The sequence below is a fragment of the Corvus moneduloides genome, chromosome 1, assembly GCF_009650955.1.
Source record: "Corvus moneduloides isolate bCorMon1 chromosome 1, bCorMon1.pri, whole genome shotgun sequence".
Lineage (NCBI taxonomy): Eukaryota > Metazoa > Chordata > Aves > Passeriformes > Corvidae > Corvus > Corvus moneduloides.
Genome location: NC_045476.1, coordinates 3,016,198 through 3,304,555, shown reverse-complemented (window position 1 = coordinate 3,304,555; position 288,358 = coordinate 3,016,198). Strand labels below are relative to the sequence as shown.

The 288,358-nt window shown below is 41.6% G+C and overlaps 2 protein-coding genes across 12 annotated transcripts; one reads left to right on the top strand and one right to left on the bottom strand.

Annotated features, from left to right (window-relative positions):
• Nucleotides 1-56,538: 56,538 nt before the first annotated feature.
• Nucleotides 56,539-194,538, top strand: ADCYAP1R1 (ADCYAP receptor type I). Of its 9 annotated transcripts, XM_032093475.1 has the most exons (19): nt 56,539-56,622; nt 56,907-57,174; nt 88,294-88,454; nt 113,460-113,565; nt 142,199-142,306; nt 154,765-154,800; nt 155,390-155,431; nt 157,111-157,214; nt 157,726-157,823; nt 158,299-158,431; nt 160,582-160,735; nt 164,910-164,970; nt 169,466-169,535; nt 172,367-172,458; nt 183,018-183,071; nt 185,850-185,933; nt 191,147-191,276; nt 191,509-191,550; nt 194,273-194,538. In XM_032093475.1, the coding sequence occupies exons 3-19, from the start codon at nt 88,404-88,406 to the stop codon at nt 194,480-194,482; spliced, it is 1,575 nt and encodes a 524-aa protein (XP_031949366.1). In that variant the 5' UTR covers nt 56,539-56,622; nt 56,907-57,174; nt 88,294-88,403; the 3' UTR covers nt 194,483-194,538. The 9 variants fall into 9 exon arrangements, with proteins under 9 accessions (XP_031949366.1, XP_031949523.1, XP_031949607.1 ...); XM_032093632.1 differs by lacking the exon at nt 56,539-56,622 and having other exon boundaries at nt 56,824-57,174; nt 185,853-185,933; XM_032093716.1 differs by lacking the exon at nt 56,539-56,622 and having other exon boundaries at nt 56,824-57,174; nt 194,286-194,538.
• Nucleotides 194,539-204,817: 10,279 nt separating this feature from the next.
• LOC116436834 (vasoactive intestinal polypeptide receptor-like) lies at nt 204,818-232,156 on the bottom strand. Of its 3 annotated transcripts, XM_032094284.1 has the most exons (14): nt 232,078-232,138; nt 223,618-223,649; nt 222,932-223,031; nt 219,586-219,693; nt 218,741-218,850; nt 216,368-216,465; nt 214,770-214,902; nt 214,198-214,351; nt 212,454-212,514; nt 211,567-211,636; nt 210,964-211,055; nt 209,844-209,973; nt 208,947-208,988; nt 204,818-206,720 (listed from the first exon to the last, which is right to left on the bottom strand). In XM_032094284.1, exons 2-14 carry the CDS (start codon nt 223,639-223,641, stop codon nt 206,532-206,534), a joined length of 1,311 nt encoding a protein of 436 aa, XP_031950175.1. In that variant the 5' UTR covers nt 223,642-223,649; nt 232,078-232,138; the 3' UTR covers nt 204,818-206,531. The 3 variants fall into 3 exon arrangements, with proteins under 3 accessions (XP_031950175.1, XP_031950255.1, XP_031950307.1); XM_032094364.1 differs by lacking the exons at nt 208,947-208,988; nt 223,618-223,649 and having other exon boundaries at nt 232,078-232,156; XM_032094416.1 differs by lacking the exons at nt 223,618-223,649; nt 232,078-232,138 and having other exon boundaries at nt 219,586-219,923; nt 222,932-223,017.
• Nucleotides 232,157-288,358: the final 56,202 nt, after the last annotated feature.

Genomic DNA, 288,358 nt, shown 5'->3' with positions numbered 1-288,358 from the left:
TAAGCTTCGCAAAAGGAACCTGAAACCTTCCACTTAGTTTAAAATGAATCTCACTACCTGGGATCTTCCCCAGCCGTCTCCCTGCTGGTTTCATAGTCCCACCGGAGAGCTGAGGAGCTCAGTGCCTCCAGGAGCAGCTTTGTTCCTTGCCAGAGCCTATTTCTCACCTACTTCTATCTCTGTGTGTGGAGGAGGCACCATCAGCCACTCCAGTGTTCAATAAACGCCGGCGGGATCGGGAGAGGTGGGGGATTCTTTGGAGCCGCTATTGACGTTTCCTAGGCAATGCTGACAAAACCACGCTGCCTCTAATTGGCTCCACTACAAATATTTACAGCTGTGAAAAGAAGTTTGCTGATCCCACAACGGTAGCCATGGTTGCCTATCTTTTTAGCTGCTGTTGTGCTGGTGAGAAACATGAATAGGTTGCAAGAATCCCTCCTCACTGGCTTTGTAGCAGGAACATTTGCTGACCCAAATGTAGAAACCAATTAAGCTCTAAAGCTTCTGTGTGTTTTTCTGGTGAGCTTTGCCATTTGTTCTGTTCATTAGCAAGAAACCCAAACCTAAAAAACGACCAACAAACCCATGGTGAAGGGCTACAACAAATCCAGGGCTTGTTACCATTTATATTGGTTGTGTTACCACTTGTATTGGTTGTGTGTATATAAATAAAATATTATGTTTAAACATCATATTAATGCATTACTCTGTGAATTTGAATTCCCATGCTGGCAGTGTCTGTTTGCAGCCCTGTGTATTCAATCAGCCCCTTGAAGTAGAAATGTTGATGCAATATGTTCTAATATTTGTTCTGAAATTACCTTTCAGATTGAATGTGTACTTACTTCTCCTGATGGGAGGAGGGGAAGAAGATGGAGCAGGCTCTTCCTGGTGGTGTTCAGTGACAGGACAAAAGGTAATGGGCACAAACAGAAATACTGGAAATGGCTTTTAAATAGAAGAAAAGATTCCTTACTTTGTGGGTGGTCTAAGACTGTAACAGGTTTCCCAGAGTGGTTCTGGAGTCCCCATCCTTGGAGACATTCAAAACCTTCCTGGACACTGTCCTGGCACAGCTGCTGTAGCTAATGCTTCTTGAGCAGAGGGGTTGGAGTAGGTGATATCAGGAAACCCTGCCAAGCTCAAATATTTTCTCAATATAGAGCAAAATCTGCATTTTCTATTTCAGTCTTGTTGTCTGTTTTGTTTAATGTGTGTCTCTTTTTAACTAAATTATGGCTCTGAAGTCCCACAGGATGAACCTGCAGGCACAGGACATGCATTGACTCCTTCCTCTAATTGAGAAGGGCCATGCTCAGGCTTTAAACTGAAAGAGAGCCGGTTTAGATTAGATATTGGGGAGAAATTCTTCCCTGTGAGGGCAGTGAGGCCCTGGCACAGGATGCCCAGAGAAGCTGTGGCTGCCCCTGGATCCCTGGAAGTGTCCAAGGCCAGGTTGGAAGGGGCTTGGAGCAGCCTGGGATAGTGGAAGGTGTCCCTGCCCATGGCAGGGTGTTGGGACTGGATGGTCTTTAGGAGCTTTTCCAACCCAAGCCATTCTATGACTCCATAATTCTATGAAACTATTTGTTCTGCTTTCAGGACTCTGAAATAATGCCCCATTTTTCAACAGAGGAGCGTCCCCATATGTTGCTATTCCTTCCATGCTTCAGATTTCAGAAAAATAACATTTTTTGGGAGAGAAAATCCAGAATTGCTTGGCAGACTTAAGAGCCTTGTTTGCTAATCAAGGACCACTAGACTGAACATTTGCATGAGCTTGTCACAGGCACCGTGAAAGGCAAGACTTCACACTGACATTTTGTGCTGAATGTATTTCTTTTCACTCAGGTAAAATGTGGGCTGCTGCATTATGCTAGTGTTTGTTCTCCCTTTCCCAGCCAGTTCTTGAAAGTGGCTCATGAATGCACAGTGAATTACTTACATCTGTTTACTTCCAGCAGAGCTCGAGAAGCTTCTCATGAGGTTTGTTCCTCCCTGCCTAACGTTGTTCTTGGATGGGCTCTGCTTGTCAGGTTTTTGTGTCAGTGCTGGGTCTCGAGCTGAGACTGATGCTGCTGAAGCCTCCACACGTGGCAGGATGTGGCCATTTGTGAGAGCTCTCTGTAAATATTCATTGTGTTCTCAGACAGCAAATTGAAGATTAGAGCTGTGTGTTGGTTTTTATGTCAACAATCTGTCAGGAAGGAGTTCAGGAGTGTTTTAGGATGCATCTACTTGGGGAAATTGTGAATTAGGGTTTAACTGGTGATGGATTATCCAAAATCTGCATGTGTGAGCAACCTTGATTTTGGTGGTGACTCAGAGCATGGACAAATGAGGTCATAATGATGGGTATCTCATTGACTAATTAATAAGATTGCACTCCATTTCCCCCTAAACTTCTATTGATCTATTAACATGTCTAATGGCATTGAAGACTCAGGAATTTCAATTTTGCCTTGACTATGAGGGGTTGCATTTAGTTGGAAGAGTTGATTCTTTGCCTCTTGGACTGTCTACTCTGAGCACCAAGCAGAGGACTTCAGGAACACATAAAAAACATCAGCTCCTTATTCAATTTCTTTTTATTTTTCTTGTGATCTTTTTTTCCTAACTCTGTGCTATCTTTCAGATTCTTTGTTCCTCTGCCTTGAATTCAATCCATTCCAAATCAAGACTTAAATGATATTTTTGACTAGAGGATCTCCAAATGACCCTTGCTGCTGGAAGTACTTACCCTTCCTGTATTGTAAATGGAAAGAGAAACCAATTTGATGGGAGGGAGAACATGTCTTGATACAATCTTTGCTGGTCTTAAATTGATTGTTGTACTTCCTGGTGTGGGAGAACGAGAAATCATCTTTTTCAGGTGTATTTGCATGTTCTTTGTGAGGAACATCTCATCTGTCCACTAAAGGTGATCCCCTTTCTGTCCCATTATGTTTGCTCTGCTTACTTGCTATTCACTAATCCCCGATTTTGTTTAAATATCTGCCACACATTCAACAGGGGTGGTTTTTTTTGTTACAAAAGAAATACAGAGAATTAGCTCAAAGCAGACTTTTAAAAGGTTAGAACAATGGGAGTGAACCCAGCTTCAGAGGCACACAAAAATCCGTGATAGCAATGGAAGACCCATAAGTTTGGATTCAGGCAATGTGTAGAGAAAGGATCTCGATTGTGGAAGGAATGGGAGAAGGAAAACAGTGTAGTGATACAGATTTTCACATGTTGCAACTCAATATATCTGTTGTGGTTGAGTTGTGATTTTGTCTTGAATTTAGATATTAGAAACGTCTCAAATCTCACTGAGGCAAGACCACATGGAGTGGTGGTAGAATTTAATAGTCCATAGAGGAATTTAATAACATCTGAAGGCGATTCTGAATGATTCTGAGTTGGATGAAAATCACCTCGTCTCACAACACCAGAACTTTTCTGTCTTCATTTATAAAGCAGATAATAAATACACTTCAGTGCACACTTGGGTTTTAGCAGCTTTTCAAGCAAGGTGATTTCGATACTGTGAAATCGCCTCTTATTTTTCCTTTTTTTCTTTTTTCTTCTGTAAGAAAACTCTGTGAGTGGGCAATTGAAACTAAAACCCGTTGTGGGTCTTCAGAAAGCAGAGAGAAAAGCTTTTGAGAAGCCAATGTCAAGTGGAGGCATTCCACAGCAGCACAGAGAGGCCTTTGCAACAGAGCCTTGCTTCCTGCAGTGAGGCAATCCTGGGAACCAGGGAAAAGGAACACGTTTTACAAACCACAGGAGAGAAATCAATACAATAAGAGGCTGTGAAAACCAACAGCAAATTTTTTTCTGACTCAGTTGCCTGAGCAAGGCCAACAACAACATTATTTGAAAGGCAGGATGGTGTATGAACAGTGCATGAAGAGATGGGATTTTCCAGCTCATGGAACCAAACTGCTGCCTGCAGCTGAATTTCTACAAACACATATGAAAAAAAAAAAAAAAAAAAATCAGGCTGGTAGGAGAACACAGAACAGGTTCTGGGCTTTTAGAAGATGGTGTGTTTTGGATGAAATCCTTAAAACAGTAACCATGGAGTGTGAACAGCGTCATTATGATAGAAACGATGTAAAACAAGTCTTGATCTTATCTTGGATACGTCCCCTTCTGTGCCCAGTGCTGGTGTTACAAGTTGTGTTGCAGAGCTGTGCACAGATGTGCTGTAATTATTTCATTTGTGAATCTTTTAGCCTCCTCGTTCAGACTAATCATCTCTCCAGCTATTTATAGGTTGCAGCTGCCAACTGGAAAACCAGCAAAGATGGGAACGGGAGAGAAAAAACATCTTTTCCTAAAGTGCCTGTGGGCTGCAGCTGAATACTTTAACTGATCTTGAGGCAGAGGTAGCTGTTCTCTTGAAGCACAGTTTTCTTGCCAAAAAAGAGCTTGTGGTAACACCACAATAATGCCTGCTCCAAAATACAATTTTGAAGTTGTCCTTCCTTTAGGAAGGATAGAAGAAATATATAATTATATATTACCCTTCCCTTTTTGTGTGAATCTTCATTTAAGGAGAAGGTGTGATCTGAAAAGAATCACAAAGAGGAGCAGTAATTAAAGAATTTCCCTCCATCAGAACAGTTGATGGGAAAATGCAAACACAAAGATGTTTTTTTGATTCTGTTTCATGACTACTCACTGTGTTTGGCAGTCATTGGTAGTCATGCAGAAGTGCTACATCAAAATGCCTTTATGCCACGTCCTTCCAAAGAAATATGGAAGAGAATGCTTTTGGGGTTTTTTTTGTTGTGGGAAATGATTTTCAGGGCCAGGGTCCGAAAATTACTGTTTTTTCCTCAAAGCATACAAAAATCATAGAATGGCTTGGGTTGGAAGGGACTTTTAAGATCACCTAGTTACAAACCCAGCCCCAGGCACGGGCACCTTCCACTGTCCCAGGTTGCTCCAAGCCGTGTCCAACCTGGCCTTGGACACTTCCAGGGATCCAGGGGCAGTCACAGCTTCTCTGGGCACCCTGTGCCAGGGCCTCCCCACCTCCCTCACAGGGAACAATTCCTTCCCAATATCCCATCTAACCTTGCCCTCCTTCAGTTTGAAGCCATTCCCCCTTTTCCTGTCCCTCCATCCCTTGTCCCAAGTCCCTCTCTAGCTCTCCTTGAGCCCCTTTAGGCCCTGGAAGGTGCTCTGAGGTCTCCCCAGAGCCTTCTTTTCTCCAGACTGAGCAAATCCAGCTAACAAGCCAGAATGCTGGTTTTGAAAGTTACCTCTTTGTGAAGGGCAGTGGTGCTGCAGTCCCAGTCCCTGTCAGGAGTTCAGACATTCCTTGCAAGTCTCAGAAGCTCTGCCCTAAGCACTAAACCAAGACATTCTTATTTTGAACCTTTTCTTCCTCAACTGGCAGGGACAATCTTCATAATTTCTTTTGTTTGTGTTCATACTTGAGCAGCTGGTACAGGAACCAGACTCAGTCCCTCTTTGTTTGACTTTCCATGCCTTTCACTGTTGTGTGACAAAGAAAAATATCACCAAATCTGCACATATGTGCAGATCAGACCAAAAGTTCTGTAAGATCTTCTAGAAACTTCTTTCCCTTACTGGCACGAGTGTTTGGCACTAGGAGTTAAATCTGTATTTGTTTGCCAGATAAGGTGGATAAGAATGAGCCTGATTCTGGAACTGGGATTTCTATAAACAACTCTTGGAAAGGCAGTCCAAGAGAGGAAATATACCTGCAAGAAATCAACCAGTGGTTTTTTGGGTTTTGTTTGTTTGTTGGGTTTTGTTTGGGTTTTTGGTTTGGTTTGGGTTTTTTTTTTTCGGTGATGCCCTGATTAAAGCAGAATTAAGTTTTCCCCGTTCTCTGCATCTCCCAAAGAACTTGTCATGGCAGTAGGCAGGGCTTAGTTATTCCCAGTCCTCGTGGGCAGATCTCTGGTGGCATTACCACCATTTCTATTTGTACCTCGAGACACTACCACCAGGCTGATGAGTCAAACCAACAGAGATGTGAACCAAATTCATCCAAAATCCAAACCAAGTTCATCTGTGCGAGCCAAAATCTTGAACCTGGCCTTATAACCCGGCCCTTTTCCCTGCTGTTGTTTTAATTTCTGCCTCTACAAGGTGCCTGTGGATGTTGGGCTGAACCAATCAATGGCTTTCTAGGCACTGACTAATGACCTCCTGCCTGGCTGCGGGGGCAGAAAGTCAATTATTTTGTTAACTGAGAATTCAATGCTGTGTCACCACACCTACTATGTTCTTCTTTCTCTTAGGAGCTGTCTAGAAGTTGTCACAACTCCTGAGCTCAGTGTCTGACTATGGGACGCGTAGGGTGGAATCCATTTATCCCAAATTTAGGAACTTGAAAGTGAAATGCCAATTTTTAAGTTCACTTTAGAGACAGATGTTTTTTTGAGGAAGATGCAGTTTCTCTTATTGTAAAATAGGTGATTTTGGAGAAATCAGCCAAATGAGCTCTAGCAGTAACTATTCCAGTGACTATAAATGAAATCTGTAGGGACAATTTAATAAAAAATAATAAACCAGCTACGCTGTTATTTTTCATTGCTGGCCACGTCTGAATCCTTCAGGAAAGATGTGGAAAAACATTACTTGTGGATTAATACCTCTTTTGCTTAAACCTACTTGTTAAGCAATGGAGAGACAGATGCCTTTTGTTCACACCCTTTTCCAACAAAAGGGATGGTGATCATAATTTTATCTTCTGATCATAACTTCATCTACTTTTGATCATAATTTTAGCTATTCCTTCTGCAGACCATGACTCTGTCTCACCATTTATACAGGGAATACCACAGTAGGGGGAAGTAGTGGATCTGACCAATTTCTTTCTTCTGTATGAACATGGAATAAGACCCTCAAGCCCTAACGATGCTCCCAACATTTCTCTTCCTGTAGTGATTCTCAGTACTTTGTTGCTTCATTGCTTATTCATGGCAAGGAGCACGTGTTCAATACACAAGATAAAAAATACGACAGCATATTTATAAATGTAATAATTAAATGCAATTTTGAAATAAACCAACAGAAATAAATGTAAAAATCGTAAAATTTAACAGTTGCAAACTATTTATTTTTAAAGGTACTCTGGATCAATTGCTTTCACGGGCATGTTGCTGTGCCAACATATTAGACTGCTGAAGATGCTGATTTGCCTGCTTTAAATATTATTCCTGAGCTCCTATTAATAGCTGTACTCATCAGAGAGATGAGGTGAGGACTAACACAGGCAAGTGTGGGTTGGTTGTACAATCAGGCTGGGGAATGAGCAGGGCACACACTCCCTGTGTTTCTCAGTCAGGAAAGGCTTGTCTGTGACACAAATGGGATGGTGAAGATGCTCTCCAAATAAATGAAGTCTGTGACTGGAAGGATTGTCCACCTGATGTCCGACTAAACACATCCCAGCCCTTAAAACTGGTAACTATGCCCATAGGATGTGCAAATCCAGGGAAATGTATGACATCAAACTTAGGGATACATCTACCCTTAGCAGGTTTTTGAGCCTATAGAAGGTTGATTTTATTTTTCAGTGTAGTGAGAACACATCCTCTCCTCACATCTCCACCATCCATGATATTCTGAGCCATGAGCTTTCTACCACTGTCTGCCAAAAGCCGTCTCCACGTGCCTGTACCAGTGCTCGTTGCTGAAGATCCAATTTGTTCATTGCTTGATGGGACCACTCAAGAGTGGGATTCACCTGAGTGAAGGTAGATGTCCCTATCTCAGGTATCTGCAGCAGGTTAATTCACAGGACTGATCAGCATCACCAGTGATTTCCAGGGTGTGACTTTTCTCAGTTTTGTGTAAATGTAGAGAAATGATCAGCAAAATCCGTCTCTGAATGTTTCACTCTGGACCCACAAGCTCAGTTAAGGAGGTACTGGCTCAGGGGACAGTTGAGCTGCTCGATGTGCTCTCAAAAAAGAGCTACAAACACGTGTGTTTGTCACAGAGGAGTTGGGATAAATGGACATGGACTTGTATTCCTCAGACAACAAGCCAAAGACTGATTCTGATCCAGGTGAAGAGAGGTAAAGTAGATTAAGGATTAATTACATTTGGGGACAAAGGTTAACATATGAAAAACTGGAAAAATTACAATTTAGCTCCTTATTTGAATAATCAATGCACCCAACATGTGGTTGATGTCGTTTGCTGCTATGCTAGCTCTTTAACTGATTCTTATGAGTTAACAGCCTTCTGTTGGCTTTCCAAAATTTGATTCTCACTAACATAATTGTCCAGGGCTTCTGTGGCATCTTCTTGCTCATCTCTTGTCCCTTCAGTTTGTTCTCTGCAGCATCCCTGCCTCCAGAGACACTCCCCTTGCAGCCAGGGAGGAAAGTCTCAAGGATGTCCTCCGTCACAAATTGAAGCGGGGTCTTAAGGCATGAAAGAGGAGAAGTTTCTGGCTCATAACACACCTCCCACCCCAACTGGTGACAGCCCAAACTGCTCTGCCTCAGGGCCCTCTCCCACTCCTTGCAGCTGGGCCAGGGATCTTTCCAGAGGAGACACAATGTGTGAACCTCAGCCTGGACTACTTTCCTGTTTATATTTGTAGTTGAACTCTTTCTCACTCTAATTCTCCCCTCTATCAGAGAGAAGTTATGATGCTAAGAAGCTTCTCTGAGTCTGTGAGACCTTACATAAATTTATTAAGTTGGGATACAGGATTTAAGGGATAGTCAAAACTTCTTCCAGGCTGGCACAGTGCACAGAACCTAAACTTATGTATAACTATCTCACCCTTGATTCTGACTCATAAAACTGACTAAAACCAAGCCCAGGATGGTGTTAACTTCTCTTGGGCAATTGAAACAAATAATCTTTCCATGCAGTCACAGCAGAGTATAGGGCAGTGATGCCAGTGCTAGACCAAAATATTTATAAATATTCCTAAATATTTTTAAATCACTGTTGATTTCTCATTTTTGCTGTGACCACAGATGTTTTTGTTAACCAGCTAAGATTAGACTGATGATGATCTACTGGCAGAAGAGGTTTGGAGTGAGCAGTGCTGCTCCTGGAGCAGTTCTGATGTATTCATTCCTATTCTTATAGAGATCTTGGGAAATTTTATTCCTTTTGATCTCCTAAAGGAGATCTTAAGCAAGTCCTTCACACACGGCTGTTCTTCTTCATGAATTTCTGCAGATGGTGGCAAAGAGAGAAGGATTATCATTAATATCTGCCTTCATTTGACAGGTGAGGCAGGTTCAAATATGAAACCAATGGGGTTATGCTGAAGTTTCAGACAGAATTATTATCGCTGCAAATCATCACTTTTCCTCAACCCTTCAAGTTGGAGCATTTTAAATTATTCTGCACATCCCCCCAGTAGCCACACAGGACTGAAGGAGAAAACCAGAAATGGTTTCTGTATGTCACATTCCCCCACAAACAGTGAGCAGGAAGGCTCCTCTCAGAAGACCACCTTGCCCCCCAGCAGTGATCAGCTGGTTCTGGAGTGTCCTGGAGGAAACTGGAGTGTGGAGGAGAGAAGGATTTGGGGTGATTTTTACTGTCTAGAGCTTCCTGATTGGAAGCTACAGAACCAGGCTCCTCCTGGAAATAAATGGCAAAAGGAGAAGAGGCAATGGACAGACAGGATTTCTTGGTGCCATTTCTGGTAGGTTTTCCTCTGAATTTACAGCCTATTTTTTTTTAAGTCCTTTACTGGAGCATACCATAAATACACTTGCTTTCTTCCTTTTTCCACCTCTCTGATTTAAAGTAATTCAAAAGTCTTGTCAAAAGGTTCTGTGTCTGACATCTGCTTTCCAAAATGTCTGAAATCACCAATCTTACTGTGATTAATGCATCAAACCATTTCTGGGAATTGCCTCAATACCACTAGAAGTGCTCTTCTAGCCACAGGCTCACACACTGTAAGTTAAGAAGCTTCTCTCTACTTGTACATCTTCTCTGGGACTGTGTTTATCTAATTCCAATTAAGAGGGCTTAGTGGATTTGCCTTTCTCATCGATGCACACATTGTCAGCTAAACAAAAATTCCTCTGGGAAAACCTCTTTTGATAGACGGGAAAGATAAGTTTGCCTTGTAAAGAAATTAGCATTGTAAACACACTTATAAATATTTGATATGTGATTCTGCTGAAGAGGGATTGTAATCTGAACCAGCATTATGTCAGGATTTTCAGTCTGGTTGCAGGCTCTGTGGAATGTGGGCTTGAAAAAGACCACCCAAGTTATGGCTGAGAAGAGCTGCACTTGATTTGGGAATGACTCCTCCAAACCAGTGTTTGAAGAAAAGCATTATGTCCAGCTGGAAAAATACCAAAATTACTCCAGAAGTCACCCATTTGCTGCAGTGTGTTCAGGGAGGCCAGTAAGGAGATCTCCACCAGGCAGGGAGAACCAGATCTCTGAGATCTCCCTTTCAGAGAAGCTCCAAGGACATCTTTCTTGATCTCTTTCTTTGTGGCTTCATCCCTGCCTGAACCTCTGGGTTTGTTTTTTTTTTTTTGTTTCCAGACTTTCTCATTGTATGTGTGAAGGCTGGTCCTACTGTGGGCAACACAACACAAGATTGATTGACATCTGGTGACATATCTGACATATCTTCAGGGCGTGATTAGCACTTCAAGTGTTTCTTCCCCAGTCTATTCCAATTTTTCATCCCCTGGATAAATTTCCCTATGATGCCTCACAAACTGCAGCTGCAGTAGGAGGTGGTCTTTGTGTTTTTATTTTTAAAATGAGGCAGAAAAATTAGATAAATGCATCATACCAAGGCTAAGTTACTATGCTGGAAATGAAATTGAATCCTTTGTTCACTTTGGGCATCACAAGGAGTGGTTGTGGACCTGGAAACAAAACTAGAAGCCTTTATTTTGGGGAGTGAAACAAAAGTTGAAGGGAAGAATCTGATGAGATAATAACTGTGATATGGGCCATAACCCAGATATCAGTCTCAATGGCTCAGTGCTTGGATTATTTAACACAGCCTGGAGATTTAGCCTTTATTTACCAGGGAGCCCTAAGTCACCCTGTTTGTACCTGTTTGGACCTACAACCCCTTTGCTCTCTGAATATTCTCCCTGCACCAGTTCAGCACCACGAATGCATTGTTGGTGTTGAGCAGGGGGATGCAATCTGTCCCCACACAAGAAACAAACAGAACAGGCTCCCAGCAGCACAAGGCAAAACAAACACACAAACCTGGGCACACTGACCCCAGCTTATTCACTCCCTGCTGCTCTGAAGAGCTCTTCCTTCTCAACTCGTCCAAGGGACAGGCAGAATAAAAATACTGCTCCAGGAATATGGAAGTCAAGTTGTTCCCTTCTTCTGCTTCCTCCCTTGCACATTGCTTGGAAGAGAAAAAGAGCTGGAACAGGGCCAGGTGTCACTGCAGAGAGGAGTCCTTAGCTGGCAGGGAGCCTGCAGAATGTTTCCTACAACCTGGGATGTTTTTTCTGACAGGATTCATCTTCCCTAACCTTCACCATCCAATAATTAGGCATCTAATCCAAGCCCTTCATTATGTCTCTCTGGAGCTGATGCAGAGAGGTTGGATGAATCGCCCTCTAGGGTTACTTGTCTCTGTGTGTTGACAACAGAGTCAGCCTAAAAGACTGGCTCAGAGCAGACAGCAAACTTCTTGGCAGCTAAAATAAAATGGGATGAGCCTGAGCATCAGCTGCACTCCGGTGACTGGCAGACTGACTCAGAGTAAGTCACAGCTCACTACAACAGTGTAAGTGCTCAGCAGGCATATTCCTGCATATTCCTGGCTCTGGGATCACTGTATACATCCTCAACTCTGCAAAGTCTGGATTTAACATATTTTCTCTACCTACACTGGCACAGGTTGCCCAGAGAGGCTGTGGCTGCCCCATCTCTGGGAGTGTCCAAAGCCAGGTTGGATGGGGATTGAAGCAATGTGGAAGGTGTCCCTACCTGTGGCAGGAGTGTTGGAACTGGATGGTCTTTAAGATGTGCTTTAAGAGCCCTTCTAACCCAAACCTACCTATTCTTCCATGATATGCAATTTTGGTGGCAGCTGATCAGATCCATGAGCAAATCAGGGAATGAAGATGCATGGACTATGACCACATGAACATGGAATATAAATACACAGTGAGGTGGATTGAAAATGGGCTGAAATACTGAGGTCAAAGGGATGTCGGCAGCAGCAGGAAGTTCGGCAGGAGGCAAGTCAGGAATGCAGTACCATAGGTGTTGATTTTGGGACAGATACCATGTAATATTTTTATTAATGCTATAAATGATTGGGACATCTGCAGGTTTGGAGACAGCAAAAATCCAGGGGGAGTGGTTGTTTTGGCATTCAGAGAACCCTGTGGGTCTGGAGAAAATGGGCAGAGAGGATTCTCATGAAGGTCACTGAAGGAAAATGCTGATCCTTCACCTGGTGACGAATAAACCGATGCACCAGTGGGCTGGAAAGCAGCTTTGCAGAGAAGCCCTGAGGGGTCCCAGAGGACACCAAGCTGGCCATGAAACAGCAGAGTGTCCTCAGAGCAAAGGAAATTAAAGGCACCTTGGGCTGCATTAAGAATGGCATCAGCAGCAGGTGGAGGGACAGGATCCTTCCCCTCTGCTCGTCCCCACTGGGATGTACCTGGGGTCTGTGCCCTGTGCTGGGCTAGAGGTGCAAGAGAGGTGTGGACAGACTCAAGTGAGTCCACTGCAGCTCCCCAACGGTGTTTAAAACCTCAGTTCCAGACAGCTGGGCCAGGTCAGCACGAGGAAGACAAAGGGAAGATCTTACCTTGTGGGGGGAAGAAAGAAGACATAGCCAGGGTACTCTCCATAATACCGAGAGAAAGAACAACCTGCAAGAAGAGGAAATCCCATCTGAACTTTTTCCCAAAGCATATTTAATGTCAGAGGGTTCAGTCACAGGGACAGTTTGTCTCTGTGTAGCCTCCACCTCTGGAGATATTCAACACTTAACTGGAAAAAATCCCGGACAAGATTTCACTGAGGAGATGGCTCAGTCAGGACATTCTCCAGAAGTCCCTGACAACTTCCACCATCATGTCATTCTGTCTATTAAATCTCCTTGCTGCATAAATCAGAATCCCAGAATGGTTTGGGTTGGGAGGGACCTTAAAGATCATCCAGTTCCAACCCTTGCCATGGACAGGGACACCTTCAACTCCAAGCCCCATCCGAGCTGGCCTTGAGAACTTCCATGAAAGAAGAATCAGCTGTATCTGACATAATTCACACTTTGTAAAAAGTCACTTATTTCGATGCTGGTTTTACAGGGTGTGGATAAAAATATGCTCACATCCACTGCCTCCCTTGAGTTCCTGCCTGATCTTTTCTAATTCTTCAAAGCTGGTACAGCACTGGGGCATGAAATCCTGATGCAGATGACAATAAAACTAATGAATCACATCTAGAACATGATGCAAATGACATCACAGACTTTTTGGCAGAGTTAAAACCAGAACTCGTTCTGACAGGTCTTTGTATGTATTTGAAATGTTTTTCCTTCCAGATCCGAAGTTCGTGATCCAGAAATTCCTGTCTGAATTAATTAATTCATGCTACTAGGATAATTTGTTTTTTTTAATTAATCCTCTCCCGAATTGTTTATCTCAGCTTGTCATATATTTGCAGACAACACTTTTAAGTGTTGGAATGGGGTGATCTCTAAGTTGCCCTTCATCCAAAACCATTCTGTGATTCTGTTCTTCTCTTTCTGTTGGGTGTAGAATGCACCCCAAGACATTAGAGGTGTAATATCTACAGTTCACCTCATTCAGTGATTCATTTAAGCCCTTTAAACTCTGGCCTGAGGGAGTTTTCCCCAAAACATTTTATTTCAAGAGTCAGAAATGCTTCCTTTTCTCATTTGGGGTTTAAGCATTCACTTAAATCCCTTAAAGCACCTGTAGAAATGGATATATGGAGCAGGTTAATGGTGGATCATGTTTTGCTAAGGATAGCTGTGGCTCTCATGTTTGAATTCCTATTTTTAAATTGTAAGAACAGTTATAATTACATATTAAAAAAACTATTATATATGCTGCATATATAATTTTAAGATAATTATATAGCAACTAGATTAGGCTCTTATTTGCTTATCATGCCTAAAGACGTAACTTAACAATTATTTAATATTCACCTAATGTGGAACTGCCTTATTAATTTGGTGCTGAGCAGCAAAGACCTTTCTTTAAAAGAAAACATTCACAACTTTATGAAAGAATAGAATTGTCAGACATCTGTGAAGCAGCCAGTTTTTATTACAAATTAGCTTGGCTTACTTAAGAAAATGCATGTGATGTGTATTTTTTGGTACTGAGGCTGTCTAAAGGGATCTCAGAACCAATCCTTTCCCATTTTTATGGGGTGTGTGGTGTGGAAGCTTCCAGCCATAGCACAGAAACACCTGACACTGCCCAGAGACAAGGAGTGACCAACTCTTTGCCCTTTGAACCATCCCAAAACTCCTCTCTGAAGGGCTTTTCTACTCGTATGAAGAGCACAGAGAGTAAGCATCAGCTTTCCTAGTAACCACCTGAGCAGGAGAAACCATCTCAAAATGAATAAACACCCTTTTAGGTGAGGCAAACTCCAAATAGAGGAGGTGATGCAGGTGATCAGGGGACCACCATTTTTCCTCTGCTGATCCCCAGACCAATATCTGATCTTCCTTCACATTATCCTGCATGCTGTGTCTGGAAGATGCCTCCAAGTCTGCACAGCACTGGAGGGGGATGAAGCAAAGCAGGAAAACGGCATAAATTTCTAGGTATTTATCCCTGGAGGATTAGTGCCTACTACCAAAAGAAAAGCAAACTGAAACCCTGGAGTATTTTTGAGGCATTGAATGCTCAAGAGATGAGCAGAATTCCACATCCTCTTCTTTGGGGGCTTTATGCCAGGTAGTCTATAGGTGAACAAAAGCACACTGTGACCAACAGAGTGCTGATAGCTCATATTTCGTATAAGTACATGGGAAAATTCTAGTCTGAGTGTTTCAGAATTTCAGTGATGTCATTAAGCACCCAACGATGTCTGTAAAACAGGCAGCTGGATTCTTTTTTAAAGCCAGCCACCTGTATCAGAGAGTTCAAGTGCATATACTTAAAAAACCCCACCAAATTAATTATTAGCACAAATAGGATGCAGACTTTGCACCTTAATTGTGTTTTGGCTCTACCCAATCCCAGATGTGATAAACTGTCCTGACTTATTTTCAGGGTCTATTTGCTTTTTCTACAATTTAGAGAGTTGAATGAATCCTTTAACCAGATGACAGCTGTGAGGAAAGACCTATGAGCATCACGACCTTTCTTCCGATTAGACTGGAGTCTGCAGTCCTGATGTGTGTTTTACATACAAGTAATCTACTAAGCCATGATTCACTGACAGCGGCTAAAGGGCTTAATTAACCAATTAATTCAAGTTTTATCCTTTCAAAGAGGAATTTAAATCCTAGTGATCTATGACCATATCTCTAAACCTTAAATAAATAGCCATGAATCAGCACAAACCAGGGCTGGCCTGTTTCTTTCCTGCAGGCACAGGACTTGTTGACTCAGTTGTTTGTGCAGGCTAAGCCTCCCAAATCATGTTTTCTAGAAACAAAGAGGGTAACCCAAGCATTCAGAGCAGGAAGCACAAACTAATTTATAATAGGATTAACTTTGCTCCATCACCCTCCCTGTGGCATTGCTGGATTTTCTGTGTTAAGATCTCCACTTGCAGCTGCTCTGGGTGATTGCAATTCTGTCCATGTCGCCTCTCTCCTGCAAGGCAGGGGTTGGCTTTGTGTTTATTTGGGTTGTTTTATTTACTCCAGTGACCATACCCAGCCACCTCTCCAGCTGATGAACGTCTCTTAGCAATGCTGAGGGAAACGGGCAATATTCACACAGAGCTCTTTGGGAGGCACAAGTGTTGCTTTCCTTATTTGCCATGCATGGCACTGAATTGAGGGAGTTTCTCTGTGCAAAGGAAATCCAGCCCTGGGAGCTGCTGAGGGTGTTAAGCTTGGATCTGCCTGCGTGACCCTGCAGGCACAACATGTGGCGTAGGACTCAGCCGAAGATGAAAACAACTAAGTTTAACTAAACATTCAGGTATTCTACTGCTAGGTGTGTGTTTCTGCTCTCTCTGTGCTCAGTAGACACCTCAATCTGATTTAACTGTTTACATTTCTGTGTCTGTTTGTGATATCCTGCCTGAACTTCACTTGAATTTCAAGAGGGCATGGACCTTCCCTAGCTGTAGTTCCATATCTGCCACTTCTGAGTGGGTGTCTCAGCTATCCCAGTCTCAAAAGCTGTTGTCTGGCTGTATGAGTAAGTAAACTTACACCCTGAGCAGGGTAGTTCAGCTGCCCAAATGCCAGAGTCTTGCCACGAGTGAAATTAAAAATAATCTCTTTGGATAAAAAAGTTCTTTGGTAAAATGTCAAAGTGCTGGCAAACATGGTCTTACTTCAGACCTTTATTCATTTTGTCTGTTGGATCCTGAGAAATTATGACAAGGGAAGTAGGTTGCTATTTTTTTACTAACCAGAGGAGAGTTTTTGGTTCACCAAATGTAAATCCCTGTGAAATGTTCTAAATTATCTTATATTGCATGTGATACTTAATGGTGCCATACAGCAGTTGCCAGTCCCTTGTGTGTACCCTTAATACTGTTTTTCTGTAAAGGCCTTAGAAGAGGAGAGTGAATAACCTGTATCAGTAGAAAATATCCAAGTAAAGGCTTTGTCAGGATTTTTGAGCACCACATCTCATCCTAACTCGTGTCTCATCCTGACTCTGTGACTGCTATAAAATGAGTAAAGGGTTTCCATGGCCTTTTGTCACTGACACCGGTGTTTAAAGGATTATTTGAGGCACTGTAGGAATATTTGCTCTGCTCAGATGGAAGTTCTGTCTAACTCAGCATCATGCCTGACAAAGTTCAAAAGGAACAGGGAAAACATGACCTTGTCTTTGAGGTATTCTTCAGCCATTTAGGGAAGCTGGCGTGTGTTTTTATACAAGAAAAGTGATTATTTGAAAGTATTGTTTGAATTCTGCAACTCAGAGGCTAAATAACAGTCCTCTGTCTGTAGTCTGAAAATGCATTTTCAGAGAAGAAAACATAATTCCCCTTTGGTTATGTCTTGAAACTCCCAGGACACAAAAGAATCCAAGAAAATTCTAATGGCAAGTGTTTACTCTTTATTTTTTTCCCTGCAAAATAAGATAACAACTAAGCCTGTCAATAACTGGTTATCATAGAAACATAGTTATTTTCATTGTGATTTTATCAGCACTCTCACTGTGATTCCACAGACATTGTGTGTTTTCAGAATTTCTATTTAAAGTGTAGCTTGGATGAATCTTTAGTAACCTTTCAATATATTTTTTTCTCCCCTGTACTGCAGCTAGAAACTAAAATCAAAATTACTGCACTGAAGGACACGAACAGGCCATGGACTCATCTCCTGGAGATGCATTCCACCAACTCTCAGTCATAACTCTGGGGTAGGACTGATATAGCCCTGCACAACAGTTAAATATCTGAGTTAGTATGACAGAATCATCTTACAGTTAAATAATCATCAACAGAAGATAATTCGGGTCATGCTAACCTGAGTATCCAAGACATCAGCAGAATTTTAGTTATCTTACATATCTCCTTTTATTAATTAAAAGGGAGTCAGGAATGATCAGCTCCAAAATACGTATGTACCTTTTAGGAGCCCGCCTTGCAATAGCTACATTTTGCCTTTGGCAGCATCACAACATGGAATTAAAAGGGCACTGTGACCGTCTAATGTGGCAAATGAGGGACTCACCTGAGTGTTGGAGTGGAGATAATAAAAGGAAAAGTTTCTTGTCAGTCACTGTGCAGAGAGCATTAAGTAGAAAAGAGCCTTAAAGAGATTTTTTTCAAGGCAAGCAGAGGTGAAAATCAAATAAAATTGACTTGAAGCAGGGAAAAAAAAGGAGGGAGAGAATAAAAGTAGGGCTGGATCAGAGGAGACTGGTTTAGAAATGCTTGAAGAACTGCTCATACTGATGAGGAACATAGGAAAATGCCTGTTCCTGGAATAAATTAATTTATCCATTTTGCTACTTGAACGGAAGTAATTAGGCTTGGAATGAAGTGTGAAGTGCCCTGAATGAACATCCTTAATGTGTCTCCCACTGAAGTTTTGGGGATGGATCTCAGAGATCTTCACAGGCTCATGGAGGGAGCCTTTGCTCTGTGGAGAAGCACAAAAGGCTCATCATTGCTGTCCTACAGCCTGCTTAGGCCCAAGGAATGTGGGAGGGGAAAAAAAGAATCCTGATCATCAGAAAGCAGAACCATGGCTGAATTAGGAAAGATCTGTTAGGGTTATGTCCTCTATTTGGGCAACTTCAGGTGTTTTATCTCCCTGTGAGCCCACAGTTAACTCTGGCTGATGGCAGTGAATGTGAAAAATTACCTTTATCATTTTGATAAAAAGGCAGTTTGCAAAACTGTCTCTGTCTCAGTGAGAAGAGTTTCCTCCTTAATAGTCTCTCTGGAGGGAGACGCACATTCCACACCTTTGGAGACTCCAACTTTCATTTCAAATTCATGCTCTGCCTGAGCAGCATCTCCTGCAGTTCCATTTGTAGGGCTGAAAAGGAGCAGATGCTGTTAGGAGATGATGCCATGAGGGACAGCTTCCAAGACTTCTTTTTAGAGCTGGTTTTCTGCAGAACAAACACAGAGACATCACCATGCCAGCCACCAGCATCTAATCCCCTGACACCACAGTCACTGGCTCAAAATTTGGGGACACCGGGTGTTCCTCCTGCCAAACCATGGCCTCAGTGATAGACCAGGCCTCCTCTGCAGAACTGACCCCTGATGTGTTTGAAAAGCACGCACTGGAACATTTTTAAGTTTTCCAAACAGGGATGAAACCTGCAGCCACGGCCAGTGCACCACATGGAAACAGTTAATTTTTTGTACAGCAGAGATTGCCTTGTCAAACTTATTCTTTGCTGTGTTTCTAGGGCAACATCTCTGCTGCTGAGGCAAGACATGAAGCACACGGCTCCTCCCGTTCCACAGAATTTTCCATTTAAAAAGACATTCTGTTTTGGGCCCTGAGGGCAACCACAGAGTTACCTAAAATTAGTGATATGTTTTAAAAATGTTCTTTTTAATTGTTTCTTATTCCTTTTTTTTTTTTGTCCATAGAACTTAGGAAATTCTCATGTTTTAAAAATGTTCTTTTTAATTGTTTCTTATTCCTATTTTTTTTTGTCCATAGAACTTAGGAAATTCTCCAGATTCAACCTACCCACAATGTCAGAGCTGAAGATCAGACCAACCACGTCCTGGTGCTCATTGGTTTGAAAATGTGACAATGGATAGCAAAGCAAACTCAATGCTCTGTTGTCTGTGCTATCACAGTTCTCTGGGGTTATTTGCATAATGATCACATCTATTGGGGCACTTTTTGCACCATTGCTTCAGCTGTTCTCCTTCAGCTCTGTCTTGACTGGCATAGTCTTGTAGTCATTAGGAATAATCAAATTAATTTTAAATACCTTTTTATAGAGTCCCAGAATGGTTTGGGTTGGAAGGAACCTTAAAGATCATCTCATTCCAACCCCCTGCCATGTGCAGAGCCACCTTCCACTACCCCAGGGTGCTCCAAGCCCCATCCAACCTGGCCTTGGACACTTCCAGGGATAGGGCAGCCACAGCTTCTCTGGACAGCATATCCAACTACCTTCATCTGTGAATCTCAGGCAATTAGCAAGTATGAAATATTCTATTTTAAGTCAGTGCTGTCTAGGGCACTAATTAGCATAATGAATGGCTCAAGAGAATCTTTTCATCATTAAAGGTGAGAAGGGACACCAATTTCTTATAATTCTGAAGGAAGAAAGCACAACCAGCCCTCTACAAAATCAGACCTTTCAAGTCCAAGACCAATATGCTGAAGCTCATTTGCCCCAGAGGGAATTTTGTGACTTTTATTATTGAGAAAGCACTTAGATTCCTGATACAGGAGACTTATGGACAAATAACATTTTAATTTTTCTATTTCTCTTTTGGTTAATCAAATAGACGTTTGAAGTAATTCTTTAGAACAACAAGACACATGGAGTGCAATTAAAATCTTGATATTTGTTGTTCCTGGTGATTACTTTTAGCTGAGTGTTCAAAGCAATCCTGGCTCTAAACACAGCGAATGCAGTGGGTCAGGTAAATGATTCAGTAAATACTGAAGGTTTCATGCACCTATGGCAGCACAAGGAGCACGTGAGGCACCAAAGAATTTGTTTTATCCAGAGCATAAATAAGAGCTTATTTTTTCTTCTTAGTTCAGCTCCCCTAACAGCAGTGTGTAAGGAAAGGCAGAATTTTAATCCAAGATTTGCTCAGAAAAAGTTGTTCACCAACAGAGCTCAGGCTGAGGAAGCAGCCCAAGCAAGGAATGATTAATGGATTGGCAAAACTACAAACATCTGGACAGGTCTTACAGTAGGATCTGCTTGACAAGAGCAGACCAATATTTATGTTCCAAGCACCAAAGGAAGATTATCCTTTGCTATCTTATCAAGGGGTATTGATCTCTTTGCTTCACAGTTAATCACCACAACAGGGACAAAGCAAAATCTAAACCCAAAAAATGATCAGAAAAACTATAACTGACGCTGATATATCTTTTTTTTTTTTTTTTTGCAATCTTTTTGAGAGAACTTTTCTGACAAATTCCAAGTAATTTGAGTCCTAAAAATTACCCTTGGGCTGGGAGTTTCTGAGCTTTGATGCAAAATGTATGCAAAGAACTTTTTGTGGCAGATTCTTTATCTGGAAAATGGGTTTAATGATACTTTTTCTCTCCCTTTTCTTTCAGTTCTGGTAATTAAATGTTTACATGATGGTTCATATTAAACTGGGACAGGATCAGGCCTCTTGAGAGGCAAATAATAAGTCTTATGTCTTTACTAAGTGACCATGTCAGAGTGTTATCTTTCCTCCTGAATGATCTTCTAATTATTATTTTTTTAAAACGCACTTAATGGAAAAGGGGAACAAATGTTTCAGCCTTTGGACCTCATCTCAAGCTTGCACATTGCACAAAAGTGCGTTATGAAAACCCTTTTGTACCAACTGTAATTAGAGATAATTGCCAGCAGCCTAGCTGTTCATTTTCAGGAACGAGGCACGGGTTATCTCTGCTCAAAATGCCCATTTCATTGTTCCTGCTCGTGTATTTTCATAGCCGGGACCTCTGCAGTTTTACTTCAGCATGTGAAGGGATAATTTATAGCCTGGCTGAACACAGGCTTAAAAAATGTGCAGTGTGGAGAGCCCACTCCAGCTCTGCTGCTTGGGAGGTGAGAGTGGTGTTGCTGCATAAAATTGGATTTTAGTGCCTGACCAAACGAGTCCAGCTATAGATTCTGCTTTATGGGGTCTCAGGAAAGGAACTTTGCTCTTTGTGTAACTTGAATAAAGCTACTCAGTACTGGCAGTATTAATTTGGGCTGAATGGAAAAGTCAGGTTGTTCCTCCTGGACATCTTGTGGGGATGATTGTGATTGAGGATTTGGGGATGATGATGATTAGGAGAGAACTATTACATATTTATACAACCTCCAGCATAATATTAGCTATTTTTCCTGCCAGTTCTTCTGATATGCTATGAAAATAAAACCATTAACACATCCTGAAAGTGCAAATGTAAAATACATTTTTGCCTATTTTTCCATATCTACCTGTGTACAGAATCATTGAATCCTGGAGTCATTAAGGCTGGAAAAGACCTCCAGGATCACTGAGACCAAGCATTAACCTCACCCTGCCAGGCCCAACCACTAACCCATGTTTCTAAGTGCCACATCTAAAAATGTGGCCGTATACATTTACAAACACAGTACTACACCTCATATTTTTTGCTCTCACTGGCTCCTCAAAGCAGTTAAATTTCAGATCAATCTCTTATAGTTGTAAAAATGAAAAGTAGCAACCATAAAGAACTTGAATAGGCAAATCATGGAGTCATTATTCTGGTTTGATCTTTGTTTCTTTTACTTTGGAGCAGGAATTACTGTTTCCTGTGAGCTGTATTTTAAGGAAAAAGAAATTAAAATGTTATCTTGAGAAAAATCTATTACAAATGAGTACTCAGGAAACATAGAGCTCAAGGACTGGAATGAAAAATGGAGATACAACCTGTGACTTACAAGGTATTGGCAACAGAAAGGTGAAATTTCACATCCCTTTGTAAGTATCCTTTTATCTTTGCCCTTAGGAAAGATCAAAGGGAGTTCATGGTATTTCTATTCGTGCTCAGTGCTTTATAAGTTGTACAAATATTTTGCCTAATGCAGTGTTAGGGCCCTTTGGGAGCTGGGCTGAGTCCACTCCACACATTGCTCATGATAATTTTGTCCATGCTTTTTAATCTCCTTATGAAACAGCTCTTGGTCCTCAGGACAAATTCTTTACCATATTATTGTACAGAGCCGGAAGCCAAAAGAGCAGTAATTAACCAGAAAATGACTACATTATCTAGAATGTTTTTACATAAGATTTTTAAGAAATAAGAGCCTAAAAATTAAGCCCCAATATTCTTGTTTTGAGTACTGCAAGAGCTCTGGCCATTGTGACTTTCAAGACTCAGAGTACAACACTCCTGGAAGCTTATAAGACAGACAGGTCCTGATTCCTGTCTTTAATTAATTAAAGATCCTTAAATGAACTGCCATCTGCTGGGAATGTCCTTGAGATCCATGCTGGTTCAATGCTGACAGTGGATAGCTTCAGTTTTTTGCAAGGTGTTGCACAGCAAGGGGTGAAATGCAACCTGAAACGTATAGTCCTTGCAGTCAAAGGGAATCAGTAACATTTGTGCACAGAAGCTGAAGAATCACATTTATTTAACACAGTAAATACTGCTAGAGCAAAATTATCTGTGTCTGCCTCCCTCTCCCGTGACATGGGGAACCTTTCGCTGCTCCTCTGCTTTATTCTGCATCCCAGCCAGCCCAGATATTCATTTGTGCTTGGAGGGGATTATTTTTGCCCATTGGCTCCCTTTATCTCCATGTGAGAAATATCAGATCTTGAAATCCTATCCACCTTTGATACATAAAAAAGTTGCTTAATGAAAGCCTGTAAGACACTAATTATCCCGTTGGATTTCTAACTTGTGCTTGAAGTTCAGCTGCAAGAAGAGGTTGAAAACTGCAGCACAGAACAGAATTTGTGACTCTGGTTCAAAAGGAGGAATAATCTACTGAGCAAATGCTCAAAGTCTGGTTGTGCATTTGCTTGAGGCTGCACACAGGTTGTGGTGATCTGAGGAATCACGTGTGGAAAGCAGTGCCTTCATCATTTGATTTCCTCCTTCAGCCAAGGGAAATGTTTGCTGCATTCTTGTCACTGGAAAGAGAAGTTAAAAAAATATACAATTGTCTTCTTTGTTTTTAAATGAAGAAATCCTCTGTTTAACAGATAGGGGTTTTTATTATGTTAAGCAATGCAGTTAATTAAATTTATGGTAATTTTTACTTACATGACCATACTATTACCTTTCACACTAAAATACAAATTTGGGGAAGAAATGGAGTTCATGAAATTACTGAAAATGGCTTTTTAAATGACTTTCATTCCAAATGTCTTTGGAAACAACCTTGATAGCATTTTAAATGGGTTTTAAATATTCCATAACAATAATAGAAGACTTAGCCCTACATAGTAAAGATAGGGAAGATTATATAAATAGAGAAATAAGGAGAACCTTTGATTCTGATTTCTATGTCTATGCTGGAGGAGTGAACACTGTAAGCTTTAAGTAAGTGCTTCAGTTTAATGAAATAAGGAATATAATATACTGAGAAATTAAAAGTATCTTAATGTGGTTTTAACAACTTGAAGGAACAGAGTAATTAAACAAATAACCTTATTTATATAAAATGAAGAGCAACAGAAATAAGTCTAACCATAGAAATGTTCACCAGATTGTGCTGGTCGCCCAGGGGATTTAAAAAGAAAAGAATAAAGATCTTCATTAGCAGAAGGACTTGCAAAATCTGGTTTCTTTTCCATTCTGAAGATTCTCTGGTGTCAAATATTATGATTTAAATCCTGAATATCCAATTCTTATAATTGCAACACCAGCTGTTGCCCATCTCCTCTCAGTTCCTAACCATCCTTAGCAGACTTTAATACCCTTGAAGCATTTACCTCTTGTCTAATGATGATTGAACCCAGCCAAGGTACTTGATGAATAGTGGGGACTGGCAGACATGCAGCAGGGTTGCAGAAGCTTCCTTTCCTTAGGAAATCAATTAAAAAGTAATGAAGGCTTTGTTTGGGTCTTGCATTTTATGTGTTGGTGGTGCTGGGCAGGTGAAAATGGACTGAAAGCAAGGTTTGCTATGGCATCTAAGAGAAAAGAGGTGTCCAGCGTTAAATGGAAGAGTTGCAGGCCAGCAACCTCCTCTAGGGGAAGGTGTCCCCACCCATGGCAGGGGATTGGAACTGGATGGTGTTTGAGGTCCCTTGCAACCCAAACCAGGCTGTATTCTGATGCTATGGCTCTACTTATAAACAAATAAACACGAGGAAGTCCAGGGATTGGCTAGAGTGTGTGTGTGTGTACCTGCAATAATGTCTCACCTGAGCAAGAGCTGCTTCCTAAAGGCCGAGTGAGGGGATGGCTGAGAAGCCAGACAGGTTTTTTAAAGTCTCTGCCAACTCCTTTCAGCCACAGGAGCCCTGAAGAAACAGCTGCTGTTTTCAGACCCTGACATTTCAGAGCTCACACAGCCTCAGCGCTGGTCAACCCAAGAGCAGCTGCTCTGAGCAGCCTCCCCAGGGGCAGGAACACCCACAGAAGTTCTGTTTAATTGGCATTAAAAAAAAATTTTAAAAAAAGAGTGGAGAATCAAAACCTGTCAGTCTCATCTGCTGCTCCTTCCTCCCCCTCAGCTACTCAACACTTTTGCTAAGTTTTCTCTCAGTGTATCAACCATGTTGACCTTAGTAGGTTGGCTTAAGAGGGGGAGAAAAATTGAAAGGATTATCTGATGTCCAGGTGGCTCCCATCATTCATCACGGAAGCACGCATCCTGGGATGTCTGGGGAACAACCTTTCCATTAGAATTCCTATGCTGCTGTCTCAAGCTTTTCCCAGAGAAACATTTGTGTTCCCCTGTTTAGTCCATTTCTCGGGTGTGGATACTGCTTCCATTCCATCCCACTAAATAAAGAATCCCCAACATGCAGAGAGTTTGGTTCATGCCACAGCCAGAGATAAAGATTTCCTGCTGTTTGAGACTCCTTTTGCCACCTGCATGTAAACAACTGTAATGATCTTGAAGGGTTGATAGCTTAATCTCCTGGGAATAGTGAAGGTGAAAGGAAAATGTCAGGCTCTGACAGTAATTGCATAAGTATGATTAAGCTAAACTGCTGCCTACAAACTTTGATTGTGGTACAGCAAAGGAAAATGAAAATTATTTCCTGCTTCAGAGCAGCATGGAGGGGAAAATACATCCTAATTTTTAATATATCAAGTGACAGAGGAATGATACCTCAGCAGTTTATTTATACAAATCCATTTGGGGATTTAGAATCATAGCTCAAGGAGAGTATTTTCATTGTGCATTACCCAGAGCCATCAAGGCTATAATTTAATTTGGGAGAATGGAAAGAAGAGGAAAATGTGGATTAAAATGGTGCTGTGTGTGTAAATAAAGCGGTACATAGTGCTAAACTGCAGCAGTATTAGGAGTAAACCATGATTATTTTGGAAGCTGTGGAAAGACAGCAGAAACATGACCTGTTTTTCTTTTTCTTCTCTATTCTGGGACAAGATGGGAATACTTAGCTCAGCTCAGCAGTGTTTTCATCTGCCTTTGATTCAGCAGTGCTCTCACATACTTATCCTCTTCAGTCCAGATCCACAACTCAGATAATTTGACCCAGCACCACTGACTTTACTGGAATCACACCAATTCACTCTATCTGAGAATTTGGCCTGCCCTCATTTCTTCTTCTTCCTGTAGCAGTTTGTGGTCTCTTGTTGCCTTGGCTCTTTTTTTTTTAAATTAAGTATGTTCTTTCACAGCTTATTAAACCCTTTTTTTTAAAAACCCTTTTGTTTTGCAGCCCATCAAGGACACAAAGGTTAATGTGTCAGGTTTTGCTTCCTGATTTAAGTCTTTAGGCTTGACCGAGGCCACCAGGGAATGGCTTTTACAAATTGCTCATTGGTTCTGTGAAAAAACCTAATAACTTCAGAAGAATTCAGCTAATACACATCAAATAAATCCCCAATGGCTGATAAAAACCGCAACACACTCTCTGCTGGAAGATGATAATAGTTCATAGCTGTACCCAGCCTGCTCAGCTTTGTATGTGCTGGAATGCTCAGAATCAAACATTTCAGACAAAAGTGCAAGAAAATCTGAAGCTGGCAAATGTAGCACAGTTTCAACTGTTCAAAGAGGTCCTGCTCTTTTTCCTGGAACACTCTTATCTGTAAGTTTTCCTCAAAATTCTCAGCTCTTTCTTATCCTGCAAAGGGCAGCTGGGTTGATAAAGAGTTGGGAATGTGCAGAAGCATTTGCTAATCAATGTATAAATACACCCAAATGATTGGTTTTAATTGTGCTTTTACAAGAAAGACAAAATTTTCATAGCAGAAGCTGGTAAAATGTGAAAATAAAACCAAGAAAAATAAATCACAAAGCCCGATTCAAGAAGAAAATGTCAAAAAATCTTTTTTGAGGGAGAGAAGAACAAGAGAAGGAGACAGTCCTGTCCTGGGAGGGAATAGTCCTCCTTTCCCTTTCCTGAGGAGCTGAGGTTTGATCTGGAGTTTAGCACTCAAAAGCCCAAATGTCCTGGAACGAAATAATTTCTTCCTTGGGCCAACTTCTTCGGAGGAGCAACGTTCAAAATCAGGCAATTTTATGAGTGCATTATTCTGGTCATTTTTCCAGCAACCTTTGACAGGGCTTAGAGCAGCCTGGGATAGTGGAAGGTGTCCCTGCCCATGGCAGGGGGTGGAACGAGAGGATCTTTGAGGTCCCTTCCAACCCAAACCTTTCTGGAATTCCACAAAACACGAGGTATGAGGAGAGGTGGCACTGATACCCCGTTACAGAAAGTGTTGATTGGCTGTCCCTGCTCTCATTCCCACGGTGGGATTTTCTTCCCCTCTCCTTGGGTGCTTGTAGTGCAGATGTGGGTGGGAATTTCACCCCTCAGGGCTTCACTGACCATCAGTGGACAAAGCCAGGCAGCTTTTCAGCGTGGCTTATTGTCACCTACACTGGATGTCTAATTGAGGATGACGGGAATTGGATCTCACTGTCCATTGACTGAATTGATCAGACCTTCTCAAGGAGCCCCACGGGAGCAGCTCAGGCAGAAATGTCTATTTTTTGCAGGTGCTTATGAATAGTAAAAGTAAATCCTTTGTGATAGATCTTGTCTCTTTTCCTTTTAATCACGCAGATACCTTGAATCAGCTTTTTAGCCTAGAATCTTCTATTTGCTTCTTTTTTTCACCATTTTCTCTCTTTTTTTTTTTAATTAAAAAATCTGTACACAAGATCTCTGTTACTCTGGGAATTTCTCTCTGTTGCTCTGGGAATTTCTCTTTCTTTTCCATAACCCCATTTAGAATTGCCCTTTTTTTTTTCCCCCAGGATTCATCATTATTTCCACAGCAACTAATGGGAATTCTTAAACAAAGAGTTGTTATTCCAGCTGAAAAATAAGCAGCAGAAGCAGATACATGACTGCAGCAGCAGAGGTACAGTCTTCTCTGCTTTTCAGAATTTTTGAGCATCCTTTGTCCTGTTTTATTTAAAAGGTATGACTCCAATGTCAGCCTGAGCAAATAAATGTTTTCTTTCCTATCCTTGCTACTAAAAATCAATAATTCAGTAGACTCTGGGGAAAAAAACCCTCTTGAAACCTAAAATATTAAATTTAAATTTAAATATGGCGTTCTTGTTCAAATAAGCAAGAAAACTAAGGGTAATCCCCCATCAGTATGGAATGGTTTTAATCCAGTTTATTTTCTGATATGGCCTGGAAGGGTTAAGTTATGAAGCTGGTGCCAAACATTTATTAGTTATGAAAGGAAAAAAAAAATCATTCTAACATTTCACCAGAATGACAATGAAGGAGAAAAATACTGCTTGCCATGGGTGAAGGAACCAGAGTGTTCCCAGTTGTGGTGTTATTTATTCTAAGTCTTAGAAAGGAGAGTGAAATTCATTTCACTGAGCTCCACAAAAGCATCCAAACCACCTTCCTCAGCTCCTTCCATGGTCACTGAAAGAAAAAAAAGCATCTCCAGGGTGTGATTTTACCTAGACACTTATAGCTAATATAATTTTATCCTTTAAGGTGAAGGACTAAATTTAAATGCACCCCCAAATTAAATTATTTTCCTTAAAGCTGCAGTTCCTGTGTCAATATGAAGAGAGAAAAAACTTAACTATAATTGAAAAGGAAAATAAAAGTTTCCACCTTTCCTGATTGTCACAGAACAGCTTTAAAACATGTTGTGATGCCTCTGCAGAAATCAAGAAGCAAAATAAAAGGTTTTAATTGCTTTGGAAGTTTTATTATTTAATTATACCTGTGAGGGATTTCATACCAAGTAATCAGATCCCAAGGAAAAAGCGACAGGACAAGAGGAGACGGCTTCAAGTTGAGCCAGGGGAGGTTTAGGCTGGGAATTAAGAAATATTTCATCATGGAAAGGGTTGTCAAGTGTTGAAAGAGGTGCCCAGGGAGTCGCCATCCTTGAGGGAATTTAAATGATTTGGCACTTGGGGATGTGGCTCAGTGGTGACCCCCATGTCACTGCAGGAAACGCTTTTGACCCAGACACTCCTTCAACTGCAATTTATCAGACTTATCCCAGAAAGTTTGCTCCTGGGATTTCCTGTCCAGCTGGCAGCGTGGTGACCTGGCTGGGGACACAAGTCATGGATCAGGTAAAGGTTAGAGGGGGCACCCATTTTGCCAGGAAGAGCAATTAACTGTCCTTGTATGGTTGTGGTCGTGGCAGTGCCAAATTCAATTCAGCTGCTGAGATGTAGCATTGCTGGAGCTTTGCCCAGGGTGAAATTGCAGGCACAGGGATCTTGGATCATCTGCTTTGAGGCACAGCCAGAGGATGCCAGTGTCTGTGGTTAGAGAAGTTTCCATGCTCCGTGGCATAGTTGACTGTGCTGGCTGTCACTCCATGACTTGCCGTCCAAATCAGTCACATCAGGACAAAAGATGTCCTATTTTACTTTGAATTTCCAGGAATTAGGGCTGGACACACCTCCCATAGTCACTTCTCAGCTGTTAAGGGTGGTTCATCAGGCCAGATTTTGTGGGTGTCTGTGACCAGAGACCATGGGTGCTCCTCAGAGAATGGAACGTGCTCATTTCTCAGCTCCCACGCTTTCCATCCATGTTATTACCAAGACAACTTCATGAGCCTGACAGATCAAACACAAGACCCTTGGGAATCCCACACCTCTCCTGAGCTGCTGGAGGAACTCTGGCAGAGTGGAGGTGAGGTGTGGTTAATTACAAAACACTCAAAAGCTTCAACAGAGTGAGGTCAAGGAGAAAGAAATCAAGAATGATGAGAAACAGAAACAGGTTCCCTCAGCGCTGCATTGTCCAGTGTAAGACAGCATAAATCAGACTGTGTTCCTTCTCATCACAGGTGTTTTTTGTGGTTTGTGCATATTTTAAGACAGGAAAACTTGGAGAAGTAAGCATTTCCCAGGAGGAAAGGGGTAAACTAGAGCCATGGAGCTCCTGGAGCAGGTCCAGAGGAGGACTGTGAAGGTGATGAAGGGACTGGAGCATCTCTGTGACGAGCAAACGCTGAGAGAGCTGGGGCTGTTCAGCCTCAAGAAGAGATGACTGAGAGGGGCCCCATCCCTGTCTGTCCCTGTCTGCAGGGAGGGCTCAGAGCAGGCACCAGGCCCTGCTCTGTGGGGTCCAGCAATGGGACAGGAGAAATGGGCAGGAACTGATCCCAGAAGTGCCACCGGGACATGAGGCAGAACTTCTTCCCTGCGCAGTGATCATGGGGGATTTGCTTCATTCCCAGGGATTGTGGTAAGGCAAGGGCCACACAGCTTTCTGAACCCTCTTTGTCTTGTTTTTAATTTTATTTTATTTACACTGGGGACACCTTTTTAGCACTGCAAACTTTCACTGAAGATGGAAATTGGCAGGATTTTGTCAGCCAGCTCCCTGCTGGATGCATCCTATTTGGCTCCAGGACTTGTACACGTCCAATTTACCAGGAGCAGGGGTTTGCTAGACTCCCAAATCCCCAATGCAGTACTTTGTGTCCCTTCTCTCTGAGAAGAGAGACATTTTTTTTGTTCCTCTCTGAATCCATCAACCTAATTATTGTGAACAGCTACAGCTGAGGCAAACAGCATCTACAACATTTCAATTAATGCTCTATTGAAAACACTTAGGACTGCATGAATCCACTCCAACCCTCCCACCCAGCCACATTTTTCCCCTCCCAGTCTTCAAACAAGCCAGATGGAAAAAAAACTGTGTGCAGCAAACTTCCAGGTCACCACCGTGGGGCATGGAAAATGGATTGACACTGCACAAAGCACAACAGAAGCTAATTTTGCCTTGTCTCTTTAGTCCCTACTGAGCAGCTGAATCTGTGCCTGACAGAAAACAGCTCATGGTGGTGACAAGTGCCTTTGTCTCTCACTGTGGCCTGATAGTTAGCTCACCTTTCATGGTCCAAATATTTACCTGGAACCAGCATGGGTTGTGGATGCTGTTGTTGATGAAGATTAGACGATTTTGTGGAGTTTTCTACTCCTGTCTGGCATGGAGCCCCCAAAGGCTGTTGGAGACCCAAAAAAATTCATGAAGTACAGCTCAGCCTGGAAAGGGAGTTCCTCATCTTCCTGAAGGGAGGTTGGAATGATGTGGGGGTCGGTCTCTCCTCCAAAGTAACGAGAGACAGAACGAGAGCAATTGATCTCAAGTTGCACCAAGGTAGGTTTGGATTGGATTTTAGGAAATATTTTTTCACAGAAAGGGTGGTCAGACATTGGAACAGGCTGCCCAGGGAAGTGGTGGAGTCACCATCCCTGGAGGAATTTAAAAGATATGTGGATGTGGCACTTGGGGACAGGGTTTAATGGCGGATTTGGCAGTGCTGAGTTAATGGTTCAACTCAGTAAATTTATTGGTCCTTTCCAACCTAAATAATTCTTTGATTCTATAAAATCTCACCTTTTCTAGCTTGGGACACCAGGGAGAAAGCAACAATTCTGTCCTGAGATGAAGGGAAAGAGAAGTGTAAGGGCACAGCACATCTACTTCACACCAGGAAAAACCTCCCCGAGGTGAAGAATTCTCAGATGAAGTGGCCTCATCCTCTGTGCCAAAGCTACAGACTGAAAGGGCCAAAGCTAAAAAGGAATCTGCTCTGTCACCTTTAGCTGATGTTTTGCACAGCTGGAAGTCGGGGATGAGCTCAGTAAAAATAGACGCTGACATTACAGACATTTAGATCTGGGGTGGGCACCACCCTTTATGGTCAGATCTAGGACAGGATTCTCATTCCTAAACAAAATTTCTTGCCCTGTCAGCTTCACAGCTATGCTCCAGAAGGACATAAAATTCCTCCACATCGTGCCAAGTTTGCCAGGCCTCTGGGATGCCTGGTAGCCACAATAGGTGAGCATCCCTAATGCAAGCAGCCCCTTCCACAAAGGTCAGTGGATCTCTCTCCTGAAGTCTGGCAGGATAAATCTTACACACATGGACTCATTCACTCCCCTTCCTGGCTGTGTTTATAATTGGTCCCTACACAGTTGGAATAAAACTCCTGTTTTGTCAGAGGAGAAAAAAAAAATTGCTCTTTGTTTCAGACGTGACATTATTCCATCCTCAAAGGGTCCCCTAAATGGAAACAAGATGAAAAACTAGCAATGACAAATGTGATTAATGTGTTGGAAGAGCTGGTAGTTTTATTTTCTATTGGAAAACTTTTTCATCCAAATAATGGAATGAATTTTTAAATACATTTTTGGTGAAAAATTAGTCAGTGGCACAATTCTAACCAGCTTCCTTTTCCTTCCTAGAAACACTTTTTTCCCCACAAAATGGGGGAAGGGAGGAATTATTTGTTTCTCTGCCTTTCTAGGTCATAATTTCATATTTTTAAAGCACCCCCATCACACTGAGTTATTTCCTTGTCGTGGGAATGAGAAATAAAGTGCATTACAAGAAAAAACTTGCAAGCAACATCTTACAAAACTGATATTATTTACTTTAGTGAACACCTTAGGAAAACCTCACAGGAAGATTAAATCAAACCTCCCTAGCAATTTCAACAAGGTATGCCCTGATAAGCACAAAAAATCCATAAATAACAGTGAAATTCACTCCTCACTTAAGGACCTATAAATTTTACCAAACAACAGTCATTGTTGATGATAAAAAAATTGTCATTCATTATCCTTCAATTATTTTAAGAAGGGTCATGATACTATTTTATTTTTAAATTGTGATGATGATGATGCTGCCATGATGATTTTTTGCCTTTTCTTTTATACCCCTTTTAGATACCTTTTTATAGCTTTTGTGTTCTTAGTGTTTTTTAGCCTACATTCTTAGACTTGTTTCGTTAAGTTAGGAGAATAAACATCTTAGAAACCCCAGACCCCAAGGTCCCCTCCAGAACACATTCTGTAAACTGAGATAGAACCATCCAGGGGAAGGTTCCTTGGGGAGAGGGGCTCACTCGAGCCTCTCATTGGGGAATCTTTGATAGATCTGCTAATTAGTAACACCTATAATGTTATACCACATCTTTTGGGGGTGGGTGCATTGCGGGGTGCATTTCGGTGCATTCCATCTGGACGTGTACACCTAAGGATCCTTAAAATAAATACCAAGGTAAAATCCTTTTTTCCCTTCTAACCGTGTTTGACTCTTGATTTTAAGACCAGGAAAAGGCATCAATGGTGATGATGATCCCCAGTCCCATGGGGATCCAAAATACATCCTAAATAACATAATGCATCCTAAGTACATCCCAAATAACCCAGGGTGCTGAAAAACCATTGGAATCTTTAGAAACAAAGCTCTGGGAATTTAATGACAGGTATTAAAATTTTAGGGAAAATTGTTTGTTAATCTAATAAAGAGCCTGATCAGAAGGGATTAAGAATAAAGTCATTAAAAACTAAAACTATGGAAAAGTGAAAAATCAAAATTATGACACTCTAGAAACCTAAATTTTAAAAGCATGTGCCCAAGGTCTCTGTGTATTTGCCAAGCCTTCTGAAAATCTTATTTTTCTCCAGGACAGGACTTGAGTTTGAAAAGAAGACAGAAGTAAGAGGAAGTTCTTCAAGGGAAAAGCAGCAACAACCTGCCAGAAGATGAGACAGGAATCAAGATGATGACAGTAAAAACTTCGTGTGCATGTGAAAAAGTTGGCAATATAAATGTTATTTATAGAGCACAGGGGTGTCTGGAGTGCTGACCACAACTAAGCACTGTGCTGTCAAGTTATTGGCATTTTAAGGAACAAAGCAAGTATGAAACCACAAAAGCCATTTCCTTCCAATAACCTTCCAGCTCATTTGATTTGATATCTATTCTGCAGCCTTGTGTTCCCAAAAAAAATGTTTGGCCCAGCACGGACTGAATAAAACCACTCACTTCTGGATGAGGTTTACAACCTTCTCTGGTGGAAAGCTCACTTTTTTTTTTTAAGCGTAGAATCCTAAACACCAGAAGATATTTTCAGGTAAATTTTCCTTTCACAGGGAAATGGTGTTGACAAGCATAATCTGAATTTTTCATGACACAAAAATGTATGAAAAATTAAAAATGTTCCGTAAAGGTATGACCAATTTTTTTTTTTTTCTAGACCAGGGAAAACAGAGGAAGAAAGAGAGAGGAGAAATAATGTGAGCAGGAGCTCTTGTTATATGGTCATAACTATAAATCCAAACCCTAGGACAGTAAGGTCTTAAGATCTATCAATTTATTCTGCAAAGGGAGTCAAAAGTGTGGTCTTTGAAGAAAAAAAGTGAACTTGATCTCCAAAATTCACATGTGGAGACCATCACCCAGAAGTGACAAAGATTCACAAAGATTTACAGGGATCTTCCCCTGTGATCTTTTGCTTGGGCTCTCCTACGTGCAGTATCTCATTATCTTGCTATAAATGTTCTTTACACAGATACCTGCAAATATTTTGTTAGTCTGGGCAGCTGGGGATCATGACCCATGCTACTGATATTTCATATTGACTAATAACTTCTTTAGAAATCAAATTATCCACAAATAAGGTTTTCTCCGTGTTCTACTCTTTCCATCACATGGTCCTGAAACAGCGGCGTCATGGCAATTGAGGGGACCAGGCAGAGGCAGCCAAAATCTGAATTTCTTGTTTTCATAGCAGTTTTAGGAAAGACTCGGTTCTTGCCAGTGCAAAAACCTGTAAAACACTCCCGCAGGCAAGAGACAGATAACCTTGTTTATTCATGATGTTAGAGTCTGCTGGATATGGGACAGAACACTCACGTACCTCTAACAAGGTTAATGGGTTTGACAAAATGGCAACAAAGTCTTGCCAGACAGGGGGCTGCTTTCCTAATTAATAATTTATAGCAGGTTACAGGAGACTTAATAACACCAGCCAGTGACAGAAGGGAGAAGAAGGAGATTTTCAGCTGAGACGTTGAGATGTGTGTAAGTGGAACAGGCATGACCCAACGTGGGTGGTTTAATTAGTCAAAAAAACTTTGCGAATCTCTGCAGCCTCTGAGGATAAATAGGCAATGCTGAGTTGTGAGCAGTATCAAACTTCCTTCCTTTAAGGTGCAGAATATGAGCTTCTGCTCCAGATTCATTGAAGACATTGGTCCTAATCACAGCAACAATCCCTAAAATTTTGCCAGATTTTGTGGCAATCACTAAATCTGCCAAATAAATGGCATGTGAAGTTCATCTTTGGTATTGTCCTCTTAAAATGTGTGATCTCTGAACCATGTAGAGAATAAGAGCCTGCTGAAGTGAAGACATTCAGTTCTCTCTAAACCTACACTATAAAGTCTTTTATTTGCTTTTAGTTTCTCCTGAGCGTTGTTACACCCAATGTAACTCCTGTTACACTGTTACACATTGTTACATATATATATATATATGTATATATATATATATATAAAACCCCAAACATAAAAATAAAAACAAATCAAAAAATAAAACAAGTATTCACGAAAACTTCTTGTGAATGAGTAAAAAATATTTTCTATGAACAAGCAAAATGATCTGACCCATTTCTGTTACACACCATGTAAAGAAAGAGAGAAGAAGGATGAGAAAGAGCAAAAGGTGGGAAGTATTTGGCAAAGTTAGAGATAAAATAAAGAGGAAATGTAACACTTTGGTTTTTAGCCTTGACTACAGGAGAATGACAGAGAAAAGGAGGCTCAGGGGAGACCTTCTGGCTCTCCACAGCTCCCTGATAGGAGGCAGCAGCTGGGATGGGGTAGGGCTCTGCTCCCAGGGAAAAAGGAACAAGACAAGAGACAATGTCCCCAAGTTGCACCAGGGGAGGTTTAGTTTGAATATTAAGGAAAATTTCTTTCAGGAAAGAATTGTCAAGCTTTGGAAGAGGCTCCTCAGGGCAATGGTGGAGTGACAGTCCCTGGAGGGATTTGGAAAAGGTGTGGATGTGGCACTTGGGGACACAGCTCAGTGACGGGCTCGGCACTGTGTCTTGGGGTGACTTTATGATGTGTATCCTGTATCTCTGCTCTATGCCAGGAAATTAATTTTGTGGCTTTCTGTGCCTTTAAACTGAGCCTGAGAGGGGGGAGATAAAACCAAGGGAACTTTCAAAGCAGTTTACAGTTTGTTTTCACGGACACAGAGATAGAGAGGGCTCTCTGCATTCAGCTGTGGCAGGAGAGCAGGAGGGAAGGGAAGCACCCAGCTTGCTTTCTTTCCAGCCAGCTCTCGGCCAGTTTTTCAGCTCCTTTTCCTCTGGAGAGTTGAACTTTGTTTTCCTGGGACTCTGATCTTTCCCTTCTTCTCTGATGGATGGTTTCAACATCAGAATACATTGGGAGGACTTTCCACCGAGGCCTTGGCCCTGGAGGTGGGCCCAGCGCCCCATCCCAGCTCCAAGGAGGGGGAGAGAGAGACTACAGAAGGACTCTGAAATTTTCTCAGGTTTCTCTTCCACAGCGAGAGGTTTTATTATTATTTAGCATTATTATCCTTTTCCTGTGTGTTTGTTAAATAAATAGTTTTAATCTCTTTCACTTTCCTTCAAGGAAAATTCATTTTTTCCCGAACCTGGTGGGGGAAGGCTGGTTGTAACCTGCCTTCTCTCAGAGAATATTTTTCCTCCAAATTTGCCCAAACCATCACACACTGTTAAGTTCCTGTCCAGCCTCAACAGTCTTAAGGGTCTTCCCAAAACTAAATAATTCTGTAATTCTCTGACATTCAACCCATGCTAAGCCTGCGCTCACTGATTTGTTCTGGCTGAAGCACCTCCTTCAGAAAGATATTCTATTTTTGTTTGAAGGCATCAGAAAGGAAGAATATATGGCTTAACTTTGAGTTGTTTACTGAGTACTAAAAACATGCTTTATTTCTAATATGAACTAATCTGGCTTCAACTTCCAGCCACTCCTGCTCTGTCCTTTACAATTAGGTTAAAGAGCTTATGAGGAGGCCTTATTTCCATCCAAGATGTTATATTCATGTATTATCTGACCATTATCAACCTCCTCTAGGTCATGTTGTAGTAACCAAAACAGACTTTTTTTTTTTGTCTTTCAGACCGTGATTTATACAACTGAAAACCAATTTTTTCAATGGAAATATCTCTACTGGAGTTATTCCCTCTTGACTCTTGGCAGCCACTGAAGAGCCAGTGAAAAGAGTCAGTGGAAACCAGGACACAATTTCTCTCACCCTAAAATAAATATCTGAAATATGCCACATGACTCACACCTGAAAAGGGCCTATTTCTTCCCACTGACTGTAAAATGAGCTGGGTCTGACCTGCTCAGCAGCAAATGCCAGTTTTGCAGATAAATAGTGTCAAACATGTTCTGTATCTCTAGCAATGTTTAGTCTTTTTCAGCAGCAGTGCACAAGGACGTGCAGTTTTCCTGGATGAGTTCCACAGGAACAGTATAGAGAGCAAAAATAATGCATTATTCTCCTCCTCATACAGCCAATAACCACTCCCACTCTTTCTTTGTTTTTGCACAGACAGACAAAGAGGATCACATTGAATCTTCTCTCCCTCTGCAACCCTTTTTAAATAACTGCTTGTCAAAACACACAATTACACACACACTGTTCTTCCATTCCTAATTCTCCAGTGTGGAACTCTCCAAATTACAAGGAACCATTGCACTGGTCCTCTTGGATTCAAGTGCCTCATTTGCTGCTATTTGATTATTTGCTGGGAAAGAAACCACATTTAGAATTAACTTTTTTTCCCTCTTTCCATGAAAGCAGAGATTTAATAATGGTCAGCATCCTTGATAATGCTGGTCATTAGAATTATCTTGTTCTATCTGTCCCTGGGCCTGCATTTCATCTTCCATCAGGTCTTATCAGGATGCTGCAGCTGTCAATTAACCTCATTATCTGCAAGGGAAAAATAGACCCAGAACTGCTGGCTCATGTGATATCTGCAGTGGTGATCAGAAGAAGATTTGGCCACGTGAAAACAACTCTGTTTGCAAGTGAAGAGTCTGCATTTTGTATTGCAGTCCTGAGCTCCCTCCCTGATCAATCCCGTTGTGTGAGGCTGAGGATACCTCTGCACTGTTTGAAATCGTGTCCACATTTATCATCAGTGAGAGGAGCATTCCAACCCTCCCTCTTCAAGATCTTTATTTGTTGGCTTACGAACCGAAAATGCTTTCCACATCCTTAATCTCCTTTAATAGATTTTTAAGGCTGTCTGCTGCCAGTTCAGATAGACAGTTGCAGTATTTTAATATTTATTATATTTAGAAAAACCTCCCCGTTTTGCTTTAATGCGAATGACGTCTCTGATTCCTTCCAGACGTCACCCTTACTTCACTGGACCTCTGTACACACCAAGTAAATGCTGCTACTGCTCATGAGCGATGTGAAAAAGGAAAAAAAAACCCACCAGAACCACAAACCAAACCTGTCTGGGGCTTGGGGACCCCAGGCAGCCCTTTTGTGCCATCATTGCTTTGCCCTTCCTCACTCTGATCTGCACAGGCTCATGATGTGCAGCTCAGGGATGTGGCAAGGCAGAGATAACAAGTCCAGCTCAAAACCTGCCAGGAACCAGACAAGCAAAAACACTCTGTAACAAATCCCAGGCACTCAGGGGCAGCCCAGAGTCCATTTGCTGTGTGTCAGAACAGTTGGCTCTTCCAGAGTTAGGCTGGCAGGGATAATTCCCTGATTTTAGGGATGACATTTTTTACAACGAGGGTGGTGAGGTCCTGGCACAGGTTGTCCAGAGGAATTGCGGATGTCCCATCCCTGGAAGTGTCCAAGGCCAGATTGGAGCACTCTGGTCTAGTGGAGTTTGTCCTTGCCCATGGCAGGGGATTGGATGAGAGGACCCTTAAAGGTCCTTCCCAGCCCAAACTCTTCCAGGATTCCATCATTTTTTCTCCATCCATCATCTGTCTGAGATAAAACAGACTCTTGTGATACTGGACACATTTACAAGGCCCTTGGAGGACAAGAGGATGTTTTTCATATTCTCCTGATGCAGATGCAGGTGCACACATCCTTGGCTTGTGGTCTCACCACTACCCACCTCAGGATGGGTTTAGTGGTGGATGTGGAATTATTGCCCAGCAAGGTACAGCTGGGTGTCATGAATTATGGTGCAACATATGCTGGGAAGAGGTGAAGATTCTCAGGCCTTGACTGGAAGACTTTGGCCAAAAAACACTCCTTGAAAAACACATTTGCCAGAGTGAGAGGAGGTTTAGAGTCATAGAAACATTGGGGTTCTGGAGCTTTCTCCCCACCATCACCTTTAAATAGCTAATGTTCAGATTATGTTGCTCCTTCCTCCCAGTCTGAATGTGATTGATTTGAAAATGCAGCTTAATTGTCTTGTGGACACACCAGCCCCAGCCATTACACTGAACAGAGGCTGTGTGAGCCCAGAGGATTTGTTAGCATTGAGCCAGCATGAAGGGAATGCTGTTTCTGATGCCTTCAGGGTCACCTCTGGTCCAGGAGGAGATTATTGGAGCACAGGCTCAAATATTTGGAGGAACAAAGTCTCTCAGTAAAAACTTTCTGTTATCTAGAGGGGGAAAAATCCCAAAAAACAAAAAAAACAGGCAATCTTCCTCTCTCCTTTCCTGTCCTTCCTCTTAATTTTTCCCTTGGGAAAAAATGATACCAACTGTTTAGGATTAAGGAAGAGCAGCACCGTGAGGAGAAAATAAGAGCAAAGCAACATCGTGCAAGATCCAGTAGAAACCTCCAAGGGTGGAAGTCCCAAGAGCATCACCAGAACCAAAGATGCTTTTTTATAGACGAGCTGTAGCAAATGTCTCTGTGTCAGGCAGGTCTATCCACAGTTCTCCAGCTGAAGGAGTGTTTTCCATGCACATGGACCTGAGAGACCCGTGAAGGGCTGGCACAGGGGCTGACACCATCATTTTCCAGTCTAGTCTTCATCCTTTCCAAATTTTCCACTTATTAAATTGCTGCTCCTTCCACTCTCTGTGCTGCCACGTGCAGCCATGAATCTACAGTTCCCAATTTCCACCAAAAAGTGACTTGAACTGAGTTAAATCCATCTCTGCTTCGTTGACACCCAAAGCCTCCCTGCCCTGAAGGTGGGGTGATTGTCATTGCACTCATCCTTTCCTGCCTGTGTAGCTTTCCAGTGGCCTGGAAAGCAATAATTTTGGATTACTCTAAAATTATTTCTCACCCATTTTCCCTGATCGTAGTCATTACACAGCTGAGATGCTTTTTAGCCTTAAATTTGTGACATAGTACTGGAGAGGGAAAAAATAGCCAGGGGTTCACAGATGATCAAATATTGAAAATCACTGCTGAAGAAACACACTGAAAGAAACAAGAAAATTGGCAAACTGCTTCCTTGGGTTTTCCAGGCTCATTCCTGGTGAAAATTGAGTATAGGAAGCATTACTTCTGGTTTCCAAGGATGGGCTACTTAGGAAATTCTAGGCCTCTAAATGTCTTTTCCAAGAGGAAATGGTCTCTAGCTGTTCCATGGGAGGTTCAGGTTGGGTATCAGGGAGAATTTCTTCCTTGAAAAGGTGGTCAGGCACTGGAATGGGCTGCCCAGGGAAGTGGTGGAGTCTCCATCCCTGGGAGTGTTCAAGAAACAACTGGACGTGGCACTCAGTGCTCTGGTTTGGTTGACAAGGCCATGTTTGGTCACAGGTTGGACTTGATCCTGGAGGTCTTTTCCAACCTTAAAAATTCTATTAATCTTTAAAATATCTTTCTATTCATCAGCCATCACAAATCTATAAAACACTACCCTCTCCTGCTGTTTTCACTCTCTACCACATCCACATTTATACTCATCTGTGCAGAAAAACTGCTTTTATATTTGGAATGAATCAAAGTACATAGGGAGGAGGGCATGGGGCTGTGTGAGCATCACCCTGACCCTCTATCCCTTCTTTAGCACTGAATTATCCGTGTGCTGAGATGCTGTTTGCAGGCGCTGTGCTTCTCTTCCTGGACACAGCTTTTCAGAGGTGCAGAACACAAACCCTGCTCTGGCTGCCCGAGGGCACTGCAGGGCTCTGTGCTGAACCACCTTCCAAGCACTGAGGATAATAATTATTATTTCACCAACACTTTGTTTGTTATTCAGGAATCCCCAGGCTGTTTTGCTTCCCCCCACAGAGCCAATTCTGACTCACATTGCAAATTTCTGCCTAGGATTCTAAGGAGATGATCTGAAGTGCTTCAAATGAGAATGATCGCTGGCAATTTTACTGGGAGAAAATTCCATGCAATCTAAATGATTGTGTTAAGCCAGCCTGCTTGCCTGTCATGATTTGGAAAGCTCTTTGAGAAAAAAAAAAGCTCTGAAAGAGATGTCCACAAAAATTGCAGCTCTAAAGCTTATAAAGTCTTTATTACCAGTGCCGACATTTCTGATTGGTTTTTTTCCTAGATTACCAATCCATGTTCATTCAGAGCATTTCATTATGGCCCTAAAGTGTAAAACAGCAGAATGGATAGAATGATGTGCTTTATTGCTCTTAAAAAAGAACCAGAAATGAATAAAAGGAACACTCAGAGTTAGAGGCGCTGCAGCTGGATTGTGTTTTCATGCTCGTTGCAGAAAACCAGCTCCGTGGTTCATTGAAATATTTATCAGCAGAACAGATGGTTCCAAATTATCCAGGATAATCACAAATATACAGAAAATCAACTGCAACTTTGGCCTCTCCCTGCTGGTGGCAAAGCCTTAATTAAATGTGGGTGACCCTGGCCTGAAGCGTCTTGGGAAAACATCAGTATCCAGGGGTTGTGCAGTTATAACTCACGTGTGTGTCAGCATCTGCTTCCATGAGATGGAGGAAAAACACTCTGGAGTTCAGAGCTGTGTTGTTGCTGGTGTTCTCCAGGGGAGACCAGTACCATGACTGCCATTTTTAAATGGGGAAACTGAGGAAGAGAAGTGGTGCAATCCGTGCCTTAATTGTGTCTCCCCTGATGGGGGAGGCTTTTTAGAGTCTGAGCCAGGAGTCAGAGACGAACGGGACTTTCAGCCTTCTCTTTCTTCTGTAGTTGTTTATTAAGTCTTATCTAGAAAGTACAAGCCACTGAAGTGACCCAGACATAGCATGAAGCAAAGAATGCAGGAAAAGCCAAATTATCAAGATTGCGCAGCCCTTTTAAAGGTAAATTAACCAATGAAAACTTAAAATGCAAGATATTTTCACTTTTCTACCAATGTCTAATAAATTATCTCATCACACAGGCAGGAACTGCGGAATTCTTTAGCCAATTATCCCAGACCACTTCTACTGCAGAATATGGAGAAGAAGAAGGAGAAGGAGAAGGAGAAGGAGAAGGAGAAGGAGAAGGAGAAGGAGAAGGAGAAGGAGAAGAAGGTCTGGAGAACAACAACAATCCTCCATTTTGATGTTTCTTGCTTTTATCTATTTACTATATTAATAAACCCAAAACGTCTAACTGTTTCACCCTGTGACAATCTTACATAGTATTCTATCACCTAATTCACACCAGTGTAGATTCTAATTCTTCCCAGAGGCCAGGCAATTTTCCCCATGGATGAAGGTCAAAGATGGTGTTGTCCAGGAGGTAGAACCCTTCAGAACAGGCAGAGAAATATTCTCTGTAGTCTGGGTTCCCACAAGAAGGAGAAATGAGCTCACACCATCACTGTCACAACTTCAACTCTGGTTTTCTATTCATCAGAAACAGCCATCACTTCAGAAAAAAGAATAACCTCTGCTTAATTCCCAATGTATTTGCAGGATGTATATTTATTCCTTAAAAAAAAACACAGAGAAGTTGTTTTGAAAGATGAAATGGTGCTACAGCAATTTTGCAATATGTAAATTCCTGCTGCCTGTAGATCTAGTGGTATTAAGTCTGCACGTACTTGGTGAAAAGCCAAGGACGTCATGGGAGACATCTGAGGGATGTACTTTATCTTCAGCTGTAAAAGCACTAAAAATCAGCATGAGCAATGTGTATTATTACAGGAATTATTGACCTTATTTGCACTGAGTGGATGTACATATGGAAGAGGAGGCTGTAGTGATAGTCCTTCCACATTTATAAATGTAAACATTTATACTGCAGACATCTTCACTTAGTGGAATAAACTCATACTTTACTTTCAGCGGAGACGAGCTATTTTAAGAATCTCTTCTCTAAGAGAAAATGGGTTGAATCCCAGACTTGTATCTTTTCCAATGTTTCTAAACCTTTCATTCACCACTTGCAAGGATGGAGTAAGTTTGCTCCTGAGGGTTGTGAGACACTCAGTTACCATGGAATCATAGAAACATGGAATGGTTTGAGTTGGAAGGGACCTGAAAAAACATCCAGTTCCAACCCCTTCCACTACCCCAGGTTGCTCCAAGCCCCGTCCAGCCTGGCCTTGGACACTGCCAGGGATCCAGGGACAGCCACAGCTTCTCTGGGCACCCTGTGCCAGGGCCTCCCCACCCTCACAGGGAGCAATTCCTTCCTAATGTCCCATCTAAATCTACCCTCTTTCAGTTTAAAATCACCCCCCCCCCCAACTATCCCTACCTGTGTGTAGAATCTGTGTAAAAAATCTGATTAAATGACAAAAACAGAATCTTTAAAGCAGCAGCACAGGTGGAAGGAAGCCAGAGGAATAAAAAAGAGAAATGCAAACAGCTACAATTGGATAAAGTGCAAAGATCAGAGCTGATTGAAGAAAGGATGCTGCAACCTTTGTACAAGGGCTTAGACTAAATTGAGTAAGAGAGGAATTAGGTTTTAAGGCAGGCATTAAGTGAATTTGTTATGCTGATGGGAAAAACTAAAAAGACAGAAAGCATTTGTGTCGGGCATAGGCAGATCTCACTCTTGCTAATCTTGCTAGTGCAGGAAAAAAACCCAACAACTCATAAACCACCAATTTTTTAGGATGAGAATGTGTTATATCCACCTTCTGTAGTGTCAGCATCTTAGAATCAGACAATGAATGCTTTGATTGAACAGAGAGCAGAAACAAAGCTGGTATTTAAAATAAGTAACGTGTGAAGAACTGTTCATTTCAAATGTAAAATATGTGCAGAGTTACACTGAATTTTGAGATAGTCTTGCTGTGACAAAAATACAAAAGAAGTTATATTAAGCCCATTGAATTAATTTGGTGTTTATTGTAAGGCTATGTAAAGCAAGTATAAATGATTAATAGAAATGGAAGTGAGACATTTCAAAGATAAAAGAAAGTGCTAAAGAATCATTTTTGGGGAGCTTTTCCCTGAAATGACATTGCACCATGTCTTTCTGCCATGTGAAACACGAGGCCTTTTGTTCTGCATGACTTTGATTTTTGTAATTAACTCACTCTATTTTGCTTTCTGTAACAGGTATTTCTCTGTGTAACCCTAATAATGATCCTTGTTACTGTTGAGGGAGAACTGCCAAAATCAGGTTATCCATCAGCTGCTTAAAGTAAACATAAGAAATTCAAAAAGCAAAGTGATAAATTTCAGAATAGAGTAGAAATCCAGACCCAAACAAGAAGAGAGGGTGGTGGTTTTATTTATTTGCCTGTTTCTTTGAATGTTATTAATTACCTCAGAAAATAAGATGAATGGATTTTCTTTTTCATATTTTGAAAATATAGGATATTATTGAGTATATTTTGAGAATATGGGAATGTCCTATATTCATCAGATCCTTTGCCTGTCTAATCCAGTCTTCTCTTTGCCCTGAAAAGGTAAATTAGATGAAAATGTAAGAATCTGATGTCTAGGGTAATATATTTTGTTATTTTTGCCTTGACCTTTAGCAATTGCAGACTGATTAAAGCCGTCAAGTTGTAACATACCCTACTAAATTTATTTCAACATTATTAATGTTTCCTCCAGATAATCTTGCCAATTTTTTTTAATTTTCCAATCCCTTTGGTTTAAACTGTACTCTTGCTCTCTGTCATTTTTTACGGAAATGTGTTCCATCACTGGAAATTGTCTTATGAAGTATTTCCCTTTATCAGGGTTAAGTTCTACACCTTCCCATTCATCTGGCACCAGAAGCCATTAAAATTTACTCATTTATTGAAGTCAGTGATTTATTTTTGGATAAAGCATCTCCTTTAAGTGGCAAACAGACTTGTCTTGGAGATATCCAGCGTGGGATTCATCTCACCCACCTTTGGATGTTGACAACACAGGTTCCTTAAAGTCAGTGGAGAGAAACAGCACTTTTAGGATACGATTTTTCTCATTTATCCACATGCCTCCCTCAGGTTGATGTGATACATGCACTGGTTTCTGGCAACTATGAACGAGATTTCTGTGACTAGACAGGGAAACAAGGATTAGTTCAGCTACAGGCACCTCCACTGAAGATATATCCAACCTCTGATTAGATGAATCCCTCAGATATTACAGACCTCCCTCTTTCTCTGGGACATTATTGCAGTAGTTACTTTTTCTACTTCTTTTTTTATTTCTGAAATGCATTTGCTTGGCTTTTGCTTCCTAACTTTGGCTTTTGCTTTTCTCTTCTATGTTTGACAGAGCCCAAGCAGAAAGCCTTCTCCTGTTGTGAATATTTTATCTAATTTATTGTTTTTGTATGTTCATGTTAGAGGAGATGAAGAGAGAAATTTTGGATGAACCTGCCTTTGGTTGTTTGCACAGAATTTTGTGGATGTCTCTGGATCCCTGGAAGTGTCCAAGGCCAGGCTGGATGCTGCTTGGAGCAAGCTGGGATAGTGGAAGGAGTCCCTGCCCACAGCAGGGGTAGCACTGGATGATCTTTAATGTCCTTTCCAACCCAAACCATTCTGTGATTCTGTGCTTTTCATGCTCAGAGAAGGGAACAGAGGCCACAGTCTCCTGTAGGAGATCAGATTTTATATCAGTGTACACTAAAATGCAAAGGGTTTTATGCAGCATGGGAACAGCAGAAGAGATTTCTGCTAGAGAAGGAAAAGGATTTTTAGCTTTGTCATATTCCATTTAAGAAAACTGGCTTTCAGCCAAGTGCAGGGGAAGAAAAATTACACAGAAAATAAAAAATACAGGAAAAAAGCAGGGGAAAACAGAACATATCTGAATGCAATTAGCAGTTGCACTCCAGTGACAAAGCATATTCCATATTTCAGAGTCTGGCTTACTAAATGATGATAAACTACCAGCAGCAGCAGACACAGCTACTCCCTTTGTGTAAGCACAAGTAGGAGATATTTTGTAATGGCTAAAGGTGCATTTTCAATCCCTGATTTATCTTGGAAGTTGCTATTTCACATATAAATTCTATATAAACGCAGCACCCAGAACCGAAGACGGTGTATTAAGAAAGAAAAAAATATATATAATAAAAGGAGTAAGAAATTGAGATAATGAAGTTCTGAGAGAAATACGAAACAAATAAAATTTTCTCCATAGATAAAAGATGACTCCACACAGAGAATGGCATCAGGTAAAACAGCAGAGGCACCAGTTCCTCAAGGAAAACTCCACGAGTTGTATTTGCAAATGTAGCCATGGGCTCCTTCCATTAAAACCCCTTCATGACGGCTTGGCTAACCCAGACTTGATGCTCAGGCCAATCACAGACCTTCTGCAGTCCTCACTGGAGGGTTATTTGCCTCCACTTGAAGGAAAAGAGAATTTTTTGGTCTTCTACAGCTGAATTTTTTTCCAGCTGTCCTCCTCCAGCAGTGGAGAATCTCCCTCCAAAGTGTTTCATGCAAGAAGAGAAGGCCAAGATGTCAAACTGAAGGTATTTTGAGAATCAAAGACCTTGAGCACCTTTGGATAACCCTCACCTCACCAGGAGTGCAGCAAGGAATGAACTCAAGACATCCTGTCAGAGCAATTAAAAGAAAAACACTTGGCTGCAGGGTTAGGGGAGCAATCTGTCTGTGCCTGCAGATAAAGGAAGGCAGAACTGTCCCAAGTGGCAAAAGCAGCTCATAAATCAAGAGAGCTCAGATGGGGAGTGCGACCTTTGAATTTAGCCACAAGTTGGTCGTTAGTAATTTCAGTAGGAACTGTCTAAGGAGGATGTATTGCATCTTCCAGATGCTGAAAACGGCGCTGGAAGATGAGGGAAGGTGTGTGAGTCAATTCAAGGTGGGAGCTGAAGAGATCAGCGACTTCTTCCTCAAATCTGCTTCATTATTGCCTTTATTATGCTTTAAGTAAGGAGATATTTTCTCAGCCAGGGCTTAGGCCACAAACCCTCAGATGAATGATCTGGAGCACAAAAATTCTCAGGTGGACCCCCCTTCAATCATCTTCAAGATCTGAAAGTGAGTATTTTATTAGGTGACTTTTAAAGGAAGACTTCATAGATTCTGATAGTTATCCACGCTATTTGGATAGAATAATGCACCTGAAAGGAGACTTCTGCTCATCAGTCACACTCAGATAAATATCCAGGAATGCCTGAATGCCTGGTGGAAGGTTTTCTCCATGCTTGTTGGCAAGCAGGAACCACAGATAACTTTCAGCCTTCGGAGAATACCTATTTCTTCAAATATTTCTAGTTTAAGCTCCTTATCTCACTACAATCAATATCCATATCCCACTACAATCAATATCCATATCTCACTACAATCAATAGCCACCATTCTAAGAATTGATAAGGAATACTCCTTCAGCCTGTATTTATTCATGGTTTCATTTCTTTCGAAACATTCACAAATTCTTATTAAACACAAAAGCTTTGTGCATATTGAGCTTCTTTACAGCTGTAGGTGGGAATTAAGACAGAGATATCAATTAATCTTTCTGAAGACCACCAGTTATTGATATTTGGATTATGAGAGAAGGCACAGATTTATGTTCCATGGTATTTTAATGCTGCTTTTCCCAATTCTTTCTACAGAGTGTCAAAAACTTTGGTTGAGAAACAAATCTTTGTAGTAACTCTTTCAGTGAAAAAAGGTGTTTGAAATTCTGTTTCAGGAAATAAAAAATACATTGTTAAATTTTGGGGTTTTTTTATTAAATATCCGTTTGGGAAATTGAAAATATCCCTGACCAAATCATTGACTTCTGGTGCTACTTAAGGACAAGCCTCTCCTTGTGCTATCTCACCACTCCTCCTGCAACCACCACCCCCCAACAAACAAAACAAGACAAGGAGAAGACAAAAATATTTCACTGGAAATTTCAATTTTCTCTGCCAAACCTCCTGCTGACCCTTAGGGGGACACAAGTGACAGCTCAGAGCTTATCCCTGAGAGCTTCTCAGCACTTTGTTGCTGCTTCCCATGGCCAGTGCTGCCAACACCCAGTCCCCTTTCTTCTCTGTGCTCCTACAGACTGCCCAGAAAAGTGGTGGAGTCACCATTCCTGGAATTGTTCAAAAATCATGTGGATTGGCAATTGAGGACATGGTTTAGTGGAGAACAAGGTGGTGCTGTTGGGTTGGTAATTGGGATTGGTGATTTTGAAGGTCTTTTCCAACCTTGACGATTCTGTGATTGTTAAAAGGCAGAAAACTTCATTTATCTGTGTTTGTTCTTGGATGTGAATGGATGGAAAATTGGACTTCCAGGAGCAAAGCAAGTGAAGAGAAATCCTGGGCTGGCTCTCACCTCAACTGTGGGAATAGCTGGTGTCTTCCATGTGAAACTTGAATATGCCTTTGGATATGACAACAGGAGGTTCAGAGGCTCACCATGACAAAATCCAGAGCCCCAGCCTGGGCTTAAAGTGCAGTTTGAACAGCAGACTCCTTCCACACTCCCGTGGAACTGGAAGTTCTCCTCGTCAGCTTTATTTTCGGTCAGACATAAAGCACCTTTTTGTGCTCTTTGAGACTTTACATGTCTTTTCCTCCTGATAAAGAGGTGCTGTCAGATAATTATAAACAATTCCTTCAGTGGGTGCCAAGTATGGGAACACAGTGCAAACATTGTTGGTCTCTGTTCCAATTCCAATTTTATCCAGCTTTCAGAAGGAGAGAAACTCCCAGATGTTTCTGATGTCCCCTGATGGTCACAGGAGGGCTCTATCCCCAGAAACAGAGGACACAGAACACAGAAATCCCTAGAAAATTAATCCATCTAAACTCCTTAAGTGTGGTAGGATGAATCTTGGCCATGGAGCAATAGAGGAGTTATAAGCAGAACTGCAAGAATGCTGCAGCTTTCGGTTCAGATCGAAATAGATATTTATATAATAAATTACATAACACGTATTTAAAGGTATATTTATAAAATGCATTTCTGTAAATCATATATGGCAGTCAGGTGAACTCCTTGGTGATGTGACAATGCGAAACTTGCAAGCATTTTTTAAAAAAGGTAGAAAGGAGGACCCTGGGAACTCCTGACCTGTCAGCTTCACCTCTGTGCCTGGGAAGATCACGGAACAGATCCTCCTGGAAGCTGTGCTGAGGCTCCTGGAGAACAGGGAAGTGATTCAGGACAGTCAGCACAGCTTTGCCAATGGCACATCCTGCCTGACCAGCCTGGCAGCCTTCTCTGATGGGGTGACTCCATCAGTGGACAAGGGGAGGGCTGCAGATGTCATTTATCTGCAATTCTGTAAAGCCTTTGACACATCTTCCCCCCAACATCCTTCCCTCTAAATTAGAAAGAGGTGGATTTGATGAGTGGGCTGCTCAGCAGATAAGGAATTGCTTGGATGGTCACATCCAGAGGGTTGTGGTCAGTTGCTCAATGTTCTAATGGACATCAGTGGTGTCCTCCAGGGGTCTGTATTGGGGTCAGCACTGATGAAAATCTTCATTAATGACACAGACGGTGGCATTGAGCACAGCCCCCGCTAATTTGCAGCTGGCACCAAGCTGAGGCTACAGTGACATTCCTGAAGGATGGGGCAATCCAGAGGGACCCAGGCAAGCTCCAGAAGTGACACATGTGGACCTCATGAGGCCCAACAAGGCCAAGTGCAAGGTCCTGCATGTGTTTGAGGCAGCCCCTGGTATCAATACAGGCTGGCAGGAGAATGGGTTGGGAGCAGACCTGTGGAGAAAGACTTGGGGATGCTGGTGGGTGACAAGGTGTGACAACAGAAAATGTAAGAATGTCTGCAGTGAGTTAGACCAGAAGTCAGCAAGTCCAGCAAGGTCTCACAGAGAATGTTAGAAAGGGGCAAGCATTAACACAGAAGTGCCCTAAATTCGCTCTCAGCATCTACTGAAAAGTGTTTCAGAAGTCTTCAGAGCCAGAAGTGGTCTCATGACATTTAATTGCCTTTATGGACTTTTCCTCCATGGAGTAGCTTTGAATCCTTGGAAGCTTCTAGCATCCCTCAGGTCATGTCACAATTTTTGTTTAAGACTTTTTTGTTGTTTTGAACCAGGCCATTCCGATTTTTTTTCTTTTTTGGCATCTTTCCAGCCTTGCATTAGGAAGGAGAGTGGACATTGTTTTCCTCATTTACCTTCTCAATGCCATTTTTATATTCACGCCATTTTCTGTCTCAGCAATCTCTGTACATTGATATAAGTTGAAGGCTCCTAATCTAGAGCAATTCCACAGGCGTAATTCCCATGATGACCTCCTGTTGTGTCTTGTTCATCACTACTTTGCCTGTTTTCACTCTCTCAGAGAAGCTCACACACATTCCCTTCTGCTGACTCCCTCCAGTGGGGATGTAACTTCCATTGGAGGATGATTCACACAATGTAATTTCTTTAAACAGCTGATCATGAATCACAAGAAGTTGTCAAAGGGCATCTTTAGCTTATTTACCTGAGAAGAGGAAAGAACAAATTCTCTCCTCGCGCCAAGCGAAGCTGGAGCTCCAGAAAGAGGAGGTAGGTCAGGTAGGGAAAAGAATTTTGAATTTATTGGTGACTGTACCCTTGACTTCAAGAGCAGTGGGATACTGGAGCCTTGCACCTGAGCTATTCACTCTGTTAGTAGATTTTGTGTATCTAAAACGTTCCCAGAGGAGCTGCAGGAGATGCATGACTGGATGCAGGAATCACAGGGTTTGTTTCAAATCAATTCCCTTTGAGGGTATTGTGTTCAATGGCTGTTGCAGTGGGGATCCTGCAACACGCATATATCAAACCAGGAGTCCCGTGGAAAGGAAATATATATGGACAGACAGATTCTTGCTAGATGTTTCAGAGATGTTTATTTCTCCAGCCGCATGGCCGGAGCTCTGCCCAGGAACTGTTCCAGTCACGGGACCAAGGGTCCTTCTGCCCGCGCAGGGAACACAAACCAACCCATGGGAACGAGGCTGAGCAGGGGCAGGGAAGCCCCGTGTCTGTGCCCTCAGGGCCCCTCTCCCAGGGCTACACGGCGGGGGAGGGACCCCAACACCTCACCCGTTTTATTTTAATAAAAGGAGAATGAAAACAACTGGATAAACATAACAAGAACAGTTTCAGAACAAAACAAGCCACCCTCCTGAGTCTTTAAATGTCCAAACAGATTCTCTGGAACATCTTAGGGCTGACAGAAGGGAGACAGAATTCTCTGAGCATGCTTTGTGGGGAAACTGAGGCAGGAGAGGGTTTAACTTCTTCCCTCCCCCTTTTCATCCCCCACTCGGCATTGGAAAGGGATTTTTGGGGAAACAATTGGCAAAAGCATGGTTTTGTGAGGGAAACCATGGGTGAAAAAACGGATTGGGAATACACTGGGGGTAATAGGACATAGGGTAAAAGGGAAAGGTGGGATTAGGAAAGGGAGACTGTAGGGGGGACTTACAATGGAGATACTGTCTAACATGACTACGATTTTTTGCATATATACTGCCTTTTACAGGAACACCATCAGGCCCAGTGACCTGCGATGCTTGTAACCCTTTTCTACCTAGTCCAATTTTGAATTCCACCACCTCTCCATCTCCCAAGCTTGGGATGCATTTTTCAGGGTTATTCTTCTTAATAGCAGTTCTGTGAACGAGTAGGTCTTGCTGGTTGTCACACCTTGTTATAAAACCATAATTTTGCTTAACATTATACCATTTTACTATCCCTAAGATCTTAGTTACTATGATCTTTTTCCGAGTGGCTGCTGTTTTCTGTCTCGCTGCGTCTTTGCTCTCTCCTTCGGTCGCTCCCGTGTTGGAATTGTCGGGGCTGCTGGTGCCTGCACGCTCTTCCCGGGGTCGCGTTCGGGGCTGCGCGGGCCGGGCCGGGCCGGGCCGCTCAGTTCTCCGAATGGCCTCCCATCCGCTCAGCTGGGATGGAATTTCCAGCACCTCGGCTGTCACTGGTGGCTGCTCTCACACCTTCCAGCCTCCTGAGGTGCACAGCTCTGGGGGCTAAGCTACTTTATATTTACTAAGAGGTAAAAGCAGTCACACAATGGGATACCTGCTGCTCTTCAGGTTCATGGTTTGAGTCACTGCCTTTTAACACCGTGGTGCAGAGCTTTGTCTACCCACCAGGACTGTCCCAGCAGGCCACAGCAGGTGAGGGATTCAGGATACTGCATCCCCCTGGCTCTGGACACAGTGCTACGAGCAGAAATGCCTTTGAACAGTACAGCTCACTTACATGGCTAAACAGGGAACAAATGACTGCACTGTCTGCATCATACTCCCACCAGATCTTGTCCTCAGGAACGAGGAATTGCCTCTTTCTGCCTGTTGGGAATCTCCTGGTTGGTGGGAAGTGACTGAGGAATATGGAGACCAGAGGGTCCCACCTGTCACGAGGTATTTTTCAACCTCACACTGCACAAGAGAACTTTCCTCTCCTCTGGGTCTCCTTTGCATGCCCAGCACAGCTTGACCATCACACCAGAGGATCTGCAGGCCAGTCAGGCCTGGCGGGAGGGATCTCAGTGTGGGTGGCAGGCTGTGGCTCTATCTGGAGGCAGTTCTTGTCCAGCAGAGCAGAACAAGACATGTGGGTGAGCCTCAATATTCCAGGCTTGTCAAACCTGATAGTGAAAGAGGGATTCATTTCATTAACCATTAGAGGTCTAGAGTGGAGAGAAACAGGCACATTTAGAAACAGGCACAGCTCCTTGGAGCTGCTTTCGGTATCTCCTTGGGCTGGGATGGATCATGCCTCATATTCCAGTGGCTGCACTGATAACACCTGAACTTAAAATGAAGGCAGAGGTGCTTGGCCAGCTCAGACCCAGTTGTCCAGTTAATTAAATCACACCTCAGGTGTCAAAATAAAAAAGCAAGGACTTCCTAATAAAATACCTTTAACCCAGTCTCAGCACATATTCCTGCAACCAGCTCACACATGTAGGAGGACGGACGGATGGATGGATGGATGGATGGGTGGAAGGATGGATCAGCAGGAACTCACACTTTGCCCTCAGGAAGCCTCCTCCTGCCCCCCTCAGTCCCTCATACCAGCCAAGAGAATGGTTATTGTGCTTGACACACAAATAATAAAGACCTATTTAATAGACTGCTCAGGAGGATGACAATAAAACACCATTTACCTGGAAGTGGCTTAATTGTTTTTCTACTCATAAAAATGGACTTCTTTGGGGAACAAAGTTCTTGGATAGACTCTCCTGACTACTTCAGTAGGAAACCTGATACTAAAATCAGCTGAGATCATCTAAGGTCATCCAACTGCTGCTGGATATGGGCCACTAGATGATTCTTTTGGCCCACTGCCCTTCTCCTGGGAAAGATAGGGAGCAGATGTTGGATCAGCACATAATAATTGAACACCTGGGAGTCTTCTTCCATGCTTTGCAAGCTGAGGCAGCGTCTCACTGCAGGGCTTTTGAGGCAGGACTGCCATAAATTCTGGGAGTTTTGAGAGAACACAGGGTTTTGGTTTTGTTTTCTCGTGGGTTTTTTTGGAGCAGGGGAAGAGGTCCTTTAAGTCCGCAGAGTGAACATAGATGCTTTTTTGTGGGAAGAACAAACATTGTGTTGTGGAGGGCTTTTTGTCCTACATCATCTAATGCCCTTCATTACTGAGTGCACCCTCAGGAATTTGGCCGATGACACTGATCTGGTGGTGTGGTGGACACGCTGGAGGGAAGGGATGGATCCAAGGGGGCCTGGACAGGCTGGAGAGGAGGGTCTGTGCAAACCTCTTGGAGTGCAACAGGGCCCAGTTCAAGGTGCTGCACCTGGGTTGGGGCGATCCCAAGCATAAAAACAGGTTGGGCAGGGAATGGATTGAAAGCAGCCCTGAGAAGACTTGGAGGTGTTGGTGGATGAGAGGCTGGACATGACCCAGCACTGAGCACTCCCAGCCGAGAAAGTCAATTGTGCCCTGGCTGCACCAAAAAAAGTTGAGCAGCAAGTTGAGGGAGGGGATTCTCTCCCTCCACTCTGCTCTGGCGAATCCCCACCTGGAGAGCTGGGTCCAGCTCTGGCATCTCCAACATAAGAAAGATGTGGACATGTGGAGAGAGTCCACGGGAGGCCACAAATTTGATCAAAGGGCTGGAGCCCCTCTGCTCTGGAAACAGGCTGGGAGAGCTGGGGGTGTTCACCTGGAGATGAGAAGGCTCCAGGGAGAGCTCAGAGCCCCCTTCAGTGCCTAAAGGGGCTCCAGGAGAGCTGGAGAGGGACTTTAGAATACCACATGACGTGATGGGACAAAGAGGAATGGCTTTAAACTGAAAGAGGGCAGGGTTAAATGGGATATTAGGAAGAAATTTTTCCCTGTGAGGGTGGGGAGGCCCTGGCACAGGGTGCCCAGAGAAGCTGTGGCTGCCCCTGGATCCCTGGCAGTGTCCAGGCCAGGCTGGACGGGGCTTGGAGCAACCTGGGATAGTGGAAGGTGTCCCTGCCCATGGCAGGGGGTTGGAATGTGATCTTTAAGGTCCCTTCCAACATAAATCATTCTATGATTCTATAATCTTTCATTTGTTTTCTTTCGTCTCTTATCCAGTAAAGTTACCAAAAGCTGTGAGATGTGACTAGAGAAGATGGCAGGCCTGGAGGAAAACATCCAAAAGAAAGCTTTGAAAGTTCTGGTTGATTCTTTAGTCTGCTCCATGGTGCTGGAACAAAACCAGAGCTGAGTGCATTCACAGCGTGTCTGTACAAGGTTTTCTCCAGAGGAGGCATCTGAGCAGCCACGGGGCTGTGACTGTGCCAAGGGACTGGAGCAGAGCTGGTGGGGCTGCTGCTTCTGATGGGGGGCTGTGCCCTCCAGGCTCCTGCACCTGGGCTCAGAGCCACAGGGACACACAGGAACTGGGCCAGGGCTTTCCACGCTGGGCAGGTCACGGATTTAGTTGATTTTATGACAAAATTGCCTTTTTTTCTCTCCTTTGTTTAAAGGAATTAGGGTGAAGGCAAGGAGGAGCTGAAATTAATTCATGTGCTATGGGAAATTGAAGATGGGAGATGCAGAAAATGAAGGGGAAAGGGTAAAAACCTGGAGAAAAGGAGGCTCAGGAGAGACCTTATCACTCTCTACAACTTCTTGACAGGAGGTTGTAGCCAGGTGGAGCTCAGTCTCTTCTCCCTGGACAAGAGGAAACGGCTTCAAGCTGTGCCAGGGGAGTTCAGGTTGGACATCAGGAAGAATTTCTTCACTGAAAGGGTTGTCAAGCACTGGAATGGGCTGCCCAGGGAAGTGGTGGACTCTCCTTCCCTGGAAGTGTCCAAGGAATGACTGGATACAGCATTCCGTGCTCTGTTTAGTTGACAAGAGGGTGTTTGGTTAAAGGTTGGAATCAATGACCTCGGGAGTCTTTCCCAACCTTAATGATTCTGTGAACCTATGGAAAGATAAGCAGAGGACAGGGCTTCCACAACAGGAGGAGCAGTAGTAGGTATGCAGGTGTCATGGAATTTCAGGGTAATTAGAAGAACCTCATTAGCAGGCAGCTGCTCTTCCAGCACATCTCCGAATCTGGGTAAGGATGTGGGCATTCAGCATCTCAGACTCTTGGCACGGATCTGGGGGGCCTGAGAGCAGCATGGTTAACAGCAGCAAAATCAGTGTGGGGCCAAGTGTCCCCATGGGATATCCTGGCACAGGATGGGAGCTCAGGCTCCTTTAGTGGTCATTTTCCAGGTCTGGAGAGCCTCCCCTCGAGCATTGTGCAGAAGGGAGCAGCGCCTGGATGCTTTTGACATGTGACACCCTGCTCTTCTGCAGGTACCGGGCAGGGAACCAGCAGCACATCCCTTCCCCTCTTCGCAGCCATCTCAGCCCTCCTTACAGCTCCCCTCCACTGGTTTTCCAGCAACAGGTGCCACTCCTGAGCTGCTGTTCCAGGGATCCCGTTGCTGGGTAGCTCTGTGGCACTGCAGGACAGCGCAGGTGCTGCTGTTCCTGGGCAGTCACTTCCCTCCCTGGGTGTGCATCTGCTGTGGGAGGGGAGAGAATCCTTTCCCCAAGCTCAGAGGGCTCAGCCTGGGCACAGGCCACCTGCCCATCTGCAAACACCATCTGAAAAATGCTGCTTCCAGCTGGAATTCCTGCTCTGCTCCCCCTCAGTTCCCCTCCCTGACAACTCCAGCTACTTTATCGCTTGTCTTTGCAATCAACTCCGCAGGTCCGGGAGAAACTGGCTCCCTTCATCCTCCGTCGCACAGCCCCCTCTCCCTCCCAGCAGCGATGCCAACCTCCCTCCCATCGCCGTGTGCTGCTGACCCTGTCACAGTAATGATACAGGAAATAAAAATTTCTGGGACAGCAGAAACGGGGTTAAGGTGACAGAGTGAAGGCAGAATTGGGGGACGTGGGAGAAGGGGAAAAAAAAAAAAAAAAAGGGGAAAGGGTGTTCGATTTAAGAAATTTGATTTGAATAAATCCCTCCTCCCGCTCCTCCTCATTGGTTTCTTTTTCTCCTCCATATTAATGAGAGCAGCCAAGGAGAAGCTATTGGTTCCGTATCGTTTTCCCTTTGCTCAGGCACTCGGGGGAGGAGGTGTTTGCATTTCTCCGCAGGACCAGCTCGCTTTGCAGAGCATTGTCTGGGTATGAGAATCACACACAGGCACAGAGGCAGGGGCGAGCGCACCGGAGCATCTCACCCCGGCACAGCATCTCAGCCAGCCTGAGCACCCCTCTCGTTCCCCGCCCCGCCCCGAGCACCGACAGCCCCCCTTAAAAAAGAAAAAAACAAAAAATAGAGAGGGAAAAAAAAAGTTTTAAAATATCCCGCCTCCCCTCTTGGCTTTTTTTTTTTTTTGTTGTTTGGGTTTTGGTGGTGTTTTTTTTTTTTGGGTTTTTTTTTTTTTTTTTTTTTCTTTTTGATTTAGCGATGGCAAATTCCTTCACGGCCAGGAGCTGGCCCATCCCCTGAGCAAAGGCAGCCTGGACATGACCGGCAGGCGAGGGAGGAGGAATTTGGATTCCCTTCGGAGGCGCCGACCCCTCCTCCGGCCGGGGGGAGCGCGGCCGCGGCCGCTCGGAGCCAGCGCGGGCAGCGGGGCCGGACCGGCTCCCCGCGGCCACTGTCCCCCCGCGGCCACTGTCCCCCCGCGGGGATGCGGCATCTCCAGCGCCGGGACGAGCCCTGCTGCAATGGTGAGTCCTTCCCCGGCCTCCCCCCGCTCCTCCCGGGGCAGCCCCATCCCCCGAGCCCGGGGATGCCACAGCGGCGCTGCCGCAGCCGGCGAGGGAAAGGAGCCGGCGGCTTGTCTGCGAGTGACATTGATTTACCGGCTCGTCCCTCGGCGTCCCCAGGTCCTGGGAATACTTCTTTAGGGGGGAATTGCATGCGGGCTTCCTGCCTTCGGCAGGCTCGGAGGATGCGTCCTCCAGATAGATTTGGTTCTTTGCAAACAAATCAATCTCCCTTCGCAGGCGGTGACAGGTTAAGGCGCTCGGTATGGGAATCGCGTCTGATTTTAACACAATATGGCTGGTAAATAAAACCTGATTGCTAACAGCCCCGCTGCCGCTGTCGGCATTTCCGAGCTCAAGGCTCCCGATGCAGCTCTGCATCTTCACCTGCCGCAGAAACTCTGATTCACCCTTCAAGCAGTGCAGCAGGACTCGCTTGTTTTTACTGTGGGGTAGTAAGGGAAAACTGCGGTTAGTGTGCCTTTGACCTCTGCTCGCGTGCGTCTAGGCACTTCTTATCAGTGTTTGAACAGCTGGTTCTAATAATACCATCCTCATGCAGAGCACATCTCCAGTCAGGGGGATGGCACACAGGACAGGCTCTTTTCCGCTGTGCTCTGAATTGAGGATGTCCAGCGTTCAGGTATGTGCTGGAATCTGAGGAGTTTACAGCCAGTGAGAGGAACAGAATGCAATCATGCAGCTTGCTGTGCAGAGCTGGAAAATGCACGGGAAAAAAAGGGAGATTGGATTAGTGACATACGGGTGTTTATGGCTACACGATCATCCCACTTACACAGCAGCAGATCTGGAAGAACTCCCTGGAAGTGGATTTCTTCTGCCTCTGATCTGCAGGTGAACAGAATCTGGCCTTTAGCTTGAGGGATGTATTGGAGTAGCACTGGAGGTAGCTATAATAAGAAGAAAATCTTAACTAAAGTGAATAAGGCAGCAAAGTGACGTGATTCTTTCCCAGGGAATTATCAATTACCATCTGTCTGGTGCATGTTAATTACAATGCAAGTGGTGGACTGGTACAGCAATATGTAACTGAAGCAGCTTGTTGGATTTTTTTTTTTAATCTGTTGGAGTCAAAAAAACGAATGGATTTGCACTTGCTGTTATTTGGGTGCACAGCCCCCTCTCTCCTCTGCTCAGCCTATGCAGCACTGGTCAGGTACAGCAGGGAAACGCTTCCGTGGCTAATCCAAGGGAATGTTGGATTACTGGAGGTTAATGATAGCACGGAGGCAAACTCCTGAAAGTGCTCCTGGCGTAGCTGCAGAGCAGGGAGGTGTTATACAAGCATCTCTGGCTAATGCCAAACACCCTGGAGCTGGCTTGGAAGAAGCTGTCCTATCGTATGGGTAAGGCAACGCTGCTCCGATTTGGTGAATGATTAAGGAATGCTGGTCAGGGCAAAAACGGGAGTTGGATTCAAGTTGATGTGTCTGCTTGTGTCTGGGTTGTGGTCTTCCACCTTTATTCCCACTTGTTTCCATGTGCTGAGGGCAAGGCTTGCTGCTTTGCTGTCATTCAGGACAGCTCCAGTTGATCTGGTTTTGTCCCGGCCATTTATCTCGGACATCGCAGGGCGGAAGATTTCCGCTGTTTTGTTCTCTCCATCCAAAGGCATGTGTGAAGGGCTGGGAGGATAACCATGGGCACTGCACAGCCTTCAAGGTCACGGGGGGCTTTTTCTTGTGATAAACACACTTATTTCTCTTTAAGCAGGCTTTGTGATCGCTCCTTGGCTTTAGCTTTCCATCATCCTTTGGGGTCCCTGCAGCAAACTGGAGGGCTCCTTTCTCCCTGTGGGTTTAAGATGTCTGCTGTTGGCACGGTGGTGCCACAGCCTCACGGAGCTGCCCAGACCTGCTGCTGTCGGTGTTTGTGAGGCTCACAAACACGGAGGCAGGAGCTCTGTTGTGGGATGCTACCAGGCAGAGAAAACCTGAGATTTCTGAGCTTGTGGGGTGCGCTGCTGAGCACGTTCAGACCTTTGTTCATCGTGTCTCTCCTCATTTGGCTGACTGAGGCGGCATCCTGGAGATATTTTTTCCCAGGGTTGAGTTCCATATGTGCCTGTGCCTTTGCTAAGTTGAGCCCTGTGTCCCTGAGATGATTCATTCCAATGTAGCAGATTTTGTTTGCCTTTCCTTCCTTCTGAGCACACGTAGTACAAACAGTCTAATTCCTAAATTAGCTCAGATTATCTTTTAATGAAACCAGAGTATCTGAGTTAAGAAGCACTGAGAAAAAGTGAACTCAGGGCAGGATCATGCTGCAACTCATATCTGGTGGTGAAACCTGCAGAAATACCAGGTCTTGCAGTTAGTCCTGATTTGACAGAGAAATTGCTTATTGGCCACCATTCCCAGGAGAGGAAAACTGATCTGAGGATATGGAAGTCAGTGGAGATACTGAATTTTATTTCACCCAATTCTTTGGCCCAGAGAGTGCAGCCACAATCTTTAAGTCAATGAAGTGAATTTTTTTGTTGGCTTGTGTTTCCTTGTTTCCATTTCCTCTGCTCCCTTCACATCCAGCCAATCCCATACCATCTGTGCTTCGGCACACACTGCAGTCAACAGGATTTTGGAGTGAATTTTCCACATCAGGACAGAAGTGGAACAGCTCTGCTGAAAGGGATGTATATGCAGCAGTGAGGAGCTCTCTCTTTTTTGCTATCCACAACTCAAAAGTCATCTTTGCTGACACTGTCTCATCAGAGTGAGCTGTGGCACCACTGAAACTGGCTGGTTCAGAGTATCCCCGAGGAGACTTTCCCTTGGTGCTGAACTTGTTCTGTTTTTAAGGAATGCTTTGCATACAGAAAGGTGTTTGGTAGTTTTCCACAACACTACAAGTACTAGAATTCCTGTGTCTGTCATGGCTGCTGAAACACTGTTTGGATTGTAATTGAGTGGGCACAAATATATGAGGAAAAAGGTAGATTTTTTTTTTCAGAAGCTTCATGGCTGTTTGTCTGCCCCTCACCCCATTGCTTTGCTGGTGTTTCATTCTCTGACCACCTTTTGCTCTCTCCGTTTGTTATCTGCCTTCTTAGGCTTGCACTTTTATCTGCACAAGGCAAACCAGGAATGAGTATAAAACTCCCTGGGTTGTTGAAGCCTTGTTTATGTAACTTGCTGCAGCTCAGTGATTGTGTCCCCCTGCAAGCTCATCTCCAGAGTAGTTGCATTAATAATTTCAGGGCTGAACTTCTTAGGACGAGCTAAACCATTCCATCTCCCAAAGAAAACGTGGAAGCAGCACCCTGCAGAGCATTTAAAGCCAATGTGGCTGTTGTGCTGAGGAATATTCCCTCAGAAAGGGTCCTGCAGAAATACGCAGCTGCAGGGACTCTTGTTTGCTGCTTTGGTTCCAGGCTACTGTTGAATACAAATTCTTCAGTTTATCTGCCCTGGAGACACTCTGGCAGTCTCATCCCTGCTCATTCAGGGGTCATGTTTTACTCTTTGATAGAAAGCTATGATCTGAAACTACTCTCATCTCTTTAATTGCCATATTTTTTAAAAAAAAATGTTTTAAAAGGTGGAAAAACCTCTGCTTAATGCCATTGTTAAAAAACCCCAAAAGAAAACAAGCACTGAAATACCCAACAAATAACTCAATAGTTCTAATTTTTGCTAACGTAATTGATAATTCACTCTAAAACTGAGAGAAAAGGGGATTAATATGTATGTGGTCAAATTCTTCTTAATGATAATTATGGCAATAGCAATAATAATAATTTGTTTTATAACACATTGGGAACATTGGCGTCTAAGTGCTCCTTGCTGAGCACACATTAAACATCACCAGGTCTGTTTGCAGGTTTGTCCATCCAGTTTGAGGCATTTCACAAGAAGTATGCCTCAGTCACACAGTGGCTTTTGCACCTCATTAGAGATGTTTGGGTCATGATTGCACGGGAGCTGCAAATGGAAGGATAATTATGGTCTGTTATTTATGATTTGTTGATTTGCTAAATGGAGCTGAGGGTTAGGGCAGGAAAAGATGTTTTAATCTGTGTGGTGGGTTAATGGCCTGGATTTTTTATTTCTATTCATTTGTTGCTCACAATGAGGCACGTGTTGCTACTTTCTGTCCCTGCAAGGGACAGTGCATTGTCCAACCTGATTCTGTGAGGATCCTTAAGAAAAAAATTTGTATTGAAGGGAAATGTGACTGAATCAAGTTGTTTGTTTCTGGGGAGCAGATGTATCATTGGGTCCATCTCTGAGGAGCAGAGGATGTATAAATTCACTCATTGTCAAGAGGAAACTTGTCCCCAAATGATCCCCTGGCTAAACTATTGTTCATTTCCTGTGGAGGGAAGGCTTTCTCACTCAGAAGTGTTTGGCTGCCTGGATGATGCTCATCTACTCTCAGAAAGCATCTGACAACTGAATTCTCACATCCAAGCCAATCACCCTAATTCATGGTGTTAGGAGTGAGGAGAGCAGTTCATCCCATCCTGGAGTGGGTCAGATGAATCACCCTGTGGAGGTTCTTGCAGCAGCTGACTCAGATACACATTCACAACCAGCCAGAGGGAGCCTTCCATGGTATCCCAGAGGCATCCCCAGGAAGTGAAATTCCTCTCTTGCTCCCATCTTTCTTTGGAGGGGAAGGCTGGTAATATTTTGCTAGCTCACAAGTAAGTTTTATGAAAAGCCCAAGGCTGCTGTGGTGGACCCCACATCTTCCTCATCCACATCTTCCCCTTATTCCATGAAGAGAATTCTCCATGCTGCCACTTGTGCCAGACAATATCCTACCTAATTATCCTTTTTTGGGTTTTGGTTCTTAATTATTCATTGATTTTTTTTAAACCTGATAGGCTTCCTTAGTGTATCAACACTTTCTTCTTCTATCCAGTTACTCAGAGGGATTTGCCAGCTGAAGCTCGGCTGTGGTTTTGTGGACACATCAGCACAGGGACACATCTAGGACAGCGACATGATTTTCTGTGGGCACACACAAGCTGGCTCTGCCCGTTCTCCGAGCCAGGCAGGAGCTGTGCAATGCTCCAAATTCATCTGCTCTGCCCTGGATGGGAATGGCTGCACTGGAAGTTGGACGGAGCTGGAGATGAATGCTGACCAGAACTCATTAGCTCAGGGTTGGCACCTTGTGAAATACATTTTGACCAGCTTGGAGCCCTTGTGCTCAGAAGTAGGTGACCTAAAAGCCAGCTTTTTGCCATATATCAACAGCTCAGTGCTTTTTCATTTTAATGCTTTCACCCTCTGTGCTAAGCTAACAAAGTCCACTGATAAATAGATTTAACTACCGCCTTCTTCCTTCACTATGGCCTTTAAAATTATTTACTGAAAACCAAATAATGCAAAGAAATAAAAACATGAATCTCTCAGAACACATTGATATATAGACTGGAGTTAAAGTTGTAGCAGTAAGAATTACATTTCTCCACAGCAGAAATAAATTATATATATTTGGAAAGTGAGTTTAAAATAGCTAAGATATCCTTAACTCCGAATTCCTTTTCCTGGAATGGAAAGACTTTATTAAATCACAATATTTCTGCTTCTGTTCTTAATGTCACATTTTTGAAGTGGATTTAGAGAAGGTGCTTTTTATTTCTAGCAAAAACATAAAATGGCACAGTCATGGTAATAAGTAAAAAGCATTTCCTTTTAAAACAAAATATTTGTAATAATGAAATTTGACATGCATCTGCATTCTTAAATTGATGCAATTAGTACCAAAAGCCAAATATGAGCTTGGGCTTAATTTGTATCTAAGATTTTGGACACACAACAGAACTTTCTCTCTTGGCCTAGAAACAAATTCTATAAAGAAGCCAGCACAAGTGCATTATTTAAAGACCCAAGTTAAAGTTAGTGAAGTTACTCATTTCCTGTGTTTTAGAGCTGGATCTTTGGATTCCTTCCAGGAGTTTTGTGCTCTAACTTAAGATGCAGAGGAGATGAGAGAGCATCTAAAATACCGCAGATGCTGGAGCTCTTCATGACTAAGGCTGCGAATGTGTCACAGCTGTCACTGGAGCCTTGCATGGCACAAGCCACACTCATTCATTTGGGTTTCATGGCTTTTGACAGCCTGGATGGGGTTTTTGTGCTGCTGAATGGGTTTGTGAGCCGAGATGATTACGTACAGTGGGCGAACAGCTGGAAGGAACTTCATTAGAGAATAGTTCTTGGTGGCTGCGGGGAGGGAGCAGAGCGGAAAGCCAATATTGGCCATGTGGAAGTTGTTTCTCTGCATCATTCAAGCCTCTGGACGCTGCTCTGTATTCTCCAGCTTTTTGTTCTCTGGCTTGTTGTTTGTTTGCTACACAGCTGGATGTAGCAATGATAGTCATGGAACAGAGCCTTCACAGGCTCCCAAAGTCTGAATTTCATTCAGAAGAGGAGAAGAAAAGCACATCACAGCCTTTTTGTCCCTCCAGCAAGTGTATTCCTGACAGATTTTCACCTCTGGTATTCAACTCTTTCCTCTGTACGGAACTTGCAGGTCCCTTTAGCTAAGGTAATTTTTATGATGCTGACCCGAAATGGGATCCAGCTCACAGATCAAGACACCTCAAGACGGGTGTGGGTTTTGAAGTGTCTGCCTGTATCTGAGTGCAGAAACTGCTATTACAATAAAAGCAGATTTAGGACATGATTCAGCCACTTCAGCATAGGTGTTAAGTGTCGTTTGAGATCCCCTGGGGTATCCAACCTCCATTAGGGATTTGTCAGCGTGGTGTTTATCTACAGCACATCATTTCCCCTCTGTGTGAGGGCAGGTTAAATACGCTGGCGTGTTGGTGCACCGAACACCAGCGTTTCAGCTCCTGATTCTGGCCTTTGGCCAGTGCCCAGTCAATGTGGATAAATACAGTTATCTACTATGGACTGAGCTCTGCAGCTCTTTAGCCTAAAAAGTCTTCAATAAACACCACATAGATGGTTTCATTTGCTGTCTGAGTCCTGTTCTGGCTCTCTGATCCCTCCTGATGGTGTAGAATGAGACTGATCAAATCTTGGTCTCAGTGCTCTTACCAGACACACAAAGAATTGGTTGATTTTCATATACTTTCATGCAGGGCTTAAAAATACCTTTTTGTGTTTCTGTCTTGGGATCACAGTTAAGCTACTGGGGCACAAAAAAGAAAAAAAATAAAGCAGCTACATTGCAGCTGTATCTGTTTAGCTCCAAATAATTCCTGGAATCATTTTTTCATGAGACAACCCCAAGACTGAATTTGACTTTTTCCAGATGCAGCTACCACTGACAGCTCCTGGCTTTTGTTGCCCAGATTGTGCTCTCCTTCTAGGGAGAGAAAGAACTGCTGAATTCTTTGAATGTTTGTGATTCACCATCTCCAGTCTGGAGTTTTTCCTTGCGACTCCTTTTCCCAGCTTCCATGAGATGTAGGTTCTGTGGAGTTTTGCATTTTTAAAGAGAAAAGACCTTTCTGTCCAGGTTCCAAAGTGCTGTTGGCTTTACTACCTGATTGTTTCAGTTTCTCCAAACTCTCCTGTTTGGAATGAACAATTTCTACTACACACTTTCTTTGGTGAAGGTTTGTGTGGCTTTTGTCTGTTATCGTTTTTCTGGCATGTTCTCTGTCTCCAGAAAACACAGAGGTGGGTCCAAGGTGATTAAAGCAAAACATGGCCTATTTAGAGCAAAACTCTGCACAGCTCCAGCTTTAATATTCTTCTGATACACCCAGCATCTTCCAGGTCTTCTTGGGAGGTTTATGTGCATCAGTTTGAAAAACCTCTGATGAAACTCTCCCTGAAAGAAAAATGTTCTTTTAACTTCCCAGGATCCATCTGGAAAAATAAGCCTTACATCTTCCTAGCACAAATAAAAATGGTTTCTCCAAACTAAAAGTCTCCCTTTTAACATGGTCTTGATTTAATTTTTTTTTCTCCTGATAGACCATTACGTCGACCTCTTGCTTTCTTTCCCACTGTCCCTACTGAATTAGAACAAGGACATAATTTAGTTACTCTGTTATTCCCAAAGAGCTTCTGAGGCAGACCTCAATAAATAGATTATGCATATTTTCATGTACACTGCATTATGCAGTACTATGGGTGTGACTCTTTGCCAAATCCATTCACAGCCAGAAGAAGTTTAGTGTGTGAAATGTCATGAAAAATATGGGTATGAAACCAACAACATGATAGCTCAACCAGATCACTTAGATAATTCGGAACTCACAGTTATTTTCTAAAAAGGTGAGAAGGAAGTTCACCTGAACATTAACATGCAGTTCATTTCTTCACTGACTGGAGGAACTCTAACCTGATATTCTGCTTAATGAACTGTCAGACTATTCCATAATGAATGTCATTCACCGAAATGTCGAAGTTTAAAAACGCTTTTGTTTAAACCAGGGCTTGTGTGAATTTTCTGGCAATCATATGTAATTTTATATAATTTCCTTTTTGCTTCTTTTATAACTACTTGCTCTAAAATACAACATTTTTCTGTGTGCAGATACACATAGGGCAGAACTAAATGGTGTTTCTTAAATGTTGTCTTTACAACAATGAAACCTGTGGAATCCAGATTTTGATTCTTTTGATCCCAAATTGGTCTCTAAAATTTACTGGATTGGACGTCCTTTTTAGCTCCATTAGCTATGGGGGAATACAGGGTAGTGAGTGCTGAGGAAGAGCCAGGTAAGCCAGATATGATGATCTGAAAAAAGGAAAGTTAACAGATCTCCCTATTCCATGTAGCCTGGCCAGACTGGCAGGGATGTGCAGGCATGTCTGAGTGCATGGCCAAGATAATCCATATCAGTCTCTTCAGCAGCATGTTCAAACTGGCATTTTATAAATCAGCTCTGAGAGCTTTAACCCAAAATATTACAGCTTCTGATTCATGGGCTGGTTTCAACATGCCAAATTTTTCTGTACTTGTGCCACGTCCTTGCCATTTCCAAAATGCATCCCTGTAATGTGCTACTGTTTCTGTGTGACTTAAATATCACCACCTTTAGTGCCTCTGTGTTTGCATTTAGCCTGCAACAGGCAGAAGATCAGACGAAAGCAAGGCCTGTATTCATCATTTTAGTGCATTTTTATCAGGAATGGCAAAGATAAAGAAGACAGGCTTGAGGATGGCTGAGCCTACTGTGTTCCTTCACATCTCTGCAGCTGCCCTCAGCATAGAATGAGAGAATCAGAGAATCATAGAATGGTGTGGGCTGGAAGGGACCTTAGAGCCCATCCAGTTCCACCCCGTGCCGTGGGCAGGGACACCTTCCACTACCCCAGGTTGCTCCAAGCCCTGTCCAACCTGGCCTTGGACACTTCCAGAGAAGGGGAATCCACAACTTCTCTGGGCAACCTGTTCCAGTGCCCCACCATCCTCTGAGTAAAGAAGGCAATAATTTCCATTAATTTCTTTACTTATTGAAGAAAGTAATAATTTCCATCTTTCCTCAAAATGCATCTCAAGACTTGGCTTTGCTGCTGGAGCAGCATAGGTCAGGATGTTGTCCCGACATTCTCCTGCCTTTATTTTCAGCAATTCTAAACATTGTGTTAACCTTTGTGGCAATTTTTTCTCCTCTAAGTTGAAGAAGGCTAAGAAAAATGAGTGATGTAAGGGAACATGAAGAAGGAAGAAAAATACTGATGTGCTCTAAATTGGGCAAGTAGTAGTGAGATCATCTGAAGCTGGACTTAGCCTTCAACAAAGTTCTCGTCTCTAAGAAAGAGATGTAAAGTCCTCCACTCTCACCAAAAGGAACCACAGTGATTTGCCAGTCCATTTAATGATCAAATGTGCAAAATAGTAAAACAATGCACACTCCTCCAAGTGCTTTCCACTGCCCTCTGTGCTATTATCATTCTCTACCCCTTTTTTGCTGTGTTCCCTCTTTGTCCAGTTGGGATTCAGGCTGTTCTTACCATTACTTCAGCCAGCATCACCATCAGCTCCATGGCTGGCAGCTCTGTATTTTCAAGCTTGGTTTTACAAAATGTTCTATACGATCCCACACTTCATTCTTTATTGCCTCTCTCAGCACACTGCTGCCTTCAGTGACCCATGAATTACAACACAAAGCAGGAGGAGCACAGCGTGACCTACACTTCTCTTCACCTGTTGTTTTGAGTTTTCCCCTCTGAGTTTCCCGTGAGCAGCTTTGGAAGAGCTCCTGCATGATGTTGTGCAATGAGCTCAGGGAAGGAACCCGTGTTTTTAATGTCAGCAATGTTGAAATATTTGTCAGATATATTTGTCCTGCTTGTTGCAACTTGGCTTTACAACAATACCATGGGATAAATACGACATGACCCCAAGTTCTTAACATGTCTCTTAGCAAATATTCTACCAACATTCTTTGAATTCTTTCAAAATAAATCATTTAGACAAATCATTCTAAGAAACTTCTGTGTTCATTTGGGGATTTATTCAACGTGTTGCTCCAGTAGCAATGAAATTCTGTTGCAAAATCACAACACCCGGCGCAAGACACCTGGAGAACTACACTTTGAGTAAATTTCTACAGTATATCCATGTCATGGAATCGTAGAATAGCCTGGCTTGGAAGGGACCTTGAAGATAATTTCATTCCAACCCAACCCATGAGCAGGGACACCTTCCACTATCCCAGGTTGCCCCAAGCCCCATCCATCCTGGCCTTGAAGACTTCCAGGGATGAAGCATCCTCACCTTCTCTGGGAAACCTGTTCCAGCACCTCACCAACTTCAGAGGGAAAAATTTCTTCCTTGATACCCCACATAAACCTTCTGTTGTCCTAGCACTACACATCCTTGTAAATAGACTCTCCATCACATCTACATAGATATAAACTTCAGCGATATATCTAAGGAGCATAAGAATATGAAGTTCAATTAATTTCTTTCTTCCTGAAGCAAAAATTTTAATAAATCAGACGTCTTGTTCCCCATAATAGCTTTCCCCCCCCCACTACTGTCCATTACAGGAGTCTGGGATGACTTGGTTATCTATAAACATCCACAAAGTACACGTCTGAAGCTACTGGAGGAAATCCACTTTGATTTGTAAAACCCTCTCTTAGCTCCCCTTATGGATTTACAAAACAAAGGCTTTCCTTGTCAAGGATGGGACATAGGGTTAATAGATTTAAAGCAAAAAAAAAAGATCAAAATATTTTCTTCATAGGTTTATAGAATTTAAAAGTGAATACTTACTCTTCTCCCAAAGGATTTCTTAAAAGTGTCACTGTCATTATCCTAAATTGGTAGTTAAGGAATTATCTGAGGAAAACTCAAGTCAGAGTTCTCGTGTGCTCAGACAGGCACAGACTCGTCGTCAAACATTTTTCAATTGCTTGGGTTTTGCATTTGTGCCTTTTTATCTGCACATTGCACAGTGACAGAAATTTCTGTTGTCTTTTGGAGATGAAATGAACCTCCCTAGATGAGGGGAAACTGTTTTCATTAAGATCTCTTCAGCAGAGGTGCGTTTGCTTGACAGCACTGGCATGAATACCAATGAGACTGGAAATGGTGAGGAAGGCAGATAATCGTTTCCAGGCCTCTGATGGGAGGGAAGCAGTAAGAATCTGCAGTAACCTGGGAGAATCTGATACCCAAACTCTCTAGGCAATATCTAAATAAGGTATTTGACAAATGAAGGCAAATGGGAGTTGCAAACATTGTGACCCAGAGAGTTTTCACAGGCAGTTGGGATGAGGCTGTTCTAGTTGGGGGTGAAGCAGTTTGGCAGAGTGATTAAGAGTGATGACAAAGCCATTATTTGACTTCAGGGCCAAGGAAGGTTCCAAACCTGATGTATTTCACGATGTAGTTACAATATTAAAGCCATTTTCTTGCCCTGCTATGAAACCACCACTGCTGGTTGTTGGCTACTCCTCGAGCTCCTTCTTGTTCACAAACAGGTGGCTGAGAAATCACTTCTGATCCAAAGGTGGGGATGAGTTCAACATAAAAGCAAAGGCTCCTTGCTGGCTGCACAGAGAGATTTTTACCCCGGTAGGGCATTGCTCTGTGGTTATTGACTTGTTGCCATTGACAGATGGATTCACTGTGGTCCAGCTGTTTACTTGGACAGAACAGCTTTGCTTTTAGACCTTTAAAGCATTTTTGGTCTACATAGAAACCTCAGAAAGGAGAGTTACAGAGAGCCAGATCACCCTTTTACACGAGGAGAAGGAAAATAGAAGACTAGAGACTGCAAGAAGATAAGGACACACTAGAAATAAACTCATCTAAATGACATGTTCTGGTTCTTGGATAAAAGTGCTTTAGTCCTCCAAGGAGCCTTGGGAAGTCAGATCTGACATGGACACCTGTCCGTGGTAACCAGAAAATATTTCCAAAGTTCAAGTGCTCTGAAATGATTTTACATTAGTGAAACCTTTGCATCTGTTCTATTTAACTGATTTTCTTTAAGTCTTGGCTTAGTCCCCAGCAATTAAAAAAATAATTCTGTTCTTTAGTTGCTGCCTGTTCTGTGCTGTCTCTTTTCAATTAATTTAGCCACGATATGCTCCTTAGTCTGCAGCAGAACTGCTGACAGGGGATATCTGCTCTGTGTGCTCCTATTTAAATGTATTTCAGCAGAATATGTTATCAAACTTTTTGGGACATAAGGGATTCTACAACTCTGGAAAACATTGGCTGTGCTGTTGCTGGGAAATTAAACACCACTACAGAACATCCTGAACTCCTGGAATTTGGTCACTAAGCCGTTATTAAATAATTATTAAATGAATGATAAATAATTTGCGTGGCATGTTGAATGGGTTTGCAGGTCAGCTAAGATCCTTCTTTACAATGCCTGGGCTCAAATCAGAGGTGATCCAATCTCATACATCATTCCCAACAAGCAGTGTGCAGATGGCCATTCTGCTTGAAGGGCTGAAGAGGTTAAACCATTTCTACAAACCCGTTTGCCTCAATCCAAACCCAGCACACAGTCACCGTGTGTGTGTGGGGTGTGTGTGAAGTGTGGCTGAAAAAACACCACAAATGAACAGACAGAAAAAATTCTGCCTTGTGCCTCCCACATTCCCCAGCTCCTGTGCTATTCTAGCTCTTCTGGAAGTGCTGTTGGATTGCAGAAGTATCTTAAGGCAAAATCCCTCAGTTTAGTCATGACTCTGTGCTTTGACATCGCATGTTCTGGCAAGTCTGGATTATGGTTTTTCTGGAGCATCAGAGTTCAAACCCCACATGAAGTGAGGCCTCAGCTGAGACAGGGTAGGAGAGATCTCCCTTGGTGGACAGACCTGATTTGCCAGAGGGTTGGAGGTTTTCTGGAAGAGAGAGGTAGCTGCACATCAAAGAGCCTGTATACTCCACTTGCAGATTCCTGGGAAGTTGTTTCCTTAGTGACAATAACAACAAGAGCAATTTTAGCGCATTTTCTTCATGTCTGTTTTTAGTGCTTTAGAGATATTCAGAAGTCAGAGTACAACTGGCACTTTTCTTCAGAAGAGTTGTTTCTTTACTGGGTTGTCTTTCTTTTCTCTTTTGTAGCTCACGTTGGCATATCAGAATTTTTGTTTATCACAGGGATCTGTCTTAAAACTTGTTGGCATTTTTGAATCCACAGACACCGTGGGAGCTGAAGGAACAGCTCTTGCAGGACTTTTAATGTGTCCAGTAAATGGAAGCAAGTTGGGAGGTTATCCCTGTGACATCAGTGCTGTGGGGCATGGAGGGCAGTCACTCCTTAAAGCCAATCCCACTGCCATGGAAGGGACTCACCAACCCCCAAAACAGGCTTGTAACAGGAAAGGTTAAGGAAGTGAAATGGAAAAAAAAAAAAAGCAACATAAAATCACGCTTAAGAGACAAATCTTGACAAAAGTCGTCGACCATCACATTTGTCACGATTCAGAGTAAATTTTGAAATGAAAATTTGGCACCTGATTTGGGGGGTTGTGGGGGGAAGAAATCACAGAGTCCCAGAATAGTTTGGGTTGAAAGGGACCTTAAAGTTCATCTCATTCCAACCCCCTGCCACGGGCAGGGACATCTTCCACTATCCCAGGGTGCTCCAAGCCCTGTCCAACCTGGCCTTGGACACTTCCAGAGATGGGATGTCCTTGCAAGGGAATGACCTGGAATTAGCTGAAAAATGGGACTGTTGTAGCAGTAAGATCAATTTTTTGGTCTTTTCTGAAGAAACCATGCCGGCTGAACACCCACTCTCCATCCTGGCAATTAAAGACCCTGAGCACACTCACAGGAATTTAGTTTTGATTTCCAAGAAAACAAGGCTGACTGAAACCATCCAGAAAAATACACAATTTGGAAGCTGGGAGGACCTTTAGAGGTCACAATGTGTTGTGAAGCTGAGGTAGAACATGGAAAAAAACCTGCAAACTCTATTATGTCTGAATTAGGAGGGCAGTCAGTACAGGCTTCATCTTTAACCAAAGAGACCAAAGAGTGACTGAAGTCAAAATATGATTCATGCCATGGAGGTGTCAGGCTCTTTTTATTAGCAGCAGAAAGAGATTAAAATATCTCTGCTTATAATTTAAATGCTAATAATTGACTGGGAAGAACTCTTTGTCCAGGAGCAGCACAGTCGATTCACTAACGCCACATGATACTTTCTTTGTTCAGGGCATCACTTAATTTGAAATAAAATTCAATGTTATGAGCAACTTTGCTTTCCCTTCCTCAGTCAGGGTATGGGGGCTTAAAACATTGTGTTGTGTGCGTTTTCAAATGTGATTTTAATTTCTTTTCAATTCTTAGACAGTAGTTCTTGATTAAAGTATGAATTGCTGAAAACTAAATCTGAATGAACCATATAGTATGGTCCAATATGGAAAAATCAATGAAAAAATAGAAATTAAAATATATATCCACTTAAAATATTCTTGAAATACCTTCCCCAGTTATAAAACAGAATTTCCAAACTGTCTCCCAACTCAGTTATCATCAACCTTTCTTCAGGGTGGGGAAAAAAAAAGCTAAAAATGTAAATGACAAACAGAAATAGCATTTATGATTAAATATAGATGGTCCATTTGCTATTTTAACACTTTAATTTGGATCATTAATTTAAATGGAGATCCCTAATAATGAAGCAGCAAGGTTAATTAAGTTCTAAGTCCTGCTTTGGACAACTTGTGCTGATGTCCACATTTCACACCAGTGCTTTGGAGCCAAATTTCAGTCGCTCTTGTGAACTGTTCCTTGCTGTTATGCAACTACTTTTTTTTCAGTATCTCACCACTATTAAGTGGTTCCAGCCTAGACTTGAATCTTTATCCCTTCGTCAAAAACCTGATCAGGTTTGACTCAGCTCTGCAATGCGTGGATGATAAAATCTAGATCACAAACTGTGCACTGCATGTGTATTTTACATTAAACCACTCGATAGTATCTGAGAAAATGAAAGTGATTTTTCTTAGCTCCAGCCTTCCGGGCTCTTTCATGGGTGAATCTATTAGAGCAGAATACCAAATTAGGAATTAAAAGATTTACTAGGTTAAAGCAGAGAAATCCCACATGGGATGCAAAATGATATGATGGTTATGTACTGGGGAGGGGGGGAAGTAAGGAGGGGTGAAAACAAGTAGCACAACAAGAGTTGAACAAATTAAACTGACAATGCACCATTTACTGAGCATGATGCGAACACATCGATTAAATGGCAAATTAAAGAGCAGGAGAATTTGGTGCATATTTTATTACTGGAAAATGTTTCCAGTCAGAAAATGAGAATATATGTGTTGCTAAGACCCAGCTTCACCTGCTCGGTCAAGAATGGCAAAACGAATTTGCTGTTTGAGAGTTCAAATCATAAACATCAAGAGTAAGAAATAGCACATACAAGAAAAAAGGAGAAAACCCCATAGGGTCATAGGAAGACCTTGGGTCCATGAGTTTTGAAGTGTGAAGTCCATGAAGTTGTTTTGGAGTCCTGCAGCTCTCTGAAGGCTCCAGAGCCTCCAGCCAAATCCACCACCTCATCATCACCTCTTGAATCTCCCCGCTGAGCTGCTGAGGAGAGTTCTCTGACCTGATTGTATCACGCTGACCTTGGTTGGCAAAGCTTTATTTTTTCATAGAATCACAAAATCATAGAATCACAGACCATTTTGGGTTGGAAGGGACCTTAAAGATCATCCAGTTCCCACCCCCTGCCATGGGCAGGGACACCTTCCACCGTCTCAGATTGCTCCAAGCCCCATCCAACCTGGCCTTGGACACTTCCAGGGATCCAGGGGCAGCCACAGCTTCTCTGGGCAACTTGTGCCAGGGTCCCACCACCCTCTGAGTAAATAATTTCTTCCTAATATCCGATCTAAATCAACCCAATATTTAACCCAATTCACCTGGAGTAAATTGGGTCAGGCAATGATCCTACAAAGAGTTCATTGTGGACAGGAGGCAGTGCAGCACTGCTTGGTGTTTCTAGGCTGACTGGGGGTAATGTCCTTTTCAGCATGTCCAGACCTGGGGACAGGGATATCCACAGCCTCCTTGAGGTGTTTGAAGCACCCCTATGGGATTTGTACCCAGTGGTGAACACCTCATTCCTACAGAGAGTCAGCAGAAGGAAAGAATTCACATCATCTCACAAATTTCAATCACCTCTCAGCTAATGCAAACAAACACTATTAACTTAAAAAGAGTTGAGAAGAAAAACACTGTGAAAGAGTAAAAAAAGAGAATTTTGTATTATTCCCTATGCTGGTGATCAGAGAAGGTACAGCTGGTACTCGGGGCTAAATTAATCCTGTGTGTATCTGTAATACTGAGGCTACCTAGATGTGAAGTACTCAATGTCCTCCTTTCTTACTCAAGGCACTCTGCAGAAGTTGCTACTTTTGTCTTCAGAGATGAAGATTGCCTTGAGGAGGCCTCTATGTGTGGGAGCAAACAGAGGCATTTGGTTTGCTTTGGAAAACACATTTAAAAGGCAGGAGAAAAAGAAAAACACATTAATTTCCATTTTAGAGAGATGCTAATTGACAGTGGACACAAAACTACTCTCAGGTCTGCACTCATATTCCTCTCAGGGGGCACCATTTCATGGTAAACAAAAAACTGACTCTCAGTCCAGAGCTAAAAGGAAGCTGCTCTCACCTAAAGCTGCTTCAGCCCTACTTGCTTTATTACTGGCCCTCATCTGGGGTCTTCTCCTCTCTCTTGTGAGTTACCTGCCAGAGGGCCAGCTGGGCTCTGGCCTTTAGTAGAAACACCTGGTTCAGCACAGCTGTAACTCTTCAAGGTCGAGGCTGCCTGCAGGCCATTCTTCTTCTCCTACAGCTAGTCATGGCTTTTTGGACTGGAGCTGGATGACTATCACTGAATAATTATAAGGTTTTATTCACCTGCTTGTTTATGACCTGTAAGTCCTAATGTCCTGGTTTGGGGTTGATTTATTAGTTTGTTTTCCTTTTTGGAAGGGTGTTTTTTATGTTATCCTACATTATTCTGTTTAAAAAACTGTCATTATTTTCATTGCTGACTTGAAGATAATAGAGAATATCACCACCTCTTTGTAGAACGTCAGCCAGAATTATTTCTGAAAAAAACTGCTATTATTGTCCATCAAGGAGGATTTAGTGATCAGTTATAGTCAAGCAGTGCTGGATGGAATTAAACAATCCAAAAGACTTCTAAATCCATGCCACAACTTTTGGTTTCATCTAAGTGGGAGACACACCCAAAATGTGCAAAATATTATTGGAAAAAATATTCTCTGCCTCACACAGTGGTTTCATTTCATGGCTGTTTCTGAATAAAACAATCTTCAATAAAATACCCAATTCTCTGGGCACATCTAATGGCAGCCAAGCTGTGCCCTGGAGAGTCCTCTGTGCACCATCCTATCCAGACTCCAGCACAAAATTTATTCTGCTTGTCCGAAACAGCCTCCCACTGTGCTGACTCCAGGTTATCACACATTTAGTTTGATTTGCTGAGAGGAGATCATTCTCTTCCTTCCCTTTCTGTGTCCCTACCCTGCTCTCCCCAGTGAGTTACATGTTTCAGCAAAACATACAAACTCATCCCATGCCTCATTTACTGCAGCTGGCAACAAGCTCCAGGGACAGAAGTGAACTCTGGGATATGAGGAAGGAAATACCATAAAATGTGGATTCACCTTTTCTACTGCATGTGGAGGATTTGATTGGGGTTTGTCTGTTTTGGGGTGGGTTTTTTGTGGGTTTTTTTTTTCATTTAGTTGCTTGGTTGGTTTTGGGGGGATTTTTTTGGGTGGTGCCTGCAATGAAGAGCTGGTCTTTGGTGCAGGACACGTTCCCAGGTAAGAACAACAAAAGACTTTTAGATGCCAGTTCACCAGACTGTTGTGAAGATAACTCAGAGTTATTCTGTATCACTAGTACCTAGTTCCTAAGACTGCTTCCGTGTTTCAACACAAGAGTGTTTCCAAGGTCAGCCAAAGCACAGACAAACCATTAAAATTTGCCCTAGGTTTTACCAACTGCCTCTCACGTACCATTGATGGTTTCTCCTTTATTTTCTCATCCTGGTCCACCTTTAATCTTCTCTTTAATCCTCTGTTTGGATGAGGAAGCCCAGGAAGGCCACTTGAAGGTAGCACTGTGCCATCTGCAGCCATGAGGGTCATCAGTAATGCAGCCTGCAGAAATGAGAGCTTTGGGACAGTGGGATTTCTTGTCTTAATAAATTGCATCCTTTGGAGGCTGCTGGAGTGATCTCCCAGTGCTGGAGATCAATGAAACTTTCTCTTTCTTAGGTTGCTTTTCTTTAGATTGGGTATTAGGAAGTGTTCCAATTGTTTCAGAAGTTTTTAGCAAATGCTGACCAGGATGGGCAGATTCTGTGTTTCCATGAGAAACCAGCCTGGGAAGCTGTGCCTGCCCACAGCGGTGCTCTTGTAGTTATTCCAGGAGCTTAGAAAAAACCCTCTCCCCAGAGCATCCAAGGAAATAGGGGAATAATGTAGAACTGTTAAATTATACACTGTGGTGAAATTGTGAAATCTTGAGCCAAAATCCTCTGTCCTAAAGAGTTTCTAAAGGGTCAAAGCTTCATCCCCAACGTGCGTGGAAAGGCACATGATGATGATGGTGTTTTTTCAGTGCCATTTCAGCTGAGCTTAAATTACATATTAAACTCAAGGTGGGTGTGAATGAAGACCTGAACAGAATTTACACTTGATATGATGTGAGGGAAGTAAAGGGAGGAGGTTGGAGCAGCAAGAAAAATGTTGCTAAACACTTCACATTATTTGACCTTACTTTGCTGCCCACTATGAGATGCTACTCATCAGCTGAGTGTAGCTTTGGCAACTTTTAATGTTTGGACTGAATCTTTTAATGCTGTGCCTCAAATCTTTCTCTTTCCCTGCCTTCCTCCTGATAGAAAATATAGAGAAATAGGACCTAATTAATCTGTTGCTTTGAAATACATAATTTAGGATAATCTAACATATGCTGGGAACTCTGTGGGATGTGCTGATTATGTCTCAAGGACTATACAAGGAATCTGGGGAAATTATCTCGGGTTTAGAGGTGCACATTTGAATGAGGTAACTCTCACCCAGGGCTCTGAAGGACCCCCCCTGCCATGGGGAGAGAAGCATTTTGTTGTGTCTTTGAGACATGAGTCAACCTATTTCAAGCTGTGCAGTGGGCACGCTGGAGAAGAGGGGATTTCAGCTTGATTGGATTTACGTGTTTATATCCTGGGTTTTACTGGGATGCATGATGATAAAATGACAAAGCTATCCAGTGGAAAGGAATAGCATTTTGATTGTTTTCTGGGCCACAAGGGATATTCCAGTTCCACATGACTCCTAAAGGAAAATGTGAATCATAGAAAGTTGGGTTGCATCTGATGCGATGACCATCCTGTCAATTTATAAACTTCATCATCAAACAGATTAATATCTATGATCAGGATTTCCAGCTTTCTCTTCAACAGACACATCCAAGAGAGGAAAATTACCCATTTTTTTAGTTTCCATTGTCTCCTGTTCACACAGGATCTGCACATAAGTTTGCTGCTGTAGTAGCTTGGAATTTGACAGGAGTAAAAACAATGCTATAATGGATGCAACTGATCTTTCCCAGTTGTGTTTTGATGGGTTTCTTTTGGGGTTTTTTTGACACCTTTAGAATTGATAAAATAAGAGAACACATCATTTATTGGCCAACGACTTCGGCATGTACTTGTATGTCTATGTGTGTGTGTGTTTATATTAAATTGTTTTGGTCCTGCATTTCTCTGACCTTCCCAGGTATTCTCTTAGGGCCATATTCTGCCACCTTATAGAGCACTGTAGGGCCAGCTCATCTTCTAGAACTCTCATGGAAATCCATGAGTGCAAAATGAAGATGAATATAGAGATAGTCTTAATCACTGGCTGAAAAGATGATTCCATGGGCATGAATCACTTCCGTTCATTTGTATTTGCCTTTTTTTTTTTTTTTTTTTTGGTTTTTCTAGAAGTGGCAGAGCTACTTTATTCATAATAGTAGTGAAGCAGTGGTTTATGAATTAAGCTGAATATTTACATTTTCTAGATTTTGTTAAGCTTTACTGCTGTAAGTCATGTATTCACACCCTTTTAAGGCTCTGGGCACCCTGAAATACGACTTCAGCTAAGACATCATCAGTGCTCTGAACCATAGCTTGGGAATTCAGTTTTGTAGTGTGGAATTATTTTGCAAGGCTACAAGTTTTTAGGAGTTCCAGATTTTTCATAAAGGAAACAATCCAGAGATAACTACGAGAAGGGGCTGACAGGGTTGGAATTGTCTGCAACATTCTCAACAATGTCATCTGGTGTATCCTTGCTTCGTGAGACAGAGGACAAAGGCCTTTGAAACCTGCTGAAAGAAAGGAAGAGAAAGAAAGAGAAAGAAAAAAAGAAAGAAAAAGAAAGAAAGATTTTCTCTAGATTCATTTCTCTAGACAATATTTTCTCCAGACTCATTTCTTTCTGTGTCAGACAAAGACTGCCTTTTGTGTGAGTAGGAGCTTTTAGAATCTTTTAGGTTGGAAAAGACCTCCAAGATCATCGAGTCCAACCATTAACTCATTAACATCACCAGCTTCATCACTACACCCTGTCCTGAAGTGCCACATCCATACACCCTTGAAACACCTCCAGGGATGCATTTTTCCTCATCAAAGTGTTCCTCATTGCAGAGACATGAGTTTACTCCATGCTTTAAGGTGAAAGGTGGGATCCAGCTCTGAGTCAGAGGGAACCTGTATCTATTAACACTGCAGTGATCCACGTGTCAGAGAAATTGGTTAACAAAGTACACACATGATATGGAGTCCTCTCAAAATTCTAAGTTTTGTTTTTGTTTTCCTCCTCTCTCTGGAAGGCACTTCCAGGGTTTTATCCTGCTGATGGTCCAAAGCTTTCTTGCAGTTCCCAGCTTAACTTCTTGTCCCAACACTGACTTTAATTTCAATCACTTTTCTTCCTCCTTTTTTTGATACTTCTGCTGTTCTCAGGGCTGTGCCTACTCCACACAGGCTTTCCTGAGCTAATCAAACTGATTTTCTTCTTTATTAGCCCTCTGTTTTCCAAGATGAGTGGCACATTTTCTGGGAGCAAGGCAAAGCCACGTGCTGCTGAGGGGAATTGCTCATCTTCTATTCACTGTGGAGGCAGCTGAGAGAAGCCAGCGTGGATAGAGATGGTTCCCTTTTAGACAGCCAGATTTATGTGCCTTGGATTCCATCCCTGGTTGCAAAACCATGTGCTGTGGAAGGTCCTAATAATGTCCAAATGTAATGAGTTTATTAAGCACGATATGGGACACAGCTGGGTGAGCTCAGGCTGTCAGAAATGCAGTAGGAAAGGAGGACAAAAGGAAATGTGGAGGGAAGAAAAATATGCGGTTTCCTGGTGCTCATGCAGTGTCTTAACCTTATCTTTCAGTGTAGTAGACAAGAATGAAACTGTTAAAAGGAAAAAAAAAAAAGGAATGGAAGATAGGACTGTAGTCCCAGGCCTGTTCTGGGATACATTTCCTTGACGATGTGCACTTGAGGAATCACGAAAGTAGAGGCATCTTTTCTCTACCCAGTGAGGAGTTGGGAAACACATTGTATCTGTGCCTTCTTTATCAAGATGGGCTGGAGTTTGGCCCATGAAAGCTTTCAATAATGTTGATTAGAAGCACAGAGGAGGAGCGTGGATGTTTATCTGGGCCATCACCACAGATTGTCAGCTCAGAGTGCTCAGTGAAGTACAAGCTGTTGCATTCAGAATGCCTCTGACTTTGCACTGGAAAATGACAAGGAATTGTACAAATGAGGCAGAGGAAGATCATTTGATCATCCTCTCTGAACAACTTGGCAATTTTTCCACACTCCCAACCATCCTTTTCTCAATACCAAGGTTGTATCAGACTGTTTTCTTCACGCCATCTCGCATTTATTCCTTTGGCATCAGGCTGATGCTCATTGTATTCACCACCTTCCAAAGCAACAGATTACTCCCTTTCATTCCCTATTTTATTACACAGATTACTCCCTTTCATTCCCTATTTTATTACGCAGATTACTCCCTTTCATTGCCTATTTTATTACTTCTGTTCTCATACGGGAAGGGTAGACTTGTTTCCTGGGGGTGATAAGAGTTTGTTGTGCTGTTGCTGGAGCTCCAAGATTGGGTCCATCACCAGCTACAGGAACACTCCTCTGCAGTCTGCCTGTGCTGAATAAATAGTGGAATGTTTTGTTAAAGATACCCTTGGTATTTCCTCACAGCTGAGAGCACCTTGCATGGAGCCTGGCTCAGGTCTGGGGATGTTTGATCTCAAGATAATCAGCTCAGCACATCAACAGGGCTAATTGAAGGTGTTACTCTGATAAATAGAATATTTTGAGTTAAGGAATTGGTTTGAAGGTACTGTCCAAGTACTGCACTTGGGAAGATCATCAGAGACAATGGGAATAAAAGGCTCTGGTCCCGAGCTGCATTTTCTGCTCTTACTCTTTCCTCTGCCTGTGAGAGATGTCTGCTCCACGTGTGCTGAGCAGGTTCAAAGCAGAGCCTGATGGACCGGTTGACAGGCAGGTTACAGTGCTTACAACCTCCTACGTGATCATGAAAAACAATATTTACACCTACAACCAGGGAAGGAAATGCAGACCACCAGTCAAGGAAAGCAAATTAATCAAGGGGCTCTTGCAAAGCTTTGAAATACCAGGTAGAGAACATTTTTTCCTGGTTGTGGAGTAATAATTTTGGAGGCCCTCGCCAAGCAGCACTTAAAGCCCTGCTGGAATGGGAGCAGCACATCGTTATCTTTATGATCCCAGTATTAATTTCATATTAGCAATGAAGTATCGCATATACCACAGATGCTTAAAAAGGATAATTGATCTGCTGTGAAAATGGAATCTTCTCACATACTTTTTTTTTGCTTTGCATAATGCTTCCTGAATGTGTGGTAGTTGGCAATTATTTCCCTGCTCTATGGTCTTTAGTTAAGGAATCTTGTCATTTCACCATTTCAATAACATATGGGCACAATAAATCTGATGGATAATGCAATAGGGAAAATAATGCCAATCAAGGCAAGAATTTTATCGGTGATGTTATATGGGAGACCTGCCAAGAAAAGCAATCCTGTGCCCAGGGAGGTAGGAATTGTGTTCCATAGCCTCTGCTATCATGAGTCTCTCATTGCTTTCGTTGCAAAGATAAGCTAGAAAATCTTGACGTCTGGGTGAATGATCCACCCATGTCCACCTGAATTTTCAGAGAGCCTGAAGCAGCAGCTCCATCAATGAGACATTCAAAGTCATTACAATGTCAAAATACTCAGTCAGAATTCAGATGTCATTAACCTTCAATGTTTCATCATATCTGTACTGGTGAAGCAGCATAATATGAAGGAGAAGAATCGTTATATTGTGAGAATTTCTTTTATTTATAAAATTCAGGCACTTTAAATGAAGTTTGTTTAAAAAAAAAAAAATCAAGTCTTGTTTAGTTTTATATACTATGTCCCAGAAAAGCATAAACTTTCAGACTCAGGAAGGGCTGGGCTTTATGACCACACCTATGAAGGATGGGTTATAGCAGATTTGGACTTTCAAAGAGATTTTGATATTTTGTAGATAATCAAGAAATTAATCAGATCTTCAGACAGTGTAAATTTGGATGAGTTTCTTGAACTGGCTGAGCAAGACTTACTAAAATCTGTTTTAGAATAGTTTTACATGGGGTTTTTTATATGTTAGGAAAATTCTATAAAACTAGAGGACTAGAAAAAACAAGAGCTGTCTGGTTATACAGAAGTGATAAGGAGTGTACTTTGTAAGGACAAATTATAATGCTCATATCTTCAGGGAAATTCAATTTAATGGAAACCATTCAAAGGAAAAGAATAAAATTTTTAAAAAACCAACACTCCACCAAAATTGTAATCAGGGACAGCTGAAGTAAAACATACATGGAAGTTATTAGGCTGTGTTAATAAAAGGAATAAAGATAGTATTGAAAGTAAGAAAAGGCTGCAACATAGAGAGAAGTCAGGGCTCTGCTTTGCTTACCACTAATCCTTCGGTGTCATAAACTTTGGGAATGGAATTTTCTTTGTTTGCCCTCATCAGGCTGAACGAACAGAATTAAAAAAAAGAAAAATAAACTCTTGCAAAGCAGTAATTCACTTTGTCCAAAATTAGGCATAGTGTCATAAAACCATAGAATGGTTTGGGTTGGAAGGGACCTTTTAAAAGGCCCTCAGTCCAACCCCCTGCCATGGCAGGGGCACTTTCCACTAGACCAGGTCCCTCCAATCTGCATCCTTAAGGATGCCTTAAGGCATCAAGCTTTAGGATGTAGAAATTGCTCCCTGAAGTTACCTACATCTCTGCTGACTGTACAGAGAGCCTGGGTAGGCTGGGCTGAACTATACAGATCTTTCTGATGTGGCAGTGCTGTTTTAATTCTTCACTGGTGACCTGGATGATGGGACAGAGTGCACCTGCAAGAAGGTTGAAGGTTACACAAATTTAAGAGGAGTGGTTGATAGACCGAGAGGTTGATTCTGCTGTTGCTCGGAGGGAACCAGACAGGCTGGAGAAATAAGCAGAAAGAAACCTCATCATGCTGCAGAAAGAGACATGCAAAGTCCTGCACTGGGAGAGGAATAATCCCATGCACAAGGACAGGCTGGGGCTCAGCTGCTGGGAGGAAGTTCTACAGAGAAGGACCTAAAGCTCCGGGTGGACACAAAGTGGATCCTGAGCCAGCAGAGTGCCCTTGCAGTGATGAAATCCAAAAGCAGCATCAGCTGCATGAGGAAAAGCCTTGGCAGCAGGTCAAGGGAGGTGATAATTCCTCTTTCTCAGCCCTGGAGTGCTGGGTCCAGTGCTGAGAGCATGAACGCAGTGGGTTCTGTGAGGAGCCACAAAGATTGTTAAGGAATTAGAGCAAGACACTCAGAGACCTATGGCTGTTCAGCCTGGAGGAGGTTTGGGGGGGTCTTATCAGTGTGTAGAAATACCCGATGAGAGGGTGCAAAGGAGATGGACCCAGGCTCTTCTCTGTGCTCACAAAAGGCAGCAAGCACAGACAGACATACAGGAAATTCAGCTGTAAGATAACTATTATTGTTAGAACGGTCAAATACTAAAACAGGTTGATCAGGGAAATTGTTGAGACTCAACTTTTGAGATATTCAGAAATTGAAATGGGTTTTGAATTACCTGCTGTATGTGACCTTGCTCAACATGATAAAGCCAAGCAGCAACAGCAAACAGCATGCAGAAAACAGCTTCTTCTTCTTCTGTATGCTCTATATTAGCAGGGGAGTTGGACTAGACACTCTCCAGAAGTCCTTCCAACCCCCAACTCTGTGAATCCGCTTCAGCAGTTATTCTTCTTGCAAAAGCACGTTGCTTTGATTTATTTCCCACACAAGTCCTCATGGAAGTAAATGAAATCGATAATCCTACTTCATGCAGAAATATTTGGACACCTAAGCTCTCATTTGCATATGGGAGTCTCAGCATCCGCAGTTTACCATTTCCTACTTTTGTAATCACACCTTTATCTTCACTTCTAGAAAGGGAGTTCTGGTAAAATTCACAGGTGTTTTCTGAGTTTTATGCAAGGAAAAAAAATCAAAAGCCTGTTCCTCCAGAAAGTAAAAGGATTATTACTGAGTATTGCTAACAGATTTATATTCATTAACACTGAAAAGCCTAAGCCAGGCAGCAGTTGAATGTATTTCTTTCAACTATTTCCATGCAAAATTGTTCTTAGTGCTGTATCAGCTCCCTTTTAAACTTTGTTTTCTAAAGCAACAATTTTCCTGCACAGTGAAAACACTGGATACCAGCAGTCTGTCTGAATGTATGTCATGAATGGGTATTTTTCAGCCTATGATTCCCACATCAGCTCACGTGTTAGAACAACGGACAGCCTGCATCCATCCTTGTGGACCATCCTGTGAAAAAATTCCACATTGTTTGTTGACAACTCTTTCAGGCAACGGTGTGGGATTTCTGAGGCCCTTGAGACATTCATGTGCAGCTGAAAAGGGTTTTGTCCTTTGTAGCAGTAAATCCTTTCTGAAAATCCACCTCTTGGACCTCCTGATGTAATGACCCTTTGAATCCTGTTTTGTCATTGACAGCAGACTTGGTGAGTGGGAACAAGGACTTGAGGGACTTTCCCAGTTAAGTACATAAAGGGAGAATAAAAGTCTCCTTGGTTTGTAAAAGAAAGCAGAGTCAGACCCTCAGCTGCTGTGATCTGTGAAGAAACTTTAATTTCAGCAAATTTAGGAAGTAGGTAAACAAAACCAACCCAAAATATTTAAACTTGAAGAAATAATAACTACTCTATTAAAGATAGTGGAAAGATCATGATGTTCTTTTTTTTTTTTTGCCTTAATAGGATTGCTCTTTGTGGAGTACTTTCCATGGAAAACTTTAGAGCCCTTGCTGTCTCATATTCAGTTACATCCTCTTTTAGCTTTCCTGTTGCCTTAAATATATCAGCATCAATTTATTGACATCCTAAACAATCAAATTCCTTCTCAATCCTTTGTGGTAGGTTAAACTTTGCTGGTTTGGGTTTCATATTGCTGATCCATATATTTCAGACTGGAGGTGGGATTATTCTGTCCAAATTTAGATATCCACAATGTAGATGTCAACAAATGAGCCGGCTGTTCAGAATTCCTTTACACTCTGGGAGACAAACTGAAAGTTTAAAGTAGATGGGTAAAATAGGTCAGACAAAACGCTTTCTTCATGTCTGCTTCTCCCTGTTGGTATAAAAAGAGACTTGATGATGAGCTCATGTGAGAGGATGTATCTCCCAGGTTTCTAAAATTAGGAGACGTGTCCTAGGTCACTGAGGGGTTGATTTCCCAACTCTGCTCATTGCTGGCAAGCAGGAACTTGAGGAAGGGGCACCATGCCCTGTAATATAAATGATGGAGCTGGAATACCACGTTTGGGAACTTACAGGAGGGAGATTATCAAATGCAATGGGTTTTGCACCTTTGTATTGAGAGCCTAAGGACAGAAAAATATCAGGTGTGTAATGAAAGGTGCTCCAGCCCTCAGGAGAGCTACTAAGCTGGTCAGAGGGCAGGAACACCTCTCCTATGAATTCAGGCTGGGAGCTGGGACTGTTCATCCTGGAGAAGAGAAGGCTCCAGGGAGACCTTAGGGGAACCCTGCAGTGCCTAAAGGGGGATTAAAAGAAGGCTGGAGGGGGACTCTTCATGTAGTGACAGTCTAAGGGAAAATGGCCTTAAATGGAAGGAGGGTAGGTTGAAATTAGATTTTAGGAAGAAATTCTTTACTTTGAGGTTGGTGAGACACTGGAACAGGTTGCCCAGAGAAGCTGTGGACTGACAATCCCTGGAGGTGTCCAAGGTCAGAAATCTGCTCTAGTGGAACGTGTCGCTATCCATGGCTTGGAATGATGATCTTTAAGGTCTCTTCCAACCCAAGCCATTCTAGGATTTTATGATAATTACCTGTTCATATATTTTGCACCCTGTAATTCTCCACCCATGTTTATTCTTCATAGGGAAACGTTCTTCATGTCTCTAAGTGTTGGAATAACTGTGCATGGAGTGGTTGACTTCCCTGAAATGTATTCAGTGTGCAAAAGCTCAATTTCTCCTGCATGTTGTCAGAAGCTTTCAGATTTCCACACTTGTGCAGTAGCTTGGTCATGGGGCAGGAGGAGGATGTGGTGGGAGCCCCTGACTGGACACTGAAGGGAGATGAATTAAGTAATGAATTCCCATTTGATCATCGCTGGTCTAAACCATTGTGGGCCAGCTTTGAAATGTGTTGGTTTCCTTTCAAACCACTGGCACGCGTCCCAGAGGACCACAACAAGGAGCCCAACAGGTCAGGTGGTTTCTTTTGGGTGAGATCTCAGTAAGAGCTCATAACTACCTTGGAAAGCCGCTAAAAATCCTCTTTCATTCATCCAAAAAAAAATTCCTCCATTTCATTCATCCAGTGGGTACATTCTGAGATGTTGTATAACAATTTTACCCATTATTTGATATGGTGACTTTTTATCCTTTTGAGCAGTGATTTATTCCCTTTTTTATGCCTCCCTGGGAGCAGTCCTATTGTACCTGGAAAGGACTCACTGTGTGCTTTTATTCATTCGTGACATCAGATTGTGCACTTGACACTTGTGGGCTTCTCATGGAGGAATTGTCCTCCCCAGCCTCCAGAGTCCCTTTTTTAGGTGGAGAAAGAAATGGGCACTTGCAGCAGAACAAGTTTTGCCAGAGCTTTCCCAACCTGCCCTTGAAGTAACTCAGATACTTTCATAAAGAATCTACTGTGGCACTGACAGTGTTTCCAGTGGACAAATGAATTCACCTTCAGAGGGGATGAATTATTTTCTTAAGTCATTATTTAACCAAAACAAAGTTGTTTGTTTTTATTTTCTTCTTCTTCCTGTATTTCAGCCATGCTTGAAATAACCCCCTGAAACCCATTCTATATTAGGAACAATCAGCTGAGTTTCAGATTCCCAGACACTTCAACAGCCCTTCTGTTTCACCAGAGATAATTGAAGATTATTTTGAGGAACTGTTTAACCATAACTGAAAGGTGCAACCCCTCTGTTATTGGCTATTCTGACTTCACTAATTTTAATTACAGTGGCAGATGCAGATAAAACAACAACATGAAGCATCAGTAATGAAATTACAGGATTTATCTACCAGTGATATCAGAAGAAAATATGACCATTCAAGTTTCCCTTCCAAATGCAATACTGATATATTATTTATTTTTCTCAGTACTGAGTGGTCATGCTTTATCAGCATTGCCTATATTTTTTCTAAAAGTTTATTTTTCTAGTATAATATGGGTGATAGTACTTATCTGGGAGATAGCTGGGCTTTAATTGGTAATAGAGATAACTACCCTTTAATTGATAATAAAGATAAGTAGCTTTTAGTAATAGGTGGACTCTGAATATATGTATAACTTACCTGCCAGGAACAGCTAAACAATATAAAAGGTTCTGCTGCAGGTCCAGGGCAGAAGTTCTGGGAGCTGTTATTCCCTAATAAACACTCCAGTCTCTGTGGATGACATGAAGGCCTCAGCCCAGTATTTGGTGCAGGTTTCCATGACTACTTTGAAGGGAAAAAAATTAAGTAGATTCTTTTATTTTCCCTGCAATATGTGGAAGAAAAGCCATGAAATGGTTTGCAGAGGTTCTTGTCTCTTTAGAAGCTCCTTTGAATCTCAAGACGAGAGAGAAAACACCCACCCTCCACTTTTCAAACCTAGGGAATACCAGGTTAAAGTGAAAAGAGGGTCTTGTAAAGGTTACCACTTTCCCCCAGGGTATTTGTATTTACCCATCTTTTAGTCAGGCATCTCCCACCCTTCCCCTGCATTTAATCATTTCCTGATGAATTACAGTGACAGAATGAAAGGATAGAATTCAACTTCCACACCCCTCTCTGGCTTTTCTGGACTGAGCTGCACACAGGAGTGCAAATGATCAGGAAATAATTTCAAATCCAGTGGCTGCTAATGCGTCTGTCTGGTTTTGTCGTGCTTCTGTTAATGGCATTCCAAGTCCTCACGACTGAATGTCACCAGGGATGTTTGCTGTCCTCCTCAGCTGAGATCTTATCAATTGCTCATTATTTGATAAACCATCAGAAGTACAGTTAAGTAATTAGATTCCATGCCAGAACAGAGCGTGAGTGACTGATCAAGTGAGGATGGAAGAAAACAGATCAGTTTAGAGTGAATTTCATGAATCATTGTTCTCCCAAAATTTAGAGAGGGATTAATTTTCCTGTTTTATTTTTTAATTGAAAGACTCTCCTTTCTAAATGCTGATGTCCTGGCAGCGTGTTGCAGTCAGTATAAAACTTGGGTGTCCTTTGGTTCTAAAAGTTCTTTCACAAAACACTCCTTTACAAATCAAAGTAGGATAATGAGAAATAAATCCAAATCTTAAAACACCTTCCCCCCAGTCCTCAATTCTTTCTGGGCAGAGACCAAGCGGTGTAGGTCACAAATATGAATGACATTGTTGTCCATGTAAGTCAATCCTGATTATGTCCTGGATGAATTCTTTAGCCTGAGACTCAGTTCATTCCTTTGCCCCTCTACTGCCAAGTTCTCAGAAAGGTTCTTAACAAGGTTATTAACAGGTTATTAACAAGTCTGGTAATGGATTTTGCTATCTGGACAAACTATCTTGGGAACCAGACAACCCCTAAAAAGCCCTGGACAGTTTTGCTTTTAAGACACTACTGAAAATCAGGAAGGGCAAACCACAAAATCAGAGATGAAGCAGACAGGTCCTTTTTCTTCACAGTAATCCACCCTTCCTTCTCCCCTGGGTGCAATTTAGGTCTTTGCAGCTACAGAACCTGTTCCAGTATTTCTTTGACACAAGTTACTGATCATACAGACAAGTCCTTGGCCTTTAAATTAGATACCCAAGACCATCTTTAAAATCTGCAAAAGCCTGTTTGATCTCTGCTAAGTGCAACTCGCAGTTCAAGTGTTGGATTCCCTGTTTTCTGTCCATTTCTTTTTCATTCTCTCCGCGGTTTCCATATTTATAATAATTTTCCTCTTTTTCTGCAGAGATCTGAGCCTTGATGTGAAGACCTCAACCAAAATATTTGCAGAGAGCCTGTGCTTCAGCCCTAATCACAGTGTTAACGAGCAAAACTTGTGCAAAATTAAGAGAGAAGATGGCCATCAACTGGAAGATCTGCTTCTTCAGCCTCGTATTGCTTCCTATGGTAAGGAAAAATAGGTTTATTTGCATTGCTCTGATATAAATATATGTTCTCAAGGCCAGCACTAGCCAAGAGGGAAGGATCTGCTGCTGACACTGATTCTGGGTTTTTCTGGGTGGTCTCATGGTTTGGGTTAAAGACTTTTCCAGCCTCCTTTGTTAATGAATTAGGACTGTGATCACTGCTCATCCTGAGAAGGGCATGTCCATCCCTTGAGGGAATTCCTTCACTGTTTCTATCCGAAATTCAAAATAAAATGAAGTAATAATTAAAAAAAGAAAAAAAAAAAAAAAGGGTCTCCTGTTTCAAATCCATTGGTTTAAGAATATTTTTTTCCAGACAGAGGGGTTAAAATTAGAGATTCACTTCATGCCCCCCTGTGAAACCTAAACCTTGAGATATTCCAGGCAGTGCTTTTGCAGGCCTCCATTTTCAGAGGAGCAATTTTAGGAAACAATACAACTGGGCCCCTAAAGATCCCAAAGGCACTTAAAGTAATTCATCATCTTTCTGAAGATATTCGACTCTTTATGAAGATGACAGGGATTAATTTTCCCCACAAGTCTTTACTTACTAAACAATGTGCTCTCCCATTAATAACTCAGTGTTAGCACATCTGGGGATTGTAGCTCTCCCTCTCCATTGTCCCTGCACACGGTGACTGGATCTCTCCTCACATAACAGCCATAAAACCACTGAACATAGATTTTTTTCTTTTTTCCTTTTGTAGCTGTGAGGAATTGTACACAAGCCCTGCAATAACCTCTTGTTGCATTTCAGCACAATTCTGTGTTAAACCATTGATCACAAATTTGCTTTTCAGCTCTTCTCCAGGAGCACTGCTCACAGGGAATCAAATAGCACCAGGATTTAAATCCTCCAGCTCATTCCCATTCAGAGCCTTCTACTACTTCCATGCAAATGCTTTACATTGCTTAATACATGGATATGTTCATGTTACTACGCTTTAATAGCCAGGTATCTGAAAGAATTTGTGACATTTAGTTGATTTTATTTTTAAATGACAGCTATTTAATGTGCTGGTGGTGTGACCAGAGCATTTTTCAGAAGTTTTTGCAGAGTTTTTTGCTCTTGTGTATCGATTTTGTGGCCTGTCTTCTCCAATGCGTAGCAGGCAGCACATGGAACTTGTCTTGACTTTGGCACACAAAAATACATTTTCTTTCCCTTTGGCTCTTGTTTAGAGTCCACTTCATTTCACTGCACATCTGAAATGTGGCATAATTCAGCTAAATTCTAAAGAGTTGGGTTGGCACTGGTACCATGCTTGTGTTCATCCAGATAATACAGTCCTTTACATACAAATATCTGGTCTTGGAATTTTTTTCTAGAGCATGGCTCCTGTGAGTATTCCTTAGATTTCCTGGTCAGATAGAAATGATTACTTAATAAAAACTGACTGTGTTTAATTTTTATAATGTATCTCTAAAATTACTACAGTAAACTTCCTCTAAACTAATGGGGAGGGAGAAAAATCCCCAGACTTAACCTGATTTAGGCTCTGATGTTCATGTGAGATTCCTGACTGTAAAAGGAGTTTAGCTGAAATTCAGATGCTGTTTTTTGTAGACACAGAAGTTCTGGTGACATGGATCCATCCTGCCCTGGGAGAAACTGGAAAGCTGAATTCCTGGCCATGCAAGCATATTTTTCAGATTGCAACCAAAATAATTAAATGAGTCAAAAGATAAAAGGCATTTTTGTTAAATGGCCAACAACCTTCAATATTTCAAGATTTTAGGTGCTCAGCTTGAGACCTTCAAAAGGTGTCTTGTTATTTAGAGGTGAACAGTTTTTAATTAAGGGAAATAAATGAACAAATCCCTTGAGTTCTCAGATGGGTGACCTTCCTGGCAGATGGAGAAGGACAGCAAATTCCCAATTGCTCACGTTTCAGGACATAACTGTGGTTGCTGAGCTGGATAATTAGTGATTAGCTCCAGCTTGTGGAAAGAACAGTTCTTAATGAAATACCAAATAACAAACCAGAGCTAATAAGAAGAAACCTGCTTTTTATTTGCTGCTTCTGCAAAGTTTGTGATCTTTTTTTATGAATATAAGATTTTACTGCAGTCTTTTGCAGGAACCCAGATATTAAAGTTAACCATTTAACACACGTGAATTTGTGTATTTGCACACACAGAGCCCACCACAGAGATTATACAACAATTTCTGTGTATTATTCATTTCTTATTAAATCCCTACAGTTCTTTTCACAGACCAAATTTCAGGAATGATATAATGTTATTCATGGTTCTTCTCTTGCTGCAATTCTTTTGCAGTGCTTGTGGTAACACATTTCTCTCCACTGGGGCACACCCTTTCCCTTCAAACCATCTCTAGTGTGCTGTGCTGGTGACCTCAAATTGGCACTTTCCTGTCATGCAGATTTTCCAATTTTCTAGCAAGGGAGTGGATGTGACTTTAAAAAAAAATAGAGTAATTGAAAGTCATCCTAGACTCCAGAAAGTTCCTGGAAAAAACTGGGTTGATAATGCTTTCCTCTAAGCACAGCTGGTGCTGTTCAGGGAATCTCCAGTCACTCCCAAGGAGAGCTCCTGGACTCAGGAGTCAGGATAGATCCCATTTTCCTCAGAGTGCCTGTATGAGCTCCTGGATCTTCACACCTGCTTGGATGTGTAGTTTTTGGCTCTACCAATAGTCAGACCCATTTTAGCCACAAAAGCCCCCAAACTGACGTCCACATCTATGAACAGACCAAGAAAAGGCAAAAAAGAGAACCAAGTATGAATGGGAAATTCCAGCTGGCTTCAAGTATAGGCTCTGACCAGATGACAAGAAGAGAATATGCTAAGAAATAACTAGAAATGAACATTTTTAAGCCAGTTCTAACTGTCAGAGTCAAGGGTGATTCAGTTTTTCATGTGTTCAACAGCTGCTCTGCATTGACCTAACCTATGAACCACTTGGGACTGAAGGCACCATGATGCTTGCAAGGCCTTTAGAGGAATTCTTGAGCTTTATTTTTTTCCCCCCATTTTAAGTGCTTTCCTAGATTTAAATGCCTGTGTTGCTCTTTTGGCTGGTTTTAACCCACTTCTTTCAGCTGGCTCACCTCCTCTCAGTCATTCCCATTCTTTGCTTTGGATAAAGCTCTGAACAATCTGGGATAGTGGAAGGAGTCCCTGCCCATAGCAGGGCTTGGAACTGGATGGTTCTTTGAGGTCCCTTCCAAACCCAACCATTCTAAAAAGTGAAAAGTGAATTCACTTTCACTGTCATTTTGATTGACTTCACATTCCATCCATCTGTGATAACGCTGGGTAATGTTTTGGGGTTTTTTAATTGGAAAATATTAACAAAAGTCATCATAAAATTATGGAGGAGAAAGGATCCTAAACCATTGTTCCTTTGTCTGGTTCCAAATGTACTTGAGAAACAATGAGTTTCATGACTCACAAAGTTGGCTTGGTGTATGAACTGAATTCTAAATGTAACTGCAATGCAGGTGTTCTAAGTGTCTGGAATAATTCGATCAGATGTATTTCTTCACCTAATACTTGGAATTTCTTGTGGGTACATATTTAATATTGCTAAGCTTAAATGTTTCCAGTGGGAGAATATTCTGCGCAATGTTTGAGTAGCTGGGAAGAATGTTGCTGTCTCCTTTAAAATAAAAATGTGGAAAAGGGAAGGTGTAAGTGAAGCCCCTTGTATAACAACCCTGAAGTGTGATCCCTGAGTGAGAGTCAGATGGGCAAATACAGATTTGGATGTACTGGCAGCACCTCACAGAGCAGAGATTGGATCTGATCTGGATCTGATAATGTTTAAGCAATTCGTGAAGAGGTGAGGATAGAAACTGAAGTGTTTGCTCAGCCCCTGTTTGTTTGCTGAGAGGGTAGTATCTCTCAATCTTCCCAGGGTGTGTAAAGGCTACAGAGCAGAGAACTCTCTGTATCCTCTATTATTCATCCCTGGCTGTCACTTCCAGTGCCAGGCTGCCTTCAAATAGAATCATCTACGTTCCAGCCTCTGTTATTTTTTAAAAGATGAGACACAGTGTATTCAGACACGATATTCTACTAGTTTCCCTCCCAGCCTGCAGTGTTTTTAAGTGCCGCCCAAATGTGAGGCTCCTCAGGCACGAACATAAACGGTTGGGTTGGTCCCTGCTCTTTAAACAAACTATTCTTTCCATTCCAGGGCTTAATGAGAGAGCTTTTAATGAGCTTACCTGCCTGGTGATTTGTAGCATCTCATAACCCTGTTAGAGAAGTCAAGCTCTCTGTAGGTTTCTCTAGCACAGTGCACAGTTGCACGGGACTTCCCTGTTATTTATGGAATGAAAATATAAATAAGTACAAACACAGCCAGGGAGCTGCTGGGAATGTTCTCCACAGGAGACAAAGACTCAGCTAACCAAGGCATTAATGCTGCTGTAGCTTTTCCCTTTTTAAAGGAGGAGCTGGTGCTGGGGGCAAGCAGCAGAAAATAGCAGCCTCTTAAAAGCCTTGTTTAAAATAGAAAAACAAAGTCCTGGGATGTGTAATACTGGGTAGAGCAGTTTCAAAGAGCAGGCTCAGAATTCTGGTATCACAAAAAATCATCTGAGAAGAGCAGTTTGGTAAAAGCACAGAGGCCTTGATACCAACCAACTTCAAGCACCTTTCTGAGGCACAAAAATTAGGATTTCAAGTTCCAGATGTTCATTATCCTGTCACTTAGGCGGGATAGGGACTTACAGAGAGTGCCGGAGTGAGAGTTCTCTCAGGGTGATGTCTCCACCTGAGATTTCTCTAAGTCTCTGGGGTTATTTTCTGAGAAAACTCAATGTGTTTACACTCCTGAAGGTGGTGGGAGCCCTGGATATTGCGTTGGTTGCTCTGTCTGGTGCACTGGCTCTTGTAACCTCACCTGGGCACTTCAGGTGCCAGTACGAGTTATTGCAGAAGCTAAAGAAAGGCATCTGATTAAAACATTTTTCATAGAATTATAGAATGATTTTGGACCTTAAAGGTCAGGTAATGTCAACCTCCCCTTCCCTGAGCAGGGACCCCTCCCACTAGACCAGGATTTTCAGGGCCCAGTTCAACCTGGTCTTGAAGCTTTTTAAGCTTATTAAGCTGATTTTCACAAAAGATAAATGACAGGGGAGAAAAAAAAGTCTAAAAATACACATATTCTACCAAAATGTGGTGGTTCACAACACTGTGAGAAAACACAGGTATCTACCACAACTTTTCTTTAGACAGACAAGAAATCCCAGTCTTAGAAATGCAAGGCAGCAGGTAACAAAGCAAAAAGTAGTTGCCATATATTACATTAATGTCTTCACTTTTTTGCCCTCTGGAAGTAGCAATAATTTCTGTGACAGGCAAATAAAATGATGACAACACTGATATAAGGACGTTCATGTGATTTTTTTTCCCTGCTGGTTTTGGGTTCATGAGCTTGCAGGAGAGTGGGATGAGCAGTCAAACAACAAACTGGGCGTTAGGAGGAGTTCTTAAAAAGGAGCCTGTAAATAAATAAAAAAAAAGTAAAATCAGAATCAGTGGTTTTTCTTGTTGCTCAGCTGTTATTATCCAGCTCCTGGAGGGATATTTTTCAAGTCTCTAGCAAGAATGTTGCTTGCCTGCAACTTGGGTTTGCTGAGTGTGCAGCCCAGGAGGATTTCCTGTGCAGGCAGCTTGAGGGGAGAGCTGTGATGCAGAACCAAAGCTGCATGGAGAGGAGGGGGAAATGGAAGCAAAAGAGCAGGAAGAAAGGACAAAACTATGAAAAAATCACATTTACAGCACTATTCCTCTGTTAGGGATTTGGTCTCTTGTATTCCCACCTGCCCCTCTCAGCAGGGCTTGCAATAAAGGGTTTTTTCCCAATGTGTGAAATGAGCTCTGCTGCTTCTCAGAGTGGATGTGTGTCCTGTGGCAGGACTGAGTCCTGCCTGGGGATCAGGGAGTGCTGCTCAAAGCTTTCCTGGGGGAGCAGATGGGGTCAAACTCTCCAGACCAAACTTCCAGAGGTGTCCTGAGCACAGCTGTGGGGTCGGGAAGTTGATGTAAGGCAAAGCCTGCCGGGCTTGAGGGGGTTTCCAGGGCTTCTTTTCCAAAGCCATGACAATGTGGCTGTTTAACCAAAATCTGTGAGGCCTGTTAGAAAGAACTGCCAGCCCTAAAGCCCAAGTGTTGCTGTCACTGCAAGGGCACAGAACCAGCTGCACAAACCCCTCTCCGTTTCCCTGGGCAAGGGGTGAATTGCTCACTCCAGAGTGACTTATGCTCCTGAAAAGGAAGTTGTGTTTCTCTCAGGTCTATTTTCCCCATGAAAATGACTTGGAAGTGCAGATTTTGCAGATATGGATCCTGTCTCTACTAAAATCTGATGATCTCTGTGATACATTTATTTCATGCCAGTTTTTCCTTAAAGGACAACATGAATGCATCAGTGCTGCTTCTGTACTTCCCTGTGCATGTTAGAGCTGAGTTCTGCACCTAAATAAGTCAGGAAATTTACTTAGAGCAGTAATTAGCCACCTAAATGCTGGATGTCTGGATTAGAATCAGAGAATCATTGAATGATTTAAGCTGGAAGGGACCTTAAAGCCCATCCAGTCCCACCCTCTGCCATGGCAGGGACACCTTCCACTATCCCAGGCTGCTCCAAGCCCCATCCAGCCTGGCCTTGGACACTTCCAGGGATCCAGGGGCAGCCCCAGCTTCTCTGGGCACCCTGGGCCAGGGCCTCAGATTAAGATATTTATCTATATTAATATATAATCATAATTCTTCTCTACTCAGTGTCAAGGGACAAACACCTTTAGATACTGGTATAACCCATCCTAAAATCCCCCTAATGCTCTCTTTACTGCAGGGCCCTCAAAAACTACCTTAGACTAGACTTTGGTTTCTTTAGTTTTTTGAAACCTCATTTTTATTGAGCATTTATAAATGTTATGTGCATCATGAATAGATGACAGAAACTCACCCTTGCCCAATTGATTGTCTTATATTTTCAGTATCTTGTGACTCATCTTGGTAGGGTGGTTTGTAAGGTTATCCCAAATGCTGTTTACCACTGCTGCTTCCTGGAACACGTTTTAAAAATTGAATACTAAATGTGTGTTCTTGTATGGGTGAGGGCAAATGCCATTGGATCTTTGTGTCTGGAGTAAAGAAAAATGGCAAATGCATCCATTAAATAATTCGGATTATAAAATTAAATACTTCATTATAAAAAACACCCCAAATCCAAAGAAGATCTATTTTAAACAGAACAGGGAAAATATTTTCCCCACAGAACAGTATTTTAAAATATTTTGTAGTGCTTTCATAGAATTATTATTTCCAGTAGAGTTCAAAGAATCCAGTCTCAATTTCAACCACTTTTTCTCCCTTTTTTTTCTGAATCCACTTTTTCTTCAGACAAGAAACAATATGGAAATGAACACTTTTTAAAACTCCTCAGCTCTTTTCAAAAGAAACAAATGCCAGTTGCTTGTGGATTTTTTTTTTTTTTTTTGGCTATCAATATGGTTTAGACTGTAAATCCAATCAACATGTTGAGGGAAAATAGTCTCAAGGAACATCTTTTGGCCAGATTTAATGTGTGCTGGGGAGTTTGATGCTTTCCCAACCTTTGTACGTGTTCAGTGCCTGACCTCACTGTTCCAGCCTCCTTTATATCTGGATTTCTATTGAGGATTTCAAAGTGATAAAGGATTTCACTGTTCCTGCCCTTCCCAATAACACATTTCTGCCGTGCTCTTTTCTTGCTCAGTGGGCTTCTTTTGGAGTGCAAACTTCTCTTAGAGAGTATTAATTCCCTAAGAGCTGTAGACAGAACAAAACACTTTATCTGCTGTGTCCTCTTTTCCAATGATTTTGGCCCCACAGGCTCTCTCCAGCTCAGAATCTGTGACCAAAATGTGTCATTCAGGGGTTATTTAGGCTAAATCCAGGCTTTGCTTTGGTTTGAAGACACCTGAAACAGTTTGTCAACAATTTCACCTACTGATATTTGCACATTTGGGAAGGGGCAGTCCAAGGATTTTAATTTGGTTTTAATTCTTCCCTGAGAGCCACATCTGAACATGTTTGCTATTTGCCATAAAACTATTTCAGACCTTCACTTTCTGCTTTCTTCTTTGCTGAGGGCTTTCAAGATAACAGATAATGCAAAATGTAGATTGGAATAGGATTAGAGATCTGCTAAAGCTCAAGGGTAGAATGTTGTTTTCGCTTCCTCAGAGATATTAAAATGTTCTTTTTCCTGCTGCCCTCTGGCTGAGCTGGTTTTAGTTATTAGATCTCTGTTAGCCAGTTATGATAATTTGCTCCATTATTTAAAAAAAATACAACAAATGGCAAATTTGCACTGCACTGCAATAGAAATTAAATTCTCGTGTAGTTTCAATCTAAGTCCATTTTAGTAGCTCTTCCAGCAACACAGATATGCAAAATCTAAACCTTTTGGGCATCATATGGTGTTTATTGTGTCTGAACTAATGCAGGTGAACAAACTGCATCTCATTTAAAATGACTATCGACTCTCACTGTGTATTTTCAGTTTAAAACGTTTGCCCCCCAAAATGATGAATTTACTGTTCATCCCATAAGTGGCTGTAGCTGTAGGCATTCCCAGGAACACTTCATTTGCAGAGCAGCTGTGGGAGAGCCAGGAATTTTGTACAGACAGGCAGCATCGGTGGGAATGGATTGAAAGATGCTGAAGGGCTTTTAAAACCCTAAGGAAAGCAGAGTAATATGATCACATATATGCATATATATTTATCTTCCCATTCCTCCATGTCATCCACGTACCCTTAAAACCTGAATGCTGTTGGTTGATTCAACTAAATTTGACAGAACCACATTCTCAGAAAAAACAATTTTCTAACAGTTTCGTGCAGATGTTTAGGCAGGGACTTTTTTCTTAATTTCAAACAGTAAGATAAATTTCACAATAAACTTAATGAACTTGTTAGACAGAAGAGTATCCAAACTGGAGCTCATCTTAGGACTGGGGTTAATGGCTTTAAACTGAAAGAGGAGAGATTTAGATGGGATATTGGGAGGAAATTGTTCCCTGTGAGGGTGGGCAGGCCCTGGCACAGGGTGCCCAGAGAAGCTGGGGCTGCCCCTGGATCCCTGGCAGTGCCCAAGGCCAGGCTGGACAGGGCTTGGAGCAGCCTGGGATAATGGAAGGTGTCGGGGTTGGAACTGGATGATGTTTAAGGTCCCTTTCAACCCAAACCATTCTGGGATTCTGTGATCTGGGAGACACTGCTCCATGTGACCAATGGCTCGTGACTTGTGCTGCTGTTCAAAGAACACAACAAATTTATTTTAATTTTTTTAATCTAACAGCTAATTCAGGTGTCTGGCACTTCAGGATGACTGGCAATTAGAGCAGTAACCCAAACCATGAGAGCTTGAGGGTCAATGTTCTTACTGACCCTTTTGGTGCTTGATTTGAGAATTCTGCAGCTTCTTGCTACTCAGTTCCCTGTGTCAGAGACCAGCAGCACTGCCCTGTCCCTGAAACGTGTGGAAAGAAGAATCCATTGGATGCCAAGGTGTGCTTAAGCCTTAGTGGAGGTGCCAAGGGTAGATGTGTGACATACAAGGAGTTTGATCTCTCAGCACTGTGGAGAAGCACATCCTGCCTGGAGATCTGTGCAGGGGTGAGGAGCTCTGGCTGACACTTGGCTTTCAGACATTCTGAGCTTTATATCTTCAGCTATCCTGAAATAAAAATAAAAGGAATGTTGTGTTGTATATTCCATCTCTTTTGCAGCTCAGACCATTAAAAAATTTCATCACTTGGATCTGAGTGAAACACGACCTCAGGTCATTAATTCATTGCACTGAAGTGATGATCAAACATCTCTATTTTTCTGCCTTTTCCCTCACACTTCTTTGTACCTGGGCTGGTATCTAAATTATTTTCACCCCCAAAATCCATATCCATGGATAGCACATGACAGAGCAGCTGGGGATACCCTGGGTGTTGTTGCAAAGCAGTGCCTTCATTTTGCATTGATTTACATTTCCCTTCTCCACAGCAGTTTATTTATTCGATTAATCCAACTATTTGCTGGTTCTATTTTAATATTCAAGGAATTTTTTTTTTCTGTGAATTAAAGCAGTAGATGGGGACAAAAAATAATAAAGTTTATTTTCCATTGGTTTTCACACTGTAACCTACTGGTTGCAACATTAATTGTGCAGCTATTGAATTTAGGGACTACAAAGATAGAGATTAAACTTCTTTTCCCTTTTGTATCCCTGGATTTTTCCCACAGCTCTGTTAACAAAATCCAAAATGCCACCTTGTGAATGACAATCAGTTATTTTAGGGGTGGCTCAACTTGTACTGAGGTCAGCTCCCACTGCACGGTGCTGCTGCAGAGGGCAGCTCTGGGATGTTGAGCAATGTGCAGTGGCAATTCTCCAGCTGTGCTCATGGATCTGGGAAAAAAACCAAACACCAAGCAGCTGCAGAAGCTGGCAGAAGCCGTTGTAAAATAAGTCTTAAAACTGGGGAAGAATTAAATCCTATTTAATGTATTGCAAGGAAGAAAAAAGGGGAGTTTGACAGGCATGTGTATGAATAACATTAATCTAGAGAAAACTCTGTTCTCAGTACTGCTTTTTGGCATTTTGGGACATTGTTTTTATTATTCAGAGCTTTGTGATTTTTTTCCACGTGTGAAAACGTGAAATATTTATCTCTTATCAAAGGTGTAATGTAGAAATTCTGAACTCAGTAATCTTGAGGATCAAATAAATGAGTTAACATATTGGAATCACCCAGAATAATCCGTGAGGGACAATATAAAAGAGGTTTCACCAGTTTTGCTTTCACATCTTTGTTTAGCTGAAGTATGACAGTAATTTGCTCTCCTGGCAGAGGAATCCCTGCTCTATTTCTCTCTTCAGCATGTATTATACAGAGAATTTTTACATGTGTTAATGTTTGCTTCTGAGAGCAGGGAAATCAAAGCAGCCAAAATAGCTGCTCCCATTTCTGATCCTGTCATTCTCCCTGGAACATTAAACTTTTTTCTTTCTGTTAACTTCAATCTGAATAAATTAGAACATTACCACAATTTAACATTACCATTTCAAGGGCTTTGGAACTATATTCCTTTTTTTTTTTTTTTTAAATGAGTGGAGAAAAAATGCTCTGCATGTCTTTATTCCATTGTACATGTCTGGCTCTAGATGGACAATAGTCAGAGAATCACAGAATCATGGAATGATTTGGGTTGTAAGGGACCTTAAAGCCCATCCAGTGCCACCCCCTGCCATGGGCAGGGATATCTTCCACTGTCCCAGGCTGCTCCAAGCCCTGTCCAACCTGGCCTTGGGCACTGCCAGGGATCCAGGGGCAGCCACAGCTGCTCTGGGCACCCTGTGCCAGGGCCTCCCCATCCTCCCAGGGAGCAATTTCTTCCCAATATCCCATCCATCCCTGCCCTCTTTCAGCTTAAAACCATTCCTGCATCCCTCCATCCCTTGTTCCAAGTCCCTCTCCAGCTCTCCTGGAGCCCCTTTAGGCACTGGAAAGGGCTCAAATATCTCCTTGAAGCCTTCTCCAGGTAAACACCCCCAGCTCTCTCAGCCTGTGCCTAGACTCCCTGGGAAGTAAAATTAAAGTACATGGTGGAACTGAGTTTTTGTTGTAACTGGAAATTCACCAGCACAAGAGAAATTAGCACCTGGACATGAGCAGGAAGGTGAAAATGAAACTGTTAAAGGTCAATAACTGAGAAATTCTGGGCACTTCAGGTCCTGGGCAGGCATTTATTGGGGATATCCAGCTGTAACTGAGCAGCAACCTCTTCTGAGGTTTTGGTGTACTAAGAAAAAGACACAGGTATGAACTCATGGCCGCCCTGCCAGCCAGGGAAGGTATTCTGAGGTTGGGTTGCAATTTTTGTGTGGCTTTCAGCAGCCACCACTGAGAAAGAGGCAAAATTTGGCTTGTGCTGCTGGGGTGGATAAAACATCAAGACACATCAAAGCATGTGGACATCAGGGATGGCTGAGGATTGCAGAACCACCGTCAGTGAGGTTATGATGTGGTTGGGTGTCAGGAAGAGTTTCTTCTACCTGAGGTTTGTCTGGCACTGGAACAGGTTTCCCAGGGAAGTGGTCATGGCACCAAGCCTGACAGAGCTCAATGAACACTTGGACAATTCTCTCTCACCTGGTGGGATTTTTGGGGCGTCCTGTGCAGGTCCTCAATGGTCCTTGCGAGCCCCTTGCAACTGAGCATGTTCTGTAATTCCATGTCACAGGTGAAGTAGTATCCAGCATTTTCAAGCTCAAATACATAAGATTGGGCTCTCTTAGTCAACAGTCAAGGACCCCATTAATATGACATGCACGAAAACCCCAGCAGAACTCTCACCTCTTTCTCCAGGGTGCCAAGTTATTGACACTTTTACTACACCTTTAGCACATTAAATTGGGGAAGAGATGCTTGAATGTATCAGCCAGCACTTCTTATCTGTAAAGTAGAGCTGTAACCATTTATACTTCGGCTCTAAAGCCTTTTTTTTTTCTTTTTCCCTTTCTTGAAAAAGAAAAATTCTCTCTTGTTTAAGTATGGAAAAGGATCTGAGTCTCAAAGCCTGGGCATTGCAGTCAGCTGCAAACAGCACAGCTGAGGCATCTGCTACCCTGGGAGAGAGCCCCTGTGCCAGCAGTTCTGCATCCACAATGTCCCTGTACCTGCCAACACTTCAGAAATGCCTTTTTATGAACTTTTTATTAAATGCAGATTAACTGCTGCACCTTGTTGGAGCTGAGGACAACAGGACTTGCACTGCCAGGTTAATAAAATCCACCCCGAATCTGTCTTTATTTAGTGATGTGTCCCTTTGAGGAAATTTCTGTGTAGCACAAAAGGCAGAACATGTTGGAGCAGAATCTGGGTCATGACAAGGCTCTGACAGTGAGACCTGTGGCTTATCTGTCAGGGTTTGAAATGCATCCAAGCCCTGCTGGTTTGTTTGGAATGAAGTCACCCTTTAAGGGGGAGATCTGTTGGTAACAGAAGACCATCTCAGTCCCTGCATGTAGTCCCTCCTTAAATCAAACCCTACCCCACAGTGAAATAAGAGTAAAATAGAGATTTGAGGGCGGGTATGCAATCTGGCACTGGGTTTTGTTGGTTTAAGTTTGTTTTCTAGTAATTCTGCAGTGATATTTCGTAAGACATTTCTCAACTTTTCGAAACCTCCTAGAGGTTAGGCTCAGGAAATGTTGCGTGATCACTGGTAGGATTTTCTAAGAAGGTCTCATGAGCAGTGCATGTATGATAAATTCATTTTTGCACACATTTTATGCTCCTATCCTGATGCCACATGAAGCAAAGCCTTTGGATAAGGACTCACACACGGATAGGAAATGCGCTTCTTGCAGGATTTAGTAGTAAGTTGCATTTTTACATCATGGTTCATAAGCACTTTAAGTTAGAGTTTACAATGGCAGAGTATTCTTGATACAGCAATAATAAATAATGATACTGATACATAAAATGTTAGGAAAGGGAAAAAAAAACAGGAAAAAATTTGGAAAGGAGAACGAGGAAGCTGGATGTGTAACACACCTGCAGCAAGACCTGCTCTCAACTATGTTGTTCCATTCTAGTCCAAATTTTTACCTTTCCAAAATCTCAACTTTTGGGGATCCCATTCCCTAGCTATGTGAAAAAAAAAAAAAAATTAAAATCGTGAGTGTTCAGGGTCAGCTTCAATCAGGGAATGTTTTCTAGGGTGTAGGAAGGCTCCAGATATTAGTAGGAAACATTTCTGGATATTTTGCCCTGAGTGTAATTTGGACCAGCGGTTTCATCTGTTTTTTTTTTTTTTCTGGTCATTTCCTGGTTCCATCTCCGCTCTCCTCCTGTATCTGCTCTTCCTAACTCCTCACAAAATGGATTGAGGTGGACGTGTCTGAATTTTTCAAAACGTGTAAAAAGAAAACCCCTCTAATTGTTATACCTTGTCTGAGATGTTCTGGAATTCAGTTCTTGTGATTGAAGAAAGGAGCTGGGTGTGATTGTGTTTCCCTGTCTCTCAAGCTCTTCTGAAGATGTCAGTAATTAATTACTGCTTATTTTGGGTTTTTTGTGGCTAATACACAGATCCCTGATGGCTGTGAGTCTGAGCCTCTCTTTTATGGCATCTCTGAAAGAATTTTGTGGTTTTATTGTTCCTTTGAAACATCAGGCATGGGGACTTGAGGTCCAAAGCTATTTTCCATCACCTGTTCATTGCATGTCCTTGAGAGGGGTACATTTGTGCTGCAACCAGATCAAAAGGCATAATCCTAGTCCAGAGCTGCATGTTCTCAGGCTCTGAAAATATAATATATATAAAATATAAATAATATGACTATAATATATAGGGTTATAGGGTTAAAGACAAAGGCCAAATCTCCAGCTGAAAGTCATTATTTGTTAATCTGCATTAATGGAGAAATTAAAACATTTAATGAGACAAACACTATAAAACAGGTAATGTGTCTTCCTACATTCAGTGGTGTCCAGGGCATCATTAAATGTCATTAAATTGTCATTTTTAAGCTTACAAATGCCCAAGACAGAGATGCTACGTGTGGTTAAACAACTATGAATTACAAACATACCAAATCCCTCCTGCTGCATCAGTGGGGGAACTGTGTTGGTGGAACTGATCACTCCTCTGGCAGGGATTTATCTACCCAGGGCTTGGTTATTCACTGTCAGGACATCACTGTGTACCACCAGAGATTTTATTTCCTGAGAACTGCATTGAAAAGTTTCTGTTCAAGAGTTGTTTCCAGATATTTGAATGCTGGTGATCAACCATGTACACAGCACTTCTGCTGGCCTGTACAGCCTGGGGTGCTGAAGGTGAACAAATAAGGCACAGATAAGAGTTTCCAAGAAGGAGGATGGGGATGGAGATGGGGTTCCCCAGTGCTGGATCTGCTGCCACTCGAGTCACCTTGGGATCCCATTTTTGTTGCCAGCAGGAAACAAACACTGACACTGCAAGTCTCTCTTTGTTTTCACCCTGATAACTTAAGCCATAAATACTGATCAAAACTGAGTGTCCAAAACATTAACTGGCTGTGAGAGAGGTGTTTCCTGCTGCTCCTCAGCAGCACAGCATTGAGACAGCCCGAAAAGCAGAGATAAGGTGCCCTTCGGTAGGCAGACAGTCATGAAAGTAGGAACTCTGCTTTGCTAGATCACCTAATAAAAGTGGCATTAGTATCATTCTCTGTGGTATAAACCCAGACTGAAGGATCACGGTGGATAATAACTTCAGAGGGGGAAAATTTGGATTTTTTTATTGTGTGGAAAATTCGGTTTCAATATCTTCTGCCATGCTTCAGTAATATGTTAATATATCTCACCTTTTTTTTTTTCCCCCTTTCTTATTTTTTCGTTTTTTTCTCTTTTTATTTGTATTGTTTTGGTTTTTTTGTTTAGTTTTGTTTTAGGGTTTTTTGTTTAGTTTTGTTTTAGGGTTTTTTGTTTGTTTGGGGTTTTTTTGTTTGTTTATTTTCTTTTTCAGTTTGGTTTGGTTTGGTTGCTTAAGTTTTGGGGTTTTTTTCCCCATGGAGGAGGTTGCATCACCTTTTAAAACTCCAAGTAAATTTTTCCTTACCCCTAAACTGGATTACTTGAAGGACACCTCATGGGGCCTCCAAAAGAGTTGGAGAGGGACTTTTGACAAGGGCATATAGTGATAGAACAAAGGGGAATGGTTTAAAACTGACAGAGGGCAGGTTTAGATAAGATATGAGGGAGAAATTCTTCCCTGTGATGGTGGGGAGGCCCTGGCACAGGTTGCCCAGAGAAGCTGTGGCTGCCCCATCTTTTCCTTTCTGATCCCTTTAGCTGGGCTCCACGCTGGTGCTCTGATACCCCATTCACTCTGCTCCCTTCTTTTCTTCAGGAAAATGTACTTTATTCCCCTCCTTGAGTTTTTACAGCAAAATAGTGATGAAACCTTCCAGAAACAAGAAGGAGAAAGAAAGGTTTGCTGAGAAAACAACTCTAAGTACAGCCTTTTGTGCAAAGATTTGATTTTTTTGGGAACTCAGTGGGGTTTTTTAGTAGTGAGGGAATTTTTTTTTCATCCTCCACTTTAGCACAATACCCAACCCAATGTCTCTGAGCACTGAAAGAAGGAGGAAAATTGAGAATAAGCTTGAGCACTCCCAATTACCACTGCTGTAACAAGCTGTTTGCCTCTGTTCTCCAGTGCTCTCCCCATTCCCGGAGCCCCTTTAGGGAATATTGGAGTAAGATCTGCATCACGAGGCACTCACTGGAGCTGCCTGCAGGGAAAAGAGAAAGGGAAGAGCGTGTGTGATAGTTGAGGGCAAATAGCTTTAATTTAATTAGCAGATTAATTAAAGCTTCCTCCCCTGGGCAGGGTATGTGCGTGTGTGCGTAGAAAATTTTTCTGCAGCCTGCTGTAGCTGCTCATCAATGTGTTCCTGTTCCAAGTGTGACTCAGATGGGGCTCCCACTGAACTTGCTGGGAGCCTCTACAAAACAAATTTCCTGTCGGGGACCTTTTCTCTTCAGGGTTTTGTTTAAATGTAATGAAGTATAAATGGGCAAATAGTAACAAGTAGCGACAAGAGCTGGCTTTGCAAATGAATGTGGCATCCAGCAGCACGACAGCTGCAGAGCTCCTGAAAGCTTCTCTGTTTCCCGATGTCCCTCCGGTGAGAGAGGCCTGATGTTAGCACAGATTCCCTCAGAGAACCTCCCCAACAGTTCTATGCAGTGTGATGAACCACACAAGAATTTTTGGGAGCCCTGACTCTGCACACTTTGCATGAGTCCTGAGGAAAGCAGAGAAGGCCAACAGTATCCTGGGCTGAATTAACAAGAACAAAGTCAGTAGATAAAAGGAAGTGTTTATTCCCTTCTACTCCGCACTTGATGGATCACTTATAAAATCACAGAATCATGGAATGGTTTGGGTTGGAAGGGACCTTAAAGATCATCCTGTTCCACCCTCTGCCATGGGCAGGGACACCTTCCACTATCCCAGGCTGCTCCAAGCCCTGGCCTTGGACACTTCCAGGGATCCAGGGGCAGCCACAGGTTCTCTGGGCAACCGGTGCCAGGGCCTCACCACCCTCACAAAAGATAATTTCTTCCTAATATCTAATCTAAATCTACTACTTCTGGAATATTACATCCAGTTTAGGCTCCTCAATATATAAAATACATCAGCCAACAACAGCAAGTTCAAAGGAGAGACACCGAGATGGCCTGTGTGGAGAGGATGAGGAAATTTGGCTTTTTTTACTGGTGGAAGGAGAGAAAATTTGGGGGCAACCTTGTAGCAGCCTCATGGTATCTATGAGGAGACCAAGAGGAGGAAAGAGCCGGGGCTCTCATCATGATGTGTGGCAGGAAAATGAACTGTGTGTGTCACCTGAAACAAGGGAGGGTCATACTGGAGAGAATCCTTTTCACCCTGAGGAGAGGTAAGCATTGGAGTAAGCTCCACCGAGGTTGTGCAGTCCTCATTCTCAGAGTTTTCCAAAACCTGGGTGGAAAAAACCGTGAGAAGCTTTACCAATCCTGCTTCTGACCCTGCTCCCAGTGGAAGGTTGAGCTGGAGTCTTTCGGAGGTCCCTTCCAACCTGAATTACCCTGTGCTTCCATGATGATTCTCCCTGGAGACACCTGTGATGGATAGTTGCCATCATTCAGAGAAAGCCACCAGAGACAGGGATGTCTGGGTGAAGGCAAAGAGTGGGAGGGACTGAAGCTTTAAACACAAAATCTGTAGACCAGGAAAAGCAGGTTAAAGCTTTAGGTTATCTTTTACATCCTATTGATTTTGGGTTGCTCTGGCAGCTGATACAGAGTTCCAGGGCTGCTATAAACAGGCGACATTCCTGTATTGCCAGCGCTGCCTCAAGAGTGAAAAAGGTGTACCTTTCCTGAAAATCCTCTGGAGAAAATAGGTGAGGAGAATGTGCCTCTGCGTTGCTGTTGCTGACAGAAAATACAGCTGTAAAAATGATGGTCCAGGACCTTCTTAAGGATCATCTGGACCCCCCTGTTCAGAGTTTATATGGGAATTTCAGGCTTCAGAGTAACCAGTCATTTTGCCAAGTCAGCAGATTGATCTAACAGAGAAAATCTGGGAGCTGGGAAAGCAGGATCATGGTCACCTACAGGTTTACCCCTCTGGATCAGCAGTTCCTCAGATTCTATGAACCACGTGTCCCAGATTGCTCAGAAATCAAAGTGTTTCTATTTCAGCTCCCTCATTTCAGGTGTTCAGCTGAATCTGAACATCTCATCCCAGATTTATGTCAATATAAATCCTCATTTCTCAGCTGGGCACGATGTGTTAAAAAACAGGGATCCCACTCTTCAACTTCCTCTCCAGTAATTTTTATTAATTGATCAATCTGAACTTCTGTGTTAAATCTGAAATGGTTACCTGAGGCTGGAGCAGTCTGACCACAGAGGAAAAAAATACTCATTATTTATCCTCCTTTGTCAATCACAAATTCCAGCAATTTACATATGCATGACTTGCCTGTAACCCCCCATCCAGGAAATCTCTTGCTGTGACAGAGACTTGGCCAAACCCTGGATCCTCACTGGGCTGTTCTCTTTGCCAACAGCTCTGCCGTGTCCTAGCCTGTGTCAGGAGCTGGGAAGTGTCCTTGGAAGTGATTGTCAGTGATATTTGCGAGCCCTGGACCCCTGATCTCCTGCAGTGAGGCCATGCAACCCAATTTTGCTCCACTATTAAAAGCTTTCAAAGTGGTGAGAATCTTCCCATAAAGTTTTGTAAGGGAGTAGACCCCGATTTCTTAAATTCCCTTTCCTTTGAACAATTTGAAAAATAAGTGGGGATTGCCATGCTGGCAGGAGATTATCAGCTTTTCTACCCTGTGTTGGCCTCTGATGAATGAAGGAAGAATCCAACCTGTCCTACTGGGAGTTGTACTTCAGAATTATATCTTTGGAGAAGAAATTCTCAGGAATTGCTGGAGAAAGCCATTTTTATGAAATAAAATCAGCAATCAGAAGGGCTGTTAAACTCTTATCTCAAGCACATTGTGTCTAGCAGGATTTTTAATCACTTTTCCAGTGAGTGGTTCATCCTTGCCAGTACAAGGCTTTGAGAAGCATCACCTGCTGTTAGAGATAGGGGTAAGTTGGTTTGATCCAAGATGATACTTCCCATGGAAGTCCTCAGCTCTCCTGGGAATGCTTCACAATGCTCAAAGAGGGGATTTACAACTGGGGAACCTTCAAGAAAGACGGAGAGAGACTGTTTATGAGAGCCTATGCTGACAGGACAAAGGGACATGGTTTTAAACTGGAAGAGAGTAGGTTCAGATTGGATATTGTGAAGAAATTCTTACCATGAGGGTGCTGAGGCCCTGGAACACATTACCCAGAGAAGCTGTGGCTGCCCCTGGATCCCTGGAAGTGTCCAAGGCCAGGTTGGACGGGGCTAGGAGCAGCTTGGGATAGTGGAAGGTGTCCCTGTCCATGGCAGGAAAATTGGAAAAAATTATCTCTAAGGTCCCTCCCAATCCAAGCCATCCCATAATTCTATGATACTACAAAAAGACAGTTCAGGCAAACTCAAAACCAGGTTTACTCCATGTTGTGTAACACATCTTTTGTCGAGCATTCACTTCAGAAGGCATCCACTGAGAGAAGGGAACTGTTGAATGTGCTACTGCTATTTTTTCATCTGCAGTGGGATGTGCATCTCTCCAGCAGCCATCAGTGTTAGAAGGTGCCCATATCTTAAATTCACAGCAGCCGCTCTGAAAGGGATCGATGCCTTTTCTTGGCAGCGGGTTCTGCTGGTGGTTTTTTTTTTTTTTTTCCCTGCACAATTTGCTTAAACCATGGCATCCAAACTCTGCTGCAGATTGCACCATTGTGGCTGGGTTTGAATGAGTTCCCAATGGCTTTACCCCCTCACTCAGTGAGAAGTTTGAAATCACAGCGGTTTGGGTGCCATTTACACGGGAAGACAAAAAACGCAGTCAAGTGACAAACCTCAGACCTTTCTGGGGACAGCAACTTGTTGGACTGCCAAGCCGCTGTTGTGGGGCCCAGCAATGATGCAAATCAGTTCTGGAAGAAAATCCAGACAATCAGAGCTCCTTCCCAAACCCCTCTATTTTTAACACAACATTTTGCAATCCTGGCCCTGGTTTGACCAGCTGAATCATTGCTTGGTGAGAACGGGGACTCAATCTAATGGTATTGTTTCCATGACAAAGTGAGCTGCTTTTGGCAATGCTCACAGAACATTTTATCATTCTTGAAGCTAACTTTCCAATACTGGAAGTCATAACAATTAGTAAAATGTGTGTAATTCAGCTTGAAGTGAGTGATCTCATGTACCTTGCAGATTAAACTCCTCTCTTGCATTATTTTAGAAACAACACTTAGGCAAAAGTTGAATCACACCCTAATTCATCTTTGTGTTGATGTAAACCCATATCCATGAAGGATTTAATGAAGATTTGCTGTCGTTGTTGTTGTTGATTCTTGCCTGTCCTTCTTTACCTCTCTCATTGTCACAGTGCCTGATATGATATATCCTGAATGGAGTGGAAATGTTCACATTCCTTAAAAAAAAAAAAAGTTAAAAGTCAGGACTTCAGAGATGCAGCACAAAAATGCAGAAGAGGGAAGAACAGCCAGTGGTACTGAATTACCATATTTGGTCTGGTCTTTATAGAAATGCCAAATGAATTCCCAGCTCACCATCATGTCATTACTAGGACTTCAAAGCAGATTTTCTGACCCTGGAGTTTCTCAGGAATACTGGTGACATCTCACTTCTGCAGATCCACTGAGTTGACTCGTGCAGGGAAATCAAGTTTTATAGTAGTTGTGATATTCTTATTGAGAATAAAATGGGCAAAATGGTATTTTTTGAATAACTGAATGTAGTCAAAGACAGTTCAGGTTTTGTGGCTGGACTGTTCTGCACTGTTGGTATATATATATAATTATATAGACCAAATTTATATTCTATAAATATATATAAAAATATAAATATATAGACCAAATTTATTGTAAATATGTAAGTTGCAATATAAAAATCTGATATTAATTTTACCATAATGCCAAAGGAAGAGCAAAGAGTTAAGTGCTGGAAATTACACACAGCACATAGCAGTTTATATTTGTGCTGGCCACCTTAATAAAAGCCAAGGAAGGAAAATGAAAGCTCTGAATTTCTTGTACATCTACAATGTCCTGCCAACTTCTTGTGTTCTCTCAGAACTAAACAGATATTGACCCTTTTGCTGTCTTTGTATCTAAATGAATATACACCTTTTCTAAACTGATGTGAGTCAAAATCTTTCACTTCATTGAGAGTAATAAATTTTTCAAAAACCTGTGAATTTCATGCACTGTCGACTTGGATTCTTGGTTTTTCTAGTGCGTGTCAAAACAGACTTTAACTGCACACATCATTGATCTCTTCTGGGAAACTGAAACCAGACTGTCTCTGCTGAACACAGGAAATTGCAAATGTCCTCGGGGCAAAAGAAATGGGATCAGGAGGCCGTGGAGTTCAAGCTTACACTGCCACTTGGGCCTGACTTGGCAGGTTAAAGGCTCTACCACTCCATGGTCAATGGAGAAACATCAAACCCGTGGATCCTTTCAGGAAAATGTGATAACATTAAAGCCTCTCTGCATTCAACAGACAAACCTTTTGTTATTAACAATCCAAGCCTTTTTGATTTTCCCAGATACGGAATTGCTTGTTAGGATGGATGACAGGCAGCTCATGTTCTCTGACACTGAGGTTGATGCTTCCTCCCTTCCTTTGCTTTCAGTTTCCATGTTCCCCAAAATTATTTTTGTAAAATCTGTTGATGAAGTGCTACAAAATGGCACAGAGTTGGTTATGGGAAGTCACACCAGAATAATCTGGCAGCACTGAAAGCTTGAGCAAAGCTGCATGGACAGGTGAAGCACGTGGCTCTGGTGCTCTCTCTGTCCCCACCTGAGCCTCCTAAGCCAGACTTACTGAGATACAGTTGACTAAATTTAATCAGTTTAGTCAGAGACATCTGACTAGATGTGCCAGTCTGCAAGGAGAACAGTAAAGTCTGAGCTTTTAACCTTTGGCTTGCTTTATAATCAATCAAGTCCTGGCTTTGATACAGATCTAGCAAAGAAGATACCAAAAAAAAAGTAAGGATAAATCACACTCTTTTGTTTTTTCACTGTGGATTGAATCTAAACCTGCTTGTCAAATGTCTCTGAGGACATGGCCATAGTGGGTTTCTTAGTATTCTAGAATAGAATCACGGAATGGTTTGGGTTGGAAGGGGCCTTAAAGATCATCAGTTCCACCCCCTGCCCTGGGCAGGGACACCTTCCACTATCCCAGATTGCTCCAATCCCCATCCAGCCTGGCCTTGGACACTTCCTTCCAGGGATCCAGGGGCAGCCTGGAATAACCTGTGCTAGTGTCTCCCTAACCTCCATCATTTGATGGACTCTGGATAAATATCTGCATCTGTGTGTAGCATTTAACATCCACAGTCTCAAGCTGAAGCGTTCTGTAAGTTCTGCAAGTTAACAATAAGTGTGTGAAGAAATATTTCCTTTTGTTCAGTCACATCCTGCTTGCATAGACAATGCATTATTATTATTAGCAGTAGTAGTAATAGTAATAATAGTAATAATAATAACAATATTATTACTAAATGACAGCTTTTCCAACTGGTACCTGATGAGCTGTACAGAAGCTGCCACATTTGTGTATTGAGACAACCCCTGACCACTCTTTTCACACCTGGACAACTGTGAAGAGTGAACCTGCACTAGCAGCAGAACTCTGGGTTTCTTTGCTATTTCCCTTTTATCTTTTAAAAATATATTCTAAGAATTTCAATGTCAGCCAATGCAATTTTCTCTATCTTTGGGGAGGCTTAAGGGATGATGTAGCAAAAGCCCTTATGTTCTTGGGAGATCCTAGAGATCTGTGACAGTTTATCTTTTCCAGGCACTTGGGAGCCCTTAAAACAGAACCATGTTTGTTTTGAAGACAAACAAATCTAATAATGTGGTTGTGCCTGGTGTGTCTCTTGGGGGAAAATAGCTGAAATTTATTACTGGGATCTCGGAGATGATGAAACTGTGCAGCATTATGAGTTCCTACAAATGGTGAGGAAAGCTTTCCAGGAGAGTTCAGCAAGCAACCCTCTCTGTCCCTGAAATAGGGGTGGTGGCTTTTTGCAAAGCTGGAAGTGTGCAGATGGTTCAGAGCATCATCACACAAACAAAAGCACAACACAAGCACCATCAAACTGGATTATTACAGACTCACTGAATGGTGTGGGTTAGAAAGGACCTTAAAGAGAAATCTCATTCCAGACTCCTCCCATGGGACACCTCCCACTGTCCCAGGCTGCTCCAAGCCCCTCCAGCCTGGCCTTGGACACTTCCAGGGATCCAGGGGCAGCCACAGCTTCTCTGGACACCCTGTGCCAGGGCCTGCCCACCCTCACAGGGAAGAATTTCTTCCTGAGTCTTGATCGAAATCTCCCCTCTTTTATTTTAAAACTGTTCCTCCTTGTCCTGTCACTATCTGCCTGTGTAAAAATTTTTCTCCCCCTTTTTTATAAGCCACTTTAGCTGCTGAAAGGATTTCATGTGCCTTGGGATTTGCTGTCAGGGTGTGTTGAGTGCATGATGGTATTTTGGTGCATCCCTGATCCCAACTGTTCACTCCACTCCCTGGGAAGTGAGGGAAGAAAAGCTGAAGTGTGCAGATGGGGCTCCAAAACAAGCTAGAGTAGCTTAAATTTGGGTATTTCTTTCCCCGTTTCCTTGTCCCTACTTAGCAGATAAGGGGAAACGGGTCACACTCCATTTCCTCTGTGGTTTTCCATTGTCAAGAGTGAAGGAAATGGGATGGGAAATAGGAAATAATGAAATTGCTCCAGTGAACCAGGAGGACCTTGCCCACCTTCAGCCAGGGCACTGATTTTCATGGTGTTTTTCACTGAGTGGGGTTTGAACCTCAGCTGTGCCCCTGTAAAGTGATCTCATGAAACCTGAGGTTTTATTCTCCTTGAATGATATTCCCTGGCCCCTGGCTGCTATAGGAATGAAATCCTGGATTGATTTCCAGAAATGGGTCACATTGTTATTTTGTTGCTGCTTTGGGATTGCCTGGATTGTGTTGCCTGCAGAGTTCCTCTCATAAACAAAATTTTTATTCCCTTCTTTTTTCCCCTTTACTTTTTTGTTGTAGTGGGGTGTATTAGAGAGTTAAAGATAGAAAAATAGAAAAAGAGAAGGAAAATATTTGGATCAAGCCAGCCTGGTTTAATTGGCATTGTATTCTTTTTGGCAAAAGAATTTGCTGTGAATTCTCTGGGAATAAATAAAGTTAACACTGAGGAATGAACAAGGTGAAAGAATAAGAGAAACAGCTTTTAATTTGGTTTGGATTCCAGAGAGATTTTAATGAATTGTGCAAAGACTCACAAGAAACTGGTGGAGGATCAAACCAAGCCTAAATTGATTCCTGATTCCTCTTTAAATTATTTCCCTATTTAAAAGATATCCTTTTTTAAGCTTTTTATGAAGAAGGAATTAAATAAAAAAAAGCAAACACGTTAGAAATCACATTTTGACAGGAGGAACAATATAAAATCCCCAAATAATTTATGAGAATTTAAATTACTTCATTTGGCCTTAGACCTGCTAGAAGAAGAAAAAAGAAGAGTAAAAGTGAAGGAAAGAAAATGAAGTTTGTTACAGTTTTTGTTCAACTTTGAATGATATTTTTCTTTCTTCTTCCTTCTTTTTTTTTCTTGTAATGGAACCTTAAATCTTCCCGATGCTTCCTGATAACCTCACCATTAATTTTTTAAATGTTTTTGGGTTTTTTTTGTAACTGTAACTATTTTAATTTTGTAACTGGGGTTTTTTTTCCCATTTCCCCCCATATTTCAGGTTTCAGCAACCCATTCCAACTGCATCATTAAAAAGGAGCAAGAGACTTGTCTGGAGAAGATCCGGAGGGCAACGGCCCTGAACCCTCTCAATGACTCTTCTCCAGGTGAGTTTCAGTTCATGCACATTGAGCTGACAATTCAAAGTGTTTTTCACCATTTCCTGTGGTGCCTGGAGGGGTTTTCAGCAGTGTCAAAGCAAACACTTCATGGCAAGAGGAGCATCACTGCTGCTGAATGAGCTCGGGGAAATGTTGAAAGGACAAAAATTCAATCAATGGGAGTGCACAAGAACCATTCCTGGTTATTATCAGAGGTCAGGAATCTGTTTCTTTACTTTAGGTAATGCAGTTACAAAATGTCTACAAAACCAAAAAAAAAAAAAAAAAGGAAGAAAGAAAATTAAAAAGAAAAGACACCTGGATAATTTTTTCCTGGGTGACAGCAGCTTTGGGGACAGGATGTGACACAAAGTGCTGCTCTGGAGCAGCTCATTTTCCCTCCTCGTCTCAGTAATAATTTGTGCATCTCTCCCATGATCCGAAGCCCTTTACAGGGATTAACACTGGGATCTCTGTAATCTTGATGAAGGATACTTGTGCTATTGCTGAGATAAGAAACTGAGGCAGCGAGTGAAGAAATTTATAGTTTAATATCCTGTCTTTATTTCCTCCTGACCGCAGCAGCAGCTGCCTGTGGCCAGCACCAAGGAGAGAAGGGCAAAGAATGGCAAAGGAACTAATTGGAAATCAGGGTCCATTTACTGAGTCCTGTCCAAACTGCTTCTGCTGTGACTGGAATTGATAAAACCGCAGAGAAAAGCCGATAAAACACATTGTCTGTGATGAAGGAGGGGAGATTTGCCTCCCCTTTTTCTTGCAGCACATTTTAGTGCAGAAGTAAAGGAGGGCAGAGCGTAGATATCTGTGTTACCAGTGTCCTCTAAAGCAAACCGTTCTGCATTTTAGCTGCTGGGAGTGTTTCCATCAGAGGGGAGTGTTTCCATCAGGGTCCTGCTGTTCATCTCATGCATAAATTCGTTTCTATTCTGCTGCCCAGCTCTGGGCAGACAAACTGTGTGCTGTGGTGGAAGTGAGAAAAGCTCAGTGTACTTCAGGCAGTTCATTTCACCCCCAGGGATGTGGTTTTGAGACCCTCTTTGTGCTTTACAGAAGAGCTTCCCAGTTTTTCCCTGGTCCAGAAGTGGCATAAGCAAGGAAAAAAGGGAAAAAAAGCCTGTTTCTCATCCCCTACCCCCAGAATGATGCCAGGAGCTGATCATGAGCCCTACTTCTTATGCAATGGCTATTGTTTGGATTCAGGAATTCATAGAACTCCCCAGGTGAATAGAGACCATTTCACCAGCCAGTTTGTTCTTTATCATCCAAATCCAGAATAACCCTGACAGCTGGGGACTATTCACTCTGAACTCCTCCCCCTGCCTGTTCCAAATTGAAAGGACACAACTCAGAGATAGAGGAAGCCCAGAGCCATTGGAAAGGCTTTTGAATCTCAATGTGATTAAATTTTATCACCCACTCAGGCAGGAAGGGACTGGATCCTTTCAGGCTCTCACTCTGAGCAGAACCCAGCTGCTCCCTGTTCTGCTCCCCCAGTCTTTGCAGGCTGAATCGCTGGGAAGATTTTCCCAGGCTCGCTGAGCATCTTTGAGTTGTTCTCCACATCCTGTGGCAACGACTTCCATACTTTATGTGGCTTTGAGTAAAGAAACCATATCCCCTCCGAGAGATTAATCTTCCAGTGAAGGATTCTGGTGTATTTTTTGTTTGAAAGCCTTTTCATTCCATAGATCCTGCTTGCTGTCCTTTTCCTCTAAGTTTTAAATATTTTAAATTTTTTTCTTAAATTTTTGTAGATATGTTTTAAATTTGTTTCATTTCACCTCTGGGACTACATTTCACTCTAAACTCTTTAAATCCTGACTTCAAAGCTCACTTTTCATTATATGGTGCTTACTTCAAGCCAGATCCTGCCACCCTCCCTCCCAACAAAGCTTTATCTCCTTAGTTAAAGGATGAGATATCAACAAAACTCTTATCACCTCCTTACTGGTTAAATTTTTGCGAGATGTTTCACCACAAAACTCCCTGAAGATGCAGTAACTTTTCAGAAGTTAAGCAGTCATAAGTGCAGGGTGTTGATTCCTCTTGCATTCCTCCTGCTGCACACAAACTGTTTCTTATTTGGGGAAAATGAATATTGCTGAACATACTTTTGTTTGTTCAGCACTAAGACTTACTAATGATGGCAGGTAGTGGAGAAATGTTACCAGTTTGTTTCTTTCAAAGAACGAGAAAGATGGGAAATAACTCCTTTGCTTGTCAGAAACAGCTGAAAGAGGGAAGAAATCCCTCCTGACTGGTGAATAAAATTCTGTTTTTTCGCAATTACGTCTTCCCCTCTTTGACTATTCCTGCATGGAAGTTCCCATAGAACAATTCAGTATACACATTTTTTGAGAATTTATTTCTCCTCACTGTGGCTGCAAGGTATGAAATGGGATTGTGAGCTTTTAGGAAGTCTGTAGGGGCTTGTGAACTGTTTCTGAGTGACTGTGATGTGAAAGAAAAATCCACCTTTTGTGGCAGGTGACACAAAGAGGGTCATGTACAGAACTTGGATCTGGGGCATGAACAGTCTCTGTGTTCTGTATTTCTACAGGACTTAGAACAGGAATATAAAATGTTAGAGTTCATGAGTCCTTCTCCAAGGTGTCCACATGGCACAAAAACAATAATGGCAATACTATTTAAAATTATAAATAACTAATTATATTTATTTATTATCTCTGTTTGGAGGCCTTGTTTTCTGCACTGATAATTCTCTGCATGGGAAGCCCTGTCCTTGGGTGGCAAAATAGGAAGAACAACTTATGGGTTCCTCCATTTTGCAGGAACTCAGCTCTGCTGCCTTGGCTTTACCCCCTTGCTGTGTTGATGAACACAAACATCGACCAAATGGGGTTTCTGATGTTTCCCCCTTTCTCTCCTACTCTGCCTCTCATGCCCAGATGTTCTGCTCATTATTTCTTTATTCTTCACAGCACTGTTTTCTCTCCTTCTGCTGCTGTGCCATGCCTTTAATGCTTCAGAGGCAATGACTGCCTTGAGATTTTCTGTTTGGTTTCTTTTTTCCATTAGTTTCATGATGGATTCTTCCTCTTAAATGCTTTAAATTCTTTAGGAAACTTTATATGAGAAGAAATAGGGGGCATGTGCTGACCCTATGTGTCCGTCCCCGTTCAGTCATCACTTACAGCCTGAATGAAAAAGAGAATTTGAAGGAAATGAAATCTCAACAGGACCCAGAATCTGACTCCTTTGCTCTGGAGAAGGAATTAAACTGATAAAGCAGAGTAATGAAAGCCAAAGGCAGACAAGAAAGGAAGGAGAGCAGTGATTACTTCATACTCAACTTCCCCAGGCAGTGGAGCCAGGCTATTTCTTACATCAACATTTCCAATCTCCTCTGTTTGAGTTTTCATCCCTCTCTTCCTGTGAAGCTGCCCCAGTTTGTGCTGGACCCTCTTCTAGCTCTCACCAACCCTCCAGGTGTTTTCTGCCAGATCAGAATTGATGAATCTCACTGCTGATCCACATGCACCCTTTTTTATTTCTGTTTCTCCTGTCCAGACTCTTCTGACCTGTTCCCAACCCTGGGGCTAGGAAAGACTGACACAGGAGTTACTCAGATATTAATGATAGTTTCCTGGCTTATGTGCATTTAGCAGAAGATTTATCTAATTAAATGTTGATACCTGCAAGTGCATCTGCACTACAAATGAGCAAGTCACCTTCCTCAGTTTGTAGCTCTGGATGTCTACCAAGTAGAGCCTGAGACAGACATTTATTCCCTCCTCAATGTAGATTAGACAATGTCTATTTTTTCCCTCTGGACACATATGGAATTAAGGGTGACCATCTCAGCTCTAAATAATCACATTTAAATGTCTACGTTTGATCAGACAAATCCCACCTTTAGCTTCTGGCTCTGATATATTGAGTAGGTCATGCTGGAGGTCTGGATCACCCCAAAAAAATCTGAATTGTGATGGAAAGAACCCTGCTGATGAAATGGAGAACACCTCCAGCTGTAGATTGGCATGAAAGAATTTTCCCAGCCTGTCCCTGTCTTGCTTTCCACTTTTGGAATGGGATATTCCAGACTTGTCCCTTGAACGTGGCTCTCTCTCAAATGGTGGGGGAGTTCCTTGAGTGATCTGCAGTTTGTGCCTAAAATTTAATGTTCAAAGTGCTTAAAATGCACTAGCCTGGAATGAGCCAAGGTGTGACAAAAGTGAACTCAGCAGCAGAATTTGAATAGAAAAAGAAGTGATGAGGCCTCATTGGTGATTATGTGGTTCGTGACTCACTGTCAAATCAATCTTTAACTTGAAGCCCTTGTTTTCCAGCCCCACTCCTCCTGTCCTTCCTCTGAAAGATGTTGAAAGGAAGCGACATTCCCAGGCATGTCAAGGAATTGAAAGGAAGTGATGATTCCTACAGGGAATCACATCTAATCCTTGTTAAAAGTTACCCTGTAAATCAACAGGAAAGAAGCTGATAAGGCGTAGGAGATGGTAATCAGAAGGTAGTGTGGTGATGCAAAGAGAGATTTTGAATTATGTTTCCATCACACAGAGATGATGGAGCAGGTTTTTTTTTTCAGTTTCACATTTTTTATTGAGTGTCTCATCAGCCTCTTGGTCTCACAGAGCTTTTGAATTATCTGCTGTTATTTCTCCTGGCACCACTGGGAAGACATTACTTCACTGTGTCTCCCTTATTGAAGCAGCTGTGCCCAAGAACAACAGGACCAGGATTGAATCCAAGCTAATGAATTCCTGGAGTTGGAAGGGTATAGATAAGAAAATCTCTCTACACCTGACAGTTTCCTCTGTGGCTCCTTTTTAAGCAGGATACAGACCTAGATAGCTTTGATCTGCTTGGATACATCTCCCTTTGGTCAAAGATGCTTTTCTTTGCACTGATGGATTTATCCATGTGACACTGCATAAAGTGTCTTCTGCTAAATTCGTATTAGAGATGGTAGGAACAAGAAAGAATTTTGAGGGAGAAGCCAGGGACATGTGATGACAGACACAGGGTCTGTGCTTATTTCTGGCATCCATTCTGTAGAATCTTTATCTGAACAAATCTCTTGTGCACCCCTGGGGACCCAAGCTGTGATCGAACTTTGCTTTTTCTCAGGCAAATGCAAGAAAAACTGCTTCACTGATCTCTGTTTTCCAAGCATTGATTCGTTCTTCAGCTCGTTGCTGAATTTCTCTGACTTTATCATCATGCTTTTTAGATGTTTTTGGGAAAGGGGGAATGGTTTTAAGTGAAAGGGGGTAGCTTTAGATTAGGTACTGGGAAGAAATTCTGCTCTGTGAGGGTGGGCAGGCCCTGGCACAGGGTGTCCAGAGAAGCTGTGGCTGCCCCTGGATCCCTGGAAGTGTCCAAGGCCAGGTTGGATGGAGCTTGGGGCATCCTGGGATAGTGGAAGGTGTCCCTGCACGTGGCAGGAGGTTGGAATTAGATGAACTTTAAGGTCCCTTCCAACCTAAACCATTCTAGGATTCTCTAAGTTTGTTCATCTGATAGAGTGAATAAATTCATGTCACCTCAAAATGGACTTATAAAATAGAGAGATCTTTATCAGTGATAGATATTGAAACTGAGTTTATAGTCAAGAGGTCAAAATCAGAACTCACTGACACTTACAAATACTTACAGAACTTCAATTTGCCCTATTTCTGCTTCCACCTCCTGCTGAGAAGGTTGTGTTACAAATGCCCATTTTTCTCCCTTGCTTATTAACACAACCATTGTGGAGGTCTGAAGTTGGGTTGAATGAATTCTGTTGGTAATAATGACCAAAATCTTCACACTCCAGGCATAAACCAAGCTTCCGGATCCATAAAGAATCTTTTCCTCCAATGCAGCAGCTGAAGCTAAAATGTTGATGCTGACCCACTGTGAATTCAGTCACATCAGTGAGGCTGATAGCCTGGAAGTGCATTGCCATTGGAAAAGTTCAGGATCAGCTTTGGCAGGGGAAAGAAAGGGTGTTGTGTCACAGCCAAACTGCCCTGGAATCATTTAAGGAAAGTTTTTTTGCTAGACACAGCTGCAGACAGGACAAACCTCCAGTGGGTGAACCAGCAGCACATTTCTTGGGAAAGCCTTTAGGATGTTTCTTTTTCATCCCTCTTTAATACACAGCCAAGCTATATTCACCTAAATGCTCTTCCTGGGGAGGCAAACAGTACAACAATAATTTTTCTGGTGAGGAATTCCTGGAAAGAGAGATTCAAATGCCATCCACATTGCACCCTAGACACAAAACTAATGGGAGATGAGCAGGGATATTCCTTTGGTGTTGTAACTCCCAGCTGAGATCATGGTGCTGGGAGCAGAAATAGAGCTTTTGTGATCCTACAGCTTTTGCTTCCAGGCCCAGCTGGATTGCCACTAGACTGGAAATCTCTGGACCATTTTTCATCAGGGATCACAGTGTGGTTGGAATCTTGTGTGTTTCAATTTCAAGAAAATCATTCCTTAATAAACTGTCCCCTTGTCTTCAGTGCCATGTGCTATCCATGGGACAGTGCTGAGCCATGTCAAAGGGGTGTGTAGGGCCATGTGGAGTGTGTAGGGCCATATGGAGTGTGTAGGGCCATATGGAGAGTGTAGGGCCATATGGAGTGTGTAGGGCCATGTGGAGTGTGTAGGGCCATGTGAAGTTTGTAGGGCTATGCGGAGTGTGTAGGGCCATATGGAGTGTGTAGGGCCATATGGAGTGTGTAGGGCCATATGGAGAGTGTAGGGCCATGTGGAGAGTGTAGGGCCATATGGAGAGTGTAGGGCTATGGAGTGTGTAGGGCCATATGGAGAGTGTAGGGCCATGGAGTGTGTAGGGCCATATGGAGTGTGTAGGGCCATGGAGTGTGTAGGGCTGTGGAGTGTGTAGGGCCATATGGAGTGTATAGGGCCATGTGGAGAGTGTAGGGCCATATGGAGTGTATAGGGCCATGTGGAGAGTGTAGGGCCATGGAGTGTGTAGGGCCATATGGAGTGTGTAGGGCCATATGGAGAGTGTAGGGCCATATGGAGAGTGTAGGGCCATGTGGAGTGTGTAGGGCCATGGAGTGTGTAGGGCCATGTGGAGTGTGTAGGGCCATATGGAGTGTGTAGGGCCATGTGAAGTTTGTAGGGCTATGGAGTGTGTAGGGCCATGTGGAGTGTGTAGGGCCATGTGGAGTGTATAGGGCCATGTGGAGTGTGTAGGGCCATGTGGAGTGTGTATGGCCATATGGAGAGTGTAGGGCCATATGGAGTGTGTAGGGCCATATGGAGAGTGTAGGGCCATGGAGTGTGTAGGGCCATGGAGTGTGTAGGGCCATGTAAAGTTTGTAGGGCTATGGAGTGTGTAGGGCCATATGGAGTGTGTAGGGCCATGGAGTGTGTAGGGCCATGGAGTGTGTAGGGCCATGTGGAGTGTGCAGGGCCATGTGGAGTGTGTAGGGCCATATGGAGTGTATAGGGCCATATGGAGTGTATAGGGCCATATGGAGTGTGTATGGCCATATGGAGAGTGTAGGGCCATGTGGAGTGTGTATGGCCATATGGAGAGTGTAGGGCCATGTGGAGTGTGTAGGGCCATATGGAGTGTGTAGGGCCATATGGAGTGTGTATGGCCATATGGAGTGTATAGGGCCATATGGAGTGTGTATGGCCATATGGAGTGTATAGGGCCATATGGAGTGTGTATGGCCATATGGAGTGTATAGGGCCATATGGAGTGTATAGGGCCATATGGAGTGTACAGGGCCATATGGAGTGTATAGGGCCATATGGAGTGTATAGGGCCATATGGAGTGTGTATGGCCATATGGAGTGTATAGGGCCATATGGAGTGTATAGGGCCATATGGAGTGTGTATGGCCATATGGAGTGTATAGGGCCATATGGAGTGTGTATGGCCATATGGAGTGTATAGGGCCATATGGAGTGTATAGGGCCATATGGAGTGTGTAGGGCCATATGGAGTGTGTAGGGCCATGTGGAGTGTGTAGGGCTATGTGGAGAGTGTAGGGCCACAGGTGCGTACTGCATCACCTGGGCACAGCTCTGCCATGGATTTCCCGCATAGGATAGATATGGATTCTTCAGTCTCTGCCATAAGAATCTTAACCTCAAGCCTTATAAGTTCTTATTCACCACTTCATCTCCAGGAACAGAATTTGTCTTTCTGGATTTTAGTGAGTAACACCTCAGTTCTCTGTCCTAAACGAAGTCTGAACCCTTTAGAGCCGTGGCTCCTTCCTAAGAGCTATTCCTTTCCAGCTCCTCTGGGTTCCTGACATTTGTGGATAAATTGTTCTCTGGAACAGCCTTTTTCTCTCTCCCCTCACTCAGGAGGGAGGCCAGAGGACGAGTTAAGCCCTGTGGACTCTCTAAGCTGGTTAAAGCTTAGGTGAGGTGATCATCAGCCTGGGGATGGTCAGGGAAGATGACTCAGAGAAAAAGGTGTAAAAATTGCTGTAATGGGGCAGAAATTTCTATTATGTCCTTGGGCAGCAGGAACACACTGTGATGGTTTAAACAAGGACTGCCACCTTTGCAAGCCCTGCTGATAAATCTGAGTTTAATCATCTTCTCAGCATTTGCTGGACTTCCATTCAGGAAAGAAGGGAAGGAAAAGTACTGGAATTTAATATCTACAGCTCTGAAAACACCATTAGCTGTGAAACACATGTATGAGCCACTATTGCCATCCCATAGTATATTCATGTGATAATTCCCACCTGGTTCTTTCAAAACCACTACTTTTGTCATCTCCAGAATTGCCAGGAAGTCCTTCTATAATGGGCAAGGAACATAAGTTAAAAGAAAATGAAATGTGAATTAGAATTTGCCCAGGCAGCTGGGTACAATAATGACTCGGGTAAGATGAGTTTCTGGGAACTAGATTGAATAAAAGTTTAGTCATTGAAAAATGAGGGTTAAGGTTACATTTTAAAATAATTGAGGCTGAAAAACAGCAACCATTAACAAATTTGGGAAATGAAAATATATGGCCATTTCATATTGTTCTGTTCAACAGAACATTGTTTCAGAAGTATTGGTACTTAAACTGAATTAGGGATAAAAGCAAAGAAATGATAAAATTCAAGATAAAAAGCTAAAACTGAAATTTCCTTTCTGCCTGTCCAACTCTCTGTTTTCTTGTCAGACAGAATGAAGGAAAAACTCTGACTTAATTGAAAAGAATGGGATTTTTGTGTGTGTTTAAAAATAAAATATCCATTATTTACACAGTTCCACCTGTGAGTTCCTTGTTTCTATGGTGACGTCCAGTTCATTAAATCCTCTCTTTTCTTTGGTCCAGACTTAAATATTATGAAGAAGACCACTCTAACCATCTAGTTCATCATGTACATGGTGATCTAGAGCAAAGGGGGCAGTTTCTTTCCAGTATATGCAGAGATTATTAAACTGTGAGGGTTTGCCCCACACATTGTTTACCTTCAGAGGATTTTTGTTTGTGTTTTGTTTATTTTTGCTTGGTTGGTTGGTTGATTTGGGGTTTTTAATGAACATTTTCAAATACACAGCATAGTAGATGCAACCTGGCCTAGTGTAAAGTGTCCCTACCCATGGTGGGGGTGAATGAGGTGATCTTTAAGGTCCCTTCCAACACAAACCATCCCATTATTCCATGATTTTAGATGCCTTTGCAATTGGTTTTACCTGTGGGGCAGAGGTACAATTCTAATTCACGTTGCCCCAAGCAGTTGTGAGCTGCACATGTAGTTGCAATCATGTTCTACCAGGCCACTGCAGTTAAAAAATGAATGATGAGAAGCAGCAAAACTTACCCAATTAATGAGTGATGGTTTCATCTGTCAGTATCAGCAGAGTCGTGAGCAGATGGAAGCTGTGACAACACTCACTCATCGAGTTTTTTAGCATCTGTACTACCATAGCTAAAAAAAAATTCCCAAAAAAGCTATTAAGGAGTCATCTGAATTATAAGTGAGTGATAATTGTTAAGTGGCGTGTGATGGTCAACTCCTCTGAAACCAGTGCTCCATCCCAGCAGGCAGCAGCTGCACTCTGCTGGAGTGCTGAAACAAAAAAAGTGTTTCCTTGCATGGAGCTTGTGTTTTCATAAAGGTCCTGCAAACGTGTTACGCTTCTGTAAAAATGAGTGAGTCAGGTGTCAGACAACTGGATCTTTCTTTAAAAGGGAATTCAGTGAAAATGCTCTTTTGTTCCTATTCCCATGGCGTGTTCTGTGGCTGGCTGCTGGATGTTTTGACAAAGCAAGGCTTTCTTGCTGCTTCAGACTGTTTGTGTCCCTGAGAAAACACAGCAGTGAGAGAGAGAGCTCGATCCTTGCTGGAGGCAATGGCACAGTTGACTGGTTTCTAGGATCTTTATGTCCAGTGATGAAACATGGAGAAGGCAGCACTGATGGACTTTGGATTTCTCCTCACTGGCAATGATTACATTTCAGAGAAACCCTGGATGAACCCTAGACTTTGCCTGTAAATTGCTTTCTAGTGTCCAATAAGCTCCTATAGCAAGAGAAATAGGAAATTACGTTGGAGATTTTTAGGACCAGATGCAGGTGCAGGTGTATTCCTTAGGGTATCAAGACATTCTGTCACGGGGCCTAGAGAAGAATCATGTCTACCCAGATTGGAAACTCAATGCCCTGAAGCATCTCAGGTTGCAGTAAAACCTTACCTTTGTTAAAACAAATTAAATCCTCAGAGTCAAAATACCTGACATTGCTTCCTAAAAGCCCCATGTCCGGTCTAAGTCAGTCACCCTGGCTCCCTGAATAACCAGTGATGGAAAACAGAAGACCAGTGCAGATCATTGCCCAGAGACACCTTCATTTTATCCCTGGAATTACTTTCAAAGCTTCAGTAAATACATTGACTTCATGGACTGGAGTGGAATGGGGAGACACTGAAGATGTAGTTGAAGATGTCTCTAACCATTGCAGCAGATTTGATCTAGATGATCTTTCAAGGCCTCTTCCAACCCAAACCATTCCACGATTCTAGGAATCTCAGTGAAAAGAGATAGGCATTTCCAGAGAACCAGTGATGTTTCCTAAGAAAATCCACCAAAAAATAAAAAAATTGAGGAAGTTTTGTTTGCTGGAGGATGTTAACCAAGCTATGAAAAAATGCACTGGTTGTAGACACGAAAAAACCCACATTCCTTAAGTGAATAATTCTGAGCATTTTTTTGTAACAGAGAAACCGCAGGATTACTGCACACCACATCCAGGAAATTTGGTTGTTTTAGTCAAATTACCCAAAGGCAAGGAGAGAACAGTACAGCAACAATTTATGATCCCTGCTTGAGCTTAAAAAAGCCTAAAAGGATGTAAAAGATACTGGCACGTGTTAATATAGACTAAATACAGATTTTGATCCTTTCCTTAATTCTTCAGCTTTGAGTTTCTGCAGCTGAATAATTAATTAAATATGGCCAGTGAATATAAGAGGATCTACCAACACAGACTGAAATTAGGACTCTGGATGGTGTTAAGGGCACGTTTATCCCCCTGGTGTGATGGGAAATCTGCAATATTTGCCCATTCCCGCTGTGCCCTGCAATAGCTCCGCATTTGTAATGATGTTCCCCATTGCTGGTGACAATGACAATCAGGATCCTCCTTCCTTCTGGCTTTGTGTTGGGCAGGAGCCCAAGAAGGAGCAGAGTCACTGCAGCAGAGGCTCAGTGTGTGACACTGGTTTGTCAACAGCTGGCAGGGCTGGGGCTTGGACTCGGTGATCCTTGTGGGTCCCTTCCAACTCAGGATTTTCTGTGATTCTGTGAGTTTTCCTCACAGAACTTGAGGTTTCTGTGCCTTAGGTGTTTTCAGCTTGGCTGTTGTCCCAAAGCTGCCTTCCCAGTCAAAGGAAAAAAGCTGGATTTTTGAGGGAATGATTCATGAGATGCGTTTCAAACATCTGCTTTCCAGTGAGAGACACTGTTCTCCAGGATTGCCTGTTCCTGTCTATTCCCACAAAAACTTTGAGGGCCATTCAAATGTAGATATTGGCAGGGGTCAGTTAAATCCCACTCTGGAAAGCAAATTTGCCAGGTGCTGCTTCCTTTGTTCACGGGAAGGTTGCCTGTACTCAAGACAACTGATGGGAGAACAATAAAGGTGATGGGAGCAAGAAAGGGCTGGAAGAAATTCTGATGGCTTTCTGTTGATGACTTTGATTGGAAGACTTTTCTGTACCCACTTAAGAATCACCTTTTCACCAGTACTTCGGTTTCTGGAGGAACATTCTGACATTTTATTTAAAATCACTCCTTTTGCTATTTGCCGGTATTGTAGGATCACTTGGAAAGTTCTAGTCGTGAACAAAATTGTATTAGACACTAGACTCAAGAAAGTCTTCTTAGCCTCTTCTTACCATGAAATGTTTTTTTTTCTTATGAGATTTCTGATATTCTCACAGAGGTGGCCAATGCTTAAAATTGCCCAACTGCACAAGTTCATTTCTTGTTGCAGCCTCTTCTGTGCTTCATCCACTGCTTCTTAATACACCTCACAAACTTAAGCCAAGATCTTCATTACAGGGAACTGCCTACTCAATAATACATGCAGCTGAATAAGTGTAATAATTTGGACTCCTGACAGGCTTTGCATATTGATTTTTCCTCAGCAAAATAAAACTGAAGCACAGTAAGTTAAATCATCTTCAGATGGACAAGCAAGTTATGGTGCTCCAACAAGTTTTTAACTGCTCTGTCTGCTAAGTGGTAGAAAAGTCTCTGTATTTACTTATCTCAGCATGGCAAAAACAAGATAATTCAGCCCTATTTACCCTCAAAAGCAGCAGCACAAAGTCACTTACATTGATATATTCCATGCCCACAGCAGGGGAATTGAAATTAAATGGTCTTTAAGGTCCTTTCCAACCCAAACCATTCCATGTAACACCTTAAATATCAGCTCCCTGAGCCCTTACTGAGCTTTATTTTTTTCCACAAAGTTCTTGGCCTTTTCCACCACTGGACTAACAAGGCAGGAGGAATTGCAGCTCCAGTCTTCATTGTATTTTTTTTAGTTTCTGTGCAAAGGGGGATGAGGGTGGGGAAGGGAGATCCTTGGCTTTACCCATGAGCTGCTATCCAGCACTGCTGGCTCAGACTGGACATGGTAGTTTGCTGCTGGAAAAAGGGAGGGAATGAAAAATGTGCAATTCCTTCCCCAAATTCCTCACAAGAAAAAGAGGGAACAGGAAAGTACAAAGGGAGAATTCTCTCATGTAACTTTTCTGGCCCTTTGTAACAGAAAAGAAAAAAGAACTCATGTTTTGGTTTGGGGATCATAAAGCTTAATATGTGGCAATAGTTCCTTGCAGAGAGGAGAATTTTGCATTCTGTGCTAGAAAACAAATTAACTTGGCCTGTGCTGTTTTGCTTCCCAGCTTGAGATTTCATTTTCTAATATGAGTTCCACCACAGAAACAAGTTACTCTTTGGTGCAGGAGTTCTTTAGCAATGTCACTCTTGAGTTTAAAGGTGAAATTAATCTCCCTTTAGCTGGCTGAAAGCAGAGTATTTGCTTAAAGTGGACGTGTAGGCTCTTCTATGAAAAAAGAAAAATTAAATAAAAAAGAGGAAAAAAGTTGATTTGACCAGCCTATCTTTTATAACTATTTTAAGATAATATATGAATTTAAGGCACTTCAGAAGTAAGATAGAAGACCTTCTGCCCTGTTGATGTGTCATCTGTTTTTCCTTCATTTCCTATCGACAGGAATGTTGAACGTTGGAGTCCATTTTTTTTCCCAGTATAACCATTATTCCTGCAAAACAGTTGGAAAGGAACAGAATCTAGAAAACTTGCCAACAAGATTTCAAATCGATCTGTTCAAATAAATGTTCTTTCCTTCTCTTTGCCTTCCTGAATTTTGCTCCCGGATGCCATGAAGACTCACGATTTTGACGGCTCAATGAATGTATAATGTCTCATAAATTATTTACAGACAAATCAAAGTAATTACCTGTCTCTTGCACAACATTGTAAACATGGAGTTTAGAGGCATTTTTGGTTTTAACTTGAATATTTTTGAGCCTCAAGCCATGTGGAAATACCCCAAAAACCTCACTTCCCAGGTAATAAAATATTTATAGCTACGACCAGCTTGCTTTTTTAAAAGGATTTTTGATGAGACACACTTTTAAAATTTTGATGCTTCTTTAAGCAAGCACATTTTTTACCAAAATAAGAGCAGCCAATCGCCAGCTGGCAGTGGAAGGGTTCTGCTGTCAGCACCAAGAACAGGTGGAATTCTGCTGCTCTCAATCCCATCTCAACTCCCACTGAATCCAACAGGCATTTTTGGCATGTTTTTCAGTGAAGAGAACTGTACTGGGCTCCGTATTTAGGGAAAAAATGCCCCCCTTGGGGAACAATTGCATCACTGGATGTTAGACATCTAAATTATTGGCTAAATTAGCTGGCGAGTCTCCCAAGACTCCTTGTAGAGTTGATAGATACAGAGATTTACATCCAGTTTGCATATTAAAAAAACCTAAATTAAGGTGCCTTAATATGCAAGCTGAGTCCCACTGAAGGCACATCCATAATCTCAGAGAGCTGAGCTGCCTGTTTCACTTCCCAGCCCTGGAATTCCTCTTTTTTTCAGTGTTCATAGACATTTTTTTACTTTTCCGGTTGGTGTTTTTGTTGTTGGGTCGTTTTGGGTTTTTTTGGTGTTTTTTTGTTTAGTGTTTTGTTTGGTGGGTTGGGGTTTTTTGGTTTTGTTTTTTGGGTTGTTTTTTTTTGTTGTTGTTGTTTTAGTTTTTGGGTTTTGGTGCATTTTGGTTTGGTTTTTTGTGGGTTTTTTCATTGGTTTAAACCAAATGGGAACCTTACCCAAATAGTTGGACATGGGTTAAACAGCATCGTTTTCACCCTTCAGGAGCAGATAGTTGAGCCTTGTGGACAAGCACCTGCAGATGCTTTTCTTATTGATCCTTTTCCTTGCCTTTCTGATTACCCTAAAAGCCATTTCAGACTTCCATGGCAGCTTCCACTTTTGGTAATCAGGCCATACATCTCCTGCTCTCCCAGCTGCTGGCATCGATTGGTTTGTGTCCTTCTGCAGAAAGACAAATTGAAGGGAGCAGAGTGAAACAACACAAGTACAAATCACAACCCAAACAAAAGGCAAGGCTGGAAGGATCCATCACTGAGTGACCTGGCTGAAGAAATTGCTGGACACAGAAGTCAGTGAACAAGGAAATGCTTTAGAGGAGAAAAAACAATTATTAGAGTGTGTAATGAGTATGCCCAAGCCATATGCCAAGAGCAAAGCCAAACTGAAATAATGAACACAAACAATTAATAAAATGTGCTGAAGGATTGTTGGGCATATTTTAAGAACTTACCTCATCCTTATTCCCAAGACAGGAAAGGACTTGAGTCTGCTCCAGATTTTTGGCCATAAAAAATAATGATTAATGTAATTCCACCCCTTCTCTGCTAACCTGCAAACTGCCCGAACCAGCACCCACTGTTACCATAACTGAATAATCCTGGACAGAATTAAATAGAGTGCTCCCAGTCAGCAGGGCTATTCCGTAATTGTCTTCATGCAGGACACACCAGAATCGCTGATCTGTTTCCCATTATTCCACTGGATTGAGAGCTCATAAAGAGATTTTCCAGTGGTGTGGTTACAGCAGCTGAGCATTCCTGCTCACATGAAGAAGATTTCTCACTTGGGTTATAAACTGAGTGGGTTTTGTGTGCTTCCTAATTTTTCTTCTACCTGCATCTCAGACTGTGGACTATCTGCAGATATCTGTAAATACAAACCTATACTCTCTACCTGCACAAATGCACACCTTCAGCTATAAAAACTTACATCTAACTGGGGTTTACATCAAGATTTAATTTTAAATCTGCTAAATAACATCTGTTCATTCGTAGAATATCAGGAAGGAATTTATCATTGTCTTATTATTATTGTCTGACACTGATGTTATTGCCATCCCTGCAAGTCAGAATTTCTCAAGTGACTGAAACATAAAGAAGTTTCTGGGTCTTTATTACTCAAGCACACAGAATTGTGCCCTGTAATACTTTTCTTTTTTCATGCTTTTTCCAGCTAATAAAAATGTCACAGACAATGAGAACTCCCCAAATTCCTTTTAGATATTTTAGTTATGGTTTATTTTGCCTGGGTGCAAAGAAGGATCTATGTGAACTCCATAGGTCCCTTTAGGTGTATTTTCCATTTCTCCATAATGATTCTACATTCCAATAAAGGAATATTGGTTAAAGTTATGCAAATTTTCATTGTTATTTATTACTTCAGATAGGAGGATAATTACCTGCCCGCACATACTGGTGAGAAAAACTACAGAGCAATTTCCATCCTACTTGATCTTTAATTCTTTCTAATAGGAAGAGGGGGAGAAGGAATAATAATATGCTTACCTAATTTTCATTTCTTTTTTAACCCACCTCTAAATTTTCTAAACCACTTAATCTCTGACTTATAGCAGCTTTAGACATGGAGAAACTAATTATCTATTTTGGAATTAACTCCTTATTTACAGGTGAGAATGTGCAGACTTTTTTTTCACAAATATGGTTAAAATCCACATTCTTTCCAAAATACTTCTTCCTTCAGTGATTCCATCAATGGCCTTTATGGAGGCAGTGACTAACCCATCAGTGTTGGAGGTTTGATCCATATCTCTGTATGTTCTTGGTGTTACTGGTCCTGTAAATTGATCATAAATTGTCAAGTCCTCTTGGCAGCCACTTCCATTTCTTCCTGTATCCTGCCAGCCTTTAGACCAAGAAAGCCAGACCCATCACACTCCTTGTGATCCAAAGACAAGCAAAGAAGAATTATCTTGTCTCGAATTATTCAGATTTTGCATTAACACAACTGTAATTTTTGGGTCTTCCTGTGGTTTTCTGGGCATTTTCACCTAAGGCATTTCCGCTACCTAAACATCAGAAATACTTCTCACATCCTCTCCTCTGCTGTTTATTACCATTTCCAGTAATCCCAGTGAGGCTGGATCACATTTAATTTGCAGTGTTATTTTTTTTTTCCACTCTCTGAATACATTGTGGGCACTCAGAGAAGTTCAATATGGAAGAGGAGACAGCGTTTGTTAAACTCCGACATTGTGTTCCTGTTCAGGAGCGTGAAGTGCAGCACATGAACATCCCCCCTCACAGGGGATGGATATTGATAACGGATTTATTTCCTTTGTTTCCTCCACTAGACCATAAGGTCCCACGAGCTCTAATAAGGAATTGTTTGACTCACCACTGGAACAATTTCCAGGACAGATTATGGAATTTGCACGCTGGAAGAAATTAAGTTATTTAATTCAGTCATTTCTCATCCTCCGAAGGTTTGAAGGAGTAAACAAGGAACAAATTCCTCTCAGGAGTGTCCCCACTGGCGTCACTCTGCTTACATCAGGAATGAATTTGGCCCAAGATCTGTTCTAAGTTATCTTCTACATTTTCCACTGAGATAATTCTATTTATAAAAACCAGAAAAGCAGAAAATGGGCAGCAGGAGTTGGAATATGAAGGGGCAGCTTGATTTTACAACTTTGGCTCTGGAGAACATTTAGATTTCAGTGTCACCATTTATTGCAGTTTGTTTGGTGTTGTTTTCCAGCTGTAAAAAAGAGCAGAAAATCTTCTGACACCCAGAGCTACCCTGAAACAAAAACAGTAATAATTTGTAAATTCCTTTTGAGGGATCTTAATAGATGTGTACCACAATTTAATATAATTTCTGAAATTATCAATTATATAGACTTGAGGTCGGTTGCTCTTTTCAGTTGTTTATTGCCTGCCTGTTTTCTTTGGTCTGTTTATCCTTTTAGAAACAAGTCAAAATTCCTGACAAATGTTATTGAGTGGGCAATTATTAATCTCAGGCTTTGCCTGAATAATTCCCATTGAAAATCTTGGGATTTTTTAAGGCTCATCCTCAGATACAGTTTCAAGGTTAGTGCCTGATTTTAGTCCCACTCCAGTGCTGTTGTGAGATTAGTTAGAAATGAACAAATCAAAAGAAGATGTTATCATTTTTTTTCTTTTGAGACAGAAAAGATTTGAAGCTGTGAATTTATTATTGTGAATCCTCAAGGCTCAAGAGACCTGCTGTTAAATTTTCTCCTCATCTTCTTCCATGCAATTAAATCCTGTCTCCATTTTCAAAGGAATTCAGACTCCAAAATACCAAAAAGACAGTCTGAAAAAATGTCCACTTTCTCTGTCTCCACGGCAACTGTTTATCCCAGAGATCTTTCCAGATGTCTTCTTCACAGGCCCATAAATATCATAATGGGTCAAATATTACTCTGAGGGTAGCAAAAGTGACAATGAACTGTTCAGCTCTCCAGCTTGGGAAGATTTTTTACCTTTTTAGCCATAGCTGAAAGCCAGGTTCACTGTGAGGCCCATTAATACTTGTGGGAGAAATATATTAAATATATAGAATATTTTATATGTATGTATTTATCTCTATCCAGCTACTTCAACACCACAACCAGTTGCAGGTTTAGGTAATATTAATGAAACTATTCACAAAGACAGGCCACAGCTGATACTGCTCCACCCTGCTGTCCTTAGTCAATCCCTTTTTATGGCCAGGCTGTGGCTAGCCCTTGGGACAGGATGTGATCAAGGGAGGTGAGGCTGTGTGGAAGAGCAACACATCTTTATGGTTATTAATCCATCTTCTCAAACTCTGTCTTAAGTCTGCAGCTTTCAGCCAGGGTTTTTTATGATGCCCTTCCCAGAAATTACTCTGAGCCCATGTAAAGATTAAAACTTGTGGCAGTGTGATGCATGAGAAGCCTGCTGGGCACGGATGGAGCAGCTCCCTTTCCCCATCTGTCTCAGCCTGGAGAATTAATGAAAGACAGAGTTGATAAAGTGCAGGATGTCGTCTCCTTCCCCTCAGAAAGGAGGGAAGTGAGTCAGAACTGGTGCTGAGGGAGAATGATGATGTTTTGGCTGCCCCAAAAATAAAGGAAGAGAGGGGGACCAGGTGGTGCCAGGCAAAGCTGCCTCCAGCAGCTCCCCATGGTCTCCCACATCCCAAGTCCTGAGCAGTGCCGGATCATCTGCAGCTGATGAGCTTGGCACTGCCTCGGCTGCTGGCAGCTTGGAAGTGTCATCCTGTCCTCCAGCAGTGATGGAATAAAACATCTCCCAATTTTTTCAGAAATTTTTTTAGTAATTCACAGAGTCTCCCTGCCTGCAGAACAGCGAAGTGGTGCCTTTCTCAGAGAGGAGTAGCCAATCCTTTTCATTATATTTAAAGCAGGTTTAAAAAAAACAACGGCCCTGCTCAATTTCCCAGCTTATTGGCTTTTTACTCTCCTGCCTAATTAGACAAAGAAATGTTCCCAAGATTTTGCCAAATTGAAGTTTCCCTTAAAAACTCTTCAAAGCTCACCTAAGGCCAACTGGCTGGCAGCACTTGAAAGGTTCTGGAGATTTTCTTGGATGAGGTTTTGTTGGCAGGTATCAATGCAAGAGCAGCAATAAGTGTGAGCTTAGAAATAAATATCCTGTGGCTGCAACAACTAAACAGCTTTAAAAGTAGAAAAAGAATTTGCATTTCTCTGATTATAAATAACAGCTCCTGTAATTTAAAAGCTGATCTTTGCCATGTATAAAATCTATAAGGAAAAAAAAGTTATAAAATGCAGCATACTTAATTAGTATAATAAATTTTGAAAAATATTATATATGATGTATAAATTTTTATATATTTATATAATATATATGATATAATACTTATGTAAACTATTCAATATGTAATTATATAAAATATTTACTTCATATAATTACGATAAGAATATACAACAAATGTGTATTTATAATAACAATATATGCTAAATTTATCATGAAGTCATATTATTTTAATTGTAAAATATTTATTTTATAAAAATAATGTCCTATATAATCCAACATTCCAATCAAAAAACTCAGTGTTTTGGGTGCTTTCCCTTTGAGGTTTTAATGTGATCTATTACTAACTCAGTACGTTAGAAGTGGAATATCTCAAATAACTTTCTCTAATTTTCTCTTTGATTAATTAAGCTGATATTTTTAAGAGTTGTCTGCTAACAGTGCTGCACTTAGATCTCTGAAAATGTCATGAAGAAAACAACTCACTTTAGTGATAATGCTGCCCCAGTAGAAAGTCCTCTGATCGTTTATAAGTCTCCTTACATAAAGAATGGATTCTAAATAATCCTAATATAGTCCTGAGTAACTTTATACTGGGGCTGCAGCTGCCTAAGGAAAGGTGATGGGAAATTTTGGGGTGGGTCAAGTGCTGGTGAGTTGCATCCCAGTTTCTTGTTCTTCATGTACCACTCTGGCAGAGAAACTTGGACTGTGACTGTGGAATTCCTCCGATTCCTGCTGGTTTAAACCTAAAATTAGGGTTTCTCTCATTGCCTTTTCTAATCAGGGGAAGAAAATACGCATCTCCAGGTGGTAATTTATCTTAGAACACGTTGCCCAGTGAAGCTGTGGCTGCCCCTGGATCCTTGGAAGTGTCCAAGGCCAGGTTGGACGGGGCTTGGAGCAGCCTGGGATAGTGGAAGGTGTCCCTGCTCATGGCAGGGGGTTGGAGTGAGGTGATCTTGAAGGTCTGTTCCAACGCAAACCAATCGGTGGTTCTGTGATAATTAGAAACCTTCTAGCAGTGCCCTCCACAGTTGTCTGTTTTATTTTGTGCACTGTAAAAGAAATGCAGAACTTCCCTTAGAATTACACATAAAATCTTTATACTGGTGAGGTGAATGAACAGCAGGTTAGACAGCACAAGGTGCATCTCTGGGCAGCAACAGCAATTCTTGGATAGAAAAACTACTTCTTGGTGTAATAACTGGGCCAAATGACCAGATGAAAGAACAAATAGACTTCGTTCTCATAATTCCAAAATTTGTCAGGAACTGGTAGAGGAGAAAAAGACTTTCTCTCTTTTATAACTTATTCTGAAATTTCAGTTGATGTTACATTTCTACTCGGTTATGGTCTGGACTTTCAAAAGAAACTAAAGAATCACAGAACTCCAGAATGGTTTGGGTTGGAAGAGACCTTAAAGCTCAATTTCTTCCACTCCCCTGCCATGGGCAGGGACACCTTCCACTATCCCAGGTTGCTCCAAGCCCCATCCAACCTGGCCCTGGACACTTCCAGGGATCCAGGAGCAGCCACAGCTTCTCTGGGCACCCTGTGCCAGTGTCCCACAGTAAAGAATTTCTAGCACCTTATCTATCCCCGCCCTCTGGCAGTGGGAAGCCATTCCCTGTGTCCTGTCACCCCATACTTTTTCCTAAGTCCCTCTCCAGCTCTCCTGGAGCCCCTTTAGGCCTTGGAAGGGGCTCTGAAGCCTCCCTGGAGCCTCCTCTTCTCCAGCTGGACACCCCCAGCTCTCCCAGCCTGGCTCCAGAGCAGAGGGGCTCCAGCCCTCGAAGCGTCTCTGTGGCCTCCTCTGGATTCATTCCAACAGCTCCACATCTTTCCTATGCTGGAGGTGGGATCTCACCAGAGTAGAGCAGAGCAGAGCTGCAGAATCCCCTCCCTTGTCCTGCTGCCCACCCTGATTTTGGAGCACAGTTGGCTCTCTGGGCTGGGACTGCACAGTTCTGGGTCTGGCAGAGTTCCAGGGTTGGTGCCCAACTCCAAACACCTCCAGAAACACCATTTCTGTGACAGGAACTTCTCCAAGACACCTGCACTTTGAAATGTCAATTACTTTTGAAAACCGTATCCCCATACTCAGGCCACGCTCAAGCCCTTATTTATTTTGGTATTTACCTAGATTTATAAAGGAACAGAGAACTCCTATCTCATATTCCCCTCTCTCTGAAAGGCTTTATATGTAGTGTGCCCTTTAGAAGTTATTGTGCACCACATAATTCACTTTAATATGCTGCTTTGTTACATTGCGTTTCCTTTGATATTACTCTCCTGAAGGCAATACGACCTTGAAGGTGATATTTTAAACCAATAAATGAGGAGAGGAACCGAAAATCAAATGCAATGCTGTAGGCCAGAAGGATGGATTTTCATCTCAGGCCTTTATTTCCCTACATGAAAAATACAGAAGTCTAACATTTATGTAATTACATTTTTTCTTGATTTGCCAAGGGAACAAATTTTATGCAAATTCTTGTCTGTTCCCTCCTGTCTGTGTATGAATCCATAAATTCCATTGCCCATCGCTCTTTTACTCCTTAGTTCAGTCCCCCATGTATGAAAATGGCATGCTGGATACAAGAAAAATATCAAAATAATAATTTTCATAGAGAAGGAGACAGGGAGGAGTTACATGCTTTGTTTAGAGGAGGGAATGAGTAAACAGAGAGTTACTACAGGGGTTTGCTATCCAAAAAAATATCCCTGCTTTGCACCTTCTCTTGCCGAAAAGTTGTCAGGGATGATAGGAAGCATTTTGCACTGGGGCAGGATAAGGACATTGGAGGATGTTGTGGAAACTGGAAAGAGGATTTTAATATAGAGAGTGTGAGTAGAGAGGAGATTGTGATAGAGGCACCATAAACAGGACATAAATCTGCAAAAACCATAAGAAAATAGGACACAACTCTACCAAAAAGAGGGGTTTCTACACAGTCCTGGTGACACAATGGCTCTGTGTTGGTGGAAGATAACAGGCTCTGTCCTCAGCTGATTTAAAATAAGGTCCATTCCTTCAACTCTGTGAACTTCACCTATGGGGCTGCCGGAAATCTGGATTTATATCTACCCCCTAGCAAACTGTGACTCTCAAGACAGCCCTAGACAGAGGAGAAAAGGAATATAAGCAACTGATGCCTAAATGTCTTAAGCTTTTTCATAGATTTCTAACTTTTTAGATTTTTAATATATGTCTGTAGAATTTCTAGCACTTTCTTGCACTTTAGAACAGTAGTTACCCTTTCTCACACAGTATGTCTCCTTCTTGAAATTCTATTTAGTCTTAGGGACACTTTCCACCAGACCAGGTTGCTCCAAGCTCCCACTCTTCCATGGATGGGACATCCATCACTTCTGTGGGCAACCTGTTCTGAGATACATTATCACCTGGAGATGCTTATTTTTCTTCTCCTGATTAGAAAAAAGCAACGAGAGAAAGCCTAATTTTAGGTTTTCCTTTCAAGAAAAGGATTTCTAACAAGGACACCCTGTTTTGCAGCAGCGCGTGGGAGACATAAGATAGAGGGTTAAGAACCTCTTGGAGGGACTCCAGTGGGGCAGGGTGGGTTACCAGGACAACCAGAATCCTGAAGTGGCCACCTAAAAACAGAGACTCGACAGGAATAAGGGAATAAAGGTAGGTCTTTATCTGAAGGGCCTTCAAAGGTACCCCTGGGCAGGCCAAAGGCTGCACACGAGATGGACGCCGAGTCACGAGTTCTTCACACTTTTATAGGTTGGGTTCATTTGCACATCAGGGTTAATTCTCCAATTAAAGCTTCAGTTAATGATGTAATTCCCCTCAGCTTGCCCCCCTTAGAGGCTCTTTGGTTTACACATTTTGGGCCTAGGACGGTCTGGGTGTCCTTGCAGAGCAGGCCCAGAGAGGCTTTGTTGTGTCTGCCCAGCACAGAGAGCAGAGGTTAACAGGCTACAAGGAACTTCAGAGTCACACACTAGGCAGTGCAGGATTTGAAAATATGAAAGTTAAAACCTAAGGCATCAATGGGATGCAATTTCTAGATATCTTAATTAATTAAACTTATAAAAATTGTGAAAATCCAATGCCAGGCATGCTCACAGGGGTATTTTGTGCACCTGAAAGCTTTCATTAAAAGACTGCTGTTTATGTTGTCAATCCTAATATTGTTTGGAGGGTTTTTCTTCCGATTCCAGGCAACAGGACCATGAGCAATTTCAGAAGAGCTGTTTATCACTGCTCTCCTGCCAGCATGACTTGCTTTGGGGATTTTTTTGATTTTTTTTTCTCTTGGTGCTTGTCCAGAAATTTCAGGCAAGCAGGAGCCTTTTAGCTGCCAGGAGTAGCAGGTTAGGGAGAGTGTGAAAGGAAGGACGGGAACAAGGCTTGTGAGGACCTCCATGGAGGCAGGACGACTAGAAAGGTATTAATGCTGGGTATAATTTAAAAAATGCATCAGAAGATTCTGCAAAGATAAATAATTGTAGTTTCCTTGTTAATAGATATGGCCTTTCTTTGAAAGAGCTGGTTTTTTTCAGTGTCTGCCAAGTCAGATCCATCTTCAGGTGTGTGAGGCACCTCCCTCAGCTTCAACAGTGTGGAATTTAAACTTGGGTGTCATGGGTTTCACATGAAATTCATAGAAAATCCACAATATAAAATCCACAGTCTCAAATTCACATATAAATTCATATAAATTTCACATAAACATTGTGCTTCAGCTAAAAGCACTCAGTTTTTTGAAGAAAAGTACAAAGTGGATCCAGTCACAGGGAGCTCACAGTCTATACATTAATTTTATTTCACTTCTACAAGTAGAAGTTTGAGGCAGAGATATGGGGACTGATCATGAGGGCTTTTAATAGCAGCCACTGTGGCTTGCACTGTGTTCCTCAGGGACATGTCCCAGCCCTCAGCTGGACTCCTTTTCTCAGGATTGGGAAGTCTCTAAGGGACACTGTGGAGCCACTGGTGATCACTCTGCCCAGAGAACAGAGTTGGTTCATGGCTACCCCAAAAGACCACACAGACCCTTCAGGGAATACAAACTTGTAAAAAACATTTCAAAGGCAGCTGTCTAAGTTAAGCTTTTTCATACCCTCCTTCTACTGAGTGTAGTCTGTGAGGAGATGCAAGTTCTCTTTACAGGGTGGTTCACCATCGGTGCCACCTTAAAATGGGATTATTCCTGTCTGGAAAGTCTCCCTCCCTGAGCTACAGAGGAATCTTTGCTTTGCTGAATAGGCCAAAGGGTGAGGCTTGGACATCCAAAGTTGAACTAATCTGGTCTTAACCTATAGTGGCATGATGAGTTTGTGTTTCCTCAGAACTCAGCAGCAAGGAATAAGGGCTCCCAAAGGATCATCCATCCCTCAAAGGAGAGGAGTGAGTAAGTGGAAGCATTTCTCTGCCCATCCTATGAGAAGGACAGAAGCACTTACCCAGGACCAGATGCCAAGTTTTGCACCACTTCTGTTACCTGGGATGAATCCCACAGTGTTCACCAAACAGGAATTCCAGCTGCAGGGTGCAGTGCAGACATGGGAAGGGAAGGCAGGATTTGTGCTTTCTGGAAACAGCTTTGGGTTGTGCCAGGGGAGGTCTAGATTGGATATTGGGGGAAATTTCTTCGCTGGCAGGGTGGTCAAGCATTGGAACAGGCTGCCCAAGGAAGTGGTGGAATCACCATCCCTGAAAGTGTTCAGAAAACATGTGGATGTGGCACTTGGGGACAGGGTTTAGTGATGGACTTGGCAGTGCTGGTTTGATGTCCTGAGGGGGTTTTTCCAACCTTAATGACTCTGTAAATCTGTGATTGTTTTGTTTCCAAAACCATCCATCAGCAAAACCACTTTCTGCATTTTTTTTTTCATTCTGTCCCATGTGAAATCTTACTCTTTAAAACCATTCCTTGTTAATACTGATTCCTAAGGAATGATGAAAATTTAGGAAAATTTGTCCCCTTGAAGCTGCACCTTGCATTGTCTGAGCCACCTCTTTCCAAGCCTGCCTGGGCATCCCTACGTCACTGGGCAGTGGGGACATTGGCCAGTGCCAGAGGAGACCCTGCTGGGCAGTTTCACACTCAAGTCACTTTGATTTCCGTGGGCAGATTTCACCCAGCAGGGATTCCTGGCTGTAGCATGGTTTACAAATGCAGGGAGACTGTGCACGCTGGCCTTTATTCCATTTAATTTTTTTTATTGTTGTTGTCATCCTTTTTTTTGCTTCAGGTTGTTTGTTTCAAATATAGTTTTCCAAGTGGGATCAGACAATGTTCTTATTGATGGGGAAATCTTACAATCTCCATCTCTCCCCTATTTTAAGGTAAATTACTTTACTTGCTGGTTCTCTCTCCCTCTCTCTCAATGTCAGCACACCAATGTTTTCTAACACAATGAACTTGTAATATCGTTTTAAATGGGGCTGGTTTTTATCTCAGCATGGTATTACCAGAAAATCAGCCACCTGCTACAACTGAATTTCATCCACACTGCCATGGGATGTTTATGCTGTGGCTGTTTCTGTTCAGCAGCCTGAGGATTTCCTTGTATTTCTCTGCTTTGCAGTATCCCTTGCTGTCCCAGTGTTTGAAAGACAACAATGTTGAAAAAATAGTAAGGAATAAGGAAGTTTTTCCTATTCCTATTCAACCCAGTTAATTCAAGCACGGCCAACAGGTGTTTCTCCAAAGATCTCACTAACCACTGATTATCTCCAGCATCTCTTGTAAGCAAATGTCTCATTAACGTGGATGTTCACACATAATTTACTTTTGTAGACAGTGCCATACTTCAGTGACCTATAAACCTGTTGCTGCACATCCTGAGATGAACATGGAAAATGCAATTCCTACTGCGTGGACAGGCACAAGCTATCAAAGACAATAAAATCTAATAGCACTCAATGTGGTCTTGATTTCCATCTTTAGTACATAAACAGTATCATAAAATCATGGAATCACACAATATCCTGAGCTCGAAGGGACCCACAAGGATCATCCAGTCCAACTCCTGGCCCTGCACAGGACACCCCAATATCCCCACCATGTGCCTGAGAGATTCCAAACCTTTCAAACCCCAGTTTTTGAGACTTTTTGAAATGTTCTAGTGAATTACAGCACTCATGGGATGAGATCCTCATCTGGAAAAGGAAACAATCTGGGGTAGGAGTGGGAAAAGAGAGGAGAAGGAGCAAGTGTAAAGGATTCCTTTATTTTTAGCCAGGTCCTGTGAAGATTTAATTTTTGCAATAATTTTGTATTTTGGTGGGTCTGGCGAGGCTGAGGGATTTTATGCAATAGGGTCAGGATTTTACGTGTTTATTAATTTATATTAAGTGATCTGATACAACATCCTTTAGTTTGAAAGAATATTTCCCAACTGCTTGTGCTATGCCATCACTGTGATGTGTAAAATGTTGTTATTACGATGTTGAACATCAAAACAACAACATTGTTTGATGCTGACCTAATTCCTCAAACACCAGCTCACTCAGAACTGCTCTACTCACCACACGTGGTACTCTCAGCCTTGTATTTTTGTGAGAAAACGTAGGACTTGGAAAAAAGGCCCCAATTCCAGTCCTGAGAACATTCCTCCTCCACTGATGGGGATCTGCTGCTATCCCCAGAGCTGATGGAGCCCACACAGCTTTTACAAGTTCATCACCCACATCTCGTTATACTGGACTTGTGCCGGGAGGAAAGGAACACTTGGATGTATTATCTGCTTTTCCTGAAGGTTTTATTTCCCTTGGCATGCAGTCAAAGAGAGAATTTTGACAGACAACCTCATAGAAAGTCATGGAGCTGGGGGGTTTTTTTCAGATGATAGGATTATTTGCTCAATCTCAACATCAAATGCAAATAAGCAGTGGAAATATTTAGGTTTAGTTCTTTCTTTTCCTGCTGAGGCAGAAGATGATTTCTATTTGAGATTCCTTCACTAAGTCAGTTTTTTTTTTTTTTAACAGCAGGAAATTTGAGAGATTGCTCTGAGTTTTTGTGTACACTGGATAAGCCTTCTAGGTTTGTGGTGGTTTGCAGAATTACAGGAAGATTTATTCTTCTTAAAAGCCAGTTTTTCACATCTCTGGCACAGAGACCAGAAAGAAGCTGGAGCTGGGTTCTTTTACTGTGTTTACAATAAATTTACAATTAATTTTTCTTACATCCCAAGAGAAGACAACTCCCACCCACAGTCCCATCACCTCTTTCTGCCTTCATGTAGCAGGAAATCGGGATTTTTTACCACTCAGACCCTTACTCCAAAGTTTGTTACCTGAAGCCTCATCTTTGAACTGTTATTAAAGACCTGAATCCATCCTTAGCTTATGCAAGAAATCGTTAGAGGCCAAAAAAATCCTCTTTTGGCATTGTGAGTTTATATTCTCTAGAGCAACGACTGCAGTAAAAACAATGAATGATGTTAGGATAGTTCTTTGGTAAGGAAGGACATTTTTTTTTAGAGAATAAGCAGGATGGAAGAGTTTGTCTCACACATCCACAGAAATGGCTGCAGGATGAAGCAGAAATGAGCAAGTTTCCAAACTTTCACAAGGATTAAAGCCAACAGAAATTCAAAGACTTTAATCAAAGATATGGTCCATAAATCTTTTTTTTTTTTTAAATTAACCCAGTATTTCTGAAAGATAACTAAATAGCAGCAGGTTTCATACTCACGAGAAAATTTGTTTCTGGTGTGTTGGAGTGATTCAATTGGGACTAAGGAATGTCATCTTCTGTGGGAGCAGAGGCTGGCCATTACTGTGTGATGCTACTATGGATTTTATGCTATTCCTATGAATGAAAAATATTTTTGTCCCAGGGAAATTGACACTGTTTATTATTCTAAACAAGAACATTTTTATTTCTAGAAGGAAGAACCAACCACAAAGCTCAATAACAGTGTGAGGAAAGGGATGGATTTCCACCACTCACATATTTTATCCCTCCTTCTCTTCCACAGGCTGCCCAGGAATGTGGGACAATATCACATGCTGGAAACCTGCAAGTGTGGGCGAAATTGTCTTTGTCAAGTGTCCTGCACTGTTCAGATTTATCATCTCTGAAGATGGTAAAGTATTTTCTCTTTGTTCTTTGCCTCTGCCTGGTAAAGCCTCATAGCCAGCATGAGTGTAAAACCTCACTTAGATCCTCAGGATAAAGGGAGATCAAAAACTCTGCAGCTGGGCTCTAGTTATAAATAAATTGCAGAAAACCAGGATATTTGTGTGTAGATACGTGTGTGAGCACAGGGTGGGAGGGAAGGTGTGAAAAAAGCCTTCATAGACTACACAACATGAAAATATCACAAATTTTAACTCCTGAAGGGAATCTTCTGCCCTTGGGTCTGACTGAATTCAGTGGGGACCCCAATCTGTGTTTGGGTCTTGGATAACACAGTTGGGATCTATTTTAGCAAATAATTAAAACTTAGAGCAGCTTCTGCTTGTGCTGAAGGAGAACATAGGCTTGAGATGACCAATGTGAGGAGCTCCCATGCTGGGGGTCAAGGAAAGAGTTAAAGATTTCTGGAGGGAAGCAGATGTTCCATCACACTTTTTTTGTGGGCTGTAGAAATGAGACATAAACATCCTTCAGGCCCTGTGCTGCTAATTAACACTGATTGGTCCATTTGCTCCCAGCACCCACCACGCCCTGCAGATCCCTTAATTAGCACTGTCCTTTGAGGGACAAGTTCATCACTGTCCCCCAGGATCCTTTTTCCCAAAGTTTATGTTACCAATTAATTATTCATTTACAGCCTTGAGTCCAAAATCTGCTTTTTCAGCATTGCCACACACAGAGCACCATTTCTGGGAGAGAGTGTCTCATACTCAGCTCCAGGAACGCTGAAATCCTTCCTTTTAATACATCCATTCCAAGGTGTCCAGGCACAGGCATCACCTATGTCACCTAACCCATGTCCCACTTTATAAACAAGATTAACTCAATTTGACCTGGTCCATAAATAGAAATATTTTTCATTTATTTAAATTAAATTATTTAAATAAAAATAATTAGGTTTTTTATTGTATTTCTTTATTACACTTATTTAAACCAACATTTTATTTAAATAAAATCAGAAATTTTATTGTATTTATTATATTGACTGCTTCCATTTATTTAAATAAAGATGTTATTTATTTACATTAAATTATTTAAATAAAAATGATAAAAATTGTTTACTTTAAAAAAGTGTTTCTTTAAATAAAAATAATAGAGCCTTTAAAGGAACAATTAAAAAAAAATACATACATACATATATATATATATATGTAAGCTCTATTTATGTTTTTATTTATTCATAGGCATATTTATTTTACCTATGTCAAATAAAAGGCTGAAATAACATTTTTAAATAATTTTCCCAGGATTTACAGACCTCCTCACACACTGTACTTCCCTCTTGGCCTGTAACAGAGTGACAGTGTGGCCCTAAGGGAGGAATATTCCATCCAGTGGAAACATATGTCCCGTTCCTTTATCTCCTCTCGGGATCCCCAATAAAAGTGGCAGCTGTTACCTCGTGTAGGGCTGGGTTTGAGGGGTTTTGGGACATCTGTTCAGTAGGAACAAACCCAAGATTCGTAATTCATTAGATAAACAAATAAACATTTAATCTGGAGTAGCTGGAAATCTCGGCAGATGTGGCTGGGATTGCGCTGCTGACCCCAAGGTGGAATTATCAACATCCCAAAGCACTCTCCTGGGTGAATCAGCATCGGCTTTCCCATCATTGCTGCTAATTTTAATTAGCCAAGTGTATTTGTTTCAATGAGAGTTTAATGAAAAAAGTCACATTTTATGATGGTTCCCTAAATAAAGGGTTATTAGCGAACTAGAATGTTTCTAAGACACGGATAATCACATTTTAGGGATTGTTAAGGTGTCCTCTGGCTGCTGCTCTGTTTCTAGAATATGGAGCTAGGCTGGACATGAACACTAATATTTATTCATAGTAAAATCAGTCCTAGTACAGCAACGTTTTTATATGACCACAGATCATTTTTACAAACACAGCAATAACTTGAAATTATATTTTTTAAAATCTTGTGCTCTGAAGCATCTGTAGGTACAATGTAATCACAGGGAAATCATGGGATGTGCTAATCTTTAGGAGTGGATAGGAAATACCTTATTTGGCTTTGGATATTTAAATTTATATGTGAAAGTCTGAAGAGATCACATGGATTTCTCGTTCAGTGGATAGAAATCAATGGGCACTTGTAGAGATGCCTTCTCTGACCCCTCTCAAATGCTTCTCTTGAGGTGAATGAAGTCACTGCAGAGGCTGCTCATTTTATGAATTTCTGAAAGGAATCTGACTGCCTTTACTTGGATGTCTGATTTCCATATGGAGTAAAATGGGAAAAAAATAAAAGAGACTACAAAAGAAAAATTAACTAACTAAGCTGTCATCTGGAGTGATGCTTTTTGGAAAAATTAGCTGTGTATTTGCTAAAAGTACCAGCTGTTGCTGGTTTTTATCTGCTCTGCTTTAACCTTCACTGCAGTGGAACCAAGGAGTAACGTTCGAGCTGCTGTCAACATCATGCAGAAAGTCCAAAGTAAAATTCTGAGTTCTTGGCAACCCTGCCTTCTAAAATTCCATTTCACCTCTCTGATCGTCCAAAATCACCAGAATTTTTCATTCCTTTCAGATGCAGACTGTGAACGAAAACGTAATTCTCAAAGTCTCTCCCCTGGAGATTCCATTTCTCCAGTGGAAAAAGCTTATTAGTTCCTGAGTCTTTTCTCATCTTGTAAATGAGGGATTGCAGTGGCTTTCCTTCTAGATACTTCCCAAAAATTCACTTGATTTCCTCTTCCACATGGATTTCTTTGATTGATATCCCTCAATCATTATTTCCACCAGGAGCTCTCACTTCCATGACCTCTCTGTTGTATGTTACAATTTCTCCAGTGCCTTCCCAGCACAGGCCCCAGAGACACCCACTCCACAACAGGATATATTCAAAGCATTCTAAGGCATCTTTGCAGAGGTAAAAAGAAGAAAACCGTGTCAAGCTGTGGTGTTACCTCTCAGTAGGACATAGCAAGACCTGGAGATGGCCCTAACACACTGATCTGCACTCCCAGCTGGAGAATTTTCTCTGTTTTGTTCTTTTTTTCCCTTCTTATTTTTTTTCCTGACAGAGGTGACACTGCCTGGCAATGGAAACTTACAGAAGCAAAGTCTGTGCTTTTTTCTGCTTTTCACTGTGGAGCTGAAATATTCTGGAACCTATAAACCCACCCAAATGGACCACAGAATGAAAATCAATAACGATCAGAAATGAGCGTGTTTTTAGGTCTTTGATTTGCAGTAAAAAAAAATACAAATTGTACTAGACAGTTTCTGGGCATTGGCATATGCTCCGCATTTGGAAAATGCTTTCATTCACAAATCCAAATGATAAATATGAGCAGCTCTTACTGAATCTTCCAGCAATTTCATTTATCTGGTGCTCAGTTCAGGACACTCCCTGCTACATTTACCACAAAATATGGTTTTCCCATGTACAACAGGGAAAATGCTCCTAATTTTTACCAAAGGCATAAAACTTATCCTACATTGGTACCAGGATTAAGGGTTCCTAATTAAAATCCAATAGAATAAAGAATGTAATCGGGTATTAGAGAGTTTAAGAGGAAATTACATCCTATGCTCACATTTCTGAACCAAGCTCTTTGGCTTGTTGCTTCTCTTGGTTGAACACAATCAGTGCTCAGGCAACGAGCTCTGTTATCCCAAGAAATTGGAAATAGTTGGTCACTGATCCCATTTAAACCACAGGGAAACACTCAAGTACTTTGCTGTACTAATTAATTGATTAATTGATTCTGTAAGAACCCGAAGCCTCATAAGTGCTGCACTAGAGGTGCCACGGGTGGACAGCGGGATTTACGAACACAGGGTTAATTGGATTTGGGAAGCAGTCTGTGCCCGAGGTTAGATGTTATCCCTCATCAGTTAGAATAAGATGACAAGAGAAGAGTTAATGAGAGGGGAAGTGATGCTCCATCTTCATTTTGTGTCGTTCTGGAGAGACAGTCCTGGTAAAGCCTTTAAAAACCCCCAAACTGGGAGAAAAGACAAGAAAAGTCCTTGACTTCCCAAAGTGAAAGCTGGTGACAATATTTGCAAGTTACAAGTTCTATTAGTTTGGGTTTTGTATTGGTAGTTTTTTATTTAGACAGGAAGAAAAGGTGACTGTTAAAGGTCAAGGCCCTTCTAGACACCAGAATGTCCCTGGAAGATTGTGCGCTTATTTTCTGCTGAGGTAAAAGACTCAGGGTTTTGTTGCTACTACTGAAATTAAGGTCAGCATTGCTGCAGAGTGAAATTGGAAATGGCATTTGCCTGTCAAAACAGCAAAAGGTCAGTGCAAAGGTCCGGATTTCTCTTCAAGGATATCTTGCCTGGATGAGTGTTCCAACATCCTGCTTGAAAACCAAGGGAAGGAAAACCCTGTAAGCAAGGAGCTGTCTCTGGAAAACACATATGACCCGTCCCATAGCAGTCTCATCATGGGAACAATAATGAGCCATTGGAGCTTGTTTATATTTATTTATTGAAGCAACCAGGGCTCTGAAATGCATGTTTCATCCTTAATTTTATGTAAGATCCTACATAGCATTCACAAGCAAGTTGAATGCAAAAGTATCTGTTTTATGTATAAACCATAAATGTATGTGCATATATAATGGCACTTGATAGATAACAGGTCATTTCCAGGTGGTTTTCATCCCTGGCCTTTGCAGAGGCAGTAAAGCCATGGGATTGCTCCAGCTTTTTCCAAAGAGAGGAGGACAAGCTATAACTAAGCCTCCTCGGTCACAGCATCACAAAGTCCGTCTGCAATGCAGAGAGAAATGGGAGGAAAACACTGTCATCAAAGGATAGCAACTGGATCTACTTTTCTAATCAAGTAGCTGAGGCCTCTCAGATGTTTTCTAGCAGAAAAAAAAAAAAGATATTTTGTGGCCTTTCCCACCAAATTATGGGGACTCTGTGCCTCTGATACTCAAACGGGCAGCATGAGCAAGAGCATTTCAGCTAAAGATCAAGTCCTTGGTTCTCTGCAAGGGGACATCCTGCCGTGGCCAGGGGAAAGCTGTAACACAGCTCAAGACCTTTGTCAATGATCTGAGAGCTAATTTGGCCTTGGGAAAAAAAAAAAATCATGCACTTTGGGAAGAATGCAAGGGTGGAAGATGCTGAGAGCTGCTGAGTGGTTTGGAGAACACTTGGACTGCAAAAGGATGCAGATTGAATTGTAGGTGCAACATGGGCAGATCCTTCAACCTTTCTTAATTGTCTTTGCTCCTCTTGACCCAAATGATTGGGAAAGGAGTTCCAGGCAATTGCAGGATTGTAGGTGTGGTGGGCACACATTCATTCTTACCTTTAAGCAAGAGATTTAATTTGCTTTCTTCTCGAGGAGTCATTTCAGGACCGATAATCTTTTTTTTTCTTATTTTTTCCTGGTACTTGTTTGAAAAGCATTTGATTTTCTCTCAAATACGATCCCTGCCCTCTTCAGAGCTAGGAGACTCTCCAAAAGCAATTGCATTGATCCTGCACTCTGATGGATGCTCCTGTGACAGCCAGACTCAGAGGAAGGACTCACATAAGGTTTAGATGATGCTTAGTTGCTATGGTGACCTCAGTCCACTTCTAGTTTCACATCCTTTAACAGGAAAGAGGAAGAAAAGAATAAAGCCATGATTTCCCTTACATGTTATTGATCATATCTGTGCATCAGTCCTACCTTAGCCAGCCCTGTGTGCTCTGGCCTTTCGCTTCTCCATATGGGACCTCACTGGAATTCTCCCATGATTTCCAGGCATGATTCACTGGGTCTTCTTGTCCCTGTGCCCTGAAAGTAAACTGGGATATAGGAAGAAATTAATTATATATCAGTTCTGTCCCTGCCTTTACTGCAATGTCTTGCACAAACCACTGGGTAACAAAGAGTTTGCAGAAGTTCCTCTCATGGTAGGACAGATATCTAAACCCAAGCACCCTCTGCAAGTGCCAGTCTCTCTGCCCTTATGGGAGAAGGCTTCAAAACCAGGTGAACTTATCTTCAGGTAGATAAAGTGGATGGAATGAGTTTGCCCCCCAGGATCAGTTACTCAGATGTCCTTAGGCACCAGTTCCTATTCAAACACACAAATATGAACCCTTGATTATCCTCTGCCCCAGTTTTCTTGTTTTCTAATTTTGTGTGAGCATTATGTTCACAAATCCCTTTGTCAAGGCAAACAGTGATATACAATAAATGGTAGAATAAGAGAATCCCAGAATGGGTTGGGTTGGAAGGAACCTTAAAAATTTTCTTATTCCAGCTCTACTGCCATGGGCAGGGACACCTTCCACTATCCCAGGCTGCTCCAAGCCCCGTCCAACCTGGCCTTGGACACTTCCAGGGATCCAGGGGCAGCCCCAGCTTCTCTGGGCACCCTGTGCCAGGGCCTCCCCACCCTCACATGGAAGAATTCTTCCTAATATCCCACCTAACCCTGCCCTCTGGCAGTGGGAAGTCATTCCCCCATGTCCTGTCACCTCCTGCCCCGGTATAAATGACTTTTAATCTGTAATTTAAAGTATTGGCTATAGAGCATGAGGCTGGAGACTCCCAACCCCCTGGAAATAGTTGTGGGAAGCACTTAGCACAGGGAAAGGTGTGTGAACCTGTAGGGCCATGTACTCCGTGACCTCGCCTGCCTGCTACGTCCTACAGATCCTGCTAATGAAACTGCAAAGGCCAAGCAGCTAATCCCGGATTAATCCATCAATTACAGAATCACAGAATGGTTTCAGTTGCAAATGACCTTAAAAATCATTTAGTTCCCACCCCCCTGCCATGGGCAGGGACACCTTCCACTATCCCAGGTTGCTCCAAGCCCCATCCAACCTGGCCTTGGACACTTCCAGGGATCCAGGGGCAGCCACAGCTGCTCTGGAAAACACAAAGAGCCCTAACAAAGGAACTGGGATGGTTGGACAGTGTGTGTGGGACTGTGTGTGTGCAGGCACAGGATTGGGCAGAGGGCTGATGCCCCTTGTAGGGAAGCAGCAGGCAGGGTATGGAACCAGTACCCGTGTGGGGAGCTCAGAGAGCTGCAGAAAAGCTGCTAAGTAGCCTGCTGCTCCCGACTGTGGCTTTGCCAGCCGGCTGAACAGATTGCTGGAGCAGGAGAGCAGCAGGCAGCCATGGGGAAGGGAGAGAGGAGGCTCAGCGTGGTGGATGCTGCGGAGTCGAGCGTGAGAGCTCGCTGATTTATTTCATATTTAGAAATTAAGTGTTTAAGCTTCTAATCAGTGCTATATAAAACAGGAAAAAAAAGATTTCAATTCCTGCCCAGCCACATATCTGGACAGCAGGATAACAAGGGGTTGTAAATGTTTTCCACAGCCTCCCCCTGCCATAGTCGCACTTTCTGTAGGGACACAATTAACATGCAATGAAAACAGTGCAGGCTTTGTGCATTGATCTTAATGCTGTCAAAATCCAAAACCTTCTGGAGAATTACCTTTGTGGAGCAGCCCTCCAACCCTCAATAATGAGATGAGAACAACAGGGCTACGGGAGAAGTGTGGGCGAGCCAATTGAGGACAGAACCGCTTTGGAAGCCTTTCATCCCCTCCCACCCCGCCACTAATAAGGGACAAATGCTGGAACAAAAGGGTTAAATGCAAGTTGTGTTCAGATAAACAAAGCCACGGGAGGCCAGGCAGGTGCCGTGCCAGCTGACACCAGGAGCAGCCAGCACAGATTTGGCACCAAGGAGGAGATCTAAAAGGCTCCGAGGCTCGTCGTGCACAGGCTGGTTCTTGGCTTCAGCTTTCCCCGCCCTGTCCACTTTACATCAGGAGCAACAATTGCTTTCATCGAGTTTCTCATCAGTTGTTGCACGGTGAGGGGTGAGTTATGTGTTCTGGGTCTCAGTAAATAAAAATCAAGGAGGAAAGTCTGATAAATATGCAAGAAAAGGGCAGGAAAGGTCTGGGTCTCTGCCACCAGCTCCGTGGGGAGCCACTGGCAAGTCCTTCCACTTCTTTTTTTCCTCCTTCTTTACCTCTTCAGGCAGAAAAAACCAAAAATAAGGAATATTTTCTGCACTTGGGCTTTGGAACTGAGAATTCAGCATTCTGATAGATCTTCTCTAGGATTTCTAAGCAGTGCTGCAAATGACATCATATTAACAATGTCAATTAAAGCATTAATTGTAGATTTGCTTCCCAAAGAGTGACACTTACTCAAGTCTGGTCAGACAGTGAATAACACAGCCTGACAATACACTGGATAAACCATCCTGTGTCGAGGATAACAGCAGCTTCCTCAGGGCTTTATTGACTGATAAGAGCAATTATTGATTTAATAAGTGATGTTATAAGGCACTGTTTAGTCTCTGCTGTCATGTCCATATTTCCATAGTTTAACTACACGAGAGAAGCACAGATGTCATTCAAATAAATCATAAAATCTGATATTTAAGATGCTCTTTTCATAGAATAATAGAAACATGGAATGGCTTGGGTTCAGCAGGAGCTTAAAGCTCATCCAGTGCCACCCCCTGCCACAGGCAGGGACACCTTCCACTATCCCAGGCTGCTCCAAGCCCTGTCCAACCTGGCCTTGGACACTTCCAGGGATCCAGGGGCAGCCCCAGCTTCTCTGGGCACCCTGTGCCAGGGCCTCCCCACCCTCACAGGGAGGAGTTTCTTCCTAATCCCCAAACTAAACCAGTCCTCTTTCAGTGTGAAGCTGTTCCTCCTCATCCTATCACTACATGCTCTTCTCAAAAGTCCCTTGTAAATGTAATCCTTGAGTTAAACCCCTGAAAAATATGTTTCCAGTCAAAATAAAAATGAAAATCATAATTTATTTATTCTTCATTTCTGGAAGAGCAACGCATTTCATTAGCCCATTGTATAATCACATCAGTGGGCTTTCTCTTCTTCATCACTGAAGTCAAATACATCAATTTCTCATTGTTTGTGTCCCGAGAGTAGGACAGCGAGAGGGCTTGTGGGAAGGCCCACGCAGTCCCCAGAGAGGGGTCCTGTAGCCTTGCCCACTCCATCCCTGACAGCAGAGGAAATTTGCTGAGGGCACTCTAGAGTCTTAAAGGCACTGAAGTGAAAAAATAACCCAGAAAACAAAAATCTTTTGAGGTCATATTGTGATAAATGAGAATAACTTCCCCATGTCTGGGATTCTTTACAGCCCTTTAAATGCGAGGTCAGGTCTTCTCCCTCTCTATGTAAATCCATCAAATGTTAAGCACATCCATTTGAACTCCATTGCGTTCTCAGATGTGTGAGGAAACATCAACGATGTCATGGGTTTCTGTCGAGTAAATATCCGTATTTTGAGCAGGAAGCATAAATTACATTGTCTGAGAGAAGGGCAGCAGCAGCAGCAGCAGCAGGCAGGAATTCAAAGGCAGGTGGTGGCTGTATGTTCCCTCATTACGCCCTGTTATATGTATAAAAATATATCTGTTGGTATATGTATTTATAGATATAAATATATAAAAATATATCTCTTTATATCTATATATAAAAACATCTGCTAATATATACACATGAAAATGTATTAATATATCTGTATATATATGTACATATGCGTGTATATAAATGTATGTACAGAGATATATTATATATCTTTATAAAAATACAGAAATTCAAATAAATACATGGAAATATAAAAACATATTCATACACCCACAAATATATTTGTGTATGTGTGCATTTTATCCCAATGCTCAACAGATGAACTTTGACTTTTTGTTGTAACTCAGGGCATGACATTCAATGTAAATCTAATTAACTTTCCAGTAGCTTAACTTATTAGTGAAAATTGGATTGATGAATCAAGCCTAAAAGCCTGTACAGACGAAGGTTGTACTGGAACTTTCTTCAGTACATTAGTTAGGATTCAGGTATAGAAATATATGTTAATAAAAGGCTTGTTTTCTCCTAAAAATCAGAACATTAACGTTGTTGGAAAAGTGAATCCCTTCATAATGCCCTAACAAAGTGAAATGCAATAATAATTTGGCTATAAATTTAAAAAAACCCAAGCCTTTTCATTTCAGAAAAAACTACATTAGTATGATGTTTAACTGGTTTTACAGATGTCATGAAATTAAAAATGAGCTAAAATTTAATATTTTAACATCAGTGGTACTACCTGCCATCTATATTTACAATGGAATAATGATAATTTTTATTTCATGCTTTTTAGATTGTAGGGGAAAAATAGCTGCATTCAAAACATTTAAATTTAAGAGAAATGTCTTTTTCTGGCCATCACTGTAATATGCAGGATGCCAGGAACATCAGGCATCAATCTACTTAATATTGGCCTGGTCTTTCTCCAGAAAGAATTCTGCACAATTTTAATGTCAAATTACTCCACAAATGATAAAATAAAACTGGATTTTTATGAGTCAAAGTGGTTTTTAGAGATTTTCTTGCAGCTTCTTCTTACCCTGCTTGTGTGGGTCGTTGTAAGATCCAGGCTGCTGAGTGAGGAGAACTCACTTAAGGGACAAGTTCCATCAGAGCTGCTGGTTTGAGTGGCAGATGCTGTGAAAAACACTGTGAAAGAAGTGATAAAGGAGTGGTGGTTTGCTCTTTGATCCTCTCATTGCCTGGTAAACCCACAGATAAAAATTCCCACACCACAACCTGACATCTGTGTTCTGAATTCTGATTTTATCAACACACCCTATTTTAGCAACACATCCCGATTTTAGCAACAAATTCCTAAATCTGAGCTACATCACTGCTAATAAACGCGGGGTTTGGTGGATTTAAGAGGAGAAAAGGTCTCTCCAAACTATTGTGCAGAGCCATCCCTGTTACTCTGCAGCATCGCTGGTTCAGTCCCGTGCAGCAGCTGAACCACCTTGGCTGCAAAATGTTTGCTCAGAGCACTGGGGACTCCTCTTCTGAATTTAGAGACTTCCCCAACATCTGCAAATACCCAAGAATTAAGGAGTCACAAAATATCCTGAGTTAGAAGGGACCCACCAGGATCATCCAGCCCAGCTCCTGGCCCCGCACAGACACCCCAAAATCCCACCCTGTGCATCCCTGGCAGCGCTGTCCAAACACTCCTGGTGCTCTGGCAGCCTCGGGACTGTGCCCATTCCCTGGGGAGCCTGGGCAGTGCCCAGCACCCTCTGGGGGAAGAACCTTTTCCTAAAATCCAGCCTAAATTCTTACATGGGAAATCCTGTGAGCAGCTGGAGTTGGGAAGAGAAGGATGGAGACCTCAGGTGTTCTCGCAGTGGCTTCCAGTATCAACCCTCCAAAGTCCCCAGTGGGTTGGATGTGCAGGTTTGATGTTTAGTAATCCATCCAAAGTCGCAGCACAGCCTCCCTGATGCTTCAGATGAATTTTCTATACTCCCACCACCATTTTCACATTAAACCCTCTTTTTTCTCTCTTAAAAGCTAAACGTGCACATCTGATTTACTTCAGAGGGGACACAGAAATCAACGAATTTCAAATTATGTGAATTATAAAATAAAAAATGTGTTTTATGTTGTGCTGAAAAGCCTCCTGTTATTATTTTATTTCTTTAGATGCTTTCTCCTTTCCCATAGGATCAAAATCAGTCTTTGTTTGGATTTTACTTTTAATAAAAACCTTCTCACACAGTTTGGGGAAGGTTTTTCCAATCCCTAATTAACATTTGACCATTGGGGTTAAAAGGGGAACAACCTGAAGCCCTGAGGCTGCCCCAGAGGATGCAGAACTAAACTGATGAGAACATTTAACCTGCTCTAGTGGTCAGTGAAGTGCTGGAAACGTTTTTTCCCTGATTTCTGGGCCACTGTCAGAGCGATTTGCAGCAGCTCCCTGAGGCTCCTCTGTGCACGATGCAGCAGCTCCACTCCCTGGCTCAAGGCAGCTCCTCCTCCTGCATCCCCAACTGAGCCAGGATCCACCCAGGAGTCAGGAGAGTCTGATTTCAGCCCAATTCGGATTAAACATTGAGCACAGCAGGTGGGAGGTTGGTTTGGCATCATTCCAACAATTTATTTTGGAAGAACAAAAGAAAGGGAAAGGAAGATTTCTAATGTAAACCCAAAGTTTTATCATTTCCCACTGTAACAGTTGTATTTTTTAGAAACTACTCAGCATGGGTTTAGGAACAATGTTTTGGAAATGTGTGAGTCTTTCTTCAGAACCTTCCCCTGAAAAATAATTTTTAAAAATCCACAAAAATCCTCCTACATCTGTTTTTCTTATTCTTCCCAGAGTCTGATGAAACTTCATGATAACCAGATACTTAACAAAACAATGCAATCACCATCTTCTGAAAACCCTTTTCCATTCATAAATACTCAGGACTAATACAGAAATAAAGATTCAAACTCGCAGTTCTTCTCTGGGCTCTGCTACATCCGTTCCTCTTATGGGAGTCAAGCTTTTATCAAAATTAAATTGCAAACTATGATCAGGACTGAATTAATTGTTTTCATTCTTCTAATTTCAGGTTGGGAAGTGGATAATTTGGGGCAAACCCATGCAGGTAAGAACCAGTTGTGCTGCCTACATCCTCGGTACCTCTGTTCCCAAAAATTGTGTGCACATGATAATACCAGATTACTGAAAAGTTGTTTGTGTATCAACCATTATGACAATGATACGTGTACTTAACTGCAATACTTGCAGAAAAACTGAAATTAAAAATCTCATGAATCAAAGTGATTTAACCTAATCTTACTTAAACCAATTAGTTATTGCTCTTTGTCGTTGATGGATGGAAACAATTTTTCATTAATTCTCTGAAAACTGATCGTATTTAAATACCTGTGGATTATAAATGCGAATTCCTAAAGATATAATATTTGACTTCTATAATTTTACAATAAGCTTTGCTCCTGTTTGATTGCATGTGGTTTTAGTTCTAAATTTAGAGGTTCAACTTTGATTTAAACTCTCAAGTAAATCTGTGTTTACTTCCTGAGAAGACAGCACCAAGTATTTATTGCCTTTGGGCCTGATCTAAACAAATAAAAATCAATTGCACTCCATTCACTGATTTCCACAGAGACCAGTTTGGGCCCTAATAGAAAACACAATCAAAACAATTTCATACTCAATTTCCACTTTTCTAGGTGATTATGACCTGCTGGAAAGCACAGCCCAGTCTCTCCTAGGTAAGAAACAGAACCATGGAAATTTTTTTCTCTTTTTATTTCTCTCTGTTAAAAAGGAAGCTGAGCTTTTTTCCTGCCGTTTTGCTATTATTTTCTAATCAGTTCTAATTGTTATGACACATTTTCTGCTCTGTTACTTTTAGCAATAACATGAAAATTTATTCCTCCTCTCTTAAGCCTTGCAATCTAGCAAGTATGCTGCTATAAATTATATCTACCTGCTTAACAATAATTGCTAAATAGTGTTAAAGAAAGTCAGCACCATGATTCAGTGCTTTTTTTTTCCATAGAAAACTAGGGATGAATGTGCAAGAGTAATTTAACAAAATGTGCCAAGTAATGCAATGTTCTTAAATGAACGCTGTGGTTAAAGAGATATATTCTGCTGCATGGGTGGCAAACAGATCCTCTAAAAGAAGGTTAAAAGTAAGGTTATGAGAGACTAAACTGCTCTAAGAATGGAAAGCAGCACAACTTTAATAGCAAACCCAAACCTTAGAAATTTCCATCTGTTTTGGTCAAGGTGCAACTGAAACTCCAAAAAGTGTGATAATTTGATAAATGGAGGCTGTTCCTTTGTGCTGGAGAGGAAGAAGTGCAGCAGCAGCTCAGCCCTAATTTTTTAGGAAGGCCACTGAGCTTTGGGAAGAATAATGGTGCTTCCAAAGAGCCCTCCAGTGGCTGTCCTACCTCAGGCAGCTTTGTAGGAAAATGAATGTCAAGAGACTCTTCCTCTTCTGTCCCCAATTCTGCCTTCCCAGTGTGGTTTTTAAGCCTAAATGTGCCAGTGAAGCCATTTAGGAGCTGGTTCTTATATGAGATTACCCAAAACATTAAGGTACTTAAGCCAATATTTGCATAAAATTAATATTCTAAACCAGGATTGGAACAATGAATAGACAGAGGAATGTGAGAAGCTCTGAATTCACCAACTGAGGTCACCCTGGGCATCTGGAGATGCAAAGGAACATTTTGCCATGAAGACAGGGGTTGGGGAGAGATTCCCATTCCATCTTCGTTTTCTGCAGACCCTTCCCACAAAGTCACACTCAGATCAGAGCCTAGGCTTGAAGATAAGTGAGTAGGATGTGTGTTCTCTGACTACAGCAGATCAATCCAGCTGCCTGTCCATGGATATGTAATGGCTATTCGAGATATCCCACAGTATCCTGACTGGCTTCCAGCACCCGGACAGAAAAGATTGTGTTAGCCTGGTGTTTTCTCACCAGTCCCATGCATTTGCCTCCGATACAGACCACTAAAAATAGCACAAAGGGCCTGTTTTTAAGCACTGGACTTCCCCTTTAGCCACCTGGAGTGGAGATATCTTCATCAAAGCTGTGCTCCTGGGATGCCTTTTCAAGAGAAATGGACATTCAGCTGAGCCCTGGTTCAGGAACCCACTTGAGAACGAGATTTTTGGTGGCTTGGAGACACTGAATATACTGGTTAAATGTTTTTGCTCTCTGGTGACCAACTGTAGTAGTAGCCATCCATAGGCACCTCTTGCAGGACTGGATCATTTAACATGTCATTAAATTTCAAGAATTAAATCCATGGGTAGGCAGGCAAACAGCGCTTTCAGGAGAACTGTGGGGTTTTCCTTGCACCAAGGGGAGGAAGGGGATGTCTTGGGGTTTTTTCATGGGATGTCACGTTCCCCCCTGTCCTTGGCATAGGGGACATCAGCAGGAACTGCACTGAGGATGGCTGGTCTGAACCTTTCCCTCACTATTATGATGCCTGCGGCTTCGATGAGAACGAAACAGAGTCCGATAACCAGGTGCAAATTAATCTCATAATTAAAAACAAATGAAGGGGTGGGGGGAGCAGCAGGCTGCTTTCTGTCCAGCCTCTGGTCGTGTTCTGATGTGACAGCGATTAGAACAAACAATCAGATGTACATGGGCATAAAACTGTGAGAAGTGAGATCTGAATCCTTCCTGGGCCTGTATTGAATATTTATAGGGGATAAGCTTTTAATGTTGATGTAGATTGGAACTTTTAGAATCATGGGCTAACCCCTATTCTCTCCCTGGTGATAAAGGATCTCATAGCCAATTCTTTTTTCTATAAATTCTTACAAAAAATATAGATAGCCACTGCTAGCTCACTGATAAATAACCTCATGGTGTGCAGACCCAGACATAGAGCAGAGCTTGATGTACAGTGAGATCTCAGAGGAAAGAACCCAGGCTGTTCAAGACACAGATCCTGCCTCTGGTTCTCCCTGCATATTGGCAGGTGTGTGGCTGTTGATGAACCCTTTAACCCTGTGGTTTTTGCCTCCCAAGGATTACTACTATCTCTCCGTGAAGGCTCTGTACACCGTGGGATACAGCACTTCCCTGGTGTCCCTCACCACTGCCATGGTCATCCTGTGTCGCTTCAGGTGAGTGGGGACACGAGCAGTGAGCTGCTCAGTCCCTGGAGGAAGGAAACTGGAGCTCAGCTGCCCCAAACAGAGTTAAAGCTTTTGTCTCACCTGAGGTAGAATAAGAAGGAGAAAATCCTTTAGCTGGGCTGCTCCCCCAGCTTGGACACACTCCAGAAGTCACATTTCAGCAGAGTATAAATGCAGCAGGAGAAGCTGTGCATCTGGTTTATGAAACTTCATGAGCTGCACTGGACTGGTTCTATTGTCTATTTTATGCTTCTCTGCATCCTTCTACAAGAAAATCCGCAAATCCTCCTCTTGCTCAGGTTTAGGGTCAGTACTAACATAGTCCTGGCTTAGATGTTGCTGTTCTTAGCACCAATGTGCTCTGGACGAGTGTGTTCAGGCCCAGTGTGACATTTTCATGAAATAAAACTATTTTCTTCTTTCTTTCTCTTTTCCCCCCTCCCCCCACCTCTTTCCTCTCTAGGAAGCTTCACTGCACTCGGAATTTCATCCACATGAACCTCTTTGTTTCGTTCATCCTCCGTGCAATATCTGTCTTCATTAAGGATGGGGTTCTTTATGCTGAGCAGGATGGCAACCACTGTTTTATCTCCACGGTGAGTCAAACTGAAACCAAAGCCTTTTCCTTCATTTTTTTTTTCCAAAGTGAGATAACAAAAAGCAGTGGGGCAGGCAGCAGTCTGTGGAGTATCATGAGCTGAGATGTTATTGGGGGAAAGTTGGTGTTTAACCTCCCACCCAGTTCACAGCCGGACTGGGTGTTTCATCTCATGATGTCACCAGCATCCTTCAGAACAAGCCCACAGGTTCTTATTTCCTGACTCTACCCTGTTTGTTTCTCCTTTTCCCAGATCTGCTCAGTGGTAGGTGGGATGAGAGCAGACATGAGCAATTTCCTTCGACTGCAGGTCTGGTTTTTCTCCAGAGCCTCATTTGTTCTGGATGTCAGGCAGAGTCACATGTAAACAGGGTGACCATTCAGACACAGAGAATACATCTGATGGTCACACTTGCAGAAAATCATCAGCACTTCCCCCATCTTTGTCTCTGAAATGTGTAGTTTCATGCAGAGCACTCTTTCACTGATGCATTTAGCTGTATATTATGTGTAAATCCTGATTCCTTTCACATTTAAGGCTAGTATTTGATATGATAAATCAGCTCACTGGGTGTAATTATGACAGAATTACAAACTGAGCTCTCCTTTATCCATCCAGTTATGAGCTAAATTCCCTGTGAGTCACTTCCACAAGGCAAGTGCAGCTGTGTAGTTTCCTAGTCAGCCTTTTCTTTGTCATTGAAACTAGTTTTTGCTCTTAATTCTTCTCCATGAGAAAGCTGAAGCCATGTAAGGTCTGTAGTTTGTTCATGCTGCTCTTCCAATGGTGGCATCTGCCTCTTTGTTTGGAAATACTTAAAGCATAAAACACGTTAAAATCAGCCATTTTATGGCCAGAGCTTCAGCCCTGGTAGAGCTTCCGTGAAGAAACTCGAGATCTGATGGTTTAAACACCTTGGTTGTAGATTTGGCCCAGAGGATGAAGTCTAAGTGGGAAGCAATCACTGCCTCCAGCAGGAGCTTCCATTTTATACACGAATTCTGCTGGGATTTGTTGGAAACTCCTGCTTTTGTAGGACTAATGGCATCCACCATTGCACCAGGGTGCAGCACTGGAAAGACCAATGTATCCCACTCTCACAGGGTAGAGCTTGGTTTCCACCTTAGGCTTTTGTCACAGAATCACAGAATCGTTTAGGTTGGAAAAACCCTCTAAAATTGAGTCCAACCATTCCCAAGCACCACCAAATTCACCACTAAAGCACGTCCCCAAGTGCCACGTTTGCACATCTTTTAAACACCTCCATGCATGGTAACTCCACCACTGACCTGGAGCCTGTTCCAGTGATTGACAACCCCTCTGTGAAGAAATTTTACCTAATAGCCGATCTCAACCTCCCCTGATGCAATTTAAGACAATTTCCTCTTGTCCTATCGTTTGTTACCTGGGAGAAGAGACTGACCTTGTTACCACCTCCTGTTAGGGAGTTGTAGACAGTGATAATGTCCTCCCTGAGCCTCCTTTTCTCCAGGCTAAACAAACTCAGTTCCTTTTTTAAAAAATTTAATGTTTTATTTTAATTCTATTTCTATTTTTCATTTTTCTTTAGTTTGCTCCTTCCCCCTCCCGTCCATGAATGAAAGCTTCCATCATTTTTTTACAGCTGATCACTCAGCCTCCTTTTTTCTCACACTTACTTCCATTTTCTGTCCTTGAGTGACAACACTGATGATGGATGGCAAGGAAGTGCAATTCCCAGCTGCACACAGGAGGGTTCATCCTTTCAGATCCTGCTCTCAGGGCTTTCCACAATCATCCTACCATTTCACATCCTTCCCTAAGTTTCTCAGCACACAACTGGATTATTTTCTTCCCTGCATTTAACCCTGGAAGGAGGCTTAAGTCCAGCAATTGGTGTTCTCTGGGGCTGTGGGCTCTCAGCAATGCAGGACATGCTCAAGCTGCTCTGCAGGTGCTTCTTGACCACTTCCCACAGGTAAAATTGGCTTCTTCCCCATCCAGGCTTTGCTGCCTAAGTGATACCTCACATTCTTCCCATTCTTTAAAACTTACTATTAAAAGTCCATAATACCAGTCCCAGCTCTTTCTACTGAGAGATTTGGAGAGCTTAAAAGCATTTTTTTCTGTTAGATTGAAATAACTTTGTTCTTCTTGCTCCTCTGCAGGTGGAATGCAAAGCAGTGATGGTGTTTTTTCACTACTGTGTCATGTCCAACTACTTCTGGCTGTTCATCGAGGGCTTGTACCTCTTCACTTTGCTGGTAGAAACCTTCTTCCCAGAGAGGAGATATTTCTACTGGTACACAATCATTGGCTGGGGTATGTGGCATTTCTTGTCTCAAATGTGTCTCAAGGGTGCAGGATGACTCCACAAACCATCTGGTATTTCCACGTGCAGTTTCAAATTATAATTTTAGCCTTGGTATAAAAGTACCACCACAGCCCAAACTATGTTGTGATTTTTGGTGTGATTAGAGTTGCACTGAAATCTGGAGGACATCGCATCTCTTGCAGAGGTGTAATCCACAACAGAAAATTGCCTTCTACAAGATATGATCTTAATATCAACTTCTTCAGCTTAATCAAATCTGTAAGGCTGAGTCCAGTCCATTTTCTATGACTTCATTTGTGCCTTTCTCCCAGATAATGACTAAATAGAAAATGTATCCAAAAGAGTATTCACGTCTGCTTATCCTACCTGGATGGGAAATAAAAACTTGCAGTGGGAAGGAACAAGATTTGTTTCAGAAAAGCCAGTTAAATGATGATAACCACTGTAATTATTTTTCATTCTGGCCTTCTGGATATAAGTTGATTCCTGTGTTAATTCAAGCACTTCTTTGCTGATGTTTTTGTGCAGAAGTCGGATGGTGAATGCAGAAGAATACATTAATTTAAAATGTTCCCTGAGAAGGTTAAACTTCATTTTAATACATATATACACTTCTGAAATAATTAGAAGTGATCCTGTATATTCATGTGTAAAGTTTACACACCAACCCCATGCCTTAAACTATTCTCCTTTGAAAACACATCCTTATGTAGCCTGAACCTTCAAGAAATCAACAGATGGTCTTGTTTTTTCCCACCTGAAGCAGTTGTACACAAACCAAAATTTTTATCTCCTGGTAAAGACTCCCTACAGTAGGGAGAAGAAAAAAATGTTGGGAGAAGGTATAGAGATAAAGAAGGTATAGAGAGAAAAAAGTGAACAAATCATCATAAATAATCTGTGCCATAAAAAGGCTGTTGGAAATGGATGGTTACTGGAAAAGGCTACTGGAAAAGGAACAGTTGGAAAAAGTGTTCAAAGTTCCTTTTGTACCATCTGCAGCTGTATAATCACATTATAGCTGAGAGAAAAGTGTGTTTCCATGGAGAAATTGGGGGTTACATACATGAAAATCTGACCATTAGAAAGGAAAGCAATGGAAAATTGCAAATTGTAAAATCTTTGTAATCTGAACATAGATCAAAAGTTGAGTCCCTTTAATTAATTTTGCACAATTTTCATATGTGTAGATTTCTCTGAATGTGAGAATACTGAAAACCAGCATATATTAACAGACTTTAATATTTTTTTAATCAGTCCTTGTAATGAATGAACTACCCAGATGGATTCATTCTGCAATGCAACCTTAAAATATTTAGCGTTGAGTCCTGTAAATAATATCTGGCTGTTCAATTTATAGACCTGATGGAATCATGGAATGGTTTGTGTTGAAGAGGACCTTTAAAATTCATCTAATTCCAACCCCCTGCCATGGTCAGGGACATCTTCCACTATCCCAGGCTGCTCCAAGCCCCGTCCAACCTGGCCTTGGACACTTCCACAGGGATCCAGGGGCAGCCACGGCTTCTCTGGGCACCCTGTGCCAGGGCGTGCCCACCCTCACAGGGAGCAATTCCTTCCCCATATCCCATCCATCCCTGCCCTCTGGCACTGGGAAGCCATTCCCTGGATCCTCTCACTCCAAGCCCTTGTCCTAAGTCCCTCCCCAGCATTCCTGAAGCCCCTTTAGGCCCTGGAAGGGTCTCTGAGGTCTCCTCAGAGCCTTTTCTTCTCCAGGTGAACACCCCCAGCTCTTCCAGCTTTTCTCCACAGTAAAGGGGCTCCAGCCCTCGGAGCACCTTCATGGCCTCCTCTGGATTCATGGCAGCAGGTCCATGTCCAGCTTATGCTGGGTGTCCCACACCTGGGCACAACACTCAAACCACTTCAGATTCAAAACAGTATTATTAATGTCCTTTAGTAACTCTCCAGGTGTGGATGGTTTGAGGTTTGTTTCGTTCTTTTAAACACAATTATTTTCTCAGCTCCCGCGTGTTTCAGCTGCACTCGCACTTCCCTGACCTGGTGGGAGCAATTGGCACTTTGCAAAGCCAACAGAGGCACTTCCAGACTCTGGATTCAATCCCTGGAGGGCAAAAGCAGCCCCTCAGCTCAGGTGGGGAGGGAGCTGCACTGAAGCAGCACGAAACAAGAGCTCAGCACTTTGCAGCATCTGGATGTTTATCTGTTTCTTCAAATGTGCTGAGATGTCAGTGTCCTCATTTGATTAATGAGAACTGCATATGGCTCTGTTGATCCAGGCAATTTTTCCTTCCTAAATCTGCAATATGCTGGTGAATTCTCTGGATAGACTGCTGTCTTCCTGAGCTCTCTCCTAATGCCTGCTCATAACTCAGGGCAGCACAAGTCAGCAAGAATAAATCTCAGCCTTCAGGGCTTGCCTGTTTTCTAATGTTCCTTGGAAGCTGAAAAGGAGGTGATGAAGAGATATAAATCTTTTGATGTAAAGAAAAGCAGTGTGAGTATTTGTATATTCATGCAGCAGATGGTTCAAAACTCCAAGCTGATCTGAAACGTGGGGTTTTTAACTGTATTTTTATGAAACATTCAGTTTTAATTCTGCCTTCCTGCACATTTTACAGATTTGGAGCACTATTCAAAGCATCAAAATTTATATAGAGGAAATCAGTGCAAACTAAATAAAACATGAGACCCATGTTTCACAGATTCATAGAATGGTTTGGATTGGAAGAGACCATAAAACTCATCTCATTCCAATCCTCCTGCCATGGACACCTTCCACTATCCCAGGTTGCTCCAAACCTCATCCAACCCAGCCTTGAACACTTCCAGGGATGAGACACCCATAGCTTCTCTGGGCAAATATTTGATATTTCAAGGTTAATTTGATAAAGTTAAAATTAAAATTTGATATTTAAAAATTAATTTTAACTCCTTTAAGGGCACAAAGATCTCAGTGTTTTCTAGGTGTTCACCTGTGAGAAAAGTAGACTTCGACTGAAATTAAATATGCATTTCTTCTCCCCAAAGCCTGTCATTTTATGTCTTTATATAATTTTCCCTTCAATTTTTTCTCTGTGTGGTTGTTTGAAGGGGGAGGACTCCATCAGTCACCCAGGTCTAACAGGGATATTTTTATTTCTGATGGTGGGAATATGATTAGACTGAGACTTGTCTAAGTGGGTTCAAATGGGTTACTAATTAATGTGACATCAACATAGCCTTGCAAAATGTATGAAATATAATTGTTCCTGTCAACTCACCACAGTCTCGTTCACTGCTGGGAGATGGGGTTATCAAGGTCCTTGTTTTGTTTGCTTTTAAGCACTTTATTTTTCCAGAGGCACCTGAACAGGTGTCAGTAATTTCTTAGTGAAAGATTTTATTTTCCAGACAGTGGAGATCCAACTTGTCTTGCATAAATGCATTATTTTATAAAAATATTTCCACTGAAAAATCACACTTTTAGTTTTTTTCAGAAAGGAAAATAAATCCAGGTTTTTCAGTGCATTCTTACTGTTTTAATTAAATTTGTATTTTACATGCATTTTTTGAAAGTGAAGAAATGTCTGAAATAGGAATTAAATCCTTACTCCAACATTCTCTTTTTGGAGTCTGTTCTTGTGTTTTGGTATTTTTTTAATGAAAAAAAATAAATATTCCTGTGAGCTAAGGAAACTTCTTTTCTATGGATTTGTTTTGGTTACATAAGTAAAGCAAAACTGGTTATTTACACAGGAACAGAACAAATGCAACATATGTAAATCATTTACAACAAAACCACAGAAGAATACACAGAATCCAATAATGCCATTCCAGCTCAACATCTGGCACTGCAGTTCTTGCCTGATTCCAGTAGCTCTAGACATGGATGTGGCTGATTCTGTTCCGTCCAGACTTTGTTTGACTCCTCATGCAGCAAGATGTAGCAAAACATTGAGCAGTAATGACCCAGAACAGTGTCATTCTTTCCTGTTATCAGTTTTCCTTCTGCAATCCCACCCCTGATTGAGATGGATATTTCTAGAGCTCTGAATTAACTCAGTAATTTGCATTATCTCATGCACGAGTGCTGTTAGGAAGCAAAACCTCCTCAGTGGAGAGGTTGCATCAAATGCTCACTGCTGAATATCAAGTGTGTCTGGAATGTTAATGGTGTCACTGTTTTGTCCTGTGCAGGTACCCCAACAATTTGTGTCACTGTCTGGGCAGTGCTGAGGCTTCACTTCGATGACACTGGGTAGGTGCTGCTGTGTGGGAAATGATTTCAGGTGCGTCCAGCACCATGGCAAGGGTGCCACAGGAATGTGATGATCGGAGAGCACAGAATCACAGAGTGAAAGAATCATTTAGGTTGGGAAAGACCTCCAAGGTCATCGAGTCCAAGCTGTGCCCCATCCCCACCACGTCACACAGCCCAGAGCACTGAGTGCCACATCCAGGTGTTCCTTGGACACCTCCAGAGATGGGGACTCAAACCTCCCTGGGCAGCCCCTTCCAATGTTCAACAACCCTTTTAGTGAAAAAAATCTTCCTGATGTCTAGCCTGAACCTCCCCTGGCACAGCTTGAGGCCATGTCCTATTTTCTCCTTCTATTTCTGGCATTGATTTGTGTACAAACATAGCTTAGGTGCAGTGTTCAAGTAAATAAACTTTCCTGTTCATAAAGAGCCACAGTTCGATGTCTGTGCCACCCCTGCTCTGGGGAATTCCTAAAAGAAGATTCAGGCATCAAACCTGTAAACCTGCAGCTGACCCCATTCCCCTTTCCATTAAATTACTGGAGCCCAGGATATGGTTTGTCTCATCTTATAGGAGCTGTGAGTTGAATCCCACATAATTCTCTGCTTCTTTCCCACTGATTGTGGAGGAAGATGAAGGTGATAAACTCAGCTGTAGAAATTATTGGAGACAAATCTAATACAGTGAAGGAAATCTGCACAAGGCATTGCTGAGCTTTGACTTACTGTGGCAATTAGGAGTTTAGCTTCCCACTGAGGAGGGTTTTCCATGAATCTTGCAGGGGAGATGAATAGGGGTGAGACAGAAATCCACATTCTGTCTTCTGTGTGGAAAAAAAAAGTTAAACTATTTCAGAAAGAATTCAAAAGGGTAGGTCCTTCCCAAATTGTCTCTTTTGGCGAGGAAAAAAAGCTGCAAATATCCTGTATCCCTTTTCTAAAGGACCAGAAGGAAAAGCTGCTCCCAGAGATGCACCTGCATATTTTGGTAGTCAGGATCTGCTCTGATAGAGCAGCAACTGTGGCATGTAGGAATGGATGTGTATTTACACCCTGAAAAGACAAACTTGGCAAGGCTTTTTTCAGGAGTTATGTTTGAACTTGGTGAAATGTTAGAAAAAATGAGGCAGACTGAATAAAATTTCAAAAATCAGTCAGTGGTTCTTTGAAAACACAGAACTGAGGGGCAGGCACTTCGTACCCAAATCCCATTTCCAAGTCATTGAGGCTTATGCTTTAATTTTGCCTAATACTGGAGATACCTGGATCCAAAATTGCCACAAAACTCATTGTTCTGTCAGGTTTTATTCATCCTTGTTCTTCCAGACTCTCTCTGGAAAGCACATAAAGCCTTTCCTCCAGTGGGCATGCCAGTGCTTTGACCCAATGTTCTATTTTGACATTAAGACAAATTAAATCATTTATTTCCATGCAAAACAAGCCAGAAACCCCTGTTGTGTTATTATTATGATTACAACACTGGTCCTGAAAGCACTAATTTCTCTTACAAGTCCAAATAGCCCTTGCATTTTGCAGGTAGGAGAATGTCTCATAGAATGAAAAAGAAGAAATAAAAAAACAAACAAAAAGGTTCCTTGTATTTAGAGAAGCTATTTAGCATGCAAGACATTCAGACAGGTTCTAGCTGAGAGTCTCAGTGGTTACTTTTTGTAAGTCAGCAAGCATTGTTCTGGGAGTGGGGGAGAAGCCAGCATGAGCCTGAAAACATTGCGGAAATTACTGAACCGGAAAACCACAGTGGCAAAGGCATGGACTGGAATACAGGCTCAGAGCCCAAGTCCCCTCCTGCCTGTCCCTTATAAAACTGGCAGAGCTCCCTCGACTTCAGCTTCTGACTTCCATCACTGTCAGTGACAGGATTGAGGAGATAAATGCAACTGTTGATCCAGAGCTCTGCTCCTGATTTAACAGGAGTTATTCCAGACGTGCACCAGAGATGTAGCAGAGATCAGACTCTGGCCTTTGCAAATGGAAATCACATCCTTTCCCCAGCCCTCTGCATCCCTTCCCTTCATCCATCCTGGAGAAGAGTCTTGCACTGTAGGGAAGCATTTGACAGAAATTAGGGAGCTTGTTTACATAGTACAAAAAATTCCAAGCATTCTGTTGTGCATTCCCACTTGTTTATCTGAGGAGGAGATGGTGGTTCCTTGCCCCACATTTATCCTGTAGGTGTCACAGGGACTGGACAAAAAAAATCCTGGAAAAAAACCTCTCGTGAGCTTAATCTGATTCATTGTTGACATCTACAAGGAGGAGGTTGGGAATTGAGCTTACTGGGGACATGTAACAACAGAGGAGTGGTCTAAACAAAGGAAAAGGTCTAAGAAGAGGAGAAGAAAAAAGCAGAGAGGTCTAAGAATAGGAATTTGTAGGGGATGATGTATCACTCTAGAGTACACATTTCAAATACCTCAGTATGGGGAAGAAAACCCCAAAACGACCACCAAGTGTCTCTTTGTCCCAACCAGATTTTGGGATAATTAACTGGGCTATTGGTGTCTACAATCCAGATGACTGGAATCAGAGGAGGCAGATTCCTATCCCTGTTGCTCCTCGTTCCTACACAGACAAATTGCCACACATCGGTATCTACTTGTACAGCTAAATTAATATGAGAATTTGCCCAGATTCTTCCAACATTGTTCAGTTCACCAAAAACTTCCAGGTCAAATTTAATGTCCTTCATAAGGAGGTTGAGCTCGAAAATAATGGATGTTTTCAGTAGACAACACCTAATTGATAAATACAAAGAATTTGAAAGATAGTTGATGATTTTAGGTCTGTACAATTGTTGATCACTGAAAAAAACCCAGATTTCTAGACTGTGGGTAAGGCAAACCCTCTGAGCATTTATCTTCTTTCAAATATTTTAAGTTGGGCATCCAAAGTAAGGTTACTCGGAAATATTAATTTACAATTGAAAATCTCAGTCATCAGTCCCATAGATTTTGGGTGGTTTCAGGTTTCCATGCTTTGCAAACAGAAGCAAAAATACATCATTTTGTGTAAATTTGACACTCCACCTCTAAATTTTCTCAATTCTCACCAGCTGTGCCACACACATCCTTAGTGTTGGTTTTGAGAATCCAGTAAAATAAACATTCTTCCTCTGAAATGAATAAATAAATTGTTCAAGTGAAAATAATGAATATTGTTTGACTGAAAATAATGAATATTGGTCAATGGAAAATATAAATTTAACTGAAATTTTTAAACCAGCCATCACTCAGCCGTTTGGGATTTCTCTCACACGCACTTTGATGATGGGATTTTAGTTCTGCTTCCTCACTTTTACGCATGTGTATAGTTTTGTGTAAAGATTTTCACTTTTCCCCCAAATGCTACCACGCAACCATTTAAATGACACACAAGTTGCCTTAAACTCCCATGAGACCAGCATTGTTCTATTCCTGTATGTTCTTCCCAATTGTTTTTTGTCATTTGACAAATGCACCGTGACAGCCTCTGCTGGGACTTTGGCTCTTTTCCCAGTGGGAAGGAAAAACTCCTTTCTCAGAACTGCAGGTACAAAGTAGACAGATTTCTGTGATTTAATATTTTCTAGGGGGAAGAAAGTGGAGACAAATGAAAGAAAATTTTTAGCTGACAAATTCCTGATGACTTAAAAGAGTCATTAAGACATTTCTCAATAATAAAGAGTAGTCAGAGGCTAGGAAATAAGATTCTTTTTGTTATTATTGACCTCCTAGCTCTAAAAATGTATGTTAACATTAAACCCTATTTGTACATGAGTCCTATATTTGAATGTCCAAGTGCACTTACGTGAAATAAACTTCTGCAGAATCCTTTGGTGATTCCAGAGGAAGGGTTTAAATTCTGGGGTAGAAATGTCATTTTATTTATGTCTACTCACCAGCAACAGCTTAACAAATTAGCTGACCCCAACTGTTGGCCAGTATTTGATCCTTCTCAGATGAATCCTGGATAGGACTTCCAACCCAATGACTGGAAAATGATTCCTATATGTGAATACAACCAGGATCCTGGTGTGTAAGAATGCTTGTGTCAGGGTCAGAAGCTCACATTCGTCTCTGTTAACCCTAGAAAAATAAGTGAAACTTCAAATTTTGGAATAACCATCTCTTACTCTTCAAAGTATCCCTGAAGTTTTGGTTTTTTTTAAAAGAGGCAACTTCACAATTGTAGACACAGAAACACACTTAAATGGGTTTTCCAAAATATTTAAGCTGTTTAATAAGAAGTTCCATTGAAACTGCCACAAAAGTATTTCTTTTACTTTCAGAAAATTGTGGAAAGGCTGTAAAAGAAAGCTGCAATAAGACAAAGTAAAGAACTATCACTTCAAACTTCAATAAAATAATTTAGCTGCGAAACCAACCTCCCGCACTCTACCCCCTTAAAAACAGTTTTAAGCTCATTAATTTCTTTGTTATGTCTTGTTTTCTTTCCTTCTCTTCCCCCATCCCATCTTTCCTTAACAACTGCAGCTGCTGGGACATGAATGACAACACTGCCTTGTGGTGGGTGATCAAGGGTCCCGTGGTCGGGTCAATCATGGTGAGTAGCACTTGGAGAATGTGAGGAATGACACAACTCTTGGTTCTTAATTAATATAAGTAAGAACAATTTATTAAAACAAAAATCAGCAAAAAAAATGCAAGTACAAAAGAATTATAAAGCCAAAAAGAAAAACGGGTCTGCAGTGATTAGAGACCTTGTTGGCCGAATGGGCTCAAAAGTCCCAAAGCAGAGACCTTACAACGCTGGGGGGACTTCAGCTAGCCCAAAGTCAGAGTGGTTAAATTGCCTTTTGAAAGAGGTAGAGGCCTGTGCTCCCAGCGTCAGGCGTCACCAGCAGCCCCTCTGAGGTGAAAATGGCACCTCTGAGCTGGTGTCCAGCAGTTTTATAGAGTCTGGGTCCCGCCCATGACCGCCCACTGTCCAGCCCCCATGGTCCTGGATGATCGGTGGTGTCTTGAGGTGAGGTCATCTCAGTCTGCCAATGGCTCGTTGTTATTTAGGGGAAAAATGCCATCGGCTCCAAAGGTGGGAGAAGCCCTCATTAAAATTCCAGGTTGCCACGGTGGGCCAGGTTCTAAAAATAGCTCCCTGTCAGTTTGAAGGTCTCCTTTTTGGCAAAGCTCAAAACTCACTTAAAACTTACACAGGTTAAGAACACTTGGTAAAAGGTTTAAAACTGGGCTATAAGTATTTCAGAGAACTCTTAAAAACAGGGTAATTAACTTGGGCACATACAGGAATTAAGACATTGTGGGTTTTTACACTTTTTAGGGACTAAAGAGGGGAACAAACTTGTGGAACTTTATTAACAAGGGGTTTTTAACGAGGAATTATGTAAAACACTTAATCAACTAATGAGGGGAATAACTTTGGAACTTAATAACTCTTAACTGGGTTGATGAGTAATTTGAATAAGCGCTAATTAAACAATTAACAATTAAAAGTTGAAAACACTTAATATGCAAAGGCCAACACTCCATTTCAGATATGACAGAGAAGATACTTCCTCAACTCTCCTGAGGACAAATAACCAATTTAAACCTCTTCAAATACTTTACAAACTGTGCGGCATCCCTGTGCTGGACTGGTGGGAAAATTCTCTAAATTTCCACTGTTTTCCACCCACAATGCTGAGGAATTCCATTATTGAGAAGAACTATTGCGAATTAAATGATGGAGCACTGCCTGCAAGCAAAGACTCTGTAGGAAAGGAGTGGTTCAGTTGCTTAAACACAGACACAAATGCCGTAATTAAGACCCCAGAGCATGTGGAACATTGGTCTGGAGCTGGCAGACCTGTCTTAGGATGTATGGAAATTCTGTGCCTGTTGGGGTGTCAGCTGAAGGCCAAGTGGGACAGCCTGGGGCATCTAAAAAAACATTAAATGTCAGTGGCAAGGAAAATGCACTCTGTCTGCTGAATGGGATTAATTTCAGAGCTACATTTATCTAATATTAGCTTTAAAATAGTACTTGGTCATAGTGCAAGATGCTGAATTGTCAGCAAGGTGTCTGAGCTCTCTTTAAGTGATGGAAGTCTTGCATTTGGCTCAAATTATATCAGATACCTGCACATGGAGGACTGAGAGGTTCTAAAGTGCCCTGTTTGGGCTTCACAGAATGGATAAAATTGGAAAGGATCACTGGAAGTTATCTAGTCCAACCTCCCTGCTGAAGCAGGATCCCCAAGAACACATTCCTCAGGACTGTATCCAGATGGATTCTGAATATCTGAAGAGAAGGAGAAATTCTGTTGCTCCAAGTAATATGGGAATTTTAAAATGCTGTTATTCTCCTGCAGTTAGGAAAATAAATTGAGCCCCTGGACAATATGGTCAGTGGTGCCTGAAAGTCCATCAGGCTTGCCACATGTGTCTCGTTCAGGGCACCCTCAGTTGTTCTCCACACTCCAGGGACAAAATTTGGCAGGTTTTCAGTGACTTTTGTGGGAATTCAGGCATCCAGCTCACAGGTAACCAGTAAAACAGGAGGTTTTATCAGGTTTGGTATTTCTCCTTTAAAGTCTTTGGACAGCTCTGTAGAGTCCAGCAATCTTCGGGTAAATCAAAGATAATTCAGCCAATTTCAGCACCAAAACAGAGATGGTTTAATGATCCAAGGCTTTTGTCCATGTGTGAATTTCCATGTTTTACAGACACCTTCTACTTGGGGAATCAGTTAAACCTGGTTTCTATTGAAGGCATTAAAGAACCAAGCAACCAGCAAGGGATGACTGGGCTTCTCCATCCCTTTGTAGTCCTGTGACCAGATAGAAATTCCTGGAAAAGATGCTCATATCTAGTTCCTGGTCTCCCTATAGGAGTGTAAGATTTTATAATGGACCGACTTAAATTTCCACTGCTCAGGCTTTAAGAAGCTATGGAGCTGGTGACAGCCAAATCTCAAGCCCAAGCATTGAAATAAACTAATTCTATCATTCTCCAGGTTTTTAAAACCAATGGACACTGCTAAACTGAGAAGTCCCTTGGTTCAGAGAGTAGGAGTTAAAAATGCCTTTACTCTGAGGTCTTTATTTTGTGATTTTTATGTGCAGGGATCTCTCCTTTTACTCTGCACAGGTTGATAATGAAAAATGTTGAAACATTTCCATTTTTGTTTCTCTCGTGCTTGAAACTGCAGAAATTCTGCCTCATTTTAGCTGCAGCAAGGGGGTATTTTTACCTGTAAAAGGGGTGATAAAACCTTTGGGGACTTTCCCCATAACTACTGACCTTATAAAACTTTTAGACTGGTGTTTGGAGAAGAAAAAGGGAATGTAACCAGCAAGTCACTGGGAATGTCTCATTCTCATACTTCGTAAAAGTATGTCATAGTCACAATTTTTTCCTTTTTTTTTTCCCCCTTAGATAAACTTTGTGCTTTTTATTGGCATAATTGTGATACTTGTGCAGAAACTCCAGTCACCTGATATCGGGGGCAATGAATCCAGCATTTACTTGTAAGTACAAATAAAGCAGTAATCAATTTAAATTACTGATATACACATAGGAAAAAAACCACAAAGTGAAAAAAGACACCTCAGCTGAATTTGGCTGATTTTTGAAAAGAGTTGCAGGGTCTATTAAATTACTTTGGTTGATTTTTACTTGAATTTTTCAATCCACCAGCCGTGAAAGTGCATTTTAGTGCCAGCTTTCACCTTTCTTTAAAAGACCTATAAAAAAAGCATAAATACAAGATTAAAAACAAACCCCAACCAAATCTAGAGTTTTTACAGGTCAGTTATCTAAAAATTAACATATTGTCGAGGTAGAAATATTGTTGTTATATTCATGGGATGGTTTGCTGTGCTTCATAAGTTCCAGGACATGGTTCAAAGTTCACTGAAATCAATGAAATTTGGTGAAAAGGTTTAATTAACTTTAGGCTGAATTATAATTTAGGAAGATCCCCTAGAGCTGCTTATGCCCACGTTTCTTGAAAATTTAAATGCATTCCACTTAAGCTAAACATTTCACACACACCCCCCTAAAATTTTTTTAAAATGCACACAAATCCTAAAATTTTCCTCTAGATGTTTGTAGCTTTGTGATTTATATATATTTTTTTAAGCTGGAATCCTTTTTATTAGTTTCCGCCTCATAAGAGGGCAGAGGTTGGCCAGTTGAGGTGGTCGTCTTTATCATTTTGAGTGCATGCAGTCATTCTCCTTATCAAAATTACATAATCCTCTGGAATAAGTAGGATATGTGCCACCACATTTGGTGTTGGCCTAAACTCAACACACATTTGATGTTGCGATTTTTTGGTGAGCTTGAGTGGTTTTTTGTACTCATAAACATAGGTAGGACTATTTAATTTAGTACTAAATTCCTGATGAAAATAGACAAACCATGAGCACCTTAAATAAAACTAAAAGGTGTTGGGGTAAAGTAGGAGGTGCTTATTTTGTAGCCAATACAATTATCCAGTGACTAGTTTCACCCTAAGTGACCGCAATCATAGTATAATGATGTCATCTATCTAAATGACAATTTTCAGGAAAAAATATGTCCTCCAGATGCCTATTTTTCTTCCCCCCTCCCCCCCCCCATCTAGTTTAGATTTGCATTAAATAATAATATTTTCTACATCGATTTTCATGTCTGTAGCCAGACATCCACTTACTGAAAGCCCTGCCCTTGCATCTTACTCTAAACCGTGTTTCCTCAGCAAAAAATAATGCTTTAAATGATTCTTCAGGTGGATTTATCTCAGAAATAAAGCTGAGGATGAGAGTTAGTGACTAGGTTAACTTGTGCATGGTCTGCCTAGGGCTTGCATGAAGGCTTCCCATGGGTGTGCTGCTGGGAAGTCCTCCCTGAGTCTTAGATTGGAACTAACACCCAAGATGTGCAGAGCTCGTTCTGAGCCTGAATTTTTAAGTGCATGTTTGGTGTCTGCTGCACATCTCACGTATGAAGCAAAGCATGCCATGGGCTCCAAAGGTTTAACTGGATTGTTAATTATCAAACATCCTCATCATCTTGGATCAATATGGTGACTGGGTTTTGCTGGTGTTTTTCCTATGTGTATAGTTAGCCACCAAAACCAAGAGAAAACATCATATTTTCTGTTTCATTCGCTGCCATTATTTTTTTCTCTTTTTTTTTGCAACTTTTATAACTGGGTGTGTATAAATCGATCTCGCATTGATGTATGTGTTACAGAGTGGAGTGTTGTTTATCCAAACAGATTTGACAGCAGAAAAGTTCACACAGGAACAATAAAAAGGAGTGAAATTAATAATTCTGTGCAGATATACACCAGACAGCGTCAATATTTGTGCAGATATACCCTGTAAAAAGAGAGCTTGCGAGGAAGGAAAACGGTAGATCACAATCTGGTTCTGTCACCATATTGAAATATCTCACATTTAGACTGTGGCTCATATTAAGCATTTTCCATGTTCTATTTTGCTGTTTCAACCTATTACAGCGTCATTCCATCAAATTCCTCATCCAGATCTTTATTCCAGAACATCTTTAAGCACTTTCCCTTTAGTAGATGAGGAACAATGAGGTTGAGGAAGGACTTTCAGCCTGTTTCTGAAGGTAATACCACGTGGATCTGCAGCAGGGATTGAGACTCATTCTAATATCAGTCCTCCATTTTTTTGGAATAACCCTTTAGCCAGCTGGGACTTCCCTATCAAAAAAGAAAATGAAAGACCCCAAAAACTTGGCTACTGACTTTGGGGAGGATTTCTTTTTTTATATGTTTGGCACATGTTTAGGTTCAGGTCCTTTTAATGACTATTTTTGTTAGACAAATCTGCCTCTGCTTCTACTCCATAGACACGGTGGTGGTGGTTCTGCAAAGCACTTAAGCCTGTATTTGATTTTGAAAGCCCTGGGGGTGGGCTTAAATTCAAAGATTAATCATATATTGCTACCACTGTGCATTCATTATTAAACTCTCCCACTGGAGAAGTTAGCTGGAAGCTATGACAGGACCGTGGCAGAAGAGAGCACTGCAGGGGAACTGAGGCTTAATTAATGCAGTGTAGCCACTGGAGAATCTAAGATTTGCCTTAAAATAAGTCAAACAATCATTTGTATCATTTGCCACGCTTTACAAGCGCTTTACTCCCATAAGCAAAATTCTCTCTAATTCTCTCATTGTGTGAAACAATGCCTTTAGGCTGACAAAAACCTGGAACATGTCGCTAATTCCTAAGAATTTTCGGGAGTGGCCAAGTGCTTCCGTGGTTATAAACTTCCATTTCATCAGTTTGTGTGTTCAGTCATTCATTGCCAGTCTCATGCCTACTCAACCCTTCCTCATGCTTTAGCTCCCCTCAGAGCTGCCTGCATGCTGCTGATCCCATCTCAGCCCAAGACCCCAAAAACCCACCAGGTACTGGGAGAGCAACAACTCCATCTTTCTTTTGCTGATGTTTTCGATAGAAACTCCTCTTTAAGGCTGAAAATATTGGGGGCTAGATTCATCAAAATGCCTAAGCAGCTGAGGTAGGAATTCAAAAAGGAACAGAAGACACCCTTTTAATGATCATTTTAATTTTATTATTATTTTGGGTTCTTTTTCTAAGAAACTTTCATGCTTCCTCCCAATAGTCATCATAACCATTAGTTACTTTTTAGTGTGAGGAGTGCCAGAGGCAGAAGTTTTTTCTTGAAACGTGCCTAGTTTCAGTTAATCTTATGTCAGTCTTGAATAATTCTCCCAAATTAAGCATAGAACAGAAGCAAGATCAGTCATGCAATTTAAATAGATTTTTATCTGAGTGAGAAGTTCTGAGACTCCCAGGTGGTGGGGAAGCATAAAGTGCAATTGATTGTATTCTTAAAGGAATTAAGACAGCTATTAGCATAGTTCAGGCAGGTTCTCACCCCATCTGGTGAATGAGTATCATAAACAGCAGTAATGTGCCACAGTTACAGGCATAAAATGGTTTGGGTTGGAAGGGGCCTTAAAATCATTCAGTGCCACCCCTGCCATGGGCAGGGACACCTTCCACTATCCCAGGTGGCTCCAAGCCCCATCCAGCCTGGCCTTGGACACTTCCAGGGATCCAGGGGCAGCCCCAGCTTCTCTGGGCACCCTGTGCCAGGGCCTCACTGCCCTCTCAGTTTAAATTCCATTTAAAGCCATTTCTCCTTGTGACAAGTCCTATTTAATCTCATGGAAAAACTGACCAAGTCTTGAATTAGTATCTATATTTTCCATCCAGCTATAAATTAATTAACGTGATTCCAAACAGAAAGAACCCCCTGATTTTTAGCAATCTCCAATTGCAGTTTGTAGCTATTTTGAAGAAGTAGCAGATTATTTAGGGATAGTTACCCCATGTGCTGAGAGCCAAGGAGCACCACACCAGGAGTCCATGAATTAAATGGGATCTCACAGGCCTGGGGACCACAAACATTTATTCACAACCCTGCAGTGGCTGTTTCAGCACACAGAGCAGCACATCAGGCCCACATTATTTGCATGGATTTATCATCTATCAGTTCTTTCTCTGGACTTTTAGGAAAGAGATAATAAACTAGTCTGGCAAGACTTCACTATTTTTACTGTGAAAAATCCAGCCAACAACGTGTAACCTGGTATGTCAGAATCTGTTTTCGGGCATCCTGGTTTTGGTCAAATTGTTGTAGAGAGAGTATATCACCTCCCCCCCAAAAAAGCCATAGTTCTACAGAAATGCCTACACAAAGCCTAAATCCACGCTGTTATTTTCACGAGCATTGCTGCATTGCTGAAATATTCACTCTAGAGAGAAAATCATCAGCATCACTACCATAAAACACCACAATATTTAGTGGGTGCATGATGTAGATGCATGCTGGAATAATCCATAAGATTAAAAAGACCCACACGTTTCCATCAAGTCTTTGCTTCTTCATTCATTTTCAAGGATCAAGCACATATAACTGAAAAAAATCCTCTTTTTATTTTATTCTGATTTCCAGTTTATCATGACTGGTATAATTTGGGAGGGGGAAGCTTGTTTCTGCTTTTGCTTTGACAGATTCTTCATAAATTTTGTATCACACGTTGAAAACTCAATGAAAAGAAAATAAACCCCACATATATATCTAGCTAATTCAGGTCTACGTCATTCCTCCAATCAGCATCTTGCTGGAAAGAAAGGAGAATCATGGCATATATCATAGGTAGGTATGATTTTACCTATGGTGCAACCTAGAGGGTTAGGGCAGCAAAAGCAATGTTGTAACCCAGATGTTTTGGTAAACAACACTCCTCTAAAATTCACCTCCAAAGTCACTGGACACGCAGTGATTCATTCTGCTGCCGCTTTGTCTTGCTGCAAGTGCTCAGACTGCCAGAATTGATGATTACTGACAGGGTGCCTTGGTGCCAAAAGGCTCATTTTTTGACCAGCAAATGGCAGATGTTGGATGGACAGTGTGTTCTCTAGGAAGACACTGCAATTTCTGACCCCCAGGTACTGCCAGTTGGGTGCTGGGATGCCCAACGACCCAGCAACGAAAGGAACTCGTGTCCTTGGGTTAATCCTTTTCTACCACAGGAAAACAAACTGGAAAACACAGATGATGGTCATTTGATGTCAGTGCATGATCAGCAAGGACCTAGTGCTCATTTCTAAGGAATGTCAGGGGAGTAGATACTTGCTGCTTTGATCGACACTAATTCTTGATGGATTTATTTAAAGCTCTAGAAAAAAATGTGCTCATTCACTACTGTACTTTTCATGTGCCCTGCCCAAGGCAAATTGTTATTTTGGGTGCTGATTTGATTATTTTGGTTGTTTTTTATTTTGGAATTTTTGGCTGGGGAGGAGGGGGGTGTTCATTTGTGCCAATCTTTTCAGGTAGGGATTGGAAAAAAACTGAGCGTACTCATTAGGAATGTAAGATTATGTAGGCTGTGTACTATAATTAGCAGGAGTATAATTAACAGGGATTTATTTATTTTCAGATAAAATAATCAAAAGCCCAGTTCTGCTTTGATTATCTGTGGTTTCGATTGCTGTAAAATCAAACAGCACAGAATATTTAGTGTGTTTATAATGTTCCTGTGAGCTGTTATTGCTACTGAACAACTGAGGGTAAAATGCACCTAAATCCCTCAGGTGCCTGTGGCAAGGGCAGGAAGATGAATTTATGGTTGTCAAATCTACTTTCCCAACCTTAATGCTGTCCTGTCATCCAGTGCATCCTTTACATTCTTACATAAATGGTGAGATTAGACCTAAAACTATTTCTACCTTGAAAGGGCTTTTGTTATTCCATGGGCCACTTGCCAGAGGGATATTCCACAAGAGCAAATCAATACTTATAAAGGAAATTCCATTCCATTTCCAATGATATACAAGCACCTGACCAGAGCTTTGGTGGGATCTGATTTTGAAATCATGGATCACAAAACTTATTTCTTGTGGTTACAACATCACCTGTGACGAATGCAACATTAAAAAGGGTTCTGCTTCTGCTATTTGGAAACATTTAGAAGGTGGATTTTAGGGTGCAAGGCCTTGGCCTGCACAGGTGGTGTCTGTGTGGTGGAGGCTGACTCCTGTCCTTTTTCCTTTTGCAGTAGTATTGAAAAATAGGATGACTTTGTCTTTAAACACTATTTCTGTGGCTGTAAGGCATTTTTATGGGAAATTTTATGGTTTAAATGGGTATACAGACAGAGAAAAGGACACAACGGTGATTTTTGTTCTTGATGAACCCATGATATTTTGAAATCTGCCTAGGTTTCACATGTAAGAATTCTCTGATGATGACTTAAAATTTCTCCTTGGCTCCATGATCTGTGGCAGCCTTAGAGAACAGTTCTTTGTCCACAATCTGCATCCTAAAAGAGCAAAGCATGGACTTTTTTCCCCCATCTGTCACAAGAGCAAGCCATGAACTGAAAAAGAGCAATTTTGCATCAGAAGAGAAGCCACTAAAAGATGCTCCTTCTCTTGAAAGATCAAGGAGGTGTGCAGGTTAGTGAGGGAGAGAATAATGCCAGGTTTTATCCAACAATGCAATTCTCTTTAGAGAAATGATTTTTCCATTTTTTTTCTTAAGAAAACACAGTAAAGCTTGATGCACTCTCAACAGTTCTAACAAGGGCTGGATTAGCCCTAACAGCCCTGTTTCCATAGAGTTTGAGGGGCCAAAAAAAGGCTAATAGCTTTTTATGAGTTCCCATTGAAACGTTAGTGGCATATCTCTGCAAATTTCAGATCTAAACACCTTTCAAAGACAGTACCAAAGCCATCATGGCTTGATTGCCATAACTGGTGTGGAACAGAACTCAGAACACCCAAGCCAGAGGGATTTATAGGTAAGTGCTTGTGTCTGTAGGGTGCCTGTGTAAATATAGGATTTTGCCCACACATGTGCTGTCTGAAACACTTTAGATATCTAAAATTGTTCCAGCCTTGCTGTTTAAAAGGTCACAAATACTTTAGCAATGTGCACGATATAAAGCTTCATATTGTAAAGGGAGAGTGGCTGCACTTCACTGAATTTGCTGTAACATTGCAAATTTTGCCACACACTGGAGCTTCCTGATTAGCAAAAATAAGGTAGCTTTTGGAAAGAAAATGTAGAAGGGATCTCAAATGTGCTTCTGAAGTCACTGCACTTGGTCAGAGTGAATAACCTAATTTTGATGTGTATTGATAAGCTTCAGTTGTCATGGAGATCAGCAGGAGAGGGAACGTCCAGTGCCCAAGGCCACTCATCTTTACAAATTACCCATGGATTTGGGTGCAGTATCTTTTACCAGAGTAGCTTCCTTACATCCTGAGAAAGATAATGGCTTTGGAGATTCAGAAAAATTTTCAGAGGATTCAAATTTAGCGTGAGCTAGGGAATACCCAAATTAGAGCATTCTGGCTGTTTGGCCTTTCCCTCATGCATTGCTCATAGCTGAGTTTGCTGTTTGAATGCGCTGTTAGGCTGAAAGGGATAGATCTGAATTTTTACTTGTCCCCAAATCAGTTTGCACCTCTGATTCTTTGAATCAGTTGCTTAATGTAAAGTTGAAGGTGGAGCTGAAGCAACTGGTCATGCAGCAGTTGATGTGAGACTGCAGGAAATGGGGAATCATTCTGGCATCTCTGATCCTGAACGTGCTTTCAATTTATACCAAGGCTTGATGCCCACCAGCATCCATGGTCTTCCAGTTAGTTTTTCCCACCATTCACATTTTTGCCTCTATCATTTGAGGACAACAGAAGTTTTACTTTGCCCTCAGTGTCTCTGCTTCTCCTTGCCATTGATTTATTATCTTCAGCAGCTGGCACGTTCCACATCCAGTGGGGTTAGTTTTACATCTGGAGAGATTTTAGGATGTACTCCAAGCAATTACACAGCCTGAGGTAAGGAAGGGACAAGAAAGATGGCACTGTCCCAGCGCAGAAGGCATTTTGATCTGGATAGACAAATTTCTTGTGAGGATCTCATGACTAACACTGTGTGTCAAAGGAACTGTGTGGTGCAGAATCACAGTAATCAGTTTTCCAATAACAAACTCTGCCTTGGAGAGTAAAAGAACATCCTCAAAGGCCACCAGGCTACAGTGGCTTAATACTGAATTAAGTCTCAGTGAAGGTGGTTTAAACAAATGTAAACTACCTCAAGACAGAACCAATCCAAAGCCATGTGTAAAGTTCATATCCCAGTCTTAGTCCCACCTGTATCATTACTGAGAGACTTCCAAACTGTAATTCCTCTTCGTATTTCCAATGAAAACACAGGAATTGTTCAGCTGATTAAACATCTGCAAGCCCAGGCTTTTTTAACAGAGGCAGTGCTCTCTTTTTTCATTAAGGAGAGTTGTAGAGATGGGTTGTATCTTGAATCTTCAGGGATATTGTATAACATGTAAGGCAGGTGAGTCAAAACAGTGTAACCGAAGCTTCAGAGCTCAAATTATATAAACTCAGTGTTGTTATACTGAGCTGAGCTCTGCCAGCTGACAGGAACCAAAACCTGTCTGTAAGACTTAAAAATGCACTTCTTGTGTCAGCCTGGGACAATAAACACCTGTGGGCTTTGCTCATTTGCTATCTTTCACAATGAGCTAAATCCCATTCTCAGATATTTATGCCTGGATTTGGAGATGCACATTCTTCATTTGAAACAGTGATGTATTCAAGACCATTTAAGAATCTCATTTGTCATGGTACATTTTTCTATTTGAACATTCTATTGCCTGCTGCACCACAGTTATGTTACCGCACCTCCATCAGAATGATTCCACAGTGCTCGACTTGGATCTGTGCTCTGAAGTCAGAGAGAATAACCCAGCTCGGTAAAACAGGAGCTCCAGAGTTAATACAGGGGAAGGATCAGGACACAGAACCTTGAAGCTCCTGTTCATTTAAAGGCTGTTATTGTTGGAAGAATTCTGCCCTCTGCTGCCAGCTTTATTCTCTAGAGCACCAGCAAATACTAAGCTTAATCTCTTCATTATTTAACTCCAAGTGTAGAAGCGATGTTCTCCTTCTTTTTATGTCCGCTCTGTAGAAGTTAGAAAAGCCAAGAATGAGCACTACAGACATGATTTTTGGCTCTCTTTGGCCATTCTGTTTCACTTCAAGCCTCAGATCTGCTCAAGGGTCGCATTTACTGGACAAAAATTTCCAGTTCAAATTCATCTTTGTTAAATATTTGGTTTTAACCACAGCATTAACCTGCAAGCACTAATTCAGATTCAGCCTCTTATTTTGGTTGCATTAGCAGGGAAAAGTGAAGCTCTAGCTAACAAGACTAAGAATTTGGGGGTTTTTTTCAGTTAAAGGCTAGAGAAACAGAGTTTCTTTTTTTTTCTCATGAAGACTACAACATTGGTTTTATGTTTAGCCCAACAGCATGGGATCTATCTGGTTTAATAAAACAATCCTGCTGTGGGCTCCTTCCACAGTCAGTAGAGACCTACCCAGTCCAGAGAATAGAATCCTTTAGTACAGCTTATTTCTCTTTAAACAACAAGTTTAAAATAGGTCAGGTAAATCTCACTTAATGGCCTGTTTCTCACCAGTGACTGCCAAGGTGGCACGGGGTGACAAGGAAAAAGGCACGCAGCTATTTTGTTAACCTCAAAAAATAGAGGAGGTACAACTAAAAAACTCTGCTGAGAAGCACCTGTGCTTATTCTGTGTCAGGATGAGGGGTGAATGACTCTGGCTGCACACAGTGGGTCAGAGCTGCAGCCACTGCAGGGTGATGGAATTGTAGAGTCTGATTGCTGCTCGCAGAACGAGTTCTGATGTCCAAACTGTTTCCATCTGATCCTAAAAGGCAGGGGGTTTGTAAATCTGGTCGGTGTTTTGGAAGGGAAACGAGTGCAGCTTCAGGGAATCCTCAGCTACTGAGCAGCAAGGAAAAGTCCCCCAGCCTAGAGCAGGATCAGCTGAGGGGAGGTGGGTGTGTGATATAAATAATATACTATACGAATCCACTTTTCAATTTTCTCCTCTCTCTCCCATACAATCTCTCTGCTTCCACTTTGGTTAACTTTCTACTGTATTTTCAATGCTTTACTTCATTGATTTGTTTCTGCATTCCTTCTCCTGCTACTACACAGTTGCCAATCCTACTCGTGGTGAGGTTACATAGAATGAATGGAGCAGGTTGCACAAAGATTCGTCACGAGGCGCAGTTTTAATTTGCATGAATCAAGTTCTACCTTTATTGCGTTTCCCAAAGGATTCCCCTTCAGCACATTCAGAGACAAGGCACAAACTCCATCATTCCCTGAGTGCTGGTAGTGACCTAAATTCAGAACCCTGACCATTTTCATTATGGATATACTTGGCCTGGATAATGCAGCATAACCTCCTTCCTCTGGATCAGCATGCTTGTTTCACTCCTCTTAAGCACCTCTGAGACATCTAGAATTGAGTTGCAACTCCTTTTGCCTCAGACTTGTGTTCTCTCTCATTTGCATTGACTCGCCAGACGTCCAGGTGTTCAGTCTGATGCAGTGTGGCCTTCAGCCACATCATCCATTGCTCATTTCTTCCCGGGAATGTTTAACCTTTTCTTTCCCCTTCCACCCTAGCACCCTCCCTCTTCCTCCCAGATGCAGCTGCAGTCCCTGCCCAGGACACTTGCGGTGAGACTCAGCTTGTTTGCCTTTAGCTGTCTAAAGTCTCGTACTCAATCTGAGCAGTCCAGTCGTCGTCTATGGTCACTCGGGGAGACCAGGGCACCTCCGTCAGACAGAGCATCCCCTATGGCTTAGATGCCTCTGTCACACAGGGCAGCTCAGCCTGGAAGTCCCTGCTCTTTCCATGATTGAGTGAGCTCAAGGTGATAGTTCAGTTCGAAATTTGTCTCTGGCACGTAGAGTTAGATGTGACCAATTCCGTTCTCTGTGTGCCTACAGAGGTCTGAGGATCCTGCCCTGATTTGTGTAGTGTTTTCATAGCCATGCTCTCATTCCTATTCATTTTCTTATATTTGTCTATTTTTTCCTCCATTTTTTTTTTTCTGGTTCCTGCCTCCTCTGTCTCTTCTCTTTTTCTCCCTTTCCTTCCACCAACGTCTGTACTTTGATAATAAATAAATAAATAAAGTTTAAAAAATAAAAGAGGAGGGAGAAAGGAAAGAAAACATCTCTAAATTCTGTACTCTAAAGATTTGGGACATTTTACACCATTCAATATCAGAGAGATGACTCTACCTAAATTAGAAATGGCAGAAAATAAGTGCTAACAGCACTTAAAATATTAAGGTTTTCCTAAAAAGTGCTAGCAATATTTTCCATCCCAAACCTGTGTGTAAGTATCCCCTCAGTGGGTGGGGAGCAGCAGTTAATCCTTAGATAATATTTTCAAAATCAAGTCTGTTTTTTTTCAATAATTCTAGTAAATACCAAGTGCTGTCACATTAGGTCTATTCACCAGGAAAACCTATTAAAAAAATCAATTCCTGTCAAATAAAACAGGGCATAAGCAGTAAAGGAAACATGGATGGGAATTTATTTCTAGGTTGCCATAGCAACATTAAGTATATCATTGAAGACCACAACCCCCTACAACAACCCATGGCTAAGACTTTTAAAAGTGATTATTGATTTTTAGATGTTTCATTTTCAGGTTCTGTACCTTAATATGCCTTGTAAATGCTGCTTTTCAACACAGGCTGAGCAGCCCCCTTGTGGTAAAAACTGGTCTGAGAAATGTGTTTCAGATCAAGTGATCAAAAAAATGAGTGGCACTCAAAATCCGTAGTCACTTCTGAAAGCCTCAGTCAAAGTAAAATGGAACTATCTCTAAAACCTCCTTCCTCATTTCTGTTCAGTCTTAGCTGACAATTAATGCCCAACTCAGCTCTGTGAAAAACAGGTGGTTGAAAAATTTAGCACAGAAATTGTAGTGTAAAAGGAGCAGTCACTTTCATATTTACTTCCTCAGCAACATCCGAGAAATGAAATTCATTTTACGAGTTGAAACAAGTTACTATTTCTATTTTCTGGATGTGTGCATGCCACAAGACTATGTTTTTTCCAGGTCTTATACTGTAATATTTAAAAACAACGCAGTTATCAGGCTTTAATTATCCAAAAGGAAACAAAACATAACTCCAGTAATGGGGATTGACTTAAAGGAGTTAAAAGTGGGGAGAAATTTAGTAAGCTTTCAATTTATCCTGGTTTACTGCTCAGATTATAAATTCCATGAGTTGTAAACACAGATCTTAGACTGTGTAACAGAAACAGAGTTTGGTTTGTTTGAACAAGCTTAAATATTTGCCTTGAAGGCAATTGATTTAAAAATCAACATATTATCCTTTATAGTTTAATGGAGGTTCAATCAGTGATGTGGGGTGTTCATCCCATCCTAGAGTGGACATCTAAAACAGGTCAGATGTACCCTGGCCAGTAAGTGTGTATTTCTCTCTCAGCTATTTATTCTGGTGATTCTCAGGGTCCATTTTACTTAGACATCCATACTGTAAACATCCAACCTTTCCTGAGGTGAATCCCACCAAAATAACCACATGTTGAAAACAAAACAAAACTTCTCCCCTTGAAAGTCGACAAGAAATCATTATTTTCAATTCTCATGGTTTTCAGCCCCTCGTAACAGATATAAAATCTCTTATAGGATCCCTCCAAATGCCTTTCCGTGTTTCAGATTACCCTTCTTAGTGGCTGATTTAAATCAGCCTCTCCTGGCTGGTTGTAAAGCAGCTATTTTGTTCTCTGTAGCAGCTGTTCCTAGAATCCAACATGCAGGGATCAAGGTCCTGCTCCACAGTGTATGAGCCTGTTGCTTTGATGACCACACTGTCTCAGTGTATGTGACAAAAAATAAGTGGTACCTCCAAAATTACCAGCCAGTCATGCAGATTCCATTCTGCGCTCCCTCCCCATCACCAAGGATGATGGATGAAAAACTGCTTTGGTGTCCTTACTAGAACTCTGCTAAAAAGAAGGGATCCACATTACAATAAAAATCAGGAATACCTGATCCAATTCACCTTAGATTGATCCCCATCCTACAAGTTTATGTTACTCTCTGATTGTTCTCCACGAGCATGCAGTCAACTTTCATTTAATATATTGTTCTGTTACCCTCTGTACAAGGCCAGACTGCACAGGTCGTGTGCATTTTGGATGCATAGCGCTGCCCGCCTGCCTTCAGGGTGTTCGAGTTTTGGTTTGTCTGTGAATCAGCACATCACAACAGCCAGCAACAGCCAATGCATTTTAATTTTAGTTAATTCTTTAATTTCTGCTTCAGTCAAGCAGCTGGTTCATGCTGTGACTCCATTCTGTCGTGTCCGCTTTCCATCTTTGTGACGTGTCTCATGAAATGTGTTGAAAGTGACCTACCTTGGCCTGTTCACAATATGCTGAAAAAAATGCTAATCTTGTCATATTTAGCAGCTGCGTTCAGAAATGCTACTGTAAGCCTAAGAGGGCTAACCAGCACTCTTGCAAGATGTCAGAACTATCAACCATTACCCTGTAAGTGTACGCACTCCTGTGACATTACTGTGTGTGTATGACGCATGTTGCAGTTAAATGAATGGATGAGAGCAGAGGGGAAGTAACCAGAGAGCAAAGCATTCATTTAGTTCTTGTTGCATGTAGAATTTTTTTGTTCTTGTTCTGTGCTTTTGCTGATGCGCCACGATCGAGGATTTGAAGGTTGTTTTTTTGTTTTTTTGGTTTTTTTTTTTGTAATTATGGCTGATGCTATTTATGGTTTTGGGTAGTATCTGTGCAGAATTAATAGCTGCTCTTTATTGTACAGCAAAAAGGTGAGAACCTTCATACTGAGAGAAAATGTTTCACCTGAAAGTTTCCTAGAAAAACTGGGTGAGATTGAGTCAATCAGACACTCAGTGGGTATAAAACATCTTCTGTTCATTGCACTGAGTGAAGTTAACTTAATAAACACCCAGGTGTGAGGAAAGGCTAAAGTTGACGTAGTATCAAAATGAATTGTGTCTATCAGAAGTTATAGAATCATAGAATCACTGAGGTTGGAAAAGACGTCCATGATCATCACCTTCAGTCCAACATTGTCAAATATCATTGCCAAATATAGAGTGAGGCATCCAGAAGAATGAATAAATGCCATTCAGCCAAGAGTTGTGTGAATTAATCACCATCCCATAGTCCACCTGACTCCTTGCTCCTGGCACAAATAACCCACAGGTTTTCACAGATTCCTGGAGTCATTAGGGATGGAAAAGAGCTTCAAGGTCATCATCTCATTTTGTTTAGATGAGGTGCAATTTCAGATGTTTTCTGATGGTCAGTCTCCTGAATTTCACGGCAATTTTTTTTAAGTGTGAATCAACACTCAGAGATGTCCTCACACACAGACCAAACACTCCAGGATTTTGCTAAAGAATATTTAGTAGTTATCTTTGACACCATTAAGGAAAAAAATATTATTTTATAATTTAACTGCATATATAGTTATGGGTTTTTTTAGTTAGAAAAAACATTAAAGTGAATTTTTTATATGCTTTCATATCTCTTTGAGGTATTTAAGAAATAGACCAATGAAGATGCTGAAAAATATTCAGTCAACAGACTGGAACTCTGCAAAAGCAGATAGAAATAGAGGAGAGGAAAACAGCAGCTCCATATTCTACACAGAGAGCAGCTGAAGACTAAGAACAGTTAGGTAAAACTAGGAGTTAGGTTTAGGAGGAAATAGTTTGAAATATAAAGTTTGCTGCTTAGTGGACATCCTGATGCAGCACAGATGTCACGTTGGGCCTTTGCAGAGAACCAAATTTCATATTAAATGCAGCGTTTCTGAAAGATGGGAGACTGATAACTCTCTAAGCTGAAATCCTCTGCCTAGTCAAGGGCAAGAAGAGTTCAGCCTCAACAGGAGGTATTTAAACCTATTTTTTGTGTGTGTTAAAGTATGAAAGTCTTGGTAAGCTTTTCTCTTTTTCAAGTCCTTGCTCTGGAGATGGAAAAATTAAAAACCTGGAATCACTTACTGTGTTCAGGTGTTTCCTCAGGTCTTTTGGAAGTGATCCTACAGGCCTAATTAAATTTTTGGGAAAGACTGGAAAAGATCTGTCAGGGAAATTACTGAGGTTCCTGAAAGTTGTGTTAATATGTTGAGCATTTTGTGATAAAATAGATTCTTCAGTTTATTAAACATGAGCTGTGTTGAGCATTTCATTCTAATGACATCCTGTGCCTTCATGGTTTGCTCTTTATCCTTCTATTTGAAATCCTGTTACGATTATTTTTTGCACACATTTATCATGGAGATGATGAATATGTACCTTTGGCCAGAGAAACTGGGTTCCTCTAATCTAAACTTCACAAATCAACAGGGCAGCAATTTCTATGACAAACTCAGTCCTGGTTCCTTTTGAGGTCAATTAATAGATTTAGGATGTGATAAGAACTTCCTTAGGGGCAGAGGATTTGTCCTTGTGTGTCAGTGCTTCTTGCTCTTCATAAAGAATAAAGGGAATGTAAGTGTGGATTTAATTTAACTAAAAATAGATGCCATCATTGCAGATATGTCAAAGCATTAAGTTAATCAAAGTATACATTAATAGATGTACTCAGTACCCACAGGGTTTACAACAGGAGTCACCTCTTGTTAAAGAGACATCTGTAGCACACAAGAATTATGTTTTAAAAGTCTAATTTTCTCTGCAGTGACTTTAGAGACATTTTTAAAATAATTTCATTATCAATATCTACACTATGTATGTCCAAACCTTGGTGAGGTGAATGTTGCTTTGCAGGACTAGAGACCTTGATGTCTTCATTGCAGAAGTTTATATTTGATCAAAGTATTTCACTTAAGAGAGCTTTTAAACTGGGCAATTCTCTTATTTTTGAGACGTGGGACTAAATGGCAAAACAACAATATAATCTTACTTCAAAGTCTGTGGTTTGGAGACTTTTTGCTTCTTTTTTGATTTTTTTATCTCAACAAGGGTGAGCGGTTGAGACTTAAGCAGTCTCCTTAATAAGTGTGCAATGGAAAAATAAAAGCATGATTCCTTCAAATACTGGTCAAACTAGACAACCTTCCTACTTTGTGTTTCTTTTACCATAAAGTTCTCATTTCATTTTTCAATAGAGGACTGAGGGAAAACAGAGGACTCTGCTATCTGTTTGTTTGTACTAACACTTCATGGAAAATCCACATTCATAGCCATGCTACTGGAGAAAGTCTTATGTTTGAAGTGTTTTTAAGGAAAATAAGAGCTGGAAAACAGAATGTCAGCCTCAACAAAAATTGATATTCAAATAGCTTTTTTTTAAAAAAAACCCTAAGACTTTCTTCTCGGTGGGGAAATCTGAACAAGGCTTTCACTAGACCTTTTGGAGAACACTATCTTTCAAACAGCCACTTGAATGATCATTGTCCTCAGAACTTTTAGCTTCACCCCCCAAGTTTCTTGTCTGTCTGAAAGAGTGGGGGAAGAAAAGAGGAGGAATATCTTTGGCTGTAACAGTCCTGAGAATTCCATTATGTCATTTAAGATTTTCATTCCCCGCTGCACATAAACTTAGACATCTCACAAAACCTTCTTTAAGTCTTCTCTCTTCACAGTGTTCTTGAAAAAAAGCAATTCTTCATCATCATCCATGCAGGCATTAATATCTCTCAAGTTTTTTCTTATCATTAAAATCTTCTTTTCCTCTTTATAGATCTTAATAATCTATAAACTTCAGAATGTGTTATTTAATGCATTTTCTGCCTCATTTTTATGACCATATTGAAGACAACATCTCAACTAAGTTGATGATGGCACTATATTTTAAGTTTCTACAAACTAATTACATGATTACTCACGTATAAATAATGTCACAAAGCTGAAAGTAAAAAAAGATTTATTCTGCATCTTTCCCTAAATTAATCTCCCAAGAGTGTAGTAGGACAGAACATATTAATACACAATTCTATTCTGACTTTCAGATCAAAACAACATTTATCCTTTTGTTGTTGTTGTCCTTAATTCTGAATATAAATGATAGAAGATACAGAGAGATGATACTTTTTGGTCCAGTTTATTACCTTTAATTTGATTTTTTTTTAAATTCCATGACTAGTTTAAGACACTTATATTCTTTACATACATTTTTTACAGAGATAACATTACTCTATAATCTCTTCAATGTTTCTATTCCTTTTTATTAACCTGATTGCATGTCCATAGAGAAAAAGAACTAGGAAGGACTCCAAAAGCTCTTTTACACTGGCTCACTCCTGTATAGATTACTTTTTTTAGAGATCATCAAAGCTGGGCACTCTTTATGCTCTTCATCACACTGTTCCAAGGTTGTTCCTCCCTTTTCAAATGCTTTTGGCCAATGTGTAATTTTTTAACCCACAAGAACAGTGTTCTCTGGTTTGTGGGGTCTTTCACCAAGACCTGAGGTTTGGTGTCCATCAGACATTTAGGGCAGTCTCCAGGCAAGAGTTGTGATAAATTTATCCCCATTATGGCCCAAAGTCTGACTGAGAGACACCAGCACTGCACTGATGTCCCATTCCCAGTTCACTACTGGAGATAACTGTGCTCTCAGAATTCTTGGAGATGAGTTAATTAAATCTTCAATGCTGCTAAAACAAACACATCATTTTGGGTTATCATCGAGCATGTGTTGGCAAATTCAAATCTGTCTGCAAGGTACCAAATAGATAAAAGCAGAGGGGACATTTGAGTTTTAACAAATATGCAGCTCTTCAAAAAATCTTTATGGCTTTTTTCCTTCTTTTGTCCTCCATCTGCCTTCTTCCCTTACCTGAATGTAATCAATTATATCCTTCTCCTCTGAAAATGCCCTGGAGGTTACTTTAGGTGGCTTTGTTTTTAATAAAGCACTTGCTCATTTTCAGATCAACATCTGCTTTCTCTTTGCTCTTTCTTTTGCTGCTCAGTCAGCAAATGACACCAAAACAGGCCTGAGTCTTGGCTGGCCCCTGCTTTGGGGGAATGTCACCAGTTAAGTGCTCACATGTAACACATTCATTTCCAGCCCTTTTGTTTATATCTGCTGGGCTTGATTTCCCTCTGAAACCTCTTTATTCTGAAGCAACTGCAAAGTAGTTAAACAGTGGAATTGCACTCAGGTTTCCAGTAGTATAAATGAGACCAAAATCAAACCTTCAGGAATAATTGTGAGTATAAGAACAAGAACATGCAGGGGGGGTTAGCTTTTATTTGTATGGCTGTTGTTTTTTTAGCTTTATTTGTGTGGTTGTTTTGGAATTATTTTGCTGTTCAGAAACATATTCACACACACACACAAATCAACAAAAATCCCAAGTGATTTCAAATGCTCCACTGGGATTAAGCAAGAGGGTGAGAGGTTTATAATTGTACCATGGTAGCAGTCTGAATCCTTTAGCAAGATTCCCCTCCTCATTTTTTGGCACGGTAGGAGGAAATTACAGGTTATAATAATGCAAATTAAAATAGCAGCAGAGAGCATTAAGCATTATTAATGTGCCATTACTGTAGCAGTGTGAAGAAGGGGGAGCAAACTGCAGTGTGTGTGCAATCAGTCTTTGGGAGCAAACAGGAATGTTGCGTATTTGTTTGTATAATTATGCAGTGTATGTATTTCCCCAAAGTCAGTCAGCAAAATATTTTCTGTGTTTTCTTCTTTAATTAAAGCGCAGGTTGCTAATTGCAAGGTTGCATTAAAGTTCTCTCCCTCTGTTGTGACAGGAGACTGGCTCGCTCCACCCTGCTGCTGATCCCCTTGTTTGGAATTCACTACACGGTGTTTGCCTTTTCTCCTGAGAATGTCAGTAAGCGGGAGAGACTGGTGTTTGAGTTGGGACTGGGATCCTTCCAGGTGATTATGCACTGAATTCTGCCTTCCTTAGAACCGAATCTCTATTCTTCATAACTGCTTTGCATGCACAGCTCTCAGAGTGTGTCTCTGCTCATTTATGTGTATGTTTTGTATACCAGGATTTTGGTTTTATTTGTTTGCTTGGTTGTTTTCCTTTTTTTTAAATCCAGCTATTTTGTGGCACTCCTTCAGGATTTGAATTACGTTTTTGTTTTCTCTCCCATTTCCCTAGGGTTTTGTTGTTGCTGTTCTCTACTGCTTCTTGAATGGGGAGGTAAGACTTTTAATATTTAGCGTCCCTCACCTATCATCCACATCCCATTTTCTTGTGGGAGTAACTGCTGTTCTAACTGTCCATTCTAACTCACCATCTACCTTAATCCCTGATACCTTAGGCTGAATCTCACAATTCTCAGAAAAAAAAATAAATAAAAGAGGATTTGTAATGTCTTTTTTAAACCAAAACATTGGCCTTTCCAGAGATGATGGCTCAGATTAAGGCTCCCTAATAGGGGTAGGATATGGACTGGTCTCTTTTGAAATGTCATCCCAGGTGCAGAATTTTGCAGTGGTTTTGTTGAACTTTGCCCTGTTCTTGCCAGCCCACTCTCCCAGCCAGTTCAGCTCTCTCCAAGAGGTCTGACATGTCCATTTCACCATCCAGTTTGGTGCCATCAGCCAAATTGGTGAGGGTGCTTTCAATCCCTTCACTGGGATTGTGATGAAGATGGTGAGGCCCTGGCGCAGGGTGCCCAGAGAAGCTGTGGCTGCCCCTGGATCCCTGGAAGTGTCCAAGGCCAGGTTGGGCAGGGCTTGGAGATCCTGGGATAGTGGAAGGTGTCCCTGTGGGAGGGGGTTGGGACTGGACGGTCTTTAGGGTCTCTTCCTACCCAAACCATTCCATGCTCTGTGTAGAACAGTGTGGGGTCCAATATCAATACCTGGAGGACCCGACTAGTGATAAGGTGCCAGCCTGAGTAAAAACCATTGTTCACCACCCTCTCAGTGTGGTCTCTTTCCCACCATGCAGATCACCCACTCACTCCTTATCTTGCCAGCTTTCCTAGGAGAAGGGCTGGGGGAAACTGCCAAACCCTTCACTGAAGTCCAAGTTTTCATGGGTCCTGGGCCTCTTTTTCTGGCACCGCCCAACTGGTGCCAGCTTCTCTCCTGAGCCCTGCCACCTTCATCCCTACACACAAACAGCCCAAGGGTGTCAGATACCCAGAACCATCCCCCACACACCACCTGGGTGCCTTGCAAGCCTCACACCTCTCAACACATGGCAACTGCTGCTGCTGCTGGCATCAGTTTCCCACATTTGTGGGGTTTTTTTCCGATTCACTTGTGTCAATCTGCATTTCCCTGCCTTTGTTTATCTGGCTGAATATCTGAGGTAGTGGTTTTCTGAACTGATGGAAGAGGGTTCCCTGCTCAAGGTTGCCTTAAGAGGAATATCTAGAGTTCATCCATTCTCTCCTCCACTGCTACACATCTCTTGTGCACCCCAACAGTTGGAGTCTTTTCCTAAAATCACCTTCTTTTCTTCTTTTCAAGGGGGCTGAGTGCAGGTATAGCCTGGCATTGCTGATCTCTGGTACAAAAGGTCTCAAACTCCTCAATCCAAGTGATTCCTTCTCAGATAAACCATAGCAATCTCTAAGCTCATCAAACAAACTCACGGGTCATCTTTGCTCATGGGCATAGTCAAGATCTCCTGAAAGCCCTTGGAGAGAGTGGGGGGTGGTTCTTAGCCAAACCAACAAAACCAGGTTAATTAAAGCCATTTTCCCTCTCAAGATATCAGAGAATGGTGATGAAAGAATGTCTTGGGCCTCCACTAAATTTCCTACAGCAAGAAAGGGTTTGGAATATCACACTGTCCCAGATGCAAGCACTATTCCCATTTTACAGAGATAATATAACTCCATGCTCTATCTAATTTGTAAATATCTATACTTTAACCAAAATAGGAATTTGGAGGTCCTAGAAGGAGAATGTAAGTTTTCCAGTTGGATTTTTCCTCCCTATAGTTTTTGTCCATACGGTTGAAGCCCTTGTTTAGCATTTCAACTTACGCTGATCCATTTTGACAATATTAATCCAGGAAAATCTAGAAACTACTGTTACAGACAAGAAAAATATCTTTGACACAGAAGCTCACTGGAGACTGGAAAAATATATTGGGAAAACATCTCTGCATAGTTCCTTGTTCGTCCTCTATTTCATTCAGAAATATGATACAGGAATGAGTAATAGACCAAGTAAATGTTGGTCTGAACTACTGTGATCTTTCTCATATTAAATCTTTGCTATTTTATATATTTATACATATGTGCACACCCTAGCAGTGTTGCCAGGAAACTGGTGATGAGTGAAAAGAAGAAAAGCTGTGGACTTATTTACTTATTGTCTAATTGAATTTCTGAGCATGGATTGTTTTACTCTTAGTGATTTACTGGGGGTGCCCATTAAGAAAAAAAAAAACTTTCAAGAAAAAAAGGGTGTCACAGATGAACATTAATCCCAGAGCTGGTCTGCTTGGAGAGAATCTGAAAGCAGGAGGCAAAGTTTTCAGTAAACATCCATCCATTAATGGCAGGTGAGAGCAGCTGCCTGTGTGGACAGGGTGTTTCAGTATTTTCCAGTACTTTTTGATTGCTCATTTCTTTGGCTCCTTATTATGTCTCTGGTAGTGGCCTTTGATGAAAACAGGCTATTTTTTCCTCCAGGTAGTGTTGATCAGGTCTTCCATGCACCTCTGGGCTGATCCCAAATTATCTGAAGTCAGACACAGAACATGGGCTGGGCTGTAGTTCCCACTGCATGCCCAGACCTGTTCCAGCCATGGAGAAGTAACTTCAGATTTTGCTGAAAATCGGAGTTTAATAACAACCTTAAAAATAGTTCTGTGGAATTGTGGGGTTTTTTCTAATCTTGATAATTTGTCAGCATGTCCTCGAGCGGCTAAGTACATAAAAAATGACCTTTTGAAGTTTCTCCCTAAAGGTGCAATCAGAAATAAAGAGAAAATGGAGGAGCTGGAAAGTCAACCGGTATTTTGCTGTGGATTTCAAACATCGCCATCCTTCTCTAGCGAGCAGCGGAGTGAACGGGGGGACACAACTCTCCATTCTGAGCAAGAGCAGCTCTCAGATTCGGATGTCCAGCATAAATGCGGAGAACCTGGCGACATGAGCAGCTGAGGAGAACATAGCAACCAACAAGCAAACCAAAAACCATCCCTCGAAAAAGAAAAAAATGAAATAATAGTTTTGGTGGTGGTGCAGGTCTCTCCTTCCCTTTTTCCTTTCCTTTCCTTTCCTTTCCTTTCCTCTCCTCTCCTCTCCTCTCCTCTCCTCTCCTCTCCTCTCCTCTCCTCTCCTCTCCTCTCCTCTCCTCTCCTCTCCTCTCCTCTCCTCTCCTCTCCTCTCCTCTCTTCTCCTCTCCTCTCCTCTCTTTTTCCTCCTCTCCTCTCCTCTCCTCTCCTCTCCTCTCCTCTCCTCTCCTCTCCTCTCCTCTCCTCTCCTCTCCTCTCCTCTCCTCTCCTCTCCTCTCCTCTCCTCTCCTCTCCTCTCCTCTCCTCTCCTCTCCTCTCCTCTCCTCTCCTCTCCTCTCCTCTCCTCTCCTCTCCTCTGAAAAAGCAAAGGAAATGTGTAAATATCTCTTTTTAACAGTCACTGTAAATACCCAGCTGTACTCAAGACCATTAATGGAGAATGTTCAAAAGACAAACAAGAGGCCAAACCACCCACTCAGCTATTGCCATTGCAGGGCATCTGCGAGTAATCCGTTGTCCGTCCAAAGTAACAAGTGATTGCTGTGCAGTTGTGATCCTTGGTTGCCAAACTGATCCTAGTCTGTGAATGGACATGACCATTGTCATTTTTCCACTTGGTTTCCATTTTGGGTTGGATTTGCCTATTTTTGTTCCCCTAGTCCAACATGTCTTAGCCTGTCCCTGTCTTTTGGCACGTGAATTTCTGCAGTGTTTCTCTTTGGAGTCTTAGGATGGAGCTAACATGCTTGGGTTGATCAATCCAGCTGATTCAGGAGGATCTCCAGAAAATTAAGTTCATGGCTGGATTTAGTCAGACATTCCCGATGGATTTAAAGGAACAGCTGTGACAATGTGAATCTGCACATCAGTGCAGGAACTTCAGGCGAGAGCAGTGGGATCCGCTGTGCTTTTCCGTACCCAGGGACACTTCCAGGAATGCTTTCTGTCCTAGCTAAGCTGTGAATTTTCTAAAAGGGCCATGCAGTTGAGATATAGCTCTATTTTTGGCATCAATTGATAGATTGATCATTTGGACTCTTTGAATAACACAAATAATTGTCCCTTCCCTCCCACTTTAAGAGCAAGAGTCAGTTCCAGGGTGGCCTTTCTGTCCAGATGACCTTGAACCCTCTGCATCAGTGGCCAGAAGTGGCATTGGTGGCTTGGGGCAGTGCTGTCACAGAGTGCCGTGCCTTTGCAATCTGGTTGACTTCCATGTGCTGACTCTTCTCTGCCAGAGCAAAGAGGCACGAGGAGGACCTGGCAGGATCACTCTGGAAGGTAAAAAATCACCTGCATTTGGTGTGAAAAAAATGACTAAACTGAACACTAAGATGGCACAGAAGGAAAGGATAAGGACTTTGGATGACTTCTCACACCTGGCAGTTCTCTCTCTCTCGGGATATTCGGTTTGTTTCACCACCAATGGTCTTACTGTTTTTCTTGGAGAGGAACTGGAATGTTCTTTCAACCTTTGCCTTGTAGTTAAAGCCACGACTGCTACAAATCTACTTCAACTCGATGTCGATGATGTCAATTCTTAAGAGTCTTTATACAGCGCAAAAAAGGCTTCGAGGGCCGTCCTAGTGCTCCCTTCATCTTGGATTTATGGATTTATGAACTGAGAAATATATATATATATATCTCAAATATATATATATGTGCGTGTATGTGTATGCATATATTACAAACAAAGACAAAAATGGCATTTTAAATGTGAAGTTTTGAACTGAAACTAATAGTAACCAGGAAATTCAAAATTCAGGCTTGTTCTTCGGTGTTAGTTGACATGATCATAAACTAAAAACAACAAAAAAAGAAGTGAAATACTCGGAATTTTAGTGTCAGCTGAGTGTGAGCTTTTAATTTCACTGGTTTTTGTTAGTTTAAGTAAAAGAGAAAAAAGAGTTTTAATGTCATTTTAAGCAAAGATTTTTAAAGATAATCCTAGTTTACTTATTTTTAAAAGGAAAAAAAATAAGGTCTCAGAAAGTTGTGAAAGACATATTAATTATAATAATACTTAACACTTGTATAGTCCTTTATGGGAAATAATCTGATCTTGGCTGGAGCCATCTAAATGTATGTAAATTTAATTCAAAACAGACAGAAATGTTGTTTGAGGTCATATTGGTACAGGATCATGCTCTTAAGAGATGGGGACAGCCCTGTCATGTGAAATCTACCCTGGCACAGAGGACCAGCAAAACAGTTGAAACCACTTCCATTTTACTCCAGGTTCATAAGTGGGATTATTATGATCCAAACACCTTTTCTTTTCCCAAGCCTACAGCACTGATTTGCTGCTCTGAGAGCAGATTTTATTCCCCTCCTCCCAGCTCTCTGCAAAAGTCACTGAAGTGTTTTTAACTGATAGATCAGCCCTTCCTCTCTCTTTAGATGCTTCTAAAAGCTGTTTTAGAAAGTTTCCCAGGGAACCAGGTACTTTGCTGTCCAGAAAGAGTTAAGGAAAGGCAGATTTATCAGGTAAATGCATATTTGGACAATTTTCTGTAGGATGGAATTTCACAAGGATTATATATTGACAACACTGTAAATGTATTATTTTAAAAAAATCCAAAGCTATTTTTTGCATGAATGGCTACTAGCCAGTTTTCAATCATCAATAAAATAGAATTGTTGAGAAAAAGATATCAAATAACTGCCTCTAGCTGGAGACCTTTTTCTTGTTTCAGTCCAGAACTAGAAGGTGTTTGGATCTTTTCTTTTAATTTATTTTTATTGCTGTTGTTGAAATACTTCTGAGCTTACTTCTGGGTTCTGTTGTTTTCCTGGCCATCCTACAGTGCTCTGCAATTTGAGTTGGTGGATCTCAGTCCAGTGCCTTGTGGGCAAATGTCCACATCACCAAAACCACCCTCCAACCCTGCACACTGGAGACCAGGTCCTCAGCTAAATTAAATCCAGTACAGAAAACCACTGTTATTGTTGTTAGAATAAACCCACTTCACCTGGAATTGGGATTTGGCCACAGCACATTGCTATTACCATTAACTTCTGGTGGTCCCAGCTAGAGAGTCCAAGGATGGAAAGTTGTGAAAATTTGCTACTTCCTCGAGCCAATGCTCAGGAGTTTGGAGAGCAGTGGAGGGGAAATTTCTGCTGTTGCAGACATTGTGTTTCTTGTTCAGTAGAAAAATTGAATCTGTTCACTGATTTACCAGAAGAAATGGGATCTCTCAACATATTAACTATAAAATATATAATACAAGAAAAACCCCAAACCAACCCTTCTATAATGATATTATTTCTCTGAAGAAAAGTGCTGATGCACTGGCAGATGGGGCTTTTCCTGAGTCACTGGAACTTTCCCAGTGTCCCTGGAAAGGTCACACTCGAGGTGTTCACAGTTATGGAATCCAGACTCTGATGCCATCGCACAAACGAGCTCTCCACAAATCTCTCTGTTGAATGTAAGCTGCAGGTTCTGGCCAGGCATGGCCACCCCACAGTGGCTGTTTTCCCATTTGTTTCGGGAAGGAAGGATCCAACAGGCAGTTTGCTTCTATGTGTGTGTAAATATCAACTGAGTGTACCAGTGCTTTGTTTGATTTTTCACTGTGAAATATATTTTGGAGCTAGAAAGGCTGTGTTATTAAAAACAGTACACAATTAAAACAAAACCCAAGTGTGCAGTGCTCCTTGAGCCATTTTTTCTACCATGTCCATGATGTATTTCCTGTCTAAATTTTCTTATTTTGCTTTTATAAATGTACAAAACTTTTTGTGCTGCAGGTTTTGTGACTATTTACTGTATCTAACCACTGTTTGATTATTGACTTGTCAGTGTGGAGTGCTGGTACTGCAGGACAATTCACATCCCAAAAATGAAAACTACAACCTAGATAGGAAAGGACAAGGCTGTTTTGTTGCTGCATGGGGATGTCACCTCCTTTTACCTTCACTTTTAGTATTTCTGGAACTCAGAGCCCAGGGAAAGAACCTGCAATGCTTAGTTCTGGGAAGATTTCTATCCTAGAGGAAAAATACCCAAGTTCCTCTGTATCATTTAAGCATCTGCATTTGAAAACCAGGTGTTAAAATGGAGTGGTGGTAGATGGGATGAAGGTAGGTGAGTCCAGTGGAAAATGTAGTTTGGAAGTTAAATCCAGACACTTTATTGGGTGTTTGGCTCCTCCTCCTCAGCATCTGTCTCTCATTGTGCCTAAAGACAATGCCCTGCAGCTGCAAAGCTAAACAACAACCAGAAGTGGGCATGAACTGATAATTTGAGATTACCTTTGCAAAGATGACTCTCCCTGGACTCTCTCCATCATCACAGCAAGTGTGAGATACCTTGCAGAAGGGAATGCAGAGCAGTTCATAGAATCCACAGCCAAGGCTGGAGGTGACCTCAAATGGCCCATCTGGTCCAACCTTCCATGAGAAAGGGAGACCAGATGAGTTTATCCAACATCCTGTCCAGTCACATCTTGAAGATTTCCACTGATAGGGACCACACCACATCTCTGGGGAGGTTGTTCCCAGGAATGGCTGTTCTCACTCTAAAAAAATTTCTTTCTTATATCAAGATGATCCCTCTCCTGGTGCAGCTTGTCACCCTTGCATTCTCCATGTGGATCCTTGTGAAAAAAGAACCTTCATCGTCTTTCTCACCACTCAGTACCGGAATAGTTTGAGGAGGTCCCCACTGAGGTTTCTTTTCTCCAGAAATTAGTTCAGTTTTTCTTCTCTGCCCACATTGTCCATCCCTTTAATGATCTTCATGGTCCTCCTTTTGACCCTCTCCAGTCTGGCCACGTCTTTCTTGGATTTTGAGGACCAGAATGGGACACAAGATAGAGTTTCTTGGACTCCTGCTGAAAACCTGACCATGAAACTCTGATCCTCCTCAGCAGTGATAGAAGGATTAGTTGCCATCATTTGCCTCGCCCATGTAATGTAAAATTGTGGCTTTTCATAATATTTTCGTATCAAAGGTGAATGAAATTCTGCTTCTGAATAGCAGAATAGATCGAGTGCTTGGATATGAAGGAACCTCTGGTCAGCTCAAAAATTCAGGTTTTTTTTCAAAAGTCCCATGGACAAAAGAAACCAGTAACTAAAAACAGGCAAAGCCACAAGGATCAAGACCAAAACATATTCACTCAATATGAAGGAAACTCTGTAACTGCCATTATTTTGGTACTATTTTGCTCCCACTCCTAAACTGATCACCTCTCCCTTCAAAATTCAGCACCTTTTGTTCACCTTCTCTTCCCACTGGAAAGTTATTGTAAAACTTTTCTGGCAGTGAGAAACCTTTATCTGAACTTGGAGTTGAAATAACTCCTGGCTCACTTGGATTCCTTGTCATATTAATCTTGCCTCCAGTTTTCTTCTCTTTTCCTGAGATATAAACAGCTTTATTTCAGATGAGGTCTACAGTTTGTCTTTGATCATGCAGCCGAAAGATAAGACTAAAAATAATCCTGTTATTAAGATGCATTTCTTTCAGCTCTAATCCAAATTTGGGCAGCAAAACCAATGCAAAGAATCAAATACAGACAGGCATGGATCCATTAAGAACAGCAGGAAAATTACCTGGAAGCAGCAGCCAAGCATCCTGAGGGGAAAAAAAAAAAAAAAAAGGAAAGAAATAAAAAAGAAACAATAAAAATTAAGAGAAAGATTTCCAGTTCTTGAAAGTGCATAAATGAGATTTGGGGGTCGAACAATTTTCACTCAGCCAAACGCAAAAGGAAAAGAATTCCAATATTTTGCTTGTCTGTTTTCAATTATAATTTTGCAAGGGAAGCTTTTCCTGTCAAATGGATGGGACACTCAGTCAAAAAACTGCAGGAAATCATCATTCAAATAGGTTAAAATACACTGATGGTGTCAGTTTGGGAGGTTTCAGTGCTTTTGTCTGACACTGTTACTAAATCTCTACTAAATCTGGCCTGTGAACCATACAAATATCCAACTTTACATTATTTTTTCCAGCCCAGCCCTGACAGAAACTAGAAATTTCCGATTTATAGCAAAAAAGTCTATGTCCAGGGTGACTTTAGCAAACAGTAGCAACAAAAGCAATGCAAACCCCATTAATTTAATTGGCTTGTTTGCCTTGGCATTTAAACTTGGGTTTCAGTAGTGTTTCAGGAACAATTGCCCATGTCAGAAGTTTTCAACCTGTAGCTTGTGGAGGCTTCAGAGCCCAGAGATTGTTTGTGAAGTGTCCATGGAAGATTATTAAGGAAAATAAGTTCATTCTTTGTATAACAATAGATTCTTTAAGGCTCCTGAAGAGCTTTAGTCTTACTTGTATTTTATGCAAAGGCTCCCACAGATCAAAAACTGAGAAAGTTCAATAAATTAAGATTTTTCCCCGTGAGATTATGTGATTCCATGATACCACACTCTCCCTTTAGTTCTGAGATCTCTCTCATGTGGGCAAGGCTTCAAGAGCAAGGTGTGCTTGTATTATTAATATTGTGCTTCTCCTCCTGTGCTCTGTGGCACTGCAGGACAGTGATTCTGACCTCGGCAGAGCTGTCAGAGCGTGGAAGGTCTAAAGGGAAGCAAGATCTGTGGTAAGAACAGGATATATGGATGCCAGATGGGATCCTGCTTGGCATCCAGCTGCCAGGCAGGATTAGTGTCTCCTTAGTCATATCTATGGATATCTAGGAAACAGATAAACTCACGGAGTGGGATTCAGTCCAAACTCAGACTTTATAATCTCAGTGAGGGCAGTGTTCCTTGGGCTCCCGTTTCTGCAGCTGTAAAAACGTACATAATGCAAAAAAACAACCATATATCTGTTTTTAACTATTTTTCTTCCTTAGGGGTTAAATATCAAGGGCTATGTTAGAGATGCGTCCCTTTGAACATCTGGCACTTCTGGCATTAGGTATTAAACCTCTGGAAGAGATCTTGTGTTCCTGAGGAGACAGCTAAGAGCACACCCACATCACTTAGACACCAAAAGTGAAGATTTCTTCCTTTAATCTGTTTTCTCCACTTTGCCTTTTTGGTCACAAGAGAGAAGTGAGCAATTTCAGAGTACAAGCATCACACATATTTTTGATGTCTACTCCAGGGCCAGATGATTCACACTTTGCCAGTGGCTGTTTCTCTCCACCAGGACATCTCCCTGACCAGACTGGAGACAGATGCTGACCCTGGGGAGGCCTAGATATAAATGAATTTTCCCTGTTAACTTTGCCCAGTCACTATTGCTCTGTCTCATGCATGCTGAGAAATGATGGTCTTGGAAAGCTTTGGGCTGGCTCCTGTTGGGTGCTACCAAGCAGATCTGGGAGAGGTGGATGCCTGGTAAAGAGTTAGGAGCTCTCATGAAGAGTTTTCAGGACGCTTTGTTCTCCCTGTCAGATTGTGTCCACGCAACCAGCACTTCTGTGTCCAGGAGCAAACCATAGTATATAGTGCACATGCAGTGAGAAAAAGAAAAAACCCAGGATTTTACCCTCTGATTTTAGCAGTCAGGCACATGCAACCAGTTCAGAATTGCATTTAAGAACAAATTAGGAAGATATGGAGGATGCAGTAGCAGCTAAGGATGCTCCGATGTTAATGATGCTCCGTGTATATCTGTACTAAAGAGCTAAGTTCAGCTAAATACACATTGTACTTTGTGTATGGAAACACACCAGCAGAGCTTGAACAATGTTTTGAACCTCATGGTCTTTCACCTTCTTATGATTCAAATTGCAATTTCCCATTGGCTTTCTTTTGGGGAATTCATCCATGTGAAGAATTACTGTGTGATATGACACTGTGTGATATGACACTCTTCAGTGTCTGAAATTACTTAGGCTTCTGCATATGCCTTTCCCAATGGATTTTGTGCTTGCAGAGAAGTCTCAAGAGGCCTTTGTGTATCAGTATAATCTGTAAAATACAAATATTTGGTGTGTTCATTCTCTTTCCCTTCTACTTGTCAATTTAGTGGCAATGCAACCTGCTGTAGCTCTGAGAAGAACCAAGTTATCGGATGGAAAGCTGTATTTTGGCTTTTGACTGTGTCAAGGTACAAAGTTACTGGCCTGGTGGGTCTAATACTGACCTTTTTTGGTCAAAATTGGTTTAATTGGTAACAGGATCTGGGGTTATTAAGCTTTGTTATGAGGTGGAAACACAGATATCAACTGCTGCTTTCTAACCTTTTTTGTGTTTTGAGAAATTGTTTTTAACATGTATACTGCTGTAGATGACACAATAAATGTATTATCATTTTGTAAAAGTCTGTTCTGATATAAAATTGCACCAAAGAGAACTTTTTGTCTGTGAACTTACAGGGCAGTGTATTCTTCTTTGGGCTAAAAGGGTTCTCTGGCTTCTTCATGGGAAGGAGACCCTGGATTCTGCTGGACAAAGTCAGTCCTGAACCAGCCAGGGGTGAACTCTCTGCCATGCACAGTGTTCCTTCTCCAAAAACCAGTGTTTATGTCCCTGCGTCAGTATCAGACAGGCCTGTGGGCTAAAATCACCAAATCAAATGTAACACACTCTCTAAAAACCCCTGTGGCTCTGGGTTTGATCCACAGGTCCTCTGGGGACTAAATACTATTGCTGCAGGGTATAAACAGTAGAAGAAACTCTGTTGTCCTCAAACAAAGACGTTGCCAGCTGGCAAAGGTGGGAAAAGATTGGTCTCTGTAACACCTGATGTGTTTCAAGGCTTCGTTTCTTTCATAGTCAAAGCAAACCTGAAGAGTTTTATCATCAGGGTAATTCTTAAAGTATCAAGTACATTCACACTACTGAAACAGAGGATTCCACAGAAGATGAATTATTTCTGATGTTTTTCCCCCTCTTTATCCTTTGTTTCAGCTACCATAAGTCTTTGCCTGTCCCTTGTGGATCTATGAATCCTCCAAACAGGCTGCATCTTTTGAATGTTACCCTCCCTCATTGTTAAGCCAAAGTTCAGGTGTTTGGAGCCCTGTCGTTTGATGGAAAAGTGGACACACATTTAGTGAAAGTGAGGTCAGAGATGTGTCAGGGAGCAGCAGGGCTGGAGATCCCCGTCCCACAGCATTGCTGAGGCAGCACCTGGGAGCAAGGGGGACCATGGGCAGATGGGGAATTGGGAGGGACAGCGCAGATCTATATATTTTCACTTTTTGCTGCATTTCAAGTCACCATAAATACCCTTCACATGGATTTCCACGTGACCTGAGGCAGCCTCAGCCCTTTTTTTTGAGGGCTGGTTGATGGGGCACACCCTTCCCACCATGTGCAGAATGGCTGCACCAGTCAGTGTCTCCCTAATCATGGAGATCAGCAAATGTAGAACAGGGAATCTGCAGAAAGCCTAATTTCTTAAGGTTACATCTAGCCTAAGTGATTTTTTTAGGCTCCTTTTATAGCTAAGAGGCAGAGAAAGAAAAGGTACCTCCAAAAGTATTTCAGCCACTCTAAAAGCCCTACGTAAATATCTGCTATTTTAAAGACAAAATACCACACTAGAGCACATTTGCTCCAAATCCCAGACACCTGATTTAAATGAGGAAAACCTCATTAATAGGTCTGTCAACACACGAAGGAACAACGACCTTGAACTCAGTTGTATTTTCTGCAACTGGACAAATCTTACTCAGATACTCAAATAATTCTTGCTCTGGATGAATCAGGCAGCCTCAGGGAAGTTTTGAATGTGCAAATCTGCCTGCTGGAAAGATTTATTTTAATTTGGAGCCCAATCAATCAAATTTTCTGAAAAAAACATGCTGACATTGTCGGAGTTAGAAATCTACTCTCTGCTCTAGAAATTTCAGTTACCTTGACAACCTGTCTTTGCTGCAACGCCACAAAAAAAAAAGCTGAAAAAGTAGGTTTTGATCTTGCCAGGGTGTCACGTAGTTTGTAAAGGGATTTTAAAAGAATTCTTGGAGAGTTAAACTCTGCAAAAGACGCGAGGGGATCAGAGGAGAAAGCAGCCATGTCCTTTAAAGATCTGTTGCAGCTGCCCTTTGGGAGTCGTTTAAAACTCTCTCATAATTCCAGGAGAGGTTTGGGAGCCCTGCCTGGCTTTGTGGGCTGCACACATCCAGCTCCAGGAGGTGGCAGTGGCTCCACACGGAACACACAGCACTCAACGCGGTTTAGGATGACGTTTTTCTGTCTTCCCCCGCCTTCTGGGAAGCAAAACATCCCTGCCTGAAAGCGCTCCCGACTCATAAACACACCCACACGAACTCAGGTGGGTCACCAAAAAAGGGATCAGGATTCTTTTCACAGCCCAAATCAAATCTTTATCCAAGAAATTTTAGCGCTCCTCAGGATTAGTAACCTTTTATTTTATAAAGTCTCAAATGAAATATCCAAACGGACACAAACTAAATGTGCAAACTCAAATGAAATATCCAAACTGACATAAACTAAATGTACAAACTCACAGCAGCTGTAATTTCCACTTGCATTTTATGAATGGACATCATACATTTTGTATCCAAATTCTCATTACTATGCTCAGCAACAGAACACAGGAACAGAGGTTACTTTTACAAACAATGCTGATAAGAAAGTCAGAATAGACAAAATTACTCCTTATAATGAACATATGAGATTGTGGGCAGGTGGGTTAAATGCCTAATTAGTAAAAAACTTATTTGAATCGAATTTATAGAACCTGGACTGTTCATCTCTGCTCTAATAGAACTAGAGATGAAGCACCTAAATCAGCAAAGAGGTTTCCAAGGAGTCAAATGTCTGTTGACCTAAATAATTAACCAAGAGCAGAGCAAACTGAGGGACTGGAGTACTGGGGGTTTTAGCTAAATTGACACTGGAGCTCAGAGTGTGAGTGAATGGCTGTGGTCTCCAGCAGTGCTTCCAAGCCTGATGCAGGTTCTCCTGGGAATGCTTGACCCATCTTGTGTACCTTGAGTGCCTTTTCTTTGCTTCTGGAAAGGCTGAGGTCGAGTCCAGCTCAGTCCTGAAGAAAGAGGAAGGTCACCCAAAGAATGGTGCAAGCATGGCTCTGGTTCACTCTGCTTCACCAGACCAGATTTTGCTTCACCAGACGTCACTGCCGGGCTGTGCATCCTGATCCCTGAAACTGCACTGAGTGCAGTGATAATGAGCTGAGAAACGCTGGGCGGGACTGAGACTTTAGTTCTTAAAGGCAGGTCCTCAAAAAAGCACAAAAATACAGTTTAATTGGGTGTTTCACTGATTGATCTTCAAGGTTTTGAACGTCTGTCCCACACAAACCGACATCTGGGCGCTAAGAGTAGGTCTGTAAGTCATTCTGAGCACAAGGCACCCCAGCTAGCACCTGGCATTGGGTTTGCTCTAATTTATTCCTTCACACATCATCTGCCTAATATTCCTCTGCTCCATATTTTCCTTTGGACAAGAAAGGGTTTGGGATCCTCTGGCCTAATTTAGTCTCTGTTCAACAGGCTTAGAAGAAAAAAAAAAAATCAAGCAGATATTTTGTGTCACTTGTTTGTGTCACTGAAGACATATTGAGATTCCTTTTAAAGCAGATTGCTTTGCTGTAGGTAAGTGCTTGGCAGGTTTCTGTGCCTCATCTCCATTAAATTGTCTCAAGACACCTCAAAACAAGTCGTAAAACACCAGAAATCATTATGGCAAAGCCTGGCCACCAAATAACCCTTTCAAATGATGGTTAGGAATCATGGTCTTGAAAACTGGAAATTTTGGGAAATGCTAACAAAGATATGACAAACATGCTGGGCCTGGGAGGAGTTAATGTAGGGGGGGGGTTGTATGCTAACCTGTTGATTCACTCCAGCTCAAAGTCTGGCTTTTCACAGCAAAACAAAGGGGATTTTATGCTTCAGGAGAGAAAGAATCAGAGTTGTGATGCAGATCTGTACCAGGTGAGAAAAGCAACTCCTGTTCAGGACAAGGAATTTACAGGAGGCTCCTGACACTATGGAAAGCCACAAAGGATCCAGTTGGCCACCTCTGGATAGCACATCACAATGTCACAATGTCACAGCAATTTGCCCTGCTCAGACAGTGGTGACACCGTCCTGGGACGCAGAGGTTCTCCGTTTGGGGCTGATTTTGTCCAGCAGGGATAACTGAGTGACGTGGTTGACTGGGCTGGTTTCTCTGGACAAGGTCCCGTGTTTGTGGGTGAAGGTCAGGTATTCCTGGTACTGCCACTTGCACAGTTGTTTCTTCAGCTCAGTCTGAACCTGTAGGAAGTTACAAACAAAGAAAAATTTACTGAACACTGAAGGTAAAATATGCCCAAAAGTCTACCTGAGTACTTAGCCCAGATAAGTCAGGATTAAACCTTAACACATTTTTAGAAGAATTTGAACTCTGTCCTTATTCATTTTGAAAATAAATCAATTTAATTTCAAAAATTCAGAGGATGGCATGCAGAAGTACATTTGGACATCAGGGAAAGTCACTGGCAATATTTATCATTTTGGTGGCTCCTACTCTGCCTTAATTTTCCCTGTTCACCACACAGACACACAGACAGCCCCTGTGTACAACTTCATGGATGGGTCTCTGGATCTTCCAAGAATCTAAAAAATAAAAGAGAGATTTCCTCCACCAATTCAGTGTTCCCGCACTATCCCAGCAAACTCAAGGCCCTCCAGCACTCCTCAGTTTCATCCATACTGATAACACCTTGCCTGGAAGCAGCACAGTCTCTCACATTGTCACAGATACTCAAAAACTGTGAAAAAACACACACACACACACACACAGAAAATAATAATTAATTTTTATGATTGCAGGGAACCACAACAGATGCACTGCCAAGTGGTAATGAGTGGCCAAGCTGCTCCAGGAGCAGTTATTCCTAAGAAACATGGACAGAAGCCAGCCCAGCTTCGTTTTGGGGCCAAAGATCAGGCTCTGCCTGTCCTGCTTTCAACACCTACTGGATTTCTGTGCTGTGAGGTACATTATGCAAGCTATTAAAAGGCTGCTGAAGCAATTAAAAGGCTGCTGGCAAGGAGTCTGTGATACAGAAGGCAGGTTGGAAGTAGCACATTCTGTATTTACAGCTGAGTCTTGAAGGCACTCTCTCGAAATGGCCAATATCAATTGTTTTCCTAAGTAACAAACATATTTTAGGAATTTTCGTCGTTGGGTAGGATTGCTTGCACCTCCATTTAGCCTTTCCTGTGAGGTGCTGGAGTGTGTCCAGTGAAGGGCAATGGAGCTGGTGAAGGGATTGGAGAGTAAATCCTGTGAGGAGCAGCTGAGGGAGCTGGGAAAGGGGCTCAGGCTGGAGCAAAGGAGGCTCAGGGGGGACCTTGTGGCTCTGCACAAGTCCCTGACAGGAGGGGGCAGTCGGGGGGGTCGGGCTCTGCTCGCAGGGAACAGGGACAGGAGCAGAGGGAACGGCCTCAGGCTGGGCCAAGGGAGGCTCGGGGTGGACAGCAGGAGGAATTTCCTCATGGGAAGGGTTGTCAAACATTGGCAGGGGCTGCCCAGGGAGGTTTGGAGTCCCCATCTCTGGAGGTGTCCAAGGAAGGGCTGGATGTGGCACTCAGTGCTCTGGGCTGGTGACAAGGTGGGGTTTGGGCACAGCTTGGACTCGACGGTCTTGGAGGGCTTTTCCAACATTAATAATTCCTTGTTCTATGAGAATTGTCCAAGTTTAAGCCACTGCAGAGACTGAGGCACCATTAATGTGTAATTCTCAACTAACACACTCACTTTTCTGAGGTTGAGATGTGGTTCTACGTTTTCTCATCAGTTTTTATTTGTTCTGCTCTTTTGGAGAAAGCTCCAGCAAATTTAGTGAGGTTTTTGAATGATAAGCTCACTACACTCTACTGCAGGGCATTTATCCAAATTCTACCGGTGTTATAAAACCAGGGAAGAAAGGGTTTGAACAAAACTCCTGATTGTACAAGATGCCCTGGAAAAGGGAAAGGGAAAACAAAAGGGAAAAGGGGAGGGGAAAGAAGAAACAGAAAGGGGGAAAGAGGAAAGGAAAAGGGAAAAGGAAAAGGAGAAAAAGTAAATGGGGAAAGAGGAAAGGAGAAAGGAAAGGGGAAAGGGAAAAAGAATGGGAAGTGGGAAATGAAGAAAATCACTAGGAGAAAATAAACATAGAGAAAGTGAAGAGCTCTACAAGATTTCCATTGACTTATCATCATGATAGCTATCAAAAATAAACCAGGAGAGAAGTCCCCTGAGAGGAAACTCAGCAACCATTTTTAAAGGGTCATTGCTTCAAAGTTTATTTTGTGTCCTCCTGTCAGAACTGCATGAATACAAATAAAGTCAACAAAGGTAACAAGGGACAACAAAGATATGGGGATGTCATGGTTTCAGGAGCAGATCAAAGACAGATCTGTTCTGAAAATAGGAAAAGAAATTAAAAAACAAGAGGGAACTGTTGAGTTTTAAACTCAACAGATTGATAATCTCATGTACTTGCTACTCACCTCTGCATTTGAGAAGCAATATAGGAGAGCAACAACAAAACCCTAGGGCAGGAGGATAGGGGGTAGAGGGAGAAAAACCGTAAGGATTTAAAATACAGAATCAATGACAGACATCAGGTTTCAGTCACAGTTTGTGTAAGACAAAGAATGCATATTTTCCATTTTTCTATTGGAGTTCAGGCAATGTGACACTATTTATTGAGTTTTCATAATAGAATTAAATTCCTCAGTGGACTGGTGACATTTTATGTTTATTACTGCCTTTGTACAGAGACAACAAGGATTAATTTGCTGTTTACTCTATCCCACAAACTAATTCTCCCTCAGATAAGGTAAGCATGGAAGAGGGGTCATTTGCAACACATGTCAATGTGGACAAGTTGTGGTGGGGTACAGAGGAAAGGGGAAGGGAAAAGATCTCAGCTGTTCAGTACAAAATGTACTATACGCTGGTCCTGACCATCTCAAATCCATGATGTTGTTCTGAGTAGTGATACAGCAAAATAAACAATGAAATACTGACATGGTTCACTACCTCTGAAGGGTGAGGGCAGAGCAGGTTGTTATAAACTCTTATTTACCATCCCTCTTATCATTATTACATGTGAAATCATTTTCAATCAGTTCACCTTAATCCACAGACCGGTCTTCATGGCATTCTGTCATTTTTATTCAATAAAGGTAGATATTATACTTATTTGGTGATTATTAATATGAAGTCTGACTCAGAGATTTCAAATAATAAAAGAGCAAGCAACAGAAGAGCTTGTGAAGGAGTGAGATGGGATGTGTGCATTGAAATTGGACACATTAATAAATCCTGCTCTAACAACCAGCCTGAAGTGTGGTGTTACAGACCAGACATCCCAGGGCTGTTAAATATTTTGTCCGTCTTACCTGAAATGAGCCCAGGCCCAGCTCGATATAAAGCCGAGCTTCCAGACCAGTGCTCTCTGGGAAAAATGCAAACACAATGTAGTGCACCCCAAAGAGGGGGATCAAAAGCAATGTGGATTTTGCAAGTCGCCTGGGAAAGCAGGAATTAAAGAACAATGTTAGAGATATGGAGTGAGTGACAGCAATTATATGGTGCAACTTTTTTGCATTCAGAGAACTGTCGCTGTTATCCCCAGAGAGACGGCGAAAATCACGACTTAAGTCCAGGTCAGATTCGTGTGGCTGAAGCGACCTCATTTAATCACCCATACCGTTTATAGCATGGTTCCCAAAAGAGAAATTACATGATTGGCTTATTGACCCACCACCTCTCAAGGTGATAGGTTGAGCAGTAAGACACCCAGTTCCAAATATTACTCTTCAAGAAGGAAAATAATTTTCCCAGTTCTCACAACAACCTGCAGGTATAAAAATGGTTTACATTCTCTCAAACTGTTGTCCATCCAGTTTGCATGAGAATGAAAGCTTTCACGGAGAAGCTGTGAGAAGCTGCATTTCTCTAACTGCCCTCTCATGAGAAAGAGAAGTTTCACAGGAAAATTCCTCTGCCAGCCCTTCCTAGCATCCACAGAGAACAGCTTCAAATGGAGGCAGCTGCATCCAGAGAAGTTATGGAAAGGTCCTCTGACTGCACTGGTGGGATCCCCAACGGCTGTGAAGGGGTTTTTAAGCAGCCAGGACTAGGTTTGGTTACAGATTGTATCCTGTTACTGCAAAGAATTTAAAGGAAATTATCTGCATCTTTCTCTGTGTGGCCATTTGTGCAGAAAGGATTGGGAGTGAGACGGATGCATCACCTGGCATTTAGTTTTTACACTTTCAAGCTTTTGAAGTTTCATGCTTTATATTTTACTTTGCTCTTTGTCCCCAACATATGGACCCCACCCTTTTTGCCCTGAAGAAAAAGCAAGATGTGATATTTGGGATGAAAAAGAACGTTCGTGTTGTCATTTCTTCTCTTTCTATTAGAGGAGGAGTAGAACTTTCTGTTCTCCTACCCATAAAAAATGTCTTCTAGGAGATAGAACAGGTGAATACCAAGAGACACAGAAATACTTACACAAAGTGGCTTGAATGTCTCCCTCCTCCCTCTTGGGATTTCAATTTATGGACTAGAATCCTGATCACATTAATGAATATAATAAAGTTAATCTGTGAAGACAAGACAAAATCTGTAAATTTACTACAAACCAGGACTTACCTTCAGTTGATACAAATAACTGAAAATCCCCACTTTTAGGAATTGCACTGCTGTAAACCAGTGCTCATCTGTTCTCAGCTCGAATCAATAGCTTCAGAAATAATAATCATCTTTCCCACCAATATATAGTTGCATAAAATATGATGAAAGTTCTGTTTAATTAATGTAGACCTACATATCTTAATATCATTTGATGTCTTACATTAATGCCTTGTACTTCTGGTTAGAACTTTGCAGATTTTAAATGGTCTAAAAAGTGCCTCCTGTTCTCTTCATTGTTTATGACAGGGATTATACAAGATACAGACCTAAAAACCAGACTGCTCCCTCCCTAAATTCAGGTGGTATAAATTCCTGGATAAGGGAGATTTTTTTGCCTTATGACCATAAGAACTCATTTTAAAAGCACACTAGATAAAATTATCTGTACACAGAAACTGAAGGGGAAATTAAAATACTCACTAATACAGTTAGCAGGATGGGGCCTTTGATGATCCATAACACCACTCCATTTTCATCATCATCCCAACATCTGAAACAACAAATAAAACCAGTTTTTTTATCTGTTCCATGAGAGCTTCCCACAACACACAAAAGCACTTCTGCCACAGGAAAGGAAAGTGGTGGACACTAAGTTTTAGATCGCTGTCTAAATGTCCCTGGTTTCTGTATAGTCCAATCTAAAGAAAATTTAATCAGCAAGAAGCACAGATTGAAGAAGCAAAACAAAGTCAAGAAATACACATTTGTGTTTTCAGGCTTCTTTCCTGCTCTTCTTACCATTCTCAACTCAACTTCTTTCTCAACTCTCCTGAGTTCTGAGCAGGTAGGTATAAAATAGTGCCTTTTCCAGCTGATGTGAAATGATCTGAAAGCCTACAGGACAGCTTTTGTATCTGAATCTCACTTAAAAAGATTAAAATAAAATAAAATCAAATAATTGAGTGCAAACAAAAGAAGAAACTACCTAAGACTTAATGCTGGTTGTTTGGGAAGTTCTTATTTGAAGAGATTAGGGTTAGTAATTTATGGTTGACTTTATACAGAAGCAGCAATTTTCTTGAAATATAATTATTTCAAGGACTGGGCATTAGGGAACTTAAATGAAATTTCAATAGTTTATGTGATATTTCCAGGGTTTATTAACCCATGTATGGACATAAAAATCACAAGACTTAAAGTATTTTGTCCCTTACTTATGTACAAGCTGTAAAAATTACAGTGCAACTTTGGAGCATGAGGGGTTTTTCCTTTCTTTCTTTTCTATACATCTTTTTTCCCTCCTCAGAAAAACAGAACACCATAAAAAATGGGATGCTCTTGTCTTCTTTATCCAAGCTCTGACTTACCCAGTGTTTTGTTGGTGGATTCGTGTGAGGACCCAAGCAAACATCACAGCAGTGGGAGCTCCTGAGCAAATCAACGGGAACACAATAGCTGGTTTGAATATCATGTCCCATGGAATCTTTATTCCAATAGGTTCACAGTTGGATTAAAGGTCAAATTATGGGTCAGACAATTTTCAATAACTTTATGAAAGAATTTAATTTGCAGTTCAGGGAAAGGAAAAAAGAAAGGAATAAAAGGACAGGAGAATGAAATCATAACAAAGGAGAACAGGGGATGCTGTGAAACTACATTTTCAGAAATAAAAAGCTAAGAATTACTTGAAGGTTTGGATAGGAATTGAAAGCACTTGTAAAACTGGAGTAAGCATTTATTTAGCTGGGGCTCTTTCATCTTATGAATTGTGGCCAACAAACTCTCTTTGTACAGCAGCTGGAAGAGTTCACATTTTTGTCCTAAGGGCTCTACTAATCACCCTAGACCAACCAGTGGATAAGAATTCCATGAAAATTTAACTGAATCCAGGGTCCAGTGATTTCCAGCCTCATTTTATCACTGCTTATCGTTCTATCCTTCTACATTCATGTGGTTTTTTAAGAAGGTCCATAAACTAGAAATTGCTTTTTCTCTCCTCCTGTGGAATTGAATCTCCAAAGACTGAGTGACTTTCAAAGCTGCCACAAAAGGCACTCCAATCTGAAACAGGTGACATTTTCACTGAGGAATCTATAGAAATATAGGTAATTTCTTTCTAAGTATCATTTGAGTTCTGTAGGAAGGGTGCAGAATTTGTCCTTCCAAATTTTAGCCCTTTGCTCAAGTCCTTTAAGGTGGGACCATGTTAAATTCACGTTGGCTTTTTAATTAATGAAAAGAAATATTTACCTCCACATCACCTGAGATCTGAGTTACCCCTGAGGTGTCTCTCACCTTCCATTGATTACAAAAGGAGATGAGGATTATCACATTATTAATTGAGTTGTTTGCCTTCTTATCTCAAGTTGTCCATGATTAATCAAGGGCTGAGAGTCTACTTTCAGACAATCCTATTTGGAATAGCTCCAAAAAAATTTAATTACATTAAATAAAGTCTAAAAATCCGAAGGTGAAGGATAAATTAATATTTATTCAGGATAATTTGGATTTCACTTCTAAGTCAAAAAATGTCATTGTAACTGCTCAGTTTGGGTGCCTGTGTTTTAGACCAGCCAAGATGAGATGGGGGAGTATCTGAGAGTCACAATAATTCTGAACAGTGAAAGAAATCTTGTGGGTTTCACATTCCCATTATGAAGAGATGTAATTTTATTAGAGATAATTTAGATTGCTGTGTAACATCAAAAGATTCCTTAAAACCAGGAGATCTCTTGAAAATAAAAGAAAAATAGAATTGCTTGATTCCTAGGCTTGGACTCACATGATTTAAGATTAATCTGTCAAATTCTGCCAACTTAATCACCCAAACTTCTTTAGTCAGTGGAGGAAATAAACATATTTCTAGGATATTATCTGGCCGTATCACTCATCCTCTTGAGGCCTGGATAAATCACCACCATGGTGTAAATAACTAAAATATAAAAGGCAATAAATTGGTGTGGCTTTGATGTAGCATTACTGGATGAACGGGCAACTTCCCTCAGAAAAGTGGCACCTTTGAAGGCTCCTTTTACCTCAAAACACAGATTTGATCCAGTTCTGCAAGCAACCAAAAATACTGAATGGCACAAAGAGGAAGGGAGTACTAACCCCAGCCAGTAAATATGAACCACCACACAAACTTCTTGTTGGAAACAAAGGTCAGCAGCAGCAGGGTTTGCAGGTAGATCCCTTCGATAAGAAGCCAGAAGAAATTGGCTAAAATACTGAATTGGAAGAATGCCACAGCAGCCTTACAAGCAACCTGGAAGTGCAGAGGAAGAAAAACCTTTTAGGTCTACTCTCGTTATGTCTGGTTTCTTTAGACATGTATGCAAAATTCAATGTTACCATGCAAGAATGAAGAAATAACAAAATTTCTGTAGGTTTGGGGTTCCATAATTTGAATTGACTTCAGATTTTTGAAAGGGAAATACTGGGTTTTTCTTACAGATTGAATTCTTTTACTGGTAGAAATCGTTAGAGTTTCATTAGAGTCAACAGACCTTAAATATCAAAGCTGAGTTCAGCCTTAGCACTTGGTCTTTGGGTTTACATCATGTAGTTTGTTTAAAGATTTCTGGTTTAGCAATAGGAGAAATAGGATGAAAAGATCTCCATGTTGCCTTCAGGTAAAGAATTAAATGTTCAGCCAAGGGTGAGAGAGAGGGGAAGTTCAGTACCGTTGACATGAGACAGTGGTCCATAGTTTCATCTGCAAACAAAACAGCATCTTTGGTGAAAACAGCAACTGCTCTCAGGATAAAGGAGACAAACAGGTGCATGTGGATGTAATTCCGTGTACAGTGGAATTTTCTGGCATGGAAAGAGAAAATAAAAATAGTTCTTTGAGAAACATTTCTCATGGTCTTATGAAAAGTCAAGCAGGAGCACACGAGACTGGAGATACCTTGCAAAGCAATAAATGATCTGTCACTGTTTGAGAGGCAGTGAGACAGCAGGGAGCAGAGCAGTTGTACCTGTTTAAGCTAAAAAAAGCTCAGGGATAATTGTCCTTGGATCACCACACATTTAAAGGAGATGCCAGAAGCAGAGAGTAACTGTGGGACTCTTGGGCTGGATTATGAAAATACCTTTTAATTATTTTAAATAACTTTTTTTTTAAAGTTGAACAAGCTTGCAACAGGCTTTTCAGCCCCTTTTGGGTCACAGAGAGATTGAATTGGTGTCAGTCACATGTTATGAGATGGCTGCCAGAGCAGTTACCCTAAAGTGCATTAATCTGATGAGGAGCAGCTGAGGGAGCTGGGAAAGGGGCTCAGGCTGGAGCAAAGGAGGCTCAGGGGGGACCTTGTGGCTCTGCACAAGTCCCTGACAGGAGGAAGCAGCTGGATGGAGCTGGACTCTTCCCCCAAGTAACAAGGACAGGACAAGAGGAAAAGGCCCCAGGTTGTGCCAGAGGAGGTTTACATTGGATATTAGGGAAAATTTCTTTAAGGAAAGGGCTGTCAAGTACTGGCCCAGGCTGCCCAGGGAAGTGGTTGAGTCCCCATCCCTGTGGGTATTTAAAACACACCTAGCTGTGGTGCTTGGGGTTGTGGGTTAGTGATGGACTTGGCAGTGCTGGGTTAAGGGCTGGTTGGACTTAATGATCTTAAATGTCTTTTCCAGCCCAACATTTCTATGATTCCCTTTCTCTAGGCTGCCCTGTGCACATTCTACCTTGAGCTGAAGGAATCTCCCTCAAGGTTTGGACACATCAGCCTCGTGCTCCTGGGTCCCTCTGTAAGGGCCATGACCTTTGTGACTGCCAACCCACTCCAAGTAGGGAGCTGTCCTCTGCTCTGCTCCAATCAAACCCCAGATCCACTTCTTAATACCCAACATCATCAAAGGAGGCATTTAAATTTAATCAAATCTCTTCTAATAGCTCTCAGTTATGGAATCAATGGCCTTTCACAGAGGGAATGGACAGTTTAGGAAGCTGTGGTTTAGGGGCATGGGACACATCTGCAGAGTCTGTCCTGCGAAAAGAGTTCACATTTTTGTGGAGGAATAATTATGTTAATAATGATATAGGGTCAGGGTGTTTCCTCTTGATGGTGTCGTTGAGGACATTAAAACAGACGGCCCAGCTTGATTGTTTTAACATCTGCAGGGAAACACCATGGCACGAGTAGAGAAGGACTCATCGCCATCAAAGATGTTATGTCTTAGAATGATTAGAAAATAACCATAAAAAATCCCACAAAACAAAACCACAGAGGATCTGAGAGAAAATGTCTTAAAACATCCTGAGAAAGGGCCCATTTATATTTACCTGAAGGCAGCAAAGACAATTAAAGCTGTAATGAGCGAAGTCACGGATGCTGCATAGCCGGCGGTGTAGACACGCCAAAATGCAGAATAATAGGATTTCTGCGGGGAAAGGAGACACAGCCCAATGCAGGTGGTTCTGCAGGATGCACCCTGGGGTGCTCATTCCACAGGGACACATTTCCCTCACTGGTCAGTCCCACAATCTCAGTGCTGCTTGCATGCTCGAGATCTGCTTCAGGATTTCCCCTCCACTGCTAACAAAGGTTTTCCTTTGAATCCCATTTAACCCTGCACAGGAGAGAAGTTTCACAACCCACAGGCTCTCTGACCCCTCTGAGCACGTTCAGCAGGAAAATATTAACTTTGATATGTAGCTACCTTTTCTCATGTCAGTACATAAAAACTCTGGAGCACTGAAACCTTCTGGTGGGAGATTTGTGAATCTGTCACTTTAGGCCCAGGCCAGATTTGATAATTATTGATTTTCATAAACAGCTATAGCTGAAAGAGAAATAAAACTCTCAATTTGTAGGTGAGGATGCTGAAACATTGACAAAGACTTACATCATGTTGTGGAGGTTAAAGTTAAAGCCAAGAAAATCACCTCACAGTCCTTAATTCTCTGGACAAAGAGTTCATTCCTTGCTGTATATTGTAGCACTGTAAATTCTTTATAATTCATTTGTTTTCAATTTAGACCTATATCCTTAGAAATCCTAATCCTATGTCCTAAGAAAAATAAAGCTTTTTTTCTTGGCTTTAACTATGCAAATTTTATTCTGGTTCACTACAAGATCACCTAATTATTTAAAATCCCAAGAAACTAAATTCTCTGAACCTAGGCAAATTTCCTCCTTTTAAACCCAGTGGACACTTTGTTCTCTAATTGATCCCAAATCTGTTTATCCAAGAGGCTGCAATTCTAGGTTAAGGCAGCAGATTAGCAATTTTAAGTAGATCCATAAATAGATCTTGTAACCCTGACATTATAGGAATCATCGTGGTGTTTCTGAAAGAGTCCTGATCTTTTGTACAGTGTTTTCCAAACACAGATGAAAACTAGGAAACAGGTTATTTAACTGAATAATGAAGTGTTTCAGTTCATTTTATCTGTTTTTGTAGGAGAGGTGAAAAAACTAAATACAGAAGGCATCATTGGTGCTCACTGCCCATACAAAGTACCCAGCAAGTGGTTCTGTTAGGATACAATTGGGACTTTTTCTCATTTCCCTGTGTTTGCAGGGCAGCAGAGATTGCTGATTTATCTTCCTTTTGTAGTCCAACCTTGTGGATTTGACTGGAATGACAAACTAAACACAGCCAGAGCACAGACAGCAGCTCTGTGCTGAAATCTGCTATCGTTGTGAAATATAAATATAGCTTCTTGCTTGATTTTATCCTAGGCCAGCCTGAAATTAGGCCTGGTTTAGCATAATCCAGGGAGTGCTTGGAGAAAGCCACCTGGAGAGTGAGCTTAGCCCTGTGGGAGAACTGCATGGGGGCTGGAGAGCTGTGCTCCAGAATACACATCCTTTTATGAATCTTGCATCCCTCCTGAACTGTTCAGATCATTTCCAGCCTCTTTCCAGAAGGCTTTTTAACAGCTGTTTAAGTTTTCTAAGCATTTATTTAAGCTTTTTAAGCATTTATCTTTCTAGCTTCCCCAAAGTGCAAAGTACAAATATTCTTATTTATAGGAGGTGGATCGAGCTCCAAATATGAACTCCAGTATAATGAGGAGGAACGTGGAAATTTAAACCATATCAAGATGTGGATGTGACAGAAATGCTGCTGGAGCTTAACTGAGCACCAATGATGATCATCAGATAAGAAAAATACTCACTTCCTGCTCCACTGAACACCTGAGATAAAGTGTGGAAATACTAAATGGCATCCAAAAGTTCCCTCCCAAGGATGTGTGTTGACCACCAGGCTTTAAAATTAAGAAATATTTTTCTATGACTCAAAGAAAATCTGGAAAAAAAAAATCAATAGGAGGGATCCAAAGGAATTCTCCCTGAAAAAATCCCTGAGGACAGGTGGGTGGGGCTTCCCTGAGAGATGGGTGCGTGATGAGGATTCACATCACCTCTGTCAGAGAACCAAAGTCTTTGTTAGTTTGGACAAGTGAACTAATCAAGAGTTTAGCACCAAGAGGAGACATTTGGATGGAGATGAAAATGCTGACTGCTGCTCTCTTGCTTTATGTTAAGCCTAATTTGTTAAACGAGCTCTTAATATACCTAAAAGTTTTGAGTTTAGCACTGAAAGTTGGTAATTACTGGGTCCTGACAGGACTCAGATGTGTGGAGCATCCAGCTAGTCAGGAGAGGATGCTCTGGAGATGTTCAGAAGCAGGAAATCAAGCACCCACCTGATCCTCAGGTCCTTTGCTGGAACCTTCATCAAACCCACAGGCAATGGTGTATGGTGGGAATGGCTCTGACCAATATTCCTCCTGTGTACAGTTCCTCTGAAGGAAACCTTCAAAGGTGAGACACAGCACAGAATTGATTATGGGAGGGTGGTGCTGCTGTTCTTTAAGTTTTGATGAGTAGCAATAATTTTTTATTACCCCTTTGATTCCTAAGTTAGAGACTCACAGCTTAAGTCATGTTCAGCAAGATTAGCTAAAAGAATTACAATATTCTATATATCAATCCTTTAAAAAATTGAGGGAGATGTTCCCAATCATTTCGAGATGCAGTGGGACTTGCACATTTCATAGGGGAAATCAACTCTGCAAATTCAATCCGTCCACGGAGGAAATCAAATTATACATTTGCAACACGTTTGGGGATTGTGGGCAAAGCCCTGAGCTGCCTGTTCCAGACAGGAAGCTCCACACAAGTTTGGATCTTGGTCCTGCTCTGACTGGAGGATTGGACTGGATGACCTCAGGAGGTTCTTTGTAATATTAGTTAATGTACATTTTTATAAATCTGTGGTTCTATGACATATTCCTTTATAAATTTAGCAGCATGGTGTGCTTGTCCATCATATTTAGATCAGCAAAGGGATTAAACAATTCAGTACAGCTTAACACCAAAAAAAAGAGTGCCAACATTGACCCCAAGCTATTATCTGGATAATTACTGAATGCTGACTGACATAACAGCATTGTGAACCAGGAAAATGTGAAGGAATCCTCAACTACTAGAATTCATTTAAAATAAAAAAAAAATAATATGGAGAAAAAGAATAGGAAAAACATCTTGCCATGGGTACTGGTGAATTCTTCAAAAAATCGTGGACAGGGAATTTTAACCACTTCTCCAAAAGTGGCTCTAGGCCAACAGGTTAAACCATCCCAATCTCTGGCACATCCTGTAAAAAAAGAAAAGTGCATCTAAATAGAGAAAAACACGGAGAACATCGCAGATTTGATCTTCCATAATGAGATTGTCTGTGGCTTTCCCACTCGTTCACATGCAAGAGCCGCAGCAGTTCTGCAAATGAAGGAGTAGAATGGTTTCCTTTTCTCCTTGCATGCATCCTTGCTCAGACTGGGTATTCCAGCTGGACCTTCCCCCTCCTTATCTCATGAGAGAAGGTACCTGAAATTCAAGCAGACACAATCCAAAAGTCAAATCGATTGGAGATCTTTTCTATTGTCAAAACAAAAGCCACCAAAATAAAAATATTGAGTAACGATCAGCACTTGAGATTTCTCATTACTCCTTTCTCATTACTTGAGATTCCTCATTACAGTCTACTGAAATACATCAGACGTTAAATTCAGCCTTAACCTCTTTATTTCATGTTTGAAAATCTACCAATTTCACCTGGCTTAAGGGAAAGAAGGGCTGAAGTCCCCGTTTTAGGCAATCAATGGCGTTTTTCCAATGGATTTCCAAAGGGATTAGATTAATCCCTGACTAGGAGAAGATCTCAGCATTATAAAAATGACCATCACTGGAAGTGGTTGCAACTCATGAGGTTCCCTAAAGCAGAGTTCTGGCTGATGACATGGGGTATGCTACTGGCTCTGAGTCCCCCAAAAAGAGTTTTCAGAAGCTTCAGTGAATCACAGCTTTGTCACAGCTGCATCACACTGAGACTTCAAGCTGCTGGCAAGAGGGTGTGGGGGCAGCACAGAAAAATTGCCAGCATGTAAATATGCCTGAAACAATAAAAAAAAGCATCATGCTGTAACCAGAACTAAACTCTAGGGAGTCATAAGGCAGGTATAAAGCACAGGTTTGGGTTGGGAGATGTTATTTTCTTTCATGATTCTTTTCTACTGCCTCTGTGATGAATGAGAAGGCAAAACTAAAGTTGTCAAGAGCTGAAATGTGGAAGCAATACTTGCCGGCAGCTGAGCAAAGTTACTCTTTGGCTTTTAAAATGATAGCCCTGAGAATCTCCCACAGCATTATCCTCACCTCACCCTTGTGAGGATGAAATTCCTGGCATACCCAATTTTCCAGAGAAAAATAGAAGCCCTGATTCATTAGCTGTAATTTTAATTGTCTCAAATATTTCAGCTAATCTTAGCTACGTTCCCTTTGTGATCAGCAGGAAGAAACAGTGACTTCCAGTGCTGATTCATCCCAAATATTGGCGGCTTCCTCCTGAGGACAGGATGAATCACACCCTGCAAATATCTGGCTCTCACTGATGGTTACAGCCTAAACTCGGCCGCTAATTGTCAAATTAAGAAAGTCAGGTAATTCCAGTCCCCCTTGGACATGCAGTGGCCCCCACACTTACACTTAGCAACTGAAATGGTCCTTCTTAGAGAGGCTGTAGTAGATTTGAGGAGCTGGGTCTAAAATCCTATTTTATTTGGCAATGTGGAGTTAAAAATGATATTTGTGTGACCTTGTGTAGGAACAGAACCTGTATGTCTCAAGTCTTGGATGTGGTTTATTTCCAGTGACTTCTACAATTTATATTAAAGAAATTCCTGAGGGCAGAGGCTGAAAAGGGAATTTTTCATGCCAAGGTTTTCAAGAGACTGGTGGTGTCCAAGTCACCTAAGACTCCATAAAGACAACTGCAGTAGGAGTTGTATCTATGAATACTGACACCATAGATATTTAAGTCTTGTTCAGTAATCCAGGAATTTTTAGACAGTGAAGAAAAAAAAAAAATAGGGTTTAGAACTTGATTCATTGACCTATTTTATACATCTGCTCCAAAATGAGAGGAATTGCACCTGGGCTCTGCTGGTGACACTCACTGGACACTGCTCTGTACAACAAGAATAATGTGGAGCTACTTTGGATTAAGAACTGTGACACAGATTGATTCCAGCACAGATTCTCTGTGACTGCTGAGGTTTAACTCTACAAATTGTGGTCCTTCTCTTTGTCTCATTGAGTTCCCGGAAACTGAAACACAAGCAATGGTCTTTTACCTGTCTTAGTCTAATTTTATCCTCCAGATAAAATATTTGGGATAAATTTCCTGATCTAATGTTTGATTTCAAAATATATTGAGAAAGGCTGTAAATACTAAAACAGACTTTCATTAAAGTCCTTCCATATCTAGAGAATAAAAGGTGGAAAGGGGAGCTTTGAGAAGCCCAAAGTTGACAAGGTTGTAGTTTTTACAATAGTTTAACAGAACTCTCAGGGATTTTTATTTCTTTTGCTACAATGAGCATGCTAAAACCATGTAATTATTTTTGTGTTGAAGAGGAAGATTCCTGGAATGACATCCTGTAATGCAGGTGACAAATCATTTTTGAAAATGCCTGATTTATACCAGAACTTTTTTGGGGTGGGTTACTGTGTGTTCTAAGTGAAAAATGTGCCCCAGAGATATTTTGGATTTCGTTAAAGTGTGTGTGAGGGAATAGCACCAAAATAAAATAGGAAACTGGAAGAGGAATATGAAACACTAGAGTGACTGGGAATACTGCAGAACAGTATAAAAGACAGAGGAAATATTTTGGGGATTAGACTCTGATTTTCACCAGGCTGCTAAAGGCAAAATTCCAAATGGTCTAAATAATTTTATCCCAACCAAATGCATGAGGTGTCTTTGTCTCATAATTCCTCCGCAGAAAATAAACATCTTAAAATTCACGGCACTGAAAAATCTCACTGAGGCGGATTCAAATTTTTCTAAGCAAAGTTGACCAGCAAAAAAAATGACTGATTTTATTAAGGAGTTTGAGCATTTTGAAATTTTCTGTTGAGTTATTTCTAAGCATATTTCCACAATGCCAAAACCCCAGGAGGGAACACCCTACACAGCATTCTAAATATATTTTACAGGCTTTGTTCCACATTCATTTTAGTTTTCAAAATTTATACCTGAGCATGTAATAGACTTCCAAAAACCACTGCAATAAATCTTTAAAAGCAAACAAATAATGTCTTAAATTGTAAAAATGTAATATTTGTGAGAACTTGGGATTTTCTTTAATTTTTATTTCCCCCCAAATAACATTTCCACCAGATTGGAATGATTCCCAACACGATATAATCTCAACAGGGTCTTCAGTGCCTTCTGAGGGAGTTTCTTTGGAGTTTTGGATATAAATCAAGACCACACCAAACACTTCAGTAACGTGAGACATTCCAGGCCAGGGAATGACCATCAGGACCATTACCTTTAAGATCAGGTGAGGCAGATTCATTGTGTTCCAAGCAGAGAGCCTCCTCTTTGACTACCTGCTGGAATATTTTGCATTCTGGATGGATGCCCGTAACCTTGGCGAGAGAAAGACAAAAAAGAACCCCAAGAACTTCTGTGATTATCAGAATGTGAAAAGTCAGTTTGTACCTCGTGGGTTGTACTCTGAGGTCTGAAAATGTGAAAACTCCAGCTAAAATTGTGGGGTTTTTTTTCCACTTGCAAATAGAACATGTGAATGGCAGGAGGAGTCTGTGATCCCAAACAATTATTAATTTGTATACATTTCTGGGTGTACATTCCGGATGGATTCCTCAGTGTACCACAATAGTCAGCTCATGCAGCACCTCTCCTCCAATCTGGGCATTCTTATTCCCTTTCCTTTGCAGTTATGATTTACAGAAAACTTAAATGACATTCACAGTTTTTTGGATTTTCACATATTTACCAATTATGTGGCCAAAATTGGATGAATCCACCAGCTATGGGGATATCCACATCAAATTCTCCAAACTTACATACAGTCTGACCGCATAAATATTTCTTCTCCATAAACCAACTAAAAATAAATAAATTTATTTAAAGAATTATAGTCTTGGCCATAGTTTAATCCAAATGATCAAAAAATTCTATGAATATATTATCTGAGGATGTTGCACACACCTTAGGCAGAGGAGCTGCTTCCATTTTAACAGCTGAAGAAAAGAGAAAAAATTAATTACTTGACTGGGAAGCTTAAGGAATTTATTTATCTCACAGATTAAGGTACATTTAAACAGCTAAATGGATTTCTAGGCAGCAGTTGTTGAATAGGGTCTGAATTCATTCTCTTAGCTACAGATATTTAGTCCCATTTACTGTCATGTATTTTGCTTGACCTTCATCTCCCACTCCAGAAAGTTTCATGTCCCCTGTAGTCCTGCATCCTCCACAATCCCAAAATTATTTCCTCTGCAAAGGCAAATAAATTCTGAGAAAGAAACAACAATGTCAGTGCCTACACATGATTTTGTTGTCTCAGCCTCTTTTGCATCCCTTGGGAATTTCAAGGAGGTCTCAGTCACCCAGAAATGGTTGGTGCTGTTTGGGATGTTGAAAGGTATCTCAGCCCTCCTGTGTAGTCTCTGCATTAATTTTGTCAGCCTCATCTGGCAGTCTCAAAAGCATTATTTGAAGTCTCAGATGAATTATTTAATGTCTTAAATCTTCTCCACACCCATCTTTAGGAAACCGAATTAAGCCCATGTTCAAGTTAAGAAAGCCACTGAAGTGTATTCAGAGAGCTGGGTACTGGACCAAAGCCTCTTTTGGGATATTGGGATCTTCAAGACAGAGGGAGTCTTGTCTGGAATAGAGCAGTTTTTGCTTCTCTCTAACCTATGCTATTCAAGACAAAGCCAGGGGCTCAGTTAGCAGCGATTTTAATGGAAAATGATGGATTGAAGACTTTCCAAGATGTTTTTGAGGAAGACTGTAGGCCATTTTAACCTCTCTGACTTTGAAAAGTCAGTGCAGATGTAAACATCGCTTCTACACTGCCTTTTCAATCTCAGAAAAATGATTTATTGGCCCTCAAAATGTTTTCAGTGAGCAGAGTAACCAGGATTTCTTTTAGCCTCCACAGAAACTCTACTGGAAGTTATGCAGTCTATTCCATCTTAGCAATAGTATCTGCTAAGGGGCAAAAATTAGAGCACAACTTTATCTTTAAAAGCCTTTAAAAATTCTGCCAACATTTGGGTTTTAAAGTAGCATAGACAGACTTGTCTTAATTATGAGGCCCCAGAGAGGGTTCATCCATGCTAATATTAGAACAGAAGGAGGATTAGGGGCACTGTTTGAAAAGAAAGTTAAGACATGGTGCTTTTCCATGCATTTTATTACTCCAGTGGGTAATTCAAACTACATTTTATAAATCAGAATGAATTACTCTGAAGATAGTATTTTTTGCTCTTCAACTATAGTAACTCAATTCTGAAATGAAATTTTTCAGGTATTAATAGAATCCCTGCTCATCACTTTACATTTAAACAGACATTTCACTTTGCAGTTTGCCCACATAACAAATGAATTCTCTGAGTAGAAGTAACAAAATAATTGCTCCATAAATCTCTCACTATTTCAGTTCATAAAAGTGGATTCAGCTGGACAGAGAAAAAGCCATCCCTCTACTTTCTGGAATTCCTGGGTTCTGTTACAGCTGATAATTTTGTGTTTGGAATATTCTTAGGCTTGATGTTTAAAAGTCATGACAATTTGAGATGATGCTCTACCATCTACACTGAGTCCTCTGCTGAAAGACTTGAAAGCAGCAGCCACTCATAACCCAAAACGCAAACAAACCAGGAAATTTGAAATGTCTTAGAAAAAAAGCACTGAGGAGAAGTGGGTTAAATTAACTCCCACCTCATGGCAGAAAAGTTGGGAATCCTAGAAACACACAGAATTAGTTCTGAAAAATTTCAGAGGAGGAAGAGTTATCTTTTCTCCAGAAATTAATCTGAGAGACACACGCAGCTGATACAGGTGGAATGAGGGGCACTGAGTGTGCCAGACTCCTGCTGCTCAAAGTAGGCTGCATCTCCTGTCTTCTCTCCTTTGGTAAATCCACACCTGCTAAACCAGATCCTCAATCATCATTATTCATCAGAGTTGCTGGAAAAATGGGGGGGTTCTTCATTTACAATGGCTGGGGAAGCTCATACCCTACCCCTGGGGAGGTGGTACTGCCTTGGTTTCACACACAACAGAGGAATTGCTGAAACAGGTCCATGTAGTCCTGCCTCCTGCCTCTGAAAATGGTGATAACTCACCAGAACGTGATTTGATGATTTCTTTTGGAAATCCTGATCAACGGGTAGTGATACTCAGAGGGTGGGGAGGCCCTGGCACAGGGTTGCCCAGAGAAGCCGTGGCTGCCCCTGGATCCCTGGAAGTGTCCAAGGCCAGGTTGGAGCACCCTGGGATAGTGGAAGGTGTCGAGGTTGGAACTGGATGATCTTTAAGGTCCCTTCCAACCCAGCCCATTCTGTGGTTCTTTGATACCCATGGTGGTACTGCAGTCGATCCCACTGGCACTCAGAGCTAGAGCAATTAACCAGTGGCTCACAGTTTGTTTCCTTCTGGGTTACTGGGTTTGGGGTGGGCAGGGCTACAACCACAGGACCCAGACATTTTATTATGGGCCAGTACAGATATTAAATATCACTGACACTTCAGTGTTTGAAAATCAACATCAAGTCCTATTTCAGATGTAGCCTACAGACTATCTCATCAGAAGAAAAAACGAGGCTGGTGTTATTAATTTATAATCATGCAGCCTCACTCAAAGTAATCCTACTGTTGGACAAAAAAAATAAGGAAAAAATGACACATATACAAGAAATTGAGAGTAGTGACAATGCTTCAATTCGATGGCTCTCCTCAGGCATTAAGAAAAAGGAAAACATTAAACTATTGCATAAAGAAAAGCCTTGTGGGCAGAGCATTACTTGTGATTTGTTGTCCATGGCTTATTTTCTGCTATTAGACTCACAGTGCCTTGAGTGAAAAGTTTTTGCTCTGATCTGCCTACGAGGGTTGGGTGATGGGGCCTTCTAGAAAGCAGGAGCTCTGCATTTAGTGCAGGGACATTTTGTGGCAATTTGGGAGGCATCTGCTCAAAAGATGGTTTTTGTAGGGAAAGAGTAGCTCCTGCTCAACATAAAAAAGGAAAGCAGAGCAGAGCTTTCTGAGGCAGGCATGTCCAATCTGGCAGAGTGTTCCCTTCTGCAGTGAGAAGAGTAAGAGGCTGATTTAAAACGTCATTCCTTGGATCAATATTTCCCAGTACCTCGGCGGTAACCTGGCCTGACTCTCACTGGAAATCACAGTGGGATGCCTCCACCACAAGATTTACACATAAAACTTAGAGGTTTCAGGAAGTGTTGTAGACAGTCCTCAAGGAACTGAGCTTTGCATTCCTGAGCACCATAACAAAAAGATCTTTTTACTGCACTGAGTGTTATTGATCAGCCAAAATTCACAGGGGTGTTTTGACTCCTAGTCCCTACCACTAAAACAATCTTGCCTGGAACACAGCGAACACTAAAAAATTACCTATGACAACCATGAGCATGCTAAAAACCTGGGCTTGCACTGACTTTAAGACTTCATTTTCTTCACATCTGTAAGGTTATTGCACAGAAACCTTAAATGGCTTATTCACTGAGAGTAAGTATAGCACTGTTTTCTATTTCCTCTGTTTCCTGATAGTTTGTTTATTTCCCCAAATCTGAACAGAAAAATCAAAGTAATGGCACTTTGGGCTTTGATTTACTTATGTCGGACAACATGGAATTTAGCAAGCACTGGGAGGAGTATTTCTAGTGACATCCTCACATCATGCTTAGTGCAATTTAATTTAAAGCAATCTTTCTTAGGGTCCACCCAAAAATGGTGCCCCCAAGCTGCTGTGGGGGTAGAAAAACTGTAATTTAGATGTCACACAGAAGGCAGATCTTCACTCATTAAGATGTCCATTAGCACACTTGGGGAAAAGCAGGGACATTTTCTATGCTCTCTGCAAACAAGGGAAGTGCTTCAAAGCTGGGCACTGAATATATTATTCACCTTTGAAAGAGCAATTCCACGGGATCAAAGAGCCAGCAGTAACACTCAGTCTTTTTTGAAAATTAATCAAAGCTCGAAGAATTGGCTGAATTCATTGACAAGATGAGAAGGCTTCAAGAACTGGAAGGCTCTTTCCAGTGATCTGTTTTAGCTTCCAGTGCCCTGCAATCCTAAAGCCTCACAAACAGGTTTTGCGTCAAGTACATAAATCATTGACTGAGAATATTCATCACTGTTCTTTTTGCCTCTGTCTCCTCAGCTCACATTCATGTCTCAGATCCCAACTCAGATATGCTCTGAAATCAATCCTGTACTCCCAGCTCCCACTGTCTGTGCTTCCCCTGCTCTTCTGATATGACTCCGACACCTGAATATTTTAGCTGTCCCTCACACAAAGTCGTCTGCCATTCATGTCACACACTGACTCCCACCTTGGAGGATTAAAACTCACCTGGTATTTTAGAATACAGAAAAGCACAGCAGAGACTTCTCCTGCATCCCATTTAAACGTGGAATGAAGTGTTCATTTAGTCCTAAAAGTTTGCCAGGGATGCCGAAGGCACGGGGCAGAGAATCAGGATATGTTTTGAAATAGATTCATTTTTTCAAGTGAAATTTTGATGTTCAGGAAAGGCTTTTAGGATGGAGGAAGGCTCATGGAAAAAATAAAAAGTTGAAGACAGGTTGAATAACAGAAAAAGAAAACCTCAGCCTTTTTCATAAACTTCCCAGTCTGTTGAATATATCTCATCAAAACCTCCCATCTGCTTAAGTCCTTCCCAAAAAGCGAAGTGCTAATTAAAAATCTTTGAGATTGGGGAGTGCACGACACTTAAGCCAATTTTCTCATGTGTTAGGAGGGATCTGGAGCCCACCCCAAGCTCCAGGAGCTCCTGTCCATTTCATAGCTACATTCCCAGTCCCTGCAGTAAAAAACCTTCCTGTCCAAGCCCTGGCCTAGAAGTAATTCTGGGATATTTATAAGGTAATATGTGTAGAACTGTGTTCTGTCAGAAAACGACAAGAAACTATAAAAAATAAAGATTTCTTGTGCAGTAAAAAAAGTCAGCTCAAATCTTATAAACTCAGTTGCATCCATTTAGGTTTTTTCCACCACCCCCAAGCTATGTTTATCACTCTGGACTCTGAAAAGCACCAGGTCACCCCAGTGGTGACAGAACTCCAGTCCCCAGCCGTGCATTCAGCTCTCACACAAAGTCCTGCCCTTGGCTTCCAGCTCTGACACAGTCCTGATCCCAGAAGCTTCCAACCCCAAAGCTAAAGCCTCATTTCCAATCTTTCTCTTTAGTCAGTTAAATAGATTATTTCAGGAGTCTTTTTGGCTGGAAATGACTACCTAGAGGATATTTTCCATGTATGTTTTCTCTCTCTATCTCGATTACCTATGGAAGAGGGGAAGCTGAGACACTGATTGCCTCACAGTCATTTAGAGGAACATATTTTCAATATTGTTTTCAAGACATTGAATGCTCCTCTGTGGATTGGACTGTATTTATATGACTGTGTTTAACTGCATGACCTTATACAGAACAGCCCTTGCCATACATATTTATCCATGTATATCATTATATTTATCCACTCATAGGTATTCTTTATGAGACAACACAGCCATACTAATTTATTTTGTTTATAAACCCTGTGTAATTAGTATTACCTTGGGAAAAATTAATTTATCAGCGCTATGCTAAACTGGGTAGAGCATTTAATTATTACTAATGCTTGATGAATAACAGAACACTAATAACTGAGGATCCCCATTTTCTGCTATTGCAAGTATTCCTGTAAACTAAAGAGAAATTTCTCTCTTTCTGTATCATTTTTTGCCTACAGGTGGGATTCATGTCAGCTCATCCCAAAGTCCTGAAACCTGGAAGTCGAAGTCCTTCAGCAAGTTTATTTAATTGATCTGTATTCTTGGAGTGTTTCCGTCTCTTCCCAGTAATACTGAAGGAGGCTCAAGGAGTAGCTTTAGACCAGATTCCTAATTTTAGACAGTTAATTGTAGATGATTAATCTAAATTTGCCCATCAAGCCTCCCTTAATGATCAGTGAAAGCAGACAAGCAGTTCCAGGGAAGGATTCCTCCTACTTTGCTCGGACACCTGCTTGAGGACAGTGACTGCCTGTACAGGAGCCTGTCTCCCTCCATTAACTCCCTCCAGGCTAAAGAAACACCCAAAAACAGATTATTCCACACATCCCGATCCCTATGGAGAGGAATTACAGTCTGCAGGGACCAGCTTGGTAGAAGAAGCACAAATTAGCCAATATTAGCTAAACACGGAAATTTAGACGCCCAGCTTTGTTTTAGTGGGAGCTCAGCACCTTGCCATAGGTTTGGATCTGTATGTCCATTACCACAAGAAATGCTTTGCTGAAGGGAATGTACAGCCCAGTGATGACCCATCTGAGTGGCCATTCTCACCTCCGTTCATCAGATCAGACTGAAGCCCCTCTCAGAAATGGGAAATGCAGGTGTTTGGAGAGGAAAGCAGTTTAGCACAGCAGGGAGAGCAGTGAAGGCAGAGTCTTTTCTGCTCCTTGTCCTCTGCTTCCTGAGACTCTGAACTCTTTAAGACAGGAAAAGTCATTTTTAGGCATTTCAGCCTCCGCTGCTCTCTGTTCCTTGTCAATTACTAGTGAAGGGTATTTTTTTTTAGTGTCAAGGACTCTATTCTGCAAGGCACAAATTGTATGCTGCAACATCCCTGTGGAGCTGACAGGAGGTAACAGTACCCAGTTCCACAGAAGAAGTGTTCAGGATTAGCCCTCTAGTTTATTTTCATATTGATTAATGACTTATTTGCAGAATTCATACAGGAATTATTTCTCTGCTCAGACATGATCCTTTGAAACAGGAAAGGATTATTTCCTCAGTACATCCTATGGGTCTCAGGCCTTCCCTGCCTGTTTACCTGAGCATGCAAAGAGACCTAGATTGAGCCACTTTAAACCCCACTGACATTCAGAGCATTGCCTCTCACCAGACATGCAGTTGATGTTCACATTTGAGCAGCAATTTGAGGCCAAAATCTGTGTAGATCACACAGTTGATAGAATTTCTTTGATTATGGGCACAGCCTGCTGCAATATGCTGCAATATTAACATGATGTATGGCAGCCCATGGATGTGCACGATACATCACTTTGGATCGGCTCCACTCTGCTAACAGCTGCAAGAATGAGCTGTGCCTCTATTAGGTGTAAAAAGGCTGGCCCAGATGCCAAAATCACTTTACCTGTAGCAATCTAACCCTTAGGCTGACTGGTTTTGTCTGAAAGGACAGTATTACACATGAGAAAAACTACACTGGTGAGGTTTGCATGGCAAGGACCCGCAACCTATCCCTTGTACATAGATTTGTGTAAATACGGAGGAAACTGCGAGATCCAGAGGTCGTGCAGGTGTGAAAACTTACATCCCATCTCTCACCTTCTCAAAATGAAAGGTCAAGACCAGTCTGCAGCCATTGAAGCTCTCACAATTATCAACAGGAGAAAGCAGGCCCTAGAGAAGCGCCCACTCCATCTGGCTTTCTCAGGACAAGATGGAATATTTCCCGGGAAGGTGATTCTCTCCCTCTTGACTACAGCAGGAGCCTGAATGCCTGCCCACACTGAACATTTCACTGGGAAATGGCAAAAGTTTGCATTAATGAGTCCCTGGTAATCACACCCCGAGGAAGGGCTCCAAACACTTCCCGAGGCTGAGGATTGAGGGCAAAGAAGAGAAATGACTGTGCTTGGATTTGCACTAGTTTTTGTTAAGCAGCCCAGGCAATGCCAGTGGTGGAGCATGGAGATCAGGGAGGGATGGCCGTGCCTGGATTGTGTTCCTGTGCTCATCCATCTTCCCTGATGTCCAGCAGCACAACCTCACCTGCTGCGCTCAGTGCACAGCAGACATGAGACAGTTCATGCTCCTGCTTGGTGATATCCTAAACCTTCAGCTCTGAACACATCTGTGCCCTCTCAAAGAGGTAAATGTCCCCCATCCATCAGGAGGAACTATTCCTTTCTAGTCCTCCTCCTTCTGCAAAGTTGCCTTTCTCAGGACAGCTGGGACAGCAACCGGTCCCCTTCTGTCCCTCTAAAGCCCTGCTACAGCCATTTTGATTTAGGGGTGCTCTTCTGTCCTTTGGAGCTGCAGTTCTAACAGGTCGAAATGAAAAGACATTTATTAACAGCATCTTGAGGCTGGAAAATTTTAATGAAAGGAGCTAGGTCAACACACTAACTCAGGGATATTTTTTTCTTTCCTCCCCTCTAACGTCTCTGTCTCATTTTATATTTTTCTTCTTAATCTTTTCCTTGTTTTTCCTTCTTTCTCCCTGCTCCCTGTCAGGAGAAAAGTTACGCAGCTTCTGCCTACTTTCCCCCACCCCGGCTGCAGTGGGGCAGCTGCAGAGCCATCCAGCTGTGGCGGGCAGTGTCGGGAGCCAGATGTGCGGTCCCCCCGCCCCAGCGGTTCCCCCGCAGGCACTCACTCACCAGCGGGAGCAGCAGCCAGCAGAAAGTTCGCATCCTCCGCAGCAGCCGCCGGGTCCTGCTGCTGCCTCTGCCTGCTGTGATGCTGCCAAAAGCCGAGGCTCTGCCCGCCCCCACCTGCCCAAGACCCGCCCCGAGAGCCTCGAACCTCCCGGAGACCCCCGGCATCCCCCCGCAGGATGGGAGAAGATGGACAGAGATTCTCCAGGATCCCCCGGGGATATTGGATTCACCTCCATGCACCTGTCTGGTCGCCCACCTGCAAAACAGGGAGCTGGGACACCAACGTGTGTTTTAGGGTGTTTTTGGAAGCAGAAATTCTCTGTGCAAGCAGAGAGGCTGCGTTCACTCCTCCTGCTGATGGGGCCAGGAGCGTGGCTGCAGGTTTTCCAGGGATCTGGGGTCTGAGTGGGTCTGACAGCGTGGGATTCCCTTTGGGACTCTTAGAGATGGAGTTTCTGAGTTTCAGCATCCCCCTCCTCTCAGATGGAAAATGTTGTGCAATCACAGAATTCCCTCCACGGCTTGAACAAGATCTTTTTGGCCCTTTGTGTCACAAAGATGTCTTGAGCTCAGGTTTATTTCTTGGTGCTGAGAAAGTTAAAGCTTTTCTTGCCTACAGCTTAGACTTTTGAGGGAAGAAAAAATGAGGAAAAAAAAAATTTTTAGTGTCAGGGTTCATAGGACCTGGGCAGCAGCTCTGGCTTTTGCCCCATTAAAGATTGCACTGAGCTATTTTCAGGACCTGGGAGAACCAAAACTATGGACATGACAAAAGCATTTTCCCTTGATAAGACTGAAGTCCTGTTTCCTCTCCTGTTTATCGTTCATTATTTCCCAGTGGTGTTAAGCACAGAAGTTCTGCACAGAGGAGATTCAAGGCTTGCTTAAGTTATCCCAAAATAGGCATCCAATGCCATTAGGAAAAATATTTATTTATGCAGCTTCGTCCATAAGCATGCAGGTCTCCTACAAGTCCTGTGTCTGGTTTTCCAGCTCCACCCAAATATTTCAGATATACAGTAGATAACATTTGTAACCAAATTCTCACTTAACCTTCTCTTTTCTATACTATTGTCTTTCATTTGTGCAAAATGGCACTTGAACCCTGACCTGCATAGGTAAGCCTCAAATGCTGCTCCAAGAATCAAATTTGTGAGAAAATAAAGAGATTAAATTTTTTTTTAAATAATTTGAAGTCTGATTTTGACTTTTTTTCCCCATCTGCAATGGATAAGTTAAAGCTGTGGCCACTTTCACTAGTCAGCAAGGTGGTTTCTGTCACACTGGAATAATTTTTAGGATCCCACTACAAGGCAGGCTCCACATGGTATCAGGCACTTCCTACTTCTAATGCAAAGAGAAATGCAAAGTAGAGACCTATCAAACATCCCAAGTGCCTCAAAAGTCACTTAAATGAAGTTTAGTAGAGACCTATCAAACATCCCAAGTGCCTCAAAAGTCACTTAAATGAAGTTTTTTAGGTCATCACAACCAGTTTGGAGCAAAACCAAGTGTGAACCACTTTTTTGGGTAGTTTTTTGCGTAGTTTTTTGACATGAGTATTTGTAAGCAGTTTTTAGGAGAAGGTGTTGCTTCATGGAGTAGACCTGGTCTCTCATTATTTGCTTTCTCATACATTTTCTTTTCTCCATCTGCTTTTCCTGTCTCATGTCCAGCTGATCAAAACAGCAGGCCACGTTCCCATCCTTGAGATTTAAATCAATTAGCTGGAAACTCCTCTTGCAAGACCATTTTTCCATCCTAATAAGGAAATCAAGCCTGTTTTTATTGGGTTTTTGTAACTTCTTGCTGAGGTTAGTGTTATAAACCTCACCTATATTAAAGTCTCTGAGTTCCTCAGTCTTCTTACATCCCTTCACTGCTTTAAACAGATACTTTTATAGGCTAAAACCTTAGTTAGTCTAAAAACTAATTTCTGTTCATCGTATTAATTTGCTTGATTCATTTTACTCTTTGCTGTTTCTTTGTATGTACCCAAAGAAGATCCAATAATGAAATAATGCAGGAAAGAAATCATACTTCTTTCTCAAAATATTTTTGTCCGCTCTGATGCATTTTGCTACTTTTTGTCACAAAATAGATCCTTGCCTGATAAGCTGCCTATAACTAAGGCTTATTTTTTTTTTTTCTCCAAGAATTACAGGAAAATTAATCAAAGGTAAGAGCAACCTTTGTTTTCCTGCTGCTCCACAACATCACCCTGGGCTCAGAATACAGCAGATGTGCATAAAAACGTCCTCTTGTTAGCAACAACCAGCCATTGTGTTGGTATGAAACTTAATCAATGAGGCAACAGACCTGAGATTCCTCCTAATCCCGCTCATGGATATTCTGAATCAATTGATGCCATTTTGTGAAAATTACTTGACATTTGCTGAGCTGCTGAGCACCTTTGTGGAAGCTGGAGAATGGAATTTGAATACCATATGTTACCTGAAAGTGGCTTTTTCATAACAAAAATCTTCCTGAAGGGCACCTGCATTTTCTCTGAGTGCCCCCACCAGCACTCACTCAGGTTGGAAAATAAGGAATTCCCCAGCCCCACACTGCAGGACGAGCCATCAGCAGAGCATAAAGGTGAATTTATTGACATTTCTAAACAATCTTTTGATAAATCTGACTAAAGATGCAAAACAAAAAGCCCTGGGATTATGGGAAGGAGGCTGCAATTAAGGAAAGTACATAATTCAGTGCTCAGGCAGAACATGATGTTACTGAGAAACATATTGTGACTGTAATTAACAGCAAAACTTCGCAGTATTTAAAAGAGGAGGGTATAAAAAAAGGCTGGAGGTTTTATTCCTGAGGGTGATCTCTGTGGGGTGTTTGAGCCCAAGGGGTGAGAGCAGGAAAATAAAACACCTGGAGGCAATAGGCTGGGTTTGAGATACTAAACAGGGAAGGCACTAAATATCAGACAAGTGCTTGGAGCTGCATAAAGATAATTTGTCCAGTTCATGTTCTCTGTAAACCCTCCCTGTGTTATCTCCTCACTGTTTTTCTTGGATAAAATTGACTCCTGCTCTGTCCTGGGGCTCTGACTCCATATGTGCCCATATTCTGTTACTGTTCCGTGGCCTGACTCCAGGGACACCTCCGAAATAAAGGCAGAAATCACAGACCCTTGGATTATGTGGATTCTGTCCTACCTGTTTTAATCTGTAAACTTGATTCCACCCAAGTATCTAAGATGCTGTGTGAATTTGAAAAACTTATCTGATTTGTACTCATCTTCCACAAACATATTATTTAACTCTTTTAAAAATAAACTCCTTTAATCTTTTCAGCATTTCTACTTAAAAAAACCCAAACCAACAGATCTGCCAGCGATCCCTTCTCTACTTCCATTGTATTTTATTCAAGTTTTTTTCCAGCCTAAGGGAAGTTACTTTTCCCAGTGACACACAATGAAATCTTCATTCCTATTAATAGTCTCTAAAGAGTTGACAGACCAGCTGTTCCTGTCCTCAGAAATAGTTTTATGCATTGTATTATTCATTGTTTTGCTTGCTTTCCTCTGGCCATTTCAACTCAATTTCAAGTCTGTTTCATTTTCAAGAGGAGGAGAACAACCCTGATTTTTATTCAGTAAAATGCATGTTTAAGACTAAGCTTGTTCTCTTTGTAAGGGCCAAGAAAAGATTCATGTTTCTCCCAAGTATAGATTGAGCCTATAAAACAGAATTTGGGTAAACAGGAATAACCTTTTTTTAACAACACAGAACTTTAGTTACTGGTGTATACTGGTCTTTCCTTCTTTTATGTTTAAAAGGGAGAATCACGGAATTCCAGAATGGTTTGGTTTGGAAAGCACCTTAAAGCCCATCCAGTGCCACCCCCTGCCAGGGCAGGGACACCTTCCACTATCCCAGGATGCTGCAAGCCCTGTCCAACCTGGCCTTGGACACTTCCAGGCATCCAGGGGTAGCCTGAGCAGGGGCACCCTGAGCCAGGGCCTCATCACCAAAAAGGCATCTTTTTTCCAGACTTTTCCCTTTGATTATCCCAATTTCTCCCCTGACTGCAGAGGGAGCTCAGCCAGCGGCTCACCTCACCCTCCTACAGCAGTACTCGTCTCACCTAATTTCAGACATTAAGAATGTAAACGTGAACTGATTATTCCAGGTTACTTTCACAGTCACAGGCACCGCTGAATGCAATCTGCCTGACTTAATTTGGATGTCTACAGAGGACAAGATAATCATTTCCTCAAGGCGTGCTCCTCTCCACCACCATCTCTGAACGGAGGGACGGATGAGAGCTCAGCTATGGATGTTTGGTTGGGGGCTGAAGTTCCGCACACTTCACACATTAGGTTATGAATACCCAATGCAGGCTGGGTAAGATGGAAAAGTGAGCTCCCACTGTGGTTAATTGCCAGCCTGAACTAATTAGCCAGTTTACTCTTACAGTTCCTCCTTCGTGCTGTGTTGTGGTAGGAGGCCCTGAGTCCCAAGCCATCCTGTCTCTTTTGGTGACTTCAAAGGCAGGTGTGAGTCATGCCTTAGGTTTTAACTTTTATATTTTTCAAATCCTGCACTGCCTGGTGTGTGACTCTGAAGTTCCTTGTAGCCTGTTAACCTCTGCTCTCTGTGCTGGGCAGACACAACAAAGCCTCTCTGGGCCTGCTCTGCAAGGACACCCAGACCGTCCTAGGCCCAAAATGTGTAAACCAAAGAGCCTCTAAGGGGGGCAAGCTGAGGGGAATTACATCATTAACTGAAGCTTTAATTGGAGAATTAACCCTGATGTGCAAATGAACCCAACCTATAAAAGTGTGAAGAACTCGTGACCTGGGGTCCACCTTGGGGTCCATCTGGGCAGTGGTCTCTGGCCCCCAGGGGTACCTTTGAAGGCCTTTCAAATAAATACCTGCCTTATTCCCTCGATGCCATGAAGATTTTTTGCCTTTTCTTTTATATCCTTGCTATACCTTTTTACAACTTCTGTATTCTTAGTGCTTTTTGCCTACATTCTTGGCCTTGTTTGTTCAGCTAGGGGACTCAACATTTTAGAAGCTTTGTAGGTGGAGGAAAGTGTGCCCCAGACCCCAAGGTCCTCTCCAGAACACATTCTGTAACCTGAGATAGAACCATCCAGGGGAAGGTTCCTTGAGGAGGGAGCCTCACTCAAGCCTTTCATTGGGGAATTTTTGATAGATCTGCTAATTAGTAACACCTAGAATGTTATACCACATCTTTTGGGGGTGTGTGCATTGCAGGGTGCATTGCGGTGCATTCCACCTGGACTTGTGCACCTAAGGATCCTTAAAATAAATCCCAAGGTAAAATCCCTTTTTCCCTTCTAACCGTGTTTGACTCTTGATTTTAAGACCAGGAAAAGGCATCACCTTACTCCTGTCTCGTCTCTGTTTTTAGGTGGCCTCTCAAGGCATCATGAGGTGGAGTTTGTTAAAGACATTGGGAAATTCAGATACCAACATGTCAGTGTCCAGATGCAAATAGGATGTTTCAGCTTCCTTTGGGGTCGATAATCACCTAAAATGGAACCTTTTAGTCTGTTTAGTCCATTGAATGGTTCTTTAGAGTCCATCGACTGTATTGGCCAAGATCCTGCATAAATTCACACACTTCAAGGCTCAGTTGTGTTTCCCAATAAGAGGTGATCAGAGCCAACTGAGATGTCATATAACATAACATAATATAATATAATACAATGTAACACATAATATACTATAATATAATATAATATAATAATAATATAAATATCTTATCAGTGTTTTTAAGTGTCTGCAGGGAGGGCTCAGAAGTTGGATCAGGCTCTGTTCTGTGGGCCCCAGCAACGGGACAAGAGGAATGGGCAGGAACTGATGCCCAAGAAGTTCCACCTGGACATGAGGAAGAACTTCTTCTCTATGCAGTGACCAAGCACTGGATTGTCCAGAGAGGGTGTGGAGTGTCCCTCACTGGAGATATTCAAAAGCAATCTGGACACAATCCTTAGTCATGTGCTCTGGGGGCCCTGCTGGAGCAGGAGATTGCACCAGACACCTCCAGTCTCCCTTCCAGCCTTCCCCAGTCTGTGATTCTCTGGTTTAACATTCCCAGGAGCAGCCAGCTATGACACAGGAACACTGAAGCCATGGCAGGTCGAGGCTGCCTGGCCAAAGGGAACCAGATTCCTTTGTGTGGAGAAATGAATCAAGCCCTGAAATCAAATAAGATAAATCCCAGCCAGACCAGATACCTGATTTTGGTTGACTTTTCACATTCATCTTCGGTAAGAGGAATCCCTCGCCAGGTGTTTCTCAAAGATGAACTGAATTACAAAGCCTGGCTTCCTTTATCAGAACCTATTTTCCTTTTTTCCCTAAACTCCTTACATAAACCTATCCCAGACTGGTTTTCCTCAGGGCACTGAGCTTCTTGCACGGCTATATCATGTGGTGGAAGATTTCCCTTCCTCTATTTAAAGTAAATCTTTAATTTCACATTAAAAAAAAATGGTTTTTTTCTGAGGGGAGATTCTCATAAGATTTTTGTTTCTTGCTTGCTGTATTTCTGCCTATTACAATGAACCACACAACTAAATCTTGCATTATTTACGGTTGGACTCACAATAAGAAAGGATTTATGTCCGTGACTTTACAAGCACATTGTGACTCCCTCATTAAAGAGCTCAGAACACGTAAAGAGTCACAAAGTTTATCCTTGAGCTTTCTGGGTGTGATAAAATACCCACTACTCAGAGAATGCTGTTTCTGTGGTGATTTTAAAGATGGATGCTGATACAAGCACGATTTGAAACACATCTGGGAGGGCAGGTAATAAAAGAGCAGGTTTGTGACAAGAGCTGTTTCAGGAGATCTGTGGGATCTACAGAACTTTCCTGATGGTGGGAAACCAGAGTGCTGTGCTGGCAAAAATTATGGGAGATCAGTTGTTTCTGTGCCTTCCTGTGTAACTCTTCACCTTAAACTTAAGGAAATGTGCTCAGCTCTGTTGATGAGACAAACCTTTCTCTGAACAATCAACTGAAGACTCTTTCCACCACCATTTTCTCTAAAAAACAACAACAAAGTTCTTAGTGTGTTCCAGTTCTTCCTGTCATTCAACAAAACCTCGTTAGCATTTCTCCCCAGTCTCTCAGCTTTGTGGAAGTATCACACTTGGCTCAGTTTAACCCAAAACCCAAACTGTTGGGAAGGGCCAATTTCTTAATAGTCATGGGAGAGTGTAAAAAGAGCCTTCTAAGAGGACATTTAGCTAAGAATTGATTGCCTTTTGATTAGCTAAAGATTGCACACAGAGCAAGATCGAAGAATGTAAACACACAGATTTATTTAAATTACCAGTTATTTAAAATGCAATGCAAAATATGTAAATAGAAGTAAATACAAAGACACAAGTCTGATATATATTCAACCACTGTTCCTCATTGGTTCATTCATTTATTCATTCACCCCTGATCCCAGAAAAAATGAGGTCCTTCTCTCCTTCTTCAAGTTTTTATGTTGTATATATGTACAGCTGAGCTTCTCAAGCCATACTTTTATTTATAATGAAAGAAGAAAAGAGGACACACTTAAGCATTTCTTTGTCATGAAAATTTTTGCATTTTTATGTTACCATTTACCAACTTTTATTTTACCATTAGGCCACCCAGATCCTTTGTGCAACTGACTCTACTTATAAAAGGAATCCAACACATAAATCCTTTATGTGATCTGCCCACTGGAGACTCATTATTCTGAGTGCTGGCACTTTGTAAAAGGAGAATCACAGAAAAAGGAAATCATAACAGGAACCAAAATCTTTCCCATGAGGGAAACTTTGTGAGCTCAAGGCCAAGCACTGCAAGTTATATGTAGGGAAAAAAGAGCTGATTCAATTTCTGAGAGGGCAAAATGCTGTAACTAAAGATTTCTGAGTCAGAACCCTCAAATGAGACAGAATCTAGTCTTACAGGGATGAAACTTTCTCTTTTTTTGAGTCTTCCAGCTCAAGCAGTGGTCATCAGAGCACTGGTATTTGCCCAGAAATGTAATTACCTCAGGAGAACAGACGGTCCATCAGTCTCTGGGATTAAAATCAAAACCAAAATCAGGTAATTCAACTACAAAGTGGTTTTGGGGGTTTTTTAGACAACAGTGCAATAGTGAGTGTATTGCACAATTATAATCAGATAATTAGACTCTTTCCTACAGTGCAACACAATATTGTGTTGAATAATGTGAGAAAATTCTTATTGCAAAACCCCATGAAAAACAGCTGGGTGAAAACCATGTCAGCTTTAGGATTGATCTATACTGAAAAACTCATGAGCAGAATGTACATAAAAACTAACTCAGTGTTACAACTGATTTACACCCAGGAGAGCAGGAATAAATAAATGTTCCATGAAGCACCGACAGGGGAAACTTTGAGATTTAGAGCCTTAGCCTATTCGAAGATCCTATTGGGTTAAAACCCTTTATTTGTCAAAAATTCCTTTTATTTTAAAGACAGTTTTGTTTGCCTTGCTCTTCTTTCTCTACCACTATTTCAAAAACTGTAAGAAAAATTCTGGAGTTATGGTAGTCAGGCCAGAAAGCATAAACCCGTAAATTTCCTCTTGAAAAGGGATAATTCCATTTATATTTTTAACAGAGTTTTCTGTACTGAGCAGTTCATCATTTCTAAACATTCACTGATCTCCTTTTCCTGGTAGTTAATTTTTCAGAAAGAGATTTTAATTCTCCCAGATGAATTATTTGAAAAATTGGTGAGTAATTCTTGCATACTGACAAAATAATTGTGACTTGAAGCTTCAGGCACGTGGTACCTTTACACGCTCTGATGACAGCAACTTTGCTTCTGTTTTTGTTTTCCTGGTGCAAAAATTATAGTCATTATTTCAATATTTGTGGGGGTTTTGTGTGTAGTGAGATCATGAAAGTGGTTATTTGCCTGAATTTTCTTCTCTCCCAGGAAAAATAGTTGTGAAAAATAAGTCAGAAAACACTTCCTTCACAAAATCCCTACAATGGTGGTGGTGAAAAAATCCTCAAATCTGTGAGGAGAGTCATGATTTATACACAGGCCAACAGAAATATTAGAAATTAAGGATGATGATGATGCAAACAGATGAAAAAACCTGAAATCAGACCCCATCCTTAACAAATACCTCCTTTTAGCAGCAGTCAGTCTCAGTTTCTAGGGCCAAATGGGCCAACAGGCACCCAAATGTGACCAGTTGAACTTAAACCATTGTGCTGAAAGGGACTGACTAATGGAAAAGGTCATGAAAGCACTCCCAGATTTGTCCCAGAATACTTTTCAGGAGCTGCAGAGCTGCAGATTTGCTGGAAATCAGCCAGGCATTCTTGGAAGAATCACTGCATGACTGTTGTGCCCTTTTACCTTTTTTTTTACCTTTTTGCTATAGCCACTGTCAGAGCGGTTTTCATGTTCTAAAGCTTTAAAAAGAAGGAAACAAATAAAAAGCCCACAACCATCAACCAACAAACCAATGTCTTTCCTCCTTTAAAACATTTCAGGACTGGAAGGTTGATTCTGCTATTTAAATAAAAGCTCTTGGAGCGATAATATTTTATTGTAATGTTTGCCATTAAGAGACCCTGAATTTTTCTCCGAGATATGATTAAGGGAATAACAACAAAACAGTGCTCCTTTTTACACTTGCTGCTGAATCTAATTCTGGCTGGAAATATTACCAGCAAATCAAATTACACAGAGGTAGAAGGTGGGCAAGGATGAATGAAGAAAGCAACGTGGAGTTTTCCACATTGGTGGTTTATTCCTGGAATTGCTTTTGGGGCAGGGAGATGAATCCTGAAAAGACCCATGATTACATCCTTGGCCTGAGCACACATCCTCAGAGCTCTTCCTGGAAGCTTCAGCTCCTCAATTCAGGTTGAAACGAGGTGATTAGTGGGTTATTTCTGCAGCTCCTATTACAAGAGGTATAAACTATCAGCTGCAAATATAATTCTCTTCCAAGAGGGACAAAAACAGCTCCCGTGGCCTCTGCTAATTAATAGATGGCAGCGAGCTTGGCATGGAGGGCTTAAATGTTTCCTCCTAATGCAGGGCTTGTTGTTATTATTGTTTCTCCTCCTGAGAGGGGAGCGCTTATTATAGAGGAAAAGTTACTGAGGTAGAATCACCATAATTAAAAAGACATTTCATGGAACACGAGGCAGCAAGAGTGAGATTGTCTTTTTGTGTGCTGACTGAATGTGAAAATACTTCATGGTCTGAGGTTCTTCATTCTAGAAGTGAGACAGTGTTGTTGGTTGGGAATAAAGAGGAAAAGAGTGTGGAAATCCAGGCACTACAGACCTCAGATTTTTGAAGCGGAGGAGCAGGAACAATTGATTTTCCATCTTGCTGTTATTTCTTATAAATGGAAAAGATATTCAGGCTGGCCTGGTTTCTTCCCTTCCAACACACCACTGAACCAAAAAACCCCAAACCTCAAACAGGTAGGAATAGTGTGCTTAGGTTTTATGAAATCTCTATTTTTTAAGTAAAGTTCATGGAAAATCCCAAAATGCCGAAGATAACATGGTAAATATCCACACTGTAAAAGAACAACCATCCCCAAACCCTCTGTGATATTTTTGTCACCTAAGTTTATCTCCTTCTCTCTCTGCAAAGTTAAAACAAGAAAGGAAGGGCCAAATATTGAAAAGTGTTAGAACACAAATGCTACATTTATGTGAAAACAGAGGCAAGGCAAGCCCTTGGAAAGATATTTTGAGCTAAGAAAGGGGCAAGAAAATCGAGTGTTTATTTGAGTGCAGGTGCTAAGAGAAATCAGATGGACAGATTTTAAATCTTCATTTAAATCTTCACCTTCATTATGGAACCCATACAGAAATGTGGGTACAACAAGAAATGTCTGTGTAATGCACATTTATAAACTTGGTAAATGTTTGTACAAAGCCAACTCTTTTAAAGGGCTGCTGGTGCATAAATTTTAATGAGAATCCCATGACAAAGGAAAAAAGAACAGACAAAATGAAGTCAGGAATAAAAGAATTCTAAATAATGTTTGAGTTTTGTTGGTTGCAGTTTTTCTTCTTGTTCAGGCTTTTTTTTTTTTATTTTGGGTTGGGGTTTTTTTGAGCAGAACCAATTAACCTAATAACAAAAATTATAATCAGGTTTTATTGTTGTCTGGACTTCTGAGAAAGGGTAGAACATCCACAAAAAATGTTCAGTCACACTTTGAATCCAACATTTACAACCAGACCATCAAGGTGATAGCTGGGGAGACACTCTGTGATCTCTGCATTGCTCAGAACTGTCCCTCAAAGCATTAATGTGATTCCCATGGAATATCCAAACCTAGACTTGAAGGCAATGGAAATTGGTAATTTCCTCATGGAATCCCGAATCCTGGAAGCAGAATGCCACCAGATGAAGGCAGTCTGTAATTAGCCTATAAATTGTCTTTTCATTCTCACCCCACTTCCAAAACAACCCTAACCTGTGCTTTAAAATTAGCTCGGAAATTTTCCAAGTAGTTGCAACTTTTTTTTTCTCCCCAAAATACCATGATTTTATGTGTGTGATTTTTATGAGGGTTTTTTTCACACAAAAAGTTTAAATGTTTTACTGAAACCTTCCAAGTCAAAACAAAAAAGGAAATATTCCTACAGTGAATCTGATAAAATAATCTTTTCTTCTTTTCCCCAGGCAGCTACTTAAAGAATAATTCAAGTGCCTAAGGATGGACATCTGGCCTCATTTGAGATTTTTGGGGATATTCTGCCTGGTCTCCAGCTGCTGCTCCAGGAAGACAAAATCCATGAGCAAAATACAGTGCTACAAATAGTGCTATGAAGCATCTGAAAATGAAATCCTTCTGTGAACACTTCAGTGGTTTCATGGAGGATGAAATGTGTGATTTCTATATATCTGTGTGGTCCCAGTGGTTTTCCCAAAAAAATCTTTGAAATCCAATATCCCACTTCAGTCACTCTTGAGAAAATGACAGTCTGGACAAAAGAATGGAAATAAGGTATTATAGAGTGGAGCATGAACATTTCATCACTTTTTATTGTGCGTGAGCAGTGCGTGAGACCAACATTTAGAAACCACAGAAATCACGATTGTTCAAATTTTCTGACCCATTTTCATTAAAAAAAAGAAAAAAATTCTTCACTGTTTCCACTAATCATGTTATTCAGGATCTAAAAGATCTGAACACTGAGTAAAAGGTGATTTTTATGTCCTGCTGGCACAGAAAAAGATCACATAGCACTGTCGTATATGTCAGTAAATAAAACTTTTTCTGTAAACAGTAATTTATTTGGTGCTCAATTTTTTTTTTACTTTTTCCTTGAAATACAATTCTGTGGAACATCCATAAAACTCTTCTGCCCTGGGGAGGGGAACTCAAGTACTCAGCCTTGCTCCCATTGACTTCTCATGTTATTTCCACCAAAGGACAGAGCTCCTCTGAGCAACAGGGTATCTCCAGCCCTTGGAGACATCAATTACCAGGACTTGGACCCACTGGAGCAGGTCCAGAAGAAGTCACAAGGAGAACTGGAGCCCTTCTGCTCTGAGCCAGGCTGGGAGAGCTGGGGGTGCTCAGCCTGGAGAGGAGAAGGCTCCAGGGAGAGCTCAGAGCCCCTTCCAGGGCCTAAAGAGGACCTATTAGAAAGATGGGAACAAAGTTTTCAGCAGGGCCTGTAGTGACAGGAAAAGGCGGAATGGCTTTAAAGAGAAAGAAAGTTGATTTAGATGATGTGTAAGGATGAAGTTTTTTACAATGAAGGTGGGGAGGCCCTGGCACAGGGTGCCCAGAGAAGCTGTGGCTGCCCCTGGATCCCTGGAAGTGTCCAAGGCCAGGTTGGATGGGGCTTGGAGCAACCTGGGACAGTGGAAGGTGTCCCTGCCCGTGACAGGGAGGGATGAACTACATGATCTTTAAGGTTCATTCCAACTCCAACCACTTCATGATTCCTATGAGTATCTCTAGTTCTTGGAGATACCAATTATCCCTTTGAAAATTCTGGAAAAAAACCCCACATGTAGCTGCAATGTGCTGACAAACAACCCTTCCCCGAAGACCAAACCCTTTTCTACCCTTGCTAACACGGGCTTCGCATCCCGAAGATTTGCCTTGCAGTATTTCCAGCTCTCCCCTCTCTCCCCGCCTGTGTGGCACTAGATGGAGCTGCGGACCTGCTGAAGGCTCCGTGCTCCATCCCTCTCCTCCTGCCCGCAGAGGGACCCCGAGCTCTTCTCCTCTCCCACCAGCCCATCCAAGACAAGGTTTAGTCCAGGATTTGGAGGCGTGGGACAGGCAGCGGGTTTGATTCAGCCCCTCTGATTTATTATTGTCTCAAGGGGGAACTTTTTTTTTTAACTGGGTTTTGAGCAATGCGAATTTTTGGAAGTAGGTAGAGATGGGACAGTCAAAGGCGTACAGCAAAGAGTTTGGGAATGTTTCTGTATCATGGTTTAACCAAGCAGGCAAATAAGGACCAGGCAGGTGCTCACTCCCTCCCTCCCCAGAGATGGGGAAGAAGAATCAGGAGAGTACAAGAGAGAAAATTTATGGGTATAAAAAAGGATGGTTTAAAAACAGGAAAAGCAAAACACACAAGCAAAGCAAAACAAGGAATTCATTCACTGCTCCCCATGGGCAGGCAGGTGTTCAGCCACTCCCAGGAAAGCAGGGATCCATCCGGTGTAACAGTGACTTGAAAACAAGTACTCCAAATTCCCTTCCTCCTTCTCCCCAGGTCTATATGCTGAGCATGTTATAAGGTGTGGATATCCCTGGAGTTCGTTTGGATCAGCTGTCCCAGCTGTGTCCCCTCCCAACCCCTTGTGCACCCTCAGCCTCCTCACCGGGTCAGAGAGAAGCAGGAAAGGCCTTGATGCTGTACAAGCACAACTTAACCACCACAAAAACATCCCTGTGCTACCAGCCCTGTTTCCAGCACAGATGCAGAACACAGCCCTGTAGGAGTTACTGTGAAGGAAGATGAAATCCGTATCAGCCAGACCCAGCACCCTGTGCTAAGCTTGGCTTTGGGATGCTTTCCCGAGGTTAGGAATGCAGGATGGGACAGCAAAGACAGGATTGCTGAAGCTGGAGGTTGAGAAGCTGCATCGTTGCAGAAGCACAGGAGCCAGATGGATCCCTCCTCATTGCTTCCCACCACCACCAGTGTGGCTGTGGGGACAGCCCTGAGATGCCAACCCAAGGCCTCTGATATTCCATTCTCTCTTTTCCTCACTTTTCAGCAAATTACAGGCCCAACTCATGTGGCCTAACGCTCGCCCTCAGCTCCCTCACCTGGGCACACGGTCTCCTGAAATTCCAGATGCTCTCCCAGCCAAATACTGAACCATCCAGAACTGTCCCATTTCAAAACAAAATATGTTTAGCTGATCGTGGCTGCTCATCATTTCTAGATTTCCTGTCATGTAGTTAAGGGAACTTGATGGGAGATGGAGCAGCTTCAACAAGGGAACCATAAGATGACCAAAGCTGCCACGTACTGTACTAAAGGCATCCTGCATGGTGACAATAACATCCAAAATGGGGATTCTACAGCAATTTTAAAAGCAGATTTCCCATTTCTAAAGCAAATGAGGCAGATGCTCTTTCTCCTGATCAGATGACAAAAGCATGTGATCAGATTTAATGCCCCTAGCAAGCCATGCACCTTGTGTAAATCATTATCTAGAATGTAAGCTGTATAAAATATCTGTGTGCCTTTATCCAATTTTATACACACATTTATTCATATTTGCCTTCCCTTGAAGATAAACTCTGCCATTTTTACTGCCTATTCAGTCACTAATTAGTTAAGAGAATTAACTGACTGTACTGTTCTGTCTATCACACTCAGAAAGCCAGACAAATATGACAGCTCTTGGGGGAAACCTGGTTTTTCTTTTGATCTTTATTTTGCATGATTTCAATTTAATTTTTGGATTAATGTGTAGGAATCCTCTTTTTGTAGTGCTCAGGCCATTTTTTTTCCCACTGAGTTCATCTGCAACAGGTGCCTGACTTAATGAGATCCAGGAGGTCTGGCTTTGAAAAGGGCAGATTTGTGAGCAACATGTCCATGGTCTGCATTGTGGCTGATGGCAACATGAAAACCTGACCTTGTCCAGCAGCAGGATTGCTTCCAGCTTTAATGAAGCAAAGCCTGGAATGATGCCTTTTCCTGGTCTTAAAATCAAGAGTCAAACACGGTTAGAAGGGAAAAAGGGATTTTACCTTGGTATTTATTTTAAGGATCCTTAGGTGCACAAGTCCAGGTCGAATGCACTGAAATTCACCCCACAATGCACCCACCCCCAAAAGATGTGGTATAACATTATAGGTGTTACTAATTAGCATATCTATCAAAAATTCCCCAATTAGAGGCTTGAATGAGCCCCCCTCCCCAAGGGGAGGTTCTATCTCAGGTTACAGAATGTGTTCTGGAGAGGACCTTGGGGTCTGGGGCACACTGATCCCTACCTACAAAACCTCTAAAATGTTGAGTCTCCGAGCTGAACAAACAAGGCCAAGAATGTAGGGAAAAAGCACTAAGAATACAGAAGTTGTAAAAAGGTATAACAGGGGTATAAAAGAAAAGGCAAAAAATCTTCATGGCATCAGGAAAGGGACCAGGAAAAAGCAAAGCCCACTCCATTCTTCAAGTCTGAAAAATCAGAAGCCACAATGTTCCACCTAAACTGAGCTTGGGGACAACTATTCCATGTTTAATTTGTGCTGATCGGCCACAGCATAAATAAAAGAGACCTTGGGAAAAGGGGAAAATCATTATTCAGTGTGCAAATATTTCTTTATTCACTTGTTGATTAATTAATTTTATTTCCCCCAAAAAACCTTTATTTTTGCTATCCCTTTGGGACAGATGATGTCATTAATCCCAATCCAAGTGGAATTTACCTTCCTGGGATGTAAAGTCCTTTGGACAAGGAAGTAACGAGTCCTAGAAACAAAGTTTCTGTAGGAAAAGGGGAAAGGGAAGGGAAGGGAAGGGAAGGGAAGGGAAGGGAAGGGAAGGGAAGGGAAGGGAAGGGAAGGGAAGGGAAGGGAAGGGAAGGGAAGGGAAGGGAAGGGAAGGGAAGGGAAGGGAAGGGAAGGGAAGGGAAGGGAAGGGAAGGGAAGGGAAGGGAAGGGAAGGGAAGGGAAGGGAAGGGAAGGGAAGGGAAGGGAAGGGAAGGGAAGGGAAGGGAAGGGAAGGGAAGGGGACTCCTTTTTGTGGGTTTTTTTCTGTTTGTGTGTGGATGAGGATGTTGTCTCTTTGGGACCCTTCACCAAAGCCTTTAACCTAATAATCTTGGCTAATATTTGGAGGTTCTTTGATCTGCCTTAAACATCAGGGAACTTTATTTCCTCATGAGCAGCATTTTTCTTGGAACTGTCTGAACATGAAACAGCAAACCCTCAACTCTGAGCAGCCAGTCCAGCAGCGAGTTCATTTTATCAGGCTAATTAAAGGAACAATTTAATAAGCTTACCCAGGACACGCTCAGAATACAAGGCTGCTGCAGTCTGTGGAGAGAAGGGTCCATCAAAAGAGTTCTGCATCAGGGAATATGTCTTGGTTTGTTATAACTCTGATGGCACATTGCTGCCCTGAGTGCTGTGTGAGCCGACTCTCTCCTTTAAACCTTCCTTCAGAACCTTTGAATATCCTTCATTTAGCTGCTCACTGCTGAAGTAGGAAAATATCCTGTGTTAGGAGCCTTTCCTCGCATTAAAAAGTGATTTTTGCTTTAATCCAGGGTGACCACTGATGGCAGGGGGAGCAGAATTCAGGCCCTAATTACAAGAATCCCATGCTGTGACAAGCAGTGGTTTTGTCTGCAAGCAGGTCCCTGGGATAGCAGGGATGTTTGCAGTCCTGTGGGGAGGGAGGGGGGCTGGCACAGGATGGTGCTGAGACAGAGCTCAAGCTGATGAGCTGAATCCATAAACCAGCACAGCTGATTAAAAGCAGGCTTTAAGTCTCGATTTTTTCTTTCCTTTTAATTTTGTAGAACTTGCTATGAGATGTTTCTGTTCAGCCATTATCATTTTAATGCCACTTTTTCCTAAGTGAAAGCAATTTTGAAAATTTGTTGGGTTTATTATCTCCTTTGACATCTCCCTCATGTTTTCAGAAAGTTGATATTTTTATGGAGATATAACATTTTTTAAATGTGTATCATAGAATCACAGAATTCTATGGGTTGAAGGGACCTTAAAGCTCATCTTGTTCCACCCCATGGGCAGGGACACCTTCCACTATCCCAGGTTGCTCATAATTAGGGATTGTTTGTAATTTTTTTCCAAAATAATCCTAAATACACTTTGATTTTGAGAAGTAGAATGGAAAGGCAGAATTAATGTATGTGTCAGCCCTTACTGACAGAGAAGGAGGCTGATGTCCTCCTCCGCCCCAGGCAGTGTGTTTGTCTTTCTCAGTGCTTTGATGCTTCTTTCACAGGTGCTGACAATTCTTTATCTCCAGCCAGACACAGGGCAGATGTTGACAGACCTTGAGTCCATCACGTGAAGCGGCCACCAAGCAGCTCTTTGCTGCCATTACGAAACAAGGTATGAATTTCTTCAGTCCTGGAGAATAAATCTCACTGAAAGACAGAAAGCAACATCAGTTGTGTTTTTAAAACAACACAGATGTGCCCTACACCTTAAACTGGGCAGCTTAAAATCGTTCCCCTTTGTCCTGTCATTACCAGCCCATGTAAAAAGTCATTCCTGCTGTTTGTAAGCCATTTTTATGTCCTGGAAGGCCAAAATGAGCTCTCCCTGGATCCTTCTCTTCTCCAGCCTGAGCAGTGCCAGCTCTCTCTGTCTCCACAGGAGAGATTCAGGCTATTGCTCTGACAATAAATAGCCTACACTGTTTCTGTTTAGTACATTGTTGTTCTCCTAAACATCTGTTGCTTTAAAACCAACATAAGTCAACTACAGATTTTTCTCTGCCATCCCCACTCGTTAAGAAACATTAGAGCTGCTGACGATGGCTCTGCCCTTTTGTTTTGCTCTCATTCAGAGAATTCGGGCTCCTCTGCCTTTTGCTTTGTGACCCAGATAAGGATTTCTCCCCGCCTTTTCTCATTTCTACCTCCTTTGGATAAAACACCCACTTTTGTTAAGGGCATTGTATCTATCCTGCACCAAGAGCAGGCTTTTGCTGAGAGCTGCAGGAACTTCCCAGGATTAGCCACAACTTTTTTTCCCCAAACGAAATCCTGGGGAATTTTCAGAATGATCATTTCATCCCTGGAATTGTCCAAGGCCAGGTTGGATGGGGCTTGGAGCAGCCTGGAATGGCGGAAGGTGACCCTGCCCGCGGCATGGGGTGGAACAAAATGATCTTTAAAGTCCTTTCCAACTCAAGCCATTCTATAATTCTGTGATATTAAGGAATTATTAGGCCTGGTAGTTTGTGCCTGTCTCCCAGTGGGGCTGAGAGAGGGACAGCAGTGATTTCCATCCCACCACTGCAGCGTGGACGCTCAGTTTAACGCAGTGGATTCAAACCGAGCAGCCTTCAGCAAACATCCACCACCTTATTGCTGAATCTCAGCCCCCACATCCAACTCTGACATTTAGATCCCTTAGCTTGTTCATTTACCTAAGGAAAGGAGTTTTGGTCTTTGCTCTCCAGGGGCATTAAGATCTGCTATTTTCTTTCTTTTTCTTAAATTTTAATATTTTTTTTTAATTAACTTGCTCCATTTCCAGCTCTTCATGAGTGTTTTTTTCCCCCTCAAGTTGCATTTACATCTCTGACTCAGGGATCTCCCACTTGCAGCCCTCCTCAAACATTTATATTCTGCCTTAGCCAGAGGTTGTGCTTGTTTCCTTCAAGGTTTGGATAAGGTTCATAGATAATTAGCATGTTGCAGTCCCAGTAATGAATTAATTGTTCTATTTTCCCCTTTACCTCCTGAACAAAGGTACTCCTTTACAGGCAGACCTTTGCTGCAGTCAGGTTTTTCAGTGTTTGCTTATTCTTTGCCTTTCCACCCCCCAGAGCATCTGCTACAATGAACACTGGATATGAGAGCAAAACCCTGCATGAATCTCAGGAAGATCCCTAAGGATACAGAGGACTCTGACCTTAGACAAGTAGAATTTAGAGGAACTAATCTGGGGCTTGTTCTTGACTTTGACATCTCTCTTAAAGGATTTTTCTCAGCCCAGGCCCCTGATAAGATTGCAGCACATTGTTAACTTGTTTTTTTCCATTATTTTGTGTCTTCTTGGAGAAAAACACTTATTTTTCTGGGAAAAAAAAACCCAACAAAAAAAGGTAACTGCAGGATTTAAAATGTTGATGATGAAAACTCCTGCAGCTGAATTGTTCCAGCCACAGGGTAACAGAGCACACAGAAAAAAGACTGAGTAACGTGCTGTTTTCATCAAATGGTGCTTTACTGTCAGCTTCTGTGGAGAAACCAAGCCTGAAGGAAGCTTTTCTGAGGCTGAGAACAATTAATAAGGGATATAGAGCTGGCATTAAATTCCCTGGAATGATAGGCACATTTCCCATTAAATTGGCACGTTAAATATCCTTCCTTGCTCTTGGGCCCCACGTGAGGGTCTCACTTGGCCTGGAAGTCCTTGTGGCTTGCCTCTAAAACAATCCTTTAAGTTTTATTGAATTTTTTTCTTTGAATTTCTGCCATTTCCTGTTTATCTGAATTTTCTTCTACACTTTTGTTTCCTCTGCTGAGCTACTTGGGAAAGGGCTCACAAGTCTCTGTTCAGCATTTTTTTGGGTTTTCTTCCAATTTGCTGTCCTTTCAAATTGATTGTAATTAGTAAATTTGAGCCAGCCTGCAATCTGCTTGACTTCTTCTGCAGCCTTTAGGAATAGTTTGGGATTTTCACAGGCGGACCACAGGTTGAAAATTATTTTTAAATATCCTTGTAGCTTTCTGGGCTGTTTCTCTACACCAAAATGCAAATGTTGGCAGAAAATCCCCTAATCACTGATCTTCAATATTAATATTGGTCTAGTGGGAGGTTCCTTGCCTGTGGCAGGGGGGTTGGAATGAGATGATCTAGAAGGTCCCTTCCAACCCAAACCATTCCGTGATTTTATAAGTTTGATGATAAAACTGAGCACTTTTTCTGTGATAACATCCCAAGATGTAAATTGTGAGCAAGTGGAAGGGCAGAGTTCCTCATCCCTGCCTGTTGCATGGAAGAAAAGAGAAAGGAGATGAAGAAAGCTCAGCACACTCATTATAACACAGAACTTCTCCTTCTTTGTCCTTCTCCTGTGGTTTTCACTTAAGGAAATTAAAGTGATTTGACACTTTAAGGGGAAGTGGCTTCCAGTTCCACCAGAAGAGGTTTAGATTAGATATTAGAAAGAATTTCTTCATTGTAAGAGTGATCAAGTGTTGGAAGAGGCTGCCCAGGAAGGGGTGGAATCACTCTCTTTGCAAGTGTTCAAAAAATAAGCAGATGTGGCACTTCATGATATGTTTTATCATGGAGGTATCACCTGAAGGTTGGACTTGATGACCTTGGAAGTCTTTTCCAACCTTAAAGATTCTATGAATTGTGCCCTGTGTTTCATCAGTATCTGTGATTCGGTGAGCAGCTTCAAAATCACATTATTAATGAACAGAATAAATGGAAAACAGAAATCATAGTGGCAACATCTCGTAGCTGTGGTGTTTTAGAGAGAGGAACAATAGAAGGTTTGTATGTAGAGGGTTTATTTTAGGTAGGATGTTTATTGGTCTGAATAGTATGAAACTGAGAAGGTCTTCAGGAATCAGGATGCTTTGCTCTGATTAAAAAAAAAAAGCTTTCTGAATAAACTCTGCTTGCACTAGAAGTCATTGTTTCTGCCTCTTCGCCTTAATCATGATATTATTCCCTTTCCTTCCCTTCCCTTCCCTTCCCTTCCCTTCCCTTCCCCTCCCTTCCCTTCCCTTCCCTTCCCTTCCCTTCCCTTCCCTTCCCTTCCCTTCCCTTCCCTTCCCTTCCCTTCCCTTCCCTTCCCTTCCCTTCCCTTCCCTTCCCTTCCCTTCCCTTCCCTTCCCTTCCCTTCCCTTCCCTTCCCTTCCCTTCCCTTCCCTTCCCTTCCCTTCTCTTCCCTTCCCTTCCCTTCTCTTCCCTTCCCTTCCCTTCCGTCTTCCATTCCATTCCATTCCATTCCATTCCATTCCATTCCATTCCATTCCATTCCACTCCACTCCAATTATCCAACTTGTACTATCAAAGACAGACTGGGACATCTGCACAGTTACAGCCGGGGAAGCATTTTATGCATCAACTTATGAGCAGGGACACTGAGGATCATTTTTGCCCCCACACTGATGTGCTGTGACCCAGAAGACCCCTGGAGTCTCCATGAGCTCAGGAATTTTGCATAAGGTCTCTCTTCTCCCCCTGAATCCAAGTAGGAAGGTTTGTAAGGGTTATGCAGCAGGAACAGTGACTCTGAATTTGATCCAAGTCCTCGTTGCCTCATCGATTTCATTATTTCATTAGAAATACTTATTAACTGTCCCATTTCTTATGTTGGTGAAGGCACAAAGATGGGATTCAAACATGGTCAGGCAAACTGGGCCTGAAAAGTGAAGCAAGAGGAAGAAAAACCTTACTTGTGTGAGAGAATGTGTGGTATGAGCAATTAGCAGGCCTTTGGATCTGTCTGCCTCGAAGCAGCTGTCTGAGTCTCTAAGACAATTCTAGTCCCTTTGGTGATTTATCTCCAGTCAACCATCCCTAATTAGTGCTTCCTGAAAAACACCAGGACCCCCCTGCAGGTGTGCAGTTTTCCTGCCTCTGTCAGGAGGGAGATGGCCAAAAACTGAGCATCTCAGCCAGGGAGCCAGTTCAGGCCCTGACTGATGCAAATCAAAGACAACAGGATTGATTGATAACTCTAAATATCAAAGGGCCTTTCGGAAACTTGTGCTGCCTGCCTCGAAAAAATCCAATAGCGCCATCCCAGCCACATTCACAGGGGGAACATTACACCATATAATGGCAGGAGAGGTTTGGATGGAGAGTTACTGGGTTTTATCAGATCATCTGAGATATTTGGAGAGTACAGATGAGGGGTTTGGACACTCCTGTGTTTCTCTGGGTCTGAGGCACAGCAAATTTCAAAGAGCAATTCCTCAAGTAAAAAATCAGTGGGTTGATTAAGAACTGAGAGTAGCTTTCAGTTTTGAAAGAACGTGGTTGATATCTGAGGGACTGAGGGATGTCACCCAAGGGAGATTTAGAAGGAAAGAAATAGTGAAATAAATAAACTAATCCTCATCTCCATTAAAAAGTTGCTGAGCATTTTCTTCTATGAGAGGTATGAAAAGCCGCTTTGATCCTGACAGAAATCAAGTGGAATATAAACCATTGGTGGGCATGAAGGAGAGAGCCATGATTAATTTCAGGGGTGTGATGTGGGAGGAGTACTAATGTTGCCCAGAGAAGCTGTGGCTGTCCCATCCCTGGAAGTGTCTAAGGCTAGGTTGGACGGGGCTTGGAGCAACCTGGGATAGCGGAAGGGGAAGCAGGGGGTTGGAATGAGATGGTCTTTAAAATCCCTTCCAACCCAAACCCAGACCTTCAGGCCTGGCTTTTTTAAAAACTTTGTTGTTTTTTTCCTTTAGTTCTTGACACAATCCGTGCCTTAATTGAGTCTCCCCTGATGGGGGAGGCTTTTTAGAGTCTGTGCCAGGAGTCAGAGACGAACGGGACTTTCAGCCTTCTCTTTCTTCTGTAGTTGTTCATTAAATCTTATCTAGAAAGTACAGGCCACTGACGTGACCCAGACATAGCATGAAGCAGAGAATGCAGGAAAAGCCAAATTATCAAGATTTCACAGCCCTTTTAAAGGTAAATCACCCAATGAAAACCTAAAACGCAAGATATTTTCACTTTTCTACCAATGTCTAATAAATTATCTTATCACACAGGCAGGAACTGTGGAATTCTTTATCCAATCATCCCAGACCACTTCTACTGCAGAATATGGAGTAGATGAAGAAGAAGAAGAAGGTCTGGAGAACAACAACAATCCTCCATTTTGATGTTTCTTGCTTTTATCTATTTACTATATTAATTAACCCACAACCTCTATATTTTTCACCCTGTGACAATCTTACATAGTATTCTATCACCTAATTCACACCAGTGTAGATTCTAATTCTTCCCAGAGGCCAGGCAATTTTCCCCATGGATGAAGGTCAAAACCAGTGTTGTCCAGAGGGGCAGAACCCTTCAGAACAGGCAGAGGAGTGTTCTCTGTAGTCTGGGTTCCCACAGTTCTAACTTTTTAATGTTACAGGTCAGAAGCTGCACGTGCTTTCCTATTCTACTTTGTCTTTCTTTTTAATATTGCTACTGATACTGGCATTCATTCAATTAACCCAAACTCAGTTTGATCTTACTAGATTGATTTTTCTGTTAAGTGCATGTAACACTAGGAAAATATTTGTCTAGCTGAGCTAAATCTGTGGGGACTTGCTGGAATACCCATACAGTCTTCATGTAGTTTATCAGCACTGTCAGTTCTTCTTATCTAATTCTGACACATACATGACCTCATTATTGAGAGATCTGAGCACTTCAGTCTTTTTTTCTTTTTTCTTGACAGCTTCTCTAAGAGATCAGGACATAATGTTATCTCTCTTTTACAGTTGGCTGAAACCCATGAGATCAAGTCCGGATTTATTAATTTCTTTTAAGGACTGTTGAACCATACTGTGTTGCTCTGACTCAGCTATTTAGGGACCACAGGGCAATTAAGAAGCAGATTCACAGAGGTAGTGAAACACATGGCATTTGTTGGAAATAAGATTATAATCCTAGGGTTTTTTGAAAAAGTGTATTGTGGAAATGGGGTTTAATCCTTTTGACTACACTCAGGTTTTATAGTACTACGTAAGGAAGCACTGCATATTCTCTTGGAATCGAGTCCTAACTGATTTCCACAGAATAATATCTGTAATTACTTGAAAACTTCAACTTCTGCTCCACAAAAATTAAACAAAATGAGCAGAACACCTGAAATAATTATTAGGCTGCTTCCAACAAATTAAGAAAAAAAAAGGCATCTACCTTGACTCGTTCTCCTAAACTGTCATTTTGTGGAAAGCAGCAACGAGGTGACACACATGGATGAGAAGGAGGCTTTCATTACGATTTCTGTTTTGAAATGTGGACATCAAACCCTCCCCTCCGTGCCTGTTTCACCCAGGTGCAGCTGTGGCTGTTCAGTCCTTGATGAAACAGAAACAGGGCTTACAGCAGTGCCTGCCTCACCAGAGCAGTGGTTTTTTAACTATTTAGATCTGTTTATTGCTGACCCTATCGTGGTCAGCACTCTTTTTCTCTAATATCTCACCCCAATTACTGTTTTTTAGCCTGCAAATTCCTATTTCTTGCTGTGTCTTTGCAGTAGCTGCAGAATGGATCACAAATGAAGTTTGAATGCCTCCTGCAAATCATCGGCATTTTGGGGTTAATGGTGGAGCTTTAATCGGATCTTTTATTCCTAATAAGAAACTTTTCTACACATTACTCTTTTTCACTCTGTTAGAAAAATTGCTTAGGGGGAACCTTATAATTTTGAGAAAATTGAGCCTCTGCAGCTGCTGGAGCTGACAGTGTCTGACAAATCCTTTTCCTCTGGGGTTGTGTCAGTTATGTTGTTACAGAACATGCTGAGCCTGGATTCATCCCGGCTTCTTTTGCTTTTTTTGACACGTCTCTAGGAGTTGTCATTTGCAATGATGGATGAAACAGTCACATTTCTCTAGAAAGTTGTGCTTTTTGGAGAAAAACCAGTGTTTAATTGCAGTTTGGAACCGTTGTAGCTTTTTTTATTAAGCAACATAATGGGATAAAGAGGCCTCTTAACATCTCTAACTCTTGGGGTTGCTGCATTAAATAAAGTTTCAGAAAGCTGTAATGTTCTTTTTTTTTTTTTTTTTCCACTCTGAACAGACTTAGTTCTTTTGGTTTTGTGCTTCTTTTGTTTTTCATTTATTTAATTTTTCTTAATTTTTTTTCTAACAAACTTTTGTGTTTTCCCATTTGGATTTCTGTAGCCGATAATATTCCAGCTAAATGTATTCTGTGTAATACTCTGAGTATTCTGTGTAAGTGCACAGGGCTTAATCCAATCAATACCTTTAATTTCATTGGGCTTCCTTTGTGTTTTTGGGGGGTTTTTGTGGGGGGAAGGAGAGTCTGGGATCAGAAATATCCGTCAGTTTTTAAATCACATGTCACAGTTTCAGCCTAGCAAACTCTTCAGCACCAGGGCAGATTTGATTACCCAAGCAGGTGAATTATTACATTTTTAACATAGTTCTGGCCATGTATTCGAATCAATTTCTGGATTTGTTCTCATCAATTAGCACCAGCCATTGGTGATTTTCAAGAACCAGTTTGGATGAATCCCTGAAGGGAGGGGATGGATTTATCCCAATGCCTGTGGAGAGACTGGTCCCTGCCCTATTTTAGGTACAGTACAGATGGAGACACAAAGTCTGAAATGCAGCAGCTCAACACAGACTCCAGAGACATCAAGAGAAGAGAAGAAATTTTAGGATTGATGATTTCTCTCTCCTGCCTTCAGACTGTCACAGGTGTCTCCACCAAGGCTGCTTGTGTTGACTTCACAGTCAATGAATGGAGAGAAAAGGGCACTTTTTCCATCCTTTGCTGACTTGTTTTGAACTTCTACAGTAGGATGAGAGAAAAAAACATGTGAAAAGTTCTATAGCTCAGAAAAGAGTTGGAAGGGACCCATCAGAGGTGCTGCAGAGAAGTCTCACACTTCCCACCAAGGGTCTGTAGTTGTTTGTGTGACACAATTACACCCAGAAAGTTTGATTCTAAGCACCATTTGGGAAGTACAGGGAACTTTGGGAATTGTGACTGTTCCTGGTGCTGCCTATTGCTTGGAATTGAAACTGTTGTGTTTTAGAAAGGTATTTCTTCAAAAGCTGCTCCGTTCAAAGAATCAATTAATTTGGATTTGGAAGAAGTAAGCCCACCCACCTTTGTTAAAGGGAATCTCTGAGGCTCTGCATTAAGTTTAGAAACAGTCTAAGATATCTTATTCCTTCTGCAGCTCTAATTGTTATAAAACATACACAGAACTCAGCCCCAGGCCACCAGAGTGAAGACAATTCTTCAACAAATCCTCAGGAAAGCAAATAAAAATTCTTGCAAAATGTGCTGTTGTTGGATACAACACTGCAGTTATTCATCATCTCTCCATGCAATTGCACTTTTCCTGTGCCCTTTTCAGTTCACTGAGAACTAAAATTTCCTTACGTTGCTCCCTTTGAAATTCTTGTTATGTGCAGAAATATTAAATCCAAAATCCAATTTCTTAACATCTTTTCTAACCACTGCTGTGAGAGCTCTGCAACTTCTCATGATGCTTCCAATTGTACAATTTCTCATCTCCACCAGGTACCTCCTCTTTGCTTTTACACCTGCTTTGTGACTCCATGACAGCATTTAAACCTACTCAAAACATTAAAGGTGTTAAAGGAGAACAGCTCTGCTTTGATATTGGTTTGGAAATGTTAGAGTGGTTCCTGATATAAAAAAATCAGTGATTTTTACATAAAGAATTTTCCCTCCTTGGTCCAAAAAAAAGCACAAAATGAAGTGCTCCTACTTGCAGTTAATATTTGGAGTGATAAAGCATGATAAATCTGTGAGAAAGCTGAATATCACACTCATCTTAAATTCTGTCAATCAAACAAAAAGCCAGATGCTTCTAAAAAGCAACATTTGTTGGTCCTCTTTCTGTGAATAAAGAAACTTCTATCCTAAAAGTAACAGTCCAGGACTCTTGAGATATTTCATATGACTTTTTCTTGGCTTACAGCAATTTTTCCTGTGACATTTGCCATATTACCAGCCTTGGTGGGCCTGATTTGCTGTTTTCCTTCTGGTTTTAAACCTTCTTCATCAGGAAAGGCTCTTAACACAAAGACCACTTCAGCTCCTCTGTCACCTTACCAAGGACACCATCTGCACAAAAAACTATCCTGCAAACTTTATAAAGGTCCCATCCTGCTGTGGATTGGGATAAAAAGCTGGCAAAGTTTAATTAAGGCAGAAGAAGACGTGTCTTTAATCATATAAGCACACACACTTCTGATCTCTGGGGACACCCATAAAGGGAGGATGTTTGGGCTGGATTATCCACTAAATCCCAAAATCAGTGATGCACATCCTCTCTCCTGATGCTCATGCACAGGCTTCTGTTGGAGCTCTGGAAGACAAGACATGGCAAAGAAAGAATGAGGAGAAACAAAGTAAAAAGGATTTTTTTTTCCCCACAGACATATTTATTACAGAGGAGATAAACAGATCTGGGTTGTCCAATATTTTCCACAAACCTGCATCCACAGAAAACTGGACCCCGCAGGGAAATCATTTCATTTTACCAATTTATCTGACAATGTTTGCAGATCATAAATGCACGATTCAAATAACATAGTCACTGATATAAGATAGGAAATTGCACATGACTTGAATGGGCCAAAAAGGACCATTTCAAGTAAAACTGGGTAATTTATAGCCCACCTCTCTGGCACAGGTAGTTTATAAATCTGTGTTGGCAACTGGCTCATGGTAACCCTGTTTGCTTCCTAGGATCCATCAGTGCAAGATAATTCCAGGTGTGGGTGAGGAAAGCTCTGTTTTTCTCCAAGTTCACTCTAGGTGGAGTTAGAATTAAGGTTCTCCCTTCTCCTTGGGACAGATTTTTCTCAGTAAATCCCAGTAAAAGTTCACGAACTCCTTGATTCCTGCTGGCAACCTTAGTCTTCAAGGTCTGTGCATTTTAGGGCGTGATAGTTGGAGACTGTAACCTGCTCTATAAATGCTCATCATTTGTAGATCTAGTGAGGAAAGCTCTTTGATGAAGTAAATTTGATTTAAATGTTGCTGGTGAGATTCCTCTCATTTGGCTTTAGGGATCTGCAGTTGGTAGCTCAGCTGTTCCCCCTGGGAAACTCAGGGAAAAAAATGAGCACTTCCAGTGTGATTCATGGTGGCATTCTGGATGTTCTGTTCAAGTTAATTGTGCCAGAGACTTCACTGATGGTGCTGATTCGGTCTCCCATGAAGGGAGCACAGGGTCAAAAATTATTTGCATTTAGTCAAAAGCTTTTACCTTTTAATTCTGCATGTCTATGAAAAAATGTAGGCACGGATGATGCTGCTGTATCCATGTTCATGGACATGATGATTCAACCCCCTCGGATTTCAGGGAACACAATTTCAGCCCTTTTCACTCAGAATTTGACTTCAGTTTTGCTTCCCAAGTGAAAGCTATGATTATTAGGCTGGAAGCAATTCTCTAGGGTGAGCTTTTGAGAAGAAAATTCAGCCTGCATCTTGAAAACTCTATTTCTTTGGTGTGAAAATAGTTTTGTATCATTCTGCCTTTACCAAAAGAGATGTCTGGGAAGGGCATGGGGGACCCTGGTTGTCTTACACAGTAATTGCTTTTATAAAGCTCCAGTAGAGATATTCTGAGTATTTATCTATGCATTAGCCTGGTGTATTTTTGGAACCCGTAGGGAAAAGAGTTCCATAGTTGTTCCATTCAAGAGTTTTATTTTGCTTCAGTGCTGGAAGTTTCTCAGACTCTGGGCTGTCAGGCAGCTGATGTTTACTGTTTTATAGTACAGAAATAATGAATGAGCAATAGAACCCCCGAGTTACCACTGCTGGTATTTGTTTGGCTGATATTTGCTCTGTAGGAAATTTAGAGCCTTGAGTAACCATGAATTGGTCTTTCTCCATTTAATTCCTAATTCTCTTTGCAAATTGACATGACCATTTAGCCTGTTAATTGATTCTTTCCTACATCAGTTACTGCTTAAACCAATGTTTATGTAGCAACACTGAGTCAGCCAGGCTTCATTGAGAGCTGAATGTTTGTTTAATTGAAGGTTTTTCTATGGGTTTTTTATTTAATAGTTGTATTTTACGTATTTAAAGAAATGATGAAAGCTCCATGTGGCCTCTTCTCCATCACTTATTTCGTGCACCTAAATTTGCCTCAAAAAAGTTCCTCACTGAGGAGATGTTTTCCTATAAAGCCAAATTAATGTCTACAAATGTGACAGATGGTGATGCAAAAATCCATTCCTTAAGAACCTTTGGAAATATTGCTTGGAATCAGACTGTGATGATCCTTGTGGGTCCCTACCAATCATATCCTGGGATTCCTATTTCTCAGGCAATGACGGGCCAATTAACGAACTAAAACCCCAAATTAATCCCTGTGATTAGCAAGTAGATGTTGCATAATCAAAAAAAAAAAAAAATCTGATTGGCAATAATTCAGCATTTTGGAAAAGAAAGACAAGGGGGGAGAGGATATGAGACATTTCTTATTCCTTATCAAGCTTGCAGCCTAATTTTACTGATCAGAGAAAGATGTTGCAAATCATCTGATTGCAGTTGCTGCTCTTAAATGAGTACAAGACATTAGAAACTTAATAATGATGTATTTCTGAGTACCTGGGACTAGAAAGTTTCCACAGAAGTTGTGATAACAGCAGAAAAAAAATGTGCAGAAAGAAAATCTGATAGGTTTTGTGCCTCGCTGATGGTATCAAGAATAGAACAGGGGTTCTGGAAATCTAAAAAACTTAACACAGCTGTTTATAAGGAATATGTGTGCTCTAACCCTGACAGGCAGCTGGGTTTAGTGGTTGTCACTCCAGGGCCCAGATGAAAAAGGAAATCAGATGTCACAAAACAGCCCAGGGAATCCAGCCCTCTGCCTAAGCCAGCATGGCCGAATGGCTGTGAGCTGTAATTAATGGCTGTGAGCTGTAATTAACTCCAGCTCCCAGAAATCCTCCCAGAGCCTGAGGCAATAAAACACCTCATCCCTGGGAATCCCAGTCAGTGGTTATTTTCCTCTCTAACTGAAGTTTTGTTCCATGGCCACTCCACTCACCTGCCCATTGGAGGAAAAAGTGGTTTAAGAACCCCTCTGAGAGGATGTCAGGGCTCTGGGCTCCTTGGGCCGTGTGCCTGCAGTGTGTCCAGTGAGCCATTTCCATTCTTCTGCACAATCAACCTGCAGAGGAAAAACACCTGTTAGGGAAAAGCCACGTCCTGATGTCTCCCAGCTGCCCCATGATGGAAACAAACTTGGAAATTGCTTGGCATTAAATCCAGATTGCCAGAGTGGGTGATGTCAGGGAACAGACAGCATCACTTCCTCAACCATGAATCCCCCTCTCCTACGGGGTGTGGGAATGAAGCTGTGGGGCCGATTTAATCCTTGCAGAGCTCTGATTTTATCAGCCTACACATTATTATCCCTTTCACTGCTGGCTAGAGCCTGCATTATGAGCTTGTCACTCCAGCAAGGACCTGGAGGGATTTTATTTAATCTTGGGCTGCTGCCAGGCTTCCCACTGAGCTGGGAAACCACAGCCAGGTTGGGTTTTCAGTTTCCCTTCCTTCTGCAGATGCAAAGGCAGGCTCTGAGGGAGCTGAAGGCGCTGCCCTTGTCCAGTGGTCCCAGATGGGTCCTTTTTGTTAGGGATTGGATTCCAATTTGAAATACAGCTTCTAATCCCCACATTTTGAACTCAGAAAATTGTTTTCTATTTGCAGCAACTTGTTGAATGTTAAGAACTTACGTTGTGGAGCTCTCTTGCTGTTACTAGTTTCCATCAGCTTTTCGTGCTGGAAAACACCTCCTTCAGCTGTTCTTGTTGGCCATGCCCTCACTTACCTCTATTTCCTGCCATTTCCTTTTTCTGCTCTGCACCTCTTAGATGAACCCCACTCTGTGGCTGTCACGGTACTCTAAATTCAGAAACTTTGCTAATCATTAATTTTTCAGGTAATAGAAGAAGATTTAAATTATCTCTCAGCTCACAGAACACTCTTAAACCACTTTTGCCTGTCCTACTTATCTTGAGAAATATTCTCGCACATATACATGTTTTCATTCTATATTTTATAAACTTTGATTCTAGCCTTTACCACAGAGTCAGTTAAGCCTGAGATCAAGTCCAACTTTTGACTGATCCCCACCTTGTCACCCAGACCAGAGCACCGAGTGCCATGTCCAGTCGATTCTTGAACACCTCCAGGGATGGGGACTCCACCACCTCCCTGGCAGCCCATTCCAAGGTGTAACAACCCTTCCCATGAAGAAATTCCTCCTGATGCACAAAATTTCTCCTAATTTCTGGCCATTATGCCTTACAAGACACCGGCAAATTGTCACCTCAAGCACCTGTAGATGAGGATAATTGCTTTGAATTTCTAAATGTTATTGTAAAAAGCTCATTTCAACAGAAATACCTCTCAAAACCCTGAAAGAATTTTACTTCTGGCCAAGGTTTTCCTTCACTTGGAACTCATTCATTGCACCAGATAAGAGAATGCCCCTCTTGTAAACTCCCCACTTGTAAAGCCCCATCCTTGATGTGAATTATGTCCCCACTTCAGTGTTACTTTTAAATAGCTTGTTGGGACTGAAGTGTGGTGCAAGAATTGTTACAGATGGACTATTATTTTAAAAAAAAGGTTTGTTTAGCAGCCTGATTAAGGTTTTGGTTTTTTTTTTAAATAAACTTTTAGCACTGGATCACACAACTTCAGTTGATTTTGCAGAGGTTCTATGGATTGTTGGGAGTGTGTGAACCAAGTTATGCAGAGCACAGGGGAGTGGTGCAGGTGAAGATTCCTGCTCTGACAACCCCAGCTGCGACAAGTGTTTAATGTTGCATGAAAGTGATCCAAATTACTTTTATTTGTACAGTTAGGAAAAAAAAAAACCTTTTTTTTTTGCATCTTCAGATGGACAGAATGTATCCCTTTTACTGGAATATTATTTTATTCCATACTTGCTCTCATTTCCAAACAGGAATTGCAGTTCCCTCGTGATATAAATCAAGAGTCACTCCCTCAAATCCACTCCAGAAATGTCAGTTAAGGACACAGCTTTTCCTCTGAGCTTTTACATTTCTATCCCCTCCTCACACCAATCCAAACCAGTGCCAGTCTATCAGTGTTGATGGGGTTGTGCCTGATTTATAATGTTGTGCCACCAAAATCAAACTGGAAACCCATAAAACTTGTAATTAATCATTTGAATACGCAGTAATCAACGTAACCCACTTTTGTGCAAGTTATTTTACTTAGAGAAGCAGATCAGCGTGAATTTATCTTGTATTTCTTCAAGATAAAAACGGCTGCAAGCTCTTTGCTGGGTGCTCATGGCACTGAAGGGCTCTGCAACATTTCTGCACGTTCCCCAACCTTGTTTTTATTCTGATTTTTCTACTTTTTTGCAATCCACACTAATTCATTTAAAATGTCACCAAGCTGAGTAATTCAAACATGCAATTCCAGCTTCCTTGGCATTGACCTTTCAGCCTCCCTCTCCTATTTTTGGCATCCTCTCTGAGACAACAGAGACATCTGATTGACTGCAAATGTTTGAACAGAAAAATAAGATTTGGGATCAAATACAGCAGGACAGAAAAATTGTGCTTGAGTTTTGCTCTTCAGCCTTGATAACCTTTTTTGTCAGACAAGCTCCATCCGAGTCATGGAAGCACCAAATCCCCATTTCTTCTTTCCTTTCCTTTTTCCTTTCCTTTCCTTTTTCCTTTCCTTTTTCCTTTCCTTTTTCCTTTCCTTTTTCCTTTCCTTTTTCTTTCCCTTCCCTTCCCTTCCCTTCCCTTCCCTTCCCTTCCCTTCTCTTCCCTTCCCTTCCCTTCCCTTCCCTTCTCTTCCCTTCCCTTCCCTTCCCTTTCCCCTTCCTTTCCCCTTCCTTTCCCTTTTCCCTTCCCTTTCCCTTCCCTTTCCCTTTCCCTTTCCCTTTCCCTTCCCTTCCCTTCCCTTCCTTTCCCTTCCCTTCCCTTTTCCCTTTTCCCTTTCCCAATGCACTCAGCCTAGGCCAGCTTAACCACTGGCAGAAACTATCAAGAACAGAGAAGATAAAAGCTCAGGGCCTTTTTAGTGTTTTCAGACAGACAGATTTAGGACACGCTCGTGTTACTTCTGATGGCTGCAGGGTTTTCTGCAAAACAGGAGGTGTTTGGTTGTGGAAAAGGAAAAAAAAAAAGATTTCCACAAATGCAGGAGAACCCAAATAACCTGAGCAGATAAATGAGCCTCAGCTGCTCCCAGGGCTGTGCCAGGAGAACCCTGACCTTAACCCTGAATAACTAAACTTTGGAACCTTGATTTGAGGGTGAAACATCACCATGAGTTAATGGGACAGGGCATGGAAGGCTTGACAGACTGAAAAGGGTTTGAGGTACAGGAAGGGTTGTAGGGGAAAAACATCCTGGGATGGTAAAAAATCCACTATGAGATGGTTAGGAGAAGGAACAAAGGCAGGGAAGTGGAATTATGGAGGAGGATAGGGGAGGAACAAGAATGGGAAAGTAGAGAGAGAAGGGGAAATGAGCATCTGTAAACAGGGGATAGTCAAAGTGCTTGTCTGGCCACATCCTGCCCCTGATTGGTGCAGTCTGTCCTATCCCCTCATTAATCTCCATTTTTAATCATTTTCCTGGGTGAGGAGCTCCCTATCCTGAGTGCACATCCATCCGTGCAGCAAACAAAATCACAGTGTGGCTTGGAGAGTTTCTGGTGGTGGTGCTCAGAGAAACCCGCGGATGTGGAGGGATCTGTGTGTGAACACTGCTGAACGTCAAACCAGAGCAGCCAGGGAGGAAGGAACGTGGCTTGGGAGCCAGGAATTAGGATGAAGTCTTGGAGAGATGCAAGCCTGTGGAGTTGGGTCCTGCAGGGATGAGGTGTTGTATTTCTGGAGTGAGCCACAAGAGTCTGTGCCTTATAATAGTAAGGGATAACAGGCAGAAAAAAGTTTTAAACTGGATTAGAATATTAAGTTTGAGAATACAGATACTGGAAGATTAAAATAAATCCTTAATATACTCTTTTACCCTTCTTCTGTGCCACCTGGTACTTTTTTTTTCTTTTTTCTTGAGGAGACACTCATAAAATGAATGTTTCAATAAACAGCAAAAGGTCACTTCATAATTATTAGGAACATTTTCATTAAACTGCCCCCATCACAACAACCCTGGTGTGACTGCTCCAAAATGAGTTACCTTTTCTAAATTAGTTCTGCCAAAAGCTAAATACGCCCCTATAAAAATTGGAATGAAAATTGGTCTTAGATGGGATTCTTTTATGGTTTGAATACTGTTGTGATGAGTAATTTTGGGACAATGTGTCCCGTTTGGATCTGCAATATAATTGTAAATGCAGGTTGTGCTAACAAAGGTAAACAACTGGCAGTGCAGGGAAGCAATTCTCAATCAACTCCTCAAATCCACCCCTTAATTTCATGTATTGCTTTTCTGCATTAATTGGCACTTCACCGAGAGAGGGGGAGGAAAAGCCACACAAGTGGCAAACTCCTACGTAAGAATATTTCTGTACAATTCAACAAAATTCAGATGCTGCAGAAAGCAAGAGTAAGTAAATCCACAAATCCTGTGGGAACTCAGGACCAGGAATCAGGATGAGAGCCCTGTTATTACTTTTATTATTACTTTCTTGAGCATTAAGTGCACAGGCACTTACAACTTGAGCTGGAGGAAACATTTACAGGCTTAAGTGCAGTAAATGTGGCTTGTTCCCTGTGTTTCAGGAGTAATTTTCCTGCACACATGCACTCCTTTGAAGTGTATATTGTATAAATTGCATGTATCTATTGCTTTAAGGTGAATAATGCAGTTAGCAGCAGGTGGATGGAGACACAGAAACCTCGTCTAGACATTCCCAAACTGCATTTCCACTACTGAATTCAGCAAATAACAAGTGAATTTGACTCAATTAGGTTAAAAAGTAATGTCGGAGTAGAGCAAATCTGGGACTATCAAAAGACCCTAAATAAACAAAGAATGCAATTTCTTTGGTGTTTCAGTGGGACTTGGAGAGGCTGAAACTCCCAGAACCTATAAACGAGCAAAAATATATTCCCCACACCTTCACCAACCATTGAAATCATCTGGTTTGCTGTTTAATGTTGAGAAATGTACTAACAGTGCTGCCTTTGCCTGCAAAATTATCCACTACACCATGGGTATTTTGGTTGAGAAAATTCTCTCCCTGGTTTATTTGTTTTAAGCTGTAGATGATGAGGCTTCTGTCTATGCCTAAATAAAGGAAGATGAGCTGTCTGGCAGTTCAATTCTATTAGATATTCATGTAGGCAGGTAAATTTTGAGTCCTGGGAGTCTTCAATTTTTGAAAGAGGTTTTCCAGCTCTGGAGCTGCGAAAGAGTGAAGCCTGTTAAAGCAGAGCATGTTTGATAACAATGTTTAACTACCTCAAAGATGAACACTTTGTATTCTACAGTTTCATGCACATTATAGGTTCTTGTTTGCTTTGATTCTGTAGAATCCACGGCTTAAAATACCAAAGTTTGATGAGCATAAAATTATATAGAGTTCCTAATATCTGTGTTGTCAAATCTCTTTCTTTTCAAAGACATCTCTTCAAAACTCTTTTCAGCTGAAGTGCTTGATTGGAGGAGGATTAATTCCTCCCCAAGTCTAATCAGTTTCTAACAAATCACATAAAGCCAGTTAGGGATGTGTGAATTTATGGGAGGATTTCTTTTCTAGAGACACTCCGTGGCAGCAGGATCTCATTGGAATCCCACACCACAGCAGAGAAGGAATTGAAATATTAATAAAGCCTGGAATTTTTATTGCATTGTTCACTTCCCAAGCACTTGGCAGACATTGCAGATAATTGAGTTCCTGATTCTGCTGGGGAGTCAGAGGGTGAAGGTTGTTGTGCTGGGGACATGTGAGGGGATAGGAATGCAAGATTTAGGGAATCTTGCTTTTGATTCAGGAGCCCCAAGCCTGAACGTGCAGCACTAACATGTCCCTCTTTGTCCCAAAGGTTGATCAGGAAGAAGAGCTGGAACAGAGGACGTTTCCTTTCCCTCTTTATTCTGCCACTGGCTTGCTGGACAGTTCGGGTAGGACATGGGGTGTGTTTCTCTCCCTGTCCACCTCGCCTGTCTTCCACACTTCATCCATAAAGGCATGCAAAGTTGTCCCTTGGATCTCCATGGAAAACACAAATCCAACAAAAAACTCCTACAAACCCCCCCCCCCCCCAAAACCCCAAAAACCCAAAACCAAAACAAAAAACCAAAAAAAACCCCAACCACCAAAAACGAAACACAAAAATATCCCCAAACCAAAACCAAACAAACAAAAAACCAAACCAAACCAAAAAAACCCCAAACCAACCAACCAACCAAAAAAACAAAAAACCAAAACCAAAAACCCCAAACTGAACCAAAAAAAACCCCAACCAAAACCAAACAACCCCGTGCTGATTCATTCCAAGGAAACAATAACCCAATCCAATTTATTCTAAGTTTTATCCTTTGATGTGGAAATGTGGGAATGCCCTTGGATACTAAGAGCCACCTGTCCTGAGATGTCTGCAGAGAGCAGGAGACGCCCTTGCTCATTTGTTTGGAGAATTAATGACTGAGTTACCACAATTTATTGGGCTGGGTCCAGAAAACTGAGGAATTTCCTCAGATTCTTTCGCAGTGTTTGAATCGTGTGACAGCTGCTGCAGCAAGGTGCTTTCCTGACTCATCCTTTGTACCCTTCCCTTTTAAATATTAAAAATTTAAAAAATGAAAAAGAAGGGAAATTTTAGTGTCTTGGAGATTGTGACCTCAGACTCTTTCAGATTTGGGAGAAAGACTGTTTTGTTGCTGAATCAAAGCTAAAAACAGAGGCACATCACATCTTCTTACATTCCCTTTTGGACTCTGTTGCCCTGTTTTATGTGCTCAAACCCAGTCCATCAAGCTGAATAATTTGAGCTTTTTGATTGACAGACTTTTCAACATCAGGTTTTATTTCTGTTCATAGTTTCATGTTTGGCAGTATTATCACGCTGCCAGGAGAGAAAGAATTTCACTTTTAGCCACGCTTCAATGCTGCTGAATCAGAACAGCCAAAAAATACCTTCAAGCCCATCCGTCCAAGGAGAAAAAGAATCAATTGGAAGGTTATTTGTGCACAAACTGTAAATCACTGAGTTATAGAAAGCCAAGTATCAGCTTCAGAAACATTACTTCATTATCAGCAGCTTCCATTTTTTTCAGTCACAACCACTAAAGATGTAGCAATTTAAAGAAGAATAGGTTTGGGGGAGCTTTTGTAAATAAGTTGTGGGATTTTTGTTCTTAATACTCCCTTGTTAACGCTTGAGGTTTTTATTACACTCCAATACTTAGTAAGTTTGTCTCTACAATAGCAAAAGTCAGGTTTTGTTGTTGGGTTCTTTGGGTGCTTTTTTTTCCCCTGAAAACTTACTGTTTCATTTCATTTCATTATTTCAGAAACTGATCCTTTAAGAAACACAAAGCTCTCGAGCCCTGAGGAAATCTTTTGATTTCATCCCAAAAGCAGGAGCAAGTCAGGCTCTGGTTTGATCTCTTGTGATGTCTTCAGTTTCACAGTTCCAGAATCACAGACTTTGCTTCCCAACCCTCGGAAAAAGAGCCAAAACCCCTCTAATGAAGGGAGTGGGAGATGTCAGTGAGGCAAAGCTCAGTCCAGGGGTCAGAGTGCGGCTTTGCAGCAAAGAAGTGATTCAGGGGTGGCCTGGGGACTTCTCTTGACGTCACCCTCCATGATATCAGCTCGTGTTCACCCAGCACAACAATTCCCAGTTTACCTCATCTTCAGGCAGGAGCCACAGAGCAAATCCAGTTCTTTAAATTCTTCCCCAGTTGAGTTTCAAGCCTCATTAATCTCTGCATTAAAGCAGGACGCTGTGGAAACCTTCCTTTACTCCACTGCAGGGGAAGCTCAGAGCCCTCTGCAAAATACTTTTCCAGCTTCATAAAATATCCCACTGAAATAACAGAGAAATAAATTATGCAAACCTGGCAGCCAAACCTGGGTGTATTTTCATGAGAGATTCTTTACTAAATAGAGTTTATAAACCTTAAAAAAAAATGGTTTATTGAAATGAACTTACACTGTGTAAAATTTAAATCAATTTTAAAGCACACTATTCCCAAGGTGTAGCTGACTTGGAGACTCATCTCCATGGCTCCAGTGAGTAGGAGGAGGGGAAAGCTGCAGTCTGGGAACCTTCTTACATATTTAAGAAACACAACTGCTGTCACATTAAGCCTTTAAACAGTTCAGGGTTGATTTTCCAAGCATTCTGTATCTTCCTTTACCAGGTATTTATGTACCTGGGAGAAGCAAACGAAAGTTTCAGACCTGGGATGCAGTGAAATGTATCTATGCTCATTACTGTTGCTATATATCATTGGAAAAAAACCACAAAAAAGCCTTGACAGAAAGATTTGCATTGCCAGAAGAAGCCTGGTGGATACTAATGACACCATATTTTAGGTACAGAGGAAAAGGAACTTCCAAACTGGAGAAATGACTGTATATTGTTTTTACAATTGAGTTTACCTCTACTTTATTGAAATTCATAACTCAGTAAAGGATGCAGTGAGCTTAAAATATTTAAATAGAATTTTTGGTGTTTGAAAAATTATAGTTTGCTATTTTATTTATTCAGATTAATGAATCAACATGACCAACGCCACCACATACACTTTCAATAGCTGTGTGAAGACATTTCATTTGAAAATAATACTGGGTGCTGTGTGCTCAATGACATTAACAAAACTCCTCCAGGCCATGCTGAATTATGTTTTATATGCCGTGGTGTAAGGAGCCAAAAATAGTCTTGATAAGCAAATAGCAGAAGTGAAATACAGAGTATTTAAAAGGTAACAACAAACCTTTGGCACTGTGGATTATAAATGGCCATGGAGCCCAAATGGATTTCTCCACCAACTCTTCCACTCCTTCTCCAAATACTAATTTTTTAAAATTTCATATAGATGGATTTTATCTGCCCACGTGTGGCTTGTATTGTGTCTTGGTCTGTGGAGTAGTAATGTAGAGGAAGAAACGTAGAGGTAGAAATAGGTACTAGGACTACCATCCCCTTCTTTCTTTCCACTCTAAAGAATGGACTCTTCAGAGAAACTCTTTTCATTCTGAAATAGAAGTTTTGCACAGATGCTCAAAGGCTTAATATTTGTTAAAATGAAAACAAAACTAGGTTTTTTAGGGTCTTGTTATATGACAATGTTCATGTGTAAAATCAAATCTCTCAAACTGCCCTATTGGCTTTGGTCACAGGGGGCTCTTTCGAAAGAGAACTTCAGCTAAAGCTCGTGAGCCTTCCCAAACTCTTCAGTTCACATTTGACAATCCAGCTGCTCCATGGTCCCATGTGAACACTCCATCAGATCTACAATCCAACTTTATCAATTATATTAATCACATGCAAAAACCCTTCTAAATCTCTCAGCCACCTCTACAAGACTGTAGACTTGTAAGACTACATGAATATCTCTGCATCCACTGGAAAGTTCTGCATTTTTTGTTTGCAGACATCTCTGCACACTTCAAGAACTTCAGCATAAAGGATTGCCTGGAAATCCCTGAGTCACTTGTTCCAGGGTGTTATCAGCACGTTTAACTGCACAAATTGGCCTGGACTGAACAGGATATGTCTGGGGGAATCTCCAGAGCTGTTTGAAATCCCCACCTGGGGAGCTCCTGGGAAACACTCAGCTAAAAGGCTGATTGTTCAGTCAGTCCATTAGTTACAGTTTTGTGCAATATCTCCAACCAGACAGCAAATCCTTTATCTCATCTGTGCAGACAAGAAGCTGCACAGTCCTGGAACAGCCAGGGAATTCATGGCTTAAATGCAAGAACAGGCACGATCCTGACACAGCTGCACCACAGTTGTGACTAAAGAATACATTTTATTTTCACAGCTCAAATCATTTACAGCTGAACTCCCAGAGGTCTTGAATCCAGAAAATGCTTCTTTCTCACCACATATTCTAGAGAGTCCAGAATCACTGCTGAGCTGCAGAGAAATCCACTGGGTACATTTCCACTGAGCCCGAGTCCCAGACACTGTGACACTGGGGAATGACTCAATGCTGTCTCCTGACAACTCTGAACCATATGCCAATGTCAGCTGGAAATTAAGATGGAAGTGGGAATTTTTTAAACAAACAAGGAAGGAAATTGCTGGAACAGCTTTCTGATCAGAGCAGTGCAAGCTAAAGAAGTTGACTGATTTTGCATTCTTATTTTGTGATGAACTCATTTTCATTTTTAAGGTAGGGTTGCCCATGTAATAAGGGTCAGAAATGAAATATGATTACATTGCCCCGAGTAAAACTGTTGTGAGGTCCTTAGACATGACTATTCTTGGTAAGTCTTCCTCCTGGACCAAACAGCACCCTCAAACAATTCCCAGGCTCAAGAATCAGTGTCTAAATCTCTGTTAGTGAGGTGCTCAGATCAGTGGAAGTGGTTATGGAAACAGAAATAATTGTGATGAGAATTCAACAAACAAACTCTGCACCATGGGAGTGGCATCAAATTAAATCCAGGCTAGTCCCAGGGATGAGACCTTATGCTAGGAGCACATTAATTTCACTTTTGGAGTCACTGAATCATGGAATACTTTGGGTAGGAAGAGTCTTCAAGATCCATCCAGTTCCAACCCATGGGCAGGGACACCTTCCACTATCCCAGGTTGCTCCAAGCCCCATCCAACCTGGCCTTGGACACTTCCAGGGATCCAGGAGCAGCCACAGCTTCTCTGGGCACCCTGCTCCTGTGTCAGCTTTATAGGGGCTCAAAGTAAGCTAGATTTCTGGTTCAAATACATGCTCCATTTTGTCTTATTTTGCTAATTAGTTCTCTGGCAGGAAGCCAAAACAGTGAGTTTTTGTATGTTCTACATTTGAGAAGACAGAATACCTCAGGAAGTACCAGACTGGGGAATTCTCGGTAAAGGAGAAGGAAGAAAAAGGGAAACAAAGTCTTTAATAATCTTATTTGTTCTTCAGATTTGTTCTTCACTACAAGAAGGCAAGATACAAAAGCACTTGGAATACTTGGAGACAAAGAAATAGCAAGGAACAAGACATAGGCATGAGTGAAGGTTTAAAATTCAGTATTTAGAACAAGTTCAGTAGTTCAAGACTGAAAAACTCACTGAGTTATCCCCTTTGGTTCTCTACAGGGCAAGTAATGTTTTAGCAAAAGGGTTCTGATGTTCTCAGGAAACAGCTTTAACATGAGAAATGTGTTCTGCCCCTGATCCTGTCCTTCCATCCCCAAGAGACAGCAATGATAAATAATTTTCTACAATGTAGTGGAAGGAAAGCTCTTTCTCACTCTCCAGTTTTTCCCTCCCTCGTCACTCCTGTACTGCCTGACATCCAAGAAAAGATCTGCTGTATTACTGCTTCTTGTCCCTTTTTTTAAACATTATTTTCTTTTATTGTTTTGCCCCAAGGTTCCAAAGGAAAAGCAGAAGTATAGGAGAAGATGAAAATGCATCAGAAGTTTGACAAAGACAAAGGACACATAAAAGCACTGATGAAACAAAGTCCAATCTTAGTTCTTGATGGAGTCAATGAAAAACTAAAAGGATCTTGTTCTCTCTGGGGTTACATTTATCACTTTAATTCATGTCAGGGGAAGAAATATTAAGATGTTTTGTGTCTGGGTTGGCCGTTTCAGGTCATCAAGTGGCTAAGCCCCAAAGCCAATGCTTTTCTGAGACCAACAGAGTCAGTCCTTGGCGTGAGCCAAGAAACTTTAGATGAATATTTGAGTCATATTTTGTGCAAGTATTTCATATCTACCAGATTTGCATGTCCTGGTTTGAACTTCTGAAGATTATCTCATTTCTGGTTCCAACAGGAAAGAATTCTTAGGGTTCTCATTGTATTTTTAAAGGAAAAAAATACAAAAATAACCCTAATTTTTCTTCCAAGATTACTTTTAAAAATCCTTTATGAACACAAATACATATTGAAATTTACAATTTAGCCCTTATAACACATAGCTGGACAAAGACTACGGGGAAAGAAGGATGACTGGGATCTCTTCAAGGCTCCAAAAACAAGTGCAAAGCACCTAAAATGGGATTCTTGCAACTTTTTAGTTCTCTAACCTCACAAGGGTCTCCAAGTGTATCAGAGAAGAATTTGTGCCTCTCAATAACAGAAATACAGTAACAGTCACCTCAGAGGCAATTTATATGATTTAGAAGCAACACTTCCAAATCAGAAATGCAGGCTCAAGTAGAAGTCATAAAGAACACACAGCCAAATAGGCTGGATTTAGGTTTGGATTTTCAGTACAACATTAGCTGCAGGTGGTTTGTTGGTGTACACACTCTTTACCTGACATTAAATGTGATTTCCTCTTGGTCAAAAAGACAGAAGTTACCTTCCAGCAACGATCAGGGATATTATTTCTTCAGCAAATGTTTCCTTTTTGCAGGTGTCAAGGTGTGCTCTCATTTTCCCCTCAACTTTTACTTCAGCATTAAATTTATATTCTCTATATTTCAGTAAATCAAAAAGGTTTTACTATTTTTGTTATAGCTGAAAAAAATCTTGCCTTCCTGAGCTCTTTATTGTTCATTTTATTTATTCAGGACTGTGTTTCAAACAAGTTTATTTTTGTCACACTGAACTGTGTATGCATTCAAGCTTTAAAAAGGAGTAATTACAGCTCAACTTCAAGTCTCAAAAAAGTTTTGACTCAGACATTGCACAATTCTGAAAGCTGAATTTTCTCTCTGCAAAATGCCACTCACATTAATGACTGATTTTGCTCATTTTTCTGTCTTTAATACATTTGTCGTTCTTACCAATTATCTCTATTTTCTTTCATTAGAGACCAGCCTCCAAAAGTGCTGATAATTCCACTAAGGTTTACATTGGAAATGTGGGGAGTAAAGAGAAAAAGATGATCTTTTAGTGAAGGCATTGGCAGAATGGGAACAGAAAACTGCTATTAAAATTGATATTACTTAATGTGATACAACTGGGATTTGCTAAAACTATTTGTTCAGGAAGAAAAAATAAGGAAAATAATAAGAAAAAGCATTATTCAATGCCCAGTAATCTCCCTGAGGAGTGTTGTAATGGAAAAGAGAGAAGTTTTTTTTAATCTCTGCATGAATTTGATTTCTGTCCTGCAGGCCTCCAAAATCCAAGTTGGACCACATACCTAAAATTTCATCTTGCTAGAAATTCAAGCAGTGTTCAGGGTCCTGTATGATGGGAAAACACCCTGAAATAAATCTTTGAAATGCACCCAGGATGTTTTCATTCTCCTTTCCAATGCTACTTAATCCAGGCCCAAATAATACCCAGATTGGAGACTATCCTAGCATCCCAAACACTACAGATACAGCACAAGGAGTTCTATCAGTTAATTCAGCTGGGATAGTGGGAGGAGTCCCTGCCCAGGGCAGGGGATTGGAACAAGCTGAGATTTAAGGTCCCTTCCAAGCCAAATCATTCTGTGATTTATGAGCTGGAAAACAGCAGTTGAGGAAGTTAAATCATTGTAAAAACAATTTCGTTTTGTCATCGTAATTCAAGGAATAAAAATACTCAAAATGTTTATGTAAAAAAAGCTCCGTTTTGGTCCCTATTAAAATCAGTCAATAGTGAAGCATTTGTATCAATTAATCTCATTCTAAAACAGTGGCTAAAACTCTCCTGAAACCATCCTGGAAAAGAATGGGTTTGTCATTAATTACAAACAGATACCTGAGCCACCAGGTGTGCAGATTGAGATTCTTCAGCACTGGATGCAAAAGATATCCCACCAAATTTACCAATGAAATTATTTACTATGGAACTCCACCTTAATTCTCCCTGTGCCCAGAGTAGCCTGACTGACAGTAATTTCTGCAGCCACAGCTGTCAAATACAAAATTAAACATTTTAAGCTTTTTTACCAATTCATTGCCAGCTCAGTATTAACCCTCTTCACTTTTGGGTGCCAGATAGTGTGGGAGAATTTAAAACATAAAAAAAAATGTATGTTATAAAGAGTGTGTTACACCTTTTATTTGTATACACTGCTGGACCTGGCAGTACTAAGTTTATGGTTGGACTCAATAACCTAAATAATCTATTCCAGCCCAAATGATTCTATGTTTTTTTACCTCAGGGTTATAAATCCTATAATTTTTACAATTTCAGAATGGGTAGACCATTCTGTATTGCCCAGCATTGGAACTCTAACATGTCATCTCAAAATAATATTTTTTCCTGACATACTGGTAATATTTTTAGCTCATGAGAGATAAACAGAGGTTTTCTGCCTGACTTTTTCTTTCTTCCTCTTTTTTCTTCTGTTTCCTTTAATCCATGAACACTGGATTACACACCACGTTTCCTACTCAGACCTAAGCCTGTTGTGAAGAGCAGGAAATATGTTCTTTATGGTCCCTTCCAACCCAACCTATTCTATGAGTCTGTGATTATTTCAGTACATTAGGTGTTGAAGTTTTGCTATTTTTTGGCTTTTTCTTGTTTTTTTGTGTTTTAATGAAGGTGTTTTCCAGGCTCCACATGCAGTTCTAGAGGCCAACAGCAAAATGTTTTCCCAATATCATCTTAATAGAAAGATTCAGTTGTGTGCCTGAATCAGAAATCTCTTAGCACATGCCAGTAGCACATTTGCAATAATAAACATGTCTCTTGGAATTACTCTGGATATTACACAGCTATCCAGAAGAAAAGCAGGATAAATTTGAGTTGCAGCATCCCTGAATGCCTTGGCAGCTGAGAACGCCAGCTCATGTTCCTGGATCCAAGGCATGAACAAATTATGGTGAAGGATCTCTGGGTTTGGCAACATTTTCTGTGTTTTCCCTCATTAAAACCCTTTTATATCAAGACTGGGCCTGGCATAACTTCACCAAATGATTTAATGAGAAAAAAACATATAATGGTAAATGTTTTTAGCAATCTTTAATCTTCACCACACATCAGGCCCAGGCTCAATCCCCAAGTCTAATCCAGTGCTCTTATCCCAATATTCCCGTGACAATGAAAAGTAAACTCACCATTCAGAGCTAAAATCAGACTGAAATATAACCATTGCCATGAAATTCCAGTAATCAGGGATCTTCACCTGCTCTTCTGGAATTTTCTACTGGGCCTGAAAGGCCAAGCTGGGAAAACAGAGATGTCCAGGTTGGCCAGAGGAATGAGAAACTCTTCGGGAGTCAGAGAATGTTTCCAGCCTTGAAAAATGAAGACTGAGAGGGAACAGGCTGGGTGAAAGCAGATGGAGAGAGATTTAAATGAAAAGTCACTGAGAGTCAGGATAAAACAGGTAGAAACGGAGTACGAATGCATATAGAGTGGAAATTACAGGATTTATGGTTTTCAGGGCTTTGTAACAGCCTCTCAAGAAGAGGAGGGAAACAAAGGCCAGCTACATTCAAAGCAGGACACAATAAATTTTTGAAGAGAATTGTGAAGTATCAAGGTTCTGAAGTATCAAGGATTGTTGAGAAGTCCCCTATTTTTATCTTTCCACCCCTCCAAATCAGAGAACACCAGAATTAATTCATTGGGAATAAGCAGCTGATTTTTGGGGAGATATATATATATATATTTATGGAGTTTGCCAACTGACATCTTGTCAAAAAAACACTAAACTGGGAGGTGTCCAAACTTCAATGGGAATTTAAACTGCTGCCCAACCCTGTCCTATGGAAAAGGAGATGGATTTTCTATGAGGGCATGCAGTGATAGCACAAAGGAGAAAGGCCTTAAAATGAAAGTGTAGGTTTAAATTAAATATTGGGAAGAAATATTAAGTAATTTCTTCCTGATTTCACTGAAATGTCTGGTGAAATATCAGCTGTGTGCTGTATAATGTTTGACAACCATGATTATGGTATTTTGACATAACACCCCTCATCCCACAACTGAAGAACTTTTACAGACAATTAATTTGGATTGACTACAAATCCTAAAAGGGGAAATATTTCTGCCTTCCTTTTGAAACGTGGGATTTCATCTGGATGCCCCCACACTGTGTAGGTGTGAGCTGAGTCACAAAAATAATGAGACAGATCAACCCCAGTCCCATTACTGAGCCCAGGTTTAACCCCAGAGCAGCTCAAATGTCACTGATGCAAAACCCAGAGTGAAACTTTGCCCAGCAGAGCAGAGTTCATACCTCACAAATGAGCAGCAGGAAAACAGGGAGAGCTGGCTTTCCACAGCCAAACTGCAGGGAAAATACAATTATCAGAAACATCCTGCTGTTTACAGAAAACCAGAAATATTTTAGTGTCAAAAAGTGCCTGCCAGGGATTGTTGTGGCCCCATTCCTCTTGCTAGTTTAAACTGAACCCTTTTCCCAAAAGTCCTCAGTCTTGGAGAGGCCATGATCCAGGGAAAGTCTTGTCAGTCAAGATGCACTAAGGGCAAAAAAAAAAGATGAAAATAATAAGTTTTAGTGGAAAAAGAGGTCTTGAGGTGATAAAGCTAAACCTTCTAAATTTGCCATAATTTTTTAATGGCCTTAAAACTGTGTTTTCTTGCTGTTTCTGAGGGGAAGACTCTTCTAAACACAAGGGAAAGAGGCCTAAATACATTTTTTTTTCCAATACCAGTTCTTGTTACATTTTCATCTTTCCCAATATAAATTAAGGGTTGTCACAGTAAATGTGCTCCATCTAAAAACAGCTCAGAGCAAATCTGGGTCGCTGATTTATGGAAAGATCTGCTCTCTGTCTGCAGGGGTTTTTTTTGATATTTTTATAAATAACTATGGCTACGGTATTGAAAAATGTACATTTCAAGCTAATGGATGAAAGCTTCAGGAATTAGGAGTAGCCAGATGAAGAAAAACAGGAACAATTTCAATAGAAGATCAATGTTATAGGTAGAAATGAGATCTAATTCAGATAAATGTAAAATATACTCAGCTGTGGAGCAAACACTGACAAAGAGCATATATTAAATTGAAGGAGATGAGGAAAAAAATAAGAGTGCTATAGATGGCAAATAAAGTAGAACAAAACAAAATAAGACACTATGTGGATGATTGAGGAGAAAGGAGAAACTAAATAAACTTTTGTATAGGAAGAAAAATGAACTGGAAAAGGATAGAATTTATTAAACCCCAGATCTTTCAAACTCAAGGTCAAACCTACTGTTGATCAGGCCAAGAATGAGCTGTAAAAACCTCTGGCTATTTATGAACAATAAATGGATAGTAATATCAAGAGGAGTTTTAATGGGAGAGGGGGGACTTGTGTGGGAGGATCTATTTTAATTAAAGTCAGTATCAATCACCTTTGCAAGCAAATATTCCACTGCCAGCCCTGACTCCCAACTATTTTTGTTTAGCCTAAAAATATCACTGTAAACCAATATTCATTATATCTCTGATCCGTGGAGTTTGAGGTTGTCAAACATTTGTTCTCCCTCCCTTAAACCTCCAAAGTCACTCTGAATCCAGGAGAGGGAGGTGGCACAGCAGACACCTGCACACACACGTGGCGTTTGGGTTTTTGCTTCCATTCCCCTCTTCAACCTTAAATACCCCATTTAAGACTTAAAATGCAACATCCTCTGCCCCGCTGTGTCAAAGCAAGGACATTCAGAGACAGGGTTTTGTTCAGAGGCTCATCACCCTCTTGCTCACATATTTTTGTGGCCACATTGCAAATAAAGGTTGTGATTCAAGTGAGTTTATCAAAGAGATAAAACAGAGAATTTGGGAACTGTCCCTTTCACTGTCAAAAACATTATCTTGTTGTGCAGTGCCTTTTTATAACTCTATGATGGGGTTTTTTCCCAATTTGACACAGTGCTTCATACACAGCAGAGAAATGAATAGTGCACTCCTCATTTTGCACCTGGATAAAATGACCAGAGCCCAATTAGACAATTTGTCCATTTTTCGCTCAGGAAAAGGTGAGGAACTTAAAAATGCTCCCTCCCTTGGGTTTATGCACCTCCCATGGCTGCACCCTTCCAATCCAGGTCCTGGTGCTCATCAGCTCATCACCTCCAGTCCCTCTCCCTTCTCATAAGAAGGTAAAATAGATACAAAGACCAGCAGAAAATCATGGGATGCCAGAATCATGATGGCAGAAGAGCAAATCCAGTTCCTGGAGGTTTTCCCTTTTTATTTCACACTTTATCACTACATTCCCTTCCTTTCATACCAGGAATTGTGCAGAGAGAAGATCAAATTTTTGGTAGCAAAATTTTGCTTCCTACCTGAGACCCAAACAGCACAAATCTGCCAGCTTTTTACCCCATTTGCATTACAGACAGAAATGGGAGTTACTTTAGTTCAAGGGGGTCAGGAACTGCCAAGAACTCTGGAAAAGTAAACCAGGTTATTCCCTTCTGTGCACAAGAACCAAGAGCCTTCCTAAAGCAAGACCCTGTTCTGACAGGGATCAAGAAGAGATGCTTAATAAATGAATTAAGGCATCTTGGATCAAAATAAATTGAGAGGGGAAGCTAAAAGGGGGTTTCTCTCCTAATTTGTTTCCACCATCTCCTGCAGAAAGAAAACTTCCTTTTTCTGTTCTGTGCTCCTTTGTCTGTACTCGCAGAGATGCTGACATGGAGCCACTGGTGCCAGGGGACACATTTCATAGAACTAAGGACTGCAGACAGGAGTGTAGAATATATTCTGACATTTTCAAGAGTTCATTTAGGGGAGTATTTTATTGGTGGTTTCTAACAAGGCCTTAAAAGCTGGGTCTCTTTTGATTTTAGCCACTATTTTGATTCCAGTCGTATCAGGTAGATGTGGTGGCATCATAAAAATCTGGTTTAGCTTGGATCCTACACAAGAAGAATTCAGGCTGGTTTTAACACCAGGCTGGGGTTTTAATAAAGCCCATTTCAATAGCCAGGCTGAGGGAGCTGGCATTATTCAGGGAGAGGAGAAGGCTCTGGGGACATCTTAGAGCCCCTTCCAGTACCTAAAGGGGGCTATGGAAAAGGAGGGAGAGCGACTTTTACACAGGTAAGCGTAAATGGGAAAGGTCTTAAACTAAAAAGGGAGATATTTAAATTAGATATGAGGGAAAAATTCTTGGCTGTGAGGGTGATAAAGCACCAGAACAAGTTACCCAGAGACACTGTGGCTGCCCCATCCCTGGCAGTGTCCAAGGCCAGGTTGGACAGGGCTTGGAGCAACCTGGGATAGTGGAAGATGTAAAACAAGATGATCTTTAAGGTCCCTCCCTATCCAAACCATTCTGGGATTCTGGGATAATACCAAAAGGCTTGCTGGAATAACAGACTGTAGGTGCAAACTGAGAAATTGGTCTGAACCATCTGTGTTGTCTTGTGGTGATGAAAACCATGACAAAGCACGCACGTGTTCAACAACAGGATCACAGAATTTACTTATCTGAGGGAAGCTTTACTAGGAAAGGCAAGAAAATTTCCATCTGGAGCCTGTAGCACTGTCCTCTTCTCCCCTTCCTCTCCCATTGTCTCTGCCCAGTCAAGTGCAGGGATGTCCTGCACTTTGGGGGACAGACACATTACTCATTTTGATGTAAACAGCAGAACCTTATCACCAGCAGAGCACCATCCTAGGAAAGCCTGCCACGAGTTACTGCCTGGATTTACACCTTTTATGTTCCTGTCTTGGCTTCAGGCCATAAACATACACTGATTTATATTTAAAGGGACCTCTGAAGTTCATTTGGTGCAAAACCACACTCAAAAGAGTCACACCCCAGTGCAGCTCCTTCCAGGGCACAGGATGAAGGTTGCCTGCAAAAAGGAGGAGAAAACAGTAATAATAAATTGACCTGCTAGATAAAGAGCAATCTAGCCTAAAATGTGAGAAGAAAGCTGCTTTGCACACTCCTAGGTGAGACAGGGGAATGGCATCACCCCACAAAAGGGTGAACAACATCAGATACAACATTTGATGGTAGCTAAAGGCCACAGGATGGAAAACACAGACTCTGCCAAATGGGAGAATGAGTCCCAAAGCATGCCAGATAAAGGGTCTGTCCTTCAATCTACCCCAAGCCTTTCAAGCCATCTCTCTGCCCAAATCCTGTCCAGCAGGATAGGCTCTTGCCCAGATAAAAATTTTGATCTTTCACAGATCAAAATATCTCTGTCTCTGCTCTCTGGGAGGAGGACATCTTCCACAGAGAGTTCCTTTGGTTTCTGTGGGATTGCTCAAGGAGAAAGTTTCACTCAGTTTGCCAAAGGTATCAAATGTTGGCTCAGACCCCACAAAGAAAGCACCTGAAAAGAGGGAGGACATTTACCTGTTGTTCTCCATCCCAGTCTTGTGCAACACTTTCTACTTCTAAGCAATTTTGGTGTGAGATGTGCTGTTAGGAACAATGCTCTGGTTCTCATTGAGAAGGTCTCAAAGTTCCTGCTGGAGGTGAGACTCATTCAGGTGTGAAGAACAAACTAAAGGGGTGAGGCTCTGCACTCTGAAAAGCAAAATGACTTAAGCACACATCCGTTCATATGGAACAAAGGGTTCTGATCAGAAAACTGCCCTGGAAAGAGAATTGCTCCTTCTGCTCAATGCACTGAGGAGATTTGTAATTTCCCATAAGCTTAGGCCACTTTTCAAATGTTGCATTATATAACAAAGGCTGTGGGAGGGGGAGTCAGACCAGCAGAGCTTCATGTCCCTCCTTAGATTTTAATTCAGTGATGATCCATCCAATTTGCAGACTGGAACAATTTTCTTCAAAGATTAAGGGAGCAAACAGCAGCATCAAAAGTCATGCTGAGGTTATTTAAAATGAACTGGATCAGGATGCTCTGAAGACTCAGGTGATTCTGAGAAACAGAAAAAGGGATAATATGCTTGCTGTGGGAAGGATCAATGATTGGGTTCTTTTACCTTCATACATATTCTCTATGATTTTTAGCAGACTGATTAATTCCAGCCCTTGAAAGGTGTATAAGCACTTGCTTCCTGTTGGAATACATTAAAGCCAAGAGGAATTAGATGCAGGTACATTGCCATGAGAGTGATTCATGTAGCAGCATCTTAATATTTCAGTGTTAAGTCTAAGTGAGTTTTATATTTCATTTTAATTCTTGAAGGTGAATAACTCCATGCAGAAGAATGGACCAGGGGCCAACAGGTTGGAAAGCAGCTTGGCAGAAAAGTCCCTTGGAGTCCTCAGGGATGATGCGTTGACCATGAGCCTGAAATGTGTCCATGTGGCAAAAAAAGGGCCATCAGTATCTTGGGCTGCACTGGGAGAATCATGGCCAGGAGGTCAAGGGGGATGATCCTTCACTGACTCCCAGAATGGTCTGGGTTGAAATGGACCTGAAAGATCATCTCAATCCAGTACCCTGCCATGGGACACTTTCCACTATCCCAGGTTGCTCCAAGCCCTGTCCAGCCTGGCCTGGAACAATTCCAGGGATGAGTTATCCACAGTTTTTCTAGGCTATCTCCCCTCAGCTCAGCTCTGGTGAGACATTTGGACTGCTGGGTCCAGTGCCAAGCACCAGTAGAGGAGAGACTGGGACATACTGGAGTGAGGCTAGTGAAGGACCATAAAGACGGTAAAGGGATGGAAATATCTGACCCATGTGTGCAGGCTGAGAGCTGGAACAGCTCATCCGGGAGAAGAGAAGGCTCAGGGGATCTCCCAATGGGTGTAAGCACCTGATGGAGAAGACAGAGCAAGTGTCTTCTCAGTGACAGGAAAAGAGCTAAAAGGCAGAAACTAAAATACCAGAAATTCAGTTTAAGCATAGCAAAACTCTTCAGTGTGAGGGTGGCTGAAGAGGAACAAGTTGCCTCAGGATGTTGTGGAGTCTCCATCCTTGGAGAGGTTCAAAAGCAATCTGGACATGGTCCTGCACTATTTGGGGCTCTGTTCAAAGCAGAGCAGTGGGCCAGGACTAAATGACCACCAGAAATCCCTGCCACACTCAGCAATGCTGTCTGATTCTGTTACAAATTATACTTGGAATCACCACTCTGTGTTGGAGTGCTAGGTTTAGCTTAGCAAGCTGCAGCTTTCTCTGAGAGCTCAGCGGAGTTGCTCAGAGCAGTGCGGCCATTTCACCCTCCTGTAGGCCATTTCGGACAGCTCCGCGGTTTTACTCTGGCAGCCAGCAGTGCCACAACACAGTGACAGAGAAGGAGGCGAGAAGGGTCTCCCCATGAGGGTTTCAGAGGACCTTTTATGGTTACATCTTGTCCTGGTGACCCCCAGAGGCAGAGAGACCTCCTCATCTGCGAACAGGGAGGTTTTGTCAGGGGCTCAGGGGCGGTACATGGGCGGAGTTGGGGTACAGGAACCAATAGGGAGAGCCCGAGGGAGTGGCCAGGGCTAAGGGCAAGGAGCAGGGAGGCAACAATGTGGGATAAGAAAAGCAATGGGTAAACAGATCGCCACAAGTCTGGAAAAGCCAAACTTTCCAACACCCACAGACTTGCAGGTCTCTGTAGCTAAGTAAGATGAACCCCAGTCAACAGCGAGAGGAAAACCCTTCAACAAGATTTTTTTTTTTCTAAACAAAGTGTAAAAAATGCAGCGTGACAATAAAAAGAAAATTAATACTGAGAAAGACATGTCCAGTTTGGGAAGCAGTGCTTATCACATGCCAAATTTTCAACTATTTTAAGTATTTTTTCAGTCCCCTGTGACTGTATTCCAGCAGTGATTAACAGCGTTCTTTAAAACAAGCAAAAAAAAAGCATAAGCAGATATTTGTTTTTATTATATTACAGCAAACTTGTGTCATCCTGTCCCTGTGGAAAAAGGTTCAAAACATGTTTGGTTATTCATTTTAATATTCTCAGCCAATAATGCAATCAAAAGAAAAAAAATAATGACTGAGGAAAGCTTAAAATTAAACAAAATATATTGAAAAAATATTGAGTTTGACGTCCAGTAAAGATGATTCTTGTTGACAGTGTTGACTTCTTTAAATTTCTGTTCTAATTTTGCAGATCTGTAAGCGATTAATAAAAATTCAAGCTCTGGATGTGATTTTGATCCATTTCCACTCAAGTAAACATGAAAGGATGAAATGAAGTTCCTTTAACATAAATTTATTTAAAAATCTTACAGATTGCCCAAATCAAAGTTGCCGTAAATCCACAGACCAGGTTTCTCCAAGCCCCATCCAACCTGGCTTTGGACACACCCAGGGATCCAGGGGCAGCCACAGCTCCTCTGGGCACCCTGTGCCAGGGGCTCCCCAACTTCACAGGAAATAATTTTTTCCCAATATCCGACCTAAATTCCCCTAAATTTCTTTTAATTTGTATCCATTATTCCTTGTCCTGTCACTGCACAATGGATTTTGCCATTTGACAAACGATGAAAGCCACTCACTTTTTACTCTCCCATAGTAGACACTTTTGGCATAGGAAACACACGGGAAATAGTGAAATAAATCATACTGGGAACTTCAGTAATCCAAAATAAAACTGAAAGTTTAAAAAATGAGGTGCTGTTCTCTACATTCCCCTTGGCTGGCTGACAACACCACCATACCGTATTTCATACATTATATTGGTCACAATGTGTTACTTTCCTGAAAAAATTAAGCTCAATAATGGAAGAAAAAATTTGTCACATCTTAAAAAAGAAAAAAAAAAAAAAAAAGAGGAAATACTTTAAAAAAAACACCAGAAAACACAAAGCAAAGAAAAAAATGTAAAAAATCCCTTTCCCCAGCAGAAAACCCAACCCACAACCAATATTGAAATTAGCATGCATGAAGCAGAAGAAATGCTTAGAAAATTGACTTAAATTGATTTTACCTAAACTCGGTCAACTCAAAATTAAATGCTCTGGCCATTTTAAATCCCTTCTCTTCCTGTGTAGTCAGAGAAAAGGAAGAAACATCCCTTGAAAAGCCGAGGTTGTCCATTTTGAGGGATTAAACACTTTCTGTTACATTTTTAGCCATTTTGTTTGTTATTAAAATTTTCTAATCAATAACTCACAAAATTCAGCTTCTGGAATTTGAGTAAATATAAAAAAAAAAAGCTCTGAATCTGTAATTTTCTGACTTAGTCTGAAAAATTGTGATGTGTTGTACAGAGCGTCTAAAGAAAGGAAGCAAGAAGGTAGAACTTTCTCCAGACACACACCTGAATAAATAAGTACTCAACCAGAGGACAATCTTTACTTTTTTCCATCAGGTGCTGATATCCATGGAAATGATCCAGTAAAACATTTTCCTAAAAAACAAAAAATTGGCTCAAGGTCAAACATTTCATGGAGCTACACAGACTTGAGAAGTGAAAGGCAAGAAGAAAATGCTGAAGGCGAGGTAAATTTTGGATCAAGGGTTCCTCCAGTGTCAAAATATTTATGTTTCATTCTAACTGTTACCTTTTGGTCCTCTTTTAAAAGATACATGCTGTATATATTCTATACACATTGTGTATTATTTTATGCCTGATATGAAATAAATAATGTCTTGAAAATTGCAATAATTGAAAATGTCGTAGTTTTTGTTGTACTTAAAACCCAAAATTACATTCTTTTTCTTGCTCAAAAGCCATTTTTTCTCCTAGAAGTTCCAAAGAAAGGAGGTTTCTGTTTCCACCTAATAAAATCTCCACTATGACTTAAGTGTGTGAAGTACAGAGCACTTTAAAACACAGACAGAAATGGCTTTTCATTCCACCCCTGCTTGAGCGCTCTTTATTTTTAGCAGCTACAGAGACATTTCCATATCCCCAACAAGCTCTAAAAGCAGCTGTGATAGAAGACAGGCTGAAGACAATTTAACCTGAAATTATGTGTAGCTGTCTCCCAGTCTTACCTTTGTTTCTCTAAGATATGTTTCTTTTGAATTCTTAAAGAAGAAGTGACTTGTAGAGCTGGAAAAAAAAAAAAGTAGAAACTTCTTTGTGAAAAAAATTACCCCAAAGCCCTTATTTTTGTTTTCTAATTAGAATTTAAATCAATCTATTAAAGAAAAAAAAAAAACCCTAAAATATTTCCTGTGTTATTATTTCAACACCTACACTTCCCTTTCTTTTTAAATTTGGCAGTTCCAACTCTTTCTTATTTAATATAAATTTTTAAATGCTTTCTATATGAGAATGCACTTCTGGAAGGAAGTTTCAACTACATTTTTTCAGCAGTTGATGAAGAACAAAGAGAAAAACCAAAAAATTTTAGTCTCCATAAAACACAGCTTGCATTTAGACATGGCCTTTTAAATTCCATTATTGCATCTTCCAGGGTAAATGCACAAAGTTTGCTTTATTAGTATTGCTGCCACAAAGCAGGGAATCAATCTCAGACAAATTGTTCTTCTCACTTTTGGTTTTCTACACAAAAATTTGAAAGATTTTGGTAGCACAGGAAGGAATTTGTCGATTCTGAACTTCATTTTGTGCAGAACCTGACAGGAGGGTGGAGCCAGGGGTGGGGTCAGGCTCTGCTCCCAGGGAACACGGGACAGGATGAGAGGAAACCACCTCGAACTGTGCCAGGGGAGGCTCAGGTTGGACACCAGGAGGAATTTTTTCATGGAAAGGTGGTCAGACATTGGAAGGGGCTGCCCAGGGTGGTTTGGAGTCCCCATCCTTGGAGGTGTCCAAGGAAGGCCTGGACGTGGCACTCAGTGCTCTGGGCTGGGTGACACAGTGGAGATGGGTCAAATGTTGGCCTCGATGGTCTTGGAGGTCTTTTCCAACCTCAATGATTCTTTGATTCCGTATTTGAGTGAGGAATGAAGGTGGGAAGAGGTAGAGATGGTTTGGAGACATCCTGAAATGGAATTACTGGAGGTTTTTTTGCAGGTGTTTTGTTCATGTGTTGTAACACCCCATAGCTCTGTTTTTACAGGATGGCAATAAGGGCATATTTCATTCCTTGATTCACGTGATAATAGGTGGGAAAAAAAACCTATTGGAATGCACAAATCTTTTTGGGATAGCACTGAAGATGAAGGGCACCAGGATTAGACACAGTTCACATCCGTAACTGCTTGGAGCCAACTGTCTGGAGACAAGTTTATCTTGCCAACAGCTTCTGGATGCTTTCCTGAAGGGGGACTTGCTGGTTTGTTTGGGCAGGGAGCCCAGGAGCCTGTGTAGATGTGCCTGTGACTCAGATCCACAAAGAAGCAAGGAAAAGGAGAGTGTCAACCATTCCAGACAATCTCCTGTAGGTCCCCTAAAATCAATCCTGAAAAGAGAATTGAATGGGAAGGCTGCAGGATGTATGATGACATAATAAGCACCGAAAAGCCTTGTTATTTACTGTAGGTGTCTGAAATGATCCTAAATCACAGCTCTAATCATGGCACATAGAAAAGATTTACTGCACTGGGACAGT

Excerpts from the sequence above, each read along its gene's own strand:
- ADCYAP1R1 (XM_032093475.1), top strand. The coding sequence starts at position 88,404 with ATGGCCATCAACTGGAAGATCTGCTTCTTCAGCCTCGTATTGCTTCCT. Across the intron at positions 142,307-154,764 it reads ATTTATCATCTCTGAAGATG|GTTGGGAAGTGGATAATTTG; the intron begins GTAAAGTATTTT and ends TTCTAATTTCAG. Across the intron at positions 172,459-183,017 it reads AATGAATCCAGCATTTACTT|CACCCTCCCTCTTCCTCCCA; the intron begins GTAAGTACAAAT and ends CTTCCACCCTAG.
- LOC116436834 (XM_032094284.1), bottom strand. The coding sequence starts at position 223,641 with ATGGAAGCAGCTCCTCTGCCTAAG. Across the intron at positions 216,466-218,740 it reads GCAAAGGACCTGAGGATCAG|AAATCCTATTATTCTGCATT; the intron begins GTGGGTGCTTGA and ends CTTTCCCCGCAG. Across the intron at positions 212,515-214,197 it reads GTTCATATTTACTGGCTGGG|GAGCTCCCACTGCTGTGATG; the intron begins GTTAGTACTCCC and ends TGATTTGCTCAG.